The sequence below is a fragment of the Enhydra lutris genome, unplaced genomic scaffold (genome assembly GCF_002288905.1).
Source record: "Enhydra lutris kenyoni isolate GAN:26980312 unplaced genomic scaffold, ASM228890v2 scaffoldscaffold14, whole genome shotgun sequence".
Lineage (NCBI taxonomy): Eukaryota > Metazoa > Chordata > Mammalia > Carnivora > Mustelidae > Enhydra > Enhydra lutris.
The window spans coordinates 16592278-16868873 of record NW_019154098.1 but is presented as its reverse complement, the minus strand read 5'-3'; the positions used below and the strand labels follow the sequence as shown (position 1 = coordinate 16868873).

The 276596-nt window shown below is 43.4% G+C and overlaps 1 protein-coding gene and 1 pseudogene across 1 annotated transcript; one reads left to right on the top strand and one right to left on the bottom strand.

Annotated features, from left to right (window-relative positions):
* Window positions 1-86450: 86450 nt before the first annotated feature.
* Window positions 86451-205208, top strand: LOC111146702 (fer-1 like family member 6). The gene is made up of 40 exons (XM_022502370.1): window positions 86451-86526; window positions 90476-90596; window positions 91879-91933; window positions 92030-92161; window positions 95446-95508; window positions 99416-99494; window positions 100705-100861; window positions 101687-101873; window positions 103546-103738; window positions 105253-105605; window positions 110684-110792; window positions 111549-111732; window positions 117062-117182; window positions 119388-119488; window positions 123085-123175; window positions 127058-127177; window positions 128655-128807; window positions 134363-134540; window positions 137647-137771; window positions 143372-143506; window positions 146696-146845; window positions 152991-153101; window positions 153371-153532; window positions 154645-154825; window positions 157084-157301; window positions 158919-159041; window positions 160282-160321; window positions 161470-161579; window positions 162764-162895; window positions 163794-163919; window positions 174640-174767; window positions 178890-179060; window positions 181868-182028; window positions 184149-184291; window positions 186756-186844; window positions 187329-187427; window positions 189645-189886; window positions 191222-191385; window positions 203166-203266; window positions 205025-205208. The coding sequence occupies exons 1-40, from the start codon at window positions 86451-86453 to the stop codon at window positions 205206-205208; spliced, it is 5568 nt and encodes a 1855-aa protein (XP_022358078.1).
* Window positions 205209-274170: 68962 nt separating this feature from the next.
* LOC111146774 overlaps window positions 274171-276596 on the bottom strand; it is a 23469-nt pseudogene continuing 21043 nt past the window's right edge.

The window sequence follows — 276596 nt, the reverse complement described above, 5'->3', positions numbered from 1 at the left end:
GATTCTCTAAGATAGAACCCCCGAGGTGTGCACATGGAGAAGACCTTCCCCAGTGGGAGCTCTTGCAAACTGCCTGGGGTATAAATTGGAACAAGCTTTTTTTGGAAAACAATTTGATACAACCTTGCAAAGCTGTGAATTTACATACCCTGACATCCAGCATTTCTAGTCCTAAAAATGACTTAGGAGGCAAGGAGCAGCATTTCTGCAGCAGCAGAAAATGGGGGTTGGTGGGAATAATCCAAAAGTCAATAGAAGAATCAACAAATGATGTGTTCGTTTCCTTTTTTTTTTTTTTTTTTTTTTTTTTCCCCCTGCTTGTGCTTCTGGAGGTTTTCCTGTAAAGACTGGTGATCATCTGTGTGGGTGGGTCCCCCCCCAGAAGATCACTGGGATGTGCGCAGGTGGGGCTTGTTGTGGGGTGGGAATCACTGAAGGAGGAAGCTGCTTTTTCCTAGGTGCTTCCAACTGTCTGGATCTGGAGGTGTTTTCTCTGGGTCTGAACAGTGTTAATGGTCAGTGTAATGGTGTGGTCTGGATACTTGTGCCATTTCTGGTTCAAGGAGAGGTCCTAGAGAGACTTCAAGTTCCTGTCCAGAGGTTATAAGCACAGCTACCAAGCTCTGGGAGCTGGGAAGGGAAGTGGAGTCAAGGTTTTATTAACCATTCCCTTCCGTCCCCTGCCTTACTCTGCCTGAGCCTTTCTGACTGTTTCTCCTTACATCTTAGCTGGATGAGGAAGTGGTGTGATGTGGGGAAGTCAGCGCTCTTTATAACGAACTCGACTTTCTGTTGGATTCTCCTTCGTCTGCTCTGCAAAGCCATCTGCCCTCCCAATAATCCGCCTTCCATCTTCGTGTGCTGCGGTTTGGTTACAAACCTCTCTTTATTGGTGATTATCTCTGCTTCTCATTCTCCTTGTGGTTTTTAGGGCACGGTTGCCAAGAGAGAAGGGCAGAATGTTCTTTAACTTTTCAAAGTCAGAAATTCTCCCAACCTCATTATATTTTGTTTATTCCCTTAGGGGACAAGGAACTCCACCCGCAGAGGAAGCCACTGTGGGGCTGGGGTGTAGTGGATGGAGGGGCTGCCCATCAAAAGAGACATGTGGGCGTGTCCCTGTCCCTCCACTTGGCTAGAATGGTCACCTCGCCCTTTCTGTCTCTGTTGGGTGTTCTTTCTCTGTGCTCAGTCATTGGCTGTGGGCTGCCCTGAGAAGACTGTGGCCCAGGATCGAAAGCTGAGGGTGACCCTGAAGGAACCAACAGCTGGGGACTACCAGATAGCCACCCTTTTTTGCAGCCAGACAGCTTGAAGGGCGGCACCTGGGTGGCTCAGTGGGTTAAAGCCTCTGCCTTCAGCTCAGGTCATGATCCCAGAGTCCTGGGATCGGGCCCCACGTCGGGCTCTCTGCTCAGCAGGGAGCCTGCTTCCTCCTCTCTCTCTCTGCCTGCCTCTCTGCCTACTTGTGATCTCTGTCTGTCAAATAAATAAATAAAATCTTAAAAAAAAAAAAAAGATGGCGAGAGCTCGCTCAGCCTGGATCCTCCGTGACTTCAATGAAGAGAGCATCTGTTCTTTCCTCACCCATCCCCGTGGTCTGACCAAGGTGCCATGTGCAGTGAACCCACCACAGTGTAGTAAAAAGGGAATATCCAGCACTCTCTGAACAGGCTAACCCTAAATTACTTCCTCTCAGGGCACCTCAGTCAGTTAAGCGTCTGACTCTCGATTACGTCTCAGGTCATGATCTCAGGGTTGTGAGATGGAGCCCTGCGTTGGGCTCTGCGCTCAGTGGGAAATCAGCTTGAGATTCTCTCCCTCTGCCCCTCCCCCTACTCTCTCTCTCTCTCTCAGAATAAATCTTTAAATTACTTCCTCTCTTTTCCAAACACATATTTGTTGTGAGGCCAAATAGTTTTCATATACTTCAGTCAAAATGATATCTCACGACAGACGGAATACAGAAGCATATGCGAATCCAGATGCCTTTTAGAAAGCCAGACGTTTATAGAGATCTGCAGGGACAGACAACAGTGCTCTTTTTCTCACGGAAGGACTTCTTCTTTGAAAAAGAGAGTTACTTTTGGGCACCTGGGTGGCTCAGTTGGCTAAGCGACTGCCTACAGCTCAGGTCAGAGTCAGAGCCCAGGGATCAAGTCCCACATCGGGCTCCCAGCTCCATGAGGAGTCTACTTCTCCCTCTGACCTTCTCCTCTCTCATGCGCTCTCTCACTCTCTCTCTCTCTCTCTCAAAGGAATAAAAATCTTTAAAAAAAATAGAGTTACTTTTCATTACATATGTTGTTTGTTATTATACTTTTAACTGAATTAATAAATGCTCAACATTTTTTGCAGTTTTAATTCCTACTAAAGATCAACAGATATAATCCATTCACACAAAAGCCCTTTGGAGGCCTCAATAATTTTTAGTCTTATAAAGGAACCCTGAGACCGAAATGTTTGAGAGCTGCTGACCTTGACTCCTCCAACTGTGACAGCAATCAGAGATACAGACATGTTTTAAAATCACCATCAGCCATAGCCTCTATAATTGTGTACATTTTTATATTATTTTTAGAAAGCTTTTTAAGTCACCGTTATTTTCCAATTAGGACACAATTTACTTTCACTACGACATTGGAAAATGCAGACAAAAATGAGGAAGACAATGTGAACCATAATTTCAGTTCCCCGAGATAAACACGGGGAACTTTTTGGTGTGTTTCTTTGCAGTACCTTTTCCCACTTATTCAACACAGAAACACAGACACGTAGACATAGGTAAACATCTGGAACAACGGGGAACCTCCCTCTACACGAAGTCTGGTCTCTTGCTTTTTCCATTCCACATGACCTTGTTAGGATTTTTTCATCTCTCAGATGTTCTCTGAAAAGGTATACTTTCATGCCAAAGTTTCTTCATGGATATATAGCATCATTAGTTAAGTAAATTGTCTTTTCTTTTTTTTTTAAGAATTTATTTATTTATTTGAGAGAGAACATGAACAGGGGGAGGGGCAGAGGGAGAAGCTGACTCGCCGCTGAACTGGGACCTGGAGGCTGGGTACTGTGCTCGATCCTGGAACCCCGAGATCATGATCCGACCCAAAGGCAGACGCTCCACCGACTGAACCACCTAAGCACCCCAATTAAGTAAATTGTCTTAAAAAATTGTGAGGATCAAAACTTAGGTAGTTCCTTAAGGCCAACTGAATAAAATGAAAGTTATACTTATTTAAAATAAAGTCCACGAACAACTAGCCCATTTTCTCAATCCAAAAAAAAAAAAAAAAAGCCTCCCGATGAAAGCCTAGTGAACGTCAATCCCAAATAAATCCCAAGAGGCTCCTTCTTGGGCCCAAATTCAAGAGTGTGATTTTTCTCTCTTTACGGGAGGACAAGGACAGAGCTTGGGAAAATGTGGATCTGCTCTAAAATGTGCTGTTGTTTTTGTACGTCTCATCCTTGAGAGAAGACAACGGACACTTTCCACTCTGTAAACAGAAACCGGCTTCATCCCAAGTTGACTGTCCAGCAGAAATCTGTCCTTAGACAGATGTCCACTGTCTTTTGAAGAACAACGTTGAAAATCCAGAATGCCAAAACACAGGTGCCCGATTAAACCTTTCTTTAAACGTGATTTCTCAGCGATTTTCTTGCTGGTGTTTGGAAAGTGACTGTCCACGCCCCTGGGCCAGCCTTAGGACTCAGGCAAAGCCCTTCCTGCCGCTGGGGTCTGGATGGCTGGAGTAGTTCGAGTCTTGTCTGCAGGCTCTTCCCTCCCGCTGGGTGGCAGTGCTTCACTTTCTAATCATCCTTGCTCTCCGGGGATTCTCAGCTTGCCAGGCAGGACAGGAAGGACCGCACAGATCTCTTTTTCAGAAGAGTAAGCAGGAGTCGGTGGGGTGGTCGTCGCCCTTCTTCGCCCATCTCCCCAGTCCTGTTAACTATTGTTCTCTTGCAGAGTTACCCTGAGAATGCCAGGACTTACTGCCCTAGGTTGGTATGAATATATTTCCAAAGGAAAGTGTCTCGTGCTGGGGGTGTCTGTGTAGGGTGACACAGGAATATTGTCACAAGGTCACTTGACTGTATTTGGGTGGCAGTGGCTGAGATGGGTGCCCACCGCCCCTTCTTCCTGACCTTGTTCTAGGAGTCACCCCTCCCCCAGCAGGGGCCACGCAGGAGCATCTGGCCTAGCCCGGCTTCACGGAGGGGCACAGAAGGGTGGGTTCACAGCAGAGGGATGTTATGGAGTCTGAAAAGCTGACACTTGATCAATGTTTGCATTGAATGAAATGTGTGTGCGTTGGGTTTCCCTGTTGTGTAAAAAACTACCACACACTTAATGGCTTAGAACCACCTCTGCGTCTGAGGTCGCACACGGTGTAACTGGGTTCTCTTCTCAGAGTCCCCTGAGGCTCAGATCAAGGTGTCCGGAAGGTTGCTTCTCATCCAGAGCTCATCCAAATCCACAATTTGGATTGTGGCCAAATTCAGAATTCAGAGCCTTGCAGGGCTGGTTTCCTTGTTGACCATCTTGCCCGGAGCTCTTTTCGCTCCTAAAGGCTGCCTGTGCTCCCGGACACCTGTCCCCCTCTATCTCCAAAGCCATGGAGAATCTTCCTTGTGTTGAATCGTCACACTGTGACCCTCCCTGACTTCTCTGTAGCTGATCTCTAAATCGTCTGTAACGGCTCAGGTGCTTAGGTCAGGCCCACCTGCACCCAATCCTTGTTTTACCTTAATTACATCTACAAAACCCCTTCACAGCGGCACCTAAATAGTGTTTGATCAAAGAACTAAGAGAATATCTGTGACACCGGGGGGTGGGGGGGAATCTCGGGGGGGCAGGAATTCTGTCACTGCCCCAGATAACAGTTCACATGCCGGAAATAAGACATGCAAGCTTCCTGCTCTGATGGTGTCTCCATTCGTGACCAGGACGTTGGGCTGGGGACAGAAGATAGAAGAAGAAAGGAAGCAACAGGATACCTTCAGGGGGTGCTAAGTGCTCATGAAGAAAGTAAACGGGGAGGTGTTGGGATGGCAGGTGGCTGAAAGCCCTGGACATGGTCTCTTTAGCCAAGGCCTCTCTGGAAAGGGGACGTGGAGCTGAGCGCCAGAAGGGTGAGTTGAACCAACGATGGCAAGAGCTGGAGGAAAAGCCTTCCAGGTGTATGGGAGGGTAAGGGCAAAGGTGAAATTTTGAGGACTAGAAAGGGAGACCAAGGTGGCATTTCCTTGGTGGCTCCGTGCAGGTGGGCGGTGCTGTCTCCTCAGGACGACCCAGGTGAGTCTCCCTCAGCACCTGGTCTGCACGCAATAGGGGGCTGGCTCTGTATGTTAGGCTGGTTGGTTTCATGGAGGAAGGAGCAGAGGGTTTCACAAAGGTCTTTAAGTCCAGTAAGATTCCCGGTTCCACTGGACCAGGGAGCTGACGCTGGGCGGGGTTGGGTGGGGGGAAGGCCATGACTGTGTGTTTGCTCTGAATCAGTAAATGACGCATGTTATGCTCACTGCTTGGACAGTTCAGAGTACTTCCCGCTGCCTCCCCACCCCGCCCCTGGCCCACCAAAGAGAGCCTTAAAGGAGTTTAAAAGGATTTGAGCAAGTCATGACCGACGGATGAAAAGACTGGAGAAAAGAGACTTTAATCTGCACCCCCACGCCCCTGTACCCCGGGTTCACAGCACCCACAGGCTTTCCCAGTGACGCACAGTGGCCCGGAGCCCAGCATCAAGCACTGAGGGCTGCCCTTCCATTTGTACTTGAACTTGTCTATTTGTGTGAAGTGGAGTAGTAGCGATATCTCTATTTGATGTCTTGATTTGAGGTACAAATTAAAGGTGTGTCTTGGGGGAGTTATGTTAAAATGAGATGGATTTTTATGCAAATAGTTTATATGAGAGCTGACCCCTGAAATCACATTGGGAGGGGCAGGGAAGGGAGAAGAGCCATTAAGGGTCTATAAAGGCTGCAGATGTTCAGGGCTCCACTCCGTAGGGGACCCTCTGGGAAACTTGGGGAGGCACATCTGAGCAATGTGCCTTGTGGGTCAGAGACTCTGGGGATTGCTTCTCTGACCCCGTCCCTCATTGGTTGAGGGCAGCTCCTGTGGGCGTTAACTCCCTGGCACCCTTGACCTGGCCTATCTGGGGGCTGAGCATACTTCTCGGGTCAGTGTGACACTTTGAGACAGAGAGACGTCTGTACCTGGTGAAGGAAGGCGGCCACGTACACAGAGCTGAAGCTGCGGGCAGCCTTTGGGTTGGGCTGAGGGGATATTGGTGGGACTCAGGACACTGTAATGCTACTGGGGAAAGCAAGCTGTGTTTTCACTTTGTCCTTGCGTGGAGCCCTGTTGGTGGAGAGCCACATGGGGGCAGGCGTATACTAGGCTAAGGCTGCAAGCTGGTTCTCTTCTAGGCAACCGTTCGGGGCTGTCAGACTCCCATGCTCTCTCTGTGATACCAATCCGACCATTCCCTTACAGTGTGGCCCCGCGACAAACTTCACCACGTGTCTGAACTTTGACTTCCCTGTCTGTAGAGTGGGGATATACCTCTTCCTCACTGTGATGCATTAAAGATTTAAAGAGATGGTGTGAATAGAAATGTCAGCATGAAGATGCCTCGTAAGCTTCTTCCTTTCCTGCCTCCTTTGTGCTTTTATTCTTAGGAATATTCATTCTCTTCTTACTGCGGGAGGAGATGAACAGTCCTCTCCTTTTACAAAGGGTTGGAATATTATAAGGACTTACAGAAGATAATAAAGTTTCTGGATCTATGGAATGGCTCAGACCCGTGGGTGTCCCACTGTTCATCTGACTTGAAGCTGGTCAGCTCCGTAAGGTCTGCAGACTGTGGGGGTCAGTCATGGTTCCGACTTTGTGCTGGAGCGTTTCCTTCCAACTTGTGACAGTTCTCTAGGCTGGCCATCACGCATCCCTGACTTTCACATTGTGGACAACAGTCACGGAGGGGGGCACAGTCCCCACTGGCAACTGAGGAGTGACTGTTCTCAGAGCCACACTTTCTAAAAACAAGGCCGGATATCGCTTTCGAGAATCCTGGCTTGGCTAAGTGACCCTGGACGGGATGTGTGATCATTCTGAACCCCACTTTCCTTATCAGGAAAATAGGGATGGATAAGACTTACCCTGCAGATGCAGGCAAGTGTTAAATGATGTGGAGTGAGAGCTCCAGGACATCATCACCATCGGTGAGTCCTGACAAATATGCTCGGCTCAGCATCCTGTTAATGTGACCCCAGCCGTGGCAGAGTCACTTACCAGAGTGTTCCCTTTTGTGAACAAAAGAGATCCATGAAGTTTCAGTCTTTCTGACCTCGCAGCCCTGCAGAGGCATGAACTGCTCACAGCCCCATCAGAGGCCCCGGCTGGTTGCCAGCACCCAGCCAGCATCTCCGGTTGGAATATAAGCGGGATAACCAGTGGGACTCTCAGAAGAGTCTTGGGTCTGCATAACCTGAAACCTGGGCAGAGGGTTCCATTCCCTCAGATGCTGCCCTTTCAATTAACCTGTGCTGAACGACATCATTCAGTCCATCTCAAAGGTTAAGAAAAACAGTTAGATCGTTTCTCTTGGGATCAAAATAAAACCTGTTTCTCATGAGAGGTTACAGAGAAGATAGATTGGAAGGATCCAGGCTGGTCACTCAGCCATACTGTCCACCCTTACATCACTGTTCCCACAGAGCTGTTTATGGAACTGCCTCTCAGCCCTTCCCTCTCACTGACGTCATCATGAAATTGGAGGACTCAGACCTGAGTGTGCATGTGCGTGCATATGCGCATGTATGCGTGGGCACGTGCACTTACAGATATGGGAAAGGAGCATTTCTAACACTCCAGGAAACCCTCTTGTGCTCCTTTCTCACTCACGTCTCCTCTAGGTATCACTGCTGTGCTGACCTCTAGCACCTTGCTTTTGAATTTCATGTACATGGGATCACATGGTTTGCACTGTTTGGTGTCTGGGCTTCCTTTGCTCATTGATGTGTCTATTCGACTGATTTATATTGTTGCTTGGCTCAGGAAGCAAGTGTGTGGCTTTATTTGCTAGTGGTTAGTAATGAGTGGTGCCACTCTCACTTCTGTTCCTTGATGCCCATGCCCACGGATCTTCACTAAGTCAAAAACAGCCCCATATTTTGGGTGCTGATTCAGACCATGTACAACCCCCCAAAGAGCCTTGCCCCAGCCCTGTAGGGGTTGCCAGCCAGCTAACACTGTGACTTCGTCTTCCACTGTTGTGTGAGGTCGGCTGCTTCAGGATAATGGTAATACCCGTGAATTCCGTGATCATGACCCCACTGCCCACTCTCCATTTGTCATGTTAGTGAGGGCAGTGCTAGCTGCTGTAACAGAACAGACCCACCCTGGAGCCTCAGTGGCAAACACACCAGATGCATCTTTCTTGCTGGCTTACAGTTCAGTCGCCAGTGGAGTGTGGGTCCCAGACTGATGGGCACGGTGCCATCTTTAACACCTGCTAGCAAATGAGGGGGGAGAGAGAGAGCAGAGGAACAAGAGCGAATCTTGCAAGCATAGGAGCTGGCGTAGATCACTTCTCTTCATGTATTTGGGCCATAACTCAGGTATATGCTTACAACCAACTGTAAGTGAGTATGGGAATCACAACCGTGTGCACATCCAGAGAATGGGGGAGGTGGGCTGAGAAATAGCAGCCCCGCCTCTGCCACAGGAGGTTTCCACGATAGACCTTCAGAGCTCAGGCAGTAGAATGCTGGCTCTGGAAGGGATCATAGAGGTCATGTAGCTCACTGGTTTTCTACCAGGATTGTGCCATCCTCTTAGGGACCACACAACCAGAAATGTGTGGTGTTGTCTTGATTATGACAATCAGCAACAACCACTCACTAGTGGCGGTGGTTAGGGGCTGGGAGTGGTAGACTTCCTGCAATGTGCAGTGTAGTCCCAGGCAGGGAACCACGACCTCCACCTATTCATTTTATAGGGGAGGTAAAGCCTAAGGTGGGAAGATGCCTGTCTGTGGTCACAGTGTGTCCTGGGACAACAACTCAAGTGCCCCACTCTGGGTCCAACGTCTGCACTCCTCCAACATAAGACACGGTGGTTAACGTGCAGGTTTGGGAGCCAGACAACCTGAGTTTAGATCTAGACTCCAGTATGTTCCATCTGTGTGATGCTGGGCAGATGACTTACTAATCTCATTTTCTTCATCTGTAAAATGGGGATAACCTTGTCTCATACTACTTGTCTCATAGACTAGTGTTTTGAGAATAAGAATGAGTTAATTGTTGACTGAGCAAAGAGCTCAGAACAGTGCCTAGGGCATGGGGACCACTCCTTGAATGTTGGGTGTCAATATTTCTCACAATATTTGTATGTAGCTGTTTTCATGAAAATGAATGCCATTTCCCTTCTTTTAATGAGTTTTAATGAGGTATAATGTATTTGTAGAAAAGTTGACATAGCATAAGGATGCAAATTAATGAATTTCCACCAACTGGACTGACCCTTGTAATCAGCATCCAGATCAGTATCAGAAGCATTGCTGGTACCCGCAAAGCTCCCTTTTTCTCCCTACCAGTCACATTCCCCGCAAAGGATAAATCATTATTCTAAATTCTAACAGTGTGGATTCTTTCATGCCAACTTTTGTACTCTATATGCATGGAAACACATAGCATGCACTTTGTGTGTGTCTGACTTGTTTCACTCGACATTATATTTGTGAGTTCTGTACCTCTCAACTCCTCCCCTCTCCCTCTCTCCTTGTTTACTGGGAGGGACTAAAGTGCTGGTACAGAGGGAAAATAGATGGGTGGTGACTTAACAAGAATTTTTAAAAGGAAAACATGCTACTTAGATCAAGAGGGGGTTGCCTGGGTGGCTCAGTGGGTTAAGCCTCTGCCTTTGGCTCAGGTCATGATCCCAGGGTCCTGGGATAGAGCCCCACATCGGGCTCTCTGCTCGGCAGGGAGCCTGCTTTCCCCCTCTCTCTCTGCCTGCCTCTCTGCCTACTTGTGATCTTTCTCTCTCATAAATAAACAAACAAACAAACAAACAAATAGATTAAGTAAAAGGATTAAGTAAAAGATTAAGTAAAAAAAGATTAAGTAAAAGATTAAGTAAAAGGAGCTTTTCTGTCTTATTTAAAATCCTGACATTTAAGAATTCCAAGTGTGGTAAGAAGTTTTGAATTAGTGATTTTGGGTCTGTGGAAGGAATCAAAAAATGAGAGTAATGAAAATTAAAAAACAAAAAGCAAACGACCAAAAAGCAATAAAAAAGCCCAAACCATACTTAGCATCTTTTCTAGGCTGTCTCTAGACAAGATGCTCGTTCAATAGAGCTATTTCATCTCCTTCTACAACTTTTTCCTGATAATTCTATTTGTCATAACCAAAGGTTCATTTCTTTATATAATGAAAACACACTCTAAGTACAGCAATTTTTCCACTCCCAGAAAAATGATCTCTGCTGCCTGTACACTTTGTGAGGTGGCCCTAAATGACCCCTCTGTTTCTTTCCCCTAGCATACCTCCCTGCAGGCCTGTTGGTATATTCATGTGAATAATAAATAAAAGTCTGTTGACTTGAATTGATACTCATCTTTATTTTCCAGTAGGAGTCATTGTCTGCTTAATTTCAGGATGTAGATGTACTAATTTCTCTCTCTTTCACTGTAGCTGCAAAACCAATCCTGAGCTAATGATTCAACAAGGCAGGAAGTCACCAAAGAGTTGCCAGACATTTCAAGAGAGGTGCAATATAAAGTAAAGCATATACTCCACAGAGAGATTCATAAATAACTCAACAATTCAGCCAGAGAGGAGGAGTTGTGAGTTATAACCTGATGCTACAATGACATCCAGTTTGTGGCTGAATCTGGGATTGCTGCCAGGTGAGATGGAATGGTTGTCCAAGGTGATTAAGATAGAGTAGAGGGCAGGAATATTTTTCTTAAAGAAATAGTGAAGGAAGTGGCTGTTGGATAAGGAAGTGAAGTGGATATGGCCTGATGGTAGAAAAAACAAAGGATTGGACTAGTTTCTTTTCATCTTTGCAAGAACTGACTTTTTACCTTCACATGTCATTGTAGAGTTGGACGTTTTGAGAATTCTTAATAATTGCCCATATATGATCTCCCTGTTTCCTTGTACACACCCGTGGCTTCAACCATTCTTGCACAGGTGACTCCCAGATCTGTATCTTGAGCACATCCCATCTCCTGTGCTCTGAATCTGTAGATTCAAATGCTGGCTGGGCGTCTCCATCTGATGTCTTGCCATCATCTCTGTAGGTAATATGGCCAGAGGTAAGTCCAGCATTTCTACCCCTTTCCTGTCAAATCCATTTCACACTGTCTTATGTGACTTGGTAAATGGCACTACCCACTTGCTCAAGCTCAAGCTATGAATCTGGAAGTCAATTTAAGTCAAAGGAAGTCAACTCTCCTCTCTCTATTTCTTCTCACATCTTCCATTATTGCCAAATCTTGCCCATTCTACCTTCCAAATACTGCTTAACTTCAACCAGTCATTCTTTCAATTCTCATCACCTCTAGGGAATTTGATTCCTTTCTATTTCTTAACCACATTATTCCAGTAGTCTTCCAAGTAGTCATCTGGTCTCCACTTTGACCAGATGGGGCTTGTCAATCTACCTTGAACACTGATGCTATAAGGATCAATGTCAAAAGCATATCTGAGTCTAATAATGTATACGAAAAACTATACACAACAACCAAATGGCATTTGTTCCAGGTATGGAAAATTGGCTCATGAATCAAACATTAGTCAATGTAATCTACCATATCAGCAGGCTAAAGGAAGAAAAATCATATGATCATATCAAATTGATGCAGAGGACGAATTTGACAAAATTCAACACCCATTCATGATGAAATGTTACAATTGAGGGTGACATAACTTGATACAGTGGTTAACTTAACTGAGGGTGATTAACTTGATACAGAACTTCTACAAAAACCTGACATCTAACATCATACTTGATGATGAAGGACTGGATTCTTCCCTCTAAGATTGGCAGCGATAGAAGGAATGTCCTCTCTCCTCATTCTTTTTTTTTTTTTTTTTTAAAGATTTTATTTATTTATTTGACAGAGAGAGATCACAAGTAGGCAGAGAGGCAGGCAGAGAGAGAGGAAGGGAAGCAGGCTCCCTGCTGAGCAGAGAGCCCGATGCGGGACTCGATCCCAGGACCCTGGGATCATGACCTGAGCCGAAGGCAGCGGCTTAACCCACTGAGCCACCCAGGCGCCCCTCTCTCCTCATTCTTATTCAACATCCTAGTGGAACCCATAGCCAGTGGAATACAAGAAAAAGAAATAAATGTATACAGTTTGGGAAACTTTACTTCATGTAATATGCAAAACTTCTAGAAGAAAATACAGAAGATATAGAATAAAGTCTATGTGACTTTGGCTTTGGCCATGAGCTTTTAGATACAACAACAAAAGTGTGATCTGTGAAAGAAAGATTGATAGGTTGAAACTGATTAAAATAAAAAAAAAAAAACACTTCTGTCCTGGAAAAGATATTGTTAAGAGAATAAAAATACAACACCACAGACTGGGAAAACATTTGCAAAACACATACCTGATAAAAGCCTTGCATCCAAATAATACAAAGAACTTTTACAACTCAAGAGTAAGAAAACAAACAGCCCAATTTAAAAACTGGGCAAAAAATCTGCACAGAATCTCACCAAAGAAGATACATGGATGGCAGGTAAGTCTAAGAAAAGATGCTCAAAATAATTTTTCATCAGTGAAATGCAAGGCAAAACAAAAATGAGATTCCAGTAGATATCTATTAGAATGGCTAAAATCTGAAAAATGGATAAAACCAATTGCTGACAAAGATGTGGAGCAACAGGAATTCTCATTCATTACTGGTGAGAATGCAAGATGGAGCAGTCATTTTGGAAGACAGTTTGGCAATTTCTCAGAAAACTAAATATCATCTTTATAGGTTATCTAGCTATCATGCTTCCAGGCATTTTCTCAATGGATCTGAAAACTGATGTGCACACAAAAACCAGCACCTAAATGTTTATCACAGTTTTACCAAATTATCAAAAGCTTTAAGAATTCCATGTGTCCTTAAATGGGCAAATGGTTAATTAAGGTGTGCTACATCCAAGTAATGGCATTTTATTCAACAATAAAAAAATAAGCTATTGAACCATGCAAAGACATGGATACATCTCAAATGCATTTTTATAAGTAAAATAATAATAACACATACTGTATTATTCCATTGATGTGGCAGTCTAGAAAAAGCAAAATCATAGAGGTGATAAACCATTCAGGGTTCCCAAGGGGTTAGGTGGAGTAGCATTAACTAGATGAGACACAGGAATTGTTTTAGGGTGGTGAACTATTCTGTACAGTACTTCAGTGCTGCATACATGATACTACAAGTTTGTCAAAACCCATAAAACTTCATGAACCTTAATATATGCAAGTATTAAAAAATTATGTAAGAAGTTGGAGGATCCCAGGATGGAATGCAGAACTTGATAAAATAATCTAACTGCATTAAAATGTATAGAACCACCTCACTGAAGGGGTGGGAGGTAAAGGTAGTGGCCCAAGTGACTTAGGAAATGAGTAGAGTCTGTAAGACTGAAGGCAAAAGCAGCTACATACACAGTGTACTTTAGCTGCTAATGTTGTTTCTGACAGGGTATGCATTAGTGATTCTAAAACCACTATACGTGCATATGAGAATTTAGCAATTAAGGAAATAGATGGTTGGTGGTGGGAGCCACTTTTTTTTCACTTTTGGAGTAAACCTTGGTCATTGGAACCTCTCCCACTTGGTTCTTTTTTCCTATTGACATACCCTTCCATATTGTGGGCTTTTTTTTTTTTCCTGGAGCACTTCCTAAACTGTTTGGCACTACAAAGTGCTCCAGACTCATCTTGTACACTTTATGCACCAGTCCTAGAATCTGCCATAACCTCAGAGAACCCTGGTTCCTTTCATTGGAGGAGATGTGCTTGTCCTTACCAGGGTGTTATTGTTTGTAACAGGTCCTTTCTGCCAACAGAATATATTTATGTATACTAACCCATGCATATACACATATTTTAAAATATTTCTGTACGGATCCATCAGTAGCTACATTAAGCTAAACATGAGTTCATTCTGATGTTTCTAGCTCTAATCCATTACCACATGAGAAACTGTCATAGCCAAGAGGAGTCTAAGGAGACATGACAACTAAATGACATATGGTATCCTGTATGGGATCTTGGAACACAAGAAAGACACTTTGAACAACCAAAGGAGATCTGAATAAAGTATGGACTTCAGTTGAAAATAATTATCAATATCAGTTCATTGACTGTGACAAGTGTAACATACTTTATTAAGATGTTAAGAAGAGATTTTGAATACAGGAATCACAGGAACTCTCTGTAACATCTTTGCAGGTTTTTAGTAAGTCTAAACTATTCTGCAACATAAAAGTTTAAAAATTAAAAAAAAATAACATTCCATTTCACAAAGCAATTGTGATAGGGTCCTTCCTCTTGCTTGGGATCCTTCAGTGGCTCCCCATATCTACTGGGTAGGATGAACTCCTTACATGGTGTACAAGGTGCCTCCTAATGAGAACTCTGTGTACATTGTACCTCTTGTCTCTCTGTAGTCCCCATGTTAATTCTGTGCACCAACCACATCAACCTACACGGGGCTCCCCATACACGCTGTGCTTGTTCACACTCGCATGTTGTTGGACACCATGTTCTCACTGCATTGAACTCATTTCCCTCATTGCCTTGCAGTAATCCACTATATCATGTGAAGAGCTCCTAATGCCTAGCTTTCATGCTGTTTTCATGAAGACATGACTTTAGAGCTTTGTGTGAACCTGGAAAAATTCACATCTCTCCCCTTTCTCCTCACCACCCCTTACAACCTCAGAATGGTTATCTGTCTTAAGGATGGTCAAGATCCACTGTGTCCTTCTCCCTGGCTCTATTGGCCTCTTCTGGTAGATTCAGATACCCATATCCTTCCTCCTCATTGGCCCTTTCATGTACTTTGGCTCTATACTGCCTCTAATTTGACACTAACTCTCCTTCCTCCTCATTGGCCCTTTCATGTCCTTTGGCTCTATACTGCCTCTAATTTGACACTACCTCTCCTTCCTCTGAAATCCTAAAATCCATCCACCAGGCTCTTGGAACTCATCACAATCCCCTCCATCTTCAACTCTCTTCTCTCAGGTTTCATGCCTGATGGAAACCTTTTTCACATTCAAGTAGCTATTTCTTTAACTGCCCCATTAGTGACAGCTTTTTCCTACCCATAATATCTTCCATTGCACTGGTCTATGAGATGGGATATTCTCCTCTCTTCTACTAATGTTCTATACCACTATTTCTCTCTCCTTTCTAAAATCTTCCTGTTTGAACCTCATGTCTTCAGATTTAAAGTACCCACTAGCACTCTTTGTTGGAATAATCTACAGGCCACCTCCCAAACCCAAGGACATTCCTCTTCATTACGTGAAGATGTAGACCCTGGCTCACCACCATTCTCTCCAACCCTGCTTCTCCTAATGCCTAGTGATTTCAATATGTGCAAGGATGGCTCTGCAGAATCCTGAGCTCTCAGCCTCTCACCCTAGTCTTATCCAGTGACCTTGTCCTCGGCTCTGCCTCAGCTTCCCTGAACTCATCAATATCTGTACTTGCATTCCCTCTGTGTCTCATTCTATTCAGATCATAATCTCTGATCTTCATATTTCTATCCTCAAATGCCCTGAATCCAACAATTATTCAAGCCACTGGGACCTTATCCTGATCATCTTTTCAGGGATCCTCTTGTCCCTCATATAATCACTTTACTTTCTATCAGTTTCCGTTCTGTAGAGACCATCTTATAATTGCTACCTTGCACATTACCTTGGTTCTTTTGTTCTTATTTCCTTTTATTGCATTCACCTTGCCAAGTTCCAGCCATGGTTGCTGACAACTTTCCATCTTTCTTGCATACCATATCTAATCTATGAACAAACCCTGCAGGCTCTTCCTTCCAAATATATCCAGAAGCTAATCATGTTTCCCACCTCTGTCACTGTATGAAGGCAGGGACATTGTTGTTGTTGTTGTTTTCCCACCAATATAGCCTTCAAATCTAGAAGAGTCCCTGTTAATATTTATCGGGACAAAAGCTCTGGGTATCCTTCAAGGCTTAGATTACATGTCACTTTCTAAGGAAAGCCTTACCAGACTCTATGTCTCATAGGTTCTCAAGATGAGCTGGCCATTCCCTCCTCTGTTCTCCCCAGTGCTCTGCACTTAGAGCTTTATAATTGCTTATGGGTCTCTCTGTCCCAGCCCTCATCCCACACTAGTCTGTAAGACTCAGACACAGACCAGGTCTTCTCTTCCTCAGAGCCCTGGTGCCAACCACAACTCTAGAAATGGTTAATGATAGGCTGGCTCAGTTGGTGGAGCGTGCAACTCTTGATCTCGGGACTGTGAGTTTGAGCCTCACGTTGGGTGTGGAGATTACTTAAAAATAAAAAAGTATTTTGAAAAGTTACTGATAGGACAAAATCATATAACTTATGTGAAAGCACTTGACAAACATCCACCTGAGTCATTCTTTTATTTATTTTTAATCACTTACTTTAAAAAATATTTTATTGGATTTGTCTGGAACTGCTGTCCTTCTTTTTATTCACCGTCATGGTTTTAGCCAACCCTTGTCTATTTAGCACATTTTTCCACATCTCATTTCCTCTGCTCCCCAAATAGCAGTACAATTTTCTCTGATGGATGCTGTTTCTCTGCACAAAATAGCAGAGGTTCTGGGCTTACACACCTGAGTTCTCTGGGCTCAGGCAGGGTTCAGAAGGATATTGGGAGCTCAGCTGCCAGCAGATGAATGTGCTTGGCATCAAATGAAGCATGGGGAAATGACAAAGCATTTCAGAACGACAGGCATGATGAGAGCCATTGCCACTCTGCTGCTCTAATAGGCAGTTTCTGGACCTGTTCCGTGAGTAGCCTCACTGGCAACCTCATCTTGTTTGAATTTATCTCTCTCAGGACTGGAATTAGCATTTTCATCAGATTTCTCCAGTGACAGGAGACTCCATCACATAGTATGAAAATAATCCTCTAGAATAGGCATGTGAAGTCGGCTTCCTTTAATTTTATTTTCTTTACCTGCCCCTGCACAGAAAATGAAAATTATTATCTCCAGTGAGACTGAGTCTTTCCTAACAAAGCTTTACCATGATGAAACAGGATTACCAGGCATAGTAGAAGTTGACAAGTTATTTTGGTTCTTTGCTTAAGCATATTTATCTAGGCAAAAACAGTTTTTGCCTCTTTTTTAGGTTGTATCTTATATTCTAGTTGGGGGAGAGTATAATAAAGGAAGAGAGAAAGTAAGAGAGAGAGAGATCTACAGAAATATTTCTGTATCATGAAGAATCTAATGCTCTAGTTGTTTTAACATATTTTATTGTTATTATTTTTAGTAAAATGGAGGGAGTCTTTTAAGAAATCAGGTTTAAAATCATTGAGCCATCTTGTGTCACTCTCCCAGGGAGAGCATGGAGAGCAAGTCTTCAAGAGAACTGAAAACAGCTTGGGGTGTGAGGGCACAGCCACAGAGAATGTTTCAACACAGCAAAGAGGAGAGGCAGGAAGAGCACTGATAATTACTGCAGGGAACTTGGGGGATTCACTGGAAGCATTTTGCCCCCAGATGTGCTTTTTAACCCTTTAACTGCCTTGCAGAAGCTGGAATTCATTGAGTCAAAGTCCTAAGGAGGGCCTGCATCTGTCCTTGATGGGAGCAAGTTAAATGGAGGGCAATGATGGAGATCTGGATATCATCCTGATAACCCAAGGCTTGACCCAGCACCTCCCCAGGACCCCAGAGAGCTACTGTCCCCTCTGAGTTGCCTGTTCCAGGCCCTGCCAAGCACCAGCTCTGTGACCTTGTGTAAGTTTCACCATTCATCAGGCTTATCCCTAGGATAGATGAGTTAATGTTTGTGAAAAATTTGGAATAGTGCTTGGCACATGACAGGAACTATGTGTACATCAAATAAAATGCTTTTTTTTTTTTTGCCTTGTCCAAGAACCATTTTTTCTATTCCTTTTCTATAAACTTTTCCATTTCACTCTATTTATCTTAGAAAGAAGCTTTATGTCATTCTTGAAAATGAAGAACCATATTATAAAAAGAAGCTATCTAAAAATAAAAACAAAACAATGTTATTAAATTCTAGCTGTATTCTGTGCTCTGAATCAGGCTCTGAGCCTGACAACACATTTTCTTTGTTAGAAGATGAGATTAGCTAATGCTTGGGCATTAAAGATACAGTAGCACCAAAACAAAACTTTCCTTTTGGTGCGATCACAAGGATCAAGGGAGACAGAGTTATGATAATTGTATTAAAGGTTTTAATAATATTTAATTTCACCTAAAATAATCTCAGAATCATCAGTATCTTGTGGGCTTGTGTCCCTTACTATGGGAAACATTCAAACACACACACACCTCTTGTTGCTCAGAAAGAGGAGATGGAATGTCAAGCACACAGCACTGTCTCTGTTTCCGTGCACTGGTTTGTTTAAAGACTTATTTCCTTTAGAGACAGAGAGTGTGTGATTGAGGGGGGTGAGGTGTGGGACGGGGGAGAGGCAGAGGGAGGGAAAGGGAGAGGGAATCTCAAGCAGACTCCAGGCTGAGCACCAAGCCCTCATGGCCCATCTCATCCCTTTTGAGTTGGTGACCCGATGTAAAACAAAGAGTTGGATGCCTATAGGACGGAGCCACCTCAGGCGCCCCTGCACTGGTTTGTTTAAAAGCAGGAGATGGTTCTGAAATCGGATGATCCTGAAATCGGAACCCTAGATTCCCTGCTGAGAAATCCGATGGTTAATTATGCTACAGTTCCGGTGGCTTTGCCTAACACACATAAGAGGCCAGGGAATTGGGGATAAAAGGCAGGAATGCAGAATTAGCCTGATGCACTTAGGGCCAAAACTGGGAACATGCTCTCTGTAATTTTTTTTTTTTTTTTTGGAGTTCAAACATGGAATTTTTATTTATTTTTTAAATTTAATTTAATTTTTTCAGTGTTCCAAGATTCATGTTCTCTATTTTGGTGTTACAAATCAACTAGTTTGATTTTCTTTAAAAAATTCTGAGTATAGATTTACATAATGTTGTCTGTGTGAAGAAAAATTCCTATTTCCAAAGGGGAAACTGAGAGAAGTTTCTCTCTAAAGAATGGGTCTTTCATCCAGAGAACACAGACTTGCCAGGGATGCCTAAAAGGAAAGTAAGTGTTCGAGACATCTCCCAGCCACCCCCACGGCCACAGCCACGAGGGGCAGAGTAAAGGGCCATAGCTCTCAACATCCCAGACCCAGTGTGATCCTTCCTTGATGGTGGGCTCACCATTTGCATCATAGAAGAGTCATCTGGGTCCCCTTCTCTTTGGGGCCTGTTGACCCTATTGATGGATCTTCTCTGCATCCATCATGGGTCACCAACCCGCCATGACCTTCACATCTGTGCTAAGAGCCAATCATGTTTCACATCTTTTCAATCCCTGCCTTTGTATTCAAACAACTACATTATAGCCAAATTGCATCATCCTTTTTTTTTTTTAAGATTTTATTTATTTATTTGACAGACAGAGATCATAAGCAGGCAGAGAAGCAGGCAGAGAGAGAGGAGGAAGCAGGCTCCCTGCAGAGCAGAGAGACCGATGCGGGGCTCGATCCCAGGACCCTGAGATCATGACCTGAGCCGAAGGCAGAGACTTTAACCCATTGAGCCACCCAGGCGCCCCGCATCATCCTTCTTTTAATTTAAGGCCTATAGATTTCAACTCATTTAGGCAATCCTTTGAGGATCACAGGAAGAAAATCTTCTAGGAATGTGATATTTACTTAAAGTGCGTTGGGTTCCTAATGGGATTGTCTTACAACCCTGCCTAGTATAACCACACTTCTTTTTTTTTTTCCCCAAAGCCTTTAATGACCAAGAGTGGTGTTTTTAAGACTTTATTTTTGAGAACAGTTTTAGGTTTATAGCAAAATTGAGCAAAAGGTACAGAGACTTCCTGTATGCCTCCAGCCCCCACATATGCACAGCCTCCCTCCCCATTATCAACATCCCCCACCCTAGTGGTACATTTGTTACAACTGACGAACACATCATTATCACGCAGAGTCCGCAGCTTACACTAGGGTTCACGTTCGGTGTTGTATGTTCAGTGGGTTTGGACAAATGACTGATGACATGAATCTCACATTATAGTATCATACAGAGGAGTTCGCTGCCCTGAAAATCCTCTGGGCTCTGCCAAGACTGTTTTGAAATAGATTCTAGTAGATTTGTTTATTCCAGTTTAAAACAAAGGAATGAGGCAAGAGAGCCCACCGGCATGAGACCACTCAGCTGTCGGTCTCCCCGATGTGTGCCTCAGAAGCCCTGGAGAGGACAAATGGGTGTGGTGAGTGAAGAACAGGGACAGGGTGGGGAGCGGCTGCAGATAGGCTTCCAGGGCTGGGCGCACAGGTTCTGATCTCTCAAGTGCAGTGTCCGTGTCCGGTTGGTTCATCGGTTCATGCCGTCACTCCACAAATATTTATGGAGCTCTGACTACATGCTGGGGGAACACAGTCATTAAACAAGAGAGACAAAGTGTCTTCCCAGAGCTTATGACTTTGGGGTGATGAGGGGACCAAAGCATAAATACATAAATAAGAAAGTTTCTGATGGTGCCCGGTGTTAGAAATATGGCAAAAATGACAAGGCAGGAGAAGAGGGCTCTGGTAGATAAAGGGGTCAAAGAAGGCCTCTCCAAAAAGACATTCAAGCTGGGATAGGAACAAACAGGGGCAAGCCGGGCTGAGAAGCCAGGGAAAGTGCTTTCCTGACGGAGGATCCGCAAGCTCCGGAGTGAGGAGGTGGGAGCCGCCAGGACTGACTCTCAGGAGGTGCTCTGAGAGTCCTGAACCATATTCTGCTTTAGAGGCTGCCTCTGAGGAAGGAAACAGGGTAAACAAACATTGCCATGCAGGTGTGACAGAGCTTCGGGTAACCCGCCATCGGTCAGTGACCACGGAATCAGCTGGAGGACATTGTGACTTTTGAGTGGTCCCTGAGACATAGAGGCATGAGACATAGAAATAGATACTTGGTGGCATTTGTTGACTAAAGGAAGGCCAGACAGACATCTGGGGATACTGGATGGCACAAAATGATGGTGATTCAGATTCATGTTGATGTCTTTTCAGGTCCTTTTACACATTAAGTTGTATTTTGAACACACATTTATTGAGCTCCTATGAGATAACCTGTTGTGCCAAGACCAGTGCCCGCCCTAGGAGCCCATGGAGAAGCCCTGGGGAGAGTTGTGCGACTTACTTGAGGCTCGAATCACGACAGTGCTTTCTGAGGGCTCTGATATCCTGCCTGTGGGCTCCGGGTCACAGAGAACACGCATGTGCTCCCCAGGAGGTAGGTTGTGCCCCTAGGGGGGTGTCTCAGGAGGGCAAGACTTATCATCCCTCTACATGGTTCTCCAGTCTTGGGAGGGAGGTATGATTATCCACACTGCAGATTAGGAAATTGAGGCGGTGACCATGAAGGTAGCAGGGACACATCCAGGATGCGCACGCATGCCCTCTGCCCCAAGGCCAGAACCCCTTCCTGGGCCACGCAGCTTGGCTGGGCTGGTGGCAGGGAAGGACAGAGAAAAGGGAGTGGCAGAGGTGATCTGCTGGGATCCACAGCGTGGGCTGCTCCAGCTCTGCGGAGGGTTCTGGAATTCCTCCACAGCAGTTTGCTTCAGTTTTTCTTGACCAGAGGATCCTTGATGTTGCAACTATTTATGTCTGTGTCAGTCCAGGTCCCAGTACAAATAGATGGCCCGCTCGGAATGCAGGGACATTTAGAGGGACTGTTTGTAAAGATGCCAGCGGGGTGTAGGGAAACCTGGAGGGTTAGTTCACACCCTCTAGTGCAGGTGAGGGCTCTGGAAGGATTTGGGGAGGGAGCCATAGCCACTTAAGAGACAGAGCGGGGCTCCTGACAGGAGTTGTGGCCCTGGGAACAAGGACAAGGCAGCCTCTGCTGATGCCCCAGGGAGGCAGCTGGGGAAATATGTGCCCTGGCCTGGCCTTTCTGTCCTTCTCCCCAGCATCTTCTGCTCCCGTCCCAACTGCTGTGCCCACTTTCCCTGAACCCCAAGTTCGGGCAGTGCAGTGGAGTGAATAGCAACCTCCAAAAATCCATGTCCTCCTGGAAGCTCAGGATGTGACCTTATTTGAAAATAGTCTTTGCAGATGTAATGAGTTAGGGTGAGGGTAGCCCCTAAGTCCTCTGAGAATCTTCTTAGACAGGAAAGAACAGAGAGACCCAGAAGAGAAGGCCAGGTGCAGACAGAGGAGGAGATTGGAGCGACGAGTCTCTAAGCCAAAGACTGGCAAGGACTGTCAGACCTCCAGGAGCTAAGAAGAGGTAAGGAGGGATCCTGCCCTAGAACCCTTTGGAGAGGGTAGCGCCCTGCCGACACCTTGGTTTTAGGCTTCAGCCTCCAGAACCGTGAGAGAACACATTTCTACTGTTTTAAGCCATACATTTTGGTATCAGCTGATACAGCAGCCCCGGGGAAACAAAATCAGGCAGTGCTGTTTTCTCCTTTTTGGTCTCCTCTAGCTCCCCTGTTTCTTCTCTAATAATAGGCAACATTTATATAATTCAGATCTAGTGATAGACACGGTTATAATTACTCCACATATGGATTAACTCATTGCTAGTCTCACAACAACACTATGAGGTAAGCCCTACCATTAGAACCATTTTCTGGCTAAGGTACTAAGACACAGAGTGGTTAAGGAATCTGTCCAAGATCACACAGCAAGTAGGAGGCAGTAATGGGACAACTGAATTGTATGCCACCTAATAACGTGAAATGAGATTACATTATCACTTCTGTGATATTTCTGCCAAAGATGCGTGTCCCAAATTGGATTAGAGAAAATGTCAGACAAGCCAAAACTGAGGGGCATTCTACAACACAGTGACCAAAATCTTTGAGAGTGTATGAAAACCCTGACAGTCAAGGACAGACCAAGAAACTGTCCTGACTGAAGGAGAATTGGGAGACTTGACACGAAAATGCAGAATATGACTCTGGCCTGGGTCCTTTGGCTGTCAAGGACAAGACTGGTACTCTTGGTGAAACTTGAATGGGGTCTAAGGGTAGGTGATGGAGATTCCCTTTCTGTATGTCTTACTCATATTAGCTCATTTAATCTTCACAACCACCCCATGAGGTTCTGATTTACAGATGAGACAGCTGAGGCGCAGTGAGGTTAAGTAACTTGCCCAAGATCACACAGCCAGGGGTAGCAGAGCTGGGATTGCCCAGACAGAGGTGGGATCTTATCACAGCACTCAGCTGCCTCTCCATATGGAAACAAGCAACAAACATGCAGATAAGCTAAAAGAATTTTCACTGATGCTCACGAGGAAGATGAAAGCAGGGAGTGCTGGGCACTGGCTTCCGACTGAAACACGGTGGTCGGGGATGGCCTCACTGAGCAAGAGAGGGTTAGAGCAGACACCTGAAGGGGCTGGTGGAGGAGCCCTGAAAAACCTTTGATCTGTTCGTCAATTCAACCCTAGAGAAATTACAGGATGCATTAGCTCTGATGTATGATCCCATTGCTGAGCTCAACATAATAAAATGCACAGTCAGGTTACAAAGAACATGTTGATGCTCAGTGCTGGGAAATAGAAATAAGATGAAGACAAATAGGTTGATGAATAAGGGAGGCTTCTTAGCCTTCTCGATGCCTGGTTCCAAGTGAGGGTGGGATCCCAGCACACGCGGCCCAGGCTGCCTGCAGGGACAGCTCACAGAGTCGGGGCTCCTGGAGCCCAGCAGAAAGAGGGCTTGATCTGGGGGCAGCAGCTGGAGGAGGAGCAAGTCCTGTCCTGGGGGGAAGAGGCAAGGAGGGCCTGCGGGAGGTGGTGGCCAGGGAAGCCAACAAGCAGAGGTGTGACAGTCTTGGGGGCTATGGGTGATGGACGAGAGCCCTCAGTTCAAAGGCGTCCACATTCCAGTGCTAACAACACACCTTTACATGCTATTCACTCCAAGTAGAACTGTAAGTCCTTCCCCGATGAAGGGCACCTGGGTGTCCTGTTTGCCACTCGTTTCTACATTGAAGAAAGCCTGCCTTCTTCTTGTTTCTGCTCAGACAGCACAGTAAACCAGCACGTGGGATTTGTTTTCATGACAGTGTTTCGTTATGTGCTGTTAGGGGGGGCCTGAAACTGTTCTGATTTGCTTTCTTGCAAGGACTTTGCCTCTTTGCTTCGAATCTAGAAAGATTTTTGGAAGCTAAAAATGTGTCTTGACAGTGACTTGTTTCTTCTCTTTTTGCCCGAAAGGTCATGAGTCTCTCATTTTTTTCTATCATCTCGACGTCCCTGCCCCTGCTCCAACTTTGCTTTTGAGTGTTGCCTGGATTTGTTTGTTCTTCCTTTTAAAAGACTCATAAATCATGTTTGTGGTTCTTCTCACTGTGTAAAAACAGTATCCGCACTAGGTGGAAAACAAGGGTTTTAAAATACCCACCGTACGTAGACAACCCCATCGCAGCCTCCCCCTGAACTCCGTGCTCCTGTAACCACGTGGCTGCCCTCCCAAGGGGCTCTCCTTCTTGGAGACTGGCGTCTCCATTCAGCCCATCACTCAGACGCAAATCCACCTGAGCATCCTTGACTGGACACCATCTCTACATCCCACAGGCGATCCATTAACAATTACCAACCCTTCCCACCGCTTCCACTGCTGCCACATGGGCCAGGTGCCTTTCGTCTTTTACCTGGAACAACACAGCAGCCTCCCTCCCTGTCCTTATTCTCTTCAAATACCAACCAGAACATTCCTTTCAAAACAAGAGTTCATTCATGTCACCTTCTGACTGTCTAAAGCTCCCAACATTTCTTCTCTGTTTAGACTGTTGGAGTTTCCCCATCTGAAATGGGGCCAATCTTGTTCACCTCAGGGTCTGTTAATAAAACGAGGAACTTTGGAAAGTTCTAGACCTGCCAGTAATATATGTGGGGCCTGGGATCAGTTGGCAAATGGACACCCACATCCCACATATCTCAAGATTTGAAAGTTATAAATCAAGCCATTAACTGTTTAGTGAAACACATGAAATCTTTTTATCTTGGTACATTTGCCTTCATAGCAAACTATATGTTTAAAACAGTTGATTTTATAGGACTGAAATTGGCACAATATCAAGGATGGCTAAACTTAATGTTGATTTTACATGTTTAGGTGTTCCGTTGACCGGCCAGCCACGTTAGGGTGAGTAATTTATGTAAGAACGTATAACTCATAGCAAGCTATTTATTCAATAACAGTTGGTTTTCTTGACTTTGCGTCAGCAACTTGCTAGCTTTATTGTTATAACCAAGATTTTCACATAATTTGTGTTCAACTGGGAGTAAAGTAGGAGTTGGTAAACTTTCTTTTTTTTTTTTTAAGATTTATTTATTTATTTATTTGACAGAGAGAGAGAGAGAGAGAGAGAGAGAGATCACAAGTAGGCAGAGAGGCAGGCAGAGAGAGAGGAGGAAGCAGGCTCCCTGCTGAGCAGAGAGCCCGATGCGGGGCTCGATCCCAGGACTCTGGGATCATGACCTGAGCCGAAGGCAGAGGCTTTAACCCACTGAGCCACCCAGGCACCCCAAGTTGGTAAACTTTCTGTAAAGGATCTGACAATAAATGTTTTCAACTCTACAGGCCATTTGTTTCTGTCTCAACTATTCAACTCTGCTGTTGGAGCAAGAAAGGACCATGGGCAAAACATAAATGAACAGGTGGACTCTGTTCTAGTAAAACATTATTTACAAAAACAGGCAGGAAGGGCGCCTGGGTGGCTCAGTGGGTTAAACATTTGCCTTTGACTCAGGTCATGATCCTAGGGTTGTGGGATCAAGTCCCACATCCGACTCCTTGCTCAGTGGGGAGTCTGCTTCTCCCTCTCACTCTCTGTCAAATAAATAAATAAAATCTGTTAAAATATTGTTTAAAAAACAAGCAGGAGGCTGGATTTGGCCTGCAGGTTGTAGATTGTGGCAGCCCGACCTAAAAGATTAAAAAAATAATATGCAGTTGTATTCAAAATATACAAAACTGAATATATTTTAATCAGAATTTAGTTTAAGGTAAGTGTAAAAATGAAAAAAAAAAACCCTGTTTTCTATATGTCTTAATAGTAATTTTCTCAAAAAATATCCCAAACTATCAAAATTACAAAACAGAATACAAGTATAATTAATGACTATCTAAATTTTAAGTCAAAACTATTTAAATAAAGCTGAAGATTTTAATTTAGTTTTTTGAGACTATAATTATGTCTCATTATTAAATATTTGTATACAAAGGAACTGTTGGCAATTTTCGCACTCAGTGTCCGCCTGGTTGCCAATGTAAAGTATTAGCAAAATGGGTCAGGTATATGGAGTCTACACTTAGATATGTACACAGTTAAGGACATTTGGGTTGTTTCATGTTGCAGAATGCTCTCTAGGAGCTACATGCTGCTGTTGGTAATAGTGCACTAATCAGCAAGTACTTCTGGACTGGCCAAATATTGCAGAGAGTGAAGCAAGACCAGGGATGATGGGCACCGCTGGGAAAAGATACTTACTGATGCAAGAATCTCATGTTCTCTGGGAGCAGGGATTTGACAACTTAATTAACTTACCTTTTCTCTTACCTAAGCACTACTGCCACTCAAATGCTCCCCACACTCCAAAGCGGTGGATGCGGTCACCTTTGGTCTCAAAAATGTAGGCAGTAGATGTGTAGAAGTGTTGCCCTGAGGGCTGGAATGATGTGAGTGACACAAGACATGTATTTGACAATATGAGTCTCGCTGTGCCAGCGCTGGGTGCTGGTCTTGAGTGACAGACGCATTCATATAATCTTTAATAAATTGTGTGTGTGTGTGTGTGTGTGTTTGGTTTGCTTGAGTCTATAGGCAAGGTTGGGAAACAGTGAGCACCTGTGTGAAATATAAGTTATCTCACAGAAGGTCCAGCCTACGCTCCATGCCTATGAGCTTCCACACTTGAAGCCCCTTCTGCTACGGTGCAGAAGAGTGGAGCCGGGGCCAACGACTGCTTACCAGAGCCATATTCAGCAGGAAGTATGGATCAAGCACTCCTAGGTTGAGAGGGAAAGTCTACCTCTAAAATGTGGAGTGCAGCAGCTGCTTCGTAAAACTAGGGCTGTTGTCTGGAGCAGCAGTGATTGTTTCAACATAAAACAAGGAACCTTGAAAGGTGGGGAGCTCCCAGACACCATAGTGTTGAGCAGAAGATGGATACCAAGGTAGGGATGGTCTGGAGGGGTCGACCCTTCCATGGGTATGTGTTGACTCCAAACATTCTCTGAGATCTCACTGCACTCTGAGATTCTAAGAGTGTAAGATTAAGTGTTTGGGGGTAGCAAACAATCAAGCAGAAAGAAGAAACACACGGGACATGGGTATATGGTGTCCTGGAGCCAGCCCCTCTTGGCTTCCAAGAGTCAACAGTTAAGTATTCAGGAAGTTTGAGAAGAGGTGGTTAGCCACTGAGGAGATATGGTTAAACCATTGTAATCAGCCATGGTGGGAGTACGTACACCATGGAAATCGGCAGACACTGTAACTCGGTGTTCTTTTTCTCTGGAGGGCTGGTTTACCAGCATACCCCTTAACACTTGGTTGTTCCAGCCATTAAATTTTAACTTAGCTAGGATCTATAAAGCTAATTCACATCCCTTCTAGCAGAAGAGTACAGGAACCTGGAAGATTGGAGTGGTTAAGCCCCCAGGCCTTGTGCACAGACAGATCTAGTCCTAACGAGCTGCATGGCCTCAGACAAACTACTTGGCCTCTCTAAGCTTTGGTTTCTTCATCTATAAAATGCGGGATAATAATAGTATTTAACAAGATTTTTTTGAGAATTACATATGGTAATTCATGAACAGTGGTTACCGTGGTTTCTGGCACATGATATCTCAACAAATTAGTAAGTAGCTGTTATCATTTTTCTAAGTTACACATTGTTAAAAGCTGCAGTGTTGGGTTTAAACAGCAGAAATGATTCCTAAAACTATTCCTGTTTACATGAAGCAATAGGGGTGATTGAGAGGATGTTGCATTGCATGACTGATGGAAATGCAGAAGAACCAGGATCAGATAATAAGCAGGAACCGAGAGAAGCAAGGAGGCTGGAAATTCAGGCAGGATTTTGCCACAGGGACAGTCCTGGGTGACTGGCCTTACTGCTGGCCCTGTGGCTACCAATACTGAGTGTTTCTACTTCTCCCAAGCCCAACCATTGGAATGCATTATCTGTCCCTGTTTCTTTGCAGTCTAACTAACAGATTCACAGCCTTGGGCAGTTATGTCCAATTGGTCAATCCTTGTCAGGTGCCAGCACCTTAATTTCCGGAAGTGTTGAGTAAAAGCAAGCATCTGATGTTTTCAGGATCTGTTCTAGAGGATGGCCTATATCTCCCACCAAAACCCACATTGTGGATTATTTCCAAACATAGGAAAAATCTGGGCAAGTGATTCATGTCCAATATGGTGTATCCATTTAGGTGCCCTGCCTTCTTCCCCTCATATTTAGTGTTCAAAAATAACAACAAACCCAAAACAAATATAAAATGTGTTTCCATTTAATGTAATAAGACAATTCCTGGCACATCTGAAAACAATTTAACTCTCTTGGCAACCAGTGTTCTGAGTTAATGTCCTGCTCCAAGTTTTGGAGTTCTGATTCAGGCTAATTCTTCCTTTCGCTTTTGGGGATACCAAACAATACTCTGCAATCTGTGCACTAGACCAGGGGTTGGTAAATTTTTCTATAAAGGATCACATAATACACATTTTAGGCTTCGCAATTGTGGTACTGTGATTTATAATAAGTATGTATTTGATTTTTTTGTCCCTGTTCCTGGCTGAGAGCCTTTAAAATCCTTGGAATTTCCTAAGTGATGAGAGAGATGAAGGTGTCTTTTGTTGTGTTAATGAGGTGACTAAGGAGGGGACCCTCCCTCTCATTACCAGTCCTGTGACTTGAGTTCGGAACTTTCATTTCCCCAAACCCAACCTCCAGGGAGGAGAGAGGGGCTGGAGATTTTCAATCATCTATAGCCTATGATTTAATCAATCATGCCTATGTAACAAAGCCTCCATAAAATCCCAAAAGGAGGTGGTTTAAAGAGCCTCCAGGTTGGTGAACAAGTGGAGATTCAGGGAGAGTGACAGGCCTGGTGAGGGCATGGAAGTTCTGTGCCCTTTCCCCATACCTTGCCCTGTGCATCTCTTCCATCTGGATATTCACCTGTATCTTTTATCATGTCCTTTGAAAATAACCTGGTAAACAGTAAGTAAACTGATTTCCTAAGTTCTGTGAGCTGCTCTAGAAAATTAATTGAACCCCAGGTGGAGGACACGGGAACCTCTGATTTACATCTAGTCTATCAGAAGCTCAGGGAACAGCCTGGACCCGCAACTGGCATCTGATGGGGGGCAGGGTTCAGTCTTACCGGACTAAGCCCTTAACCTGTGGGATCTGACGCTCTTTCCAAGTAGACAGTGTCAGAATTGAGTTGAACTGTGGGACATCTAGCTGGTGTCCGAAGCTTGCTTGGTGGTGTAGGAAAAACAGGCACAGAGGAATTGGGGTCAGAATTGGAGTAATCCACTGTGTTTGTCTGGGTCACTCTTCTCTGCCACTGTAGCCTGACAGCAACCTTTGCGGATATGTAAATGAATGGGTGTGGCTGAGGTCTGCCATCTGCAGTTTGCCAACCCCTGGATTAGATTACAAAGTTTGCTCTCACCAGTATACTCTGTGTATAATAATCAGGCAACATAAAGGGGCAGGGGGCTGTTACTGTATACACACACTCACATACCGTACATAATGCAGGAAGGAAGTAAGTAGAGACGTAGGAGGGAGGAATTAGAGACCTAGAGACCTTAAGGGAAGGTCATAGCTGCTGATGTCTCTTCCCTCCTTTAGGGCCCATGCTGTGTTGCCTTATCAGTTGGCAACTCAACTGGTTGTGGCTCATTAGCTAATGGGGTGGCCCAAATCTGGATTGTGTATGAACTTTCGGTCATTCTGCCTGTGTAGGGCTGGAGTGGTCATCCAACGACTTTCTCACAGGGCATGATTATATGAGAGGAAGCCAGGGGACTTCCCGAGTCTTAACCATGCTGTTCCTACTCTGTCTGGGAAGTGACAGCCCCTATTTCTCCTTGATACTCAAAGCTTAGCAAAGAAGTTCACGTTGTTCCCCGGGTGAACTGGAGAGAGCTTGGGACCTGGGGCCTAGACCCAGCCAGGCCAGGGGGAGTCACTGAAGGTTCTTAGTCTTGTCATGAGAATGAATTCAAGGACAGACATGCAGCACAGAGAATGAGTGACACAAGTGGGAAAGTTTATTAAATCGGAAAGTATGCTCTCAGGATATGAGAGGGGGGCGAGCAAGGCTGAAAGCTGTACCCCCTGGGGGTTAGATTCCTATCTTTTATTGATAGTTGGTAAATATTGATTAATTAAGAAGGGAAGCAGATTTCCTACTTTTTCTTCCTAATTGGACCAGGGGTTTCCTGTCATGGCATCCACCATTTTGGGTCTGCTTGTTCCACCCAACTTCTTACGGATGCTACCAGGATAGGCCTCTAACCTTCTGGTGATGAGTCCCTTGTGATGAACTCCCAGTCTCCTGTTAGAACCTAATGAACTGCCTCGTCCAGCAAGCCTGTGGGCAGAGAGGTAGGTTATAAATGCTTACTACAGAACGGCAGTATACACACAAATGTTGCACCACACACATGTCATACACAATAAATATGGTGGCAAGGATCTGCTCTGTTCATGTGTAGCACTTGATAAAATGTCCCTAAATGATTTGTTTGTTTCTCCCACTAAGCTGTGAGCCTCCCAGGAGCTGAGAACAAAATGTATGTGTTTCTGCCAGAACGGGGTATATCTGTTTTGCCCAGAACCAAGCACAATGCCTGATAAATCATGAGATACTTGGTTGAATGAAACAGTCATGTTATTTAAAAAGTCAACATCCAAAAATATGAAGAAGTAGCTCCTAAGAATGTAACTTGCATGAAATAAGAGGACAATAGGTTCTCATGGGCAAATGTATGTAAGAAATATATGTACTATTTGAGGAAACTGAAGTTTGTGGTTTTTGTTTTGTTTTGAAAGATTTTATTTTTAAGTAATCTCTATACCCAAAATGGGTCTTGAACTCACGATCCTGAGATCAAGAGTCACAAGCTCCACCGACTGAGCCAGCCAGGTGCCCCTGAAGTTTATGAGTAGACTGTGATGCAGGGTGATGGCAATGCTCACCCAAGGGCTGAGATTCGGTATTTCTCTATTTCTTCTCTTGTGAAGACGTTGCAAAATACTCTGTAGTGGGAAGTAGGACTGGCTCAGGGCCAAAGCAAATTTCCTGCTCTTGTTTTTCCTTGGAAGATGATTTATTTAAGAGCTTAAACTTTTAAATCAATAGAACTCTGAAAAATAATTTGTTTCCTCAGTAGATGAGACCTGTGGTGAGAAGCAGGTGCTATTGGCACTAATGAAATCTCAAGTCTAGACGAGGAATGGGAAAATATGATCACAGGAGAGTTGACTTGTACTGGAAAGTTTAAATGCTGATTGAACTAAATTAAACTAAGTTCAAGTTAACAGATATTTTTGAACATCTAAAAGAGTAAGATGCAGCATAAGGCAGTCTGAGGGTACATGAAAAATAAGAATTCGTTCTTATCCCCGAATCTGTTATAATCTAGTGAAGTTCTTTAGGTGCTGGAGGGATCAATTAACATGTTTAAGGAGGAAGAGATTAATTCCCATCAGAGAGTCAATATAAACTTCATGGCAGAATTACTTGAAAGATGATTAATATTTTGATAGCAGTGTACGGGGAAGAACGTTTCTGGTGGTGAGCCCATACAGTAAAGGTTGCAAACTCAAATATCTAAGGAATGAAGTACATCACAATCAAGACTAGAGCTAGTTGGGTGTATGACAATAGGGATTGTGGCCAACTGGAGAGGGTGTGTTCCATTTGAAGAAATTAACCACTTTTCAGTTTCAAGTAACTGTGACCTCAATCTATTACTTTTCCAACTTTTCCAAGAGAAGCTGAGAATTTTCTTAATGTTGCCAGTGGATTAGATAAAACAACAACCACTATAACATCATGTGATCCAAATCCATCTAAATCTAGTGCGTGGACAGTGATTTACATAAAGGTGGAGAGGGAGAGATTTGCAAGCCATGTTTGGGAGCTAATACAGCTGGATGTGTGTGAACATGAGTGGTCATGAGCAGGGGCAGTGAGACCTCCCAAGACACTGAATTCACTTTGACGGAATTCAGATCCTATTCTGTGGGCAGCAAGGAGCCTGTCATCCCAGAGGTGATTTGTTGAATACTCTGGTTTAGAAAGACTTCTCTGGCTGCCTGTGGAGGAACGAATCGAAAACTTGTTGATGAGAGCAGGGAGATGGGTTAAGAGGATGCTGCAGGAATTCAGCATGAGAATGGAGCAACGTCTGAATCTGGACAAAGGAGACTGGTGAGACACAGTAACCGTCAAAAACTATTCATGACTGGCTAAAAATAAAGGTTGCTTTCTATTTCTTCAGAGGTTGATTTAGGAAACTGAAGTCCAAGTGCCAGATAAACCACTAACTAGTTTTGTGGCCCATGGTCAATCATTTCTCCTAAACTTTAGCTTTTCTTCCATCAGACAGTGACAATAATAACTGTCCTGCCAACTCAGCATGCTGTAGCGTCAAGAGAAGCAGAGCTCGTGAAGGAGCAGCCACACTGTAAAAGACTGTGTCCGTGGAAGTGACTTTTATTGGTGTTATGATAGTCAGCTCTGGGATTCCGCATCAGTTAGGACTTTGTAAACATAGCGAGACATGAAAAGTTATTATCTGAAAGTGACAATTTGTTTTAAGATTTATATGAAACGAGAGCATCTGGAGAGGAAATTTTTACTCTGTTGTTATTAGCAATGACAATCATGACATGTGGTGTGGCTTGTAGCACCTTCTAAGTAAAATGGCCCAACCCACTACCCTAGCTGAGGGCCTAACCCAAAGCAGCCATGTTTGAAACCTCAAACCATGCTCGACCCACGGGCAGTAGATTCATCTGCTGATTAGAGGTCTAAGATGCACTCTTGTGTCAAAAAGACTCTTCCAAATGGGAATAATGGTAATTAGTTGAGCCAGGAATGTAATTTCTGTAGGGAATTTCAGTGGGGGAACTAAAGAGTAAGGCACCCAGTCTGTGGTGTGAGGACAATGGGATAGATGCATAATAGGACAAACTTACCATGGTAAGATGGTAGATGGAAGAGGGTAAGACAGAAGATCACTAGAGAGAAGATCCAGTGCCTTTACATACAGCACTGCTGGGGTTTCCTTAGGTCAAGAACCATGCTTTAGTCCCTGCCTCCCTGAGGCATGACAGTTTTTATTATTTTGTTCAATAAAATTCCATTCAGTGGGGATCCTTAAAATAATCTTCACCTTTCACTTGAGTTTGTTCATTCTTTCAACCAAAAGAGTCTCCTGAAACACTGTCCCTATTCACCAAAAATAAGAATGACATTTTCTGAGGTGTTTGAATTTAAGAACAGAGGTCATGTAAAATTTGTTTTATGTCTTCTAGTGGGAAAAAAAAGTGGTAAAATTAGATGGCATGTGACTGGGTAGACTCAGGAATTAATGTCAAACACTTACATTAAGTAAGTTAAGAAATGCTGTCTTTCAAATTCTTAAAGAGGGACAGCTGCTTTTAAAAAAGGAAGATGTTCTACAGCTAGTCCAGGCAATGACTGGGGAAAAAGTTGAATTAATTCATAAAGTTGATGGAGTGGAATAATCACAGACTTTAGAGTTAGGAGCCTTACCCAGGAGACCAAGCCCAGTGACTTCCTGGTTGGGTGGGCATTGAGATCTCAGGTAAGGTGCTCAGCCCTGCAAGGCCCAAGGTGTTGATGAATGGAGATGTCATGGTTATGGTGGTAATGATGATGTTGGTGCAGGAATCCATGAGAAAATTCACGTGAAATTCTTCATGAACTAAGCTATATGGTTTGTTATTATTAAGGAACTAAAGTTAAAGGGTAGGAAATGAAAAGGGTTAAGGTGACAACATCGAAAAGCAATAGCAGTTATACATTAGAGAAAGAAATGGACTAATTTCAGACAAATTACTAGTGAAGAGTTGACATTCCTACAGGATTCCATCTGATTGTTATGCAGTAAGATGTTTGGGAGCCTTCACCTTTTAAAAGAAGGTAGTTTTAATAATGGTGGTGACTGTGAAAATGACGCTAATAATAATCACAGCAGCCACCACCTCCTGAACATTTCCCATGGCCCAGTACTTGATATTCACTATCGCCAACGTTCTAACAGCCAGGTTATTATCCCCATTCTACCCATGAGAAAACCAGGGTCAGAGAGATTAAGAAGCTTGATCAGATTCAACCATCTAGGGATTTGAACCCAGTCTTTCTGGCTCTTCATTCTGTGCTCATCTTACTCTTGGCATAATTACGTCATCTTAGAACAGGGAAATAGTCTACAGGGATCCATGGAGAATGTCTAGTGTAGGCCCCCCTTTTTAGAGAAAAGGAGAGAGGGCCAGAGAAGTGAAACGGTCTATCCAAGGGCACACAGCTAGTTACCGGTGAGATTGGATTCTCAAACTCTGGTCTTCTGACTCTCAGTACCCTGATGTCTACAGGAGGCTGCCTCTCTGGTGTGCAGCCGTTTTGAATAACCGTGCACCCTTGCAAACAGATGGTTGGTTTTATTCTAGAGAATTATAGGTCAAATGTCCCCTCTCTGGGTGAACAGCTGGCATATGTGCTGTGGTGTCTGATATTGCAACACACCCTGGGTTTATGGTGGCTTGCCTCTGGCTTCTATTGGCAGTGGGGAAGCTCTTTGTCATGGAGTGAGCAAATAAGGGAGTTCACTGAAAATCAGTCCCTCAGTTCTTGTTTATTAGCTACCTCTAGCATAAATATTACATGTGCCTTCCTTAGGTGGGAGCGGGGATGACTCATGAATATACTGGGAAGAGCCAGCCTTTATGAGAGTTCATTACCTCCCAGGGTCCTTTAATTCTCACGATTAAGCTTCAAGGTGATGGATTAAACCCATTTAACAGATGAGAAAATCGAGCCCCAGGGTTATGAAGAAAGTTGTCAATGTTCAAGACAAAACAAAACAAAACAAAACAAAACAAAAAAACTTTAAAAAGTCCTGGGACAGGTTAGAGCTTTCATCCCCAGGTATGTTTGATGCCAAAACTGACATTTGTAACTAACACACACGCCTGTGCTGCACCTATAGAACTTTGCACCTATGGGGGATGGGGTGGGTGGGAAATAAAGGCAAAGTCTTGACCTTCACAAAGTTTATAGTCTAACATGAGACACACGCATGATTAATTCTAATATTCTTCCTCAGAGAGCATTGAGTTCTTTCTGTCAGGTACTCTGCTAAGAGGTTTATGAGAATCAACTTTAATTAATTAATTAGGGAGAGAGAGAGCATGCATGAGTGGGGCTGGGGGTGAGGTGGGGAGGGACAGAGAGAGAGGGAGAGAAAGAATCTTAAGCAAATTCCACATCCAACACAAACCCGACACAGGGCTTTATCTTGGGACCCTGACATCATGACCTGAGTCAAAATCAAGAGTTGAACATTTGACTGAGATGCTCAGGTGCTCTGAGAATCTATTTCTCAGTATGACTATGCAAGGAACCTTTATCCCCATTTTACAGATAGAAAACTGAGAGTAAGAGAGGTGTCACAAATTACCAAGCTTTCTATAGTTAATAAGTATTAGAGTCTTAATTCAGTCCAGAGTCATAGTCACAGTGGTCAAGTTTTAAATGAATGAATGAATGAATAAATAAAGTGCTCTGGGGATGGGAGGAGTCAAGATGGCGGAGAAGTAGCAGGCTGAGACTACTTCAGGTAGCGGGAGATCAGCTAGATAGCTTATCTAAAGATTGCAAACACCTACAAATCCAACGGGAGATCGAAGAGAAGAAGAACAGCAACTCTAGAAACAGAAAATCAACCACTTTCGGAAAGGTAGGACGGGCGGAGAAGTGAATCCAAAGCGACGGGAAGATAGACCGCGGGGGGAGGGGCCGGCTCCCGGCAAGCGGCGGAGCAACGGAGCACAAAATCGGGACTTTTAAAAGTCTGTTCCGCTGAGGGACATCGCTCCAGAGGCTTAACCGGGGTGAAGCCCACGCAGGGTCAGCGTGGCCTCAGGTCCCGCAGGGTCACAGAAGGATCGGGGGTGTCTGAGTGTCGCAGAGCTTGCAGGTATTAGAACGGGGAAGCCGGCTACAGAGACAGAGCCGAGGAGTGAGCTCTAAGCTCGGGGTTACCGTGAACCGGTCGCAGCCTCGGTCAGCTCGGAGCGCGGCCGGAGGCAGGGTGACGGGAGTAATTGGGCGCTGTTCTCTGAGGGCGCACTGAGGAGTGGGGCCCCGGGCTCTCGGCTCCTCTGGGCCGGAGACCGGGAGGCCGCCATCTTCATTCCCGCCCTCCGGAACTCTACGGAAAGCGCTCAGGGAACAAAAGCTCCCGAAAGTGAACCCGAGGGGATTACTCAGCCCGCCCCGGGTAAGGGCGGTGCAACTCCGCCCGGGGCAAAGACACTTGAGAATCACTACAACAGGCCCCTCCCCCAGAAGATCATCAAGAAACCCAGCCAGGACCAAGTTCACCTACCAAGGAGTGCAGTTTCAATACCAAGGAGAGCAGCGGAATTCCAGAGGAGGAGAAAGCAAAGCACGGAACTCATGGCTTTCTCCCCATGATTCTTTAGCCTTGCAGTTAATTTAATTTTTTTTTTCTTTTTCAATTTTTTTCTCTTCTTCTGCTAAAATTTTTTAACATTTACCGTTTTCTTTTTTAACGTTTTTAAAATAGTTTATCTAATACATATATATATATTTTCCTTTTTATATTTTTTATCGGTTTTCTTTTTTAAATTGTTTCTTTCTTTTTTTTCTTTCTGAACCTCTTTTTATCCCCTTTCTCCCTCCTCACGATTTGGGATCTCTTCTGATTTGGCTAAAGCATATTTTCCTGGGGTTGTTGCCACCCTTTTAGTATTTTACTTGCTCCTTCATATACTCTTATCTGGACAAAATGACAAGGTGGAAAAATTCACCACAAAAAAAAGAACAAGAAGCAGTACCAAAGGCTAGGGACCTAATCAATACAGACATTGGTAATATGTCAGATCTAGAGTTCAGAATGATGATTCTCAAGGTTCTAGCCGGGCTCGAAAAAGGCATGGAAGATATTAAAGCAACCCTTTCGGGAGATATAAAAGCCCTTTCTGGAGAAATAAAAGAACTAAAATCTAACCAAGTTGAAATCAAAAAAGCTATTAATGAGGTGCAATCAAAAATGGAGGCTCTCACTGCTAGGATAAATGAGGCAGAAGAAAGAATTAGCGATCTAGAAGACCAAATGACAGAATAAAGAAGCTGAGCAAAGAGGGACAAACAGCTACTGGACCACGAGGGGAGAATTCGAGAGATAAGTGACACCATAAGATGAAACAACATTAGAATAATTGGGATTCCAGAAGAAGAGGAAACAGAGAGGGGAGCAGAAGGTTTATTGGAGAGAATTTCCCCAATATGGCAAAGGGAACAAGCATCAAAATCCAGGAGGTTCAGAGAACCCCCCTCAAAATCAATAAGAATAGGTCCACACCCCGTCACCTAATAGTAAAATTTACAAGTCTTAGTGACAAAGAAAAGATCCTGAAAGCAGCCCGGGAAAAGAAGTCTGTAACGTACAATGGTAAAAATATTAGATTGGCAGCAGACTTATCCACAGAGACCTGGCAGGCCAGAAAGAGCTGGCATGATATATTCAGAGTACTAAATGAGAAAAACATGCAGCCAAGAATACTATATCCAGCTAGGCTATCATTGAAAATAAGAGGAGAGATTAAAAGCTTCCAGGACAAAAAAAAAAAAAAAAAAAACTGAAAGAATTTGCAAATACCAAACCAGCTCTACAGGAAATATTGAAAGGGGTCCTCTAAGCAAAGAGAGACCCTAAAAGTAGTAGATCAGAAAGAAACAGAGACAATATATAATAACAGTCACCTTACAGGCAATACAATGGCACTAAATTCATATCTCTCAATACTTACCCTGAATGTTAATGGGCTAAATGCCCCAATCAAAAGACACAGGGTATCAGAATGGATAAAAAAACAAAACCCATCTATATGTTGCCTACAAGAAACTCATCTTAAACCTGAAGACACCTCCAGGTTTAAAGTGAGGGGGTGGAAAAGAATTTACCATGTTAATGGACATCAGAAGAAAGCAGGAGTGGCAATCCTTATATCAGATCAATTAGATTTTAAGCCAAAACTATAATAAGAGATGAGGAAGGACACTATATCATACTCAAAGGAACTGTCCAACAAGAAGATCTAACAATTTTAAATATCTATGCCCCTAACGTGGGAGCAGCCAACTATATAAATCAATTAATAACAAAATCAAAGAAACACATCGACAATAATACAATAATAGTAGGGCATTTTAACACTCCCCTCACTGAAATGGACAGATCATCCAAGCAAAAGATTGACAAGGAAATAAAGGCCTTAAATGACACACTGGACCAGATGGACATCACAGATATATTCAGAACATTTCATCCCAAAGCAACAGAATACACATTCTTCTCTAGTGCACATGGAACATTCTCCAGAATAGATCACATTCTTGGTCCTAAATCAGGTCTCAACCGATATCAAAAGATTGGGATCATTCCCTGCATATTTTCAGACCACAATGCCCTGAAGCTAGAACTCAATCACAAGAGGAAATTTGGAAAGAACCCAAATACATGGAGACTAAACAGCATCCTTCTAAAGAATGAATGGGTCAACCAGGAAATTAAAGAAGAATTGAAAAAATTTATGGAAACAAATGATAATGAAAACACAACGGTTCAGAATCTATGGGACACAACAAAGGCAGTCCTGAGAGGAAAATATATAGCAGTACAAGCCTTTCTCAAGAAACAAGAAAGGTCTCAGGTACACAACCTAACCCTACACCTAAAGGAGCTGGAGAAAGAACAAGAAAGAAACCCTAAACCCAGCAGGAGAAGAGAAATCATAAAGATCAGAGCAGAAATCAATGAAATAGAAACCAAAAAAACAATAGAACAAATCAACAAAACTAGGAGCTGGTTCTTTGAAAGAATTAATAAGATTGATAAACCCCTGGCCAGACTTATCAAAAAGAAAAGAGAAAGGACCCAAATAAAATCATGAATGAAAGAGGAGAGATCCCAACGAACACCAAAGAAATACAGACAATTATAAGAACATACTATGAGCAACTCTACGCCAACAAATTTGACAATCTGGAAGAAATGGATGCATTCCTAGAGACATATAAACTACCACAACCGAACCAGGAAGAAATAGAAAGCCTGAACAGACCCATAACCAGTAAGGAGATTAAACAGTCATCAAAAATCTCCAAACAAACAAAAGCCCAGGGCCAGATGGCTTCCCAGGGGAATTCTACCAAACATTTAAAGAAGAACTAATTCCTAATCTCCTGAAACTGTTCCAAAAAATAGAAATGGAAGGAAAACTTCCAAACTCATTTTATGAGGCCAGCATCACCTTGATCCCAAAACCAGACAAGGATCCCATCAAAAAAGAGAACTCCAGACCAATATCCTTGATGAACACAGATGCAAAAATTCTCACCAAAATACTAGCCAATAGGATTCAACAGTACATTAAAAGGATTATTCACCACGACCAAGTGGGATTTATTCCAGGGCTGCAAGGTTGGTTCAACATCCGCAAATCAATCAATGTGATACAACACATTAATAAAAGAAAGAACAAGAACCATATGATACTCTCCATAGATGCTGAAAAAGCATTTGACAAAGTACAGCATCCCTTCCTGATCAAAACTCTTCAAAGTGTAGGGATAGACAGCACATTATCAAGGCCATCTATGAAAAACCCACCGCAAATATCATTCTCAATGGAGAAAAGCTGAAAGCTTTTCCGCTAAGGTCAGGAACACGGCAGGGATGTCCGTTATCACCACTGCTATTCAACATAGTACTAGAAGTCCTAGCCTCAGCAATCAGACAACAAAAGGAAATTAAAGGCATCCAAATTGGCAAAGAAGAAGTCAAACTATCACTCTTCGCAGATGATATGATACTATATGTGGAAAACCCAAAAGACTCCACTCCAAAACTGCTAGAACTTGTACAGGAATTCAGTAAAGTGTCAGGATATAAAATCAATGCACAGAAATCAGTTGCATTTCTCTACACCAACAACAAGACAGAAGAAAGAGAAATTAAGGAGTCCATCCCATTTACAATTGCTCCCAAAACTATAAGATACCTAGGAATAAACCTAACCAAAGAGACTAAGAATCAATACACAGAAAACTATAAAGTACTCATGAAAGAAATTGAGGAAGACACAAAGAAATGGAAAAATGTTCCATGCTCCTGGATTGGAAGAATAAATATTGTGAAAATGTCTATGCTACCTAAAGCAATCTACACATTTAATGCAATTCCTATCAAAGTACCATCCATTTTTTTCAAAGAAATGGAACAAATAATCCTAAAATTTATATGGAACCAGAGAAGACCTCGAATAGCCAAAGGAATATTGAAAAAGAAAGCCAAAGTTGGTGGCATCACAATTCCGGACTTCAAGCTCTATTACAAAGCTGTCATCATCAAGACAGCATGGTACTGGCACAAAAACAGACACATAGATCAATGGAACAGAATAGAGAGCCCAGAAATAGACCCTCAACTCTATGGTCAACTCATCTTCGACAAAGCAGGAAAGAATATCCAATGGAAAAAAGACAGCCTCTTCAACAAATGGTGTTGGGAAAATTGGACAGCCACATGCAGAAAAATGAAATTGGATCATTTCCTTACACCACACACGAAAATAGACTCAAAATGGATGAAGGACCTCAATGTGAGAAAGGAATCCATCCAAATCCTTGAGGAGAACACAGGCAGCAACCTCTTCGACCTCACCCGCAGCAGCATCTTCCTAGGAACATCACCAAAGGCAAGGGAAGCAAGGGCAAAAATGAACTATTGGGATTTTATCAAGATCAAAAGCTTTTGCACAGCAAAGGAAACAGTTAACAAAACCAAAAGACAACTGATAGAATGGGAGAAGATATTTGCAAATGACCTATCAGATAAAGGGCTAGTGTCCAAAATCTATAAAGAACTTAGCAAACTCAACACCCAAAGAACAAATAATCCAATCAAGAAATGGGCAGAGGACATGAACAGACATTTCTGCAAAGAAGACATCCAGATGGCCAACAGACACATGAAAAAGTGCTCCATATCACTCGGCATCAGGGAATACAAATCAAAACCACAATGAGATATCACCTCACACCAGTCAGAATGGCTAAAAATAAGTCAGGAAATGACAGATGCTGGCGAGGATGCGGAGAAAGGGGAAGCCTCCTACACTGTTGGTGGGAATGCAAGCTGGTGCAACCACTCTGGAAAACAGCATGGAGGTTCCTCAAAATGTTGAAAATAGAACTACCCTATGACCCAGCAATTGCACTGCTGGGTATTTACCCTCAAGATACAAACGTAGTGATCCGAAGGGGCACGTGCACCCGAATGTTTATAGCAGCAATGTCTACAATAGCCAAACTATGGAAAGAACCTAGATGTCCATCAACAGACGAATGGATAAAGAAGAGGTGGTATATATACACAATGGAATACTATGCAGCCATCAAAAGAAATGAAATCTTGCCATTTGCGACGACGTGGATGGAACTAGAGGGTATCATGCTTAGCGAAGTAAGTCAATCGGAGAAAGACAACTATCATATGATCTCCCTGATATGAGGGAGAGGAGATGCAACATGGGGGGTTAAGGGGGTAGGAGAAGAGTAAATGAAACAAGATGGGATTGGGAGGGAGACAAACCATAAGTGACTCTTAATCTCACAAAACAAACTGAGGGTTGATGGGGGGAGGGGGGTTGGGAGGGGGGGTGGGGTTATGGATATTGGGGAGGGTATGTGCTATGGTGAGTGCTGTGAAGTGTGTAAACCTGGCGATTCACAGACCTGTACCCCCGGGGATAAAAATATATGTTTATAAAAAAAAAAAATAAAGTGCTCTGGGACTCCAAAGGGAGAAGCCTGTAAAGTTGAAAGCTAATTACACTAAATCCTTAGAACTAACTTCAGTAAACTTCCCTGCCAGCCACAGTGATCCTGAAGAACAGAGCAGTGCATGAAATTGGAGGCAGTGTGATGTAATTAAAATAGAAAGAGAATGGGAGTCAGAGCTCCGGGTTTGAGACCATCGCTTCCTCCCAGTGAAATTGGTGGTAACTGAGGAGAACTCGTTGGCTCTTTCTTCTGTGTCATGCTTCCTGTCACTGAAAGGGGCTCTCAAACACGGTTTATTTTTAAGAGGTGATTTTTGTTTTAATGCTTGTCTCTGGAAGGATGCCCACAGATGCTAACAAAGACTGGGGAAGCTATAAAACATTCAGAAGAATCTCAAAGTTATTGAATTTCACTGAAATAAAAAGAGCTAGTTCTGTTTCCCTCACAACTCCTTCATAGGCATATTTATGTAATTATTCATCAGCAAATTTATTGTGGATATTGCAAAAGCCTGCTCCCTCTAGTCTTTCAAGTTCCCAAGAGAAAGGAAAGCAGAGAAGTATTTTCAATTTAGCCAGCTGTTTCTCCCTTGTGAGTTTTCGGGTCTGCCTTTTCTTTGAGCTTTGTGGCAGAGTAAAAAGAGCACTGATGGAGCTGTCAGGCTGACTCCACTGTTTCTTAGCTATGTGATTTGGACTGGTCTTCTCCTTTCCTGGGCTCTGTTTTTTCTCTCTCTCTCTCAAACCAGCCATTGAGTTTCACATCAAGCTGTGCACTCTTGGAAATGGCAGTCAGGGGCTGTGAGTTATTGGAGAGGCTCTAAGAACCATATGTAGGACAAGTCTCAGGGGTGGGCAAATTCATACCTCACACACATCCATTACATATGTATCTGAGGTTGCTGTTCTAAGTAATAAAATGTAATTTAAAGTGTTACTGAATTTTTACTAATTTTGGTCATTATGCTTTTCTTGGTTAAAATGCAGTTAAAACTGTTATCTAATCACTTATTTTGATCATCTTGATTTTCTTAATTAAAATGTGATTTAAAATGTTACTGAAGTTTTGCTAATTTTGGTCATTATGATGTTCTTCATCAACATATACTAAATGTTCTGTCAATATGAGAAAGGTCTGAATATATCTTTGATATTAAGAATGGGTCTTATAATTGGAAAGGTTGAGAATTACATGTCCAGTTGATTTCTTGGGTTCTTTCTAGGTCTGAAATTTTGGGATTCTAAACTAAAGTGTCCAAAATGGTAGTCATTAGTCACATGTGGTTAAAAAAAAAATCCATTCAGTTGTACTAGTCACATTTCAAATGTTTAGTAGTGGTCGCATGGGTTAGTGGCTACCATATTGATCAGCATAGATGATGGAACACTTCATCATTACAGAAAGTTCTGTTAGGTAGCCAAGTGAACTAAATGATTTTATTAATGGGTTTTCCTTGAGATGAGATAGTCTTACCATATGATTCTCAGAAGAGCATGAGTTTGAAGATTGAAGGCATTTAGCCCTTGGTCCTGTCATTGAAAGGAGTGGGAGGGGGCATGGCTAAGAAACCTGACAGACTGATCCACCCTTCTTGAGATAGTCTGCCTTTGCACCTTTGATTGTAATAGGTAACATGATGCTCAGAACAACCGTGCATACCGATGCGTGTTGATTCAGCCACACCCCCACATAGTCATACCCACCAGATTACTCTGAAACTCAGAAGCTTGTGTCCAGGATCTAGATACAGCCAGACACCAGGATTTTGCTGGGTTCCAGCCCAGAGGAGCCAATAAGAACAGGAAGAATGGAGAAACCATCCAAAGCCAAGTAACATATTTCCTTCTCCTAATAGGAAGGCTTCTTTGGGTGTGGCTGGAGTTAAAGGACTGGGAGCTGAGGGCAAGGGTCTCCCTTAAAAAATCCTCAAGTTAACTAAGACCTAGGGTTTAGTAGGTGAAGGTTATGGGCCAGGAGAGATGGTGTGCTTAAGAGACACACGTTCCCCTTCTGATGAGAAAATATATACTATTCATTGTAGAAAATTTAGAAAACACAGAAGCTATGGAGATTTAAAGAAACCCTTATAATACAACTGGAAATAACTGTTGTTAACATTAAGACAATTAATTCCTTGAGCTGGACTATAAAGTGTTAGTATTAAATGCTTTCGTTTTTCTGGAACTAGAGCCTTTCCTTACTTAATTGTACTGATGACCTATTAGGCCAACTGAAATCTGGTTTCATTTTTCTCTCTGGCCATTTCCTTCTGCTTCAGACTCTCTTATCTTGGTTTGTAAGTGACAGACGTGGTCTTTCCAGTTGTTTTGTAAGAATGATGTCCACTGTCCTCATTCATAGATTTGCTGAGGAATCTCTGGGACTCAAACTCTACCCTTGTGACCATGGTGGCCTTGGGGTTTAGTCATGTGGTTCAGAGCTGGCCTTGACTTTTCAATTTGTTTGGAGCTGGATAAAAGTGGTTTAGACACATTTGTATTTTTCATCTGCAAAGTGATTTGGTAGAATTACATGGGTACGTCATCAGCTCAGACTGGGGATGAGTTTGGGGTTCTGGTATAGGATTGCTGCTGAATCATTTTAAAAATTTTAATCATTTGATAAATATTTCTGTTATGAGGATAGTGCTTTACTAGCTCCTGGGCTCACGAAAATGCATCTAAACACATTATTCTCTCAGAGTGTTTACAGATAAGTATTAATCAATAACAACATAGGTGATTATGAGTTGGGTGTTATAGATATTGGGATAAAGGTCTGCTCAGGGTGCTGTGAGAGCCCATGTAGGGAAAGATATGTCACCCACATTTGGGGAAATCAAGGAAGGCTTCTTAGAAAAAAGTATGTCTAAGCTGAGAAGTGAAGGATGAACGGGAAAGAACGGGCTTGAATGTGGAAGTAGAAGTGAAGGTTAGTGAGAATCTTCCAGACGGAAGGAACAGCTTGAGTAAAAGCTAGGACATGAGAAACCATGATGCATTTGGAAATGACAACACCAGTAAATGTCCACTGTGCATATTCTGCTGGCAAATATCTTGGACAATAATGTTTGCTTCAAGACTGGCTTGTGTTATTCTCTGGAGGCATATTTCCCTTCCTCTCCAAGTACAAATGCCACTGATATTCTAAAGAGGATCTGGGTCAAGGCCACCTTCCTCAGGAAGTCTTCCTGGATTTCCTCTGGTGGATATAAACTCTCCCTCCTCTGAATTCCACAGAACTCTTGTCTTCTCTGAACTTCACACTTTGTATAATATTCCTTACAGTTGTTTTTCTTTCTGCCTTAACTATGAAGAGATTGAAGCCAGGGACAGTCTTCTTGCCTCTCAGAATCTTATCTGGTGCTGAGAACAAAAATGTACTTAAACAACATGTGTGTATTCAGACAATTCTGGATTTGTGACTAGAACTGGTCTTTTGTGTTATGTTGTGTCTCATGCACTTTTTTCCCCCAAGATTTTAGTGCATTTTCTCCCTCATTGCAATTATTTTTTTTCTCCCCCTCCAGGCACCTGCCCTGATAATTTACCACAGTTAGGCTCAGGATAATTTTCAGAAGAAAGGAATGGCATTTGATTTTGTTTATTCATGCAGATTGGATTCATTAGGATGAAGGTTTTAAGTGGCATTACAAATAGTGCCTGGAGTGAGGGCTCTGCTGTGAGCAGATGGAGAGCAGAATTTCTCACGTGGGTGAGAACCTCCTTGTTCCACATGCTAGTTTTTTCCAAAACAAAAAGAGCTTTAAAGTTTGGGGGTGAATGGAAAATAATACACAGCCTTTATAAAAACATAAATCAATATAGAAAAGGATATAAACATAAATAAAATTAATGCCAAATCCCACCTGACAATCTTTTTGTTTAAAAAAATCCCTTCAGGGTACCTGGGTGGCTCAGTGGGTTAAGCCTCTGTCTTTGGCTCGGGTCATGATCTCAGGGTCCTGGGATTGAGCCCCACATTGGGCTCCCTGCTCAGTGGCGAGCCTGCTTTCCCCCTTTCTCTGCCTGTCTCTCTGCCTACTTGTGATCTCTCTCTCTGTCAAATAAATAAATAAAATATTTAAAAAAAATCCCTTCAGGTATCTTTTTATGCATTTTTTTCAACATAAACTGCATCATATTATATGTGCTGTGCTGCAGCCTACTTCGCTATGAACATTACCAGCATACATGGAAAGTACTCTTATCAGGTGGGTGGTTGGAAAGAAGTGTTTAGCATTAAAAAATGCTGTGATGCCTGTAGTTCATTTCATCACAGCATTCTAGAATCCTGTGTGTTGAATCCTTTTCTTGCATTTTTTCCCTGAACTACTAAAGTTTCTGTTTAGGTATTGTCTGGTGGTACTTTTTCAATTCAATAAATGCATACTTGCGCTGTCATTGTTGATGAGCACATGGGATCCCATTGTATGTACAAAATTTATTTAATTCGTCCCTAGCTGATAGGTTTTTGAGTTATTTCCCATTTTAAATTAACATATAATATATTATTTGCCCCAGGGGTACAGGTCTGTGAATCATCAGGCTTATACATTTCACAGCACTCACCACAGCACATACCCTCCCCAGTGTCCATAACCCTGCCACCCTATCTCTATCCCCCACCCCCGGCAACCCTCAGTTTTTTTCTTGAGATTAAGAGTCTATTATAGTTTGTCTCTCTCCTGATCCCATCTTGTTTCATTTTTTCCCTCCTTACCCCACCCTGCCTCTCAAATTCTTCATATCAGAGAGATCATATGATAATTGTCTTTCTCTGATTGACTTATTTCACTTAATATGATACCCTCTCGTTCTATCCATGTCATCACAAATGGCAAGATTTTGTTTCTTTTCATGGCTGCATAGTATTCCACTGTGTATATATACCACCTCTTCTTTATCCATTCATCTGTTGATGGACATCTAGGTTCTTTCCATAGTTTGGCTATTGTGGACATTGCTGCTATGAACATTTGGGTGCACGTGCCCCTTCGGATCACTACATTTGTATCTTTAGGGTAAATGCCCAGAAGTGCAATTGCTGGGTCATAGTGTAGTTCTATTTTCAACTTTTTGAGGAACCTCCATACTGTTTTCCAGAGTGGCTACACCAGCTTGTGTTCCCACTAACAGTGTAGGAGGGTTTCCCTTTCTCCGTATCCTTGCCAAAATCTGTCGTTTCCTAACTTGTTAATTTTAGCGATTCTGATTGGTGTGAGGTGGTATCTCACTGTGGTTTTGATTTGTATTTCCCTGATGCTGAGTGATGTTTATCACTTCTTCATGTGTCTGTTGGACATTTGGAAATCTTTGCCAAAATGTCTGTTCATGTCTTCTGCCCATTTCTTGATTGGATTATTTTTTCTTTGGGTGTTGAGTTTGATAAGTTTTTATAGATTTTGGATACTAGCCCTTTATCTGATACATCATTTGCAAATATCTTCTCCCATTCTGTCAGTTGTCTTTTGGTTTTGTTGACTGTTTCCTTTGTTGTGCAAAAGCTTTTGATCTTGATGAAGTCCCAATAGTTCATTTTTGCCCTTGCTTCCTTGCCTTTGACTATGTTTCTATGAAGAAGTTGCTGCAGCTGAGGTTGAAGAGACTGCTGCCCATGTTCTCCTCAAGAATTTTGATGGATTTCTGTTTCACATTGAGGTCTTTCATCCATTTTGAGTCCATTTTTCTGTGTGGTGTAAGGAAATGGTTCAGTTTTGTTCTTCTGCATGTGGCTGTCCAATTTTCCCAACACCAATTGTTGAAGAGACAGTCTTTTTTCCACTGGACATTCTTTCCTGCTTTGTTAAAGATTAGTTGACCATAGAGTTGAGGGTCCAGTTCTGGGCTCTCTATTCTGTTCCATTGATCTATGTGTCTGTTTTTGTATCAATACCATACTATCTTGATGATTACAGCTTTGCAATAGAGCTTGAAGTCTGGAATTGTGATGCCACCAACTTTAATTTTCTTTTTCAAAATTCCTCTGGCTATTCAGGATCTTTTCTGGTTCCATATAAATTTTAGGATTATTTGTTTCATTTCTTTGAAAATATAGATGGTATTTTGATAAGGATTGCATTAAATGTGTAGGTTGCTTTAGGTAGCATAGACATTTTCACAATATTTGTTCTTCCATTCCATGAGCATGGAACATTTTTCCATTTCTTTGTGTCTTCCTTAATTTCTTTCCTGAGTACTTTATAGTTGTCTGAGTACAGATTCCTTGCTTCTTTGGCTAGGTTTATTCCTAGTTATCTTATGGTTTGGGGTATAATTGTAAATAGGATCAACTCCCTAATTTCTCTTTCTTCTGTCTTGCTTTTGGTGTATAGAAATGCAACTGATTTCTGTGCATTTATTTTATATCCTGACACTTTACTGTATTCCTGTATGAGTTCTAGCAGTTTTGGAGAGGAGTGTTCTGGGTTTTCCACATAAAGTATTGCATCATCAGAAGAGAGTGAGAGTTTGACTTCTTCTTTACTGATTTGGATGCCTTTTATTTCTTTTTGTTGTCTGATTGCTGAGGCTAGGACTTCTAGTACCATGTTGACTATGAGTGGTGATAGTGGGCAGCCCTGCCATGTTCCTGATCTTAGGGGAAAAGCTGTCAGTTTTTCCCCATTGAGGATGATATTCACTGTGGGTTTTTCATAGATGGATTTGATGATATTGAGGCATGTACCCTCTATCCCTACACTGTGAAGAGTTTTGATCAAGAAAGGATGCTGTACTTTGTCAAATGCTTTTTCAGCATCTACTACTGAGAGTATCATATGGTTCTTGTTCTTTCTTTTATTAATGTATTGTATCACATTGATTTGCGAATGTTGAACCAACCTTGCAGCCCAGGAATAAATCCCATTTGGTTGTGGTGAATAATCCTTTTAATGTACTGTTGGATCCTATTGGCTAGTATTTTGGTGAGAATTTTTGCATCCATGTTCATCAAGGATATTGGTCTGTGATTCTCCTTTTTGATGGGGTCTTTGTCTGGTTTGGGGATCAAGGTAATGCTGGCCTCATAAAATGAGTTTGGAAGTTTTCCTTCCATTTCCATTTTTTGGAAGAGTTTCAGGAGAACTGATATTAGTTCTTCTCTAAATGTTTAGTAGAATTCCTCTGGGAAGCCATCTGGCCCTGGGCTCTTGATTGTTGGAATATTTTTGATGACTGCTTCAATCTCCTTGCTGGGTATGGGTCTGTTCAGGTTTTCTATTTCTTTCTGGTTCAGTTTCAATAGTTTATATGTCTCTAGGATGCATCCATTTCTTCCAGATTTTCAACTTTGCTAGTGTATGGTTGCTCATAATGTGTTCTTCTTCTTCTTCTTCTTTTTTTAAGATTTTTATTTATTTATTTGACAGAGAGAAATCACAAGTAGGCAGAGAGGCAGGGAGAGAGGGGGGGGGGAAGCAGGCTCCCCGCTGAAGAGAGAGCCCAATGTGGGGCTCAATCCCAGGACCCTGAGATCACGACCTGAGCCAAAGGCAGAGGCTTAACCCACTGAGCCTCCCAGGCGCACCGCTCATAATGTGTTCTTATAATTGTTTGTATTTCTGTGGTGTTGGTAGTGATCTCTCCTCTTTCATTCATGATTTTATTAATTTGGGTCCTTTCTCTTTTCTTTTTTATAAGCCTGGCCAGGGATTTATCAATCTTATTAATTATTTTAAAGAACCAGCTCCTAGTTTCATTGATGTGTTCTACTGTTCTTTTGGTTTCTATTTCTTTGATTTCTGCTCTGATCTTTATCATTTCTCTTCTCCTGCTGGGTTTAGGCTTTCCTTGCTGTTCTTTCTCCAGCTCCTTTGGGCGTAGTGTTAGGTTGTGTACTTGACACCTTTCTTATTTCTTGAGAAAGGCTTTTATTACTATATACCTTCCTCTCAGGACTGCCTTTGCTGTGTCCCAAAGATTTTGAACAGTTGTGTTTTCATTTTCATGAATTTTTTTAGTTCTTTAATTTCCTACTTGACCTATTCATTCTTTAGTAGGATACTCTTTAGCTTCCATGTATTTGAGTTCTTTCCAACTTTCCTCTTGTGATTGAGTTCTAGTTTCAGAATATTGTGGTCTGAAAATATGCAGGGAATGATCCCAATCTTTTGGTGCCATTTGAGACCTGCTTTGTGACCCAGGACGTGATCTATTCTGGAGAATGTTCCATGTGCACTAGAGGAGAATGCATATTCTGTTGTTTTGGGATGGAATGTTCAAATGTATCTGTGATGTCCATCTGGTCCAGTGTGTCATTTAAAGCCTTTATTTCCTTGCTGATCTTTTGCTTAGATGATCTGTTCATTTCAGTAAGGGGGCTGTTAAAGTCCCCTACTATTATTGTATTATTGTCGATGTGTTTCTTTGATTTTGTTATTAATTGGTTTATAGAATTGGCTGCTCCCATCTTAAGGACATAGATATTTTCAATTGTTAGTTCTTCTTGTTGGACAGACCTTTTAAGTGTGATATAATGTCTGTTCTCATCTCTTATTATAGTTTTTGGCCTAAAATCTAATTTATCTGATATAAGGATTGCCACCCCAGCTTTTTTTTTTTTAATGTCCAAATTACCAATTAGGTAAATTGTTTTCTCAACTCAATTTAAATCTGGAGGTGTCTTTGGGTCTAACATGAATTTCTTGTAGGCAGCATATTGATGAGTCTTATTTTTTTTATCCATTCTGATACCGTGTGTCTTTTGATTGGGGCATTTAGCCCATTTACATTCAGGGTAACTATTGAGAGATATGAATTTAGTGCCATTGTCTTCTCTGTAAGGTGACTGTTACTGTATATTGTCTCTGTTCCTTTCTGGTCTGTTACTTTTAGGCTCTCTCTTTGCTTAGAGGATCCCTTTCAATATTCCCTGGAGGGCTGGTTTGGTGTTTGCAAGTTCTTTTAATTTTTGTTTGTCCTGGAAGACTTTTATCTCTCCTTCTATTTTCAGTGACAGCCTAGCTGGATATAGTATTCTTGGCTGCATATTTTTCTCATTTAGTGCTCTGAATATATCATGCCAGTCTTTTCTGGCCTGCCAGTTCTCTGTGGATAGGTCTGCTGCCAATCAAACTTTTTTTACCATTGTATGTTATAGACCTCTTGTCCTGAGCTGCTTTCAGGGTTTTCACTTTGTCACAGAAAGTTGTAAGTTTTACTATTAGAGGACAAGGTGTGGACCTATTTTTATTGCTTTTGAGGGGGATTCTCTGTGCCTCCTGGATTTTGATGCTTGTTTCCTTCACCAAATTAGGGAAATTCTCTGCTATAATTTTCTCCAATATACCTTCTGCCCCCCTCTCTCTTTCTTTTTCTTCTGGAAGTCCAATTATTCTAATATTGTTTCATCTTATGGTATTACTTATCTCTCAAATTCTCCCCTCATGGACTACTAGTTGTTTGTCTCTCTTTTGCTCAATTTCTTTATTCTCTATGATTTTGTCTTCTATATCACTAATTCTGTCTTTTGCCTCATTTGCGCTAACAGTAAGAGCATCCATTTTTGATTGTACCTCATTTATAGTTCAACATGGATAGATTTTAGTTCTTCTATTTCTCCAGAAAGGGATTCTCTAATACCATCCATGCTTTTTTTGAGCCAGCTAGCACCTTGATAATCATTATTCTGAATTCTAGTTCTGACATATTATTAATGTCCATATTGATTAGGTCCCTAGCCGTCGGTACTGCCTCTTGTTTTTCTTTTTCTTTTTTTTTTTTTGGGGGGGGTGCATTTTTCTGCTTCGTCATTTTATTCAGATAAGAATAGATAAATGAGAGTACAAAATACTAAAAGGGTAGCAACGACCCCAGAAAAATATACACTAACCAAACAGAAGAGACCCAAAACCAGGGGCGGGGGGAGGAGAAAAGGGGGAAAAAAGAAAAAAATATGTATATAAGACTGGTGAATAGAACAAAGCCACACACTTGATTTTGGGAGTATTTTGGCCTGTTAGAAGAAACTACCTCCCAAAATTAAAAAGAAAGAAAAACTTATATATATACAAAAATAAGGGTAAACATACAGAAATCAGTGGCTTTCTTATACACTAACAATGAAAATACAGAAAGGGAAATTAGAGAATCGATTCCATTTACTATAGCACCAAGAACCATAAGATACCTGGGAATAAACCTAACCAAAGAGGTAAAGGAACTGTACTCGAGGAACTACAGAACACTCATGAAAGAAATTGAAGAAGACACAAAAAGATGGAAGACCATTCCATGCTCTTGGATTGGAAGAATAAACATTGTTAAAATGTCTATACTGCCTAGAGCAATCTATACTTTTAATGCCATTCCGATCAAAATTCCACCAGTATTTTTCATAAGTTTTTTTTTTTTTAAAGATTTTATTTATTTATTTGACAGAGAGAAATCACAAGTAGGCAGAGAGGCAGGCAGAGAGAGAGAGGAGGAAGCAGGCTCCCTGCTGAGCAGAGAGCCTGATGTGGGGCTTGAACCCAGGACCTGGGATCATGACCTGAGCCGAAGGCAGCGGCTTAACCCACTGAGCCACCCAGGCGCCCTCCACCAGTATTTTTCAAAGAGCTGGAGCAAATAATCCTAAAATTTGTATGGAATCAGAAGAGACCCCAAAACGCTAAGGAAATGTTGAAAAACAAAAATAAAACTGGGGGCATCACGTTACCTGATTTTAAGCTTTACTACAAAGCCATGATCACCAAGACAGCATGGTACTGGCATAAAAACAGACACATAGACCAGTGGAACAGAGTAGAGAGCCCAGATATGGACCCTCAACTCTATGGTCAATTAATCTTCGACAAAACAGGAAAAAATATGCAGTGGAAAAAAGACAGTCTCTTCAATAAATGGTGCTGGGAAAACTGGACAGCTATATGCAGAAGAATGAAACTCGACCACTCTCTTACACCGTACACAAAGATAAAGTCAAAATGGATAAAAGATCTCAATGTGAGACAGGAATACATCAGAATCCTAGAGGAGAACATAGGCAGTAACCTCTTTGATATCAGCCACAGCAACTTCTTTCAAGATATGTCTCCAAAGGCAAAGGAAACAAAAGTGAAGATGAACTTTTGGGACTTCATCAAGATCAAAAGCTTCTGCACAGCAAAGGAAACAGTCAACAAAACAAAGAGGCAACCCACGGAATGGGAGAAGATGTTTGCAAATGACAGTACAGACAAAAGGTTGATATCCAGGATCTATAAAGAACTCCTGAAACTCAACACGCACAAAACAGACAATCATATCAAAAAATGGGCAGAAGATATGAACAGACAGTTCTCCAATGAAGACATACAAATGGCTATCAGACACATGAAAAAATGTTCATCATCACTAGCCATCAGGGAGATTCAAATTAAAACCACATTGAGATACCACCTTACACCAGTTAGAATGGCCAAAATTAGCAAGACAGGAAACAACATGTGTTGGAGAGGATGTGGAGAAAGGGGAACCCTCGTACACTGTTGGTGGGAATGCAAGATGGTGCAGCCACTTTGGAGAACAGTGTGGAGATTGCTCAAGAAATTAAAAATAGAGCTTCCCTATGACCCTGCCATTGCACTACTGGGTATTTACCCCAAAGATACAGATGTAGTGAAAAGAAGGGCCATCTGTACCCCAATGTTCATAGCAGCAATGGCCACGGTCGCCAAACTGTGGAAAGAACCAAGATGCCCTTCAATGGACGAACGGATAAGGAAGATGTGGTCCATATACACTTTGGAGTATTATGCCTCCATCAGAAAGGATGAATACCCCACTTTTGTAGCAACATGGACAGGACTGGAAGAGATTATGCTGAGTGAAATAAGTCAAGCAGAGAAAGTCAATTATCATATGGTTTCACTGATTTGTGGAGCATAACAAATAGCATGGAGGACAAGGGGAGTTAGAGAGGAGAGGGAGTTGAGGGAAATTGGAAGGGGAGGTGAACCATGAGAGACTATGGACTCTGAAAAACAATCTGAGGGTTTTGAAGGGGCGGGGGGTGGGAGGCTGGGGGATCTAGGTGGTGGGTATTGTAGAGGGCACGAATTGCATGGAGCACTGGATGTGGTGCAAAAATAATGAATACTGTTATGCTGAAAAAAATACTAAGTTAAAATAAAATAAGGGTAAACATGATGAAGGGATGGAATATGACTAAAAGATGAAAATTTTTAAAAAATTCTAGAAGAGGAATTGATAGGATAAGAAGTTGGTTGAAAAAGGAAACAAAAAGAGGAGAGAATGTGATCAGGCTGGAGACTAGAACAAAGCTATGCGCCAGATTTAGGGTATATTTTTGTGTATTAGAAGAAATTGTATCCCAAAATTTTAAAGAAAAAAAAACCTATATGTATACAAGAAATACAATGAAGGGATAAAATATGACTATAACAATTAAAATTTAAAAACTTTTTTTAAAAAGGTATTGATAAGATAAAATAGTTTTAAAAAGTTAAAATAGGAAAGAAGAAAATTTAAAAAATAGAATTAGAAAAAAATAAAATTAAAAACACTTAACTTTGAAAGACTAAAGGATCATGGGAAAAAAACCCATGAATTCTATGTGTTGCTTTCCCCTAGCTCTGGAGTTCCGCAATTCTTGTTTCTCAGTGAACTTGGTCTTGGCAGGATATTCTTGCTCATCTTCTGGGGGAGGGGACTGTTGCCCTGATTCTCAAATGTCTTTGCCTGAGGCAGAATTGCACCACCCTTACCAGGGGTCTGGCTAAAAGTAATCTGCTAAATTTTGGTCTCAGGAGCTTTTGTTCCCTGACCACTTTCTGTAGAGCTTTGGAGGATGGGAATTAAGATGGCGGCCTCCTAATCTCCAGCCTTAAAGGAACTGAGAGCTCAGAGCCCCACTCCTCAGTGCACCCTTAGAAAAAAGCAGTCATTCCCTTCCATCTCCCTGGTCTCTGGCCATGCTCCAAGCTCACCCAGCCTGTAACCGAGCATTTCTATCTCTGACGCTCAACCCTGTTTGGAGTCTCCAGACCCAGTAGATTCCTGCCGTGCTCATGTGCCACTCCTCCCCGAGGAGGACGGTGAGTCTTCTGGATCTGCTGCTTGTGGGGTCCCTGCTTGAATAGCAGTGGCCCGACCATGCCTCAAATCATGGTTTAAGGTAACCCTGAGCTGAGAGTTCACTCCTTGGCTCCACCTCTGAAGCTGGCTTCCCCACTCCAATACCTGGGAGCTCTGCCGCACTCAGGCACCCCTGGTCTTTCTGTGACCCTGCAGGTCCTGAGACCACACTGTCCCTGCGAGGACTCTACTCCCCATTTAGTCTCTGGAGTTATGTCCCTCAGTGGAGCAGACTTCTAAAGGTTCTGATTTTATGCTTTGCTGATCTACTGCTTGCTGGGAGCCAGTCCCTCCCCCGCTATGTCTATCTTCCCATTGCTTGGGATTCACTTCTCCACACATCCTACCTTCTAGAAAGTGGTAGATTTTCTCTTCCTAGAATTGCTGCTCTTCCTCTCTTTTATCTCCTGTTGAGTTTGTAGGTGTTCAGAATGGTTTGATAACCATCTAGCTGGGATGGTTTGATAATCATCTCCTGGGACCAATGATATCTCGGTCTCCTGCTCCTCCACCATCTTACTCCTCTCATTGGTTGAGTTATTTTCCATTTTTGACTAATGTAATAATTCTGTAATAAACATCCTTTTATATTCAACTTTGCCCATTTGCAAACTTTTGCAATCCCACTTTAGGATGAATTCCCAGAAATGAGAAGGCTGAGGCCAAAACTCTCTAGTTTCAATTCATATTTGTGTCAGGGGCTATTAAGGACCAAGAGGAGTTTACATTGTGGAAGCTGGAAGTTCAGCTCAAGTGGAGGCATTTAAAACTCATGGCATAAGCTGGGAACAGAGCAGAAAGTATTTAGAAGAGAGCTGAAGAATGAACGCTGTTGAGTGAAGGGGTTACTGACTGTTGGAAGCAGTTTCTGAGAAAGTGAAGTGACCATGCTTTGGAGTGCCTACACCCTCAATGATGAGTGTATCTCTTAGAGAGAGCCCTGCCTAAAAGCAGAGTGGGGGACTAGCTTCTTTTCAGTTCAACAGATATTTCACAAGTACCCCTTCAATGCCAGACATGGGATAAAGCTCAGTCTTATCCCTATGAGGGGCTCTCATTCAGGGGGAGACACATGGTGACCAACAGGAGTGGCAATTCAGAGTGGATGTGCTCCCATGGAATACTGCTCAAGAGGTGGCACAAGGACCCTGAGTGGACTGAGGGGGTGTGCAGGTGGAGAGAACCCTTCTCACTAGAGCTGGTGGTTGAAAGATGAGCAGTGACTCTCAGGCAACTAGAGAGTGGCCCTGAAAGTCTCAGTTGTGCAGGGGCTGGGGGCTGGGAGAGGGTATGGGGCACAGTGGTCCAGCCCGGCAGGAGTGTAAAGCATGGAAAAGGAGGTTGGTCCTTAGAGGTTATTTCCTACACCAGGCACCATCCACCTTGTCTTATCCCCTGGAGTTCCTTCCTGCCTTTACTGGGTCAGGCTGGGCTTCCTTGCAGAGAGGATTTGTTTTCCATCTATTCTTTATGTAAAATAAAAATGTCCAGGCAGCATATAGTAACTGTCAATTGTAGAAACCGGCTCTGCTTCAAGAGTAGCTGAGCAGTTGTCATTTGAATCAGTCAAATATAATTCAATACAGGCAACTTCCTCTGTTTCAGCTTAATACCAGACTTCCCTAAGGTCTGGCAAAATTCTGAAAATACTCCTAAGGGCAGAAAATGATGAATTGTGATTAGGAGAAGCCTAATCTATTATTTTATATTCTTTTAAAAATCAGATATCTAGGCATAATAATGATGATGGTGGTGATGATGGTGATCGTGGTGGTGGTTGTGGTGGTGGTGGTGATGATGATGATGATGGTGATGATGAGAGGTGATAACCCTTGTGAAACACTTAATGCATGCCAGGTCCTATGCTGAGCACTACCCATCAATTTCTTTTAATTTTCCTAACCATAAGGTATGAACTATTATCTATTATCTATATGAACTATTATCTATATAACTATTTTACACAGGAGGAAACTTAAATTTGAGATTAAGAAAGTGAAAACATTCAGTTAAATAGAATGTTCAACTAATCAAGACACTTAACCAGGCTACCATGAAAGGATGAAGACCTGGTGCTCAGAGGCAGCCATCATCTATAAAGTATTTTTTTTCTGCTATGCGACCAAAATGGTACTATTCTATGCCATCCCCAGGAGAATTGAGAAAGTCACACGAATTATTTTCTGGGTCTCATGGTTTTGATGAGGAACACTGGACAAGAAAGGCAATTAGATAATGTAGGCACCTGTTCTTTCCTCTCAGTTCTGTGTCCCATTCTTCTAACTGTTCTCTCACAGCTACTGTCAAAACCAAAAGGACTGTGTAATGTGGTGCTTTTTAGGTTGTTTCTTTGTTTTTTTGTATGCCTATTTGTTTATATAAGATAAACTTTTGACTTTGATCTAAAATTCAGTGGGATGTCTAAAGTTCAATTCTCTAGAAGTGAAATCTTTAGGTTGTTTTAGTTATATGCTCCATTACTGTTATTTGTTATCAAGAAATTATATTCTTCTTTTAGGGTATTAATATATTAGTTAGGATATTGGCTTGTCTGTGTGTAATAGACTAAGAATGGTAGCTTGTACAGATAGAAATGGGCTTCTGTTTCACGGAATAGTCAGGAAGGAGGCAGTCCAGGGCTGAGATAGCTCTGCTCCATGAATGTGCCCAAATACCCTGCGTTTGTCTTCTTTGTAGCTCTTACATTCTGAAAGTGTTATACTCATCTCAGGGTCTGCTGAATTATCCATGTTCCAAGTGGCAGAATGGGGGAAAAGATGGCGCAGCATGACCCTTGTGTTTAAGGATGGAGCTTGGTTACAACATCACATTCATGACCATCTTACCAGCTAAGGTATAACATAGCCACATTCAGCTTCAAGGCACCAGGCTTCAAGGGATGCTGGGAAATGTAATCTTGCAACTTCTGTGTCTATAAGCCTAGCTAAAAATTGATTCCATTACTATGAAATAGAAGGAGTAAAGGATAGCAGAGACAGTATTCAAAAATAAAGCTGAACAATGGTGAGAAAAAATTTATGTAAATTGAAATTTTATTATTTCTTTCCTACATTGCGAAGGATGGTTTTGCCCAAACTCCAGAGTGTATCTCCTCTTCCTTGGAAAACATTAACCTATAGGGTTGTCTGGTTTTCCAACACACTGGAATGCCATCTCTGAAAATAATAGAATGTTATCCTTAGACACATAAACTCCAGGACCAGGTACATTATTTGTGGGGTCTATTCCAAGAGAAAATATAGGATCCCTTGCTCAAAAATGATTAAGAATTTCAAGATGGCAAAACCAGAGCAATGAACTCAGCATGGGGCTTGTCTAAGAGTATGACTCCCAGTGCAACTACATAGGTCACATATCCATGATGAAGCTCGCTCAGCCCAGCTCTCACGGTAGGGGGGTGGGGGCAGAAAAGGTGTTCAAGTTCCCACCAACTTCTTCTTATTGGCACATAGCTCTGGCAGTCAGCAGTTATAACACAATATGGTATAAATCAACACCCAGGGTAGGACTTCAACAGCTAAGTGTTAGAGTTTCCTAGGGTGGTAGGGTGACAGCTGGTGGAGGCTTTGGGAATGTTCTCAGACTTGGGATGCCAGTCATATATTTCTGCAAGTTAGAATTTGCCTTGTCACTTCATTAAATGTTCTTTGCATGACTTCCCCCTGAAGGTAGGTTAGTACTATGTTTAGTAATCTGGATGACCTACTTTCTTCTGGGTTTTGGGACAAGAGCTGTGTCCATATGTCTTGGAAATTGTCAGCCCATTCATTTTGCCTGATTCTGTGCATGGGGACCAGAGTGTACACTGCAGGAATGTTGAGCTGGGGCCAGCTCTGGGAGGTCATCACAAGGAGGGCTAGACTGGTGGGATGTAAGTTCAGGTTATGGTTGGGGAGGGAAGTCTTGCCAACTATTAGGTCAAGGCTGTAAAAAGGCAATATGGGGTTGGATCAGAAACCCAAGAGATCTAGAAGACTCTAGGCTGCAGAACAGAAATGGAATAAGGCAAATTGTACAGAATATAAGCTGTAAATAGTCACTACCTGGCCCACAATCCCATATTCACAATTCCTAAATCCGTACAGCTCCAAAATCTGGCTGTTTTCTCCACTTTTGGCTCACAATCTTTGTTGTAGAACCTGACATGAGGGTGCTTATTGTCTTTATCCAGTTAATATGAATGGTCACAAGTTTTGCTATGAATGCTGGTCTAAACTCTAATGAGAAATTGTTTAATACTTCCTCTCCTAAAATCAGAAATATTTTAAATTTATGGGGATAAATCCCCCCACACTAGGATCCCGACATTTGTTGAACATATACTGTGTGCCAGACACTATTCTGAGCACCTTATAAGTCTTAATTTCTTTAATATTCATGGGTTTTTTGAGGTAGATACCATACTTTCCCCTTTTGACTGGTAAGAAATCTGGAACATAGAGAAGTTTTGCAATTTGCCTGTGATCTTAGATAATCAGCAAATGGCAGGCAGTGAAAAAGATGAGTGTCTGGGGGATCTAGTTTTATATCATGGAGGTGAGTCAGGTCAAGAAGCATCAACAGCAAATCTCATTTTGGAGCACAATGGCTTGGCTGAATGATTGGACAAATCAGCTCCAATAGTGAATCTATTTGTCAGGTGAGGTATGAGGCTGAATGAAAAAGTGTTCTTTCTACTATGTCAGCGACAGTCAGAACTGTTCTAATCCTTTGGGGAAATCAAGTGACCTTTCAGTGACAAGGCCTCATGGGTAGAAATAACCCTTCTTTATTTAAATATCCAAAGGGCAACCAAAGTTTTATTTGTTAAACTGGATTTTTGGCTTTGATTGTAAAAGATAATCTGTATTTTAATAAAAAATCTTTACAGTGGCTTTTGTGAAAGCACCATTTGTCTTAGTAGAAATCTTACTTTAATGCTTTTCTCAAAAATTGTATTTCTGGTTAAGAGTTGGGTGGGCAGACTGATAGTGTATTACTTTACTGATGCCCACATTATTCAAGGTAGAATCCCAAACCATGACAAAATAAAAATAGATGACTTTTATTGCTTCTTCTAGATGTTCCACATTTGTCTTCGTAAGAGAACTGAATTAGATTCATTTGACAGGATTTGTTCTTTATGAAGCTTTACTAACTGCTCTCTTATACCTCTGTACATCACTGTGTTTCTACCCAAAGTTTTTGTCTAATATTTCTTTTTACTTTTTTTTTTTTTTCTGGAAATAGAGGCAATGTGTGTCTCATGAATAACGAATGGTTTTATTTATATAATTGCTACAAATGATGATAGGGGTTAGACAGTGGTATTAATTCCTCCATTAACATTTGAATATGAATCAAGGATTTTGTTAATTTGTAAATTACCTCTTAATGAAATTTGGAAAAAAGTTTTCTCATCATAGTTCCTCAACAGATTTTTGATAAATGCTTACTCTTATATACAAAAGCATGAATATTCCAAGATGTTTAATTTTTTGGAGCAAAAATGATTCTTGGATGAACTAATATCACAGTAGCCAGGCAGTGATTCATGCAAGGTTTTTTTAGCGCTGGTAGAATGGAACTTTGTTTTTCTTTTTGACTGCTCTGCATCTCAACTTCCTTTCCCGTCTGTAAATTCTTTCCAAGTAAAAACTGTAAACTTGCCTTCCCAGCTTTTCTTGCGGCAAGGATGAGAGCATGTGACCAGGCTGCACCAGTCAGATGCTTGCATTTGAGGTTCTGAATTGAAAGTCAGTGACACAAATAAGCAGGTGCAGTGTAGAAAATTTTGGTGAGGAAAAGGGCAAATAGAACTGCTTTCTCAGGGAGGACAGTGCTAGAGGATCTCTAGCAGCATCCTCTTGTTTCCAGTGTGTTGGATAAGCTGGAGCTTCTGTGTTTAGAGCTGGGGTCTCCTAGGGGCTGTCTGTGGTGTGAGATAGGCATTGCTTCCTGCTTTCTTGTCTTCCAGTCTGGTTCTCTGGGTGCCCCTGAAAATCTGGAAACTGTTGTTCCTTTTCTATTTAATCTAGTGGGGGTGGTTCTGTAATTTGCAACTAAGAAATGTAACTGATACATCTGGGATATGAGGATAATGACAGGGAAATGGTATTCTTTTATGTGTATCTCCTTTCAGCTGTTGAATAAGACTAATTTGCTGGGTCCTGCTTACCGCAATCATCTTTCACTTGAACTGACTCACTGTTGAGAACAGCAAGCTGGAGAGAGTGATACATATGCAGGCAGGGTGTTTCTGAGGGAAATGGAGGATGACTCAATGCCAGTGCAATGAGTGACTGAGTTTAGAATTTACCTGTGGCCGTAAGAAAGGGAGTTAAAAGATGGGCCATGAGGAGATCCTGTATAGAGATCTTCTAGAAGGTCCCAGGGTCTTGGCTTGAGAAGCATTAAGAGCTGGTTGGAACCAATAAGACATTTCACTAGAGGCCCATGATTTAATTCTTCCATTCACTTATTCAACATATATGTAGATATATACATATTTAAATATTTTATTTATTTGTTTGACAGGGACACAACGAGAGAGGGAACACAAGCAGAGGGAGTGAGAGAGGGAGAAATAGGCTTCCCACTGAGCAGGGAGCCTGATGCAGGGCTCAATCCCAGGACCCCAGTATCATGACCTGAGCTGAAGGCAAATGCTTAATGACTGAGCCTACTAGGTGCCCCTCAACACATATTTAATAAGTACTCTGCACCATGTCTATGCAAAGTACTGGGGAAACAGTGATGAATTAGGCAGGGCTGGGCATATCTTTTTTTGGTGATCTGGGGATTTCAAGTGCTCTCAGAGAGACATGAGGAAGGATAACAAGTTTTATCATTGTTTGTAATTGAAGACACTGGATACAGGAGAGCTTAAGCGATTTATCCACAACCACACATAGCAAGTAGTGGAACTAAGATTTGAACTCAATTCTTCTGGTTCCAGATTATGTATATTTTCCAGGGTGCCAGGCACTTCCTACCTGCCAGAGCTCCTATCAACTCTGAGAGACAGGTGTCAAAATACGACTACTTCTTCCCATTTCTAGAAAGGAAGCCTGAGTCAAGGAGGGCTTAAACTGGTAAATAAAAAATTGGGTCTCCACTTTCTAGGGCTTGGAGTCCCTTTACTATCCCTTGTTTCCACTGCCCCAGGCTACCTCTGTCATTTATATGCGAATTGGGAACATGGTATTGAGAGCTTCCCTTGTTGGTTGATGTGCAGGGAAGGGAAAATATCAGTAGGACATTGGACATCTTGAGATTAGAGTCAGGTACCATCTCGAGATGGGGGTCAGGTACCATAGAATATAGTCAGGTGTGAGAACTGGGGATCGGGGGGTATGAGAAAGAGAGCTCTACTTACTTGGCTATTTTTTCCCTATCGCTGTGGTATTTATAAAAGACACAGTCCCCACCCCTACCTGATACCACTGTCTAGTGGGTAAGGTAAGTATGTACACAGCTGAGTCATTCCTACCATTAGACCTGTGCCTCTTCTATTGCATTTATCCTATTAGATAGCATGAGTTTCTTTCTTTTTTAAATTATTTTATGAGATAATTATAGATTATGGAGAAATGTAGAGAACACACAGTTGTAAGAGATAATACAGAGATCTCCTGTACCTTTTACCCAGTTTCCCCTAATGGTAACATTTTGCAAAACTGTAGTACAATATCACAACCAGACTATGGACATGGATACAATCCACTGATCATTTTCAGATTTCCCGATTTTTACTTGTACTCATTGTATGTGTGTCTATGTGAATATGTATGTGTGTGTATTTAGTTCTATCAAGTCTTATCACCAGTGCTGGTTTGTGAACCCAACACCACAGTCAAGTTACATACAGAACACAAAGATCCCATGTGTTGTCCTTTTATGCTTTTATAACCACACCTCCATCCCTTCCTGGTTTTATTTATTTTTGGCTCATGTGTCCTTGGTATCTATAAAGTTACTTAATAAATTTGTGTTATATGAATAAATCAATTAACAGTACCTAAGAGATTAACGTATATAAACAAAGGCCTCTGGAGGGCAGGGGAAGGAGCCATTCATTTGACCTGGGCCTTAGAGATAAAGAGGAGAGGCAGAGCATAACAGTGAGTGGGCACTTATGATATGGGCGGGACAGGACTGTGACTAATCTCGAGAGGGACTGACTGGGTTGGAATGTCCCTTCCGCCATGTACAGTCCCAACTAAGCCTCCTCAGTTTTCTTATCCTTTTTTTTTTTTAAGAGAGGTGGGGGAGGGGCAGAGGGTGAGGGAGAGAATCGTAAGCAGTCTCCACACCTGGCATGGACCCAATGCCAGATTCTATCTCACAACCCTGAGATCATGACCTGAGCCAAAATCACGAGTTGGATGCTTAACCAACTGAGCCACTCAGGCACCCCAATTCTCTTATCTTTAAAATAGGGATGATGATAGTGCCCACTTCAGGGGTTGCCTTGGAATGAAAGCAATGGCCTGTAACCCCCTTTGCCAGGGTCTGGTGAGGAAAAGGGCAAATAGAACTGCTTTCTCAGGGAGAAACATATGCTGCTTAGAACAGTCTTAATTCTAGTTGTTTGAGAGGGGTTTCCAGTGACCCAGGGTGGAGGTCCTGTCTAAATCTGCGTTTTTGAGAAGGCATGGACTGAACCTTCTCCATGAGGCTGCTATGGGAGAGGGGACACCCAGCCACCATCCTACTGTGGTTCTGTAATCCTTGCCTTGGCGGTCAGTCCCATGCAGGCTCCAGAAACACTACTTGCACTTTTCACATCTTTTATTACATTCTGTGGGTAAAATGACAGGTCAGTAGGCCATTGTAAATCTGGGGATTAGTGAAGGTTTTGGAAAGCTGCTTTCCTGAATAACCAGGGTCTTATGTACCAAAAGCCCTGCCAAAACTTTGCACAGTTAGTGGACGAGTTTTACAGCAGCCTGAGCTCTTCTTAAGAGGCATGTAGGAAATCATTTACAAGAACCAGCTTCCCTTTCCCGCAACTTCCTCTTTGTGAGATTGAAGGCGGGTGTTTACTGTGGCTCAGATTGGCATTGTATTTGGACCTCTCTTGGTTCCACTGAAATTCCCCCACTGTGTATATGCCTGTTGTGAGAAAATAAATCCCTGTGGGTTACAAGGACAAAGCCAGTCAGAGCAGGATCCAAGTTAAGAAATCCTCACAAATCCCCCTGCCAACTGTCAGACCCCCTGCAATAGGGCCACCACAGCAAAGTTCTGTCCGGAGAGCTTCAGAGATTTTCTAGTCTTTTCTTTTTCAAGACCGAGGTTTAACAGAGCCTGGCAAAGTTCCTTCCATCCACGGATTTCTTTTCAAGTAGTGTCATCATCAGAATTTAATGTGTGCTGCCATACATTATTATCTCCATCTTTCTTTGGAGCTTTTCATAATCTCACCAGTCCAGAGATTTAACACATTAAGTATGGGCAGTGCAGTGTTGGGTGGATATTGAACTGTTTCCCAGTTAATGGACTCAAGACTTAACACTGCTGTTCACATAGGCAATGGTTTTACAGGGTATGGGGACGCGACATTAAATAACATTGGGTCAAGAAGAAGAAAGCTGTTCTCTTTAAAATCATCTTCCATTTACATTTTTGTCAGAGAAAATGTCTTTGACAGCTCTCTAAAATTTTCCAAGTCTTTTTCTGAATGATAATAAGCTCTATATTCAGAATCAGTTATAGCTATGATTTAACAATAGTGTTTCCCTCACCAAATTTATTTATTTATTTACTTAAACTTTAAATTAGCATGTACTTCATTACTATTTTCAGAGATAGAATTTAGTGATTCATCAGTTGCAGATAACATCCTGTTCTCATTACTTCAAGTGCCCTTCATAATCCCCATCACATAGTTATCCAATCCCCCACACACCTCCCCACCAGCCCCCCTCAGTTTTTTTCCTAGAGTTAAGAGTCTCTTATGGCTTGTCTCTTTCTCTGTTTTCATTTTATTTTTCCTTTCCTTCCCCTATATTCATCTGTAGAATTTATCAAACTCAACACCCAAAAAACAAAAAAATCCAGTCAAGAAATTGGCAGAAGACACAAACAGATATTTCTCCAAGGAAGAGATACAAATGGCCAACAGATACATGACAGATACTCAACATCACTCGGCATCAGGGAAATACAAATCAAAACCATAGTGAGATACCACCTCACACCTGTCAGAATGGCTAAAATCAACAACTTAGGAAATGACAGATGTTGGAGAGGATGCAGAGAAAGGGGAACCTTCCTACACTGTTGGTGGGAATGCAAACTGGTGCAGCCACTCTTAAAAACAGTATAGAGGTTCCTCAAAAAGTTAAAAGTAGAGCTATTCTAAACCCAGCAATTGCACTATTAGGTATTTATCCAAAGGATATAAACATAATTATTTGAAGGGGCACATGCACTCCAATGTTTATAAAAGCAATGTCCACAATAGCCAAATTATGGATACAACCCACCAATTTATTTTTAATGTTATTTTCTGTGAAGGCATCTGTTATTAGTTTACCATTTGAAATAAAACATACAGATTTACTTTATCATAAATCTTTTGACTAATAAATGAGCTAATTCTTAAAAAACATGAGAGACTATGGACTCCGGGAAACAAACAGAGGATTTTAGAAGGGAGTGGGATGGGGGGAATGGGTGAGTCTGGTGATGGGTATTAAGGAGGGCACGGATTACGTGGAGCACTGGGTGTTGTACACAAACAATGAATCATGGAGCACTAACATCAGAAACTAATGATGATGGATTGTATGGTGACTAACATAGCACAATTTAACAAACTCAGTTAATGATAAAGGAGAGATGTGGGTTTGGCATTGTCCGAAGGTGGTCTTCAAATAGCTGAAGTGGGAAAGCATTGGTGTAATGGAAGCCCTAGGTGCGAGGAGAACTGGCTTTTAGAATTAGATCCTTCAGCAAGTATACTAGGACCCTGGGCATCTTACAGCTTCACTGGGCTTCCATCTGTAAAATCAGTGGGTTAGAGTCTCTGCAACATATTCCTCAAACAACTGTTGTCTGAAAAATGTCAGGCTTATGCGTGTGAAGCTACTGTGATGAAAATGGGATGAATCCTGCCCTCAAGAAGTTTACAGGATAAAACGAAACACCACACAAGTTGATGTATTAGTGGAGGCAGCAAAGAACCAACTACCAAGGAAAGCAGGATATTTCCTGGTTCTGGCCCTGGATCTGTCACTTATGACCTAATTTTCAACCCATCATTCCACTTCTCTGAGCCCCAGTTTCTTCACAATTAAACCAAAGGCCCTTCTAAACCTGTTCTGGCAGAGGCTGATTTTTCCCTAGGGAGCAGGAGCATCTTTCAGCAAAAGCTATAGGTCCAGCTGTTGGCTTTGAAGGTCTCTGTACAGCTCTGAGCCCATCACCAAAGGTTGTCCCCAGAACCACTAATGGATCCTGTAAACACAGGATTCCAAACCAGAGCAGAAAGTACTTTTTCCTCTTGTCAAAATCCTTCAGTCTTCAAAATGTTATGAATTTCCACAACCTTGGAGAAGAATGCTTTCTCCTCTATGTTTATTCTGATTACTTGATCACTCTATCATGATATGTTATATCACATCACATTGCATCATATTTGTGTGTGCATGTGTGTGTGTGTGTGTGTGTGTGTGTAGCCTCACACTGGCCTATGAACTGTCAGGACACAGGGACCAGGTTTTCACTCTTTCTCTTTAGAACATCTCTCAGTGTCTGGCACATAGTAGGCAACACCCAGATCTTATGTGAATATGTGTGTGTGCATGAACATGTTGGTGGTAAAAAAAGGGAGTCATAATATTTGGAAGATAGTTGAATAAAGACTTTTTTTTTTAGATCAACTTTTTTATGGAACAGCATGGGGGAAAGTACACAAAACGAAAGTAACAATTCAATAAATGATCACAAAGTCAGGTTAATACCACTCAGATCTAGAGCTAGAATATTGTGTGCTCTGCCCACCTCCCTTTCTCTCAATCTTGCCCAAACGCAACTGCTTTCCTTACTTCTTTTTTTTTTCAGTTTTTTTCCTGTAAATTTTTATCTCAAAAATTTTCAAATCTACTGAAGAGTTTCAAAAACAATGTAATAAACACAAACAGGTACTTTACCTTGACAGGGTAGTTAACAATTTTCCATGTGTTTTCTCTATCTTTATCTTTTTCTATTGTTATAGTTTCTGCCATTTTCCCCCTGGAACCATTTGGGAGTTAGTCATAGACATCATGGTACATAATCAAATAATTTATCATTCATCATTTCCTTAGATCAAAGGTAATCTTTTAGTCAACAACAATACAACCACTAAACTCAGGAAATTGATACAGTATTATTGATACTATTGATATAATGCTATTACCTAATATTGCACAAGTTCAGATTTCTTCAGTTGTCCCAATAATGCCCTTTATATCTATTAAAAGCCTTTGGCGGGGGAGAGGGGAGGTCCAGAATCCAAGCAAGGAGTCTCACACATTGCACTTAGTCATGAAGATTTTCTGGACTTTTTTTTTGTCTTTATGAAATTGACATTCATAAAGACAAATTATTTTGCATCTTTTTCTCAATTTACACTTGTTTGATTACTTCTTCATGATTAGAGGCAGGGTGAACTTTTTTTTTTCAGAGAAGCACATGGATGTGTGCTTGGTACACCACTGGGGAAGGCACATGATATCCACTGGCTCATTATTGTGGGTAAGAGCAATCAACTGGTTAAGTGGTGTCTACCAGATTCCTCCCAACAACCTCTCATCCAATGGTTTTAGCTTCCATGGGTGGTTCTTAGCTAATTAATGATCACTATAGGGATTGCAAAATGGTGATTTATTATCTTTTTTTCTATTATTACATCTGTGTATAAAAAGAGATTTCCTGGGGCACCTGGGTGGCTTGGTGGGTTAAGCATCTGCCTTCGTCTCGGGTCAAGATCTTGGGGTCCTGAGATGGAGCCCCATTCGGTGCTCAGTGGGGAGTCTGCTTCCCCCCCTCTCTCTGCTTGCCTCTCTGTCTACTTGTGATTTCTCTATCAAATAAATGAATGAAATCTTTGGAGAAAAAAAAAGGAGATTTCCTTCCTCTTTTTCTCTTCCAACCTCCTCCCTCTCTTTAGCCTTTAGTATGGGTTTATGGGTTACTTATTTAATGGGTTACAATCCATTCCTGGATTATTTATTTTATATTCAAATTGTCCCATATTTTGCTAGAGGGAGCCTCTTCACGTCGGTTCTTGCGTTCTTTTGACATATCCCCATTAGCTTTTGAGCACTTTTTTCCTTTCTGGCATAGTAAGGTTTTCCAGGTTCATTGTAATAGAGGAATTGAACTGCCTATCTAATGTCTTATAATTAAAATGTTAGAAAAAACAGGAGGTGAAATCAATACTCAGTCTCAACACTGGCAAATACAGCCCTGGACTTTGACAAAATCAGCAGGTTCTAGATTATTCTTACTGATCCTTGAAGCTCCAGAAATGGGTTGTGGGAAAGGCAGCTGGCTGTGAGAGGCTGCTGGGTACAGAAACTGCTGGTGATGGGCAGACCCACGGGCTCAGCCAAGTGCAGTTTCATAAACATCCTGGTCAGCACAGCTCCATGGTAATGGAAGACAAGAAGCATATGGTAATTAGAACCACAAGTAATTTTAACTCTTGCTTCATGAACAATATGAGAGCAGCAAACCAATTATGAAATTATCTGTTTGCTTTGCATCAGTTTTAACTTCACCTGTCCTCTCATCTGTAGAGATGAGGATGTCCAGCAGAAGAGGCCAAAGGAAAATGGAGAAGATGATGAGGTTAACCGCCCCCCCAAACTGGCTGATGTAGGATGAAAAAAAAAAGCCAAATGTGAAAATAATCCACCAAAGCAGAGACATGTAGGGTCAGGGATTTCCAGATGGCTCACTTTTCACTTGGCAAGTGTCCCTCATACAACCGTGCAATTCCAGATGAGTATGTGAAAATAAATAAATATATTTGTGTATTAAGATGGGGAAAAAAATAACCACTTTGTCAGAGGTGGCCATTGGCCATGCCACCAGGAACCTGATATCACAATACAATAAATGCCATTAGGGATGTCCCTAGTGAGCCATCTACATCCTTTAAAATTGCTCCACATTCACCCAGTTGTTTTAAGTACAGAACCCCAGAAGAGGGCCCACGCTCCTTCTGGGGCAAGTTCAATGAGAAGGCCACATCCTGGGGAAGATATGAGGAACAGCTGATTTCCATCCCACAGTGCATTGCCCTACTTTCTCACCATAGATATTCCAGGTCCTTTGATATTATTTACTGAGTTAATTAAGATGTTGCCCTCTGAGTTTTGGAAAATGTACTGGTATTTTTAGATAAAAGATGATTGCAGGCTGACCTTTCGAATAAACAGAAGTGAGTTTTCTAAGGCAAAATAAGAGTTCTGTGACATCTCCTCCACTTGCACCCAACCACCAGCATTTTCTGGTCTCCTACTTGCTAAGAGAAGAGGGTGATTATTAATAAAACAGATAGGTAGTAGTCAAGCTTCAAAAAGTCAACTTCCAGGGGATATTCAGGAGTTGAGTCAGTGAATAACACACCACTGTTCTCTACCTTGCCCATTACAAAGACAGGTAATCTGTCTTCAAAAACCTTCTGAACCGCTTCTCCAGGGAGCCACTGACAACTGAGGAGAGCTTACATTTATTGTAACCCAGATCAGAGATCAGCTCCAATGCACTCTTACCCTTTCTTAGATCTGCTCATTGTTGGTTACAATGATGACCCTGGTATAAGATTCTTAACTGTCGAGGGACATTTGATAATGTTCTCTCTATCCTAATGGACTGAACCGAGAAATAGTCTAATCCAATAACAATTCTTTTTTAAAAATACTGTTCCATTCGAGAAGAAAGGCCACATGCCAAGGTAGATGCAGGGCCAAATTGACAGGCAGGGGTCTCGGGTTCCACTCCAAGTCTGACCCAAGTTTGAACTGTGTGACTGCGAGCTGATCTGGCTCTCAGCTTTCCTGCAGAGGGAAGGCATTGGACTGAATTGCTCTGCTTTAGCCAGTGTGCATTCTGCATTTTAAAACTTTTTCAGTGCATGCTGTATGTTATTAATGAGGTACTTACACTGAATGGTATGCCAAGGGCAAGAAAAGCAAACTGTAACTTGTCTGTCTCCAGGAGCTTTCTGGGTGCCTGGGAAGACACTGAGTGGTGGTGATGGTAGTTACTTTTGAAGCCTGCACCCCAGACCACTGAGGATCATCCGGGCTGGTAGTTACTTTTGGATGTGCCTTCAGCTCATCAGAATATTACAACCATGTGGAATCAAAATCATCCGCTTTTTACTGTGCCACTGTAGTTGCATGAGGATGTCCAGTTTCTCCTGGATCTTTCACAAGATGATACTTTCCAGAAAGAAACTAGTCCTATAGCCAGTTTTGGTGGTGATTTCCCTACGTGCTTCAGTGTTAGTTGATTTGGGTTCCTTGATATTGCACAGAATAAAATAGTATGCAGGTTTCCCCTAGTAAGAGAAGCTTGTTCTACGGTACATTGAATATGGGAGAATGAACCAAGGAAGCATAGACGTGAAGAGCAAAGGTGTCAGAGGCACATCGTGGCTCCACTACCTGTAGGGTGGTTGATTCTGGGCAAATCACTTCTCTGTATCTGTTTCCTTGTCTGTAAAATAGGGATATAGTAGCTACCTTGCAGAGTTATTTTGAGGATGAAATAGGATAAGAATATAAAAGTGTTTCAGTTTCTGGCATGTCATTAATGCTCAAATTAATAATTGCCATTATGATTGTGATTATCATTATCATTATTGTTACATGTGGAATGAATTCGAGCAGGCAGCCTTGTGGAAGAGCAGAAACCTCAGTATAGCCCCCCCTCCTAGGGATGGGAGGATCGCTCAGGAACGGGGATACTGTTCTGGGTTCACATCTGCTCAGGAGGTGTGATTATCCTGAAATCCCCCTGGGCACCAGGCTTCCTCTGATTCTTTCTTGCTTGATCACATGTAGACTCAGCCCCTCTGTCTCTGTATCAGCTGCTGCTACCACCACCAATTAATTTCTTTCTAGTCCCTCTCTAAATTGTGACTTCTGTTGACTCATAGTTTTTGAAGCCCTGTTGTTGTTCCCTTCTTGGGACCACAGCAGCCTGTTTACCCTGTGTGAGTTTGGGGTTCTGCCCCTGATACCAACATCTCAACTCTGTCTGACTTGAATTTAAATCCTTTCAACCATCATTTTTATGACAGGTCACCTCCCAGGCTGCTGAGTGACTAATGACTGAGGTCACATGGTTTCAGAATGGCCTGAACTCTGAGAGGGGGCTGGTGAGGGTCACAGACAAGCTCAGACTTGTCTTTCCAATCCTGTGAGTGCAAAGATGAGCAGAGACCACCAAAGCTTACAGTGTCCTTGACACCCAAGTTGGGAAAAAGATAAGAAGCAGTATTATATATGTTGATAATGTTATAATTATTAATATTTTATATAATTATTAATATATAATTATATAATATATGTAATATTATAATTACACACACACATATATATATATTAGCTTTATGAATGCTTTTCATTTTCCCTTCTAGAATATTACAACTTTAGGGGCACCTGGGTGGCTCAGTCGCTAAGCGGCTGCCTTCGGCTCAGGTCATGGTCTCAGGGTCCTGGGATTGAGCCCCGCATTGGGCTCCTTGCTCGGCGGGAAGCCTGCTTCTCCCTCTCCCACTCCCCCTGCTTGTGTTCCCTCTCTCTCTCTGTCAAATATATAAAGAAAATGTTTTTAAAAATCAAAATAGAATATTGCAATTTTAGGAAAGGAATTTAATTCTTTCAGGTTCTTTGGTGTCTGCTTGTGGCCTAACATAATTAACTGGTCAGTAATACAAGACTAATATATCTGGCCTTTCAACAAATATTTAGTAAAAATAAATGTGCCTCACGTTTTCTATAGTAGAAAAATTTTTTCTGCTATCAGAGTTATTTAAGGGTCTTGTTGAAAAGTTCTAGAGAAGTATGGGAAGGAAGAAAAGAACCATGAGATGACAGAGGACAGAAGCAAACATAATTCCAAGAGATGTTAAGGAATGTCATTTGTAATGTCTATGACCTTGTGCCAGTAGCTTGCCTTCTCTGGGCCTCTGTTTCTTCATCTAAAAAGAAATTGGGGTGATGGTCCTACTTACCTCCAAGATTAGAAAGGCTAAATGACACATTCATAAGGTGCCTGCTATGGTATTTGCCTACTACCTAGCTGGTGACCAAAAAGCAATTGGTTCCCACCATTGCATCTTACCAAGAATGTCCTATACCTCTCAAGGAGGGAGGAGAAGGAAAACTGGTGAAGTTTAAGAAGACTGAATCCCATATAGACTTATTTGTTTGTCTCTTGACCCTGAAATGACCTGAGTTTACTCTCTCAGGTGACTCTCACCTAACTGTTTACACAAGGAACACCTCGTTGGTACACAGAAATGCATTTTCCCACCAGGCTCCAAATATACTGAGCTTGGGCTTTGCCAGGAATTTTGCAGAAAAGCTGTAGAACAATTTGCATCACAGATGGTCCCCTTTTCATTCAAGTGTTGAATCCGGAAGACTTCCTGAGGTCTGATCACTGACTTTGGACATTGAGTGGAACCATTTTAATGTGAATTCACTGAGAAATGTCTGCAGGAAAAACAGGTCCAAATTTAAAGCCTGTAGACAATTTAGGATCCATTGCTTATGTTTGAAAGCTTTCAGTTTGCCCTTCTCTCGAAGATGAACCTATTTTAAATAATTAAAATCAAACCATTTTCTAAGACTAGGAATAAAGCTTTAATGTAAAGTATAATTAATTTCCTAGTCTTCTAGGGAAGATTACATTGTTTGAGGGTTGCCTGTCTTGCTTGCTTTTCCTGCTTTTTTTTTTTTCAATATTATTATACATATATTTGAGAATAGCAAAAGAAGAGTATCAAACCATCATTTTGAGCATCTTTAACAATGCCAAGGAAAGAACAGGCGTTTATTTGTTGGAGAGTGGGGCTTAATAGCATTCCCCAAATTGTGGTCTGTGGAAAACCAATGTTCTAGTCTCCAATTCGGGAGAACTGAATAAAAGTTCTTGTTGTCCACTCAGTTTGGGAGCCACTAGAGTCTGTGGTAGTTCTGTACTTTGAGGGGTCAATTACACATTAGCGTCTTGTTGAATCTAGGAAGTCTGGTGACACTGGGTTTACCCCCTCACTTTCCAAGTGTATTTTAAAATGGAATCTCTTTATTGGTGGAAGGTCCTTTTGTGAATGACAAGGTCTGGATTCTGGTTCTGTTAGGGTGAGTTCTCCAGAAAGCAGATTCCAAGATGGCATTGGTCTGCTCAAGATTTATTTGGAGAAAAACCCGGGAAAGATCAAGAGGTAAGAGCAGGAGGAAGCAAGGACAGTCTTCAGACCATGATGCAGGAGTGACATCTAATGACAAAGAGCAGAAAGGAAGGGGAACTGGGTTGGGAGAGTCTTCTAAGAAAGCCTCCTCCAAGTGGATAAGGATTCTGGTGGCCCAAGTCATCCACTGAAGGAGTTCTAAGTCTTGCAGAAGGGCCTGAAATAGTTTTCTGGCTGTGAGTAGTCTTTAGCTGGGAGAAGTTCATGGGCAGTGTGGCCTCAGTGAGGCACAGGGTTGGGTTGGGAGGTGTGACAGCTGGGGCTGTCAGTTAACAATGCTTTCTGTAGCTGGAGATCTGAGTGGCACATTTCATGAGTGCCACAATTTCTAGCTGTGCCCCTTGTTAGCCAAGCAACCTTGAGACAGTCAGTCAAAGCTTCTGGCACCCAAGAAGTTAATCTACTAAACAAGAGGAGGGCAGATCTGACCCTTCTGCCTCATATAGCTGCTGTGATGCATAGCCACATATGAAAGCTGTTTGTATTCTGTGAGCATTCCAGAAATAGAGAAGGTTTTTGTTATAGGGTAGCTGTAGGCTTTTCAAGTGTATTAGTTGCTAGACTGCTGTTGTCTTGCTATCACCGCTCTGAATTTCCCACAAGCCTACTACCGTGCTGGGCATCTAATACGTACTGAGTAAATGTTTGTTGAATCATGATAACGAGTGTTGTGGGTTCTCCAAGGAAACAGTCCATGACACTGGCTGTACGTGGGATAATGATTGCAGACACTGCGCTGTATTTCCTCTGGCAGGAGACCACATAGCAGAAGGCAGAGCATGTGGGAGGGTGGGGGATGATTCCTGTTGATTTGATCTGTGCTTGTATCTGGATCCAGTGTAGCAGCTTTGTGGTAAGGGGACTCTTTCCCAGAGTGGGGACGGCTGGAGAAGTGTTGCTCAACCCCCTTGCTTGGCAACGTAGTCTCTCTTTTGCATTTCTAAAATAATTCTGAGGTTAATTGAATTGTAAAGACAATTCCCAAACTTCATTGTAGATAATTGTATAGCATCATTCCCCTGAAGTTCATTTTCCAGAGTTGTTTACCAGTTACACTTGTCACTGCTTTGAGTTTTTGCCAGCTCAGCCTTTGGGGAAATAACTGGGCAGGGCTAAAAGTGTTCGGAGGCAAGCACAGGAAAGAGGGTAAGTGTGGTAGCAAAGGTGATTTCTTGCTGGGTAATTTCTTAGTGTCTACCGTAGCTCATCTATTTGACTTTTCTCTTCTGAGGGGTGGTGGTTTTGTCTATTCCTTCTTTGTACATTTCTTTTCACTGGCTCAGTATTTTATTCAATAAATGTTTGAGAAATGAACCAATGAACGAATTACATGTGTGGTCTGTGTGCTGGGTGCTGGTGAGACACTGATGAGTTAGCTAGACTGAGTTCCTACCCTAACGGAACTTTTTGTTTAATGACAGTGGTGAACGCTAATGCAAAAGAATCACATTAAAGTAAAATTACAAGCTAGGATCAGTAATGAAAAGAAAAAGCACTGAGGATCTGGGGATCTGCCGAACCTGGGAAAAAGCCTCTGACAAAATGATGGCGTCCCCCTGGAGGAGGGGATATTGTGAACTCAGCAGAGGTGTGTGAAGCCATGTGGATTCAGGCATGGAAAGGAGCAGGTGCAGAGACCCGAAGGGAGGGGCATGGTCCCATCAAGTCACTAAAGGAAGGTGGTGTGCCCAGGGAGGTGGGTAGACAGCAAGTAGCAGGAGATGCAGCATAGAAACGAGGCTGTGCATGGGGTCATTCATTGGATTCTTCCCTGCAATGAGCAGGCAACCAACATTTGCTTTAGTGTCTACTGTACAGCCAGATGCTGTCCGCTGTCAGAATGGGTACTGGTATCTGAGTTAGATGCAGAAGCCTCGTGGGGAGGGTATCACTCTGCAAACAAGGAGGAAGAAGTTTAAATTTTAGGAGGAGGGATGAGAACTTTAGCAGGAGAATGCTCTGGGCTCAGGGCTGCTCAGCTCAGATAAGAGTTGCCGCAGGATCTCTGTGAAGAGATCAGATGAGGGGAGGAGGTTTGGTTCCTTTGAAAGGATTAGGGGTCTGGAGACTGGGTTCCAGCTCTGACGGGGCCAGGATGAGCTGTGCCACCTTAGGAGATGTCAGCTGTGTAGTCATGAGTTTCCCCACCTGTGACAGTTGAGTCTGGGACTCACTGACAACTGATGACCTTGGCTTCTGAGGGGGATCAAATCTCCCATGATCCAGAATGGAAGGAGGGATGCACGGGAGACCTGCTCTCAGTCTGTGAACCCTGAGCCGAGGCTCATTTCTCTGGGGACAACGTGCATTCAGCTGTAGATTTTGAAAATGAGGTTGCTTCGGGAAACTCCTATTTAACTTGTGCAGTCCTTACCTGCAAAACCTGCCTCCCAGGCCCCTGCCCCGCACTGGGGACTGACTGCCTTCCTTGCTTGGTATCTGAACTGTGGGGGCTCTTATGCCACCGGTGGGCCCACGGGCACTAACTTGCCGGCCTTCCCTGTGAGGTACTCAGTGGAGTGAATGAAGCCAACATTCCTTCCTTTCCTGTGACACAGATACATGCTAGAGGAAGTGACCAAGAGCAGGTGTTGTTTTCCTGGGGCTACCATAACAAATGGCCATAAATGTGGAGGCTGAAAGCTACAGAAATCTATCCTCTCACAGTTCCCGAAGTCAGAGGTCTCAAATCAAGAAGCTCACAGGACTGTGCTCCCTCTGAATGCTCGGCGGCGGGGGGGGGGGGGGGGGGGGGGGGGGGGGCATCCTTCCTCACTTCTCTGGTTTCTGGGGGCTCCTGGTGCTCCTTGGCCCATGTCCACATCAGTCCAATCTCTGCCTCTGTTTCCACCTAGTCTTGTCCGTGTCTTCCCCTTTTCTGCTCCTTGTGAGGGCACTTATTGGATTTAGGGACCACTTAGATAATCCAGAATGATCTCTTGAGGTCTTTAACTTAATGTACCTCTGCAAAGATTCTTTTTTGCAAATAAGGGCATATTCATATTCTCTACAACATGGGAATATCTTTTGAGGAGCCAACATTCAAACCACTATAGACAGAATTTCTGAGGCATTTGGCACCAAAATTTCTTCTTTTTTGTTTTATTTATTTTCCTCCCTTATAAACTTGACCTCTTTGAAATAACATCAGGACCCAAGTCCTAGTGAAATGCCATAGAGATAGCAGCCAGAGGGCCTGAGAGCAGAGGCTCTGAGATCGGGTGGCTTCAGTTCAAATCCCAGCATCTACCAACCACTGAATGGCTCAGTTTTGCCATCCACACATTGGGCACAATAACAGTTTCTACCTCTGAGGGCTGTTGTGGGTCTTAAATAGGTTAATATTTGTAAAGTCATCTAGAATTAGCTTTAAGTAAATAAGTGAGCAGGGGACAGTGTGAAGGATTAAAAGGCCAGGTTGGATGGCCGGATAGTGGCTGGAAAACACCCAGGGCTTTGGCACCGTGTGGAGCTAGGGTTCTTCTGAGTCCTGATCCACCCGGGGCGACCTGACTTGGAAAGGAACATGTCAATGGCCCCTCCTCTCAGGACCTGCTCTGAGCTGCTGTGTTTGCTGATCAGAGTCTTGGGATCTGGCAGCCAAGCCCTGAGGAGGACGTGAAGTTCAAACAGAGATAGGGAGCTACCGGTGGACACACATGGAAAGGCATTTCCTGGGAGGCACCTGTCCCTTGCGAAGGAGCAGACTTCTGCCTCCTGATATCCACTCCCCTGGGCTGCTGCATTCTAGAAAGAAGCTCCCCTCTTTCCCAGACTAGTGTTGGACGCTGTGCCTTGTTCCCCGTTGACCTGTCTTGGGTCCAAGAAGTTAGTGAGCACAAGTGCGTCTGGGCACTGGTCGGAACCCCTGCTGGTCAAGGTGAGACTCTGGTTCTAATTGCTGAGCTTCCTTGCACCCCCTGCTTGAGTTGGGCAGCTGGAAGCCCACAGCGCTGCTGCTGCTGCTGCTGCTGCTGCTGCTGCTGGGTTTCCTCTGCTTGTTCTTAGAGTGAGCTGCCCGGGGAGGGAGGGTGGCAAACAGAGCACAGAGCCCAGGCTTTGGTGATGGACTGCTATGTGGCTGTAGGCAAGTTACCAAACATCTCTGAGCTGCGATGTTCAGCATCTGGGAAGTAAGGATTCACAATATTTGGCTCCTCTTACGTTCTTGAAAAACTGTGGCTCTGACTGCTGTTTGGGAGGTAGCCTACAGTGGAGGTCTGCCAGGCCCGAGTTTGGGTGAAGCTTATGGCTGTGGGATCTAAGGCAGGTTACTCAACCTTTTAGATTTCCATTTCTACATCCCGAAGGGAGATTGAACCTTTCTATCAGATGGTTGTTGGGATGACTATATTTAAAAAGATGTGTGGGTATTAGAGAGGGCACAGATTGCATGGAGCACTGGGTGTGGTACAAAAACAATGAATACTGTTATGCTGAAAATAAATAGAAAAAATGATTAAAAAAAAAGATGTATGCAAAACCTTAACCCGATGCCTGGCTTATCCTACATGCCTAAGGGATAGTGGCTATTATGACTGTTCCAGAACACTTGGAATGATGGTAATCAAGGGGATGAATATAGTGAATACATTATACATTGTACAATGGATAACCAAATTTTGGCTCAATCCCAGTGTAGTCTGGAAAGAAAAGTATTCAGTCTTGGAATGGCCTTAACTCCTTTCTGTTCAATGTCATACATTTTTGAAGACAGCCGAAGAACTTCCAGTGAAATCCTGTGGCGCTTTCTATGTGTATGCTCTATCTGTCCATCTGTCCACCCGTGTGTCCGAACGTCATTGAGCCCTGCTCTGTACCAGGCGTTGTGCCAGACACTGAAGGCACAGACATAAACTAGGCATGGTTACTGGCTTCAAAAGCTCAGCATGTAATAAAAGAGAATGATCTTTTTCAAGTTAACTATTATGATCTGTGGGATAAAGGCTAAAATAAGGATAAGAACAAAGTGATAGGAATCCGGAGGACTGAATGACTTGGTCCTCCTTGCAAAACTGGAGAACCCAGAGATAATATTATTTATTATAATAAATAACAATCTCCAAATAAAGTTGGGGAAGTTTGACATCTTTTCAGTATTGCATTTTCCAGTCCATGAGCATGAAATATCCTTTACTTTATCTTTTTTTTTTTTTTTTTGGTAACTTCTAGTGTACAGGTCAATTTTTAAATTTTTACTTAATTTAAAAATTTTTAAATTTAATTTTATTGTTTTTTTTTAACATACACTATTAGTTTCTGGTATACAAGATAGTGATTCAACAATTCCACAGAGCTTAGAATGATTCCTAAGTTTTAATATTTTTTGTCCTATTACCATATTTTTTATTTACAGTTTTTAGTTTCTAATTCTTTGTTTTGGTCCAGAGAGGTATTCTTGATTTTTGTATATTATTGGCCTTGTTTCTAGATACCTTGCTACACTCACTTAGTGATTCAAATAGTCAAACTTTATTGAGCTGGTAAGGGCTTCTAGTGCAGTGTTAAATAGAGTGGGTGTTCGTGAACATCCTTGTCTCATTTTTTTTTTTTTAATCTTAGGGAGAAGTCTTTCAATATTTACTATTGATAGGATATGAACTCTAGGGGGTTTTGTAAATATTCTTTATCATATTGAGAAAGCTCTCTGCTCTTCTACTTTGCAAAGGTGGCTACAGGAGGGAGACTAGTTTGCAGGAAGGAGAGAGAAGGAGAGAGAACGGAGAGGCAGGAAGACAATTAGATGTTTCTCCACAACAGGAGCACTGTTGATGGATGCAGAGAAGGGATATGCTGGGCTCTCTGTTTCCTCAGTGGTTCTTACTTAATCACGGCTCCCTCATAAAAGTTTCAAAAGAGAAAAGAGCATCAAAGTTTCCAGGACTCTCTTTCTCCGGGTGTCCCACCTAGTGTTCTTTAAGATATTATCCAGTGTTTTGTGATAAGGGTGTGGTCAAGTCAATTTAGAAAAATCTGAATGCTGTGTCATCCGCTTGGAGAATCACAATGTACATCAGCATTGTTAAAGGCTCTGAGGCCCTACAGAAAACATAGCTACTTAATTTAATATAGCACTCATCCTTCTATCTTCAATGTCCATGACACCAAAAAATGAGGCTTGGAAGGAATTTCCTAGGTCCTTTCTTTACCCATCATGGAACTAATGACTCTCACTTGTGACAGTATCTTTATATGTTAGCGGATCAGCATCTCTGAGGTGATAGCTCCACCCTTCTCTTTCTTTGTTATGTTCAAAACCCATTGAGACATATACCTACTCATCAACTAGGATCAAAATATCATGTCTATTGCTGGTATTGGATTGGAGGAAGCTGTATGGATTGGAGGAAGCTGTATGGATTGGAGTCCAGATTGGTTTTCAAATCTTTTCCTGAGAATCAGATGAAGTCAGTGTGCAGCTGCAGGAAGGAGAAGCACTGCCTCAGTGACTTCTTCCACTCGACATGAGGTGGAATAAAATATCCTGTGACAAGGTAGACCCAAAGAAGAGAAGACCACATGGGAACAGGAGCCTTGGACCTTAACCCAACCCAAGGGAGGAAAAGCCAAACAATGGATGCCATACTATTATCATTCTGCCAAAAGATAATCAAGGAATATATGGGAAGAGGAAGGTTCTGGAAGTAAAGAAAAGGAGAAAGCCTGGAAAGAGTAGGACTTTGAAGACTTCTTTATGCTGAGACACAGGGAGGGAGAGTTGCTTGTTCCAAATGTTGGAAGCTGCCTGTAGTCTATTTTTTGGATGAGAGGTTAATTTTTTGTCTTTAGGAAAACAGAGATCAGGTCTCCAATTAGTCTGGATATGAAGAGGATAGAATAAGAAAAATGAACATTTTCATAGGGGCCCAGGTAAGAGAAGGTTTGGGGCTGGGAAAAATTTCACAGCCCTAACTCTACCGCCTGCCAGTATTTATTTCTCTTTCTTGCACTCTAACCAAGCAGTCACGGGCTGATCTTAGCTATAGAGGAGGAGCAGGAGAGGTTGGAGGCCAGTGGCCACAGGTTGGAAAAAGGTGTCAGTTGTGAGCCCTGTCGGCATGCTGCTGGTTGGGCAAGAGGCACCTGAGGGGAAAGTCCCCCCTTTCCTGGGAAGTCCTATAGCACCAGCCTTCTACCACCTGTCCTTGAACATTGGCAAGCCCTCTGAAGGTCTGTCAGGGGCTGGCTGAACCAGGCCAGCTCTATACCATGTGGCTCTGAATTATTCCCGAGTTAGCCTTGGTTCAGAGAAACCACAGGAGGAAGGATTCATTAGCATCCTTGGAGGTGCATTTCTTAGACTCAGCTGAGTCTTGCAGGGGCAATGTCGAGGTTCTCAGTGACTGTCTGTGAAGTTGGTAACATTCGGATCTCCTTATGATGGCCACTGAGGCTGGAATGGACAAAGTGAGGGTCTAACAGAGAAATGTTTATTTTACTGTTGCAGTGAGGTGGGAGATGGCAAATCAGAGTATGCCGGAGCGAGCTGGTTCCCGTGAGGTTGGGAGTCATTGCTCAGTCTATTCGGGCAATTGTCTGGGACACTTTGGACCCAAACAGAAGACTGATCCCGCTCTTTCAAACTGGAGGAGTCGGTTCCTCCAAGGTTGGGTTGATTCTGTGCATAGTAGTGAAGGTGACAATTCTGTGGGCTAATCACTAGGATCGGGGTTGGGTGGAAGAGGAGCTGAGGTAGGATGATAAAGGCCAGCCTACCAAATATATTCAGCAAGTGCTCTGAATTACCCAAGTTTCACAGCTCCCCTGTGGCTGAAAATTTGTCTTTGAATTTCCCTTAAAAACCATATACCTTCTCTTTGGGAGGAAAGCTCTCTGGCACTAATTACTTACACACAAGGATTTCCAGCACTGCTGCACATTAGAATGACCTTGGGAATCTGAAAGGTACTGAGCATTGTCCTCACTGCTGACCAGTGACATCAGACCTTCTGGGATGGGATCTGGCCGCAGTGTGGGAGACCATTTTCGAAAGCACCCCATAGGAGTCCAATGTACAACCAAAGTTGGGCACCGTTGCCTAAAGAAATAGGAAATAGAGCAGGTAAGTTATTACAGGAAGATAATGGGGAGAGAGGAAGAAACATTGCAGTCTTGGCAAGGCAGGGGGTCCCATCGATTTATATTTTAACAATCTTCAGTCAAAATCCACATTATGGCTACTTCTATATTTGGTGGTTTTCCTTTAACGAATATATCCCAGTTTTCAAAGTAAGGTGAGTACACGGAGCAGATATTCCTTGGTAGGCAGCTGGGAATTTATCCAAGGCTCTCTGGATAACCTCAGAACAGTGGTAAAGCTTGGTTTTGCTTTATTTTTAAGGTAGTCCTGATTACATAGAAATCCATTCTTTTAATAAGGAATTTTAAAGTTTGTAAGAGTTTACCATATAAACAAATCCACAAATCAAAGTGTTTTGTTTTGTTTTGTTTTGTTTTTCATGCTGGATGTTATGACTCTGGTTTTGGAGGGTCAGGGACACAGATGACCTGTATCCTGTGTCCTCTTAGGTGGGAGAAGAGCAGCAAGGGCTAGTCCTGGTCACACCCGCGGACTCAATTAGCTTAGTGTTTGGCTGCTTGGCCTGAGCTGCTTCTACTCCACATTGCAGGTAGAAAAGGTGATTCCAGAGGGGGAATTTTGTGAGGCAAGTGGAAAACCACATGGAGACCCTAATTGTGAGCCATTTCCTAACCCTGGCTCCAGGGAGCCGTGGACATGAGAGGACATTAATTATTTGTAGAGTTCCTAACAGTGCAGCATGAGCACTTAGTGAGGTCATATATGCATAACACCCCACGAAAAAAGCAGAGTTAACTTTATGGCCACTTCCTGCAGAAGTGGAGCCTGAGCTCCAAGAAGTCCCGTGGCCAGCCCCACTGGCATAGTTAGAAATGGTAGGGATGAGACCCAAACTCTGGCCGTTGAGCTTCTCCTCCTGTGTGTTGGGCTGGCTGCCTTCCTGGCAGTGCCAGCCCTGTGGGGCCACCTGGAGTGATGTCACCTGGAACAGAGGTGCTGAAGGGAGCCCAACAAGCGCACTGTGTAACATTCTCATTGTTTGGATACAGATATCGGAGTCATGGTAGCTTTCACCCTGAGGAGACCAGGTTGGTATGGGGGTTTCTGTGTGTCTTGGCTTACCTTGGGGTGGCCCTGGGAGGAAATTCAGTAGATCTGAAGCCAGAGAGTCCCATCCTTCTTTTGTGAAGTGGGAGGTTCCCATGCTGGACTCCTGGGCACACTGAGAAGGAGAAGGGGGGCTGATGGCTCCTGCCCTGGGGAACTTCCTTCCTGATTTACTGGCTGATCCCAATATACTGGCTGGAAACCCCTGACAACGTTTCACCTGTAAAAATGGGAAACAGCAGCATCTGCCTCGTGGTATGTTGTAAGAATCCTTGGAGAGAATATGTGTCGAATGGCGCTCCTGGCACAAAGTAAGCATTAATCTGTGCTTAAAAGTATTAGACTCACTCAGGAGAATATTGTAGCACATTTCCTTGTCTCCAGTGTTGTAATACAGTATTTCATAGCATGTTTTACACTGTATAAGCTTTGTTCACCACCGTATGGATTGGGTCAGAAAAGCCCACGTGGGAATGAGACATGCTCATCTGGGCTAAGGGTCAGGTTCTAAATTTGAGAGCTAACAGGAGAAGCAAGCAGTCCTGTGAGCTGTCTTCTGTCTCCAGTTCACTCTCTGCTGCCCAGTCTGCCAGAGGCATGATTATTCTGGGCCAGCAAGCCGTGCCTTCTCTCTACTGCGGACGACAAGTGGCTGAGGAGGAAAAATCAATTTTCTTCAAGAAGCCTTTCATGCTGTGAGTCATGCTGGGAGTGCCCTTGATGACTGACTCAGGATCTCAGGCAAACAACCTTGTGTGTTTGTGGAACAAATATCAACCCATCCAGGAGAGCCAAACTGGTTGTAAATCCAATGGGCATTTACTGCAAGGCTCTCTGGCTTCCTTGGTAGCTGGGTCTGAGCTGTGCCTAGAGCAGGGCTTCTTGGCACTGGTTCTTCTCCAAAGCAATTACAGATCTCTGGAAGTGGTTCCAGACATTGGTCTCTTTTAAACTTCATGAGGTGCCCCTGATGGTTAGCAGGGCCAAGAGCGCCTGGTTTCAGTGGGGCAGGGGGACCCATCTTTCTCTCTGCCTCTGCCCTCGCCAGTCACCTCAGGCATGATTTAATGCCTCAGTCACTGGCTGCCTGATGGGGGATTCAGAATGCTCAGGCCATCTGTGATGAGGATGTCAGCTTCCTGCAGGAGCATCGAGTCTCCCTGTGGTAGATACTGTCATTTATTAGTAATGACTTCCTGTTTGCTGATGGAAGTAACCCGGCCTTTTCAAATAGTCTGCAGAACTCATTGGCCAAGTCCCAGGAGACATCAGATTCTGCCTCCACGAAATGATGATAGCACTGAGCCCTTGGATACCGCACTGGCAAGTCAGGGTTTGGAAGATACGGCTTTGACCCTCTGCTTGCTAACTCTCTATTGAAAACAGGAAAGTTATTGGAAGTTGCCTTTAAGAAATTTCAGAAGAGGGAAATCATCCTTGTGTATGTTCTCCTGAGATTCTTGGGAGACTGAGAGTGATTTGCATCATAGAAGATGGTAAATCAAAGAGGGAAAATGTTACCTCCAAAACGGGCACATTCCAGCACTTTCTATATACCAGGGACAGCCCTCAGTGCTTTGCTTACTTCACTTCTTTTTATTCTCATGATTCTATAAAGTTATTGTACGTTATTATTTATTTCCATAAATTTGTACCCATGGGGAAACTGAGGCTCAGAGAAATACTGTGACTTGCCCAGTCCATCCATGTCTGGGGGCTTCCAGAGCCCATTCTTTCCATTCTACTTTATCTCAGCATCTTAAAGGACCCCCAAGACCCCAGAGGCCGGTCCCCCTCTTCTGATGTTTGTCCTCTACAATATCCTTTTCCAGCCATTGGTGACCTTTGCTTGTACACCTCCAGGAACAGAGAACTCACTCCCATTCAGTGCCATCCATTTCACTGTTCAGACAACACTAAGGTGGAGGGCTCCTTAATTCCTCAGTTGAATTAAGGAAGGACATAAAAGTAATAAGTAAACAAATAAGTAAGTAAGTAAGTAAGTGAATAAATAAGTAAATGGAGTGAACTTCTGTCACCTAGTAGCTTCCACTCATTTGTCCTAATCCTACCCATTACAATAATAACAGCATAACTAACATTTATTGAGCAACTGGTATGTTCCAGGCACTGTGCTAAATGCTTTACATTTCTTATCTCACCTTATGCATGAAGAACCTGAAGTGCAGAGAGGTTCAGGCTGCACAGATAATGCTGGGACCAGAACCCAGACAGCCTGATGTGGGGTCTCTGGTCTAAGCCCCTCCTGAGTCCTATGTCCGTAAGCGCACTGGACAACTTTGATGGCCCTTCACTTCCCTCACATAGTTCTGGGACTGCAGGGTATTCCTGGAAGGGTTTGCTGCTCTCCCCTCCCTTCTCCTCTGTTCTGTCCTTGTTCTTCCTTTCCCATCCTCCAAGGGCCCACCAGCCTGTCTGACTCAAGACCAGGACTTTCTTCTGAACTGGGTCCATCAACCATTCCATCCAGCATTCAGTCTCTCAACTCCAGAAAAGGATTCTCTCAGGAGCACTGTGCAGAATGCTTCTGTTCTCTGTTAAGACAGAGGAGCAAGCCATTTCCTGGGATAGAAGGAAGCCCCAAGTAGCTTCCATCCACAGCTAATAATGCCAACAATAATAGTAGCTGATATTCTGGGAACACATCATGTGTGTGCTGATCTCTGTACTGGTGGTGGGACCCCAGTGAATCTGTGGGTCTCTTGACCTTGAAATATTCTGGGACCTCGGCTCTGGAGATTGTGTTCACTCTGCTCAGGGTAACCTGCTCAGCCATCCAATTGTTAAAGCCTGGGTTCCTGTGGTCCTGATGCTCAGAGCTGTGTGACCTCAGAAACAACAACTACCCTCTCTGGGCCTTGTCTTCTCATCTATAAGATGGGTAAGAGAGGGTTGCTGTGATGATTAAGTGATGTCATTCACTTGAGTACCTGGTACAGGTAAGTGAGGAGAAACAGCAAAATACCAGCTGGGGCTCTTCATAGTCCCATTTAAGTTCTGGGTGGACCCATGATTTCTGGTGGGGTTTCATGGTTTCTGCAAATGTAGACTTGTCTGAAGACCTTGTTGGGTCACCCTGACACTGGTGTTTTGGTCCCCATCCCCATCCCCAGGGTGGAAGAGAAGGCTGATCAGCTTCCAGGATAACTCAGGGTGTGTGTGCGTGTGTGTGTGTGTGTGTGTGTGTGTGTGTGTGTGTGTGTGTGTGTCCTCAGATGTCTGAATGACTCGAAGTTACCATTACAGTGTTATTTAGTTTTTCTTCTTTTCAGAAAGGGGATGTTTGGGCTCAAGTTGAAGAAGAAGAAGAAGAAAGCAGAGACGGGGCTAATCCTAGCCAATAAGGCTGCCCAAGGTAAGGCTTTTGGGGGTGGGGGAAATGCACTGCCCTGCAGCCTACAGGTCTCATGGAGCTGAGCCCTCCAGGCTTAGAATGGAGCTCTCCCTCCATGGGAGCAAGGTGGGAAGTGTGCTGCCTGCTGGGTCTTCAGGCCCTGCTGGTCTCGCAGGGATGGCATCCATCCCAGGGCTGCTGGTCACCTGGTCACTGAGCCAACTAGGGTGGGTGGACACCTGCTGGGCCACGGAAGAGGACCCCAGGGAGAGGCTGCAGAAAGGTTCAAGCTCCAGTTTCTGTCCTGATTTGCTCTGTGGCCCAGGAATCTCAACACATCTGTGATTCTGAGTTTCTCCCTCTGTGAAGTGGGCACCATGGGGGTTGCCGGGCTGGCCTCACATGCCTTGAAGAGGATCTAGTGAGAATTTAAAAATAAGAGTGAGGACAGCAACTGCTACAGGAGAGGCTTATTTATTGTCTCATTCGACCCTGCCATCATCCTACTAACAGGTGTTGCTATCCTAGGTTTACAAAGAAGGTAGTAGAGATGCAGAGAGAGAAAGTCAAATGTGGGAGCTGCTGAGTTTGCAGGGCACAGTGGAAAACAAAAATGCAAAGCCATTGTTAAGAAATTATGAAGTTTCTGGAGGGCAATGGCAGAGGATTGGGCTAAGTGTGATGAGGTCCTTTAGATCACAGGACCCTGTGTGGCTGCACAAACCTCAGAATCTGCCCTGAGACTGGGAACACAGAGCCACGAAGCAGTGAGTGGGATTGGGAGGTCAGTCCAGGCTGTCTGAGATTGCATCCTCCTAATGGACCATTCGCTTCTTCAAAAGAGCAAATGAATCCCCAAGGTACAGTGTGAAGTGTGCCAGTGGGGCCAGACCCGGCATCAGGTAGACTCACAGGTTTGTTGAGTCAAAAAAGATTAAGCACATTGGATGGGCGGTTCTGTGGTGGTCTCCTAGAGGCTTCTGCCCAGTGCCCCTGACAACAGCCAATGCAAGGCCAGCTTTCTGGACCATTTCCAAACCAAAATGGTGCAGTGGGTCTGCTTTATCTTCACCCCTCTTGCCTCCTTGGGGGGGCCTCCTTCACCCTTCACTGCTGCCCCCTGTGGGTGTCCTGTCGCTTCATGTCCCTCTCCCCCAGCTCACTTCTTTTCCTCACATATAACCTACAATGGAAATCTATGGAAACTCATTCAAACCAAAGTGTTGGTAATAACAATGAAGTCATCCTTGGATGGGATGAGAAGCATTTTAAGTGGGGACAGGGCTTTAAGCTGCTGACTAGGGAGTAGGTGGAAAAGGCTTTTAGGTCTTTTCTGGTATCCTTGAAATTAGGACCCTGCAGTAGGTCCCAGGGCACAAGGTTGAATAAGCCAGTCCCTTACTTTCAGGAGCTTATGAAAAATAATATTTAGGACACATTTAATTAGTCCCTGTTGCTTTTTAGTTGACATGCATCGTTCATGAGTCTAAAACGTAGGTTCCTTTGCATCTGTTTTATAAGAGGTGCAGAGAGGTTAAGTTCTTGCCCAAAGTTGCACAGCTAAGAATTGGAGAAACTGGCTCCCCAGCAGAGGTCAATCTTATACAAGAGCCTGGGTTTTCCTACTCCATGGGTCAGCCTCCAGGTAGCGGCCGCTACTGACTACACTGGGGAGGAAAGAACAAGCTGGTGGGAATTTAGGGAAGGCAACCTGAGCCATTTCAGAGAAGCTGGCTCCCCTGGCTCATTCTAATTAGAGTCTTTAGCCCACAAAGCAAACAGGGCAGAGAGGTACCAGGCCCCTCCTAGAAAGCAAATAGCATTCATGCTGCTGGCCAGGGGCTTGCCCCGTGGGAGACTGATAAAGCAAAGTCCATAGAACTGAGGATACTCTAGTGTCTCGTTTTTTTTTTTTTTTGGCCTGGTCTGGGAAGTTAGGGCTTTTCTGGATGAAGTGTTTGAAGATTCTCCAAGTCAGTGCCTCTCATATCTGTGTATTTGAGGCCTAGAGTGGCTCGGTCTTAATTTCATAAAATTCCAGTGATCCTAACCTATCCATTAATTAGTTACCAATGAAATTATCGAGTCCCTCCCATGATCAGCCATTCTTTCATTTCCTCAACAAATGCTAATGGATGGTCTGCTGAGTGCTGGGTCCTGTGCTAGATTCTGGTATAGAACGGTGCACTTGAGTAGGGTAGAGGGAGGATAGCCCTGTGTAGGACTCTTCTGTTTGCCTTTCTAAATCAATTCTCCACCCTTCTCCAGCTGTTCTGGGTCCCAGGAGGCTGACCTGTATTAATGCAGAAGCCACGTCCCTTTCCAGTGGGATGCCCCAGCAGGAAGACTGAGGAAAGGGGGAGTGTGAGCTTGGATCCAGTGGGTGGATGTGTCCGTAAACTGAACAGTTGTAGGGAAGCTGACTGGGTCTGACTTCTCTCCTTCCAGGTTCTGGTAACTGTTCTCTTGCTTTATTTTTGGGGTCTCCAAGCACAAACAGCTTGGCTGCCTTGAGCCCCAGATAGCTGCACAACTCTTTGTGATTTTCCTGTACACACACCTTTGTAAAAAGTCCTCAAATCATCCTGTTCTGAGGGAGGGGGATGGGCAAGCCTCTTTTATCTACTGAGACCTCAGGAGGTAACAGCATTACAGGTTGAGAAGAGGGCTATAAAGAAAATAGACAGTAGAAATATAACACCTCTGTGAGGTAGGTAACGTTGGCCTTTCCTGGCTTTATAGATGAGGAAAACAGGGCTGAGAAGTTAAGTAACTTGCCCCAAATCATGACCTTAGGAAGTGGCAGAGCTGGGATTTCTACCAAACCTTTAGAGTCAGGGTTTTGAACTACACCATGCAGTCTCTTTGGTTTTTGCCAAAAATTTGGCTAAGAAGTGGTTCTTAATCTTTGCTACACATGAGAATCACCTGGAGAGGTTTTTTTTTTTTAAATGGACATCCAGGTGACATCCCAGATCAACTAAATCAGAAGCCCTCCGTGGGGGAAGAGGCGGTCTGAAGAATATGTTTACTATCCATTCATTTAAATTTTCTAGACACTCATGGATTCATTTCCTGTGGCTGCTGTAACAAATGACCACACACTGGGTGGCTTAAAATAACCCACACTAATTTTCTCATAGTAATGGAGGCAGGAAATTCACAATCAGTATCTTGGGGCCGAAATAAAAATATTGGCAGGGCCCCACCCCCTCGGTAGTGTCTGATTCCTGCCTCTTCCATCTTCCAGTGGCTGTGGTGGTGTCTGGCCCATCTCTGCCTTGTGATCACATTGCATTCTTCTGTTCTCCCTCTGCCTCCTTCTTTTAATGATACATATGATAGCAGCTAGGGCCCACCTGTACAATGAGGGATAATCTCCATTGCAAAATCCTTAACTTAATCAAAGTCCCTTTTTTGAAGTAACATTTACAGGTTCTGGGGACTAGGACTTGAGGTCTTTGGAGTATATAATTCAACCTATGACACCTTTCTACTCAAAATAGGCCCTCAGACAGCAAGAGCAGACTTTCCTGGGTCATTGTTATTAGAAATACAGAGTCTTGGGCTCCACCCCAGACCTACCGAATCAGAATCTACATTTCAAAGCTTCTCAGGTGATTCTTATGCACATTAAATTTTACTGAGGAGGTTCAGAGGGAATAAATGACTTGTCTGAAGGTCCATTGTGGCAAGGTCATGACTTGAAATCACGTCTTTCAATTCAAATCTCGGTTTCTTTTCATAATGCCATGCATATAAATCTACTTTTTTTTTTGGAAACAGAAGATGAATATATAAATTTTCCTTTTTTAGAAAAATTAAGGTATGTGCCTTTCTTTTATGTTAAGTTTCATGCTGCAGGGACTTGTCCACTTTATGGTGATTGTCATAGTGCGGGGACAGTTGAGGCTCAGATCACCACTGTGTATCCTAATAGACAGTTTTCTTCCTTTGTTTGCTTCTCTAGATGGCCAAAGAGAAGCTGAGGCACCACAGGAGGGGCCTTCTCACCAGGAAGGACCGGGAGGAGATATGATTTATGATCATGAATCTGTCATTCCTATTCCTGCAGCTCCTCCAAAGAGAAGGTACAGTGTTGGTGCAGGCAGTCAGCACACATTTGCTGAGCACCTCCGGTGTGCAGGTACCTCTGCAGGTTCTGGGAAAAAGAGAATGATACCTGATCACTGTCTGCAAGGAGCCAAAGGTCTAAGACAGGAAGACAGGGGTCTGTATCTACTTCTTATCCTCTACGGCAGTGCTGGCTTCTTGATTCCAGTCAGCTGTCAGCAGGCCAGGGGCCCAGCTCTATCAACTTCTGGCCTCCAATCCCCTGAGTTAAGGTTTACTGTGCCTCATAATTCAGGAACATCAGCAACAACAGGAGACAGACTCAGAAGCTGTCCCTCACCTGTTCTTTAATACATCAAGGTGTCAGATCTCTTAACTTTGTTGTTGTCCCCAGTGTTTATGCTACCCAACAAAAAGTCAGAACAAACTGGTCTTCTGCATGTGATTTGCTGTTATCAGTTAATAATAATCCCAAACTCAGAGACTTAATACAAAAAGTTAATATTGTTTATGAATCTATGAGTTAGTTGGTTGGTCTTACTGGTTCTAGATAGTTAGGCGTCCATCACTCATGTGTATGTGGCCATTTGGTAACACTGTTGATTTTGGTTGGAGGGTTGGCTAGTGGTAGGCTGATCTGGGATTACTTCACTTGGACCACTGAGCTCTCCTCCATGTGGCATTAGATCCTCTAGCAGGCTAGTCCAAGTTTATTCCAATAGTGGTGATGGCAGGGTTCCAAGATAGGGAAGATGGAGTGGAAGTACACAAAGTCTCTTGAGCCTAGGCTTGGGATTAACAAAAGTCATTTCTGCTGCATTCTGTTGGCCAGTGCAAGTCACAAGTCCAGCCCATGTAAGAATGAGAGACTATAAGGTACAAGGCAAAAGAGCATGGATCCAAGGAATCGAACACTTGGGGCTATCAATGCCTTCAGTTTACCATGTTTGTTTATGTCGATTTCTTACCCATGGTAATTCCTCATACACTCACTTCTATTTCTGCTCAGAATTCTTACTATCAGTAGAACAAATTAGTCATATCATTCACTTGTGGCAATTACTTCATGTGGTAAAGACTATTATTACTAGTTCCAATTTTAGGATGGAGAAACTGAGTCATAGAGAGATTAAGTCACTTGCTCATTTACATTTACTCTTCCAGGGACAGAGAAAGAATATGTAATACAGCATAAATTAAAGTACTTAGATGTACCTGGGAAAATATTATCATGGCTTATGGATCTTAAAGTATGTTCTTACTTAATGAAACAAATATGTTAAAACTTTCTTTTAATAGATCAAAACTGTTGACTAAGATCCATGATGGGGAGGTCAGGTCCCAAAACTATCAAGTAAGTGAATGACTCCTCCTGCCCAGCCTGCCCCAGTTCTTCTTGTGTGAATGAACAGCAAGGTCTAGAGTGCATACATGTTGTTTTGTGTTGTAGATTGCCATCACCATCACTGAGGCCCGCCAGCTGGTGGGTGAGAACATTGATCCAGTTGTGATCATTGAAGTGGGGGAAGAGAAGAAACAAAGCACAGTGAAGGAAGGAACCAACAGTCCATTTTACAATGAAGTAAGTCATGGAGGTGACCAACATCTTCTCCACCACGCTCCTTCTGCTGTCATCTGTAGCAGTGGTAGCTAAATAGAAAAGCTGTGTCCCTCCTCCCTGCTTCCCACCACTCATCTAAGCCCTGGCAATCTCTCTGAGCCTCCTTACAAACAACCCTCTAGAGTCTTACCAAAAAGATGATGAAGGGCACCTGGGTGGCTCAGTGGTTAGGCCTCTGCCTTCGGCTCAGGTCATGATCTCAGGGTCCTGGGATCGAGTCCCACATCGGGTTCTCTGCTCTGCAGGGAGCCTGCTTCCTCCTCTCTCTCTCTGCTTGCCTCTCTGACCACTTGTGATCTCTCTCTGTCAAATAAATTAAAAAAAAAAAAAGAAAAAGAAAAAAAAAGATGATGAAAAGGTGTGGGGAGGAATTCCTGCTGATTTTAAATTCATTGCCCTATTTTCAATATACCCATTTTCTTTTTTTTTTTTTTCTTTTTATTTTTATTTCAATATACCCATTTTCTTATTTCTCATATGCTCACCATCCATTATAAGCTGTGGTTTTATATTAAATAAATGTATTGAGTGCGGTTATAAAGAAGATAAACATCTTTTTCATGAAAGAGACACTAGAAATTTATTTATTAATTTTGAAATAGGCACGTTGCAATGGAAAGTAAAGCAGATGTATTTTTCTAAGGAGTGCAAAAATTGTGATGATCAAAGAGAGGAAAATAATAAAGAGAGACAGAAGTCTCTAAATTCTTTTTTAAATAAAATTTTAAATAAAAATTTTAATTTTAAATAAAATTTTAAATAAAATTTTACAATTTTAAATAAAAAATTACATAGTAAAAAATGGTAAAGGATACAAAGAGTATAAAATGATATATGATGAAAAACATATGTCCCTCTGATCTTTGATCCCTAAGCCGGCATCCCTCCCAACCCATTCTCACCAAACATTTGTGTATCCTTCCAGAGACATCCTAGACATATACAACATGCAAACAAATACTGTAACCAAATGGTAGCATTCTATCCACACTGTCTTGGACCTTGATCTTTTCATAAAACAATGTATCTTAGAGATTAATCTATATCAATACATATAGTTCAAACTCATTTTCCCCTCATTGGTTTAGTTTCCCATTGCATTGATACACCATAATTTACTAAACCAGTCAATTCTCCCATTGATAGATATTAATTTTTTTCAGGTTTGGGCTACTACTTACAATAATATTAATATGGCATAACTGGGGCAAAGAATATGTGTATTAAAATTTTTGATATCACTAAATTGCCCTTCAAAGAGGTAACAACTTACACTCCAACTAATAGTGTACAAGAATGCTTATTTCCCTAAGGCACTTAGACACTGTGAATTATCAAAAAATGCAGAAAACTCTTAATTATTTCCCTAATGGGAGTAATAATTGAAAAGGGAGTCCATAGGAAATGAAATCAACAGAAAATAACCAAATCCCATTTAAGCTGTTAACTCCCTGCTTCGTTATCCATCACTCCTGTCTTTGAGGCTCTTACCGTGAGATTTTTCCTTCCCATCCTACCCTCATCTCCATAACAACTTTTAGCATGGGTGTGACGTGAAAAAATATGTATGAAAATGTTTTAAAACTGCAAAGCTCTACAGATTTGTTAAATGATATAATTAGTATTTTCTTTATGCATACAAGTCTTGGATCTAAATGACACAAAACTGGGCCTGTGTATCATCAGTCGACACTCAAGTAAAAACACAGAAGTTGAACTGAAAACTTTTATTATAGCTTTTGACTCTAATTTTCAAGCCCAAGGCCCACCAGATGTTGAAGGAACCCGTTAATAGGGGCTGGGGAATATTTTCCAGCCAGAAAAATGTGTGTGGCTCAAAGGTCTAGGGAACATGTGTGAGGTAATTGAGTTTGAAATGTGAAACTCAGCAGAAAGCAATAAACACTGGATCTAATTTATTGGTCCAAGGAACTCAGCATTTCACCTATCAGAACGAGGTATTTCATGTGTTTTCCATATAAAAGAAATTCTGAACAACACAACTCTTTACAAGTTTGAACATATATATGAAAAACTTCCTGAAATGTCATGGTATTTTCCCATTTTCTTAAACAGAAGACATTGAATGTAACGTGGCCTGTCCTTAATCTCCAGGGACTGCCATTTTGAAGGCTTTTATTATGATGTATGATGGTATCTTTCGATTTCTACATTTTGGTTTTTCTGCATTGCCCTTTAAAAGCAGGCTGTGAGGAGTTAGTTCTCCCTTTTTGTTTCTGTCCTGTTCATCTCTAAGGTCCTTTCATTATTGCTCCACCTAGAAGCTCAAAACAAACATTCTACAAAGCAACTTCCTGGTTCTGCCTCCCCCACCCCTAGCAGTCCCCAAAAGACACAACCCACAGCAAAACACCACTCCATTGTTCTGTATCTTAGGAGAATATAGCCTCACATTTGGGAGTTACTGGGTAAAGTTCAAATGGAGAAACATCCAGTACTTGAAGCCCTCATGTGATGACTTCTGGAGAAGTAGAGCCATGCTCTCCGGCTCAGCAGTAACCAGCTGTCTGAATCCAGGCATATCTTTTAAATCCTTTGGTCTTCAGTCTCTTATCTGTAGACTATAGAGACTGGCCTAGAGAGTTTCTTCAACTCTAATTTCAATCACTTTCTTAAAATTAGAAGCCCTCCTTGTCCATAATTTCTTCTCATTCTCTTTCTGGTCATTCTTGAGAATGGCCACAAAGATGTTTGAAACTGAAACATGCTGAGAAAATTAGATTTTAACTAGATTCACCCCAAATTAAAACCACACTGTGATATGATTTTCACCCATCATTATTTATAGGTCAAAAAATCAAGAGAATTGATAATATCAAGGGTTGTCAGGGGTATGGAGAAATGGCTTTTTTGTATGCTGCCAATGAGAATGTAAAATGGCTTGGCCCCTTTGGAAAGAAATTTCATATTATCTACTAGATATTTACATGCCCATAAGCCATGACCTGGTAATTGCACATTTTATGTCCGTTTTAAAGGAAAATTCATGTATATCCTGTGCAAAAATGAAGATGACAGCATTTTTTTTTTCCATTTGAAAAAAAAACTGGAAGGAATGTAGGTGACCCTAAATAAGGAATGACCCATTGGTTGATGATGCATCCATGCCACTGAGGACCATGCAGCATTTGGTTAAAATGATAGAAATCTATGACTAGTCCAATAATAAAGTTCTTAGATGCAAGCCTGGAATTTATGGTCAGAATGAACCTTCTGTTTTTTAGTACTTCGTCTTTGATTTCATTGGACCCCAACTGCATCTTTTTGACAAGATCATCAAAATCTCAGTAAGTGTATCATTGGTGATGAAATGGTGGTGGTGGTGGGGGGGTGGGAGAAATTCTAGGTATTAGGAACTCTCTAGAACAGCTCAGCCTGCTTAGAGGTGAATAGGTCTGGGAGGGTGAGTGTGAGATGGTGAGTTCAACACCAACAGGTAGAACATGAAATAACTAGTGTGGAAGAATTTGGGAAGGAAAATCTCCTCAAGGAAACTTGTGCTTCCTGAAAACAAGTTATAAGCCACTCTCAAACCACCATGAATTGAATTGTAGAGTTTACTAATGTGGGAATTTGCAGCATATGCTTCAAATGCCATCTTGACAGATTGCCATTTTGAGTTGATTTATTTCCTTTTATGAGATGAGTTGTTAGTGTTTCTCTCTTGGGATGATATTCTCACTAATGATAATTAATCACACTGCTAACCCCCTCCTTGTTGGTAATGAATAGAGAAGTAGGAAAAGGCATCAGGAAGGAACCAAATATATCAGTAATGCTGATCAGAAATGTGATTTGGAGCAAGTGGTTTCCATTTGGCCTCTTCATAGCTGCCTCTGAGTGTAGACCTTAGGACATGCTCGTGGGGGGTTGTGTCTGCTGCATAGACCCTTTCTCAGCTCCACGGGTGAATTCCTGTCTCCACAGATCATGTCTGAACAGTAGAGACAGAGAAGCTTCTTGGTCTAGCCAGACAACTTATCCAGGTGGCCCACCACATGGAGGACAGGAATGGGATGGGAGAGTGCCCATGCGAAAGTACTAGACCAAAAGAGAGAGAATGGGGGCCAGAAAGGATTGATGCCAACCTCACATCACTCAGTTAAGGGACAGACAGACCAGTGGGTGACAGACTGCATTTATCTCACCAGTCTGGGAAATCACTGCTTCTCCCATGAAGAGGTTAGCATGGCTCTGCATGCCTGAGTGAGGCCAAGTGAGTGGTGGAAGGGTAAGTGCTCTCCTCCTAATGGTTCTGAAAGGACGGACTCCATACTTTATGTGCCAATGCAAGACATGTGGAGAATGAGGAAATGTTTTCCTCAGCAGTGACACCAACTCTAATTAGAATTTTGAAGATGGCAAAACTTGTCTTGGAGACTTCCTTGCTTGTTCTCTATCCACCTATCTCTAGAATATATATTACATTATATTTATTATATTATACTTATTATATATTTTACATTATATATGTACATAATAATATAGATATAACATATATATAGGCCCTGCATTAAGTCTGAGGTAATAGTGGAATTATTATATTCTCTTGATCAGGGGCACTTGAAGATGTGACTCTTGAAGAATGAAAAGTTATCAAGAATCAAAATTCTTAAAAAAAACAAGAGCCTTTATTTATTTATCTAAATTTTCTTAGAGAGAGGGAGAGCACAAGTAGGGAGGGGCAGGGAGAGAGGGAGAGAATCTTAAGTAGATTACACACTCTGGAGCCCATTGTGGAGTTTGATCTCACAACCCTGAGATCATGACCTGAGCTGAAACCAAGAGTCAGATGCTTGACCGAGGAGCCACCCAGCCCAAGCCAGACATTCTTAATTTGAATTTCAGGCCTGATGACAAGTGGTGCAGAAGATATTTCGGGCCCCAGGGCATTGCCTAAAAATTTGTTACATTGCCTAGCTCTGGCAACCACCTGTTTGGGAGATCAGCAGTGTAGCTGGGTCCTGAGGAACTGTCTAGATTTCAGACAAACAATTAATAGCTAGATGTTTATACCATAGCATAGACAAGGGTCATGACTCTCTGTGGGACAGTGGATTTTCAGACTGAGGACCAAAGCTGGTATTGCTTTTTTTCTTTCCCTAACTCGGAAGAAGAGACTACTTTGGGCTCCCCAAATGACTCTTAGGGACAGAGATCAAAGATTTTAAAGGGGGGGTGCGCCTGGGTGGCTCAGAGGGTTAAAGCCTCTGCCTTCAGCTCGGGTCATGATCTCAGGGTCCTGGGATCGAGCCCCACGTCAGGCTCTCTGCGCCACAGGGAGCCTGCTTCCTCCTCTCTCTCTCTCTGCCTGGCCTCTCTGCCTACTGGTGATCTCTGCCTGTCAAATAAATAAATTAAAAAAAAAAGATTTTAAAGGGAAAACTCCCTTTGGAGTAGAGTCTTTAATACAAGTTTTCTGGTAGTCTAAGAGCTAAAAGTCGATGTGCCCCAAATAAATTCAACATGAGAGAAGAAGGGGGCGGATGCATAAGCAGATGCTATTGGGATAGCCAGGCTGTAGCAGACCATGGTGGTGCCAAAGACGATCTTTCCTTGCCAGCGACCCCAGGCATGCAGGGCCCCCAGCACTCTGTGTGTGGAATTCCTTGAAGGAATCCCATGTGTGCCCACAGCGGGGTACCTGGCACTCAGACGGGTGGATGGATTATTTGAGGAGGTCTCCTGTGTTATTTAAAGACCCATGTGGGCTCTTATGTCCCATTATGCCCATAGGGACCCAGACATCTTTGACCTGAGAAGAGAGCATGAGTCAGGCTTATGTTCTTGCTGGGGCCTTTGGGAAGCCACAGTAGCAACTGCAATCACGGGCAGGTTTGGAGTGAGCTTTGTATGTGTGGCCTTAAATAACTCCTCCCCTTGAGCCAAGCTGTCCTTACTTGCCCTCAGTTCTCTTAACTCCCTTGCAAAGTTTGGGCAAGGTAGTAAATGTAGAAAGGGAGACTAGAAGATCTTCATTTCTTCATTTCCTGAAGTCAGTTGAATTTATTTTTGTTAGTTGCCTCCACCAAAAGGAGCTGTTTAGAAACCCCAAAAGTCTTCCATTCACCCATCATTCGATCAGTTAATCATTCATTAACTCATTGAATGTTTACTGAACACCTATTATGAACAAGGCCATGCATGTGGTGGATAGAAGAAAGCAGAAAACTGTTTTTGATTCAAGGAACTCACAGAATGTCATAGAAGGAAGCCCAGAGACCCTCTAGTGTAACACAGCTGGTACGGGAACCCCTGTCACCACCTCTATGACGTGGGGTTTTTGGCGTACTGCTTGGTTAAATCCAGTGATGGATAGTCACTATCTCTAGAAAAGCCCACTCATTGCTGGGAAGTTCTGTTATAAAACCTGTCCTTGTAGTGAGATGTGTCTCTCTTCCTGTGACTTGGGATCCACATGAGGAACCTACTCCCTCTTGTACACAGTGGTATTTCCAAGACTGGAAAATACTTCAGTTACAATCACTCCTCCTCCACAGTTAAAGGTTGAACTACTCCTGCTCCTTCAGCAGTCTCTCATCAGTGTGCCTTCTGAATCCGGTGCCAGCTCTGCTGCTTTCTTTTAGAACTTCCTCATCTTGATAGCCCTGAATTAAATTGTGCTGCTGTCACCAGCCCGGCCCTCCGCTGCTGACTTCTGATCAGATAAAATATTGAGGATGACCCTTCCTTTGTTCTGACTATTGTACATGTCCCAAACTTCTCAGAGCACTATGTGGTGGGTTCTCTGAGTAAGTTGTGAGCGGAGTATGGTGGAAGTTTAGGAGAGAAAAGAGACTTTCAGCTGTGGTGGATAAGGGAAGGCTGCCTGGAGGAGGCAACATTTGTTCTAGGCAGTGAAAGATGGGTAGAGTTTCAGTAGACAGAGATGGGTGTTAAAAGATAGGCTGTACCAGAGCTCACTTTGGTTTAAAAAGATACTTTTCAGAGAGCGAGATTTCTTAGGTATCCTTCAATAGCTGAAAACCTGCTAGGAGGGAGAGATCCAGGTGAGATGCTCTGGATGCCCTTTTCACTTGATGAGCACAAATGTCATTGTGCTCCAGAGAAGAGTGAAGGCCAGATGAGCGTCAAGGTCTAGAATCCTCACTGAGGTGTCATGAACCCATTTCACAGATTGATCTTCAAAGAGAAATCTGTTGCAGCTGGACTCACTGCTCCATCTCTCCTTAGGTCTTTCACCACAAGCTGATAGGCAGCATACTGATCGGCTCCTTCAAAATAGACCTGGGGACTGTGTACAACCAGCCTGGTAAGGAAGCATTGCTTCCCAATCTCTCCCTTACTTATCTCCTAGTTTGCCACACCTGATGGTCAACTCATTCGTGTGCCCATCCGCTGACCCACTCACTCAATTACACAATTGGAACAACCCTGGCCTTTTCCCGCAACATTTACAATCTAGTGACAACATTCTCTTTCATGTTTTCCTCCCCCAACAAACTCTGTCTATAATTCAGAGCTGTGATGATGTACGACACAGGCAGCAAAGGTGGCATAGGAATTACACATATGGACTCTGGAGCCAGATAGCTTGGCTTCAAATTCCACCCTGCTCTTTCCTGGTTGTGCAACTTTGGGCAAATGACTTGACGACTCAGCTTCTTCATCAGAGAAAATGAAGATAAAGTAGTACCTCCTTTCCAGGGTTGTTGGAAGATTAAGTTGATACATAAAGTGCTTCATAAAGAACCTAGCTCAGAGTAATGGCTGTGGCATGCCATATATGGTTTTGCTGTATAATTCTTATTATCTCTGATTTATAGGAAAGTGAAACTCAGAGAAGGCAGGTAATTTGTCCAAGGTCAGGAGCTGATAAGTAAGAAGGCCGTCAACAGATCTAGATCTTCTCATGAGAGGTCCCTTCTCTTCAAAGCAATTCCAACTTGCACGAGTCCAGGGGGCCAGCCTCTGGGTATATCAGAGTGCAGTGGGTGGGGCTAATAAGGCCTGCTGCAGACTGTGGGGAACAGGAACACTTACAACCCACATGAAAGGCACAGTGGCCCCTCAGCTCCCTTACCACCTGCTAACACATGGAACTGTGCATTCTGTATTGGAAGACCTAACAGCTTTTTTTAAAAGATAAGCCAGAGGTCTAGATTTTTTAAGAGCTTTTAAAGCTTGGACTGACAGTGTCCACCAAACAAAAAGATGCATGAGCCCCATTTACAGCCTGTGAAAGAATACGTGAATTCTCTACTCCATTAATGTTCTCCTAGTCTATCCAAGCTAAGAACCTGTCTAGGCAATTGGCACTGGGTGGAAGGCTTTCCAAATACCTGTGGCAGGTTGGAGAAGACAGACAAGAGGGTGGGAACAAAAAGAAATGGGGGAGGAGAGGAGGCAGCATGAGGCTGGGAATACTGGAAAGAGCCGCCACCTGGGGTGTTGGACAGGACTGGCTGCATCAGCGGAGTCCGGCTGTGCAGAGGATCTGAGCTGTCAGGACGCTTTTACAGGTCATCAGTTCTGTGACAAGTGGGCCCTACTCACAGACCCTGGTGACATCAGGACTGGCACGAAGGGGTACCTGAAGTGTGACATCAGCGTGACTGGGAAAGGCGACGTCTTGAAGACCAATCCCAAAACTCCCGATGCTGAGGAGCAAATAGAAAAGTGAGACAAGGGGCGCCTGGGTGGCTCAGTGGGTTAAGCCGCTGCCTTCAGCTCAGGTCATGATCCCAGGTCCTGGGTTCGAGCCCCACATCGGGCTTTCTGCTCAGCGGGGAGCCTGCTTCCTCCTCTCTCTCTGCCTGCCTCTCTGCCTACTTGTGATTTCTCTCTGTCAAATAAATAAATAAAATCTTTAAAAAAAAAAAAAAACATGAGACAAGGCTCATCCAGGGTCATGCAAGAGAAATAATATGTCGCAGGTTCCATCTCTCCTTCCTCCCTCTCCCTCCCTTTCCTTGTGGGCACATGAGAACTGCCAAATTCATGGCTTGCCTACCTGGGATTCTGCTCCATCAGAGGCACCAAGATGCGATTTATCCAAGGTGTCACTAGCCTTTGGGAGGTCAGCTTCTAGGACAAGGACAGCCTGTCTCCCTATAATAACCCAAAATAGATAAGCTGTTCCTCAGCTTATCCTATTTATCTGAATTTGGCTGATTTTTCTTTGAAGGAATTATCATTTCAACCAGCGGTTTGTGAAATGGGAAGACTTAATGTCCTTTTTCAAAGTGAAGAGTGGGACATGGTGTTTATTCTATAATTCAAAGACTCGAAGGAATTAGCATTCATTCTGTTCATACCCTTTGCTGCCATTTACACCACAAAGAAAACTCATTTTAGCGTTGAATCCTGATCTTTTCAGTTTTTTCTCCTACATCAGGGTCCTTCTTTCTGGCTCTAAACTGCTTTTACCTTTTTCTCTTCTTCTAAGTGAGAGTTTTTGTTTGTTTGTTTGTTTTGTTTTTTTGTTTTTTGTTCTCCCTCAAGGAACCTTTTGATCCCTCAAGGGTTTCCATCAGAGAGACCCTGGGCCAGATTCTATGTGAGACTGTACAAAGCAGAGGGGTTGCCCAAAATGAACTCCAGCATCATGGCAAACGTCACAAAAGCATTTGTGGGTGACAACAAGGACCTCGTGGACCCCTTCGTGAAGGTGTCCTTTGCTGGGCAGGTGGTAAGGAATGTCGTCATCACCAACAGCAAACCAGGGCCAAAACTCTGCTCTTTACCTAGGACATTTCTAATCAAATGAAATAAATTAAAATAAAAATTAGGAAGTGCCTTAAGAGAGAAAGCTTGTCACAAAATGTGCTGAGTCACATGGCAGGACAGTGGGTGTGGTGGTGACCCACTCACTGTCCATTTAAGATCATGGAGAGGGGCTATGGGGTATTGCCGATTTAGGACCCAGGCGGATAGACCTCCTTCCTTACCTCTGGCTAATTCTTTGAGCTGTTACTCAGTCCCCAGGCTCCATAACATCGCTACCTGCCTCCCAATCTGCTTCCCAGTCTCCGCAGGTAGTTCTTGTCCTGCATAAGCCTAGACATCTCTGTTCCCTGTTGTTCCCTGCTCAAGAGGCATTGAAAGTACCAGGGCCTGGGCACATGGTCACAGCTTAAACCTGGTTGGCTGGACTTTGAAGCTTTGGCTGACACACATGTTGTCTCTGCCCTCACAGTATTTGCTACTCGAACTCCTCCTCTTGGCAGGGTGAATATTGTAGTATTTTTTACTTGGATCCCGTAAGTCATATAGGACATCATTTCCATTTTCTGACAAGGAAACTGAGGTCCAGAAGAGGGAAGTGATTTGCATGAGGTCCTAATTTTATAAGATACAAACTCAGGGTCTAACTATATCTACTTCATTCCTGGAGATGCATGGAGTAATTAATATTCAAAATGGGCAGGTTGGCCTTTTCCCAGCCCCCTATGATTATGAGAACTTCCTGAGGGCAGGACCCATCAATTACTCTCTTTGTCCCTGAAGCCTGGCATGGTGTCCGGTGCAGAGTAGGATGTTAGTACACAGTATTCCTCCCTTATCTGTGGTTTTGCTTGGCATGGTTTCAGTTACTCATGGCCTACCATGGCCTGAAATTATTAAATGGGAAATTCCAGAAATAAACAATTGATGGGTTTTAAATTGCACACCGTTCCAAATGGCAGGATGAAATCTTGCAATATCCTGCTCCATCCTACCCAGATGTGAATCATCCCTTAATCCAGCAAGTCGGCCCTGACTACAGTTAGTCACTTAGCCACCTGGGTTATCGGGTACACTATGGCGCTATGGCAGTTTCTGTGTTCAAATCACCCTTATTTTACTTAATAATGTCCCCTAGACATAGGAGGAGTGGTCCTGGCAATTCAGATACACTAAAGAGAAGCAGTATTTCCTTTAAGTGAAAAGGTAAAAGTTCTCAGTAAGAAAGGGAAAGAAATTGTACGCTGAGATTGCTAAGATCTATGGTAATATTTATTACAGTATTGTTTTAACTTTTCTGTATTATTGGTGGTAATCTCTTACTGTGCCTTATTCATAAATGTATTTTATCATAGGTATGTATGTATAGGAAGAAAACATAGTATATATAAGGTTCAGCACTATCCGCAGGTTCAGGTATCCGCTAGAATCTTGGGATGCATTCCCTGTGGATAAGGGGGAGGGGCTACTGTAATGTTCCTGGGTGCAACAGATTTCCATGGGTGTTGGGTGGAAGCAGGTTCATTATTTCTGGCAACTTACTTTATATTTCCTGGTTTGAAGAGTTTTCTTCAGTCCATTCAGAGGGCCTCTTTCCTTTCTTTTGATGGCTTACACCTTGCTGGCTTTGTTTTTAGGGGCGAACCTCAGTGCAGAAGAACTGTGCTGATCCTGTGTGGCACGAACAGGTGGTCTTCAAGGAAATGTTTCCTCCTTTGTGTCGGAGGGTGAAAATCCAGGTGTGGGACGAAGGCAGCATGAATGATGTAGCTCTGGCCACCCATTTCATCGACCTGAAGAAAATCTCCAATGAACAGGATGGAGACAAAGGTAAAGCCTCATGTGTCTGACTTGGAAATGGGGTCACAAAACGATTGATTGGAAGCCCTCCTTTTCATAACAAAAGGAGTGGAGCAGGCAGTGCATTAGGCATTTCCATGTTCTGTGTGGTTTGTGCTTTGGGTTGGTTCAGGGCAGTAGCTGAAGGCTGGCTGTGGGAGCCAAAAAGCTTGGTCCTGGTCCCAGGAGTTCCATGAGCATCACAGTGTGTCCTTAGGTAGTCACTCACCATCTCTGGGCCTTAGGTTTCATAAATAAAAAATGAAGAGTTTAGATTACATCAGACATTGATAGACTGTGGTCCACGGGCTACAACCAGCTGGCCAAATACTGTGTATGGCTCACAAGCTAAGAATGGTTTTTACACATTTAAATAGTCCAGAAGATGTTGTGCCCCCAACTCACTGTTAGAAGCACATGACTGTTGCAGGAAGGTGCTGCTGGCTGCACACTCAGAGAGCTAGGGAGGAAATGAGGAGTCCCAGCGAATCCACCGGTCAGGGGAGAGAGCTTTACTCTTTCTTTACCTGCAAAACCTAACTTAGCAGGTGATAACTTTCTAAATATCCCAACAAACCCCTGCCTTCTTAAAATCGCAAGGCAATCTTTCTCTGCGCCACAAATCCGTGTTAATTGGTGAATATATTTATGCATATATATGTGTATGTGTGTACATATAATGTATATACCAAAGGGTTCGCTGAAGCAGAGAATAAGATTTATGTATTTTTATGCCTCTCACAGTGTGACACCACAAAAAGACCTCCATAAATACATACTGTTTAAGTCTTCCTATCGTGGAAGGGTTTGCCACAGGATTGCTTTACGCAGAACTCACGCCACCTTCGGGATATCCCAACTTGATGTAAACATGTTTTACTCCAGCTTTTCAGGAACATCTGGATGGTGTTCAAAGAAATGTATAAAATATTTTTGAAAATTAGAAATCAGGAGCCATAAACTCTTTTTATCCCCTTTAACCCGGTATCTCTCCTTCTTAAAATTGACTCTCCTTTGGGACAGAATCTCTCTCTTGCTGCCTGACCCCTCTCCATGCCTCCTCAGCCTGTTATTTGTTCTTGCTGCGTAAGGTAAATCTGCTTAGCTCTTATAATGTAGATATTTACATGTTTAATATTTGTTTCTACTTCATTCTCCACTGGGCTCCATGTTTAGTGTCTAGCTTAGTGTCCAGCACGTGTCAGGACTCAATGAACATGGGTTGAATGAATGAACAGACACGGATGCATGTTGGCACTGGTAGTATCATGACAGCTGTGAAAAAGTGTAAACGTGTGCATGCCAGAAGATCTTGTCAGAAAGAAATACAGCAAATATAGCAAAGTGGCAATTGTGGCTCTTCTGGGGATGGGATATTCTGTAAATATTTCCTCTTGTCTTTTCTGTATATTTTACATTTTAAGTGAATGTGCACAATTTTCATAAAGCAAGAAATAATCAACTTGGAAACATCACTGGGCAACTAAAATGTGGGGCTTTTACAGGCTTTCTACCAACCTTCGGACCTGCCTGGATTAACCTGTATGGTTCACCCAGGAACCACAGTCTGATGGACGACTTCCAGGAACTGAATGAAGGCTTTGGAGAAGGCGTGTCATTCAGGGGCAGAATCCTGGTGGAAATTGCTGTGGAGATCCTCTCAGGAGGGTCGCAGGAATCTAAATCTTCCAAGGCACTCAAGGAGCTCAAATTGTCTTCAAAGGACAAAGACTCCAAGTCTTCCAAAGGCTCCAGTAAAGACAAGGGTGACAAAACTGATGATGGAAAATCCCAACAGGTTTCAGACAAGACCAACTCAACAGAGGTAGAGGTGGAACCTTTCAATGTGCCCCCCCAGGTAGGTCTGAGCCCTCCACAACCCCCGCGAGGTAAGCCCAGAATGAAGGTAGCACCTGCCACCCCAGCTCCCACAGGCTCCCAAAGGCATGCACAGGTCTCACTCTCCCTTCATAAAGTGTGTTGGCCAGCCCTGCATTCTGGATCAATCCACTGCCTCTTTGGGACACATCACAGCCATCTGCTCATGATCAATCCCTCCAGTGTTCCCCCCAAAACAGGGAATCCCATGAGAATCAAGGTGAAAGGGAAATAAAAGTGTTCTGGGATAGCTGGTGAAAGTGGGGGTGGGGGGATGGACTGAGCTCTATCTGTGGTCTGATTTTGTTGAACTTTGTTAGCCTAGCATATGCTCTGGATGTGAGGTAATGTGGGATGAGGGATGAAGAGAAGGAAGAGTGAGTGCCAAGCTAGGATGAAAGAATTTGAGAAACCTATTCCCCTGCCTAAGAAATCACAATTCAAAGAAGGCCTATTACTCAACATAAAACACATTAGCATTTTTCTAGCCTGGTTCTGTATGATGGGAAAGAGATCGGGGTCTCCCAGAGGACTACAAACTGTGAATATCCCCTTAACTGTCTGATTGTTTATTTGAGAGAAAGAAAGAGTGGAGGGGTGAGGAGGGGCAGAGAGAGAGGGAGAGAGAATCCCAAGCAGGATTCACACTCAGTACCTGATGTGGGACTCAATCTCATGACCCTGAGATCATGGCCTGAGCTGAAATCAAGAGTTAGAAGTTCAACTGACTAAGCCACCCAAGCACTACCCACCAACTGTTTAAAGTAGCAAGACTGCTTTGTGCTTAAGCAAATGAAGGGGCTGTGTTTTGTTAGTAGCAGAGGTGAGTGGATTCTAGCTCTCAATCTGGATGATTCTGTGTCTGTGAGTATGTTTTTCAGGTCAACCAGACAATCATTTTGGGTGGAGAAAGGAAGAGATGGTGGTCTGGGTCACCTTGGCCTTAGTAGAGCCACTCATTTTAACTGCTGGGATCTAATACATCTTAAGAAGCAGTGTGGGGAAGAGGTTGGAGCTCAGGGTTGGAAATCTTGAGGGTTGATTCTATTCGTGGTTCTGATAGTAACACCTCTCCATGTTTTAGTTTACTCATCAACAAAATGGGGTAGTAATAGTCTCTTTGTCATAAGCATCTCCTGGGTAAATGAGGGAATGCCTATAAAATGATTGATAGGGTTCTTTGCATGTTTATGATAGGCCAGTAGTACATTTGCTGTTACTGTGACCAGTGTTTATGATTTGTTCAGAGCTCGCCACCCTGTTTTTTGGACTTACTTAGCATATTTTGTGGACCTCCCTAGCTCTCCCCTATGAACTTGTCTATTGGGAAATATTCTCTGGAAATGTGTATTGTCAGTTTCTTGTTGGAAGACATTGCTTTGATGTGATTGTATTTATGTGTATTTTTTCAGAATATATGCCAGCTTTGGAAATGATATAAGGTACTGTGGATACCTTAAGTAGCCACCTATACTGATATCCAATTGTATCTGATTCTGTAGCAATCTTTCCTACTGTTGAGACTGGCCATTCTTTTCTAGACAGGAATTACCAAGAGAGGCCTAATAGAAGATTTTCTTAATCCACATCAGTATCTTCAAGATATTTTGCTATGGCCATCTTAAAAAAAATTCTAGCAGAAAGCAATGGTAGCTTGGAATTTATGTAGAGTGTACATTTTTTACAAGTCCAAGAGCCCATCTTGGTTCTTGGGTAGAAGGTATTAGGAGAGGGAAAATTCAGGTCATATTCAAACCCTTATTTCTCCTTCCTCTCTTCGTCTTGGCTTCTCATTTGGGTCAGTTTCTTGCTGGGTTTATTAGTTATCTATTGCTATATAACTATTACCCCTAAATTTAGCAACGTTTTCCTGTGGGTGAGGAATTTGGGAATACCTATCTTGGTGGTTCTGGCTCAGAATTTTTTATGAGGTTTCAATCAAGATGTTGGTAGGGACTATAGTCATCTGACAGCTTGACTGGAACTGTGGGATCCACTTCCAAGATGGCACACTCATGGTTGTTAGGAGGAAGTTTTGGTTCCTCGTGGACCCTTTAGAAGACAAAGTTCCACATGGACACTTCCCTAGGCTTCTTAGTATCTTCATGGCAGTTGGCATCCTCCTGAGTGGACTGGGTGATCCAAGAGAGAACAAGGCAGAAATGTCAATATCTTTTACGACCAAACCCATAGAAGTCACACACTGATATTTATGACACATTCCAATTGTTAGAAACAAGTCACTAAGCCCAGCCCACACTGAGAGGGGAGAGAAATTAGGCTTCATCTTTTGAGTGCAGGGTGTCCAAGGATTTGTGGACATATTTTCTACCTTCTCCAGAGCCTCTATAGCTTCAGACATGGCAATATTTCTTCTTGCAGAATCTTCTTTTTTAGCTCTCCAGGGTCCTGAGCTCCTATCTCCCTCGCTGCAGCCATGCTCTCATTGCATACCTGGACAAATGAGATCCCATGACATTGGCTTTTCCAGCTCACCCTCAGTACCACCATCAAAGGTTATTTCCCTATGCCAAGCTTTCACAGAGCATAACTAATCTAATAGATGTGTTCATTTTCAAATTCTGTGAACATGTACTGACTAGCTTCTTTTTTTTTTAAACATCATCCTCAATATTGGTAGGAATACAAATAGAGTTTGACTCCATGGAAATTATGATATAGAAGGGGAGGTAAAACATAGAAATAAATGTACAGGAATTAAAAAGTGAAACATGCAATAGGGAGCTACAGATAAAATACAAATATTATATGGAGTAAATGAAGTATAACAATTAAAATGTTGGGCTCTCAAGTAAGACAGCTGGATTTTAGATGTAGTAGTTGTTACTGACCAGCTTCTGGAGAATCATTGCCTCTGAATTTTTGGGCAAATGACTTAAGCTCCTTATGCTTATTTCCAATAATCATTTCTACTTCATGGGCTCATAGTGAGGATTTAATGAATTAATACATGCAAAGTGCTAAGAACAGAGCCTGGCACATAGTAAATACTCAATAAACATTAGGCACTTTTAATAATTTTGGACAGATATTTTAATCTTTCACAGACTACTTGTCCTCATCTTTAAACAGATAAAATAAAAGCATCTCCCTCCTAGGGTGGTTATGAGAATTACATGAGATAATGTAGGTAAAAGTCTTAATACCACATCTGACACATAATAAGTACTCAGTAAATATGACCATCATCACTTCTCAAACTCAGGAAATCAAAGTATGCTTCCAAAAGAAAGCCATTTGAGTTAGACCTGAAGGATGGACAGGATTAAGAGATGAATTCCACCTGTTGAAATACCATTCTTGTGGCATTGTTATGTGTAGGCTTTATACAAGGTGCTCCATGTGGATGATCTCATTATCCCCCCCTGTAAGCCCTATGACAATGTTTATTTCACAGACAGAGAAAGTGACAACCAGAGAGTGGACATGACTTGCCTAAAGTCAATGAGTTAGGAAGTAGCAGAGTTGGGATTTGAACAAAAATTTTTGTGGCTATGAAGTCTGCCATCTCTCTTCCAGGCTACATGGCCTATATTCCCATCAGGTCTTCAAATGCTTTTTAACCTCCTCCCAGAGAGTAAACTTGACCCCAGAAAGGCAAGATAAGTGGCTTATTTACAGCCAATGTGTACAGTGGCAGCAGGTGGGAGGGCTGTGTGCTCTGTGACTAAGATCCAGAACTGGGTCCCCACCCTTTCCAACATTTTCTGATCAATAGAAACATTTCCTGCTGATGCCAACAGCAAGGAGGCTCCTGTGTGAAGGAAAGCTCACCTTTCTGAGACCTGTTGGCTCTTGAAGTGACAGGGTTCAGGGCTCTTGATTGAATGGGGCTCTTCAGCTCTAAATCTGCAACTGTTTATTTTCCTTAGATGAACCTTATTGCTTTTTCAATGGAATTTAATCAATCCAGCTGTGAAACCAGGAAGCACAGACTGTATGGCAGCTCATTCAACCTCTTTGTTCAGAAATGTGATGCTGTGTCTGTGTCTCAGCTATATCTGCTCCCTGAACTATCAACCTGTTCCACATCAATAGGAGTCATCTACAAACTGTTGTGGTTGCATTGGGATGGTTCCTGTCTTGTGACCTGTCATGGTCCTGTCTTCCACAATGTAGTTTTCCTTGAGAGGGAAGACTTGGTGGAGCCCAAGCCTGAAATCTTGGCCGACTTTAACTTGCTATGTGACCTGCAGAAGCCCCTTAATCTCTCTGAGCTTTAGTTTATTCAGGTAGAAGGAAGATGGAGCAGGTGAATCCCAAGGCCCTTTTCAGTGTAAAAGCAGATGTGATCCTGGGACCCTCCACATGCTTATAGCTCGTCCTGGATGCACTGGGTGGGCTGATGCTCACGCAAGTGCCTAGCCCTTCTGTCTCTTTTATCCAGGCTTGTGTTATTTCAGGAAGTGTTATTTCAGGAAGTCTTTGAGCAGCACCAAGGTGTTGGGTTAACACATGGTTGAGTTCAAAGAGCCCTGATCTTGTGGTCAGAATACTTGGGAAATTTAATAAACTCAACCTTAAGTTTAGTTACCTCAGCTTCTTCACCTGTAAAATGGGAATGATCCAGATTCCAACCTCTTGGGGTTGTTGAGGAACAAACATAATGTATGTGACCATCCTGTATAATTCATAGAACAATGTAAGGGTTTGATCCTATAATTCTCTGTTTTCTAAGTGGCTGCTCACTTGAAAGTGATTCCAAACCTGTGTTTTACCAATAGTACTGTAGAAGATACACATGGAAATCTTTGTCCTTAAAATAAAAAAAAAAAGCAGATTTTAATTGCAAGGCAGAAGCTCAGAAGGTTGAGATTACATCATTCTAGATAGATGGCTCAATTTTGATTTGTAATATGTAGGTCCTGGTTCCTGCCTGCCTGATGAGTGGGGAAATGATGTTCCCTTTCAGGCTGACACTGAAATTCAAATGCTTACAAATCACTCTGGACTAGTTAACATCACTAATTCAGCTTCCTGGTAATAAAAAAAAAAAAATAGAGCCAGACCTGTCTAAATATTTTTTTCTTTCTATAGATTATACCCGAAAAATGTGAGGAATTTTTACTTTTTGGAGCATTTTTTGAAGCTACCATGATTGACCGGAAGATTGGAGACAAACCCATTAGCTTTGAAGTTTCTATTGGTGAGTGCAAATAAGTACAGTGCTTGGCACATCACACTGGGTTTATATCTGTTTCTTGAGTGAATGCGTTATTGTCTTACATAGAAATAGTAGCATTCTGGCAGAGGTTTGCACCTCAGAAAGAAATGAATAGTTCTTTGTTTACTCTAGTGTCAATATGAAGGGATAGATTTCTTTTCATGCTAAAAAAGGATTAAGAGTATAGTTTGGATTTAGAAAGATTTGGATTACTAATCCTAGTTCCATTACTCCTAGGCTCTTGATTTCTCTGGGTCTTAGTTTCTTTAACTATGTACTAGGCATAGCAATAACTCTTCATAAAGCTATTGCAAGAGTGTAATGAGTTAATCCATGAGAAGTTCTGTGCACATTGAGGGTGCTGTTATTGTAACTCCCGATGATCTTCCTGTGGTGATGTACAGCTGGGAAAATCTTTCCAGGAAAGAGCATTCCATTAGAGAAGGTCTTGATTCCCATCATGAGGGTGTCCTTCCAAGGAGCAGAAGCAAGTGGAGATGGAATCCAATTAGTTTGTGACTTAAGTAGTTTTTACAAAAGAGGACATAAGATGGATGTAGATGATGACTCACCATCATTGTTAATCTTATTTCTTTGGTCTGACCATCACACTTCCTATCTTCATACTGAGATCTTACTTCTCTGTCCTGGGAGGATATGACCTTGGATCTTTATGCCACGTAGCCTGATTCTGCTTTTTGACATCTGACTTCTCTCCCCTTGCTACCATCTCTATAGGTAATTTTGGGAACCTGCTTGATGGAGGGTCCCATCATGGGAGTAAGAAGGAGTCAGCTGAATCAGCTGAAGAAGACAGCCTTCCACTCCTGCACGAAGGAGAAGGGGACGCAGTCCACAATGTTGCCTTCCCTATGGTCTCCACCACTCATCCAGAGAAGCCACTTGTGACAGAAGGGAACAGGTAGGAGGCACAGTAGGGGAGATCAGCCAGGGTTCTGACAATAGGAGTCTGACCTGTTCCTGGGACTGTTTGAAAGTTCTTCCCTAAAACCAGAAACATCATTTTTTAATCTTAGTTATGGGAGAAAGGCACGAACAGGGACATCATGGTCATTGCCACTCTACTGAATCTTTTTTTTTTAACTTTTTAAAAAATTTTATTTTATTTTTTCAGTGTTCCAAGACTCATTGTTTATGCACCAATCCAGTGCTCCATGTAATACATGCCCTCCTTAATACCCACCACCAGGCTCACCCAACCTCCCACCCCACTCCCTTCCAAAACCCTCAGTTTGTTTCTCAGAGTCCACAGTCTCTCATGGTTCATCTCCCCCTCCGATTTCCCCCAATTCACTTTTCCTTTCCTTCTCCTAATGTCCTCCATGTTATTCCTTATGCTCCACAAGTAAGTGAAATCATATGATAATTGATTTTCTCTGCTTGACTTATTTCACTCAGCATAATCTCCTCCAGTCCCGTCCATGTTGATACAAAAGTTGGGTATTCATCCTTTCTGGTGGAGGCATAATACTCCATTGTACATATGGACAATATCTTCTTTATCCATTCATCTGTTGAAGGGCATCTTGGCTCTTTCCACAGGTTGGCAATTGTGGCCATTGCTGCTATGAGCATTGTGGTACATGTGGCCCTTCTTTTCAGTACAGCTGTATCTTTGGGGTAAATACTCAGTAGTGCAATTTAAGGGTCATAGGGTAGCTCTATTTTTAATTTCTAAAGGAATCTCCACACTGTTTTCTAAAATGACTGCACCAACTTGCATTCCCACCAGCAGTGTAAGAGGGTTCCCCTTTCTCTACATCCTCTCCAACACTTGTGTTTAACTGTCTTGTTAATTTTGGTCATTCTAACTGGTGTAAGGTGGTATCTCAATGTGGTTTTGATTTGACTTTCCCTGATGGCTAAAGATGAACATTTTTTCATGTGTCTGTTAGCCACTCTACTGAATCTTTAGTGACATATTGACAAATCTCCAAATGTCACATCCAGTTAATTCATTTAAGGACAGGACAATGATGATGGCTATTATTACCATATATATAACTTTGAAGCATAACAAGGTAGGAAGGTCAGAATTTAACATTTCAATCTAAACCCTATTAACAGTTACTATATTCATCTGAGCTCTGTGCCATTATGTAAATGGGATTATTGGATACATCATTTCTTATCTTGTTTTTGCTGAGGTCAGACTAAAGAACTCAAAAAACGACTGTCATCTACCAAAAAAGACCATTTCAGAAAATATCTGGGGTACTTCTGTGAACACTCACTGATCTTTAATTCACATAAACTTTCAAGATGAAAAAAGAAGTAAAATTCTAGAATTCTGTTGTAAGAAAGTGGTATTGAGCACCAAACATGTGATTACAAGAAGGGAAAGTCAGACCCAGCAAGAGTCTTCTGTGTTCTGAGCCTTGTGCCATGAGTAAAGCTTTATCTTCTCATTGTGTTCTCATAAGAGAACATAGTTCTCCCCTTTTGATGTGAGGAGATTGGGACAACATTGCTAGTGCTGTTTGCTTTCTCTGCTCTTCCCAATCTAGACACTCTCTCTGGGCACAGATCCATGGCTTGCTGAGCACTGTCAGGATAACAAGGCCTCCCAAAATCTTTTTCCCAGACAGCCCTCTTCCCAGAACAGCAAACCCAAACAGCCCCACTTGGGTGTCCCAAAGTTGTAGCAGGTTCATTGTCTTCACAGACAGCTTTGCTCCTCTTCCTATCTTTCACATCTCATGGACGAGTCCTACCATTCTCTGTGTCCTATGAACCTCATCAAAAAGTTGTCAGTTGCTCTCTGTTCCCTTCCATCCCACGTTCAGTCAGCAATGAAGTCTGGTCAGTTTTGATTCTCAAGTATTTCTCATATAGGTGGTCATTTCTTTAATTCTGGCCATTGGCATGTTTGTCCTGGATTAGTCTAGCAACTTCCTACCTGGATTGGATCTTCAAGAAATTCACGGAACTATCTGTCAGAGCCAGTTACTCTGACATCATTCATTGGCAGCCTGTAGCTTTCAGGATTATTTTGAAGCCATACCTTGTTATTTCCATCCCCATCTATTTCTCTACCATTATCTCCAGTCACTCCCCAAACTCTGCCATTCCTGCAGCCATGCAATGTCTCTGGTAGTTCTCCAAATGTGTCCTGTTGTTTGCTGCCTCTGGGCCTTTGAGAATGCTCTGCCCTGTGCCAGGCAACAAGCCCCCTTTTCAGAACTGTTGGTTTCCACTACCCTTCAAGGCTAAGCCCACATTCCCTTCCCTGAATCCCAAGTCTGATTTCTCCACCAAGCACCACTCACACTGCATTAAGATGCTTTTACTTTTTGTCTCCCTATGAGACTGTGAGTACCCTGAGGACATAGACCATGTCACATTCACCTGTGTTTCTGCTCCTCTCTAAGCCTGGAATGTAGTAGATCCTCATAAATGTTTTTGAATGAGTTACGGAATTACCATAACTGAGTTGGGCCCAGGGTAGGGGGCAGAGAGAGGAGGCAGATTACTTACTAACCCTGGGGAAGGAGTCAGGAGTTGAGAAAGGTCACAGAAAAGGTAACATCCTAAAGAATGGGAAGGGATTTAAGCAATGGAAAGAGAGTATTTGGGGCAAAGTATGAAGGAGTAAATGAAAATAATCTTAGCTGTTTATCTGCTTATCTGTGTCCTATACTTTCTAAATCCTGTCCCTCCCATGGGCCACCTACCTTGGGATTTTTTTTTTTGCTTCCTGGCAGTCATATTTGGTTGTCTGACCTCCTTTCCACACATCCAACAAGGAACCCAAACTCCCCAGTCCTTTGATGGCTTCTGTCTAGTCTCAAAACTGAGTTGGTCAATGATGGATCCTATGACTGGATCTGCAACTCAGGGAGAATTTTCTGAAACTGCTCAGAGGCACGGTGTATCCTTTCACTGGGACAAGGCAGTGAAAACCTCCCCACCTTGTTGGACTAGCCCATTGTTGACAATGGGTGAAAATGTCAGGAGATCTAGTGTGGAAACAGTTTGGGAGGAAATGAGAGGTCTCAAACTACCCTTGGCCATCTTGTATTAGCGCTGGCCAGCCGGCTTAAGGAGGCCCAAATGAATCATGCTATGTTTCTTGGACTTTCTGTCTCTCAGAAATATTCCTCAGTCACTATATTGAGGCTCTGTCCACATAGTGGCGAACTGGAGTGGCATCAGCTGAATTGGAGGATCCTGTGTCTATAATAGACACGTGTGTACATGCATGCACACATGCACAGACACAGTCCCTTGATTTGTGTGTTATCTTCATTAAAACACCTCCTTGCATTTGTTCTGGGTTTTCCAGTTTTATAATGCATGCACTCACATATGATTTATGTATTGGGCTGGAGTTCAGGAATGAGATCAGAGCACAGGACATCCCATGATCATTTCATTCTCAGGACTCTAAGGCTACCCTTGCCCAAAGTCATAAGGCTGGTCTTGTGTCAGGGCAGCCATTCAAACTGGCAGCCTTCTCTTCCCACTGGCAATATGGTGCCCTCATGGTGTCCTCCCATCTGCCATGCTCCATCTGTACTGAATTTGCCTGAGACCCACAGCATCCCAGTCCCAGAACCAGTAAGACTAGGAGGACTCTGAGAATCCAAGAGACAAAGGCCCTGAACATCATTAGTGCAAAATAATCTGAACCATAGAAACCTTGGAACAAGGGACAATACTGGATGAGAATGTATCTTGTTGTAGGATTCTTGGTGCAAAAATTTTAAAAGAAGTGAAAGAGCAGTTTGATTCTAACTTTTTTATTTATTTATTTTTTGTTCTCCTGTTATAATATCAACCTCAGGCTCTGCCAAGAATTTATTTGGCTTCTTTTCTCAATGGATGTCTGCCAATTCATTTTCTGCAGAACAGACTATAGGACACCTTTGCTAATTTTATGGTCTCCAGAAGAAATTTGCGTTGGAGAACTAAAAATAACAACCATCCATTCTTTCAGGCTGAAGTTCTCTTTAGTTTTTTGGAATGGAAACAAAGTTTTTCCTCCCTTGGTCTCTCCTCTCTCTGCCTCTATAGGTGTGTGACTCCAAACACTGCCCATGTTTATAGGGCTACATGTCTCACCCTGCCCATTCCAAGAATGTTGCCTTGGCCTTCCTTCTACATTTCTCTTCTCTTGGTCCTGGCTGTTTCTGAAAAAATTACAGGGTATTTGGGGAAAACTTGGTCAATGTTATAGCTATCACTAGCCAGGAACTTCAACTTTTTGCCACACTTCTCCCACCTTACTTGCCTCACCCCATCCCTTTCTTTCCTGGGGACCAAAACCGACAAGTTAGTTTCTTCTTTTTTGTCTTCAATCTTACCTTGTTAACTGTCTTTTTCTCATCAGCATTTAAGCATATCCAACCATCATCCTCAAAAATTTTCTTTGGCTCCACTTCTCCCCTTCTAGCTATGTCATCACCCTCTTGTCCCTTCTTAACCAGGCAGGTTATGTCCATTATCGATACCAATGCCTGGCAGCAGTAAATATTGGATGTATGCATGGATGGATGGATGGACAGATGGATAGATAAATGGATGGATAGATGGACAGATGGGAAGATGGATGAACAGATGGATGGATGCATGCATAGATGCATGGATGGATGGAAGGATGCATGCATGCATGGATAGATGGACGGATGGATGGACAGATGGATGGATGGATTCATGGATGCCTGGATGCATGGATGGATTGATGGATGGATGGACGGAAGCATGGATGCCTGGATGGATGGATGGATGGATGAATGGATGGATGGTGGCGTGGTTGCTATAGTTTAGATATAGGCACATGCTTCATCCTCATTAATAACGTATTAAGCTCTTACAGTTCTCTAGCAATTTCATTCACTCCTGTTATCTTGGTTGATTTTCACACAGTGTGTAGCTTATAGACATTAAAGTTAACATGTTAGTTTTTCTCCCTCCTCTCCTCTCTCAACTGGAATGAGAAGTTCCTCCTTGCAGAAGGCTTGCCTGATAAACCCTGCCCTCTGGTGCTCAGCTCTAGGCTTTGCCCTGGGCCTGATGACTGTAGCTGTTAGTACCTCTCCATTGTCGCTACATATCTGTTCCTTGTTTATTTTTCATGGGTCCCTGATTAGAATAGAGTTAATAGTTTTATTGTTTTGTCACCAGCCCTCCCTACCCCACTCAGAATGTATAAAACATAAATATGTGGCTAAAATTGCATGAATAATACTGATGGCCAAGTAACACCCAGACCTAACTTGTTCTCACAGGAATTACAACTATTTGCCTTTTGAGGCCAAGAAGCCCTGTGTTTATTTCATCTGTTCTTGGGGAGACCAGACATTTAGGCTGCACTGGTCCAACATGCTGGAGAAAATGGCGGACCTGCTGGTAGGTGACTCTCAAAGGTAATGGATTTGAACACTGGGCAGCTGGAGGCAAAAAGGATCTTTTTATTCATCCAGGAGAGGGTCTTGACCTCAACTTAAATACAAGTAAGTTTCAGCTGCTTCATTGGAGGGCACATAGTTCCTACCCTGTGGACCAAGGAAATGAGAATACATTTTGACTTTAAATAGAACTACCTTGATTAGAAACCCTGCTCTGCTTCTTAACATTATAGGACCTAGGGACAGGCTGTTTTCCTTATCTCCAAAGGGCAGGAAGTTGACAACTTTCTCACATAATTGATAGATCCTGGCTTCAACTCATATAAAACTCTTAAGTCCTTAACATGGTAGATATGTTATAGGTGAAGTCCTGCCACCTCTTTTTAAGTCCAGTCTTTCACATGCTTTCTCCTTTGTTCCAAGCACATTGGACTTTCAGTTTCTTGAAGTAATGATGTTTCTTTATGCCTCATAGCCATTACCTCATCCTGAGCTTTTTCCCCGCCATGCTTCTCCTGTGTCACCCGTCAACCTCCATAGGTCAGTTTCAACTACTTCTCAGAGAAGTCTTCTGGCTTCTGCCCATTCTCCTCTCTCGTAATACCCTGTGCTTTATCTTCAGAGCTCTCTGTATTTTAGAATTGCTTTGTGTGCTTATTTGTTCAATAACCATTTCCCACTGTTCAGTGGCATTTGGCATAAGACCTGGCACCTGAAAGGGGCCAAGAGTTATTTGAGGGATTGAACATGTATTTATGACCATGCCAATATGCAGTGACTGTTGGCTGGCTCCACCCAATGCCCTGGAAAGAAGGCAGCCCTGGGATCTCTGCTTCTTTGAGCTCCTGAGCCTGCTCTTTGATGTCTGTGCCTGCTCTTGTATTTCTCTTTGTGCCTTCTACTTTCTGTGCCGCCATGCCTCACCAGGTGACCCTCTCCTTCCATGAAAACCTGTGCTAAGGAAAGAACAAATTTCTCTCTTTCTCTCTCTCATTTGCTTTATCATCCTGTCTCTAGTTGTGTGAAACGAAGTTTCCACTCTGGCCTTGGGGATTCCAGGCATCATGGAGGTAGATTCCAAAGGTGGTAGAGGATGCTTGGTTTAGTGTCAAATTATGTGGAAGCTGTAGACTTGCTTTGTAAGACTGGTTTTGCTTCTCCTTCAGGCCAAGGAGATAGTTTATTTCTAAAAGGCTTGACGAAACAAGAATGTTTTCCTAGAGACCATAGCTGCCTTTACCATTCATTTCTACCTTTCTCAGTGCCAGGATCCCTGCCATACTTGGCATATCACAGCTAACATGATTGAATGTTTATGAAGTACTAAGCTGTGTTTGAAGAAGTCCACACCTCCCTATGGTGCATTAGGTGGGCCCTTTTATTACCTGATTTTACAGGAAACTGGGCATAAGGGGGTTAGTTCACTTAAGGATAGAGCCTGGATTTGAACAGTGGTAGATTGACCCAATACCTAAATTTTTAACCAGTCCACAATTTACTTGTTCTTATAGTGAAGAGGAAATAGGGAAACGTATGTCTCCAGATATCAAACTTTGATGGCTAGTAGAGAATGTAGTTTTTGTAAATTCTAGCAAAGCAGCATGTATATTGCCTTTTGAGTGCTGTATCTCTCCAAGCCACTGGATGGAATACTAGAATTTAGACCTAAAAAGGAAAGTATGATTATTAAATATACAAACATATGGCCATTGTCATATGCAATCTATCCTCCTCCCCTCTAACACCTCACGTCCCTGCCCAGACCTCTATGATCAAAAGAATTCATAACTCCTGAAATTTAGAATTATTCAGTACTACTGTATTCCCATATAACCAAATGACTTAAACATTGCTTTTGGAGCTTCCTTTTAAATTATATTAATTTATTTTACTTTGTTAGGTATGTCATGACATTAGATTTCCCCACAGGGTAAACTCTAAATAAATGGTTCTCCATTTGGAACGATGAGTTTGAGTAAAGTTAGGGAAGACTTTGTATTTAGACCGATTCCAGTTAAGAAGAACAATGTTCAAAATTAGAATGCAGTAACATTTCCCAGATCAGGCACAAGAAAATGAGGGACATTTTCCCTCATATCTAAAACGCAAAATAGCAAAATAACATATCAGAGATATTATCATCAGTGTCTCCATTACAGTGTCTCCTTCTGCCCCTCATCCCTCCACCTCTGTGGTTTGTTTCCAGGAAGAAAGTATAGAAGAAGTGAGAGAATTGATCAAGATTTCAGAGAAAGCATCAGAAGATAAAATGAAGGCGGTGCTCAGTGACTTCATCAGTCAAAGCAGGTACCGGGAAAGACAGCTGGCATATGGGTTGCTGAGCTTATATGGGATCAACTTTTAATTACCTTAGAAAATAGTTGATTTTCCATGAATTTAGATGGGCATTTTATAGTGTTCTATCCATCTTTATTTTGTTCAGTAATTGAGCTGGCATTTCTGGGCTTGCTATTGCTTCTTGACACTTGACTAGAGCATAAAGTAAAGAGAGAAAAAAGAAAAAGAGAAGAAAGGAAAGACTCACTGCAGAGACTTTTAAATGAAACAAGAAAAATGCCAGTGACATTGAGCCCAGCATGTTTCTTTGCATTTGGTAGCTACTCAGCAACTATTTGACAATTAGGTGGATAAGTCATATTAAATACCATTTCGTAGAGTTTTTTTTTCTTAAAGATTTTATTTATTTGACAGACAGAGATCACAAGTAGGCAGAAAGGCAGGCAGGGTGGGGGGGAGGCAGGCTCCCTGACGAGAAGAGAGCCCAATGCGGGGCTCGAGCCCAGGACCCTGAGATCATGACCTGAGACGAAGGCAGAGGCTTTAACCCACTGAGCCACCCAGGCACCCCAAGTAGAGCTTTTTACATAACATAATAAGCACCATTTAAGGTCTCTGATTCCAGGTGGCAAACAATATAATAAAATATTTAAAAATAGAGTATATTAGTTGCTTATTATGGAGCAACAAATGATTCTCCAATTTAGTGGCTAGAGTTTTGATGATCTCAGTTTGTATGGGTCAGGAGTCCAGGTGGGGCTTGGCCAGATCCTTTGCCAAGAGCCTCTCAGACATGATGGTCAAGGCATTGAGTGAGGCTGTAGTTACCTTGAGGCTTCAGTGGGCAGGATTCATGGCCAAGACCACTCACGTGGTTATTTGTGGAACTCAGTTCTTCACGGACTATTGGATTGAGGACTTTCAGTTCCTTGCTGGCTCTTGGTTGGAAGTCAACCTCAATTCTTTACCATGTGTGCTACTTCTCATGACATGGCAGCTGACTTCATCAGAGTGACCAAGCTAGAAGAGTCAGAGAGAACATGCCAGCAAGATGGAGGTCATGGTCTTTTTAATCTCATCTTGGAAGTGATATCCCATCACTCTTGACATACTCTACTCCTATCCAAGTACTAACCAGGCCCGACCCTGCTTAGCTTCCGAGATCAGACGAGATCGGGCGCGTTCAGGGTGGTATGGCCGTAGACTTGACATACTCTACTATGAGCAAGTCCCTAGGTCCAGTGCTCATTCAAAGGGAGGGAATTGCCCATTGGCAAGAAGAAACGGGAGAAGATTACTGGGGGCCATCGTAGGGGCTGCCTATCACATAAGGAAGCAACCTGGACTAACACTTGAATTTAATTAGCTCAAGACTTGAACAGAAATGAGAATTTGTTATAATGGAAGCAATGAAGAAAGGGCAGAGATTTATTTGATGGAAGGCAAAACTTAGTAGATAGGGGGTAGCTAAATTGTTAAATTCTGATGTTCTGCTTTGTAAGTTCTCTTTCCTAATCTCTTGGTTACCCCACATTTTTGCATTAAAAAAGGGAAGCAAACAAATAAATATACATATTTATTTCTATCTTTCTTTTTCATTTCTCATTATAGAAGCAGTATGTTTTGGTGCTACTCCTGCTGTGAGCTAAGTGCCACCTGGAATTCTCTTTAAGCATCTTTGAAAAGCTCCATGATCTCATTATTTTTAGAAATAAAAATTATTTTTGTGGGCAAATTATAGCTCAATAATTTTCTATATTGGAGGTTACTTGGGGTGATAATCATTCCCCTTTCTCTTCAAGTTACAACCAACTAAAAACATATTTAAGATGGTCAGAGCTCAAAATGTTAGTTTTATATTTGGTAAACTTGGATTTGAGAAAGCAGCGTGGACCTTAGGTCAAGGTGGACTTCTGCCCGCCCACCCCCGCAACACACATTCATGGTTAAGCAGCTGGACCTCAAGGTCCTCCTTCCCCCCACCCCACCCTGCCAAGAAGAGACAGGCCACTTGTCATGTGAAGGTGAAGAGGCTGTCCACAGGCCACAGCAGGCTGGGTTTGAAAGATGAAGAATGAATAGGAACAGGAGCCATGGTCATTTACTCTGATTCTGATAAGGAAAGCACTGATTTTTCATCCTGTGAGAAAGGGAGAGAGAACTCAGAAGTGTCTACCATGTCTCCTTGAGCTAGTCCACCCTGGGACTGCAGTGGAATTTCTGTGTGGCTCTCAGAAAGATAAACATGCAACAACAAGTTGCCTTCCTCAAAGCAAAATCTTTTTTATTCTTTTTAAAAATTAAGAGAAAATGTAACTTGACTACTATATCCACAGAGAATTTCTGGTGAGGTTTCTAAGTGCAATGAGGTCGGCCCCCTCACAGGAGATATCTTAGACCTCCCCTTTTATTTCCTTGTTTCCTTTTGTTTCTCCTTGATTTTCTAAATCACAGTATTATGTGCTCATCTTACCAAAAACAAAACAAAACAAACAAACAAAAAAACAACGTGTAGAAATGTATAACAAAAAAGTGTTCTCAATTCTCTCTCCAAGCCCACTCTCCAGATACAAGTGTGATTTGTCCTCCTGGATTTTTTTCCCCATGTGTTTGCAAACCCACACATTCCTAAAAACACTCTATTTTTTTTCAGAAATGGTGCACACTTTGCTCAGCAGGTTGCTTTTCCTCTCTACAACCTATCACTGGCATCTTTCTACAGTAGTACACAATAGTCCTCAATGTATCACATATTTAACTGGTCCCTGATATATTAGTTGTTTCTACTTATTTTCCTACTATAAACAATGCTATGATAAGAATCACTGTGTGAACATTTTCTTGCAAAAATTTTTAGTTATGTTTGAAAGACAGGATTCTAGTTTAATTTTTAGATCAAATTATACAAATTATACAGACATTTAAATTTTGACAAGTGCTATCAAAATGTCTCTTAAACATTATTAGAGAAGAGTGACTATTTCCTCCACCAACTTTGAACATTATCCAATTTTTAATAGGTGAAAATGGTATTGATTTTAATTTGCATTTGTTATTGCTAATGAGGGCAATATCTTACTTCCCCAAGTTTTAAAGTCATTGTATTTCTCTTCAATTGCATTTATAACCTCTACCATTTTCTATTGAGCACATTTTTAACATCATCCCTTAAAATGTTACCACTTAGTCTTTTGTATAGTTTTTAACATGTGAGGATATATCCAGTATTGAGTCTAAAATAGTCTTTACATGCAACTTATTGTGAAACTCTTGGTGTATATTAAGTGTGTAAGATGATGGAAAACTGCATTATTTTGTGTTTGTTATGACCTTGGATAGCCATCCTCATATATATGTATAAAAGAAAATAGGAAAACAAGCACCTATTCCCCCAAATTTATGTGGGGTCTGGGTATCATTTCCAGCCCTCACTTTGTCTCTTAGAAAAGTTAGCGCACCATTGCTTAATTCTAAATGAGAAATCTTAGGTCTGTGGCTTCATCAACTTTCCCATTGTATTGCAGAAAGCACTTCTGTAAATCTCTGGAATTGCATAAATGGATTTTCACTAAGTAGGTTTCAGAATTGTTATTCTTCTCCTATAGTGCCTTTATCTCTGAAGCAGAGAAGAAACCCAAGATGTTGAACCAGACCACTTTAGATAAGAAACGACTTACGCTCTGCTGGCAGGAGCTGGTATGTGAAAATCTATTTATACTTTGAACAGAATTAAAACATGTGCTTTAAAAATAAACCTCACAGATGAGGCATAGGTCATAGACCAGATGAGGATATGTTTCTAAAGGTTATACATTTTTGTGATGTAGAAGAATGAGTGAGAAGGGAATATGTGCACAAGTTGGAAAGGAGCTAGCATTTTCTGACCATTTATAAGAATGATTTAGAAGCCCACCTGTCCTACAACATATTCTGATGGATTTCTCCCTTGCCTATTTTCTTGACATCTGTATTTTGTCAAAGGCTATAAGCTCTTTGACTTGACCTTTTGCCTCACAAACTGAAAAACCAAAAAAATAACTCTTCTCCCCGCTTCAGTTTCCTTCCATTAAGAACTGTGTGAAGAGTTGTAAACTTTCTTGACAACAGGGCAAGAGTGCTGTGTCTGTAACAGTACATGCCTCAGAGATACTCAGTCTCTGTCACATGAGTGATGGCTGAGAAATTCCAGACCAAGTCAGACCCTGGATTATCTCGCCTTGAAAATTTAGTTCTAGCAGTGGCACCAAGGGACGTTTTGAATGAGGCCATGATAATTCTGCAAAGAAAAATTACTCAGTATTTGATGGTCAGGGACATTTATAAGTTGTGAGTGGGTCCCAGAGAGATTAAATGATCTTTTAAAGGTCATAGCTAATTAATCGTAGTCTAGACACTTAAAACCCAAGTCTCTAAACTGGTTTATCTTTCTTTCCAGAATGAAAGGTTTGTGTACTCCTCCTCTGGACTCCAAGGGAGGGCAGATTTTTACTCTATAGAAGATCTTTGTCCTACCCCATTTTTTCCTGAGCACCTCTGACAGCTCTTCCCTGTCTCTGCAGTGTCCGTCCACTACACATATTGCCCACAGAGCTCTGTTTTCTTCTAGCATCCAATAATCCTTGGCCTGACCACAAGTCCACAAGTTTGATCTCTTGTAGAGGCTCACGTCTCCCTCCTCATCTCCGGGCCTCTATTTCTACCTTCCCAGTGGACATGTCATCTGCTTGTCTCACAACACCTCCAACTCTTAAACCCATCCTATTATACCCATTTAAACCCATTAAACCTTGTCCCCATCCTGTATTAGCACCACCAGCCATGCTTGTTGCTCCAACCAGATGCCTGGACTCAACTTTGAATCTTTATCCCTAACCCTCAACAATCAATTCGTCTGTAAGCCCTATTGATTCCTCTCCTTAGAGACTCTAGAATGCGCTCCACTTCTTCATCCCCAGAATCGCTGCCTAAACTGACTTCCTTAGCACCCACTAGGCCCAGTCTATTGCAGTAGGCTTTCTTCAACCCATCTTCCATACCACAACCAGAATGGTCTTTCTAAAATACAAACCTGATTAGATCACCATTGCTCCAAAAATCACTGGCATTTGTCAATCCTTCATACCATCCATCTGCAATTGGTTCCTCTGTCTGGACTGTCCTTTTGCTTCTTTTTTTTTCCCTTTTCTTTCTTTTTTTAAGATTTTATTTATTTTGTTTTTTAAATTCAATTAGCCAAGGTGTAGTACCTCATTAGTTTTTTTTAAATTTAATTTTATTTTTTCAGTGTTCCAAGACTCACTGTTTATGCACCACACCCAGTGCTCCATGCAATACATGCCCTCCTTAATACCCACCACCAGGCTTACCCATCCCCCCATCCTCCTCCCCTCCAAAACCCTCAGTTTGTTTCTCAGAGTCCACGTTCTCGCATGGTTCATCTCCCTCTCCAATTTCCCCCAGTTCACTTCTCCTCTCTAACTCCCATGTCTTCTGTGTTATTCCTTATGCTCCACAAGTAAGTGAAACCATATAATTGACTTTCTCAGCTTGACCTATTTCATTCAGCATAATCTCCTCCAGTCCCATCCATATTGATACAAAAGTTGGGTATTCATGCTTTCTGATGGAGGCATAATACTCCATTGTGTATATGGACCACATCTTCCTTATCCATTCATCTGTTGAAGGGCATCTTGGCTCTTTCCACAGTTTGGCGATTGTGGCCATTGTGGCTATGAACATTGGGGTACATATGGCCCGTCTTTTCAGTACAGCTGTATCTTTGGGGTAAATACTCAGTAGTGCAATTGCAGGGTCATAGGGTAGCTCTATTTTTAATTTTTTGAGGAATCTCCACACTGTTTCCCAACATCATTAGTTTTTGATATAATGTTCAATGATTCATTAGTTGAGTATATCACCTAGTGCTCATCATATCACATGCCCTTTTTAATGCTCATCACCCAATTATCCCAATCCCCACCCACCTCCCTTTCCACAACCATCAGTTTTTTTCCTGGAGTCAAGAGTCTCATGGTTTGTCTCACTTTCTGATTTCTTCTCATTCAGTTTCCACCCCCAACTCCTATTGTCCTCTGCATTATTCCTTATGTTCCACATATGAGTGAAACCATACAGTATCACCTGATAAATTCTGTTTGTTGTTTAAGTCTCAGCTCAAATGTCATGTCATCTGTAAAACCTAGCTCTGTCTCTTTCTGGTTCCCTGAAGTTTTGAACATATATTGCTTTCAGCTCACCAAACTGTCCTTTGGGGAAGGAAGCCTGTGTCTTCCCCTGTCCTAGGCCTTGGCTCCTAGGACAGTACCTGGTCGGTAGCAGATAATCATTCCTCCTGGTCAGCATGAACATGAGGCTTCCTATGGGCAGGCCCTGTGCTAGGTGCTAGAAACACAATAGAGCTATAAGACTTGGTACTTGCCCCTGAGGAATGTATTGATTGACTTATTCATTCCACCAACATTTATTTAACACCTACTATATGCCAGGAACTCTGCAGGATACTGAGAATAAGTAAAAAAAGAGTAAGAACAAGCCAGAGGAGGTCCCTGTCCAGTGGAAGTTTATATTTTAGTGGAGTAGACAGAAGATAGAAATGTAAACAACAAATAAACAAAAATGATTACAGGTTATGGTTATGAAGAAAACTTTGTAAGGCCACAGTGATCAGAAGAACATGGGGGTACGTGAGGCAGTGATGACATTTAAGCTGAGACCTGAGAAGGAAAGAGCCATGCAGAGTCCAAGAAGGACATCTGAACAGGAGGAAAGCCCCACACACTGGTCTTGAGGATGGATTGAGCATGGCATATTTTTGGCCCTCTTGAGGACCCGTGTGCTCGGGGCCAGTGTATGAAGCGATACAATGAGACGAACCAGAGAGTAGACCAGGCCCATTCATGCAGTGTCTCGGAAATCACAGGGAAGTATTTGGGGTTTCCTGAGCACAAAAATGTGGCTGAATGAATGAATTCAAATAAACATTTTTGGATGTTCCAAACGTTCACTTTGAGCTCCCTGTCAGCATTTCTCAAATAATGCCAGTTTGGTCTGGAAGCATTCCTCCAAACCTCTAGAAGAGGTAGTAAGAGCAGCGATGAAGGATGTGGGTTCTGGACTCTGCTGGGGCTCTGCTTGGGCTTGGCCTCTCTGTACTGCATTCTTCTCCCACCTCAGCTATGGTGCCCACCCTAGAAGGCTGCTGTGAGGAGCAACAAGGATTAATTCCAGAGCTAGAACTTTGCCTGACACAGACTAAGAACTCAATGTATTTTAGTTACTTTTGTATGAGAGAGCCAGATCTTTGGGACCCTGACAGACCTCTGACTTTTCTGGGCCTTGGCTTCTCATCTGTCAAACAAAGGTGAGATGATACTTACTGCCTCCATATGCCTATGAAATTTTTATTAAACAGGCAGCATGCACATGGGCAGACCCTGAACCAGCCTCGTGAGTGGCTCAGTGTGGAACTTACAAGCACCTTCAGGATCCTCCAGCAACCGATAGTACTTGTCCCAATTTCTAGAAAGATCTACATTGATTCTTGTCCTGTTTCAGGAAGCAATGGCCAAGAAAGCCAAGGGGATCATTCAGCAACAGAAGAAAAAGTTATCTCTCAATGAAATGATCCATGAAGCAGAAAACTTGGTGGAAAAACTCCGCTTCCTTGTCGATGAGGTAATCAACTCTAAAGGCAAACTTCCCTTGGGAGATTAGATCAATTGTATTCCTAGTGAGGTTTGAATATTTGATGAGGGTGAAGAGGGAGACCAGTACTTTCTCCCAAGCACTGCTGAGCTGAGCAGGCATGATTAGTTTAGGGGTGAGAATGGAGAGTCTTAAATTAAGCCAAAAATGTACAGCTTCATTGATTTTTAAATGAAGCCTGAGTATTCACCAGAAATAAAAAACATGTTCCTTAATGGAATCAAGAAAATTCAAAATAAGTATGGGAACTTTGATAAGATTTCAACTCTAAGAGGATTTAAACTCATCTCCAGCAAAAGTCAAAACAGCATCTCATTTTAAAGTTAGTTGTAATTAGTATCTTTTGTGACTTCTAGAATGATCTAAAAAGGTCCTCATATTTGCTTTGGTCAGATACCAGATTTTGTGTGGGAAGATTTCAAGGAAAAGTACAGATCTCCTGCTTCTGTCAATCTCAAAAGTTTTATTTCTTGTTGCAAAGCTATCATTCCCTGAGGACAAAATAAGCAATGAGAGAGGAAGTTATGGTAGTAGATACAGGAATTTTATTAAGCACCCAGAAGTTTCAAACCAAGCATCTGTCTGTGACTTACTCACCTTCTGGCTAGGAAAACCTCCTTACTGATGTTTCTATTTCCATACCAGGAGAGAAGGGATGCCCTCTTTGGGAACAAATGACACCAGAGGATTATAGGGTTAGAAAGACAGAGCACCTGCTTTGAGCCCAAGAAAACCAAAGCACAGTTTATGACAATGTACCTCCCTTTGATTTGGTAACTATGCTGGCTCAGAAATGTGCATTTCAAACACTCACAACATAATGGGCCTCTTGGCAGGGAATTCTGCAATTCCTGTCTTGATTAGGTCAATTTTAAAGTAGAATTTTATGTGCAATTTAGTCGAGTTTCTCCTGAATAACCACCTAAAATGGAGGTAAGATACTTAGCAACCATATTTTAGGTCAAAAGTCCCTTGTAGAATAGTTTTTCCTTCCTGAAAGGTGAGTAGAAAGACATTCAAAGACATGCATGGATTTTTTTTTTCTTTTTCATTTGAATATTCTGGAATGTTACCTGACTTTTAAGAGGACCAATGATTGAGGATGAATCATTACGTGATTACAAAAAAGCAAAATCAAAGGGGAAGATATTTTGTTTCATAGATGGGAGATAAGTAGGCCACTAGAGATGCCACATCGTGGGTCCAACTTGCATATACTTAAAGGACAATAGCACAGTTGGGGATATGGGGTTTACATGTACTTGTGTCATGACATAGTTTTTCTCCAAGAAGCTACACTTGCTTACTTTCGTAGATGTTTAAGTGACTAGATGGTTTAAGTCACAGAATTTGTTTTACAGAGGGGGACTCTTTCAGGATAGGAGAACACTGGAAGGGTACCTGTTAAGCACCCACCCATCAAACCCATTCCCCTCTGTTCCCACAGCCACAGCACACCATCCCCGATGTCTTCATCTGGATGCTTAGCAACAACAAGAAAGTGGCATATGCCCGCATCCCATCCAAAGACCTGCTCTATTCCCCCAACAGGGAGCAGATGGGCAAACACTGTGGGAAGATCAAAACTCATTTCCTCAAAGTAAGTCTGCACTATTTTTGACTCAAACACAAGAAATCTCTGTTTTTCCTGAGTCTCTCAGCATTCCTAGTGTGTGTCCATATCTCTGACTCTTCCCCAAAACTTTCAAAGATCTGAGGACAGACCACTGAAACACCTCTTGATTCTAACTGTGATTTGGTAGACCATCCTAAGACTGAATATTTTTCAGTTTTCCAATTAATATGTCAACAGACTCATATAAAGGTTTTCTTTTTTTTTTTAAATCTAGGGGGTGTACCTCAAGATTGCTTTAATTTTTATTTCTTTGATTACTAGGAGAAACAAACATTTTTCTATTAGTTTTCTCTCTACCTTTTCTCTTGTGTAATTTGTCCAAGGCATCTTTTCATATGAATTCATCTGTATTTTAAAAATAAATTACAGGAGAAAAGGTTTGTATTTCACAGAACTGGTAGCTTGGGAATCCTCGTGGGGCTTCAACTGTGAAATTTCATCTTGGGTCCATGTACCCTTCATGAAGACAGGTCACCAGATGCCTCCCTTGATGCCTCATGAATGGACAACCATGGAAACAATCTCCAGGTGGTTGCTGCTGCTGACTCTAAATCAAACTTTGAGCCTTTCTTAGAGACCCTGGGTATTTTACTTCTACTACAAATTTATATCTCAGAAGTAGACTCAGGCAAATCTGGAGGAGGAATGGTCCAGAGGAGGCTCACCACTCACCAGTGACTGACAAGAATGTGTAATTTGACTGATTAACTCTTCCCAACTCATCATTGACTTTCCTGGCAGTTGTAGTTCTGATTTCTTGCTATAACATAATTATGTTCTACTGCCTCAGAGAGAGGGTGAAAAGGCTCACTAACCATGCCATATGAAGAATGGGTAAAGAGATAATGCTTAACGGACAAGACTTGACAACACGATAGAGCTTTTAAGTGTCTGTAGGGCAAGCACATGGATGATAATTGAGTACGTTTGTGTGTTTCCAGAGGACAGAACCAAGCCTGGTGATAGCTGTGACAGGGAAATTCGCCCTATATATAGAGATCCATGTTTGTTCTCTGTCCCCTTGATATAAACATGGCAGTGGGTAGCTAGATTAGGTAGTCTCTAAGTGCCATCCAAATATTAGAGTCTACCTTAGATGTGATTGCTAAATATTGCAGACAGAAGAGGGATTAGGGGATAATGATCTAATGCTTAGGCTTTGAAATGAAGTGAATCTGGGTGGAAATTTGTATTGGCTTATCAGGGCTGCTGTAACAAAGGACCAACAAGTGGCTTAAACAACAGAAATGTATTATCTTACAATTCTGACATTAAGGTATGGGCAGAGCCATTCTCCCTCTGGAAGTGCTAGGGAATGGAAGCACCTGTTCCAAGGTGGTTCCTTGGCTTATGGGATCATAACTCCAAACTCTACACTGTGTTCTCCCTAGGGTGTGTCTCTTCACATGAAGTCCTTTTTGTAAGAACCACACTCCATTCTCCTCTCCATCTCCCCATGTCCTCCATGTTATTTCTATGCTCCACAAATAAGTGAGAAGGGAGTTGAGGGAAATTGGAGGGGGAGATAAACCATGAGAGACTATGGACTCTGAAAAATAATCTGAGGGTTTTGAAGGGGTAGGGGGTGGGAGGTTGGGGGAGCCTGGTGGTGGGTATTATGGAGGACACGTATTGCATGGAGCACTGGGTGTGGTGCATAAACAATGAATTCTGTTACACTGAAAAGAAATTAAATTAAAAAAAATGAAATCTTAGAAAAAAAAATAGAACCATACTCTAGTTTGACTGCATGTCAACTGTATCTGCCATGACCCTATTTCCAAACAAGGTCATATTCTAAGGTACTGGGGGTTAGGACTTCCATGTATGAATTTAAGGGGAGCACAGTTTAACCTATTCCAGAATTCTGGGTTTAATATTTACAAGCTGTGTGACCTTGGGCAAGTTACTTAACATCTCTGTGTTTCCTATTCTTCCTCCAGCAAATGGAGACGGTGCTGAGGGCTAAGTGTGTAACTGCCCATAAAGCAGGCAGAGTGGACATCATCCAGATTAACCACTCAATAAATGTTGGCATTCAAACAAATGGCCATCCGATATCTAGAGTCCGTTTCTGGAATCGTGTGCCCCTTCGTATCCAGTGAAGTATTTGCGGCTCTGTGTGTTGTTTTCTATCAAGTGTGTAATGTGAATCTTAAACTGATCCCTGTGAAGCTGTAACTGAAAAAAAAAAAAAAAAGTTCCTTGTAGCTATTTACCACAAATGTTAAGGTTTCTCTTCAACTTTTTCCATCCAAGGAATTCTGGGGTCACAAGAAACATTTGTCTTAAAAATAGCAAATCGTTTGAGAAGGCTCTGTGCTAAAAATATTAGAAAATCAGTGTAAAGTTCCTCCTTCCTAAATATTTGGAAGTATTCTGACTTTATTTAAAATTAGAACAAAGAACAGTGTCACAGGAAGCCCGAGGACAGACATAACTGAGAATTGAGGCCCTCCGTCCCTAGCCTCGGCTTACGTCTGTCTGTATTTTCCTTTTGCCACCAGGATCACTTTGGGTGATGGCTTTTTAAATTTTGTTGAATTCAATTGCTCTGACTTGATGAAACATCTTGGTGAGATGATTCAGCAAAACTATTTTCAGTCCAGTTTTGATCGTCACCCTTGCTTTTCCTTCCCTCTCTCCACCTCTCGTTATGTCCCTTTCTCTTGGTGAGTCTGAAAAAGCAGGAGCAGCCCCAGGGAGGCAAAACATGCACCCACCTACCACTCACTCTGGTTTCTTAGCTGAGAATTAAAAATGCACCAAGACAGAGCAGAGAATGCAAACCTCCAAAATCTCCAGGCTGGAGATTCCTCAAAATTTATGCTGTGGGACAGCTGGCCTTTGGGTGGCCCCATGAGCTTCCATGTTCAAACCCGCCTGAAAGGTTGAAGGTGCCTCCTCTCCCCAGGGTCTCACAGTGCCCCTTAGTCAGTGAAGGATTCCCAGAAGTTCTGCAGTCAGGAAACATCTCTAACCTTTACAACCCATGCTTGCCAATGTTATTCATCTAGAATAGTTATTTACAGATGTTAGGAAACTCCTTTCACGAGGGGCCCAGTTTGGGGAATATTAATCTAGAGGAAATCAAATTGCCTCATCTGAAGTCACATGCCCAAATAAATAGTAAATTGTAATGGTAAATCATGGTTTCTGGTTCCATGATCTTTCTTGTTTTCTAATTTAAATATACGATAATGTGTTAGTGAACAGGATGGACTCTTTGGAACAAAATTTGCTGAGCTCAGCCCGATCCACCCACCGGAAGAAGAGAGCCATCCCACTTCAGTCTCATCCCCACTGTACCCCCAGGGGCCATAGGGCGGGAAAGGACATTCATGACCAAAAGGAAACTATGTGTGCAAGGAACTGGACATACTCAGAGCCCAGTGGGAGGGTGGCTCTCCACCTTCCTTTCCTCTCTGCCTGTGTGAAGTCCCCCTGCTCCAACTCGCCTCCATCCGTATCCCATCTCCTGAGTCCCATCAGTTCTCAGGACCCCAACTTTGAATCCAGCTTCCCTAGGAGCAGCACAAGGTGGCACTGGGTCTTGCCACAGACTGAAACCTCTACAAGGCAAGCACACCCTCTCTTTCCAGTATCTGCTGACCAACTTCAGTTTGTATGAATTACTGTCTTTTGTCCACACAATGAGCAGCAGGGTCCCTCATCCTTGTCTGTGTCATTCTCTTTCTTCTCTGAAAGCTTTTAGCAAATCCCCTCCTGGCGCAGAGTCAGCACTGAGCCTCTGCTCCACTGTTAGTTCCCTCCCCTGTGTCTCTGTTCAAGCCTTCCCTCTTCCTGGGATGCCTTCTCCACTAGTCCAACTCTGGAAGTACCCATTAAAGCCCAGCCAAATAGTTGATTCACAAAGAAAAGATGAAAACACCTGCTCCTACTTCTCTGCTCCCTTAGCCTTTCCTCTTACCCTTGACCTTATCCTTGAATAAATGAATAAAAGGCAACCTCCTTGTCTAGATGTGAGCTAATGAAGGAGGGCCCGGAAGTGTGTCTCAGTCATTGCGATTCCCTCCTGACCCCACCGTCTCAGTAGGGCCTAATGGCACTTCAGGTGGTTGCTGAATTGAGCTGCTGAAAATCCATTTAGGGGACCCACAGGGCAAGATAGAAAGGTAAACAACCGTGATCAATTTTGGACTCAGGTGCTCTCCACGGGTGCCTTGGAAACTGTCAGAGCAAGCTGTAGCCTCTTATGTAGGATTATTGTGATTCTCTCTGGAAAAGAAGTGGTGTGGAAGGAAGGGGAAAATATTGATAGGAAATCCGTAGAAACACTAAGAGACACTTAGCCGAGTCAACAAATTCTGGAGAGGTAGCTACTCTCAGAATGAAAGTCTTGCCAGCAATCCTGAACACAGCCAAGTCTGGGGTTTGGGACCCCTTAGTTGGGGGAAGGAGTCCCCGAATCCTGGTGACTAAGAAATAAAGAAGCCACACTGCCTTGAGCTATATCCTGCACATCTTGAAAACACAGGCATCTGTATATGCACACACTCATACCACTTACACGAAGACACACATAAACACACGGATTCAAACAAACATGAATAGAAATCCAAATCTGAGTACATTCAAGGGAGAGAATGGGGGAGGCCTAGGTGGCTCAGTCAGTTAAGCGTCTGCCTTTGGCTCGGGTCATGATCCTGGGGTCCTGGGATCGAGACCCCCACCCGCATGAGGGGGTGTCCCTGCTTAGCAGGGAGCCTGCTTCTCCCTCTGCCCTGAAGCTCCCCCCGCTTGTGCACACACACACACTCTCTCTCTCTCTCTCATGCTCTCTCTCTCAAATAAATAAAATCTGTAAACAAAACAAAACAAAACAAATCAAAGAAGAGAATGCAGGGTAGAAAGGGAATTTGAAACCATGCTACATGAAGAAGGGATAAAGGGACTAGAGATGGTTAGCTGGGAAGGAAGGACGCAGTAGAGCAGGTGGGTCCCTTCAAGCGCACAGAGACCTGAACTATGGAAGAAGCACTTGAATCCTTCTGAATGAAGCAAAGAGGTAGAAGCTGTGGTTGGAATTCCAGGTGTCTGAGAGTTCTGGGAAGGGAGGGTTCAACCCAGAGTGGGACAAGGCAAGCTCGGGTTCAACCCAGTGTGGGACGAGGCAACCCAGAGACTGGCATCTAGCTCTAGAAATAGCTCCCTGGGTTTTGGTGCTGGCTCTGTCACTTGAGAGCTGAGTGATCTTAGGGAACTTCTTTCGCCTCTCTGAGCCTGAGTTTCCTCTACATAAAACAGGAGCAATAATCATACCTTCCTGGTGGACTCAAATGATCCAGGGCTTGGAAGTGCCTGTTTAAGCTTCAGGCCCCATTAAACCTGGATCCACCTCTAGAATGGTGCATGGTGGCAACTGGGGTCATTGGTGTTATTTTGATACAAGATTAGGTACTGAGACCTGCTCTCTGAACACTAGATCCACTGGACCTCTTTTCTCAAAGAGTGAGGCTCCTACTAATGAAGTGGTCTTCCTTGTAACCTTTTCCCAGCTTCCTGGGAGACGGCCGGCTGGTTGGACAGTGCAGGCAAAGGTCGACGCGTACCTGTGGCTCGGCTCCACCCCACACTCCAGTGCCATGCTGGACAACTTGCCAGAAGGCTATGAAGCAGAAACGTCCTCCAAAGTGGCCGGCACTGATCAACCCCCAACCAACCTGTTCTACCAAGGTATGATGCCCCACTGGGCAAAGAGGTCATTACATGGCTCCTGTGGACTTCTGAGAAAACAGCGAGCAGGGTGGCATGCGTGAGCTGTTAGCACATTATTTTAGGATCAACTTATTAGCCTTTTAAAAATACAGTTTCTGAATTTTCTTCCTCACCTTCCAATGTCCCATCTCAAAAGAACAAAGTAAAGTCATTAAATACATCTGGAGCAAAAGTTTATGTTTTTCTACTAATGTAGAGAATGCATGCAGTTTGAGTTTCTTTGTAGACAGATTATATAGATTGAATTTGCAATGGAAGCAGAAGATGTCTTTTAAAAACGTCAGTAAGTTTTTGCTCTGATATGATGTGTGGTGCTAGGGTTTTGACCTATAAACGACAGGCATTTACATTTACCATTAACAACCCAGTGGGAACTGGGTATCACTGGGGTCACTTGTGTTTCTTCAGCTTGGATCTTGACATGGTCACTTTTAGAAATTCAGCATGATTTATATAATCCTTTCTTCTATATAGATATTTTCTATGAGTGCCATTATTTACATTTTCATATAATTTAGGATTTTATTATAAATATTAATGCTTTACAGTTTCAATTTGCATTCTGTTTCCAAATGGCTTCAATTTGCAGGATTTTCACTGCTGAATTCAGAGTAGACTGCAGTTACACTTTCACTTCAGCTGAGGATAAGTTTTGCATTGAGCCAGTGCTGGAAGCCCAGGAGAACTATCCATAAGTTCTGTGTTACACGAGACTCCTCTGATGTTGGTTGACTTTGACTGCCAGTGGACTCTAAGTGGCTCAATAGTTAGAGAAGACATGGTTCTGGGGGTATTTATCCAGTGGTTCAGCTCATGGTTGCTGAGCCCAGTGACAGGGCATAAGAGCAAGGAAAGTCCAGCCCTGTCTTTTTGGAAAATGCATAGCCCCTACCAGGTGCCAAGCATCGGGCCCTCTACTTTATACATTACATTGAATTTATTTGTCAAGTCAGCCCTGGGTAGTTTCTTCATTTTACAGAGGGAAGAGGGATGTATCAGAAATGCTTAGCAATTGCCCAAGATCACTTGACTAGTGAATGATGAAGTCAGCTTCTCCAAACCCTGCTTTATTGTCCTTCCTTTCCACCTGCCTTTAAAGAGTTTTCGTCTTTGAATGAAAGACACCCACGTCAAGTTAGCTTGTTATTTCTGTAGATACTATCTCTAGAGATCTAAGATACCTGGACCTATTTCCTGTCCCAGCTACTAACAATTCAAAGGAGAGGAAAGATTTTTTCCAAAGCTTTCTGATACTCTGCGGTGTGTTATTTTCACAGAGTGACCTAATAAACTTTCTCTGCCGTGCACTGGCTTGGATGGCTTTGGTTGCCTTCCACACCCGCTGGAGATTTTCGTTTCTTCACCCATTTTGTGCTTCAGAAAATAGCCATCAACCAATAATTAATTTGCACCTGCATATGGCAGGCACGGTGGGAAGACTAGTGGGGGATGCAGAGATGAAAGAGGGGTCATCTGGCCCTCCAGTGGGGGCAATCAGACTTGTCTCTACTAACCACAAGTGGAAAGTGAGCTAAAATGCAAGAAGTGGGCCACCAAACTGTGAGAGCAAAGAGGAAGCTGACTTTATTAAGATAATCTAAGGTACAGAGCTGGTAAGAGGCTTCAGAAAAACAAAAACCTCAACTAAATAAATGGCGCCCCCTAGAGTTGTGTGGTGTGCTGCCTGCGAGGCTGTAGCGGAGGGCTCTGAGGGATGCCCAGGTGGCCCCCAGCTGCCAGCATCACAGGTCACATGACAATAAGCAGTAGTAACAGCCTCTGCAGCATCTTCACATCACTTCTTCCCATGGGTCAGGCACCATTTTTAGTCCTTAGATCTCCTATGTCAACCCTATGAAGAATTATCATTGCCCCCATTTTACAGGTGAGGAAACAAGGCACAGAGAAGGGTAATGACTTTGTACGAGTCTATGCATAGATCTGTGTGACCTAAGCCTAGGGGAGGCACAGCAGGGGTGGGGGCCAGTATTTGCCCCCTTAATTTAACTAAGTAGACCTAGTCAAATTGGTATGTGAGAGTTCCTGTATTCCAGTCCCCACGTCAGTGCAAAACACTGATACCCTGAATGCAGTAAAATGTAGCCTTTGGGGGAGACAAGGAATAGGAGTGGGGAAGGGGATAAAAAGGAGTAAGGGGGCATAAAAATAAGAGGGGTCTTACAAATACACAGAAGCCCAGGAATATGTAGGTCAGCTCTCACTTGGGACACTCCTGCCCCTACTGAACCCTGGTCTGCACTTACCTGCACTTACTCTGCTCCTGTCCTGTCAACAGATGTGCTCACTCCCGCCTTTCACGTCCATGTACCCTGCCGGTATTTCTCACAGGATGCTAGTCCTTGGCCTCCTGTCCCTGGGGTATAGGTGCTTGTCTTATCTGCTGCCCCTCCCTGGAGCTCCCCAAGGGCAGGGGCTGTCTTAGCCACTTCGGAATCAGTAGACCAGACTGCACCTGCTACACAGTAGGCACTCAAGATGACGTCGGCTGGCTGAATGGAAGAATGGCTGAGTGGCTTACTCAAGAGCTTGCTGAAGCAAGAGTATTAGTGGGTCAGCCCCCTTTCTTACACACACACACACACACACACACATACACACACACACATGCATGAGTGCATGTGCGGTGGAAACCAGGAAAATTATGAAAACATAAAATGTGCTGTTTTGGAAAGAGAAGGTGATTTTGGAATCTGACAGAAGTGAAATTCAGGCCCTGGCATTTGATAACTCTGCAAATTTGGAAGACTTCTGTAGCCATTTGCCTCATACATCTATGGGGATAATTATACATATAATCACAGGGTTGTTATGAAGATTAAAACCCACGATGTAGTAAAGGTGCCAAGGACAATGCATGGCCCTGAAGTACCCCATAAATAGATGCCCCTTTCTTAACTGCTTCCATTTCAGTCTCAGAGGCCGGTGATGCTCCTTGTCTGTCTCCAGATACACCCGCAGGTGCACAAGGCACACAGACACTCGTTCCCACTCACTGCTGGAAAAAGCCCACTGATGCCTGTCCTTTTCCACTATTTGTCCACAGCCCGGCATGTCTTTCAGCTGAGAGCTCACATGTACCAAGCCCGGGGCCTCATCGCAGCCGACAGCAATGGACTCTCAGACCCCTTTGCCAAGGTCACGTTCCTTTCCCACTGCCAGACCACAAAGGTAACCAGGGAAGCCTGCCTATCTTCTTCCCGCACCCGCGGCTGTGGCGCAGCAGAGCCCAGTAAAGGGAAAAGCAGGGGCTTGTTGTCTCTGGGGATGCAGGTTTTCAGCCTCCAAAGCGCATGTGCAAGGAAGGACTGACACGGGGCAGGTCTCTTGTTCCAATGTGACCCAAGGTCTTGTAGCCAAGAAAGGAAGTCCCCACGGTGAAGGAAGCGTGTAAGTAAGGAAGGATGAAGAGGAGAAGTGAAAGCTGGCATACGTGAGTGCCTGCTGAAGTGCTGGGCACAAGGCCAAGTTCAGAGGGAAACAAACACATGAGAAAACTGCACACAGACATGGCCGCGGGAGGCTTATGATCCAACCTTTGTGAGGGTCTCAGTGCAGAGGAACGTTTTCCAGCTTTGTGGTCAGGAAGCCCTAGAATTTGCATCATTGCTTTCTACTTACCAGCTGGGGGACTCTGCATGCTTTCAACTGTGCAATGCAGTGTCTCTCTCTGGAAAACACTAATTCCTAATGAGTGTTGTGAGGATTAAAGCAGGTGGGTCCACATTGGTTTCCTCTGGGCTCTCCTGCTTTCCTGTACACTGAGTGCTGGAAAGTGGAGGCGTCTCTAATCTGCGGGCATCCAGTAGGACACTTTTCCCATTAGATCATAATATCCAAGGACTCCATTCTCTGAGGCTTCAGCGCTCTGAGGAGAGGTCACAAGGAATTCGTCCATCTCCAAGTGTTAAGACAAACACCAAGGACCCAAAGAGAGCTAAGTAGTTCATCTACTCTCTGACCGCATTTACTCACCAGCCCCCCATCTGTCATCTAAAAACAGGGCTCTGTGAAGAAGCACAAAGTTCAGTGTATAAAGTGATGGATGAATGGTGGCCATTACATCGGCAGATAGTACACGGGCGGACATGTCTCTCTGAAGTGAGACCCGTGATCTGGGAGATCGAGTGATTTGTGACATGTAGACCTAGCTCATAGTGAATCATCATCTCATGCATTTCTCCAGCCAGCCTCCTGCAGAGTACTTGCTCTGTGACAGCTCTGTGCTGGGCTTGGGGGCTGCACCATGGAAAACCCCATACTGCGAGGCTAGACAAAGTTTTCCAAGAGCCGTGTGGAGAGAGGTTATTTCGGTCTGAGGCGGGGAGGTGAGAGAGATCTCAGAAGGAAGCTGTCTGCATCCTCGCTTAGTGAAGGAGCATGAAAACCTCTGAAGCATAAAGACTCGAGACTAGTTTCTCTTCTCTGTGTTTTGAGAGGTGGTGATAGCTCAGTGATTAAGAGCATGGACTCTGGAACCACGTTGTTTGGGTTCGGATCCAAGCTCTTGAAGCAAAGCCCTCATGATGATGACTTTGTGTACGCTTTCTAGAGGGTAAACCACCCAGGACAGTGCCTTGCTTGTAACAACTTCTATGGGGCTCCTTGTTATTCTTGTCATTGAGGCATCCCAGCAGATGCAAGGAGGATTCTCAAGGGGTGAACCCCTGGATCCTTCCTCCACCAGCTGCAAAACCGTAGGGTTCCAGGCCCTGGTGATCTCAGGGCCCTGAATGGGGAAGGGGTTTGAGTGATCTCACTGGGCTGGGATCATCTTCCTATTTTGCATCTCTATCCAGTACCTTCACTTGACTTGGACTCCTATCTCAAAGGAACAAATGGCATTTATCAAAAACTCACTTGAAAGTGAAAACAGCTCCAGTTGAGCCCTGAGCTTTGCCACCAGACTTTTGAGCCAAGTACCTAATTTTTGTTAATAGCTGCCAGTTATTAAAGCTCCTTATGCGTCAGGCATCCTGCTAAGCATTTTCTATGCATTGTTTACTACATCTCACTGCAGTCTAAAGGTGGATGTTATTAGTGTCCCCATTCTGTGGATGAGAAGGTAAGGCTTAGGGACCAGATAGGTAGAAGGTAGTAGAGCCAAGATGGAAACCCACATTGGTGCAGTTCTGAACCCACTTTGCTTAACCACTCTGTTTCCATTTTGGTAAGCAATGGTTCTGGTTTCCCTCTGCTGCTTCAGTCTTGTGCTGCCTCAGAGCGTGTGTATGACATGTCCCATTCTTACACTCTTCTTGATGGGGAAACTGAGCCCGGAGTCCCTGCAGTCCTATCTGAGCTCCACCATTCACCTGGTAGCATCTGCCTGAACTGACCCCCCGACGTTCAGAGGGAGCGGTCTGAGCAGGGCTGGTCTTGCAGCCAGTCCTCTCTAAAGTGACAGCATGATCAGAAAGATGTCAGAAGGGGAACTCCATTATTCCAGAGGTCACTGATGATGTGGGACTTAGAATTCTTATGGTGGCCAAAGGTTAAAGGAAAAGGGAGAGAGCTCCCCAAAGAGAAGGGCTTTGGAGACAGAGGGGAGAGGGACTAAGTGGTGGAGAGGAGCTTTGGAGGAGAGGACATCATGGAGGAGGGCAAGGTGGAACCTGATATTTCAAGAAATCAGAGTCCTGAGAACTCAGATTGTCCCTTGTTAGACACGAGTACCTAGTGCGCCAAGACTGGCATGTGATAGGTATTCAGTAACCGCTTACTCATTCACAAACAGTGTGGCAGGGTGGAGTCAGGTGGGCAACAAGCACTTACTGAGCACCTACTTTGTGCCAGGCACTTAACATGCTTTATCTCAGACAACGGTCATTCCAACTCTACAAGGTTGGCATCGACCCCATTTACATGAGGGGAAGGATGCTTCACAGGGGTTAAATCACCTACCCAAGCTGGGGCAGGGGATAGCACTAGGGTTCTATTCCAGGGATATCTGATTTGAAAGCTATGCTCCACCCATAGTATCTCACTCCTTCTTCAAAGTGTCAGCTAAGTGCTACCAAAATCTCCCAGATGGCCTCAAGCACAGTCATAGTGCATAACTCCATAAGGAAGCCCTGAAGGAGAGAAGTTGGTCATGGGCACCTTGGCAGAGAAGTGGGAGAATGTGTTTTTGCTTGGGTGAGCTTTTAGACATGGCCCGACGGGGACAACTCTGAGGACAGGTAACTATCGGTTCATTTATTCATGCAAATCATGATTGAACACGTGCTATGCACAGGATGCCCTGTTGGTGCCTAATACTGAGCCTGGCACATTGTTTGTTGAGTGTGCTAAGAAATATATGTTGAATGAATGAACACTGGCCTCTGGAATCTTATCAAGTGGTATTTATAGTGCCAAGAAAACCATCAAAATATTTCTATAGGAAAGATGTGAGGATCATAAATCGCTTTGGTATCACATTTTTACACGCAACCTGATGAAAAGTTCACATTTCTATTTTTAAAAGAGCAACGTAAAAACCCATGTTTCTTTATGATGACAGATACCCACACTTTTCATTGCAACTACGTAACTCCTGTTTGTAGGTTGGTTGAAGCCATTCTTTCTTTGTCCAAAAAGTTAGGACTCCTTTCTGAGATTTATACCAAAAACATCACTGTGTCTGAAGCATATAATACTCTAAAAGCAAAGGTGAGAAAGGAAGGAAATGGTGGAATGCATAGTGTTTTTATGACTCACATAAAGAACAATGAAAAATTCTCTCCTGGCCACAATGCCAATGGTTTAAAGCCCTGACTAAAGATGCCTCCTGATATAGAACTCTGAGATGCCAGTTTGATTTGTTCTTTAGAGGCTGGAAGTTAAACCAGGCTGGATCCCTCTGGGACACGTCTGGGACCTCTCTGGCATGCACAGTGAGAGGTAGGGGTGTAGTTCAGAGGGAGTGTGGAAATTCCCCAGGACCCAGCAGCTTCGGTGCTGTGTTCACCTGTGACATCACCCATTTGTCTGTACAGCCTGGGAGAGAGGGAAATGTGACTCTGACCTCATCCCAGGACTAGCCCCACACATTAACAGGCCAGTTTCTGCCCAGGGACAGAGTCTACCCTTCCTGCAGACAACCCCAGTCTTCAGCTCTGTGAAACTAGCAGGTGTCTAAACATCCAATTAACTTGAGAAGAGGAGGCAAAGACAAATGACACCCCCTTCTGAGGGTAGCAGGGGAATGGCTTGGCGGAGGAACTGTGAGCCACTTTCAGGTTTTTTTTTTTTTTCAGTGTTCCAAGACTCATTGTTTATGCACCACTCCCAGTGCTCCATGCAATATGTGCCCTCCTTGATACCCACCACCAGGATCACCCATCCCCCCAACCCCCTCCCCTCCAAAACCCTCAATTTATTTCTCAGAGTCCACAGTTTCTCATGCTTTGTCTCTCCCTCTGATTTCCCCCAATTCACTTTTTCTTTCCTTCTCCTGATGTCCTCCATGTTATTCCTTATGCTCCACAAGTAAGTGAAACCATAAGATAACTGACTCTTTCTGCTTGACTTATTTCACTCAGCATAATCTCTTCCAGTCCCATCCATGTTGATACAAAAGTGGGTATTCATCCTTTCTGATAGTATATATGGACCATAACTTCTTTATCCATTTGTCTGTTGAAGGACATCTTGGCTCTTTCCACAGTTTGGCGACTGGCCATTGCTGCTATGAACATTGGGGTACATATGGCCTGTTTTTTCACCAAATCTGTATCTTTGGGGTAAATACCCAGTAGTGCAATTGCAGGGTCATAGGGAAGCTCTATTTTTAATTTCTTAAGGAATCTCCACACTGTTTTCCAAAGTGGCTGTATCAACTTGCATTCCCACCAACAGTGTAAGAGGGTTCTCCTTTCTCCACATCCTTTCCAACACTTGTTTCCCTTCCTGTTAATTTTGACCATCCAGGTTCTTAACCAATAATGCAGACTGTTGTCCTCTGTTCTTTGGTTTCTCCATCTGTAGGATGGACACAGCCAATTACCAATGCCAGTTTGCTCTCTCAGAAAAAAGATGTCATGCAAAATGGTGAAGGTTATTTTGAAGACTCTTGTTAGTTCAACACAGTCAAATAAATATGTACAGACCAGTGGAATGCCAGAGAAAGAATAGTAGAGTTAAACCCCACTTTTGAGTATTTAATGACAAAATTTTACTTGTTCATAAGTGAGTAATCATTAGATCTTCCTCACCCCCGATGTGCGTTTCCATAAAATGGAGGGAGTGCTCGCATGCATGTGGTGAGGTTGTATAAGGTTAGCAGCCTGGGCTTTGGTGCCAGAGGATGGAGGTCGAATCCCAGTTCTGCCACTTGCTGTCTCCGAACAAAGTGAGCCCTGGTTTCCTGGTCTGTAAGATGTGAGCAGATAACCATCCACCTCCCAGAGTGGCGGTGAAGTCTGGATGAGACGGTGCATCCCGGGGCAACAGCTGGCACGTAATGCTCAGTGGAGGGTAGCATGGGTTACCAGCACTGCACTCCCGGGAGGCTTGAGTTGAAATTATGGACATAAATAAAGTGTCAATCATTGCAAGGGCTCTACTCATGAGCTCAAAGCACTATGGGACAAGGATTCTGCACCCCCTCGCGTCTAGCACACAGCGGCAGTACATCGGTCTGTGTTGTGGCCTGGATGTTAAGGAGCTGATCGAGGAAGCGTCTCTTTGCCCTCCACCAGGAACTGTGGCATGAAGGCAACCCCCCAGCCGCCCGCCTCCAGCCCTATTTAATGATCTTTTGCTTTTCTTTCGGCCCCACCTTCTAGGTCATTTCCCAGACCCTGTCGCCCACCTGGAACCAGATGCTGCTGTTCAACAACCTGGTGCTGCACGGAGACCAGAAAGAACTGGCGGAGTCCCCGCCTTCGGTGGTGGTGGAGCTCTACGACAGCGACGCGGTGGTGAGTGTCGCAGGCGGTGCCCACTGGGCCGCAGTCCACTGACATACTTTGTCTAACCAGCCTGGGACTGCTCAGGACCTGACCGGTGCCCAGATGCCGTTCTGACCTCGGAAAACAACGATTTGAAATGGGAACATGGGTGGTGGTCATTTGCTTTACTAAGGGGGTTTTCGCTTCTACTTGTCAAGAGATTGCGATTAGAATAGGATGTGGGTCCCAGAACTTCAGTCCGCACACGCTTCTTCAGGAACAGCATACTGGTGTGACGTCCCCTGCGGTTGTGCCCATCCTCCAGCCCTGGCCTATTGCCACGCAGTAAAAATGCTCACTAAGAGTGTCCAGGCCTCAGAGACCTGGGTGGCTCTGTAGGTTAAGTGTCTGCCTTTGGTTCAGGTCATGATCCGAAGGTGTTGGGATCCAGCCCCTTGTCCAGGCTCCCTGCTCAGTTTGAAGTCTGCTTCTCCCTCTACTGCTCCCTCCACTCATACATGTTCTCTCTCTCTCTCTCTCTCTCTCTCAAATAAATAAATAAAATCTTAAAAAAAAAAAAAAAAAAAGTCCAGGCCTCCCTTGCCTGGAGAGAACTGGGTGGGTATCATCACCAATTCAGCCCTTGTAGCTGGGTCTTGTTTTCTCTCAGTTTTGCTGCCAAGCCCATTTCTGCTATGATGTTAACCAAAACTTTTCCTCTCCAAGATGTCTGTATTCCATACTACGTACATTCAAAATCTTACAGGAGGATTTTTTTTTTTTATTGTTTAATTACTAAGATAAACCTCCTTCTTCTTCTTTTGGATTTTACTTTTTTCCTTTTGTTTTACATTAAATAAGTCTAAGATAAAAAGGCAAAGCCTTATTTTTTTTTTTTTTTGATGTGTGCCCCCCATGGGAGGTTGCAGAAGCACAAATATATTAAGCGCAATAGTTGTTCCAAGAAGGCTTCCTAAATTCTCCTCATCTCCTCAAGCATGCTGGCAGCTCTGACCTTAATTCAAGGTCAGAAGGAAATTAGGGTGGGAGAATTGTAGAAGAGGAGCAGGGATCTTGGAGAGCATGCCCTCTTGTTTCCTGGAGAAGGAACCAGAGACCCCGGAAAGTCAAATGCCTTGTTCAAGGTCATAGGTAGCTGTAGGCAGAGCCAGAACTTGAACCTCACCTCCTGTGTCCCTCCTTTCTTGCACACGGGGGAGTAGCTGGTGTGGCTATATCCATTTAGACATACTCATTCTGCTTTTCCATGTCACATTCTCTGCACCCTGTTCCTCCAGCTATAAATCAGAGCTATAAATTGTACATAATTATGAGTTCTATGGTTGTACATATAGATTTTCTGTAGAGACAGGCACAAAATAAATAACTTTAAATTATGTTGCTAACAACATGATTCCCATTCTAAGTACTTTTGTATTTGAAAACCAGTAACAATAATCAAGCATCTTGGCGAACTCTTAAACCACCTGCTGTACTACATGGGTTTCCCTTTGTTTTCAGACCTCCTCCAGATCCCCATTCTACTGACTGCCCTCCGGGGCCCCACCCAAGCCCGACCCTTCCCAGGAAAACAAGCCTACATTCTCACGTCAAAACCAAAAGGAGATGTAGGAGAGAAAAAAATACATGGAAGCTTTGTATTTTCTTCCTGGAGAGATACATGTAGACACACTGAAGGTTCTGTTTACCCCTGAGGGCTGCAGCTAGGCCAGGCCCACACAGCCCTGGGGTGGTAATCAGACGATTACACTCCGACCGTGCCAGAATATGGCTCCGGTCTAGAACTTTCTCTCACTATCCAGTGGCTTGTAACCCTCATTAGGGCCTGCTGCCTGTCTAAGCAATGAGTTTATATTCGGCAAATTAGCTTGGGTTTAAGTTTATACTTTTTTGTGTCCAGGGCAATTTTACTTAATTATTCCTGGCTAGGATCATGGCCGAAATAGTTAGATAGCAGACCACTTGCACCACGTCTAGCATCATGTCTATCCTGGGAGGGATAGTTCTGACCCCACCAGTGGATCCCAGCAGGCAGGCTTTGTTTTAAAGTCAAACTAATCATCTAAAACAATCATTAATCACCAAATAATCATTCTTTGAAATGAAACCCCATTCCACCTCAACCAAGGTTCCGTCTACAGCCAGGAACGCGAGTGCTGGTTTGAGTCCCAAGGCAATGAAGCAGGACGGCTGCAAAAACCCGCCAGCCGCTGACTGCGGGCACTGTCCTTGTACTTTGGAAGTCATTAATCCAACAACTTTCACTCCATGAAATGTAATGAGTACCTGCCCTGGGCTGGGGGACACAGCAGTGAGTAAAACAGGCAATGCTGCCATTCCTAAGATAAAGGGGGAGGCTGCCCCATGCTCCAGCCCCATGCTGCTCCTGGAGGAAGACAGCTCCATGCTCCGGGGGGCAGGTGTGGGGAGAGGCGGGAGAAGGTGGTCTCCCATAGTTCTTAAGGAAATTTGAGGCCCCTATGCATATGTACATACAAAAATATTTTAATGGCCTCTTTTATTACCAAGAAAAATGGGGCAGAACTGCTCTATCACTTGACTATACTGACCTTCATCATCACCATCATCATCATATTACCATGTATTGAGCGCTCACTGTATACCAGTCACTGTGCAAAAGCACATACATCATTAAGTCAATCTCCACGGCCCCCATAACAGGCATTATTTTGAATCCCTTTTAAGACATGAGGCTCAAAAAAGTTGAGTCAATGGCCCAAGGCCATAGAGCTAGAAGGTAGCAGATGTGGGAGCATGGACACTGGTTTGCCTGGACTCCAAGGCTTTTGCGTTCCCTGATCCAATGGTCTCCTGCCCCAGAGAGCTTTTGGAATGTTTAGTGCCACGTTTTTTCTTCGTTTTTTCTTCTTTTTCCCTTCAAGTGTACCCTAGATGATCATTTTAACTTAATTCCATTGAACTCTGTATGTTGAGAAAAGAGATAACCCCTAAAAGCCTTGGACCTGGAAGTTTTCCCTGGGAGCCCACATGCATTCCTCTCCACCCCCCGCCTTGGTCAGGGATAAAGGTGCTTGGCAGAAGAAAAGAGGGAGTTAGCAACGAGAGGGAGACACTGAGGCTGACAGTTTTGTCGCGATTACTTTTAAAAGTGCCCTGACACAGGTCAGTACAAAGTAGGTAACCATCAGGGACAAATTCCTTTCTTCTCTGCCCTAGGGGAAGCCAGAATACTTGGGTGCCACCGTGGTTGCTCCTGTTGTACATCTGGCTGACCAGGACTATGAGCCACCCAGGCTGTCCTATCACCCCATCTTTTGTGGGAGCCTCTCCGGAGGGGACCTCCTCGCTGTGTTTGAGCTGCTGCAGGTAAGCAGACCGGAAGTGACATCTGCACTAAAATCCACCTCGTCTTCCCGGCCGGAGGCGCGGCCTCACCGGAAGTACACTCTATGAGCTGTACTCGGTTGCTCCCTGCTGCCCTGGTCCGGAGATGTCTCCTTCTCGGGATCTGGGAACTGCCACTTCAGAGTTCAGGTGACACAGGCTATTTCCAGAGCCCCTGTGCTGTAGGTCAGAGCCCCAGGATGAAAGATCTTGTGGGTTTGGTCAGGAGTGCCTGAGCAGCCCTGCGTGCATGTCCTGGAGCTCACACAGGCTGTGAGAGGCTATGGGGGGAAGAAGGGAACAAACTTGTGGGCATGTGCCACACATGACGCTTGCTGGCTCACATAACTTTCATCACACGGACCTCCCTCAACCCTGCTGAGGTATTATGATTCCCATTTTCCAGACTGTAAACCAAGGTTTGGTGCAGTTGACTGACCTACCTCACCCCACAGCTAAGAGCTGAACTGAGACCTTTAAAGCCGTTTGCTTCTTACGCTGCATCACGCAGTTTCCTGAAGATGGGGAGCTCTTAATCGGTCCCATTAAGACACAGGGAAATTTCTGAACGTGTGCCTCGGAAGACTTTTCTAGAAAGCAGAGACAGGATACTGGGGGAGGGAAGCTGAGACTCTCGGGTCTGACTGTCCAGTGGAAAACCAAATGGGACATGGAGAAGATCTGGAAAAGAAGTGACCAAGGTAGGGCCTGCATCAGAGACCATTGCATTCACTGAGGCAGGAGGCACTTTACGTTTGGGTCCAATCAATTCCTCTCTCCAGGTAAGCCTGTTTCTCAGATACCCCATTTAAAAAAATTCACTCAGTAGAGAAACTAGAAGGCAAGCACTCCTGACACATAGAAAGGAGGGAGAGGAAGGTGACAGAGTCAGAACTCATGGGTGTGGATCTCATTTCCACCACTTACAGTGTGTGACCTTGCATGAGCTACCTAATCTCTGTTTCACCTGCAAAACAGGGATGAGATCAGTCTACCGAAAGTGCCTGCCATGGAATAGACAGTCAACAAATACTACCTATTTTATTAGCAGTGGCAGTATGCCATAGAGTATTAGAGCAGAATGTCTGGTGCAACCTATTATTAAAGGTGAAGAAACTGAACGGGTAACAGAGAAGTAATGACTTGCTTAACAAGGCAGGTCAGGGCCCAGAATCCAGCTATGCTGATCGATTCCCGTGATAGCTGAGAGGCTGGAAAGTGTAATGGGGCAGGGAATCTGCAAGTGCCTTTAAAGAAGGTCAATATCGAGAATAGGAACATTTCCCAAAGTGTGCTTCTTGGAACACCAGTCCAAAGATAGTGCAAAGAAATCTTAAGAAATGCTTCACCTTCCATAATCCAATTTGCTTTTCAGTGGTCTTCTTTCTGAAGTTGATTTCATTTCTGGCAAGTGATCCTCCTTTACTTGGCAACATAAAGTTCCCTTTTTAAAAACAAAATGATACCAGATGAAAATGTTTGCTGGGTAATAGTACAGATGATCAATGTGGTAGAAGAATGGCTGGTTAGGAAAACTACGTCTAGGGCAAGGCTCCTGTTTCATGTGTCAGGAAGCTGGGGCTCAGGACTGACTGACTGGGATTCAGTCAGCTGCTCTTTAGCCACAGGAAGCTGCCTGCCCCGCTCTGAGCCTGAGTCCCCTAGTCCCTCAGTGAGGGGCTGGGGGACTGGTGCCTACAGGCTTCCTAAGGGATGGCTCTTTGGATTCCATGGTCTTCTCTCCCTCCACGCTGAGGGTGCCCCCTCACCCCCAATCCACTGCTGAGGTACCCCTCCCCTCCCTTCAACCTAAGGGTCCCTCTTCCTCCCTTCAAGCTGAGAGTACCCCATACCACTCCCTTTATACTGAGGGGCCCCCCTCCTCTCTCTCCCTCTTTCCTTCTACACTGAGGGTCTCCCCTGACCTCCTCCCTCCACTGCTGAGAGCACCCTCTCCCCCACCCTCCATGCTGAATATCCCTCCTCCCCACTTCCCTCCCTCACTGCTTAGGGTACCCAGAGATCTTCCTGACAGCAGTGTTAATTGTCAGAGGTGATCAGCCCAGGAGATATAATTCATTAAGGTTTCATTAGGACTTCTCATTTGATTGCTTGTTCAAAAAGTAATTTGATCATCAGCGTGACAATCTTAGTATGTGGATCTTGTACGTGCTGAGAAGACAAGACCTGGAAAATGCCTTCATTTGTCACCAGCTGCTCTCAGTTTTCATCTGTGTCTGATTTGCTTCAGTCTCTCCACCTCCATTACTGAAATGCTTCTCTGTCTGAGAAGGATTTAGTAACTCCGCTCTTCTGTGTCCAGACAGAATGCATTGTCTCCTCTTCCCTTTCCTACCCAAGCCAGCAGGCCCTCTCTCTGCCTAGTACTGGTGCAGAGAAGTGGTCCTGGAGGTAAGAAGCAGCGTAAGAAGAGGAGGAGAGTGGAGTGGGCTGGCTTGTCTTCTGGAAGGAATGTGGAGGGATGACATGAACAAGAAAAGGGTAAGAAGCTAGAAGACCAGGAAAGAGGCCAATGCAAGGATCCTGAAGAGAAATATGGCAGCAGGGAAGATTTTTGAAGGCAGGACTATTTCACTCATTCATTCATGCAGTCAAACAAATATTATTGAGTGTACACTATGTGTCAGGCATATTCTTAAGAATTCATCAATGAGGGGTGCGTGGGTGGCTCAATCAGTTAAGCATCTGCCTCCGGCTTGCTCACAATCCTGGAGTCCTGGGATCAAGTCCCAAGGCGGGCTCCCTACTCAGTGGGAAGCCTGCTTCTCCTTCTACCCCTCCCACCCACTCATGTTCTCTCTCTCAAATAAAAAAATATATATATTTTAAAAAATAAAAAGAATTCATCAGTAAATAAAACAGGCAAAACTCCCCACCCTCCTGAAACTTATATTCTAATGAGGAGAAGATCATAGAGTCTACTATGTAAATTATAATGTAACAGTGGTGTGATACACCCTAAGAAGAAAAGGTCTGTGAGTTGTGGAGTGGACATGTGTGTGTTGGGGGAGGGGGCCGGTTGACATTTGAGGGAGCCTCACTGAGAAGGTGGTATTGAAGTCAAGACCTGAAGGGAAGAAGCAAGTTGACCATGCTGGTATCTGGGCACAGAGCTTTTGATGCAGCAGGAGCAGCAAATTCCAGGCCCTGAAGCCTAGGTATGCCTGGCGTGTTCAAGGACCAGCAAGGACACCAGTGTGTCTAGAGCATAGTGTAGATTGAGTCAGAGGGAAAAGATCATGTGGGGCACTGTAAGGAGTTTGGCTTTTATTCTATAAAAGATGAGAAGCCAAGAGAAGATTTTGAGCCTAATGTCTGATTTATGTTGAAAATCATGGATGATAGATTGGGTATACACTAAAGGGGCCCGGGGGGGAAACAAGGGGGATAAAAGGAAGTCAACTGGGAGGCTTTTCAGGTAATCCAGATTGGAGAACTAGAACTTGGATCAAGAGTGTAGCCAAGGAAAAGGATTCTGGTAGAGTCCACAGGATTGGCTGATGGATTGGAAGTGGGGTGTGAGATTCATCTCCATGTCACACATGGAAGCCAACAATAATAGACACACATAGTAGACTCTCAATACAGTATTTTCAAACGTGTCTGGCTCATTCACAAAAATATATAGACAAAATCTGAATGTAGGATGATAATGTTTTCCTTGTGAGAGGATTTAAATTTGCTTCTGAGGTAGTTTGGGGCACTAGCAATCCTAGATCACCTGAATCCAAGATGGCATGAAGTGGAGTTTCTACCTTTCTGCCTCCAGTAGACACTTACTTCTAGGGGACTTACATGTGCTGGAAAGTGTGCCAGGTGCCTTGCATGCTGTCTCGGCCATTCTTCGCAGCAGCCTATGAATTAGATATCTTGATCTTCACTTTACAAATGACAGAATTGAGACTCAGAGACACTGAGCAAATTTTCAGATTTTCAACTAGCAAGCAATGGAGCCCTGGGTTGTGCTACCCACGGCACCAAAGAAGAGGGGTAACACAAATGTAAGTGATGTGCTGAGGGACACAGAGGATGCAAAAGACTTCTGAGCATTAGTGACTTTTCAGATGAGCAGGCGTGGGAGTAGAGTCATGCATGACCCTGAGAGTGGCACCTCTCTAAATTTTGCACCCTAGGTCCTCATCCTGGTCCTGCATCTGGACCTCCTTTGAGGTCCTGATGTATTGTCTCCACTGGGATTTTAGAGCAATTGGTTTTTGGACCAACCTATTTGACCCACCTCTGATGCTTACCCTCCTGCCTTTGTAACTGTTCTTTATCTTCTTCTGGTCCGTGTGCCAAGTAACTACACACCAGGCATATCTGTAAGCCCAGCAGCTGACCCATTTCCCTGTGCAAATGTCTACTCTTGGCTGGGAGAAATCATTCAGCCTCCACCATGACACAGAGCCCTTCAGGGTCTGAGTTGAGTTCAATGGCATCTGTCAGGCACCATGGGACAAAGTTTCTTCAGGACATTTCCTGGCGGCCCCAGAATGAAGAAATATGTGGTACTTTTATAAAAGTCCAGCCAAGGGCACCAACCTATGCCATGACCACAGCTGTTTTGTGGATTTCCCTCCAGAGCTAGAGGAGCAGTTAGCTTTCTCAGAGAGGCGAGGTTTGGCAGACTGAATTGCTCAGGCAGGGCAGTACTGAGCGTGTGTCCTCTTGGCTTCCAGAGCCTTTATCTGATCTGGTTCTGCAGCTTCATTGTCTCCAGCCTCTTTAGTGTCCAAAGCATCTGCTGTCTTCTTTGTCTGAGCTTTTCTGTAATTAGCTTAACCGCATCTGCCATTGCCTGCTAGAAGATGTCTGTGAAGATGAAGTGGTGATATGTTTGTGCTTTGCCTGTTTTGAGGAGCAATTAAGCTTTTTTTGAGCATTTGGAGCTAATGTGTCAGTCAGCCAATAAACATTTATAAAGAATCTACTGGACTGGAACACTGCTTGAGGGGCTTAGAGAATGAATGAAGTAAACAGAGCTTCCTCCTGGTTAAGTCAGACAGACGTCCCCAGTGCATCTGGCTCTCAAGGGGCTTGAGAGGTCATCTGGCCCAATATTTGGGGCCCAAAGTGGGGAAGGGACTCATACAGAGTCAAACATTGGGGCCTGGTTTCTGAGCTCAGACCCCTAATTTCTGCATCAAGCTTCCAACAGAGGACACACTACATTCCAGGGACCAAAGTGTAGGAGAACCACCACAGTGATTGGGGTCAAATCAGGGACAGCTTTTTGGAAGATGTACACAGTGAGCCAGGCCTTGAAGGCAGCGTGGGATGGCCTTCATAGACTTGCCAAGCCCTTTGTATGAGATTTCAGTGAGGCACAGGAACTATCCTCCTGCTGTTTCTGTATCTTCAAATGCACAGGAAATGATACCTTTTCATCCTGGAGGTCTGTCTTCAAAAGACTTCATTTCTGTTTCACTAATGAAAATGTAATCTCTATTTGAATAAACACAAATCTTTTGGGGCACCTGGGTGGCTCAGTCGGTTAAGCGTCTGTCTTCAGTTCAGGTCATGATCCCAGGGTCCCTGGGATCGAGCCCTGCATTGGACTCTCTGCTCAGCATGGAATCTGCTTGTCCATCGCCCTCAGCTCCTACCCCCCATCCTACTCATGTTTTCTCTGTCTCAAATAAATTTTAAAAAAATCTTTAAAAAAAAAATACAAATCTCTTTTGTTGTAGTGAGTAATGGGGGTGTAGCTAAGCCTCAGAGCTCAGAACCAGATTAGAGCACTTCTCCATGCCTCTGCTGTCATTCCAGTGTGGGGACCTCACAAGTCCTCAGCTTGTGAGGACCCGCTTGTCTTTTCTTCTCCCCTCTGTATTGTGAGCTTACTGAAAGCTTATTAAGCTATTAACTTTGTGGCACATTGTAAGTGCTCACTAAGTGTTGGTTACCCTTGTGAAGGTATCAGTAAATCAATATTTGTCAATGAATAAATCATTAAGTGTGGTAAAATGCACTGTCTTAGCTATAATTTAAGCTGGAAACATTAGTTTTGTTAAGTGAATGTCCTATGAATGAGGTGGTTGCTTGGCGGCACTGGTCTTTCTTGTCTCTCCCCCACCTTCTAACAAGCACTTGTTCTGTTTGGTAGGTCCCTTCATCTGGGCTGCAAGGTCTCCCTCCCATTGACCCACCAGATGTCGCCCAGATCTATCCAGTTCCTGCCAACATTCGGCCAGTGCTGAGTAAATACCGAGTGGAGGTATGGTGCAGGCGAGGACTGAGTTATTCTTTGGGGCTAAGGGCAGTGGTGCACTGCCACACCTGCCTGCATTGTCTGAGGGGATTGCAAGGTGGAACTGAGGCAGAGCTGATAGGATGGGGCCCTCAGGGAGCTGCATGGTCCCATCCCAGAAGAACATTCTTTAGCTCCCTGGCAGTACATTTGACTTGCCACACCCACACCAGGGCCCGCATGTCTGCTCCTCCCTGGGTCTCTGAGTGATCGCGCTCTGCTGGTCCTTTCATCAGGTCCTCTTCTGGGGAGTTCGAGAAATGAAGAAGGTGCAGCTACTCTCCGTGGATCGCCCTCAGGTCCTCATCGAGTGTGGAGGACGAGGAGTCAAGTCCTGTGTGATCCAGAGCTACAAGAACAACCCGAACTTCAGTATCCAGGCAGATGCTTTTGAAGTGGTACAGACTCTGCTTCTCCTGTCCGCTCATCCCCTTCATTTCCACAGATGAGATGCCCTCCCTCATTCACTTGGCCTGGGGAGATGCTTTTGAGTTTTGGGTGTCCCCTATCTACAACAAAGAACAGTGTAATTGGGTGAAAAGTGAGAATCTCAGAATGGGATAAAATAGACTTTTGTTATTGCTGTTGGGTTGTCTTGTTTTTAAAGTTGTGTAAATCAAAGTAAGTGGACAAAGGTTCCCAAAGTGTGGCCCCTAATTCATCAGCATTAGCTTCCTCTGGGAACTTGTTAGGAATGCAGATTCTCAGGCTCTGCCCCAGTTCTGCCAAATCAGAAACTGCTGGGTGTTGGGGCCCAGACCCCTCTGGCTTAACAAGACCTCCAGGTGATTCTGATGCATGCGAAAGTTTGGGAACCACTAACCTAAAATGAAACTTACTTTAGTGATTAGATTTTTTAAAAAAATTATTTATATGTAGCATGTCAGTGGCTTACATGCAACCTTCTGTTTCTAAAGTGATTTTTTTTTGACACCTGAGCTTCTGTTTATTTCAATATTTCAACACACATTTTGTGTTCTGATCTGGAACTAACTGTGAAGAAAATTTGCTTTATGCAACACTGTCAGCTCCAATGGCTACATCTCCTAAATTAGCAGAAAGTGGAATTAAAGAATGTGTACGGTGTTTGCAAACCGGTTACACTGGGCATTGTTGAGTCTCTGGGGCCACTGGGAGACATGAGAGGGAGGGTACTGGCCCCTTACCCTCAGCTCATTTTAAATGTATCCACTTTCATCTGTTTTCTGTCTTGGACTTGGATCAGTGTCCGGTTGAATAGGCAGTCTGTGATTTTTGCAATTTACACGTGGGATGATATATTAGTGTCATGCCTCATATTATAGCTAATTATTCCCTGGCTTGGAAGGCAATGCCCCAGACTTCTGGCCAGCTGCAGGAGTGACCTGGAGGGACAGAATGACAAGGCAGGGACAGAGGGAGGATGGGTGCCTGGCTTGCTTTGCTCCTGTCCCTAAAGAGGTCAGCAGGGTACCAGCAGCTGGGTTCAGTCCAGGCAGCGCTCCCTTTTCACCCTGGCCTCTCTTCCCAGGAGCTGCCTGAGAATGAGCTTCTGCACCCGCCCCTGAGCATCTGTGTGGTGGACTGGCGAGCTTTCGGGAGGAGCACCCTGGTGGGCACCTACACCATCAACTGCTTGAAGCAGTTTTTGTACAAATCCAAGGAGCCCCTGGTCCTCACTTGCCAGGTGGTTGGAACCCAAGTTGAGCAGGGTAGGAAGCCCCTTCTAGACTCTGGAGCTTCAGACTACAAAGCCGTCGTGCCTGCAGGGCCTGCTAGGGGACCCCACAGGAAGAGGGTGCCCCATGGTCAAGTGGATTTTCCTGAAGAATTTCTCCTGCAATCCTTCAGCTTCCTTAGCTGCTGGATTCTGACTCCAAGACTGACATTAGGGTCAGCTCCTCTAAGAAGGCTTCCATGAATATGACTCCAGCTTCCTTCCGCCTCCACTTCCTGATGTTTTTCTTTGCTTGATGTTACTTCGATTTGTTCCCTTTTGGATCTCAGGAGCAGAGAGGAGTTAACTGCACTTCTCTGTTCATGCTGTGTAGTCATCTCTGCTCTGGTCAAGGCTTCTGTCTCATACCCACTGCCCTCCTGTATGTACCTTACTCCCCGTCCGTACTCCTACCCCTTACCCACTGCAGGCCCCACACTGCCCCTCTTTGTAAAATTCAATCCGTTTAAATGACATATATATGATGCTGTAATCTTCATTTGGTTTCCTACTCTTGTGCTCAAAGCTACGCTTAAGATCTATCCAAATTGCTGTGTGCACGTTAGCTTGTCAACACCACCTTTAGATCTGCCCCACTTTGCTTTTCCTTTCCCCTCATACTGTATTCCTATGCTGTCCTCCCCACTTCCACAAATGATGCTGTTATGAATATCCTTGTGAGCGCTGCCCAAGGGAGGATTCTGCAGGGGATTTTCTTTGTAATGTACACCCAGGAGTGAGATTACTGGCTCCCAGAGAACACGCACATGTAATTCCGCAGAGTACTACCAGAGGGCGCTCTAGAGAGCTGCACTGGTTTACCCCAGTCTACCCCAGTCTATACCAGTTTACTTCCTACCATTAACTGTATGTGGAGTACCATTTTCTTTTTCCTCAATACCTCCTACTATTACCCAAATTTCTGAGTTTTTGTATTGTTTTGGTTTGGTTTTTGCCACTTTTCCATATATAAAGTAGTATCTCATTTTTATTTTGGCTTGGTTGTCTCTGATGACTACTGAATTTACACATCTCTTCATATACTTATGCCACCTTGATTTCCCTTCTGTGATTTGCCTACTCACATCCCTTGCTCAAGTTCTATGTTTGTTTTTTTAAATTTTCTTTTTTTGTATATTCTAGATGTCTATATCCTATAGATTATATCTTCTCCTCGTCTGATAACTGCTAACCTGCCTGTGATCCCCATCTTTGAAGAGAAATTCTTAATTTTAATGTAATCATATCAATCTGAATTTCAGACTTTATGGTTTGTTCTTTCAGAGTTTTGTTAGAAAACTGTTTCTCAATTCTTGGTCACAAAAAATGTTGTTTCACATTTTGTTCTATTAGTGTTATGTTTTTAACTTTCACATTTAGATCTACAGTCATCTGTGTTTGTAGATGGTTTAAGATAGGGATAAGGCTACATTTTTTTCCATAGAATGCATCATTTCCCCCCCAAAGAGTTTATTATCCCCCATTGTTTTATGCTGCCAGCTTTTTCATAAATCAAGTAGCCTACAGCTCTAGTCTATTTCTGAGCTTTCTATTCTGACCTGCTGATCTCTCCATCTCTGTGCCCAGCACAGAGTAGATGCTTATTAAGTGTTTATGGAGTTAACTTTGCTGTTGAAAAGTCAGCAACTGGGGACAGAAAACCCCATGGGGTCTCCCAGCTGAGAGATGTTTCTAAGGGCTGGATTCTGCAGCACAAAATGGAGAAGAGAGGACTCTTAGCAAGAAGGGACAGTGATTTTACCTTTCCATTGGATCAAAAATCCAGTTAGAAATTTCACAAAGTCCAGGAACCTACCCCTGCTCCCCAGTGAGCACACGAGGTCACGGGTCCAGAGTCTAGCCTGCAGCTGGGAGCTCAGAGACCTCAGGAGCCTCTGACGTTTCCCTGAGTTAACTGGGACTGGGAAAAGATAATCCACACAGAGGACCTGTGCCCTAAACCTTGATAGGCATTTTCCTTATGACCACAGTAATTTAAAATGGCTCTGAAGGATCAATAATAAGTACAAGCTTTTATTGATTCCTGATTATGCGCTAGAAGGCTTACATCATGCTCTCACTTATCCCTTAGTGAGATGGGGTTTTTTCACCATCATTTTGTCGGAGATATTAAGAACTTGCCGTATCTGAATCCAGATCTGTCTGATTCCTGGTACTGGGTCTCTGAAGTGACCACCCTGTTTTGCAGCCCAGTTTCCCAACCTGATGTACTTCCAATTTCAACTCTTTCAGATTTGCCAATAGCCACCGAGCCCTCTGGATGCCTTGGCTCCTCCCAGGAACCACCAACAGATCACATCTATGTGGATGTTGAGCCACCTCCCACAGTGGTACCTGACTCTTCCCAGACTCAACTAAGCAGCGTAGTTGATATCCCTGACTCATCTCCTATGTTTGAGTCTGAAGCCAAACCTGTAGCCCAGGAGCCACCCAAAGATGGTAAAGCTAAGGTCAGAATGTAACCCTTCTTCATATCTACAAAGCTTTGCACTGGAGGCTCTAGATATTAATCCTCCCACCTACCAGCTCTGTGACTGTGACCAAGCATCTTCTCATTTCTGAGCATCTGTTTCCTCATCTGTAGAATGAATATACTGATACCCACTTCACAACATCACTATAGAATCAGATAAGCCAACGTATATGAAATTCAAGTGCTAGCCAACTGTGACAGCCATATTCAATTGAACAGAAACACTTTGCAATTCATTAGCTTGGAAAGACAACTGTTTCTTTATCTAGACCTGTTCCACAAATATTTAGAACCTATTTTGTATGAGGACAAATAAGACAAAAAAAAAAAAAAGACATATTCTCTGGCCGTCTAAAGAGAAATGGGACTTCTTATCTTTAGCCTTCTGGAAGGCAAGATGGACAAGTACACAAAGAACCATAAAGCATGAATGTGATGAATCTTTCTAAGTCCTAAATTTCAGTGCAAAATCCTGGTCTAAAGAGAAATGGGACTTCTTATCTTTAGCCTTCTGGAAGGCAAGATGGACAAGTACACAAAGAACCATAAAGCATGAATGTGATGAATCTTTCTAAGTCCTAAATTTCAGTGCAAAATCCTGGTGTATCAATTGATAAAGAAGAGGTCAGTTTTTAAAAAGTCTTGAGGGACTGTCTGCCCAGAACATGGTGAAGGCTGAAATAAAACACAGAGTAAGGCAGATTAGTGGATATTTGTAAGCTGTTCTTATCTTATCTATGATTAGTATGACCCTCTATGGCCCCTCAAGGACTTCTCTGCATCCCACCAGCCATGCACCTGCCACTTCCTGTTAGAATTCCTAGCTTCAGTGTGGTTGCCACCGTAAAGCTGTGGGCCTCACCAGGTCACAGATGATTTTTTACAGATCTCTGTAGCCCTTGCTCTTGACAGAGCACCTGGAATGTTATAGCTACTCCAGAGTTGTCTGAGAGCACACAGATGATGAGTACATGATGAGTCTGTCATGGGACCACTGTCATCTCCCCAAATGCCTCCTCTCTGCTGTTCATGTATCACAGCCTCTCCAATCCCTCCCTCTCCTGCTTATGTTGTTGGTGTCATTGACTTGCACCCATTCAGATCAGAAATAATGCTAAAAAGAAATTATCTACATTATATCACTTAATCCTCACAACAGTGACATAGCCAGATAGGATTGTCCCCGGTGGAGGAAAATGAGAATCACAAAATTTATATTAATTGCTTGTCAACTAATGCCTTTTCTGCCATAGCACACTGTATCATGCCTTCCGCCTGTCTCCTCTACTGAATGAAACTTCCCCAGTGTGGGGATTGATTCTCATTCCCCTTATACCCCCAGTGTCAGGCACAACACCTCACATCTGTGTGTTTAAATAATAGTAAATGTTTGCTGAATAAATGAGCGAATGGATGGGTTGATGGCTAAAGTGTTGTTTATGGAAGTGGTACAGAGAGCTGCAGCTTCAAAAGCTGCTCACACCCTCATCTGCTTCCAAAGGGACCTGGGTGCTCCCTTCTCCAGAGATCAGCCAGTCACCGGCAGACAGATCCCTGAGGCCTCCCTGATAATCCATCCCTCATCCCTTGCCAGGATGCCAGGAAACCTACTCGAAGGTCGACCAAAAGGAGAAAGAGGACCATAGCGGATGAATCTGCTGAAAATGTCATTGACTGGTGGTCCAAATATTATGCCTCCATGAAGAAAGCACAGAAGGTAGAGTGTCTCCTGGCTGTGACAGTCCAGGGATTGGATGAGAAAACACAGCAGCCTCCACAACACCGTCCCCCACCCCTGCAATCCCATATTATCCCCTTCTAGGTTCTACTATAGTTAGGCCCTACTCAGATGGGGTTCTGTTAACTGCAGAAAGATTCAAAGCCTGGAAGTTTCCAGAATTGAAAAATCCTCATCCTCTAGCTGGAGAGGACCTAGGACACAGACTCTGTTATAAATGCTGGAAGGATGTTCGGTCCAACGTGGCATCTAGAGATCTGGCCTCTGTCAGACTCTCAAAGGTCCAACCATGAGAAAGGGGGTCTCTGGATAGATGGGTGTAGCAACGGGGGCTTCAGGTGCATCTGGAGATATCCAGATCAAAGGCCCCAGGTCTCCAGCAGGATTCTAAGTTCATATGGGAAGGCAGAGGAGTTGGCCTTTGCAAATGGAAATAATGAACAGGTTGCCAGAGCAGAGCCTCATGCACACAGAGCAAGAAAGGGATTGAGTTACAAAACTGGAGAACCACTGGAAAGTGGTAAAGAAATTCAGGTAAAATCTCAATGACTGAATTTGGTAAAATTTCTCATCCTTGAATAAACAAGGAAAGGAAAATTAGTCATGTGGTATCACACTTAATTGCATAGGAACTCTTCTGATTCTTTCATTTGTTAAGACCACAGTTTCTTCACCTAGGACTACCCATGAATATTGGTATTATAATTACATAAACAAACCAAATGGCAGTCTCTGCCTCCAAACTCCCTCCTAAAGCAGACATTACCACTCCCAGTGAGGGCTCAGTCCTTTCCCCTTGCTCTACTTAACCTCCCCAGACCTTAGTATCAACCCAAAGACCCAACAATCCAGGGTGCAATGATCCAGAGTTCCAGCAGATAGAACTCATGGTGCTGATTGGGTGATGTTCTAGGGAGATGGAAAAGTAGGGAAGAGAGGTAGTGGCTGAGAGGGGGTTGTGCATGGAGGGCAGGGAAATCTGCTTGCTGGTACTTTTCTTGGGACGCCTATTCTATAGCAAGGTATCTTGCTACAGGCGGGTCCCAGGTCTATCAGTGAGGCTTTGCTTGGAGGCTTCTTGGACAGTTTGCATAGTCTTTTAAAATGACATCTCCGAGAAGGCAGAAGGCTGAGATGATGGAATTGGAACTGTTGGCTGTCAGGACTCATAAATGAGGCATGGTAGGGTCAATAATCTTATTTCCTTCTTTTCTCAAAGGAAAAGGAGAGCAATCCCAAGGAGAAAAGAGGCAATGCAGGTAAGTTATTTAAGAATGGGGCAAGAAAATACTAAAAGGAAGCAGTAGGAGGCATACTAGTGTTCCACTCCCTCATTTCCCACATGAGGAACAAGTTCACAAACATGACAACACTCTAAAAAGGTCATGTAGCTGATTTGAGCTGGACTGGGACCAGATCTCAGGTCTTCTGAACCCAGTTAGTGCTGGAACTCTGGCTCCTGTCTTGGTGTAGAAAGAGCAGAACAAAAGCAGGAGGAAGCTGGCATGATGGGTCAGATCCAGCATGGTGAAATTTAATAGAGGTGACCCAGGTTTTAGGTTCCTAACTCGGTTTATGAGGATCAGGTAGATCTGGCTTGGCAGAAGTTCAAATGAAAGAGGCCAGGGATTTGAAATGACCACAAACTGGATTCAGGCCAACTGTAGGTTTTCACCTAAAATCAACAGTGACAGCAAGTGTTGGGTGCTGTTTCAGGTGATACCAAAAGAAGTAGGAGAACCAGAACTAGGCTCACTCAGTTCCTCAGACCCCTCCTTATTGGCAAATTTAATCCCAAGACTAGGCTCATGACATTAGCAACAGTATCTTCACTTTGCAGATCATGAAACAGAGGTATAAAGAGGTTGATTAGCTAGTTCAAGTTTATGTTCTGGAAAAGAGCAGAGCCCAAGGTCTGTCTCAGACAGTGTTTTCCTAGAGACAGCTCCTGGAAAATTCCCAAGTAATCTCTCTAATAACATTTGTGACTTGGTGCAAGACCCTTAACATAGCTGAGCCTCAGGTTGCTGAACTAGATGAATCTCAAGTTCCTAAGCAGATCTGAGAGGAAATGTAACTCCAAGTTTTGGAGTCTGTCCATCTTGGGCCTGTTCTTAGCCAGTTGGATGAATGGGCAACTTCCTTCCTTCTTTCCATCTCTGTGTCTAGTTTAATGAATTCTTACCTACACCAGGACAGGTCAGCACAATGTCTGGCCCTGGGTATCTGTTGTTACCTCATTGCTCCATGAGTGGCATCTCCTCCCATCAAGCAGCATGTTACTATTTCTTTTTGAAAACGAAAGTCCTGACACATGCAGGAACAAAGGGAAAGAAGGAGCTTGACTTTGTTTCTTCTCATCTCAACAGCACTAGAAAGTCTAACAATTTCCACTAAATATCCACAGAAGTGAAACCAGATGAGGTGGTGGTAAATATAGATGGGCCAAAGAAGAAGGACAAGAAGCTCAAGAAGAAATCCAAAGAAGACGAAATCCCCAACCTGGCTACCTTGCAGGTGTGTGGACACTGCCATGTTGGCCACGGATGGGGTGGGAAGCTACGGAAGGAGGTTCTATTTGTGCTTCAGTCAATCCTAGTAATGCCTTTGTCTGAACTAACTTACTTTGTCTTCATTATAATCGCTGATGCGGAGAAATGAACCTTAACAAGCATGCAAGCCAAGAAAATGGAGCTTGCTACTTTACTATTGTCTATGTCCTCATATTAAGAAAGGGCATAACTTGCATCAGTCAGCCTGGATCCAGCAAGGTAATTTGCAGTGGATGAGTTCCCCTTGGCTCACCTCTCAGAGCTTCACATCATCATGCTCAAAATATTATCAAAATAGCAGGAGGTCTTTTTTTAAAGATTTATTTATTTATTTGAGAGAGAGAATGAGAAGCGCATGAATGGGGGGAGGGGCAGAAGGATAGGGAATCCCCAAAAAGACTCCCTACTGACCATGGAGCCCAAAGTGGGGCTCCATCCCAGGACCCTGAGATCATGACCTGAGCCAAGATCAAGAGTTGGCTGGTTAACTAACTGAGCCACCCAGATGTCCCCAAATAGCAGAAGTTCTAACTGTCACTAAAGTCAGCTCCATCAGACCCATCTTCACATTAGTTAGAGGCTATTAGCTAGAGGCATATTTATGGATATGAAAATTGGGAATATGAAAATTAAATATAAGAAATTTAGATAAGTAATTTTGAAAGGAAATTTGCGTAAGTGATTTAATTCTATTACCAAACATAAAACTCAATTCAATTTTGCATTTTTAAAGTACACACATCTATAACTTCGCATGTGGAAAATTCATGTCTATATGCATGATAATAAAAACAAATATTCCATCATCTCATATGTGTTAAGCATGAGATGCTTAGTGGACATTTATTGATTTGAATGTCCTCAAAATATTTTAGTTTAGTTTAATTTAGTTTAAATTTTGGTTTAGCTGTACTTTTTGGAACTTCAAAGTTTACCCAAAAGATGTTATGAATTTCAGAGTGGTACTTAGTTCTAAGAATGCTGAGTCAATCATATGCCTTATTTTGCCAAAAATAAGTGAACAGTGTCCTCATAGATTTTTCCAGTGGGTGCATTTCAAGGCTGGTTTGGGAGACTCTTGGCATTTCTCATTAAATCAATCCTGGGCCTTCCTTCCTCTGAGCATTCTCTTCTCCCTTCTCCCTAAAGATATATGATGGTGATCTTGAAAGTGAATTCAACAATTTTGAAGACTGGGTGAAAACCTTTGAGCTCCTCAGAGGCAAATCTACAGAGGATGGCCATGGCCTCGATGGGGACCGTGTCATAGGGAAGTTTAAGGCAAGTTCCAAAGCTAACCCTTTTATTTGGCTCTCCTATCTGTAAATGCTCAATATGACTCAGTTCTGTTAGTGAGATTGTGGTGAGGGTTGTGTGTAAGAAAATTCTTTAGTGTCTATGCAAGAGCCTCTCTTGAACCCCACAAGGTCTTCCCTGGTCTTTTGAGATATTTGGCTTGTGGTCAATGAAGCGAGTTGGAACTCAGTTTGATGGGATATAAGGAGACAGAGCTGTTACCTAATAGGATCACTGAATTTTATCTTGCTTTCGAACCTCTGACCTACCAAATAGATGACCTATGCAGACCTACCAACTGGTTGATTACACGAATCAAACAACACCATTCATACTGGCAGACTCGGTGTCAGCATCACCAAGCAGCGGTTGTCACTTACTCTGAGCTGCTGTGCGCTGGGTCATTTGGTGCAGGGCAGTGTGTTGGAAATAGCACAGGGATTGCAGTTGGCCCCTCTCTGATATTGTAATACTAACTAGCATCATGATTTTGGACTTGACTCTGTGACGCTCGCTGGCAGCATCTGAAAATAGGAATACTGCTGTAAGGTTTGAAGGACATCGTGGGGGAAAGCACCCGCTCAGCTCCCCGTGTATTGAAGGTCCTCAGTATCCCATCAGATGCTCCTATCCACATTCGTCACCTAAGAGCCCTGTGAGGAGGCTGTTACTGTGCCAACACCGATTCAGTGACATACCGTGAAGAAACTCAGATGCAAGCAGGTTATGTAAACCGCCTGAGGACACCCAGACACAAGGGTGGCGCCAGCCCAGGTCCTACTGGGTCCCAGGCTCTGCTCATTTCCCCGGCACTCTGCCTTCTAGGGCTTTTGGTGGGGCATATGACCATCTCGTTTCACTGGGTCAAGCTTTGCCATTCTAGGGCTCCTTCTGCATCTACAAGAGCCCCACGGATTCCAGCATTGAGGACAGTGGGCAGCTGAGAATCCAGCAAGGGGTTCCACCCAACCACCCCGTCAAAGTCCTGATCAGGGTGTACATTGTTGCGGTAAGCCACCCTTGTTTACCCTGGGGATTGTCTTAATCTGCTCAGGCTGCCAGAAGGAAGTACCACAGACTGGGTGAGGTAAATGACAGACATTTATGTCTCACTGTTCTGGAGACTGGAAGTCCGTGATCAAGTTGCCAGCAGAGTTGGTTTCTGGTAAGGTCTCTGTTCATGGCTTGTCAGTGGCCACCTTCCTACTGTGTCGTCACATGGCCCTACCTCTGTGAGCATATAGGCACATGCACACATGCACAGACACACACGCACAGACACAACACACATATAACAAGAGTGAGTAAAGGAGCAGGAGAATGAGAAAGAGAGAAAGACAGGGAGAGGAGACCTGGTATCTCTTCCTCTTCTTATAAGGCCATGCGTCCTTTTGGATTAGGGCACCACCCTTATGACCTCATTTAACCTTAATTACCTTGCTAAAGACCCTGTCTCCAAAGACAGACACATGAAGGGTTAGGGCTTGGACACAGAATGTTGCGGATACGCACTGCAGTCCATAACAGGGGGTAGGAAGTTTGGTTGGTAACATGCACATTTGCTGGCTTTTCGCTTAGGGAAAATACTTTGCAGGCATATAAGACGGCTCTGGACAGCTTCATTTGCTCTGTGGTTGCCTGATAGCTGGACACCAAACATGCCTGGAGCAGAAAGCTCACAGGCAAGAGAGCAGAACCAGGGCCGAGCAGGGCAGCTATCACTAGGAAGTCCTCTCCCATGGCTCTGCCTCTGCAGTGTCGCAGCCAGAAATTTCAAATCAAATGTATTTCCAAGAAAAATATCATTTCTGCTCTAGGTTTCCTATTTTCTGATAATGAGAGCACTACAGTTTTTTAAAATCATTTTTTTAATTTATTTTCAGCATAACAGTATTCATTGTTTTTGCACCACACCCAGTGCTCCATGCAGCCCGTGCCCTCTCTAATACCCACCACCTGGTTCCCCCAACCTCCCACCCCCCCACCTCTTCAAGTCTAAAGAGAAATGGGACTTCTTATCTTTAGCCTTCTGGAAGGCAAGATGGACAAGTACACAAAGAACCATAAAGCATGAATGTGATGAATCTTTCTAAGTCCTAAATTTCAGTGCAAAATCCTGGTCTAAAGAGAAATGGGACTTCTTATCTTTAGCCTTCTGGAAGGCAAGATGGACAAGTACACAAAGAACCATAAAGCATGAATGTGATGAATCTTTCTAAGTCCTAAATTTCAGTGCAAAATCCTGGTGTATCAATTGATAAAGAAGAGGTCAGTTTTTAAAAAGTCTTGAGGGACTGTCTGCCCAGAACATGGTGAAGGCTGAAATAAAACACAGAGTAAGGCAGATTAGTGGATATTTGTAAGCTGTTCTTATCTTATCTATGATTAGTATGACCCTCTATGGCCCCTCAAGGACTTCTCTGCATCCCACCAGCCATGCACCTGCCACTTCCTGTTAGAATTCCTAGCTTCAGTGTGGTTGCCACCGTAAAGCTGTGGGCCTCACCAGGTCACAGATGATTTTTTACAGATCTCTGTAGCCCTTGCTCTTGACAGAGCACCTGGAATGTTATAGCTACTCCAGAGTTGTCTGAGAGCACACAGATGATGAGTACATGATGAGTCTGTCATGGGACCACTGTCATCTCCCCAAATGCCTCCTCTCTGCTGTTCATGTATCACAGCCTCTCCAATCCCTCCCTCTCCTGCTTATGTTGTTGGTGTCATTGACTTGCACCCATTCAGATCAGAAATAATGCTAAAAAGAAATTATCTACATTATATCACTTAATCCTCACAACAGTGACATAGCCAGATAGGATTGTCCCCGGTGGAGGAAAATGAGAATCACAAAATTTATATTAATTGCTTGTCAACTAATGCCTTTTCTGCCATAGCACACTGTATCATGCCTTCCGCCTGTCTCCTCTACTGAATGAAACTTCCCCAGTGTGGGGATTGATTCTCATTCCCCTTATACCCCCAGTGTCAGGCACAACACCTCACATCTGTGTGTTTAAATAATAGTAAATGTTTGCTGAATAAATGAGCGAATGGATGGGTTGATGGCTAAAGTGTTGTTTATGGAAGTGGTACAGAGAGCTGCAGCTTCAAAAGCTGCTCACACCCTCATCTGCTTCCAAAGGGACCTGGGTGCTCCCTTCTCCAGAGATCAGCCAGTCACCGGCAGACAGATCCCTGAGGCCTCCCTGATAATCCATCCCTCATCCCTTGCCAGGATGCCAGGAAACCTACTCGAAGGTCGACCAAAAGGAGAAAGAGGACCATAGCGGATGAATCTGCTGAAAATGTCATTGACTGGTGGTCCAAATATTATGCCTCCATGAAGAAAGCACAGAAGGTAGAGTGTCTCCTGGCTGTGACAGTCCAGGGATTGGATGAGAAAACACAGCAGCCTCCACAACACCGTCCCCCACCCCTGCAATCCCATATTATCCCCTTCTAGGTTCTACTATAGTTAGGCCCTACTCAGATGGGGTTCTGTTAACTGCAGAAAGATTCAAAGCCTGGAAGTTTCCAGAATTGAAAAATCCTCATCCTCTAGCTGGAGAGGACCTAGGACACAGACTCTGTTATAAATGCTGGAAGGATGTTCGGTCCAACGTGGCATCTAGAGATCTGGCCTCTGTCAGACTCTCAAAGGTCCAACCATGAGAAAGGGGGTCTCTGGATAGATGGGTGTAGCAACGGGGGCTTCAGGTGCATCTGGAGATATCCAGATCAAAGGCCCCAGGTCTCCAGCAGGATTCTAAGTTCATATGGGAAGGCAGAGGAGTTGGCCTTTGCAAATGGAAATAATGAACAGGTTGCCAGAGCAGAGCCTCATGCACACAGAGCAAGAAAGGGATTGAGTTACAAAACTGGAGAACCACTGGAAAGTGGTAAAGAAATTCAGGTAAAATCTCAATGACTGAATTTGGTAAAATTTCTCATCCTTGAATAAACAAGGAAAGGAAAATTAGTCATGTGGTATCACACTTAATTGCATAGGAACTCTTCTGATTCTTTCATTTGTTAAGACCACAGTTTCTTCACCTAGGACTACCCATGAATATTGGTATTATAATTACATAAACAAACCAAATGGCAGTCTCTGCCTCCAAACTCCCTCCTAAAGCAGACATTACCACTCCCAGTGAGGGCTCAGTCCTTTCCCCTTGCTCTACTTAACCTCCCCAGACCTTAGTATCAACCCAAAGACCCAACAATCCAGGGTGCAATGATCCAGAGTTCCAGCAGATAGAACTCATGGTGCTGATTGGGTGATGTTCTAGGGAGATGGAAAAGTAGGGAAGAGAGGTAGTGGCTGAGAGGGGGTTGTGCATGGAGGGCAGGGAAATCTGCTTGCTGGTACTTTTCTTGGGACGCCTATTCTATAGCAAGGTATCTTGCTACAGGCGGGTCCCAGGTCTATCAGTGAGGCTTTGCTTGGAGGCTTCTTGGACAGTTTGCATAGTCTTTTAAAATGACATCTCCGAGAAGGCAGAAGGCTGAGATGATGGAATTGGAACTGTTGGCTGTCAGGACTCATAAATGAGGCATGGTAGGGTCAATAATCTTATTTCCTTCTTTTCTCAAAGGAAAAGGAGAGCAATCCCAAGGAGAAAAGAGGCAATGCAGGTAAGTTATTTAAGAATGGGGCAAGAAAATACTAAAAGGAAGCAGTAGGAGGCATACTAGTGTTCCACTCCCTCATTTCCCACATGAGGAACAAGTTCACAAACATGACAACACTCTAAAAAGGTCATGTAGCTGATTTGAGCTGGACTGGGACCAGATCTCAGGTCTTCTGAACCCAGTTAGTGCTGGAACTCTGGCTCCTGTCTTGGTGTAGAAAGAGCAGAACAAAAGCAGGAGGAAGCTGGCATGATGGGTCAGATCCAGCATGGTGAAATTTAATAGAGGTGACCCAGGTTTTAGGTTCCTAACTCGGTTTATGAGGATCAGGTAGATCTGGCTTGGCAGAAGTTCAAATGAAAGAGGCCAGGGATTTGAAATGACCACAAACTGGATTCAGGCCAACTGTAGGTTTTCACCTAAAATCAACAGTGACAGCAAGTGTTGGGTGCTGTTTCAGGTGATACCAAAAGAAGTAGGAGAACCAGAACTAGGCTCACTCAGTTCCTCAGACCCCTCCTTATTGGCAAATTTAATCCCAAGACTAGGCTCATGACATTAGCAACAGTATCTTCACTTTGCAGATCATGAAACAGAGGTATAAAGAGGTTGATTAGCTAGTTCAAGTTTATGTTCTGGAAAAGAGCAGAGCCCAAGGTCTGTCTCAGACAGTGTTTTCCTAGAGACAGCTCCTGGAAAATTCCCAAGTAATCTCTCTAATAACATTTGTGACTTGGTGCAAGACCCTTAACATAGCTGAGCCTCAGGTTGCTGAACTAGATGAATCTCAAGTTCCTAAGCAGATCTGAGAGGAAATGTAACTCCAAGTTTTGGAGTCTGTCCATCTTGGGCCTGTTCTTAGCCAGTTGGATGAATGGGCAACTTCCTTCCTTCTTTCCATCTCTGTGTCTAGTTTAATGAATTCTTACCTACACCAGGACAGGTCAGCACAATGTCTGGCCCTGGGTATCTGTTGTTACCTCATTGCTCCATGAGTGGCATCTCCTCCCATCAAGCAGCATGTTACTATTTCTTTTTGAAAACGAAAGTCCTGACACATGCAGGAACAAAGGGAAAGAAGGAGCTTGACTTTGTTTCTTCTCATCTCAACAGCACTAGAAAGTCTAACAATTTCCACTAAATATCCACAGAAGTGAAACCAGATGAGGTGGTGGTAAATATAGATGGGCCAAAGAAGAAGGACAAGAAGCTCAAGAAGAAATCCAAAGAAGACGAAATCCCCAACCTGGCTACCTTGCAGGTGTGTGGACACTGCCATGTTGGCCACGGATGGGGTGGGAAGCTACGGAAGGAGGTTCTATTTGTGCTTCAGTCAATCCTAGTAATGCCTTTGTCTGAACTAACTTACTTTGTCTTCATTATAATCGCTGATGCGGAGAAATGAACCTTAACAAGCATGCAAGCCAAGAAAATGGAGCTTGCTACTTTACTATTGTCTATGTCCTCATATTAAGAAAGGGCATAACTTGCATCAGTCAGCCTGGATCCAGCAAGGTAATTTGCAGTGGATGAGTTCCCCTTGGCTCACCTCTCAGAGCTTCACATCATCATGCTCAAAATATTATCAAAATAGCAGGAGGTCTTTTTTTAAAGATTTATTTATTTATTTGAGAGAGAGAATGAGAAGCGCATGAATGGGGGGAGGGGCAGAAGGATAGGGAATCCCCAAAAAGACTCCCTACTGACCATGGAGCCCAAAGTGGGGCTCCATCCCAGGACCCTGAGATCATGACCTGAGCCAAGATCAAGAGTTGGCTGGTTAACTAACTGAGCCACCCAGATGTCCCCAAATAGCAGAAGTTCTAACTGTCACTAAAGTCAGCTCCATCAGACCCATCTTCACATTAGTTAGAGGCTATTAGCTAGAGGCATATTTATGGATATGAAAATTGGGAATATGAAAATTAAATATAAGAAATTTAGATAAGTAATTTTGAAAGGAAATTTGCGTAAGTGATTTAATTCTATTACCAAACATAAAACTCAATTCAATTTTGCATTTTTAAAGTACACACATCTATAACTTCGCATGTGGAAAATTCATGTCTATATGCATGATAATAAAAACAAATATTCCATCATCTCATATGTGTTAAGCATGAGATGCTTAGTGGACATTTATTGATTTGAATGTCCTCAAAATATTTTAGTTTAGTTTAATTTAGTTTAAATTTTGGTTTAGCTGTACTTTTTGGAACTTCAAAGTTTACCCAAAAGATGTTATGAATTTCAGAGTGGTACTTAGTTCTAAGAATGCTGAGTCAATCATATGCCTTATTTTGCCAAAAATAAGTGAACAGTGTCCTCATAGATTTTTCCAGTGGGTGCATTTCAAGGCTGGTTTGGGAGACTCTTGGCATTTCTCATTAAATCAATCCTGGGCCTTCCTTCCTCTGAGCATTCTCTTCTCCCTTCTCCCTAAAGATATATGATGGTGATCTTGAAAGTGAATTCAACAATTTTGAAGACTGGGTGAAAACCTTTGAGCTCCTCAGAGGCAAATCTACAGAGGATGGCCATGGCCTCGATGGGGACCGTGTCATAGGGAAGTTTAAGGCAAGTTCCAAAGCTAACCCTTTTATTTGGCTCTCCTATCTGTAAATGCTCAATATGACTCAGTTCTGTTAGTGAGATTGTGGTGAGGGTTGTGTGTAAGAAAATTCTTTAGTGTCTATGCAAGAGCCTCTCTTGAACCCCACAAGGTCTTCCCTGGTCTTTTGAGATATTTGGCTTGTGGTCAATGAAGCGAGTTGGAACTCAGTTTGATGGGATATAAGGAGACAGAGCTGTTACCTAATAGGATCACTGAATTTTATCTTGCTTTCGAACCTCTGACCTACCAAATAGATGACCTATGCAGACCTACCAACTGGTTGATTACACGAATCAAACAACACCATTCATACTGGCAGACTCGGTGTCAGCATCACCAAGCAGCGGTTGTCACTTACTCTGAGCTGCTGTGCGCTGGGTCATTTGGTGCAGGGCAGTGTGTTGGAAATAGCACAGGGATTGCAGTTGGCCCCTCTCTGATATTGTAATACTAACTAGCATCATGATTTTGGACTTGACTCTGTGACGCTCGCTGGCAGCATCTGAAAATAGGAATACTGCTGTAAGGTTTGAAGGACATCGTGGGGGAAAGCACCCGCTCAGCTCCCCGTGTATTGAAGGTCCTCAGTATCCCATCAGATGCTCCTATCCACATTCGTCACCTAAGAGCCCTGTGAGGAGGCTGTTACTGTGCCAACACCGATTCAGTGACATACCGTGAAGAAACTCAGATGCAAGCAGGTTATGTAAACCGCCTGAGGACACCCAGACACAAGGGTGGCGCCAGCCCAGGTCCTACTGGGTCCCAGGCTCTGCTCATTTCCCCGGCACTCTGCCTTCTAGGGCTTTTGGTGGGGCATATGACCATCTCGTTTCACTGGGTCAAGCTTTGCCATTCTAGGGCTCCTTCTGCATCTACAAGAGCCCCACGGATTCCAGCATTGAGGACAGTGGGCAGCTGAGAATCCAGCAAGGGGTTCCACCCAACCACCCCGTCAAAGTCCTGATCAGGGTGTACATTGTTGCGGTAAGCCACCCTTGTTTACCCTGGGGATTGTCTTAATCTGCTCAGGCTGCCAGAAGGAAGTACCACAGACTGGGTGAGGTAAATGACAGACATTTATGTCTCACTGTTCTGGAGACTGGAAGTCCGTGATCAAGTTGCCAGCAGAGTTGGTTTCTGGTAAGGTCTCTGTTCATGGCTTGTCAGTGGCCACCTTCCTACTGTGTCGTCACATGGCCCTACCTCTGTGAGCATATAGGCACATGCACACATGCACAGACACACACGCACAGACACAACACACATATAACAAGAGTGAGTAAAGGAGCAGGAGAATGAGAAAGAGAGAAAGACAGGGAGAGGAGACCTGGTATCTCTTCCTCTTCTTATAAGGCCATGCGTCCTTTTGGATTAGGGCACCACCCTTATGACCTCATTTAACCTTAATTACCTTGCTAAAGACCCTGTCTCCAAAGACAGACACATGAAGGGTTAGGGCTTGGACACAGAATGTTGCGGATACGCACTGCAGTCCATAACAGGGGGTAGGAAGTTTGGTTGGTAACATGCACATTTGCTGGCTTTTCGCTTAGGGAAAATACTTTGCAGGCATATAAGACGGCTCTGGACAGCTTCATTTGCTCTGTGGTTGCCTGATAGCTGGACACCAAACATGCCTGGAGCAGAAAGCTCACAGGCAAGAGAGCAGAACCAGGGCCGAGCAGGGCAGCTATCACTAGGAAGTCCTCTCCCATGGCTCTGCCTCTGCAGTGTCGCAGCCAGAAATTTCAAATCAAATGTATTTCCAAGAAAAATATCATTTCTGCTCTAGGTTTCCTATTTTCTGATAATGAGAGCACTACAGTTTTTTAAAATCATTTTTTTAATTTATTTTCAGCATAACAGTATTCATTGTTTTTGCACCACACCCAGTGCTCCATGCAGCCCGTGCCCTCTCTAATACCCACCACCTGGTTCCCCCAACCTCCCACCCCCCCACCTCTTCAAACCCTTCAGATTGTTTTTCAGAGTCCATAGTCTCTCATTGTTCACCTCCCCTTCCAATTTCCCCCAACTGCCTTCTCCTAACTCCCCATGTCCTCCATGCTATTTGTTATGCTCCACAATACAGTTTTTTTTTTCATTTTTTAAGTTTTTATTTAAATTCCAGTTGGTGACCATATAGGGTAATATTGCTTCAGGTGTACAGCATAGGGATTCAACACTTCCACACATCACTGGGTGCTCAGCATGACAGGTGCACTCCTTAATCCCCATTACCTATTTCCCCACCCCCCTACCCACCTCCTCTCTGGGGATCATCTGTTTGTTCTCTGTAGTTAAGAGTCTATTTCTTGGTTAACAGTACTCTACTTGAATGGTGAAATTTTTGGCCTGATTGCCTGGAAGCCTGGGACCACATCTGATTTTCATTCAAAGCAAATCTCTGCTGAACCTTTATAGTTCATGTATTTGTTCATATCCTGCCCTTGGAGTTGATTTTCATAATCCTATTTGATTGTCGTAGTCTTATTTTAAACTAAGTTCCTTGTTCTAATTACCTATATCCTTTTTTAGAAACATAAATGATGCATAAACCAAAGATGAATTATTCTTTAATACTAATAAGTTAACTTAAAAATCTTTTAGAGGTACTTGGGGGGCTCAGTTGGTTAAGCATCTGCCTTCGGCTTGGGTCACGATCCTGGGATTGTGGGATGAAGTCCCAAGACAGGCTCCCAGCTAAGCAGGGAATCTGCTTCCCCCTTTCCTTCAGCCTGCTGTTCCCCCTGCTTGTGCACTCTCTCTCTGTGTCAAATAAATAAAATCTTTTTTAAAAGTTTTAATTTAATAAAACATCCAAAAATGTAAAAAAATACTAGTACTTAAAAGTTGTTCCAAGCAAGAGATCAACTCTCCCTACCTCTGCAATTCTATCCCCAGAAATAACTTACTTTTCTTATGAATATGTAAATACCTCCATATCTATAGTTGACCATTAAACAATCTGGGGGTGAGGGCACCGACCCCGCTTTCAGATGAAAATCCACATATAACTTTTGACTCCCTCCAAACTTAACTACTAATAAACCTACTATTGACTTGAAGCCTTACTGATAACATTGTTGGTTGATTAACACTTGTTTTTTGTATTCTATGTATTATACACTGTATTTTTACAGTAAAGTAACCTAGAGACCAGAAAATATTAAGAAAATCATAAGAGAAAGTACATTACAATACTGTATTGTATTTATTGAAAAACACCCCCATGTAGGTGGGCCTGCACAGTTCAAACCCACATTTTCAAGAGTCAACTATCTTTATACTTGTTTACAACCACAGGTAAGTACTTACTTAACAGACTTTTGCTTCATGCATTACATATTGATCTGTTTTTCTCTTAGTATAACTTGGTCATTTTCCAGATGGGTACTACATTAATTCAAGGAATCACTGGGTGTTCCTTTTCTTTGTAGTAGACACCTAGTGTTTCCTTGAATTAATGTAGTACCAGTTTATTCATTTGATCAGCAAATATTAAGACCCTGCTCTAGGTCCTAGAGATAATGTAGTAAATAAGACAAATGTCATCCTTGCTCTGAGGGAGATCGCACACTAGCTGAGGGGGATGTGGAGATTAAGAAAGGACAGAAATAAGCAGAGGAGCTCATAAAATTGGGTGATGAGACGAGAACAAACGGGGAAGGGGTATTTTGGGTTGAGTTCCTCCCTAAGTAATTGACATACGGGTCATTTACAAATGTGACTAGTAAACAATGCTCTCATGAGCATCCTTGAAAACACAGCTTTGTGTGCTTATGTAGTCCATCTGTAGGATGGAGTCCTAAAAATGGGATCATTCCTCACTCAGCTGTCATTTCTGCAGAGTTTCTCTGGCTTACGATTCCTCACCAGCCTCCTTCCTAGGCCTTCACTTGGAACATGCTTCCTTGCGACAGGTTAAGGCCCAGCTTGTCTGGAAGCAGACCTCACTCTGAGAAACAGACCACCACTCAGCTAGCCTGTGCTAAATGTGGGCCTGATGGAGTCATGGATTCCGAGCCCATCAGTTATGGGATGGGCCTTCAGGGCCCCCTCCCCATGATTTTACAGATAGATCTCAGGGAGGAGACATGGCCTGCCCAAGATCATACAAGACATAGGACTAGAACTCAGAGTCATGCCTTCTGGCTCGTGTCCAGCATGGTGCTCATTACTCTGTGCCTAGAGCTGTTTTCCACTGGGGAGATGACTCCAGAGAAAGTTCGACTTGAGCAAAGCTGATAACATTTCTTTCAGCAGCAAAATGAGGGGCTAAAGCAGTGGTTCTTAACCTTGGCTGCACACTGGAATCATCTAGGGAGCTGCTGAAAGTCCCAAAGCTCAGGGCCAATTAAATTAAAATCTGGGGATGGAACTCGGGCATCCATATTTTTTAAAATCCCAGGTGATCTGAGTGTGCAGCCCATGCTGGGAACCACTGGACCAAAAAGATTTTCTTTCTCTCCAGGCGTTTAATCTCAGCCCCACTGATCCAGATGGCAAAGCGGACCCCTACATTGTGGTCAGGCTTGGACAAACAGAAATCAAAGACCGGGACAAATACATCCCCAAACAACTGAACCCAGTATTTGGAAGGTCAGTGGCCTTCTGGGTCCTGACGTGCTGTCCTGTGTGTGTTTGCTCCTGCTGTGTTTCTGCGGGGGGCTGGTGCGTATGCGTGTGTGTCTGAGTGAATGTGTCAGAAGTGGAGAGCTGACCTCTGCCTGTGGTAATAGCCAGTCAACCTAACCTTCATGGAGAAGCACTAAATTCTTTCCTTGGTCTCTTCAGGAAGGTGGTGGTACCCAGTGATTTTCATGCCTATAGTTTTCCAAGAATGGTTTTCTTAGATCTTAAATTTAAGAGGCACCTGAATGGTCATCAGATTCAGCCTCCTGCCTTTGGATGGAGAAGTTTCCTTTTATAAACAAGCTAAGGGCAGCCCAGAGAGGTTTAGAAACTTACTCAAGCTCACACAGCTCATGAGTGGGGGAGAAGGGGGCATACCTTTGGTCTTTTGTCTCCTCTCAAAGGGATTTTTCCATCAGATTATGTTGCAGGTGACCCCTGAAAGAAACAGACTGAATTACAGCCTCTGCTCGTGTTTCAACACACATTGCATTTGTGCATGTTTGGTTGCATGAGATGTTCTCCAGTTCACAGCAATCCTACTGCCCTCATTTGTCCTTTTTTTTCTTGTGTGTGGCATTTTTTTGTTTATTAAGTTTTTTACTTTAATCCCAGTACAGTTAACAGTGATACTAGTTTCAGGCACGCAATATAGTGATTCAGCAAGTCCATACGTCACCCGGTGCTCATCACAATGAAGGGGTCGGGGGTGGGAGGTTGTGGGAACCAGGTGGTGGGTATTAGAGAGGGCACGGATTGCATGGAGCACTGGGTGTGGTGCAAAAACAATGAATACTGTTATGCTGAAAATAAAAAAAAAAAAAAAAAAGAGCTACCTTACAATCAGTAATCACACTGCTGCGTATTTGCCACCCAAAATACAAAAACACTAATTCAAAGGGATACACGCTCCCTTTGCTTATAGCAGCATTATTTACAATAGCCAAACTATGGAATCAACCCAATCGTCCATCGACAGACAGATGGATAAGAAGGTGTGGTCTATACATACAATGGAGTGTCAGCCGTCGAAATGAGCGAACTCTTGCCGTTTGCAATGATGCGGATGGAGCCTCATTTGTCTTCTCACAGTGTGCGGCACACATTTAATATCTCTGCTTGGGTCTGTGTTCCTAACTGCTGTTAACTCTGGAGTCAGGTAAACATGGCTAACATTCTGCCACATATAAGCTGTGTAACTTTATGCAGGTAGGTTAACCTCTCTGATGCCTGTTTTCCTACCAAACAATCGTGACACTTGTCTCTCAGTGGCCTCTAAAAGATTAAATATACAGCACATAGCACATCATCTACATGAGCATGTGTTGACGCTCAGAACACATTTGCTTCCTCTGTCTCTCCTGTGATAATCATTTTAGCAATGGCTCCATCCTAACTCTACTTAACTTCTTTTTTTCTGGAGTAGCAAGGAGGGTGAGAGCAACTCTCCATTAGCCTCATTTAAATTCATTTACACTTTTGTGATCACTGTGGACCCTCTGACATTTGACCAGAATGAACCTCTTAACACTTTATTGCTCCAGAGAAAATGAGGCCATAAATGATCTTGCCTGTTCCGATTAATGAGAATGATTAAAACAACGGTGCCGGGGAGGCCTGCCCTTGCTTCTCTGATCCAGAGATGATTTTTATTATTACTTGCTATTTTTGTAACCAGCACTTCATTTTGCCAAGTGCTTTGTAGTCTCTTTTTCATTAGGTACTCCCAGCACAGCGCCGTGAGTTAGACTGGCTTTATTATGCTGTTTATGGCTATGGTAAACAGAAGAAGGGGATGATGGAATATTCCCACCAGCCCCTGGCATTGCAGAGGCTCTGCCAGAAGCCCTCCATGTGCAGATGCTTTCTTCGATGTGTTTTTAATGGTTACTCAGGGACAGAATTTGCGGGCTCAATCCTGCAGGTTCCAGCAAAGTAGAGGGCTTCTGTCCCTGACCTGGGGTCTGGGGAATCCCTATTTGCGACCTCACAGTATGAGGATGTCACAGGCTCCATCCCCCGATGCCTGGCACTTGGCGTGCTTTCCTTTCCTTCAGAGCTTCTGACATAACGTGATACGTGTCTGTGTTTGTTGGCTGTCTCTCAGCTCCCCACGAGAAGGTAAGCTACCTTTGAGCTGGGACTTGGTCTAGTCCATCCAACGCTGCATCCCCAGAACAGGGCCTGACACAGAGCAGACAGATGCTCGGCAAGTAATTGGAGAGTGAATGAATGAGTAGATGGACAGGAAGTCCAACCATGGTGACCTGTTTCTGGTAGTTCTTTAATGACAGCTCCAGGGAAAATTCAGGAGAGCTTAATCTGTGAACACCCTGCTTGGGAAGATGGATGAAAGCAACTGGGTCTTCTGTCACCGTTGCCAGGGTGGTTAAGCACATAACAAGTCCTTCCTGGGTGGCAGCAGCCATGTAATGGCTCTGATGGCTCAGAGACAGTGGCTGGAGGCTTCCTTGTGAGAGACCTCCAGAGTACCAAGCACCATCTGGAATTTACATCTGGGTACCCCGGGCAATGCTCTGCCTCCTGATGGAGGGCACAACCTGATGGAGGCACAGCCATATCTCTGGCCTTGTAGAGCTGCCTCAGTCAGTTACAGTCCATGGAGCTGGGGTGTCTCTGCTACTTTCTCTCGGGGAGGCTTCATTGGCTGGGGGGCTGTGCTGGAATTGTAGTCTCTGCCACTGGAGAGTGAGAGCAGGGGCTAAGTGGGTCTGACCACAAGGGTAGCAGCCCAGACAGGCCTGAGGACATGGAGGGAAATCATGGGCCTTCCATTCTCTCTTTCTCCCCACCTCCTCACAGTCCCTCTCTCACAGGTTGGCCCACCACACCTGTCCCAGGGAAGCTAGAGTTGGGAAGAGCTGGAGAACACTGGTGTGCTTTTTATTTTCTTTTCAAGAAGACATTTCCCTAAATTCACTCAGAATTTACTTCTTTTTTTTTCTCCTACTTTGTTGTTGTTGTTGTTATTATTTTATTTACATTCCAGCAAGTTAACATACAGTACAATATTAGTTGCAGGTGTAGAATTCAGTGATTCCTCCCTTACATACAGCACCCAGTGCTCAGTGGTACGGTGCCCTCCTTAACTGCCTTCTGTAATGCTCAGCAGCACGGATAATGCATTGTGCCAGGAAATCCCACGGCACTGCTTTTCCTTTCAACACCTTGCCCTGATGTGGTATCATGGAAAGAGCTCAGAACTAGCAGGGTCAGGGGCCTGGTACTTACCCTAATTTGGCCTGATTTATGGTCCAGGCAAGTCACTTCTGCTCTCTGGATTTCAGTTTCCCTACTGCAAAATGAAGGGGTTGGAAACGGTGATTCCTGAGATCCTTTCCAGTTCAGGGAGACATTCATTGCTTACTCTGTGCAGGGGAAGCCAGGGCTCCAGCAATGCAGAGATGAAGGAGGCAGGTCTCGTGGTCGAGGAGCTCAGAATTTTGTAGAGATGGCATTGCAGTCCTGCAATTCTGTTTTCGGGATTTTCCGTCTTCAAAAGGTTTTCCATTTAAAACAAACTCAGCTGACATCCCCCCATGAAGCAGCAAGGGAGGGGAAAGGGAATGGTAATTTATTGGGCACCAGTTGAATACTTGCAAGCTAGATGTGCACTTTTGTATAAACAATCTCACACTTAACGATCATGCTATATTATTAAGAAGACATATTGATCCCCATTTACACATAAGGAGGCTGAGCAGGATGAAATAACTTTCCCAAAGTTCTATACCCGGGAAGGTGCAGATTCAAATCCAAAATTGGAAATCAGTTCTGCTGGAGACCAAACCCCCAGGTTGTTCATACCCACCTTGCTGTCACCCTAGATGAAGACTGTGGGACATGGTCCACAGAAGAGGGGATTATTGGCTACTGGAAATTGACAGCAGAATTGGAAATAGAGTCTCAATGAAACATTAAACCAAATAAATATCTACTAAGTATTCACTGTGTTGCTGAGTGTTTAGTGAGTTCCTATGAACTACAGGCTAGCTAGAAGCAGACCGGGGAGATGTTCCCCATATAGCCAGATGTTGTAGATTCCTAATGCCTCTACTTGGACCACAGGTCCTTTGAGATCCAGGCCACATTCCCAAAGGACTCCCTGCTCTCCATCCTGATCTATGACCATGACCTGATCGGGACAGATGACCTCATTGGGGAGACCAGGATCGACCTGGAGAACCGTTTCTACAGCAGACACCGAGCCATCTGTGGCTTGCAGAGCCAGTACGAGATGTAAGTACTTCCTGGGACAGGGGAGCACTGCCGGGCCAGCCCAGACTCTGCTTGAATGTCTCACAGACTTTCCAGGTCAGCAGGGCTGTTTGGGAAAACTATTCCCCGCAGGGTGGTTGGGGCTGGGGAGGCACTGATTTAGAACCCAGGTTAGTTTGTCAAGAGTCAAGAGTTCTTACACATTCACTTAAAGGGGTAGGCTGGGTGGGTGGAATTTCCTGGTGAAGAGTGGTATTAGAAGAAGAATGATTACTAGTATACAAATGCCAATATCCCAGTGAATTATAACGAACACTCACGTGTACTTATGATATACTGAACACTGTACTTCATTCAGTTCTCTCAAAACCCATTGAGGTGTTATCCTCATCTTACAAACAGGAAGGAATGGACCAGCTCTCACTCTTTACAATGATTTTGAATCCTGCTTCATCAAAAATTTTTTTGAAAGATTTTATTTATGTAGTTGAGAGAGAGCACACACATGATCAGGGAGAGGAGAGAGGGAGAAGCAGTGAGGACACTGAGCAGGAAGCCTCATGCGGGGCTCAATTCCAGGACCCCGAGATCATGACCTGAGTCAAAGGCAGTGGCTTAACCGACTGAGCTACCCAGGCACCCCTCTGCTTCATTTTAAAATATAGACTACTAGCTTTATTTTTTTTAAAGTGTATTTTATCTGGTAGCTTAAGAAAAAAATAAAAATCTTAAGACTTTCAGCCAGGGGAAAAAAATTCATTAGATTTCCATGGTATAATTTTAGAAATGCTTTTCTTGAATATAAAATAATATATATTCATTGCAGAAAATTGAGGAAATACAGGAATTACAAGATTATGCTCAAATTATTCCACCCAGACATAACTTACATAAAAAATTCTTAATTATTTCCTTTGGATTTTTTTTCTGTGCTGTTTTCCCTTGAAGTTGGCTCACACTACCCATGTCATTTTTGTAAGTTGCTTCTTGCTACTATCCCTGTATCTTAAGCATTCTGTAGTGTCTTTAAGTATTTTTTGAAATCATTATTTTGGTAGCCTGGAAATCCAGTTTGGTTTTGGGGACTCATGTGAATGTATAAGCCCCCTTAGGTGTTTACATTCCTAAGTAACAGAGAAAGTGCCATTCAGAGAATGATGAGTTGTTCTCACTCTGAAGTCAGGGGAGGAAGTCACAGGCAAAGATGGTGCCTCTTCTGTTCAGAAGAATTTCTTTCTCTCTTTCTTTCTTCCTTTCTTTCAAGATTTTATTTATTTATTTGACAGAGAGAGAGAGAGATCACAAGTAGGCAGAGAGGCAGGCAGAGAGAGAGAGGGAAGCAGGCTCTCTGCTGAGCAGACAGCCCGATATGGGGCTTAATTCCAGGACTCTGAGACCATGACTTGAGCCAAAGGCAGAGGCTTTACCCACTGAGCCACCCAGGGGCCCCTAGAAGAATTTCTGACAGTGGAACTGCCAGGGAGCAGAACAGTTTAGTCAAGGGAGTTGTAAACTTTGTTCAGTAAATTTTTTTAAATAGATGAGAGCAAACAAACAAGCAAACAAAACCAAAATGGAAACCAAAGCACCCGTTGATGGGGAAGCCTGTGTATGTGTGGCTCTGGGCATGGCTCGGATGAAATTTTCAGGGTCCTCATGACTCTGGCACAAGGTAGGAACATTGGACACTGCTTTATAGTTAGGTTTTGATTTATTTAAGTACTTAAATAAATTAAATTCTGGTGAATCCTGTGTCCCAGTGAGCAGAGAAATCCAAGCTTGTCTTGGTCATGGCTCATGGGGAGCATTTCATTGTAACTTAATATTTTTTAACCAAACAGCTAGTGTTTAAGGGAAGAAGGGGCTGGAAAGATTTAGAAACGAACCACTAGGAAAATCACTGATTAGAGAAACAGCACATCTAGACTCTCCACCTGTGACATGAGTCTCCAATATGATTTTGGTGGGGGAGGAGAGGGGAGGAAAGAAGCAGAGTAATTGAAAGCCTGACCTAGGCTTTCCTCTTAGAAATAACAGTCAGATGGCTCTTTTGCAAGGGACAGAATGAAATTAAAGAGGAACTGCATGCAAAGAAATCCAGACCGACAGAAAGCAGACAGTTGACTGCCAAAGGCTGAGGGGGACGGTGAGGAATAAGGAGCAACCACTTAATGGGTCCAGGGTTTTCTTTCGGGGTGATGAACAATTTTTGGAACTAGGTAGATGTAGTGCTTTTACAACATTATGAATGTACTATATGCCACTGAATTGGTTCGTTTTATGTTATGTGGGTGTCATTTCAATATTTGTTTTAAGGTACATTTCTTTAAAACACACACACACGGGACGCCTGGGTGGCTCAGTTGGTTAAGCAGCTGCCTTCGGCTCAGGTCATGATCCCAGCATGCTGGGATCGAGTTCCACATCTGGCTTCTTGCTCGGCGGGGAGCCTGCTTCTCCCTCTGCCTCTGTCTGCCTGTGCTCGCTCTCTCTCCCTCTCTCTCTGAATAAATAAAATCTTTAAACACACACACACACACACACACACACACACACACACACACAGAACAACTATCAGCAAAGCATTTTTCTGTCATGCTACTCAGAAGTCTTGCCTTTCATTCAGGCATGCAGATGCAGAGGTATTAACCAGAAAAGAGAGAAAACAAAAGAAAAAAAAAAAACATTAGCCCCAAGTGCATAGAATGGCAAGAAATCTGAAGGAAACCACTGATCATACTTAGGTGGTCCTTTTAATAGCTACTTTTAAGTGTGTCCTCCCAGGGGAAGGCAGACCTCACCCTACCCATCCTTCCCTCTCTTTTCAGAGAAGGATACAACGCCTGGAGAGACACATCCAAACCCACTGAAATCCTCACAAAGCTCTGCAAAGACAACAAGCTGGATGGACCCTACTTTCATCCTGGGAAAATACAGATAGGAAGTCAGGTCTTTTCTGGAAAAACAGTCTTTACAGAGGAGGACACCGGTAACTCCCACAACACATCCTGCTGACGTTGCTCTCGTTTTGAAAAGCATGCTTCTGGTGGTATTTGTGGCGGGGGAGAGTGGCCAACTATTGTACAGTAATCATGCCCCTGGTTGGTAGAAAATTTGGACAAGAAAGGACGATAATGAAAATCACTCAGAATTCCCAAATTCAGAGAAAAGCATGCTGCTTGCTAGTATATCTCCATACTGTGTGTGTGTGTGTGTGTGTGTGTGTGTGAGAGAGAGAGAGAGAGAGAGAGAGAGACAATTGGAAGTGTGCCATATACAGTTTTGTATCCTGCTTTTTCTATTTCCAAAAGATTATGATGATTTTCTTTGTTCTTTGAGACTGTCATTGATAATACTCCTTTTTATGGCTGTGTCACTTATGTACATTGTTTTCATTGTTTTTTGTAGTGACACTACGATATGGTGAACTCCCTTATACATATATTTGCACATTTCTGATATTTCTGTAGTGTATATCACAGAAATAGGATTGTTGTGTTGCAACATAAGCAGTAAACTTAAAATGAATATGATATAAAATAAATCATTAGACACAGCCCATATTACCCCCCATAGATGTGATACCAGCAATTCTTATTTTAGCACCAAGAAGCAGATTTTCCGTATAAGCCTTGTGGGACATACCAACAAGACCCCAGAGGGGCTTTCATAAATCGAGGATGAGAAAAAAGCCACCTTTACTTTACTTTCACGATACAGAATAATTCTTGCAATGCCACTCTCATCCACTTGATGCAAATCAGTAGGCGGAGGGGTACGCGTGTGCAAAACATAGGTTCTTAGGTTCCAGTACAAACCACCCAGTTAAGGACAGATCACTGGATGTTTTCACACTGTTATGTTGATCCCACCACTTCGACACCAAAATTTCTTTCCACCTTGTTATTTTGACCCCAAGAACCTCTTGAAGGTTTTTTACACGCTGAGTAATTAGTATTCAAATTGTGTATTAATGACATGCTAATGAATTTCTCTTGAACAAAATATTTTTCACAATATACTCTATTAGGCCAATTTAATTCCTTTGTCAATACTCTACATTTTATGATGAAACCGTTTTTTGTTTTTTTTTTTTCTTTTTTGGCCACCAAGAATCTGAAATGATGTTCATTTCCATCAGTCAAGAACTGATTAAACTTTATAATGGAAGATTTACTTTTTTTTTTTTAGGTTTTTAAAGTATTAATTAATTAATTAATTTTTATCGTGTTATGTTAGTCACCATAAAATACATCATTCCTTTTTGATGCAGTGTTCCAAGATTCATTGTTTATGTACAACACCCAGTGGTCCATGCAATACAGAAGATTTAGTTCACTGATTGCGTGTTCATCCCCATCAACTTTTACTGGTTGTTATTATTGTTATTGGGAGATTGTGTGTGTCGGGGGGGGGGTTTAAAACTAAACTCAACATCCCTATGTCAAATTTGGTCATTCTAAACTTTATCAAAAAGATTTGATTTTTTCCAACAATTTTTGTGTTATGTTTATAAGCACTTTTTCTACCAGTGGTTTTTATTATGCATGGCCTTCTTTGATAAGATGGCAGATTTGAGAACCTTTCCTATGAGCAAGTGTGTTGGTGGGAAAGAACAACAATAAGGAAAGATAAAACCTCCTTGAACACATACTGTGCAGATTTCACTGCCTTGTTTGGGACAATCCAGATCCAGTAGGCCCTGTCACACTACGGCATTCGCAAACAGTCTTATATCTCCTAGAAATATACCCTTTCCAGTACCTCAAAGCACACTTGCTATTCACAGGCTCTAGAGGAATATGATTCAAGGGGCAAATGGAGCCCTAGGCTCTGAGACCTTGACTGCTCTCTGGTCATCTTGTCAACCCATCTCCCTTCCTGCTCTCTAAACCTCCTGTCTCTTTCCCATCCCCCAACTCCACCCCCACCTCTTTTTACTCTCTTCCTGTCCTTTTTCTCTTTTGTGGTTTTGCTCTCTCCCTGTGCCTCAGTGCATTTAAATTTAACCTTAAGGGACTGTTTAAAAGTGCACCTGACAGCCCGTCATTGTTCCATTAGGGGAACCTATAGCTGATGAATGTTTTTATTTTTCTTTCTTCCTTGCAGATGAGATGGTGGAGTCTTATGAGCACCTGGCCCTCAGGGTTTTACACTCGTGGGGGGATATGCCAGAGGTTGGGCGTAAGCTGGTTCCTGAGCACATAGAAACTCGGCCACTGTACCACAAGAATAAGCCAGGAATGGAGCAGGTAGTGGTTGAGACTGTTCTGGACCCAATAGGAGTTTTCATCCCCAAGGAATAGGACTTTATCTCTAAAAGTCACTCTTGTGTGCCTTAGGGTAATTGCTCTCAACCAGGGACAGTTTTGCCTCCCTGTCCCAGACTTTAGCAATGCCTGGACATATTTTTGGTTGTCTTAAGTATGTGGGGATGCTGCTGGCATCTAGCAGAAAGTGGTCAGAGATGCAACCAAACAACCCACACTGCGTAGCCAGCCTCCCACAACAGAGAATTAGTCAGCTCCAAATATCAACAATGTTGCGGTTGAGAAATTCTACCCTCAAAACAGAGTTGAATTTAGTGCTTTTTGCCTTTTTATGGATTTGAGTTATCACACTCCTCTTTTTTAAAGATTTTATTTATTTTTTGACAGAGAGAGAAAGCACAAGCAGGGGGAGTAGCTGAGGGAGAGGGAGAAGCAGGCTCTCTGCAGAGCAAGGAGCCCAGTGTGGGGCTCCATCCCAGGACCCTGGGATCATGACCTGAGCTGAAGGCAGATGCTTAACTGACTGAGCCACCCAGGCGCCCTAAGTTATCACACTCTTTTGAAAGAATGCTGTTATTTGAGAAACTTCAAAATCCATCTGACATGCCCAAGACATTGTCCAAAATCTATCAGTAACCCCATTAATTTTCCCAGGGAAACTCATTTTCCCAGTCCATTAGTTTTCCCAGGGAAGCAGTAATGGTGACTTATTTTGAAGGACTGACTAGAGGAAGCTGTGTGGAAAAAATAACCAGAGATCCGGGTTATGAGTTAGAAGTGAAGAGATCAACTTTATTAAGAGCCTTCTTGATATGTACTTATTAATTATATGTACATAAATTAATATGTACTTAAATACTAAGCCCTTTATGTAAATTATCTAGTTAGGATGATCATAGATTTGTTTATCCAAATGATGGCCATTTCGAGAATAAGAGGCACTGCTATTAATATTTAGGATGGTACAAGGGGCACCACCAGGGTTTTCCTACACAAATAGAGATGTGTGGTCACCTGTTACTCCCTAACATAGCCTCATGGTGTACTTATTATGATCCTTGTTTTTAAGATGAAGAAATTGAGGTTCAGAGAGTTTAAGTAACTTGCTCAAAGTTACTCAGCTGTTAGTAGTAGAATGGGATTTCACCCAGGAGTTTGAGTTTTAGTCCTGTCCTAGCCCTGGACTCACTCATGGTGTCATTTGGGCAAAACACAGGAGCTTGACTCCAATGAGCCAGAAATACCCACACTGCTATCTCAGCGGCGTTGGGGTATAAAAGTAGTGATAGCAGGGGTGGGAGAGTGCCTTGAATGGATAGCTTTTATCAGATGTAGAAGCCTATGACTGGTTCCTGAATTTCACTACCAAATGTTTAAAACCTTTTGGTTTTTGGTATCCTTCATTTCACCCTGTGGCTTTTTGGTTACAAGCGAATGTTAATATCTCTTTAGAGACTAGGATTGCAATCCTCCACTAATTGGTTCTTCTCTTCCCAAATGATATACTTTTTGATTAAATTATCCCTTCCCTATGAAAGCCCTTTTATTTTCTAGCCAAAGCCTCCCCCTCTCCCAAATCCTTCAGATCCTCCCTGCTCTGGTTGGGAACCCCACTTCCTTCATATAAAATCTCCCCTGCCCATCACAGGCTTTGTTGATCACTTACCTTCCTGTCTGAGCTGATGGAGTACTTAGAATGAACACAACAGAGCTGAGCATTGAATCCACTGGGCCTTCTCCCCACATGGGCACTCAGATCCCTTGCAGCAGGTTAAATTCTGATGTATGGAATCCAAAGCAATGAATGGGAGGCCTTATTCTGCCATTAATTAGCCATAAGACTCATATCATTTCTTTGGCTGCTCTAAGCCTCCGTTTCTTTTGATGTGTACCACAGAAATATAGCTGGGCTAAGCAGTTACCAAGATAATGATATTAAAGTGCATTAAAAACAATGAAGCATGATACATCTGACAGATAATATTATTTTTTTAATCCTTAGGGATTTATAGAAAATGCAGAGTCAGCAGACAAGGGTTGAATCCAGACTCTGCTACATATGTCTATATAAGCATGGACAAGATGTTTTCTCATCTGTAGTAGGAATAATAACATCCACCCATTGGGGATATTGGGAGAATTGACATGATGTTTTTTCAAGTGCATCGCATTGTGTCTACCACATAGTAGATGCTCAATGAGGGTTTGCTTGCCTTTCACCTGCTCTTAACATATGTCCTGACTAATTCTTAATAAAAACGCAAGTTCTGTCTTTGTCAACCAATATCCTAAGCATGTATAATATGAATAACATCCATATGATAAGATATGATGTGATATATAGCTAATATCCATTTCTAGTAAAAGGATCTGTTAAAACCATGAATGATCAGTTGCCCACATGATACCCCACCAAAGTTAAAGGAGATCTTCTTTTCTTAACCAGGGCCGCCTGCAGATGTGGGTGGACATGTTTCCCAAAGACATGCCTCCACCTGGACCTCCTGTTGACATATCACCAAGGCAGCCAAAAGGGTAAGTCAGCTGCAGCCTATGGTAGCCTATGACTACGGTAGCCAACTGAAAGATCTTGACAGTTAATCAATTATAATAATTGTTGCATTGTAGTGTCAATTACATGAATCAGTTGACACCTGATAATCATCTCTCACTTCCCATCTGGCCATTTACCACAGGGATGAGTGGTAGTAATTGTAACAGTGGTGATGGTTGGAAATGCTGGCCCCTGTTTTATGTAGGGTCCACGGCGCTTCAGCATTCTGTAACAACCTGAAAAATGTCAGATAATGGAAGCAATTTCTGCTCAGAGAACTTCATGTCTTTGGTGATTCCAATAGGACACTTGGTTTTGATGGAACCAAGAACTTAAGTGTTGATATTTTTTGAATTTGGTAAAGTTGAGGAAGCCTACTGACTCACAGCAGTATCAGAATCCCATACACACCGGCTAACTCCGCTTTCAAGGTCTTCAGCCTAATGCTGCCTTCCTTCATCCCAGGTATGAATTGAGAGTGACTATCTGGAACACTGAAGATGTCATTTTAGAGGATGAGAATATCTTCACAGGACAAAAATCAAGTGATATTTATGTTAAAGGGTAAGATCATCAACAAACTCCATGCCCCCTCTTCTTCCCCTCCTCCTCTCTTTAACTCCTAACTGAAGCTATGCCTCATGGAAGGCACTCCACCCACCTCCTACAGAGGGAACCCATCTTATTCACCTTGGTAGATAAGGTCACTTTCCTTTCAAATATTATTTGGTTATTTTGCTAGGATTATTATCTTATGAAAATATTTTTGTGAGAAAATTTTATTATATCAACATCTCTTTCCATTAAATGTTGGGTACCTAAGCTTTTTGAGTGGCATTCAAAATACCTTTACACCTGAAGCAAGTAGAGAGGTGTAATGCAACTGATGAGAGATTCAGTGTTAGGAAGGTTGTAAGACTAAGAGAGAAGCTCAAAGCTACACCTTACTCTTTGCTAGTTCTACTGATAGGAAAGATGCCAACCTAGGACTCGGGAAACGACGCATTCGCTCTCTCTCATCACAAATGCCACCCTTTGAGCCCCTAGTCATGGAGGCAGATGAGGTGGTAGAGAATCAGAAGCAAAACTGATTCAAACATGACCCCTTGGCTAAAACCCATCTCAGAAGTAGCGAACTCATCTCAGCCTCCTTTTGGTATATCTTTGCCTTCCCTAAACAGGGGAGCCTCTTCTTCATTAGCTTTATTTCTAGCTTGCCATTGAATCCTGTCCATTTGGCTTCCCAAATAGCCATCAGCACTGTCCATTTCCATCTTTACACACCACCGCCATAGTCTTCCCCCCCATCATTTCTTGCTGAGACTACTGAGGTGCTATTTGGATTGCTCTGTCTGTACTCACTCTTGCCTCCTGTAACTTGTTCTCTATGTTGAAACATGGGTTATCTTTTCAAAACACAATCTGATCAAATCAGTCCTATACTTTAAACCTTTTAGTGACATCCTATTTTCTTTGGCTGAAGATCCAGATCCCTAATATGTCCTAAAATGTCCTATCTGACTAGCCCCTCCTATCTCTCCAGGCCCATCTCAATCTTCCTTGCTTTGTGCTCTCTAGTCATGCTGAACGTCCTTCCCACATTAGAATATGCCATCACACCACAGGGCCCTTGTACATCTCTTGCTGCTGACCTCTGCCTCTTCTCCCCCAATTTCTCCATCCCCTTCCCTCTGTAGCTGTAGCTCTATGAAGGCAAGGACCACCTCTGTGTGTTCCCATTACTCCTCTAGCAACTAGCTCACTCCTTGTCTCATAACAGATACCACATATATATTGGCTGAGTGAGCACCATCTTTACCTAAATAATTGCATCCATACTCTAAGTGGTACCACTCCTCTGGGACAAGGGAGGTCTTGATCCTTCTCTGACCTGTGGGGACAGGATGTCTGCTTTCAAAAAGCAAGTGGTTTGGAATTATCAATTAGTTTGAATTAAAAGCACCTATTTTCTCAATAATTCACCAGGGATAAGGTATTAGGGAAAAGTGTATTAACGGTAGCTTACTCTATACTGGGGATGCAAGAGGAAGACCAGAAAAGAGGAAATAACACTGTGTATAACTTGAAGTACACAAAGCAACTTCCAGCTATTACCTCTACAATTCTTCAGAGCAACCACGTTTTGAACTATGAACTAAGTACTGTCATTGCTTCCATTTTGCAGATTAAAGAGAGGCACAAGGGGGTTGGACACCTTATTCAGGGCTTTCCAGTTAGTAATGGCAGAGCCAGGATTAGAATCCAGGTGGGTGCAGACAGGCTTCTACCCTCCATGCCATGTTGATGCAGGCCTGCTGGGTTTTTGAGGCCCAGAACCAGTGAGGAGGGAGCCAATCACAGGCCTGATACCATGAGTCTAAACCAGGACAACTGTAGAGGCCCACCAGGGTAGTGAGTGCAGAGGTGGGACCCTCACAGGAGGCCTCAGGGGGAGAGGAAACTCCAATTATACTTTCCCTTCACATTTTTCAAGTCTTCCCTCTTTACTGCATGGGGCTTCAGGGTCTCGCCAGTATAACTGAAGACCTCTCCTGAACCTGGCTTAGAATGATGTCTCTATCTCGCTTCTCTTTCAGACCCTTTGATTCCTATTTTTCTCTTTCAGATTCAGTGGAAACTTCCATCTGAATCTAACTATCATAATTTAAAACTATTTTCCGTGACCACACTGAAACTAGTTAAATCACTCTCGATTAGAATGATGCCTGGAAAATGTACTCAGGGACTCAGGTGTGTAATTCTTTTTCTATCTTTATTCAGGTGGCTAAAGGGTCTGGAGGATAACAAGCAGGAGACCGATGTGCATTACAACTCCCTGACTGGCGAGGGGAACTTCAACTGGCGCTTCCTGTTTCCATTTCAGTATCTCCCAGCTGAGAAGCAAATGGTCATTACCAAGAGGGAGAACATCTTTTCCTTAGAGAAGATGGAGTGTAAGACACCAGTCATGTTGGTGCTCCAGGTTTGGGATTTTGAAAGGCTGTCCTCAGATGACTTTCTGGGTAAGCCAGTGGCTTTGTAAAGTTCACGTTAATGTTAAGGGTTTTGTCCCAGTTTTTGGAGAGCTTGGTTTGATATAGCTACAAGGATAATAATTTCAGTGCTATTTATGATAGCAAAAAATTAGAAACACTCTAAATAGCCATTCATAGGGGTTTGGCTGAGTAAGTTATGGCGCATCTTAATGGTAGAAGATACATTTTCAAACAGACTTAAATTCATCTTTGCTCTACCACTAAGAAGATGTTAAATTTTGAGCTAGTTACTAGTGCCCTCTGTACCTCAGTTTCCTTCAGTTATAAAATGGGAATAGTAATATTACATACCTCAGAGAGCATTTGGAGCTCTAAAGTTGAAGTATGGCTTCAAATCTAATGTAATTTTAAAAATTATTATAATTAATATAATTTAATGTAAAATTAATATAATTTAATATAAAATACAATTTAATTTAGTAATTTTAAAATAAAATTTAAAACCATAGTAAGCACTCAGTAAGTGATATTCCAGCAGCCATTAAAATATTTGAATATTTAATGAGTTGAAGAGTTGTACAGGATGTATTAAGTAAAAAAAAGAATGTAGAAAAAATGTGCAAAACACATGTTCATATGGACTCAGAGACAGGGATAGTCAGAGGCAGGCAAAGAAAAAGGACTGACATAGGATAAGAACGAATGTGTAGAGCAGTGATCACCTTTTGGGGGATGGAATTATGGAAGATTTTTCTATTAATTTCTGGTTTATGTACATGCTCTAAGTGCTTTCAATTAACAAATATTCTGTAATAGGGAAAGGTTATTGAAGAGAGAGAAATAAAATACTCTTGTAATATTATCTTATTTCCTATAATATTCACTCATGGAAAATACTTTCTTGAGAGCCCACTAAGGTCTTGGACAGTAGCTACAAAGACAGTAAGATTTAGTCCTCCACCGGGAGGAGCTGAGTGGACTCAGAGGGAGGTTGAGTTGGGGGAGGAGGTTCTCTTCGGTGGATTCATGCTGAGGCAGAGGAAAGCTCAGAGGACAGGGACATAATCTCCACACACTCAGGGAGTGGGCAAGATGTCCAGCAGTGACAACACCCAAAGTTCTACATTGCAGCTCTGCCCTGTCTTCTACCTGCTGCTATACTGGGTGCCTCGAGGGCACCAAACATGTCTTGGTAATTCTTGTATCCCACAAACCTAGTACATGCTAGTGATGCAGGGTAGTGCTGGCTGAATGACGAGTGAGTGAGTGAGTGAGTGAATGAATGAATAGGTGGGTGGGTGAATGATTGGTGGTGATGGATACTAAAGCCCTTCCATGACTATCAAAGGCATCTCTTCACAGGCTCCCTGGAAATGAACCTCAATAATTTCCCCCGGGCAGCCAAGTCGGCCAAGGCCTGCGATCTCACCAAGTTTGAAAATGCGAGCGAGGACAGCAAGATCTCCATATTCCAGCAAAAGCGTGTGCGGGGCTGGTGGCCTTTTGCTAAAAGCAAGGAGCTCACAGTAAGTGGCAGCTGTAGAAGACAGGGTTGGGGGGCAGACAGGGGCCATCATGCTCTTTAAATGAGTCACTTTGTAAACGTCAAGGGCCTTGAAGTGACATAGAGCGCTTTAGGGCAAAGGTTCTGCTGAGAGGCAAGAATTTTCACAATTTTATAAATGCATTAACCTTCTGTATTTCAGCATACTTGATTTAATAGCTATATCAGGGTGGTTTTCTAACCTCTTAGCTTGAATTTATGCCCCGGGCATTATTTTTTTTTCAATATTTCTTGAAATTATGCATTAAGTCTTGACAAATGTACAATTTTAATGGAAACAACCTCATCCCTTCACCCTCAAATGCAGGACTCAATTTTAAAAGGGATCCAGACTTTTAAAACTTCATTGAGAGGGTGGCAGCAGGGAGAGCCATTTCCCTCTTTCCCTGAATTGCCAGCCTGGTCCATACTATGTGGCACATGCTGTGGATGCTTAGTCCTTTCACAAATAGTGGGAAGGAAGTTCTGCAGGCTTCTTAGTGTCCCTCCATGAGGGACGGCAGATAACTCACGTGATGGGCAAGGCTGGGAAACGGGAGTGCATTGGTGACCCCTTTCCATGCTGCCTCCTCCCCTTGGTGGAGAGCATGTTCTGCCCTCTGCTCCTATGCCCAGTGGCAAAAGCACACCTGGGTTGGAATAGTCTGGTCACACCTGGTTCTCTCTTGCTGTTGTAGAGGTCCAGTGTGTGTGAGGCAAGGATTCTCTTTGCACTGACTGGCCTGACTCCCATGGCATCTAGTTTTATTATATTTTCTGGAAGATTTTCTCTTCCCGCCATTCTCAGTTGAATCTCTGGTGCATGAGGTTGGGTCAAGAGAATGAGGCTGCAGTCCTCACGGGCTTAGCCCATAACTGATGCTCAGTCAGTGAACTGATTGATGAATGGGTAAATTCACCAATGAAGTCCGCCTGGTCTCCACCCTCAACCAGCTCAGAGTCCGATGGGGACAGATGTGTCTACAACCCAGTTCTGCAGGCAGTAGTCAATGTATAAGAGACACAGGGAAAGAAATGAGAGGAGGGAGGGACGTAATTCTCTCTGAGGATGTTGAGGAGTCAAGGAGAACAGAACATCAGTTTTTCAAGAACAAAAGCTGATGAAAAGGCATTTTCTAGAAGAAGAAGAGGGTGCATATCTACCTTGAGTAGAGGAACCATGAGGAGCACAACGTGGAGGCATGAAGTATCCCTGTGTGGAAGGCTGACTGCCTGCTGGTCAGAGTTGCCAGAGTGCAGCATGAGGTTAGGACACAGGGACTGCCAAATCCCAAAATCCAAATTCATGTCTTTTGATATAATTCCGGTTTCTATAAAATCAACAACAGTAATGATGTATGCATGATTACATAATGGCCGTTGTAATAATTTATTGCAGGTTTATAGCCCTTTAGAGTTTGCAAAATATGTTCAGACTTCTGTTATTTCATTCGATCCTAGTTGAGTCTTTATTTTCTGTCACTTATTTCTTTCTTCATTTCTTGCAACATTTTTTTATTGAGCATCTATTAAATGATAGGTCCTGGGAATAAAATATGAGTAGTAACAGTCATAGGTCTCTGCCAGCATGGAGCTTCTTTACAGTCCAACATCAAAGACAGACACACACATGTTGAAGAGTTGGGATTTTATCCTCAGAGCAATGGGGAGCCATGAATGATCTCCCACACGGAGGTGAGGGTATCTGACTCACACAGGAAACACAAACCCTCGTTGCTTAGGTGGACAATGAGTGGGAGAGAGTCACATGGGAGAAAGAGAAGAACTAGGCAGACCTATAGGAAGAAAATGATAAAAATGTGCCTGAAACATAAACCCAGAGAAGACTCTCTTTTGAGAAGGACATTTGGGTCACTATGTCAGATGCCCCTGAGTGGTCATATAAGAAGCAGAGAAGTGTCCATTGGATTTAGCAACATGGAGATCACCAATGACCTTTTGAAAAGTAGTGTTGTAAAGGCTCATAGCAGCACTGTTCATAAGAGCCCAGAAGTGGAAACATCTGCATGTCCATCAACTAATGAAGGAATAACAAAAAGATGTTATATCCATACAATGGGGGATATAATTTGTCCATAAAAAGGAATAAAATGTTGATACAGGCTCCAACGTGGATGGACCTTGAAAATATTCAAGCGAAAGAAGCCAGTCATGGGACACCTAAGTGGCTCAGGCGGTTAAGCATCTGCCTTCAGCTCAGGTCATGATCTCAGGGTCCTAGGATGGAGTCCCACATCAGGCTCCTTGCTCAGCAGAGAGACTGCTTCTCCCTCTGCCTGCTACTCTCCCCCTGCTTGTGCTTTCTCTCTCTCTCTCTCTCTGACAAACAAATAAATAAAATCTTTAAAAAGAAAGAAAGAAGCTGGTCACAAAAGACCACATTGATAGGAAACATCCAGAATAGGCAACTCCATAGAATTTAAATTGGTGGTTGCCAGGGCTAGAGGGAAGGGAAATGGGGAGTGACTACGAACTAGTACAGGATTTCTTTTTAGAGTGATAAAAATGTTCTGGAATTAGTGCTGGTGACTGTACAACTTTGTGAATATACTAAAATCTATTCATTGTGCACTTTCAAAGGATGAACTTTACAGTATGGGAATTATATCTCAATATTTAAAAAGCACTTTTGGAATGGTGACAACAGATGTACACTAGTATGTACTGTGGAGCAAGTGGGGACTAAGTTAGCAGAGACATGTGCAGATGCTGAAAGCCTTCACAATTCCATCTTTCCCTCTTCCCCCCAAACCATACCAGCCTTCCTCAGCTACTCTCTTCCCCAGCCACTCCCTGCTCCCTCCCACACCCCTGCTTTTCTAGGGACTGGTATTTCTGCCTGGAATGCCTTGATTCCCTTCTTCTCTGGGAAATCTCCTTAAGTCTTTTGAGACTCTTTTTGGCAGTCACCTCCTCTGGGAAGCCTCCCTGATGTTCTAGCTGGGATGGGCTTGCTTGCCTTCATGCTTCCATCCCTCTTGCGACACTGATTTGTAATTGTCTGTATTCATGGTTCATGGTTCTTCTGCTGTGAGAGGCCTGAGTCCAGAGAGTGGGTCTCTTTTTTGTTCATTTTTGGAGTTTGAGGTGTCTCACGTGGTGTCTCACACAGAGTATGTGCCCAGTACATTGATACTGCACAAGTCAACAAATAAGACATTGATGCTACCATCAAAGAGATTATATGATTTCCTTCCCTTTTTGTTCAGTGTACCGAACATGTGGGAAGTGTTCAACAAATAGTCTTTGAGAACAAACACATCAGCACACATTTCTTTATAAGACTAAGTGTCACGGTAAAAACTAGAGAACGATGTCCCAAAGAAATAAGAGAGAAGACAAGTAGATTTTAATGGTGGGAGGTTCTGAGGATCCAGACAGGTTGTTTGGGGACATGTGGAGAAGGGAGGAAGGGTGTTTAGGCTGAGACAGTATGTTTTCCTAGACTGCAGTAAGTATTATATAGTGATTAAGACCAAAGAATGTAGAAGCAGACAGGATGGGTTTGAATCCTGTCCTCTCCTGACTAGGTGTGTGACATGAGGCAAGCTACTTAATCTCTCTATGCCTCAATTTTCATTATCTATAAAATGGGGATTGATTATACACACACAAACACACACACACACACACACACACATACACACACACACACACACACACACACACACACACACACACACATATATATAAAACCCATGGGGTTTTAGCAAATAAATGAGTTAATATACATGAAGTATTTAGAACCATGGAAAGAACGGAAGACTGTAGTAAACAGGCTGTTTACTCAGAGCTGGCTGTGACAAGAGAGTCAGCCACCATCTTTCTGGTTTGGTAGAGATTGAAAGGCAGGGGGAATCTGGAGGGGGAGAGGAACCATGAGAGACTGTGGGCTCTGAGAAACAAACTGAGGGTTTTGGAGGGAAGGAGGGTGGGAGGTTGGGTGAGCCTGGTGGTGGGTATTAAGGAGGGCCGTATTGCATGGAGCACTGGGTGTGGTGCTTAAACAATGAATTCTGGAACACTGAAAAGAAATTAAAACACACACACACATACACACACACACACACACAAAACAAAGGCAGGGGAGTGGGGAAGCTTTATAATGGAAAAAAAAAAGGAAGATACCAGGTTTGTTCTGATTCAAGGTTGTTGGGAGGCAAAATAACTAGAAGGGGGGCATCCTATGTGACTGGCTAAGGGAGAATACTGGGGGTGGGCACAAAAATTAGGGCATCCTCCTCAAATAGGCAACTTGGAACCATCACCCCCGGAAACTGGGAGGGACGGGCGCGCTCTCCCTGGATGTGTACGTTGCAAAGAGATGGCTCCAGGGTCTTTGGGAAAGGTGGGTTCTGGGTATTAAAGACAAAGGGCGTATCTTCTATTCAAAAGAATTTATATGCACTTCAAAGAGCACCCAAAGGTCTTCCAATTACATTTTCTAAAGTGACAGCTCTTAGAAAAAGGAAAGGGAAATCTCTTCCTATATTTTCCACAGGAAATGTTAAGCTCTCTGTTTTTAATTTGGTTTTGTCCTTACACATCCTAAAGGGAAAGTGAGAATTGACTTTGTCCCTACCCACCCGGCAGCCCCCCAACTGCTGGTTTGGCCTGCAGCAGCAGGGGTATAACCCAGCTGCCTCTCTTTTCCCTCAAAGGAACCCATAACCACACAGAGGAAGCCAGACCGGTAGCCTTCTCCCAGGGTGGCAGCGAGCTGGATGAGCTGGGGATCAAGAGGTGTCATGGAAAACCTCAGTCTGCCGCCTTCTGAGGTCATGCCATCTCCAGTCTCAGTTTCCACGTCTGTAAAAAAAAAGTGGGTTGGACTGGGTGCCCCCAAGGTGCCTTTCCAGTACAGACACCCTCTGTTTCTAAGCTTCCCACTGCCCACCTCCTGAAGCCAGCACTCAGGAGGTCACAGTCCTGTTCCAGGCACCAGCTGGCCAGCAGGGATTTGCTTACGGCCACTGCCACATGCCCAGGCTTATTTTTAAAGCTACTTCTCTGTACACGCAGGCAGTGCAATTTAGACTTCGGGAACACAGAGCTCCCACTATGGAATGTGGCTGTGCTCATAGTCAGTGAAAAACAGCTCCAGGTAGGATTTGCAAATAACAGGTACCCTTGGGACAAAAGAAATGTATATTGGACAGGTAGGTCCTATATGAGATATATTGCACTATGCATGTTATACATGTTATCTTACTAAAAGCAGCCTTTAAAGAAATCACTGCTTAGAAGATGAAGATCAAGAAGTTTCTTGTACAGGTGAATCCCATCAATTGACAGTTAAATAGCCCACCTAAATCGCAAGAACATCAACAACTAAAATTAAAGGGGAGGTTTCTGTGCTTCTGGTTTCGTGTGAAAAACCCTCGTCAATAGCTACTGTGGCTACACACTCATACACTAGGCGGTAAATGTTCAACAATGCAAGAGGCAAATTCCTGGCATCCAGAAGTTCACAGCTTAACTGAGGAGGTGGTAGACACACACATCATCTAAATAGTATGTGACAAACTCAGATTCTCTAGGAGCAGAGTGGGTACGTATTTTCATGTAAAGGTTATTTTAAGACAGAGTAGGTAATACACATTTATAGGAAATTTAAAAGACACAAGAGTGTAGAAGGAAAGAGACATCACCCACATGCACACCACCCAAAGAAAGCTTTTGTTAATGTTTGGTTTGTGCCCAATTTGGGTAGATTTTGGTTGATTTTACATAGTAGGGATCATTCTATATTAAAAATAGGGCCTTTTATGTTTGGTTTGGTGTTCTAATGAGCACTCCCCTAGTTATGGTATCAATGTTGTACCAACTCTTAGTAGTCTCAAAATAGAAACACCGTTTAATGTTTGTGTTATTTCCTCAACATTTATTCATTTTAAAACATTAAAGTGTGGAAAAGTTGAAAGAATAGGACAATGGTCAACCGTTTATCCACCACCTAGATTCAATACTTGTTACTATTTTGCTGTACTGATTTTGTCTGTATATGTGAGTACATAGTCTCTCGCTGCCCCCAACCCCACAAAAATACTTATCGGCTGAACCATTTAAGAGTAATCTGTAGACATTCCAACACTATTCCCTGTTTAAAAAAAACAAAACAAAACAAAACAAAACCCAAAACTAACCCCCCCCAAAATGAGTAAATTTGACGGTCTAATTGGCTTTATTAAATAATTTGTGAATAGGGCAGTATCCCATCTACCAAGTAAAGGGGAACTCCCCCAAGTTAAACAAAAGGAAGGTTTTTAAAAGCAAAGAGAGGGCATAAAGGAATTTATTAGCAAGAAATGCATTATTTGGGCAAGGTGCCCTCCTTAGAGGAATGAAAGGGTGTCTATCAGTAAATATCCAGGTTGAAATTACATATTGGCTGACCAAAGGTTAAATTCCTGGGGCGTGGGGTGGAGGGGTGGGTAGGAAGGAGATTGCATTTAGGGTAGTTTTTAAGTCTTAGATTGTTGACATGGGGCCTTAACCTAAGTAACTCCATCAGGGGCCTGTGGTTTTCTTTTTAACCATTCCTGAATACTTCAGCGTGCCTCTCCTAAGAATATGAACATTCTTGTACATAACCATAATGCCACCATCACATATAAGAAGTTAATTATGATCACCCAATCTGACATCCACATCATATTCATTTCTCCATCTACAAGAAGGATACCCTATTACTCTCAAGATGTATTTTCCAGCTGTTTCTCTTTTCAAAACAAGATTTAGTCATAGTTCATGTGTTGCTATTTTGTCTTTTTGGTTCATTTTGTTTTAGAATGGTCCTCCATCATTTCTTGCCCCGTGACAATACCTATTTGATGAAACTGGCCTCACTTGTCTGGTTGTTTTCTCATGACATAGCTTTTCTTACTCTCTAGACCCTGTATTTCTTGTGAACTAGAAGAAATTTAGGTGTAAGAGCATTATCAGGATCAGGTTAAACGTTTTTGGTAAGAATACTTAAGACCTGATACTGTTTTTTTCCCACTGATTATGCCAGGAGGCACATGGCCTCAGATGGCCTCACTAGTGGTGATGTGCTATGTTTACTCATGTGATCATGCTGGTGACCATGAGAGCTTTTCATTGTAAAAGTACATTTTCCTCTTTACAATTAGCAAGGAACCAGTGGGTGACACTTTGGCACTGTGGGAAATCCCTGCCCTGCCACCACCTTCCACCTAATGTGATTGTAATTAAGTATTTCACTGGTGTTGCAAAATGATTTTTCTAATCCTTTCTTCCTTCTTTACCCATTCCTTCTTTCCTTCCATCCATCCATCTCTATCCATCTATCTTTCCATTACCTAGCTATCTATCCATCCACCCACCCATCTATATATCCCTATCATCTATCTGTGTATCTAACTCTATCATTATTTTTTCATTTATTAGTAAGAATTCAGCTGTTAAGAAGAGCTTTCTCTCAACAAATGGAAATAAATTATAGTCACTGCCTCCTGAAAAAGAAAAAAAGACAGGAAAAATGTTTAATTCTATCAATTCCCACACTGTAGAATCAAGAATTGGTACAAGAGGTATCTCCAGGGGTGGTAAATGGGATTTTTTTTTTTTTTGTCTTGCATTTTCCCCAGTATCACTATGAACTTATGGATTTAAAAATACTTTTTCTAGCTCTCTTCACTGAAAGGACCTAGAAGTAAAATCACTAAGTAGCAAGAAGCATCTGGATCCTGGTTTCTAAATACCAATCTCTACTGAAAGAACCAGGCAGGCGTATTTGGCTGATTCCAGGTCAAGGACACAAGATGAGCCTGGGACATATCATTGTGACAAATAGGACAATTTGAAGAGCTGACAGAATAATGACTATGCTTTGCATATTATACTTTTTCTGAGTTTTGAATTATTTCCTTAATTTATCTGCCCGTCTAAGTCCGGCATGCCATTTCCCACAAAGTGGGAATTGATAGAATTAAACATTTTTCCTGTCTTTTTTTTTTTTTTTTGAGGAGGCAGTGACTATAATTTATTTCCATTTGTTGAGAGTATGACCATATAAGGTAATACACATACATACATGGGCATTATATGTATCCGTGCATATATGTGTGTATATACATGTATGTATACATGTGTGTGTCGCTCTTCCTAAAAGACTTTGCCTGCACACATCCACAACATTAATGTATGAGAATGCCTTATCTCATACCACTGAGAGTTGTTTTAATAAGCAACAATTATCACTGAAGAAGGCATATCTGACCTAAAGGACCTGCACCCCTCCCCAAGGCATCCACTCTCTGGGCTCAGTGAAGTTCAAAGCCCATAAATAACACACTCAGTGCAAGAAATCCAGTCTTTTCCGGACCTTTCCTGGTCATTTTTTTCCATCCATAGATGTCATTAGGTTAATAGATAGTCTCTCAAATTGTCCATTTTTTTTTCCTAGCTCTGATCTAAAATTGTATTTGGAGGATATTATTAGCTTAAGACCTCTACTTGGTGCTTGGTTAAGTATCGATAGTTAAAATAAAACTGGGAACCCTCTGTGTGGAGAGATACAGAATGAGGAGTGGCATTTATCAGAATATGTCGGTAAACACTTTCCTCCTGGGGCCTGTGTGATATCAGAAAAAGACTCTGTAAGCACTTAAGCAGGACAGTGAAGTGGGGGCAAGACCCTTCATGGTAATAACCCATGACTTCTACGCCTAGAACAGAATTGATTTCATATGCTCTGCTTCCCTTTTCTTTGCATTTTTTCCCCCTGTGGGAATATGGGTCTTCTTTGGGTGTTTTCTATTTGGGCAAATGTTTCCTATCAAATTATGTGTTTCCATCCATGAAATAGTGTTGAAGGTAGCAACTATAATCTCTTAAGAGTTTGCTATTTACCAGGTGCTAGGTTGAGCACTGTATATATGTTATTTCAAATATCTGTCAAAACAAATCTGTGGGGTACATGCTATTAACCTCTCCAGGACAGCAAGACTGAAGCAGGTAGCTCACCCAAAGCCACGCAGCTAGTAAGTGGTAGAGTCCAGTTTCAAATGCAGATCTGTCTGCGCCAAATCTCATTCACTCAACTCTTAAACCATGCTATGCTATGTGATCCTAATCCTTAAACTACCCAAGGTCATCCATTAGATGGAAGCGAAAAACATATAATGCCATGGCCACGGCAAGGATTATGAAGCTTCTCTTGAACATTTCAAAATAGGCACATTTCCTTGCTGTTAAATATATAGTTTGCTTCTTTTCTTCCATAAAGAAGGGCCTCTTGGGCGCAGTGAATAACAGGGGATGGGTTTTGGTGTCATAGTATCTCAGCACAGAACCTGGTTTTGTAATGCGAATTAGCAAACATCATCAAGCCTTAGTTTCCTCAGCTATAAAATGGGAGTAAGGATGTCTACTTTACCTGTTGTCAGAAGGTTTACATGGAATGACGTATGTGTGGAGCACCTTGCAAATTCTACAGCCCTGTGACTGAGCTCATTACCAAGCAGTGAAAAACAAAGAGCCAACTGTGATCCTCTTGCCCTGGTCCTAACTTATCCACTGTTGATTTTTGTCCTCTCTTCCAACATCCTGGAGCCCAGCAACTGGTTAGTTAGCAACTAGTTAGGAACTAGTTATCAGCTCTTAAGCTGACTCTCTTTCAAATGCAGATGATTTGGATGAGGCTTCTAGCAGATAAATACACTGTAGCACTTAAGTCACCTCTGGAAGACCTCTGGGAATTTTTGCATATTGCAAAGCCCTCTGCCATGAGTGGTAGGCTGGCCCCTTGGGTTTCTTCTACCCCTCAAGCTTTGCAGGGTCTCCTGTCTTTCATGAAACCTAGAAGTAGAGCCAGAAGTTTCCCTAAAGCACATCTGGCCATTTGACAGGAATGGAATCTGAGGCACAAGAAGACAAATGCCTTCCAGTGATAATTATGATGAGAGTAAACCAATCATCTCATGTTAGGATTAGGAAGGTTCTCGCAAATCTTCTAGTCCAACTATCTAGCAAATGCATGAATAAGTTGGGAGGCAGCACCCTATCATGGAAAGAGCTTGAGTTTTGGCATCATATGGACCTCAGTTCACTTTCCAGTTGGTTGGCTTATTGCCTGTGTGACCTTGGGAAATTTATTTGACCTCCACTGTTTCATTTTTCCATCAGTAAAAAGAAGACCTACTTTGCTTGTTGCTGTGATTTATTGATAGATAAATTGAAGGAATATAGGCAAAGTGGCATTCAATAAAGAATCACAGCTACAGATACAGTAGTAGTACTATGACTCCACTGTTGATAGAGGTGGAGTGGAGTAGGGTGATTAGACTGGACAGAAGCTTTGTATTCCTTCTTTCCTGGTTTTCAGATGTTCCCCCAAACACCTGTATATGCAAGCCATTATCTATAAGGCCAAAATTTGTCAATAGTAATGACAGACCATATATATCTGTGTTTTTAAGGAACATTTCTGCATCATTGGACATGTAATGTGTTCTGAGTTGGGCCAGGGTTGGCCTAAAGAATGAACGAGGCCTCCTAGATTTGAACTCATGACTTCATTTGTAATATGCACACTGCATTTCTTTACTAATTCAGACAACCATGCCGCTGCCTCTCTTCTCCAATTCAACCCCACCCTAGATACACTACTCTTCTCTAATTTCTCCCATGATTACATTTTCATGGTTGCCAGCAACCATCCTGGCTGCTAAGCAGTCCTGGCTCTTGGTGGGGGGCGGGGTGAATTGGTAAGTTAACACAGGCCCATTGGTTCATCAGAAACTGTAATCTTTTTACTGAGATAGAAAATAAGGTTATGCCCCATCCACATGTAATTCCAAAATGACAGTCATGGATCTAAAATATTTCCATGATGCTTTAGTCCCCCCACAGTTCCGTGTCCTTCCTATTACCTTGACTCTCAATCCACAAAACCAAAGAGAGAGGGTCTTCACCAAGAACTGGAGTTCCAAGAGATCAAGGATCCTATTTTTCTTAATCAGTAAGTCCCCAGTGTCTAGAACAGTACCTGGCATACAGAGGGTCCCTAAAAGTAGTGAACGACTGAACAAACAAGAAAGAGTGACCCTTACCTTTTGCAGCTGACTTGTCTCACGCTTTGATGACCCAAGACTTAACGTCAGTGCTAACAATGCACGGCGTTCTGAAGAAGCACCAGACACAATTTTCAAACCAAGGGGGCTGCTTCTTTTCGAAGGAGAGGGAAAGAGGAAATTCAAGTAGAGAAGGGTAATTCTGAAACAATGTGTGCAGACAATAGAAACAATGAAGGGTAACAGAAAAGCCGTTCGGCAAATGTAGGGCCCCAACCCACCAATTGCCTCTGGAAAATCATTGGCAGAAAAGAAAGACGGTCAGATTAGAAAGGGCTCTGCCACTCAAGTAATTTGATCCCTTTCTAATTGCTATTGAGTTTCTGTAATCAGTTATCAACTGAACCTTTACAAGTGAAAGAGCCCAGGCAACCAAGGATATGTGTGTCTGTGTGTACAGGTGGGACCTCTCCTTTCACAGAACTCAACAGCAACATCAGATTTTTCTCTGATTTCAGAGCTTTTACTGTTCATCATAAAAATGGTTTCTCCCAGAACGGAAAAGGTAACAATTTTTCTCAAAACAAAGCAGCAGGATAGTCAAAATACTTCCCGGGCGTTTTCCCACACTGGACACTGCTAGAAGGTTGCCATTGCTCCCAGGAGGTCTTTGTGACTAGAAACTGAAACTTTTGTCTTTGTGCAGGGCAAGGTTGAAGCCGAGTTCCACTTAGTGACAGCAGAGGAAGCGGAGAAAAATCCTGTCGGAAAAGCCCGGAAGGAGCCAGAGCCCCTGGCCAAGCCCAAGTGAGTGGGGTTGGGGATAAGAGCATAGGAAAGGCCCTTTGTAGTCCCGAAAGCAAGGGACAGGGCATTTCTCTAGAGGGCTCCTCTGGGAGGACTGAGCCACAAGGAGGCAGCCAATAGGTACCACCAATCCAGGTAGCTTTTTGTTGCTATAATTGAGAAATATTCTAAAAACAATATAGACTGTTTGGAAAATGGAGAAGGTCCTTTTCTGTAATACTGCTTTATGAGCATTTCTAGAATAATTTCATATATTTTTTCTAGTCTTCTTATGTGAATATGAATTCCACATGAATTTTTTTCTACTTGTTGTTGGATCAAGCATTCACAATTTTCTTAATGTTTCATTTATCCTGTGCTGCAGAGTTTTGCTTTGTTGCCATAGTGGTCAGAATTAGGATTTTTTAATGCCTGTGGAAAATTCCATAGACTTGGTGCCCATAATTGACTTGATCATCACCCCATAATTGGATATTTAATTTACTTCTACCTTTTTCCTTTATTGTAGTGTGATGAAAATATTTCCCTTTTATAAGTTATTACTTTATTTTTTTAAGATTTTGTTTATTTCTTTGAAAGAGAAAGAGTGAGTGAGAGAGAAAGAAAGAGCAAGCGGGGAAGAGGTCAGAGGGAGAAGGAGAAGCAGACTCCCCTGCTGAGCAGGGATCCCGACCTGTAGCTCAGTCCCAGGACCCCAGGATCATGACCTGAGCTGAAGGTAGCTGCCCAACCAACTGAGCCACTCAAGTGCCCCTATAAATTATTACTTTAGAATAAATTCCCAGGGTGCCTGGGTGGCTCAGTTGGTTAAGCGAATGCCTTCGGCTCAGGTCATGATCCCTGAGTCCCAGGATTGAGTCCTGCATCCGGGTCCCTGCTGAACAGGGAGTCTGCTTCTCCCTCTGACCCTCTCCTCTCTCATGCTCTCTCTTACTCTGTCTTTTCTCTCTCTCTCAAATAAATAAATAAAATCTTTTAAAAAAAATAACAAAATAAAATAAATTCCCAGAAGTAGAATTGCTAGAAGGGTTACCCTAATGAATTTAATCCATGGTTACATATCAATTAAAAAGTAAATATATGTGGTTATAAAATATGTATACAAATTACTCTTTCAAATTGTATTTATCCTATCCTTCCTGAAATCCCTTGTGTCTCAAGATGAGTGGTTTCTTCTCTGTAATTACTTTTCATCTATCACAATGTTAGAAACATAATGGATACTTACTTACTCATTAATTCATAAATATTTGTTGAGTTCCTACAATGTGTACTTACTTAAAAAAAATACTTTGAAGAACACCAAAGAAATCTAAGACATAAGTTCTATTCTAAGAGCTTCCAATTATGAGAACACAGACTCATAAAATAGTTAACAGAGTATAGAAGACCAGTAGGTTAGTTCCAAAAAGAGCTAAAGTCAAGTGATAGATGAGATAGGAATTTGGAAGGAGGGGGATCTTTGTGGACCAAGGTGGTCAAGGAGGGCGTCTTGGAAGAGGTGGGGCTGAGCTGATCAGGGTTGGATGGATGGAGGGCTGTCAGACCTCCTCCAGACCAAGCTTTAAAATGACGCAGGAATCATCACCCAGAATGTTGGATCACTCCTGCTTCAGGGCAACATGAGCTTCTCCCATTCCCAGGCATCTGCTTATGGACCTCTAGAAAGTGGGAGTCAGAAATACTTTCTGAGGTCTGGAGAATCCCATGTGTTGGCATCATGGCCCTCTCCTGATTTTTCTCTTGCTTCCCTTGCAGCCGCCCAGACACCTCCTTCTCCTGGTTTGTGAGCCCCTTCAAGTGCTTGTACCACCTCATCTGGAAGAACTACAAAAAGTACATTATCGTCGGTTTCATTCTGATCATCCTCATCATCTTCCTGGTCCTCTTCATCTACACCTTGCCTGGAGCCATCAGCAATAAGATTGTCGGGGGCCCCTAGAGAATCATGGAGGATTAGGCACCTCTCATTACACTAATCCTCTCTTCTTCCTCATATCTAATATGTAAGAGCATGTGCTCTGTGCAGGCACTGAGCTGGGTGCTAGGAGGATGAACTCAAAGGGTCCAAGAACCACTCTTTCTATCTAAAGACAGATCAGCTCTTTTTGGAAGAAATGGGAATGGAGCCTCCCCTACCTGCTCCAACCCTGGCCACGACCTTCCAAATTCACAAGCCTGAAACCATGTTTTTGCCCAAGAACGGCATGAAATGATGACTCCTTTGCCTCAGAGTAATCAATAGGGACCTCAAATTGACTTAGGCGAATGTTTTCTTTATGTAATTGGTTTTATTCTGAGAGGTCTTATTCTGGGTCTGAGCCTTATTGGAAGCACTTTCTTTTAAATAAAATTTTTACAGCAAACAAACTGAAGCATTTTTAGCAAATTACTAGACATTCAACCTGTCCCATATATCTTAACCTTGTTTAATCCTTACAGTTTATAGAATACATTCACTTACTCAGGCTCTGAAACTGGCTTGGAGAAGACTTTTTATCACCTAAAATACTTTGTTGTTGAAATTCCTATCTAGAGATGAGATGTTGCTGGTTTTCCATAGAAGTCAACACTTAAATAGAATATATTCAATGGTAGAAATGAGTTCTGGAGAAATCCACTTGGATTTTCACTCTATGGCAATTTCCAAGTGGGAATTTTATAAATATGAAATATTATTTTATGTATGCATGTGTGGGGGGTTATCTCTATGATACCAGTAGGAATTCTCTTTGGCCAGATATATAAGCCCCAACAAATATGGTGTTTCCATACACCATGCTGTGAATGACCATCCTTGGCACTATTCAGCACTTAGTCTTACCACCATAGGTAATAAGTACTATCATGACTCGCAAGCACACATCAATTTCTAAAGCAGTCCCAGAAATAATATCCTATGTACTTGTCAGCTGGGGTCAAGTTTCTTTTGAAAGAAAATCTTTGATTTTTCTACACTGTCTAGATCTGCCACCCCATCTAAAGCAGAGAGTGGAAGTGAGCAACTGGTGTTCTGAGTTAAAATAAGGAAACAAAGGAATTGAAGTGCTTGGCCTCGCACACAAATAAATAGAGCAACCCTCTCTTCTTTCAAGCATGAGAGGCCATTTGATAGTATTGAGGAGGCTGGATTGGGGCTCCCCTCTCAACACCAGAAGGACCTGGGCTACTTTTTTCTATAAATCATTTTCCACATATGTAATTCTTCTAAAATGAAGGATATTTACTTCCACATGGAAAGTCATTCTAGAATGTTCCTGGTTGATCGAAATAAGATTAAAGCATGTGCTGTGTGATCTTAGACTTAGTATTGTTCATTGAGTTCCTAGGTGCTCACTGCCTAGTAACTATAATGCCCTATTTTTCTGAAGTGTTGAAAATAGAACATTTATGGCATTGGCAAGGTTTCCTGGTGGTATTCGTTACATAAACTGTACTTATTCTTGCTGTAGAATAACACAGCCGCCGGGAGTGGTGGAGTCAAAAATACTTGATGGAATAGAATGCATACACTGAGTGCATTGTAAGTTAAAAAAAACAAAACAGCATATAAGTTAGAAAACTGTATGTACAACATGATATAAAAAGAAAACACATATACATGCATAGATAAAGCCTAGGAGAATAGGCCAAATTGTGAATAGTGATTATCTTTACGTAATAGTATCTTTTTTTTTTTCCTTCTTGTTTTTCTATTTTCCCTAAAACTTCTAAAACAAATATGTTTATTTTAGAACTTCTAAAATAAATATATATTATTTTTAAAGTAAAAATTTAATGAATAAATATAGATTTAAATGTGTTCATTTAAAAATATTTACTGAGTGTCTCTTGTGTGCTGGGTGGGGGGAGGGGGTGCAGCAGAGAAAAGACAAGCCTGGCTCCTTCTCCATGGGTATTACATTCTGGTAGCACCTCAAGGTCTGGTTTTATTTTCAAATTATGGGGCATCCAAGAAAAGCTCTGAGCAAGGGATGTGTTTCATGGATGAGTTTTAAGAGAAAGGACAACATACATCAGTGATGTCATTCAGAAGGAAAAGAACGCCACTACTTTAGGTTAGAATTAAGGTAGTACACTTTCTGCTAGATTTTGAACAGTAAAATGATGTTAACTTTTGATGAAATAATGCACATTATTCAAATTCACCAAAAAAAAAAAAAGCTAAAAATTGAAAATCCTTCAAAGTTGAATAGAATTCATCAAGTTGGCTATGAGGCCAAAAGATGTTCAAATGCTGAAAAGCCTTTAGCAGAAGTATTTGAAACACTTTCAGATCAGATGGCATCATAAGAAATGTGTGAGAAGAAGTGGCAAGCTAGGATAATTTTGGAATTAGCTATGTCTGCTGTTCTATACATAAGTTATCACTTATGGCCTGTCCTGCATGTAAAAAAATAAATAAAATAATGTTCTAGGTCTAATTTTGCAGCCCTGGCCCTAAAGATATGACATTTTAAAAAATTTTAGAAATTAAAAGGCAAAAACACCCATTTCCCAACAAGTTGCCATGAGTCCCTACATAAATTAGTCCCTACTAATTTATGGTCTTAAAAAAGACTAAATTTATTCATTTGACAGATTAGAGTTTTTCTTTCAGCTTAAATCTGTTTCACAGCAGTTTTGTTTATATATTTATTTATTTATTCACAATATTTGAATCCTTTCCTCCAAACTAAGCAAAACAAAATCAGTACCAGCAATACCACCACCAAACAACCCACAGGAGGCTATCCAGTTCTGTGTTTCCAGTAGTTGAAACATTTGGTACCTTCCTTGCTCTTTCCCTTAAAACACACGTAAGTGGAAATTACATTACTGACTTCACAGCTCGGGCTAGTTGGTATTTATTCATTTAAAAGATAATTACTGAGCTCCATCCTCGTTCCTGGTGCTGTGATCAACATTAGATACACAAAAGCACACAACCCTATGAAGTAAGTCCCTGCTCTAGTGAAGCATAGATTTTGGTGGAGAGAGGACAGTGATGAAATAATGACACACATGGATAGCTACCGACTGAGGGACTGAACAGGGGCAAAGTATTGAGAATGGAAAGAGCATCTCATGGAGGGTCCCCACTCATGTGGCAGTCAGGAGGAGGACCTCCTGGGGAAGGAATGGATGGAGGGAGAAGGAGAATAAGACAGAGAAGAAGTAGAGCACTCTATACAGAGAAGATAGCGTGTGCAAAGGGGGCAGGGAGTGAGGGGGCAGGGAGTGAGGCACATGAAGAAGTCTGAAAGAGTGTCGGTATTATAGTGAGAGACAGAAGGTGCTGAGGTGGAGCTGGAAAGTCATGTAAGGGTCACATCCTTTAGAGTTTGGGTCTTTGTTTTAGAAGTAATGGATGGCAAAGGATTTTTAAGCAGTGGAGAGGCATGATTAGATTTCTATTCCATGGGGAGAGCAGCTTGGAAGTACTGTAGCCCTCCCCACAAGATAGGATGGTTGTTTTCACACAGTAATGAAGGCAGAGAAAAGAAGTAGAGGGATCAGATATTTTCTCTTTAAAGTTCCAGGGTGGACACCTGGGTGGCTCAGTGGGTTAAAGCCTCTGCCTTCGGCTCAGGTCATGATCTCAGGGTCCTGGGATCGAGCCCCACATTGGGTTCTCTGCTCAGTGGGGAGCCTGCTTCCCCCCCCCCCCGCCTGCCTCTCTGCCTACTTGTGATCTCTCTCTGTCAAATAAATAAATAAAATCTTAAAAAACAATTTTAAAGTTCCAGGGTGGTCTACCGGGGAATTTGGAGTCTAGTATTTACTCTGCTTCATACAAGTTATGTGACCTAAGGCAGATAACTTTCCATCTCTGATCTATATTTTCCTTGTTTGTCATATGATGGCATTGGTAGATACGGTGATGAGAAGTCCACAGCATATTCTGGCACAAAATTAACCTGTTGGTGCTTCTGTTCTGTAGAGAACTTGAAGAGATGGATTGACCTCCGAGCCAGATGGTGAGGGGTTTTGAATGCCATGCTAATAAGTTGAACTTTATGCAGCACAAAATGGGGTCCCCTGGGAGGGTTTGAGCAGAGAATGGGAAAGAACAGGTCTGTGTATTAGAGAAGTTATTCTGTCTATAACACGTGATGGATTGATGAGGATGAGATCCAGGGGCAGGGGAATGTCTTAGGAAGCAGTCGCCAAAACCCTGGAAGGAAATAAGAACCTGCGCCAGAGCCAAGGCTGTGGGGCTGGAGAGGAAGAGCCCATTCCAGTATGTTGGTGAGGTTGCCTCCCCCCTTGCCCAGGCACCTGCGAGTAAGGACAGGGAAGTCCAAATCCTAGCCACACCATTTCATTTTTTTTTTTTAAATTATGTTCAGTTAGCCACTGTATAGTGCATAATTAGTTTTTGATGTAATGTTCAATGATTTACTAGTTAAGTATAACCCGCAGTGCTCTTCATAGCACGTGCCCTTCTCAATACCCATCATGCTGTTACCCCTCTCCCCACCCTCCTCCCCTCTGCAACCCCAGATTATTTCTCGGGGTCCATAGTCTCTCCTGGTTCACCTCTCTCTCTGATTTCTCCCCCTTTGGATTTCTCTCCCTTTCCCTATTGTCCTTTGTGCTATTACTTACGTTCCGCATATGAGTGAAACCAAATGACAATTGTCTTTCTCTCCTTGGCTTACTTCATTAACATAGTCCCCTCCAGTCCCATCCAAGTGGATGCAAAGGGTGGGTATTCATCCTTTCTGATGGCTGAGTAATATTCCCTTGTGTGTATGTCCCACATCTTCTATCTGGGCAATTCGCTTAACCTCTGAGTTCCAAGCTTCTCACCTGATACAAAGGAATTACTACTATTCGACAAGAACTGTGAAGATTGTAGGAAAAGTATGTAAAATATTTCACACGTGCCTGGCATGAAGCCGATTCCCAAAGACTGGCAGCCAGTGGCACAAGCATCATTTCAGCAGGACGCGGAGTCTAATTGGATATGATAAGTGAGGGAGGAGGATCAGACTTGAGCTATAGAAATGTTCTGGCACATGGACTAAGACACTTTTCAGCCAGTAATACTGGCTGGCTTCCCTCCTGGAGGCTCTAGGGGAGCATCTGTCTCCTTGCCTCCTCCAGCTTCTAGAAGCTGCCTGCATCTCTTGGCTCGTGGCTCTTCCCTCCACCTTGAAAGCAGCAAAGTTCCCTCTCTCTGAGCCTTTCTTCCATAGTCACGCCCCCCTCTGACTATAACTGGACAAGTTCTTGCTTTTAAGGATACATGAGATTACACTGGACTCGCCCAGATAATCCAGGAAAATCTCCCCATCTCGAGGTCCTTAACCACATCCGCACAGACCCTTTCACCTTGTAAAGTGACATAGTCACAGGTCCTGGGGATGAGGACGTGAACTTTGTTTTGGGCACCGGAGGCCTTATTTTGCTGGCCACATGAGTATCACACAGGCACTGTGATCCAGCCCAGTTTGGAAGCCCATTTAGCAGAGCTTTGAAAGCCACGGTCATTACTGTGCATGAAAGAAGGAGGTTCCACAAACACTTTTCTCTCTGGAACAAGATGTTCTCATTTGTTGTTCAGCCCCTCAAGTAACAAGTGTCTCAGGAGAAAGGAAGGACCGTACTCCATCCTTCCCCGACTCATTAAAATCCTCTCAAGCACAGTGGATAAGACACATTCTGAGCTGGGAGGGGAAGGACTCCCAGTTCCTCCTCCACCTCTGTCCCCAGGAGTTTCCAGACCAGCCACTGAAATTCAGTTTTCCTTTAAGGCAGCACTAGCTCCTCCTAATCAAGACATAACACGTGTCTCTGCTCTCCCTCAATTAGAAAGGGCCATTTGAGAAAAGAGCACTCTGTTTTTCTCTGACTCTTAGCAGGAGAAAGAAAATGGGCTTTGGAGGCTGAGATAGTGGCACAAAGCGAGGGCACAGACAGTAGCTGTGTGACCTTGGCCGAGTTACTCAACAACTCTGAATCTCTCTGATGTATAAGATGAAGATGATGTCCATCTTGTAGGGTTGTGGGAGTGTGGGCATGGGGGGGGTGATGGCTGATGGCTCTCTACTGTGGATGGAGGGAGAGGAACATTTTCTAAGTGTCCAGTATTGTCTTCCATATCGTGGTATCCAAATGAATGGTCACTTACTATCTGAGTAACAAACCACTCATGTTCACTGAGTGCTATTATAGATTACAAAGTAATACATCTAGGGGCGCCTGGGTGGCTCAGTGGGTTAAGCCGCTGCCTTCGGCTCAGGTCATGATCTCAGGGTCCTGGGATCGAGTCCCGCATCGGGCTCTCTGCTCAGCAGGGAGCCTGCTTCCCTCTCTCTCTCTCTCTCTCTGCCTGCCTCTCCATCTACTTGTGATCTCTCTCTGTCAAATAAATAAATAAAATCTTAAAAAAAAAAAAAAAGTAATACATCTACTTCCTCCCTCGATCTCCCAAAGATCCCATTGCAGAGACCAGAAAACAGCTCTAGGGGCTTCTAAGATGACCGAGCTCCTTTGTAGCAGATCTAAACTCCAAGCCCTTCCCTCTCCTTCCTGCCCCTTCTGCTCTAAGTTCTCTAAGGGGCTGCCTAATGATTGACTTAAGGTGGGTGAGCCTGCCCCCCTTGATGACTTTTTTAGGGTTCATCCATGCCCCAGGGGTTCAACCACAACCCCCCAAATATTTACAAAACATCATGGATGTAGGTTGGAGTTTCTTCTGTTTACTTGAAGCACTGTGTTTGATGATGGTAAGAGAACGTAGAGGCAGTTCTCGTTCAAGCTAACCCAGATCTTTTTGATGTTTTCTTATCTTGCCACTTCTTTTTTTTTTTTAAATAAATATATCATATTTTCTTTTCTTTTTTTTTTTTTAAAGATTTTATTCATTTATTTGACATAAGAGAGATCACAAGCAGGCAGAGAGGCAGGCAGAGAGAGCAGGGGAAGCACGTTCCCCACCGAGCAGAGAGCCTGATATGGGGCTCGATCCCAGGACTCTGAGATCATGACCTGCGCTGAAGGCAGAGGCCCAAACCGCTGAGCCACCCAGGTGCCCCTTATCTTGCCCTGTCTTGTGGTGGGAATCCCCACACGTCCAGTGGAGAAAACAATGCATTTAACTGAGCTCTCTCTAAGTCAGGCATAGATCTTAAATTTGGAAGTTAAGGATGTGAAGAAACAGGCAGGGTAGAAACTGCTAGTTGCATACCAAATATCCATTTCCTCCTTTTTTCTTGGTAACAGAAGGCCAGCTGTATGAGAGCAGCTGTGTGCTGAGCTCAAGCATCACATCTGTCTGTTTCTTGTTCTTGGGGATAACCGCGGCTGTGTGGGCAGGGCTCAGTGGGTAGGGGTTATAGGAAATCTTACTAAAGGGAGTTGACACAGCTGACAGACCAGAGCTTTTGCACCTTTTCTTCCTCCTTCATCACTCCTGAACTGTGGATGTGATGGCTGGAGCTCCATCAGTTACCTTGGGTCTTGAGGCAACCTTGACTATGGAAGCTGCCATAAGTAGTAGGGCAGAAAGATAAAAGTGGCACAAATCCCTAGTAGCAGAATCACCAAACCAGTCCTACAGAGACTATCTCCAGACTTTTCCACATGAAAGCAAAACAAACCTCTGTCTTTCCAAAGCCACAGTTATTTGGGAGTGCTATGTGTTGCTTTCATTGCTATATGCAGCTGAACCAAATCCTAACTGATACAGAGATGCTCTTCTGGACCTTACAAAACTGGCAACAGTTTATTCCAGTACCTTATCTGAATTTCTTCACCTCTGGCGGTGAAGGGCCAGGCATCACTAGTCCCTTTGAAAAGACATATTATCCTTCTTCAAGTTGGAGCTGAAACTGAGGGAGAATTTCATGCCTTGAGGCACCGCTGCATTTGAGCACCAAACCAAGCAGTTAGAATCCCCAAGTGAAAGTACTCTCTTCTCCTTCCTGTACTTCTGTTAAATCTCACTTTTTAAAAAAAAAAATTAGGGGCGCCTGGGTGGCTCAGTGGGTTAAAGCCTCTGCCTTCGGCTCAGGTCATGATCCCAGGGTCCTGGGATCAAGCCCCGCATCGGGCTCTCTGCTCAGCAGGGAGCCTGCTTCCTCCTCTCTCTCTACCTGCCTCTCTACTTGTGATCTGTCTGTCAAATAAATAAAGAAAATCTTAAAAACAAACAAATAAACAAAAAACAAATAAAATCTTTAAAAAAAATTATTTTTTATTTTACCAAAACATACATAACATAAAGTTTGCCGTTTAACCCTTGCTAAGTGTACAGTTGTATGTCAGTAGGTGTGTCCACATTGTTCTACAAACATCAGCGTCCTCTATCTTCAGGACATTTTTCATCTTGCAAAACTAAAACTGCTCCATTCCCGACGGCTTCCCATGCCCCCTCCCCAGCCACGGGCAGCCCCAGTTCTGCTTTCTGTCTCTATGAGTCTGATGACTCTAAACACCGCATGTGGCTGAAATCAGACCGCGTTTGCCTCTTGTGGCTGGCTTCTTTCACTTAGTACAATGTCTACAAGGTTCATCGGTGTTGGGGTTTGTGTCAGGGTTTCCTTCCTCCGTAAGACTGAATCCTAGTCCGCCGAACGTGTGCACCACCTTTTGTTTATTCATTCATGGACTCCCAGATTGCTTTCACCTTTGAGCTATTGTAATTGCTGCTGTAAGTGAGTACAAATATCCCTTTGAGACCTCTTTGAGACCCTACTTCCAGTTCTGGGAGGGGGCGGGGATAGACCCAGTAGTGGAAGTACTGGATCATACAGTAATGCTATGGTTAATTTTTTGAGGAATTACCATGCTGTTTTCCATGACGATGCGACCATGTTTTGGTCAATCCCAGGACCTTGTCATCATTGACCCGAACTGAAGGGTCTGCGATCTCCATATCCTCAACGGTACTTGTTACTTTGCTGGGTTTTTTCCTTCATAATAGCCATCCTAGTGGGTGTGAAGTGGTATCTCATGGTTTGGATTTGCATTTCCTCAATGATTAGTGATGTTTAGTGTCTTGCTGATCCATGCAGGCCAGGTCCGAGGACCCAGATTTGGGGACCCAGAGAGAGGGTCCTGGGCTTCACACGGGACAGAAATCAAACACAAGCCAAAGAAAGTGAAAGTAGAGTTTATTGAGTAGCATAAAGTACAGAAAGTAGGCAGAAGGATGTCTGGGAGACTCGGAAAGGAAAGGAGAATGAGTCTTGTCATCACTTGGGGTTAGGGGTATATATTGGAAAGGGATCAGGGAATGTGTTCCTTCAGGAATCCAGGATAAGGTCCAATAAAAGGCAAGGGACAAATGAGTAACAGGTGTGATTTTTAGAAATCACTGAAGTAGGGGGTGTTGATGCCAATGTTGGCCAAGGTTTGTTTGAAACTGATGACCTGGAACAGGTTTGGGATCCGGCTCTGTGTAGATGTGATCAGGTGTCTGGGGGACTAGGAGAAAGAGAATGATTAACCCTCTTGCCTCCCCCTTGGAGTGGGAACATAGCTCCTTTGGTTTTTACTCCAATGTAAAATATAGGATGTGAGTAAACGGGGACTAGCTGAGAAACAGCACAGACAGAGCCTTTCTAAGCTGGGGTCCCTCAGGCTTCACTGGCTTCACTTTCATGTGCTTATTGATCATTTGTGTATCTTCTTTGGAGAAACGGCTGCTCATGTCCTATGCTCGTTTTTAAGCTGGGTTATTTGTTTTTTGTTGTTGTTGGGTTTTAGAAGTTCTGTATACATTCTAGGTACTAAACCTTCATCAGATACATGATTGGCAAATATTTTCTCTCATTCTGCAGCTTACCTTTTCACTCTGTTGATGGTGTCCTTTGTTTTTAACATTTTGATGGAGTCCAACTTGTCTTAATTTTTTAAAAAGGTTTTATGTATTTATTTAAGAAAAAGAGCAGGAGCAGGGAGAGAGGGAGAAGCAGACTCCCCACTTAGGAAGGAAACTGAGACAGGGCTCAATCCCAGGACCTTGTCATCATTGATCCGAACCGAAGGCAGATGCCCCTCCAACTTGCCACCCAGGTGCCCCCCCCCTCAACTTGCCTTGTTTTTCTTTTGTGGCCTACAGCTTCGGTGTCATATCCAAGAAATCACAATCATATCCAGTGTCCTGAAGCTTTTCCTCTGCATTTTCTTCTAGCAGTTTTATAGTTGCAGCTCTTTTATGTAGGGCTCTGGTACATGTGGAGTTAGTTTTCGTACATGGTGTTAATTAAGGAACCAGCATCGTTCTTTTGTGTGTGGATGTCCAGTTTCCCCAGCACCGTGTGTTGAAAGCTTCCTGGTGGATATTTTCCCATGCTTCATTCATACATACCATCCCTAGTAATGGCTCTTATTATAGCCAGTGAGCTAGATATTTTCATAATCTTCTTAGTCCCTGTGATGACTCCAAGAAGAGTCTACAGTCAGCATAGGCTAGAATATATTATAGTAACACACGCCCCCCCAAAATCTCAGAGTTTTATCTGAATAGTTTCTCTCCCTCGCAGACATGGCTTTGGGTCTGAGCAACTCTCCACATGCTGGCCCAGGATTCCATATGGACCTTCCATATCAACATTAATTCCACAGTTTCTGGATTAGGGAAAAATAGAGTAATGAGACTCCAACACTGACTAGTAAATGCTTTTTCCACTTGGAAATAGCACAGGATACTTGCATTCATGGCTCACTGGCAAAAACAAGCCACGTGAACAAACCCAACTTCAAGAGAGCAGAGAGCTACAATTCCCCGTGTGCTCAGAAGTAAAGTAGAACCAGACATTGGTGAGTAATAGTAATGCTTTCTACTGACAGGTATGATTATTCCCATTTCACAGATCAGAAATTGGGATGTCATAGGTAATTACCAAGCAGTTCTCTTTGGCTTTAAAACCATCTTCTCTTCCTGTTCCCAACACAGTAGCTGTTACATTATAGACTATTTTCTCCTTAGGGAATTATCCAATTTTTCTGCCTGCACTGGTCTTTGGGATGTTTATGATGATTTAAGGATGCTGCTTGCTAACTGTAAGCCAACTGATTTTCAATAAAACAACAAGCTTCAGATTGTGGAGAATCATTTCTATGGCTTTCCTGAGCTCCTTCACCAGAGCTATTATGATTCCTAAGAGTCCCCCCAGGGCTCTTAGGAGACACCCAGGAGCTCTTTTCTTCCTCTGGTATTCAGGAAGCTTGGCTGGATCAGTCAGGATCCACACACATACAGGCAGCGCTGGGGGCCACGAAGTAGAAGTAAATTTGTAGAGATGCCAATGTTCAACGCACTGATGTCAGTTTTAAAAGTAAGCCTTAGGAGTACATGACCCTCATCCCCTCCACCCCTCCTCTCCTGCCACCACCAAGTTGTTCTCTGTATTTCTGAGGCTGCTTCTGTCTTTGCTCTTTTCTCTTCTGTTTTGTTTTTCAGATCCCACATATATGTGAGATTGTATGGTATTTGTCTGAACTCATTTCACTTAGCATAATACCCTCTAGGTCCATCCCCATGGTTGTGAAATAGCTGAAGGGGATTAAGAGGTATACATTTTCAGTTAGAAAATAAATAAGTCAGAGAAGTGAAAAGTACAGCATAGAGAGTATAGTTAATAATATTGTAATAACATTGTATGGCAACAGATAGTAACTATACTCAGTGTGGTAAACACTGAGTCATATATAGAAGTGTTAGATCACTATGTTGTACACATGAAGCTAATAGAAGTTGCATGTCAACTCTATTTCCAAAAAACAAAAACAAAAACAAAACAAAACAAAAAAACCATCAAGAGTTATATGACGCTCAGCTCCTTCCCATGGTGTGTGTGGGGGGGTCCTTTCTTTCTGCCAAGCCCCAATGTACTTTGTCCTTACCTCTCCCATGACCCAAAAGCATATTCTCTGGCTCTATAATCAATATGTCCTTGTCACCATGCCATTTTTATCCCTGCATGTTGAATTTCCTCAGGTCCTATCAACTGATGGATAGAGAGGGGATTACAGTCATAGTATTTACCCCATGAGACTCCAACACTGAGTCTCTTGATCCAATGTAATCTATAGGACCACGACCTCCTAAAAAGTCTTATTCCCTCACTTGGCTCCAGAACGTCTTAAGCAAAACCTTCAACCAGACCTCGGACGGTTCACCCACCATCATTTCACCTCCAGCTACAGGGGCAGGAACGGATAAGTGGGCAGAGACTAGGGGGTGGCCATGTGACAAATGTTGGCCAATGACAGACATTAAGTGGTCTCTTGACTAGCATGTGTGGCACAGCTTTTTTTCCCTTTATCCCGTCTCCTGGTTCCTTCTTGGAATGTAAATGTGATACTTGGAGGTACAGCAGCCATTTCTTCACATGAGGACTGAGCCAAGGTCAGTGCTATGAAAATGCATCAAGAAGGCTTAGTGCCACCCTGCTCCCCATCAGACTTCCTGCTACATGGATGAAACAATCCCTAACCTGTTCAGTTTTCTGTAGCTTGCAGTCATAGCAATCTTAACTAATGTAGCATGGTGAGACACGTTGTCTATAAAACTACAGAGGATATTAAATTGCTTTTAAGGGAAAATGCACCCATTTAAGTCAAAATGGTAGAAGAAGGGCAGGGCAAGAGGCAGGCACTGGCCAGATTCAGGAGCAGAGTCAGCACAGAAGTCCACAAAAATAGAGATCATGGTGGTCCCTGTCAAAGAACAGTGTCTCTGCCCAACCCTGCCGCCAGTACCATTCACATATTAGTAGAGGCCAGGGCAGCATCAGGAGCAAGAGAGAAAAGAACACTTCATAAAAATTCAGGAATTCAGTGACTTGGTCTTTCGGTAAATTGGCTCTTAGTGAATTAGCTTTCAGAGAATTGATTTTCAGCAAAGTGACTTAATGCTTGTGTTTTCAGCTGGAACCACTGCCATTCCCGGGGCTGTGGCTGGACTGAGCGGCACGATGTATGCCCACCCCCATGCTGTGTGTTCCAGAAGGGCCTGGCCGAGAGCGGGTCTGTCCCACAGCCCTCCAGGGATCTCAGTCTGGCAGCTCTTTTCCCTCCCCACTCTCTGGAGTTTTCAGGCATCAGCCCCTGGTGGGGCACAGAAGCAAACAACCTCCCCTCGGAATACTGGAGTTTTGATGCTGGTCAGGCTCTCGTTGTCTGCCCCTCCTCCTCCAATGTTTGTTCTCTCAGGAGGATCCTAAGTTCTCTTAGGAAGAACCCTGTGCAGGTGTGAGCCATGACCTTCCAAACAGGCCTCAGACTCAACCCCTGGACCCCTCGTTGAGTCTCGAGGTGGGCATACAAATCCCAAGTTCCCCGGACGTGTCTTGCATGTGACAGGACGTCAGTAGACACTTGGCCAATAAATGACTATAGTAACTACTGCTATCTATGGAGGGTCTACCGTGTGCCTTGCACTGAGCCAGATTCTTCATTAACATATACCCCAGTTCCCTGAGGCCTCCTTCTAGAAAAAACAGGAATAAAGGAAATAAAATTGACCTTCAAGAACTACACAAGGAGACAATCCCCTGGGGAAACTGATCAGTGTGAGAAGCAGGTGAGCCTCAGCTAAAGCTTAGAAACAGGTGGGATCTCTGGGCTGAAACAAAATAAAGTCCATCTTTACCCAGGGTATGGTGGAACGTGGTCATGATCACCTGCTCTTGTTTTCATCAGCTCAGGATCCCTTGCTTTGGGGGGACCATCTCTTTCCCACCTGCAGTCCAGATGGTTTTAGGTGGAGAAGATAATTTTACCTCCTTTCCCTCAGACATGTATCCCAACTCAGCCCGTGAGTGTTCCCTCCAGCCCAAGGGCACATCGATTCAGTGAGTCACTTGGGGTTGTTCAAGTGACCCAAGCCAAGTGAATAAGAGTCATTCCTGGGACCAGCACTGCCCCTCACTTTGTGTGTGGGGGGGGGAGGAAATTTATGGTAAGTGCCTGCCTGAGGATAAATAAACCCAGAAGAAAGCACCTCATTGGAGAGAGAGAAAGAGAGAGAAAAAATCAAAGTGGATCCAGCCATGCCTGAAGCACATACCTACCCCTGAACTTCCTGGTTACTTTAGCCAATATATTTTGTGTTAAGCTAGATGGAGTTGGATGGATCTAACACCTGGTCTGAGTACCCAGAGGTACTCAGAGAGAAGACTTGTTCACTGACTTCACATACTCTGGTCCCACTGGTAAAGTCACTTCTATGCTTAACATGTATCATACAGAACTTTTCCCAGGTTCCTCAGCTAGATAAATGCCACTGCGATGGACTCATCTGCCAAAATCCTGAGAGCTGTCATTGATTCTATTCTTTGCCATACCCTCCAAGTTCCACTGATCAGTGCCTGTCAATGTGGGGTAGACCCCCAAAATATCCACATCCTTCTACTCTTCTCCAGTTCTTCTGCCACCATCACACCTGCCCAACTGCTACATAAACCTCTCACCTGCTGTCCCCATGGCAGCCAAGGTGATCTTCTAAATGTGTAGACCAGGTTGTACTGCTGCCCTGTTTCCAGCGGTTCAGTTACTGCTCGCTGGCCTCAGGAGGAAGGTTCTGCTCTGCAGGCTGGCTCATGAGTTCTGTAGAGTCTGGCTCACGAGTTCTGTAGAGTCTGGCCCTGCAGCCTCGGTGAGCTTCCCCTGGTTCCTCGTGCCCCTGCTCATCTGCTCGGGCTTCTCCGCTTCCTTCCTGTTCCCGGACCTTGCTCATGGTCCTGCAGCCCCAATGCCTTTGCCCCTGCAAGTCTGTCCTCCTGGAATATTTGTCTCCTAGCTCCCCCATGCCTGGCTCATTCTCATTTCTCTGGTCTCAGCTCCTGTGTCAGAGAAGTCAGCTTCTCTGGCTTCTTTGCTTTGGACTCAATTCTCCCTCAAGGGAACAGCAGCTCCAGGAGAGTAAATGTGACCCGACCCACACAGTCTCTACGTCACTGTCTGACACTGTGGGAGTCCACTCTAGCTGCATGACAAATACCCCAGACCAGGCAGACTAAACAACAGGAACTAATTTTCTCACAATTCTAGAGGTTGGACACCTGAGAGCATGATGGCGGCGGCTGGCAGGACAGGTTTCTTCTAAGGCCTCTCTCCTTGGCTTGCAGATGGCCGTCTTGTCCCTGTGTCCTCCTATGGTCTTCCCTCCGCATCCCTCAGTGTCCGAATCTCCTCACAAGCACACAGGTCACATTGGACGAGGGCTACCCTAATGGTCCCATTTTAATCTATTTACCTCTTTAATCTATTTACCTCTTTATCTCCAAACACAATCCCACTCTCAGGTCCTGAGGCTTAGGACTTCAACATAGGGATTTTGGGGGAAAATGATTCAATCCATAGCAGGCACAATGTCAGCCCTCAGGCATATTTATCACATTAGTGCTAAGTCTGCCTTCTCTGCTTTACTCTCCCTCCAGTGATCTGTTTGGCTTCCTGAGTGACTTGTTGATCTTGTTAATGTGAAAGTTCTAGTCCATGTGACAGAACTATTTTTCATCATAAATGACTATTTGCGAATTCTGGTGGTTTGCCTCGGTCCACTGTGCACTTTCATCGCCATCGGACGGTCTCCAAGGCCTCTTTACCAACCCGGCACTGACGACTCTAGTCCCAGCCTTCCAAGCCAACACTCAGGTCCTGGGATGCAGTGGATGATGGTGGTGCCACTCATGTGGTCTTCCCTGGCCCCACCCCACCCTTCCCAGATTCTTCCTATTTTACAGATGGTCAGAGAGGTTAGGTAAATGACACAAAGTCACCCAGCTAGTCAGTGGTTGTGGAATGCACATTTGCATCTGGTCTTCTCTGGCTGCAAAACTCCTATGTTGTCATGGTTCTGCAGTTCTTGCTTCTGCAAATAAATGTGCAAAAAACAGGTGGCAAATGACCACCCAGTTCCCCAGGGTCACTGGTGGCATTCCTGACATTTTCTGAGTAGTAGTGATTTCCCTGGATTCTGACTCCTACCCTACACTTCGACCCTTCTTCCTCTTTCTAGTCTTCTCACATTGGGAAGGACTGCTTGGAAACCAAAACACTGGCTGCTTTGAAAACAAGAGAGTGAGGATGGCCACAGTGAGCAGTGAGCATCTTGATTCCTGACAGAATCAAGGAGCTGGTGGCATCATGAAAGGATCTGGTGGGGCTTCAACTCCAGTTGCCCTCCTCACATCTGGAGCCTGAGCCATGGGGGCCCCAGCTTTGGTAGCCTTATTTTGGCACTTTCCCCAGGCCTGGATCTTGTCAGCCAGGGATTCCAGAAAAGAAAGAGTTAAGAGCAAGCAAATGTCAGGAGTATGTCCTCCATAGGGTCAAATCCTTCCGAAGCAGTTCTTCCCACTTCCCCAGGCCTCTGGCTCTACTATTGGACCAGGCTTCTGTCTCCTCCCATGTTTTGTCTCACTTGGCTATTTTGCCTCATAAGCCCTGCAGGGACTGGCCCGCGTGCCTGTGCCCATGAGGAGAGGCCAGGCAGCCCGGTGGTGAAGAACAAGCCTGCGACTTTACATCAGAGTAATCTGATCTAGATTCAAGCACTTGCTTTCCTTGTGAATTATAAGTTGGGGACAATAGGCCCAATCTTGTAGGCCAGTTGTGAAGACAAATGTGATAAGAAAGTCAAATTCTTGGCACAGTGAGCGTTCAATAAAAGAATATTAAAACCTAGACCTGTGGCTTGGGTCTTACATAATGATCTTCTGGATATTGATAGCTAATTTCAGGAGTTTATACCCACATGTCTTCTTCCCTCCCTCCCTCCCTCCCTCTCTCTCTTCCTTCCTTTCTTCCATCCTATTTTCCTTCCTTCTTTCTTTCCTTCCTTTCTTCCTTCTTTCCTTCCTTCCCTTCCTTCTTTTCTAAGAATATAAGACATACATAGACAAGGGTTTGAATTCCAGCTTAGCTGCCAATCAGCTATGCGACCTTGGACAAGTGACTTCACCTTTTAAAGTTACAATTTCTTTTTCTGAAAAATAAAAGTAAAAGCTATTATTTAATGGGCCATATGCTTTCCTGGGGGTGGGGGGCAGTAACACATTGTCATTGATCCTCTTAACCCAGCAAGGAAGGCATCTTCCCTGCTGTAGAGAGGAGACACTTAGGGCTGAGGTTACTCAGTTAGTGCAGAACTCAGCCAGGATTCGACTCCTGAACTTCCAGGCTTCAAAAACTGCTGCTCTTTTGCCTGTGCCTCCCTCTTCCCCAGGAGCCTGACCATGCTGTCCCTCCCACGTGGCTCTGGTGTGAACACAGAGACAGGGGAGGTGAGACTGCTCTCTGTGTTGCAGAAAGGCAGAGGAAATGTCAGTCATTATTCCATCTCACCAGCTGGCTCCATATCTGCCCTCCCTTTGGGACCTTTCAACCCACCACATCTCCAGTGGGAGGAAATTGCCAGTAGACCTACTGCTCTGTCCCCCAACAGCTTCCTCCTTGGGACCTGGGGATGGTTGCCTTGGGAACCAAGCAATTTCCTTACTGTCTGCCCTAAAGACAGGCATACTGAGAAAATCACCAGGGATGGGCTTCTGCTGGATTATCTGGTGCTGGGGCTATTGGCTTGGGTGGTCAAAGATGCCTGATGCTTGGGCAGAAACCACGAGGTGTGAGGGTGGGGCAAAGGGGGTAAACTTGTAGAAATTTGGATAGGGACCAAAACTGAAGTCAGGAAGACCATCCACCAGAACCCTAAATCTGAATGGCTCCCAGACAGAAAAGGAGATGAGAGGATGGAATGTGGGGAGACCACAAAGAGGAAGAAGGGTTGAAGTGTAGGGTAGGAGTCAGAATCCAGGGAAATCTCTACTACTCAGAAAATGTCGGTGTCAAGGCTCTGTGAGGAGGGTGGAAACCCTGGGTATAGGCAGAAGGGGCTGTCAAGATACTGACCCTGCCCAGATGAGCAGGTTCAACCCATTCTTGCCTTTTGTCTCACAACCCTGAGGGAAGGACCTTCAGGATAGGTCAGTTTTGCTCGTTGTTCATGGACTTTATTTTTTAGAGAAATTTTATGTTCATAGTACAATGGAGTGGGGAATAGAGTTCTCATGTACCCTTGACTCCAGACATGAACAGCCTCCCCTACTCTCAACACTCCCCATCACATTTATTACAACCAACAAACCTTCACTGACATATTATCACTCAGAGTCCATAGGGCACAGTAGGATTTGTTCTTGGTGTTGTATTATTCTACAGGTTTAGACACATATATAGTGACCTGTCTCCATCACTATAGTATCATATGCAACAGCTTCCCTGCCCTGAAAACCCTCTGTGCTTCACTAGTCATCCTATAAAACCACTGTTCTCTTTTTCTTTTCTTTTTTCTTTTTTTTTACTGTCTCCATGATTTTGTCTTTTCCAGAATATCATATGGCTGGGATAATATAGTAGGTTACCTTTCCAGCCTTTTCTTTCATTTAGTAATGTGTTTTTAAGGTTCCTTCATGTCTCTTCATGGCTTAATAGCTCATTTCCTTTTAGCACCAAATAATATTTCATTATCTGGATGTTCCAAGCTTTGGCAATTACAAATAAAGCTCTATAAACATCTGTGTGTAGGGTTTTGTATGGACAGGAGAAAATATCAAGGAACACGACTGCTGAATCATATGGTGAGGGTATGTTTAGTTTTGTGAAAAACTGCCAGAAATGAGTCAACTTTGATGGTAAGAGTTGCTCAGACATGAAAGAGCTCCTCAAAAGATGGTGAGAAAGAGTAGGGTAAAGGAAGGCTGGTGGAAATGGAGATGCAAAAGAAGGGCAGGTAGAAGGTGAAGACAGTAAAGATTGACACACCTGCTTCACAGTTGCCAAGGCTGGGTCTAGTTGGAGACCTTATCGTTGCTTGACCTTGGTTCAGCCTTCACTGAGTAGAGCTGCCAACTCAAGTCACACCAGCCCGTAGGAAAGTCACCAACTGGTTGTAAGAATCACAAATCATTAATCTAATTCACTGCCTTTCCAACTGGCTTCCTCTATGAAGAAAAATATTTCTCATATTTCCCATTTTTGCGATGAGCAAAGCACCCTGTTCACACTCAGGAATACCACACGTAGTAATACCATGAGCCAAATTATGCTAAAAACCATCCTAGCGTCTACATAAAAAAAAAAAAAACCTGGACTTTTCCTTACTTTAAAGAGGTCTGTCTGTCAAAGCACTGGTATGTTGGAGATTAGGATTCTAAATTACTCATCTGCCTTCCTTCTGAGCTATAATCAGTCGACAGTAGACACAAAGAGCTAAACAGGAACTAAATCAGTTTTATCAAAGGCAGCAATGTCCACTAAACTTGCTTTCGGTCATGGTCACCATCCCTTGCCCCTTCCCTGCCTGCCTGGAAGGTCTATGGGCCAGCAGAGCAGGATAAACTTAATAACCAATCCACCACTTTGCTTTAGGTTCTGCTAAGGAAGAGAAAAAATGATGAGATCATGAGGCTCACTGTGCCTGGGCACAGATCCAACAAGAAACAAGAGCCCTGCTATGAATGAGCAGTGACTTGAACACATTAACCTTGCCCAACAAGGGCAATGGGCTGCTGAGTGTCAGCCTCTCACCAACCGCCCATGGATGAGTCAGCACACTTCCTTTCTCCCACTGGAGTGAGAGAGTTAAATCTACCATCCCGGTTTGCCTGGTACCGAAGCATTGCCATGATGTGGGATTTTTTTAATGCTAGAAACAAGAAGTCCCTGGCAAATGAGGACCAGCTGGTCCCTTCTATCTTCCTCAAGCCTTAGCACGTGTGTTGTCTCTAATGAGGGACAACAATGTGGAGAGGAAGAGGAGGGTTTCTCCCTACAGTGGCTCCAGGAGCACCTATAGGCTGATGAGAACCAGTGTAATTAGTGGATGGGTATGGGAGTGGAGATGAAATTTGGGACATAAATACAACACCCCCTTAACAGCACTGCTCTCCATGTGGTGAAATTATGGGTGATTTTTATGTTCTTATGCATTTCTATTTTTTCCAAACTTTCTGCAGTAACCTTTAGTAGCACGGGAATAAGAATAAAGAACTAAATTATAGTTAAGCAATAGGAATAAAAAGAGAGAGCCAGTAATTTAAATAATAAACCCATTTATAAAATGTGATATTTTGATCATTTTCTCCTGCACCCAGATGAGGTATGTTCTGAGAGGCAGTTACATTGATTAATCGGAGCAGAACAATGGGTAAGGAAAATGGGACACGTGCTCCATCTACATTTTCCAGTGGTGGTATCACAATTTTTAGGAAATGTCTGTTCCCTTACTCTTCCTTTCTCAATCATACTATAAGTATGGGATTCTTCCAAAACACAAACTATATCACCCTATTCCTCCCCAAATACCTTCTCTGAGTGGAAACTGTGATTCAACATTATGCTCTCCATTTAAATACCATTTCCCACCTTTTGAGCAAGGATGGCTGAAGATGCAAATTTGTTCTATTGTCTGCCTACCTGAGACGAAAATCTGAAGAGATGAATTTTTGGTTCAATTCAGCTACTTCCTGAAAGTATGGCCTTATGCGTCCCCAGACTCAGGTTCTTCATCTAAAGAGTATAGCTGGGAGGCACTTTCTCCCAAGCTTGAGTGCCCCTGGAGGGCTCCATCAAAATTGGTGAGCATGGAACCGTTCTACACACTGCACAATATTGTCCAAAGATTCACAACTACATATCAAGGGATTGGCCTTTTTGCCTTAGGAACCAGGAAACATAGAAACCAATTCAAATGGAAAATAAAACCATTCAATCATTCATTCACTCATTTAACCTCACAGCATTTCCTAATCACCTCTGTGTTTAGAGCTGGAGACCCCAAAATGAATAAGGTCATCTCCAACCAGGGCCAGAGGCTGAAAAGTAAAGTATTCAGTGTTGCTGCAGGCTCCGAGACCACCTTCCACCCGCCCCTTTTAGTTCTGGGCTCTGCAACCATAATGAGACCATAATGGGACCATAATGGGACCATAATGGGACCATAAGGAGACAAATCTCATTGGAAAACAAAGCTTCCAACCACTTCTCCATGGGTGACTGATAGAAACTTGCATTTTCCTTTCCTTTTGCCCGAAGGGAAAAATAAACTCTTTAAAAATGATGAAAGTCCTTGGGTCAGGAGACTGGGCTCAGACCTAGAAAAACCAGACAGTAAACACTTGAATTAGCAGAGAGAAAAGATCTTCCCTAAAGAGCTTCCGTGGGGCATGCACCGGGGAGGCTGAGAATAAACCCTTTGAAAAACAGAACAGGTGGGTCTCAGCCCCTTCATGACAGTTTATTGCAAAGTCTGTTTCAAGCTCTATCTTGGAGCGAGGAAGTAATTAAACACACAAAGGCAGATGCACTCTGACAGAAGAACACCCACTCCCTGAGGACTGAGGCTGAGGGAAGACAAGGATGGCTTGTTTTCCCTGGAAGAGAATGCTTCACAGGTAGGCAACACTCCATGTAATATGGTGGCTGCTGGAAGTCACCCAGCTCTCTAAATGCCACATCCCACTCTAACCTGCTTTATGGGTATCTGGAACTTCACCTCACTGTAACTGCTTCCTTTTAGGTTAAGATAGTGTCCCTGTTACACAACCCACACCAGGTGTTGGTAAATGTGGGCAAAATCAGGCCAGTCGAGTTCTAGGTATTTGCAGGAAAGAAAGGAGGTAGCTGTGAGTTGTTCAGAATGGAGAAGCTTTCTCCAGGATGCCTGTAAAGAAAATGCCCAAGTCTGGAGGTTCTCAAATCTCAGTTTGCCTCAGAACCACCTGGAAGGCTTATTAAAACAGATTGTTCCCCATTCCCATGTATACTTGGCTAGATAAAGAATTCCGTGTTCAAAGGCACATACCCTTGACACTTCGAGGCTGACGCTCTCTTGTCTGCTGGCATCTGATGTGGCTGAGATTTCTTTTATTTTAGTATGCAGTTCCATAATTTTACTTTTATATTTTTATTAATTCTCTATGATTGTGACTATTTTTAAAGTTTTTTAAAAAATTATTATTTCTATGTCTTTTGAAACAAGGGCATTTTTTTCCCATGCTCAATCTATCCTCTTGAATGGGAAGTCTGAGCACGTGTTCCCAATCCTTTCCAGTTCCAGGAGGCCAGCCCCAGAACATCTCCAAAAGCCCAGAGATCGATTTGTAAAACACACATCACTCGTTTTTAGAGAAACAGTTACCATTTCTGTTATCTCTCTAAATTCAGGAAGCATAGTGTGTATATGGCTTGTCTAGATGCTTCCTTATTCCCTTGGCTCAATTTTATATTTAAAGAAGAAAATAAGGGGAAACAAAGCCACTTGTTCCGGTTCTGATCTGCGGTGGATAATAGCATGCATTTCCCACTTCTCAACCCTTCTGCAGCATATACACCCCAGGAAAATCAAACCCATAGCTTACCAGCTAGTCTGTTGTTCCATGGGAGCACATTGTCAGTGTTATTTCCAGCTGTATTCCTCGAACCTAGCACAGTGTCTGACATATAGGGCAACATTGCTGTTTATCAACTGAATAAATAATCGGAAAAAGTAAGCAGGATGCATACGATTCAAGCTATATCTCCCTTGAGAAAACTGGGGGTCAGAGTCGCAGCCAGGCACCAGAATTCCTGACATTAATCCAATTCAACACACCCCAGGAGAATCAACACAACTTTGTTGATGATTTACTGATTAAACATTTCTCCAAAATGTGTCTTGTTCATCTATGTGCTCATATAAACCCATAAAATATACTCAATGTTTGTTTGATTATGATGATGAAATGAATTAATGTGATTACATTAAGTATTCATTTGTTTCTTAGTATTTTTGCACTTAGGGAACATCCTAGAATTGAAAACAGCATTAAGAACACTTTCTCCAGAAAAAAAGCATACCTGTACACATGCACACAAACACATGAAATTTTGCATCAATTTCAAAAGGTCCCCGGAACTCCGAAATGAGTTAGACCTAAAAAATCCCTTTCAAAATCTTGAAATATTAGGGCTTAGGAAGGGCTTACAGGTGATTGATTTCAATGGTCTCACTTCACAAACACAGAACTGAAGACTAGAGATAAAGAGTTACTGGTAGATTGACTTCAGAGTGCCTGCCTGGAACGAGTGGGGTGTCTGCTGAGTGGCGGTGCCCCTGGGAGTTAGCTGGGGAAAGATAGATACCACTTCTTTTTTTTTTTTTTTAAGATTTTTTATTTATTTGACAGAGAGATCACAAGTAGGCAGAGAGGTAGGCAATAGAAATGGGGAAGCAGGCTCCCCGCTGAGCAGAGAACCCAACGTGGGGCTCGATCCCAAGACCCTGAGATCATGACCTGAGCTGAAGGCAAAGGCTTAACCCTCTGAGCCACCCAGGTGCCCTGATAGATACCACTTCTTCACCTTCCCAAGCTTCCTGGAGGCAAAAGTGACCTACTTCAAGCTTCACAGCTACTTAGGAGAATCCCTAAGACCAGAATTTCTATCCCATTGCCCTTTCCATGACCAGGGCTGCCCCACAAAGTCTGTTGTGTTTTCCTCTTCATTTTCTTTTTCTAAAAAAATTACATTTATTTATTTGCTTGTTTGTTTGTTTATTTGAGAGAGAGAAAGAGAGCTTGAGCGGGGTTGAGGGGAGGGGCAGAGGGAAGAGGGAGAAGGAGAGACAGAATCTCAAGCAGACGCCCTGCTGAGTGCAAGGCTCAATCCCAGGACCCTGAGATCACGACCTGAGCCAAAATAAAAAGTCAGAGGCTCAACCAACTTGCCGCTCAACTGAAAAAGAGGAGGAGGAGGAGGAAGGTGGTAGGTGGAAGAGCCACTCAGGAGGCCCTCCTCTTCCTTTTAATTGAGGTCTAATTGACATACCGCATTATATTAGTTTCAGGGGTATAATAGAATGATCAGTATTTGTATATATTGGGGGGTGACCCCCATGAAGTCTAGTTAACATCTGCCACCACACGTAGTTACAAAGTTCTTTTTTTATTCTTGTGATGAGAATTTTTAAGATGTGTTCTCTTAGCAACAGTAGAGTCCCTTCCAACCTCTCCCTCCACCCCGCAGCCTGCTGTTCTCCATCCTTCCCTCTGGGCTCTGCTCTCATTGATGGCTTTCTCGTATTACATTCTTCTTCTTCTTCTTTTAATTATAAGGGAATAAAAATCTTAGCCCATAAAGTAATAAATAGTTAGGTTAGGATGATTAAAACCAAAAATTATTTGTGTATGTCCAGTGTGAGCTTCCCCAACCAAACTCTTCAAAAATCAACCAATTAATCAATTAATCATGAATGTCCCTCCTTCCGACACTGGGAAAACAACAACATAAATATAACAAGTGGATGGGACAAGATAAAAGGTGACATTTAAAACTGTGTCCTGAAATGTCAGCAGAGGCTTGAGTAAATCTTTATTATGCTAAAATAAATAAAAATAAAAATAAATGAAAAAACAATTAATGACATCTGTGGAGAGATATGGGCTCTGAGCAGAACTGAGTTCTGCTGTTGATACCACATTTTGATTAAACCAAATGAATTGACCCTTCCAGATAATAAAAATTGTTAACTGCTTCAGAAATTTAATTATATAATGACTGATGAAACATTCACCCACAGAATTGAAACAAAATCAGACAAACTACAACAACAACAAACTCTTTTCAGGGTTAACCACTGCAAGGCCCCCCAAAACATATGAAAAACAGGTATTTCTGAGTGTTTGGTCAGTGGTAGAACAGATCTCAGGGCAGGGCAGTAACTTACCAAATTATAGATCAGTAAGTCACACAGGTTAGATTTCCAATTAAGGTATGATGTCTCTGAATTAGGTACACACACACACACACACACACACACACATATGATAAAAACACACTATTAAAAAGATATCTGCATTCTCATGTTTATTGCAACATTATTGGTAATAGCCAAGATATCAACACGACTTAAGTGTCCATCAACAGATGAATGGAGATATGTATATATACCACAGGATATTTTTTAACCATGAGGAAAAAGGAAATCTTGCACTTAGTGACAAGAAGGATGGCCCTTGAGGGCTTTATGTTAGGAGAGCTAAGTCAGACAGAGAAAAAACATACTGTATAATATCACCTATGGGTGGAATATAAAAAAGCCAAATTTGGAAAAAACCACCACAATAGTGGTTACCAGGGCTGGAAGGATGAGAGAATTAGGAAGATATTGTTTAATATCTAGTAGAACTAGATATTCTACTAGAACTAAATAGTTCTAGTAGAACTAGTAGAAAAATAAGTCCTGGGAGACCTAATGCACAATAACAATGACCACATTATAATAACTGTAAAGTTGCTAAAAGACTAGAACTTAATTGCTCACATAAAAAAAGGGAATAATAATTATGCAATGTGATAGAAGTGTTAGCTAATGCTATGGTAGTAATCATAGTGCAAAGTATAAATGTATCAATCAAAGTATTGTACAACTTAAATTTATATAATGTTATACATCAATTACATCTCAATAAAAAACCGAGATGGGTTTAAAGTAAATCATTCCAATTCCACCTGGAAAAGTAAAAAGAAATAAAAGTAATTAAACCCAATGTACAAGGAAGGAAAATCAATGATCAGAAATCAATGAAATAGTTAACAACAAAGAAAGCAAATGATAGAAAAGTTAACAAAGCCAAAAATAGTAAAGAAAAAAAAACCAGAGAAAACAAAGTTGCTAATATTAGGAATAAAAGAGGGGCTATAATTATATATCTTATAGATATTAGGAGGATGATAAGTCATTATCATAAACAACTTTGCCGGTAACTGTGGCAACTGGACAAATTCTTTGGGCAACACAACTACCGGAAACTAACAAGAGAGGAATGACTCGAATACTATATTATCTTTAAAATTGAATTCCTAATAAAAAGAAATGTCTCCACAAAGTCGGAGGGGGTCACTGGTAAATTCCATCAAACATTTAAGTAAGAAAAAACAGCAGAATGTGTCACCAGCTGACTGGCCTTCACTCCTGGTGCTGCCATGTAGGTGAATCCCAGTCTCTGTCCCTTTCTTCCAAATTCCAAATACCAGGGAGGAAATTTAATTAGTTCAGCATGGGCCAGGTAGACACCTCTAGAAAAACCGAATTGTCCATGTCCAGTAAGGGTGGAGAGGATGGGCACATACACAGTACTGACCAGGGCACGGGCACCAACTATAAGGTCTGAGCACGCTCTTGGAGAAGAGAGGGTCGCTCCAGGCAACCATCGCAGAGCACACGCTGCAACCACTGCAGCCTGGCCTGAGAAATAGCCAACTCCTGCAACTGGATGAACACAGTCTTGGAAAGAACAGCTAGTATCCAATCTCCCTCCATTCACAAGCTTGTCATCTGAAAACCTGTCCCAGTCACCATGAGGTTTTAGGCATCATGAAAAAGATACTATTGATCTAGTAACACATGAGAAGGTCAGCTGGTGAACAAACCCAGGGAGTACAAACCCATAAGAGAGCCCACCAGGTTTTCTTAATTAGTCCTCAAGCTTACACAGTCCTAAAACAAGCAAACAATACCCTCCCCAAACCCTCCACCACCAAAAAAAACAAAAACAAACAAACAAAAAAAACCAAACCAAAAACAAAAAAACAACAAAACCCAAAAAACCCCCAAAACAAACAAACAAAGAAAAAAAACAATGATCCTTTGAGATCACTACAGCAGATTCTGTAGTATAATCCCCACTTTCCAGATGGAAAAAGGTCACAGCTAGAAAAGGGCAAAGGAGTCTCACCCATCTTGCTATAGGATCCCAGTATCTTATATCTCGTAGGATTCCTGCCTGCATAGATTTACTCCTTAAAAGATAATTTTTGGGGACTCCTGGGTGGCTCAGTGGGTTAAGCCTCTACCTTCAGCTCAGGTCATGATCCCAGGGTCCTGGGATCGAGCCCCACTTCGGGCTCTCTGCTCGGTGGGGAGTCTGCTCCCCCACCCCCCGCGTGCCTCTCTGCCTACTTGTGATCTCTGTCAAATAAATAAATAAAATCTTAAAAAAAATTTAGGGTCCCCTGTGATTTTTATTGGTTTAATGTGGGGGCCACCTGGAGGATGGAATGCAAGGAGGCCATTGATGGGGTGGGGGCGTGGGGGCTCCTTCTTTTCCCGTGCCCTTGCAGATTCCCCAGATCTTCCTCCTTTGCCTGTCTCCCTGTCTTGTTGAGATGTGTTGTGTCTACCAATGTTGAAATGAGAACAAAGATCATAAAGTAGAACTGCTATTCGGTCTGCAAAAGGTGACAGAAAAGGGCAAAAATACATATTTAAAGAGGCTCATTTTTTCAAAAAGCTGAGTGATTATTTCCTCTCAGAATAAAATTATGTAAAATCATTCTCTGCAAGGAGGGGGAAAGATGGCCTTTGGAAAATGAAGCTAAACTAATTTTAGTTCAATTTGCATTTCTAGTACATTAACAACTTCAGTTTGGAGTGTGGAAGGAGGAGAGAGTCTGACCCAATTATGCATCTTAAGAGGGGGCAGAACAGACAAAGCTGTGCCTGAAAATGCTTACTTGGGCCAGACAGGTATGCTTTAGTCACACAGCTTGCAGGGAGGTGACATTCCTCCCTCCTCTTTGCCCCTGGAGCCCACCAGTCTTGGACTTGAACGCCATGAAGACTCACAGGAACAGTACGATGCGGTGGGCAGGGTGAGGGTGGGCTCCTTGCATTGGGCAAGTCACAGCCTCTTTGCTTCTTGTTCTTTCCTGAGAAATGGGAACTATTCATGGTTCCCCTGAGGATTCCAGGTAATCATGATGTAAATCACCTATGGAAGTAGGCTTTCAAGAAGGGTAGGAGGAGATCCTAGAAAATGCATACTGGTCTCTGCCCCAGGTTCACAGAGCTCCTAAAACTCTTGTCATTTCCTAAGTGATCAGAGCACTAAAAAAATCTTTTGTCCTCATATTTGATCTTTGACTCAACTTCCTGATACAGGACTCCTGAAACCCTTGTCATGTGCTGGGTAATAGGAGTGTCTTTTGTTCTTTGAGGTGACTCTAGGTGGGTTCCTGGATGGGGCTGGTCAGCAGGAAGACAAAACCATGAGTAGAGGCTTGGAATTTTCAGCCCTGTCTCTCATTCTCTTGAGACGAAAAGTAGGGCTGAAAATGGAAGTAATGATCAATCATACCTGCGTGATGAAGCCTCCATAAAAAATCCTGGAAGTATGGGGTTCAGAGAGCTTCCCAGATGGGGAACACATCCACGTACTGGGAGGTGATGCACCCCAACTTCACAGGGACAAAAGCACCTGTACTCAGGACCGTCCCAGACCTCATCCTGTATATCTTTTTATCTGGCTGTTCACACAGAAGCTGTAGGTAACCTGGGGACCTACTACTTGCGATTGGCATCTGAAGTGGAGTGGGAGAAGTCTTATAGGCCTGAGCCCCTAACCTGTGGGGTCTGATGGTATTTCCAGGTAAATAGCATCTAAATTGAGTTAAATTGTAGGACACCAAGTTGGCAGCATGGAGGATTGCTTGGTGTGGGGAAAAATGTCACATACTTGGTGACCAGAAGTGTCAGATGTTCAGTGTTCTGTTTGAGTAGTAAAGGAAAACTCACAGTGGGAAACAACTGTTGGTTTTCCCCTATTCAGGTAGGTCTGGTTGTAGCTGAGCCCCACTCATCATCCCTATTATCCATCCATCCATCCATCCATCCATCCATCCATCCATCCATCCCGTCAATGGATAATGGTGAAACAGATGATGAGAATAGCCTGAGGTTCTGGAAGTTGATGGGTTCCTGGAAAGTCTTTCTTACTTCGAAGTTGTGTAAATCAAATGAAATGCAAAATGCACCTGGAACTCTTGCTATTTATAAATAGATACATAAAGAAAACCATAAAGCAAAGACTTGGCTCTTCAAATCTCTAATTTATAAATAAGTTTTCACATAGAATAATAGACCTTCAAGATGGAAAGGGACCCAGGGCTTTATGTCCTCCTGGGAGGTTGTAGCTGCAGAGAAAAAAATATATCCGTTATGTGGTTTCACACAGACTGAAATGAAATAAATAAATATCCCTCGCTTTTATTTTACACCTAGCTTTTTTAATAAAGGTTACTTCTTTTTAATAGTGAACTTTGTCAAAGTGATTTAAAAGTATAGATAATATAAAAAATCACTTATTAGAAGAAACTTGTCCTTCTTGAAGATCTATTTCTTCCTTATTTCTAATATTTAGCATAATATTTTTCCTCTCTGAGTATAGTAACCAAAGGTATGGTATATTTCAGATGGGAAAATCTGAATCCGTTTTCCAACCCCACTATTTAACTTCTCTGGCCTTTATTTTCCTATTTCCTATCTATGAGATGGAGGACCTAATCCTGCGTAGTTGGTGGTGCTCTTGGTGTAACTGGTGTGCTAAGAAAGCAATCCTGGGGGGCAGGGGTGGGCAAGGCAGGGAGGCGGTGCTCTCCCCCGCCTGTGAGTGACAAATCCACAGGTCTACTCTGCTCACACTTAGTTGACAGTCTAATTCAGCAACGACACAGTCCAGTTCTTTTTAATGATCTGGAACCCTGAGTGTGACTTAGCTTTGCATCTTCCCTTTCTAAGCTCAGGCCTGCTTCCATGAACAGTGAGGAGGGAGAGGCTGTCTTTCTGCTCTTAGCTGCTCTTTTGGATCTGCTAGCCAGGTTCCAAAGAAGGGAAGGTGGAATCAAGGTAAGAGAAGAAGATAGTTCTCCTCACTTACCACAGGACTTTGCTCTCCAGCCCTGGAGGTAAGACATTAGGGAAAATGTTCTGAAGGTCTGAGAGTCCCTCCAAGCCCTCACTAGGTTTGAGGCTAGAAAGTGATACACCACTCTCTTCATGAATCTTCTCTCAATCTTTCATATTTTCAAAGCAGGTAAGGGAGTTGCTAGACACAGAACAGGAGTCTCCTTTTAACAACCTGTCATGTGAAGATAAGAAATAATATATCTCATGTGTTTGGCTTATAGTGGTGCTCAATAAATTATTGACAAGGCAGAATCCTTATTAATAAATTGTTTCTTCCATCTGGTAGATAAGAAGGGACTTTCTGGGAAAATCCCAACAGGTGCCTTCTTTTAAATGTATCAGAATGCTTTTCTAAAAATGCCCTGTAGCCAACCAATTTAGATTTCCCAAAGCCAAATTCTTGTTAATTATTCAACATTTTAATATATGCCACAAGTAAAACCACATGCTTTAGAAGTAAAACCTCTATTCAAAAACATCCTGGGGTTGGCACATCCAATGCTTGTTGGTAAAGTTCCAGAATCAGAATTAAAACAAAAGACTCCACTGTGGTTTTGATGTTCTTTTAAAAAAAATGTCACATTCTCAAGCATGAAGGTATTTATTCTGCAGATCCCTTTGGAAGTCTAAAATACAGATTTAAATAATGGTTCAGAACGCTCACTTAAAATCTGCCTCCATCAGCTCTTTAGAAAATAGAAATTTAATTCTGGTTCTATCATCTCTGAGCTGGACTATTTCCCAGGCAACCAAATCAATCAAAAACCATGAAACTTCCAGGAAAACTGACACTTTAATTACCTAACCCCTTGTTGGTGCATATACCACGTGTGCATGGTATGTTTGTGTCCTGCCTTCTGCGAGCTGTGGGCGTTGAGGTTCTCCTGCTGAGAAAGCTGAATGCTTTGTTTTTGTCCTGGCAACATCATGGAATCAAAACTCGCTGTAATCTGGGTGACTCCCACAGAAAATAGCACCTCTTCCAAAGCTGGAGACAGTTTTAGTAGCCAGCGGGATGGAGATGCAAATGCCTTTTTCTCATCTGAGCAGGACCCTTTTGCATACTCACTGAGGACTTGGGTCATTCCTTTAAGTAATTTAGCTCCAAAAACCCACCTTCATTTGTCAGTTCAAGTGCAGTTCCCTCCCCACCCCCGCTCCCACCCCGTCTCCGGCAGCACTCAGTGCTTCTTGTCTGACAGCAGCCTTCTTGCCCTCTGCCTGTGCTCACTGCTCTAGCCAGCACCTCCCAACCTACCACCAACACTAGCTACTTACTAAACTACCAAAGCCCTCATTCCCCCCTACCCCTAACCAACTGCCCATCACTGCAGGGTTTGAGCAGAGACTGGGTGACTACTTAAAGGGGCTGTCACACAGAGAGGATGTTACATAAAGCATCACAGAGAATTGTGTATTGAGTGATGAATGTCTGCTCCGTGAGGATCAAAGATGTGGATTAATTTGCCCCAGTGCACATTGCCAGGACAAAGCCCTCAGACCCAGCTTTACTGCCTTGGGCAAATGATCTTCATTCAGTGTCTCACCAGACCTGGGAGTGTTTCACTCTTACTTTTTGCAATTCCTTTATTTAATTTTTAAAAATTTACCCTTACCCTAGACATTGCAATATGCATTTATAACTAAGTCCATCTTCAAGTAACATAATACTGCTATTGATACCCTATAATAAAATATTGCCAATGACTTCTGCCCATCCCTCATGATATTGCTTTTATCCATTTCACTTATCCATACGCTGTAATCATCCAACACATTGTTGCTATTATTACATTAAACAAGCAGTTATCACTAGCTCAATTAAGAAGGATAATAAAATATTTTAATTTACTCTTCATTTATTCCTTCTCTGATGCTCTTCCTTTCTTCCTTTCTTTAAGTAGATCCAGATTTCTAAATAATTTCCTAAATATATTTCATAAATATTTCCTAAATAATTTTTCTTCTCCCTGAAGAATTTCTTTTATTATTTTTTACAGAGCCATTCTGCTGGTGATTAATTCCTCCAGTTTTTTGTTTGTTTGAGACAGTCTATTTCTCTTTCACTCTTGAAGGATAATCTTACTAGGTAAAGAATTCTAGATTGGTGGGTTTTTTCTTTCAAGACTTTAGATATATTGGTATATTCTCTTTTTGCTTGCATGGTTCCTAATAAGAATTCTGCTATAATTTTTATCCTTGTCTCTTTATAAGTAAGATGTGTCCTTCTCCTGACTTGTTTCAAGAATTTCTCTTGTCTTTGGTTATTTGAAGTTTGAATATGGTAGCATAAATACCATAGATTTTTTTGGTAATATTCTACCTGATGTTCCCTCAGCTTCCTGGATCTGTGTTTGGGGCGTGTTATTATTTTGGAAAGTGTTTGTCTAGTGTTCAATTATTTCTTCTACTACATTATTTATTTCTTCCCCTGGTATTCCAATTATGTGTTATCTGGCATATACAATTAGGTTATATCTTGTGATATCCCACAGTTCTTAGGTGTTCCATTCTGTGTTTTTTTTATTTATTTTTTTTCCCCTTCCTTCCATTATTTTTCTCTTTGCATTTCAGTTTGGGAAGTTTTTACTTACCTACCTTTGAGTTCACTTATCTTTTTCTCAGCCATGACTAGTTGGCTGATGAAGTCATCAGAATTGTATTCTTCATTACTATTACAATTGTTTTTTTCCCTTGTATTTCATTTGATTATTTCTTAGGATTTCTATCACTCTGCTTACATTGCCTATCTGTTCTTCTACGTTGTCTACTTTTTCCTTTATAGCCTTTAACATATTAATCTTAGTTATGTTAAATCATAGTTCTTTTAAATTACTGCTCTGATAATTCCAACATCTGTAACACGTCTGAGTCTGGTTCTGATGCTTACTTTGCCTCTTCAGACTGTGTGTTTTTTTCTTGACTTTTGTCATGCCTGATAATTTTTTTTGTCAAAAGCTGGACATGATGTAATGAGTAATAGGAACTAAAGGAAACAGGGTGTTAGTGTGGTGTTTTATTTTAATCTGTCTAGGAATTGGGCTCTGTTTAATTTTTGCTGTAGTCATAGGTGCCAGAACCTTAAAAACTCCTGTAGGGTCCCTGTGTTTGTCTTTAGGTTTCCCTAAAGACTCCTCCTTCAGTAGAGTTCACACCTTGCTGCTCTTTCTGCTGTACTTCTTTGTCACTATGCTGGTGTCCTGTGGATGAGGCAGTAAGACATGGTAAGGATGTGGTAAGATGTGGTAAGTAGGGGAAGCATTCTAATCTTATTTTTAAATTTCAGTCATTTAGTGAGCCCCTGTCCCTGGACTGTGACCTCCACAAGTGCTTCTTAGCCTTCCCCCATCCCCTCACCACCTTGAGTGACATAGGAAGACTGCAACAAGCTGGGGTCTAATAAGTGCCCTTCCCCCAAGTGGAATAAGGATCTGGTAAAGTTTGTTCCCTTTCTGGATAGGCTTTTATTATGCAGAATACTCTAGCATATTTCTAAATGGTTACTTTTCTCCTTTCCCTGCCAGAGCCACAAGGAGATAATCTTGGATTTTTCCTGTGAGAAGCTGGTGAGGTTACTAGAGGTAAAACCCATGGAAATGGGATACTCCACCCAAATTGGGGCCACCAGGAGTTTCTCACTCTCAAACTACTCCGTACTCAGCCTTCAGAAATTCATCAAAAATTGCCATTTAAGTGTTCCCATTAGTTTCTAGCTGCAAGGGGTTTCCACTTCAGGTAAGCAGATCTTGGCTGTGACTCTGAATTCACCCGTCTCTCTACATTTCAGGGGAGCTGTTTGCTTTGTGACCTCAATTTTCTGGTGTGTCCAAGAAAAGTCATGAATTTCAGTTTGTTTAGCTTTTATCTTATTATAAGGATGAGAATGATGACCTCCAAGTTTTTTACATGTTGGAGCTGACGTTGGAAATCCGTTATTTAATTTTTAACAAAGAGTTTCATTGTTTTAATTAAAGAAAATTTTTTTGAAAAATAAGACAGCTTTTTTAGGGGTCTGTCTTTGGCCTTTAGTTGTGTAACTATAGAGTACATTTCTTCTTACTTTAGCAAGGAATTATACCTGAAAACATTTTTAATCCTAATAGAAATTACTAATAGAACCATTGTCTCCCATAAGGAGTAATAATTATCCTCCTTGCTAAGCCCTGGGGGCAGCTGAATCTTACTTTAGACAACTGCTTCCTGTACCCGGTCGGCGGTTTGTTTCCCACACCCAAGCCAACATAAAGGCGAGAGATCCTAGAAATTCAAGAAATACCTCCCAATTTTCCTTCTCCATATCGATCCCAATTCCTGTAATAGGGGACACGGTCCTTCCTAATAGAAGGATAGCTATGATTTCCTTTCCAAAGACCCATGGAGGAGAGAGCTCAGTGACAAGTCCGTACTGAGGTGTAAATGATGGATGGTGGATATCTGCCTGAAAGCAGTCTCTTCTAAGACAGAAGAAGAGCTATGTGAGCATGGAGGGCTATCAAAGAGGGGTGATACATTCACCTGGGGGAGGGGAGAGGGAGAAAGCCATAGAGTCTTTCTCATCCCCCATCCTGCTGCTAACCTGGAGGACTTCATTCCTCTCTCTCCCTGAACTAAACCTGAGCAAGGCCAGCAAAACAGTACAGGACAGGACTGTAACAGTTGTGACGCTTGGGGATCAGCTTGATGCTTCTGAGTATGGGCATCCCGGTGGGGGCCCTGGGTGCCTCAATACAACTGGATGAGTGTGGAAGTCTAAACATTTCACTTGTCCTTGCTGATGGAGGTGGGTCTGCAGTTTTCTTTGTGGTGTTTAGCCAGAATAGAGAACTTACTATCTAAAAGGTTTCTGTCTTGCAAGTCTCCCCATGCTCTGGTGATTAGAGAACAAAGGTCTTCCTTGGGCCTTTTGATGTCTGTGCCCAGTGATGTTTCCAGGTTGCTGGTTTCATCAGCTCAAGTCTGGGATGCATGAGGCAAACAAAGCAAAACCCCAGGGGACTCACTACCAGGTCATTCCTTGGGTGCTGTGGACCCTAGCCAGTCTGCCTTCTCTCCACCTTTCAGAGTCTTTCTAGGCTTGTTTTATATACCATATCCAGAGGTTTTAATTGCATTTAGTGGGAGGAATAAGAAAAGTGGATCTATTCCATCTTCCCAGAAGCAGAATTCTACCCTCTTTGTTTTGTTACCTGCTTTCAATGTAACATCTTTTCACGCAAATATATTTCATATTATCATTTGAATGGTGGTGCATTCCATGACACTGATATATATTGCTTTAATCAAATCAATTATCTGTAGTTGGACCTGCAAGGTTTCTTCTCCCCCAACACACTTCTTCTATTATGAATAACACCAAGTAGCTAAACATTTGTCATATTCTTAATTATTCCCTTTGGCTAAATTTCCGAGCACTGACACTGCTAACTTAAAGGGTATGTACATGTTAACTTCTACAAAGTGCAGCTGATGCTCTCTAGAGAGCAGAAAGATTGTAGCAAATTATGCAACTGTGTGTACCTTGTTTGAGTATGCAGCCCTCACACTTGCAATATCACTGAGTATTATTTTTCTAATTGTAATCCAGTAAATTAAAAATGGTATATCACATTTCAAAAATTACATTTATTTAGTTACCTGTGAGACTCAAGAGCAATACAGGTGTCTATTAGCACCTCATTGCTAGGCAATAAGAGGAAAGATGGGAAAACCTGAGATGGAAAACTTGAAGGGGTCCCCCAGGTAGAGTCAGGTCATGGCAGTTTGTGGAACACCACTAGTGTAGCAGCCAGTGGGCAGGACCCAGTGACCAGGCCAGACTGAGAGGGGCAGAGGATAGGGAAGTAGGGCGGCTTTCATCTGACACAATGACAGATTTCCTCTGTCATTCAAGGGGTCATTTAATTTCTCAGGAATTCTTGGAGCTGTTTCCTAAAGAAGCATCTGCCATCCATTGGAAATGGGTAGTTGTCATCACAGTGAATGGACTGAAAGCCCGATTTAATTGTTGTTCTATAACTACTGGTCTTATAATATATAAATGAATGCAAGCACGCACACACACAGCCCTGGCCTGTTTTAATCCTGGTCTTCTGATCCATGCCGCACTTAGTCACTATCAGACTACAATTAGCTTATGTTACAATCGGGCTGTAATGACAGTCATGTAGGACAAGTGCAAGATGATAGGGGTTGAGCCTGATAGAGAGAGAGCTTTCTTCACAGCAGTTCTCAGCAATGGCTTAGATTTCACCACTGACCATCCTGCTGCTCGAAAAGTGAATGTGGACAATAGTGATCTGCATTTGTTTGCAAGGTTTTTTTTGTTTGTTTGTTTGTTTTTAATTTGAGAGAGAGAGAGAGAGAGAGAGAGAGCAAGAGCTGGGGAAGGTGGGGAGAGGTAGGAGAGAGAGAGAGAGACTCCCAAGCAGACTCCTCGCCCAGCACAGAGCCTGACACAGGGCTCCATCTGACAACTCCAAGATCACAACCCAAGCTGAAACCGAGAGTAGGCCACCCGACCAACTGCGCCACCCAAGCACCCCTGTTTGCAAGGAGTTTTTAACTGTAAGCCCTCAAAGGCAAAATTCTGCAGGTGCTCCACTGCCAACAATCTGAATTAATGGCGACCTCATGTCATTGCTCCGATTCAATTTGCTGAATTGGAATACACGGAATTGCGCTTCGTGAAGTTGACTTCTGCAGACTCTGGCATAACACCTGTGCTGGTGATGGTCGGCATTCCAGCATAATTAGCGCCCAGCACTTTAAACACACACTTGCTTCTTCAGGCTGTTTCCTCTGGATCCATTAGATTTCATCAAACAGGTCGTGTCTGCTGTGCTGGGTACACAACATGAGACTTCACACAAAGATGCACTCACTCCTCGAATTTCTACCGTAGAATTGGACTCCCCACACAGAAATTTTCATAAATTCTATTTTGTTCAATCCCCATCAGTAAAAGGAAAAAGTGCATTTTGATTCCTGATGGGAAAATAGTTCCATTTTGATGAAGTGTTAATGAAACAGAATATCGCATGTATCACTATAACTTTGATGCCTGGAATAATTGTACACAGAGTAGCTTCTGGTAGCTTCTGGCTGGGCTTCAAACCTTGTTGCTCCCTTACCACTCACATGCCGCCAGTGCCAAGCACAGGAAAGTGTATTCTTATAATGATACAAGCCCCAGCAAGGGAAGGTGTGTTCCTATAATGATACAAGCCCTAGCACAGAAAGACATTTTCCTACAATGATACAAGCCCTAGCATGGGAAGACGTGTTCCTATAATGATACAAGCCCTTGTTCAGCTTCTCTGTGTCCCTGCAGCTGAGCTGGCATGGGGCCAGCTGACAGATTCCTGAAGGCATCAGAACCTGCTGTTCAAAGCTGGCACCTGGGTGTGCAGTGGAAGCTCATGTGTCCCGATTCCTTACCCAACAAGGCCAGCCATGGTCTGGCTGTTCCATCTGTGACTGGTGTGTCCTGAGGTGGCCAAGCCCTGGGACCCAGGGTACCCCTTCTACAAACAAGGGATCCAGTATGCTGAGGTATGCAAACCCCTTCCCTGACATTCTTCATCCTAGAAGCTACCAGAGAGCTTTGCTCTATGGGTTATTGATCACTGTCATTTCCAAAGCTGACACTGGAACCCTGCCTGGCTCCTTGGACTATATTTCAATGGTTAGAACCCGGATGCAGGGGAAATAGAGTCTTCGTCGCAGAACATCCTCCCTCACCAGATGTTGATGGTTTTACAGATATGGACAGTAAGTTCACCGGAATCTGCCTCACTGTGGCACAGCTGGTGAATGTCAGGAGAGGGGACTAGGTATAGGCATTTGTCACTGTGGCTCCCCAACTCCCTTGTCAACCCCTTGGTAAGTTTTCATGTCATGAGCCCTGCTATTCCCCAACTTCTCACAGTCCCACATTCCTTTGCAGCACACTGTACACATGGGACTCAGGTCCCACCAACCAGCTACGCACAAGCCTGGATCAGAAGTGCAGACCCTAAGGAGGCATGCTTGAGCTGGGGAAGCCAGTGTACAGGTGCTGCGATGGTGGACATTTTGGGGTCTCATCCTGAGCGAGGGTGGCCGCGTTGTGGTGCTTTCACTGCAGCAACTCCGGTGGTGCTGATCCAGACTGTATAGCTTCCAGGTTCTGGGACCCACCTAATACCTTTAGAGATTTTATTTTTTTATTTGGAAGAGAGAGAGAGAGACCATGAGCAGGGGCAGAGGGAGAGGGAGAAGCAGACTTTCCACTGAGTGGGGAGCCCAATGCAGAACTTGATCCCAGGACCAGAGGGGTCCCAGGATCCCGGGATCAGGACCTGAGCCGAAGGCAGACCTTGACCAACTGAGCCACCCAGGCACCCCAGCCACCTAATATCTTTAAATAAATTCTTTTCTTGCTTAAAATAGCCAAAGCTTATTTTGCTGTTTGCAACAGAAAACCTGACCAACAATAATCGCAACCCAAGATTTCAGATTCCCAAAGTTGTTTTTTTTTTTTTTCCCTTGGTCCACCATCCAGTATTCGCTTTAAACTCATATCTTATTCACCCTCTCCCTTTCTGCAGATGTGTAACTGAAAGTAAAGAACCGAGGGCACCTGGGAAGAGAAGCTTGGACCCTGCGACTGTCAGAATAGACAGCAGTGGATGGGTGACAGGAAAATGCAGGGCACTGCATCCCACAAGGGGGAAGCAGGAGAGGTGGAAAGCCAGGCAGAATCAGGACGGGCGCCAGAGAAGAACACACATTTACAGAGCAACGATTGGATGCCAGGACATGTTATAAACAACAACAAAACCAAAACTAAGAGTCTAAGACAGGTATTCACAGCATTTCTTACCTCCCTCTTTCCAAGGAGGGTTCTCTGTTTGAGCTCTTCAGCTCTTACGTCCTTATGTGGGAACAGGTCTCATGAATAAGCCAAGAAATGCCTCAGAGTTATGCACAAAAGAAGGAAGAGGGACAGAAAGGGAGAGGAGGGGATTATAGGCCGGTAGTAGGAGGGAGGGCAATGGAAATGAGATGCTGGTGAGAGAGGTACCATGACGAGGGAGGCTCTGGGAAAGGTGACACTTTAGGAGGGTTGGGGTGGATTTGCTGCCACTATCTGGTGTAACACTCCTCTTTTTGCCCCCCCTTTCAAAAGCCTTCCAAAAGTCTCTCATTACTCTTCAAGAGTTTTAGTATACATCTATTATTCTTTTGGAAGCATCACCATTCTGGGACCAGTCTTAAGAAGGAACAGATGCATTATCTCATTTGACTTCCATGATAAGCCTGTGAGATGAATGCTATTGTGATTTCATTTCTCAGCTTAAGAACCTGAGGATCAGAGAGGTTTTATGGCTTATCCAGAGCCACACAGCTAAGTGGTGAGACTGGGATTGGAATCTAGACCAAAAGGATTCCAAACCCCTTGCACAGGGGAAGGTGGAAGGGACAATACGTTGACCTCCGTCACATCACAGTCTGTCCGTTTGCATACTGGGGCTGGTCACATGGATTTGGAAATTCCTGAGCTGATGTAGGGGTCTGTCAATGACTTAGAACTGTAACTTAAAAAAAAAAAAAAAGCTACGAAGTCCTACGCAACAACTGTTCCCACAGCCTAAGGACAGAAGCTCCAAATCTACAATCAAGACCTGGGTTAAGTTATTCAGAAAAATAAAAATTCATTAAACTGCAAACATAAAACAGGTATACAATAATACACCCTTGGTCTGCTACGATACAGCTCATTTCTGAAGGCAATTCAGTTCATACGCCCTTTTTAAAAATTTAAATGCAATTACGTCATGGTTGTTTATATCCACACAGACCCCAAAGTGATGACGCGGGAGGAAAGTCTCTGCTGTGTAATAATTTTAGTCTAATGCGCTAGTACCGGGCCTGGGAGAAACCCATTGCTCTGCACCATGTGAGAGTGTCACGGAGGCTTTCTTTTATCCTGGCCACACCCCTAGGAGGGGAATCCCATTAGTCACAGCTTATAAATAATTCACAGAGACTGCGAACGTGTAAATGATCAGCTCCGTCACTCAGTTTCCAGTTTTAATGAGGAGACCATAGGTCCCGGTATAAGGACAGCCCTAGTTTTTATCTGTTTTCTCAGGGTAATTAGTTAAAGCACCCTGCTTCATTCTCATAATTTTCCCCTTTTAGATGACCATTTGTAGGGTCAACTTAGTCGTCAGTGGCAACACTGAATTGAACCCAGGTCAGACTGATTCTATGGCTTGTGGTCACTGGGCTCTCCAGCCTGCACAGGGTACATTTCCATGAAAAGATCCTCATCCAGTGAGTCTTAAGTGGGCCCAGAAGTCCATTTAACCGAGGTCCCCCAGGTGATTCCATGGCGGATGGTTGGAGGGCTGTGTTTTGCTAGAGGCTCTCCCGTTATCTCATGTATTGGTTTGTGAGGGCTGCCAGAACCAGATACCACACACTGGTTGGCTTCAACAACAGAGGTTTGTTTTCTCACAGTTTCCGATGCTGAAAGTTCACGATCAAGGTGTTGACAGGGTTGGTGTCCTCTAAGGCCTCTCTCCTTGACTTGCGGATGGCCTTCTCACCGCATCCCCGTGTGGCCTCTGCACACGTTTCCCTGGGGTCTCTCTGTGTCCAAATTTCCTCTTCTTTTTTTTTTTTAAAGATTTTATTTATTTATTTGACAGACAGAGATCACAAGTAGGCAGAGAGGCAGGCAGAGAGAGAGGAGGAAGCAGGCTCCCCGCTGAGCAGAAAGCCCGATGCGGGACTCGATCCCAGGACCCTGGGATCATGACCTGAGCCGAAGGCAGGGGCTTTAACCCACTGAGCTACCCAGGTGCCCCCAAATTTCCTCTTCCTGTGAGGATGCCAGACTGACTGGATTAGGCCCATCCCAAAGGCCTCTTTTTAACTGCATGACTTCTTAAAGTACCCCCATCTCCAAATACACTCACATTCTGAGGTTCCAGGAGTTAGGACTTCAACGTACAAACCTAGGAGGGCACAACTCATCCACAACACCTTATTTAGTACAGAAAGTGGTAACGGACGAAACTGTAAAATCTTCTTTTCTGAGGGTCTTCAGAAGTAAAACAAAGTCACACCTGTGAGAAACAGTAGTGAACCAGGCACAAGGTAAGACCTTGTTCATTCCATCACTGGTTTGGAACAGCATTGGAGGCTGTGAATGTTCTTTGGCCCACTAGTTTGGGCTCCAGAGGTGGCTAGGAAGAGACTTTTTTTGGCTACGACCACTATCACCCCACCCTCCCCCATCCCCAACTGGGTGAAACAGAGCAGCAAAATCAAAGACCTCTGCTGCTAGAAGATGGGAATGGGTGGCAAGTCTGATGCAATTTGGATTAATCTGCACGGCACACAATATTATCTTCATACCCCAACGACATCCCTACTCTTCCTTCCTGACAGAGGTTACCAGAACCACAAAGGCAGGCGGCATCTCCAATAGTTGGAGTGTGGGCATATGACTGAATTCTGGTCAAGAGGAACCAAGGGAAAACATGTTAGCTGGTTTCTGGGAAAGAATCCTCCCCTGATTAACATAGAGTATTAAATAGACATCCCATGCCACCTACCTAGGACATGAGTATCTGTAGATACAGTGCATGGCACTCGGGCCGCCATCCCTGACCTCAGGGGGAAGTGCCCTTAAGAGGCTGACCAGGAGCCCTCCCCTGTGAACCAAAGCTGGAGCCACCCACCTCCAGACTTACCAATTGAAGCAATGAATATTCTAGTTGCTGAGCATCTTTTTATAGGATTTCTATAACTTGTAAGCAAAACCCTCCTACCTTATATAAGGAAAAGGAATCCAGACTTTATGTTTCAAAGTGTTAATGGTCATATGGGATGCCTGGGTCATAGTGTCCACCTTCAGCTCAGGTCATGACCCCAAGGTCCTGGGACTGAGTCCTGCATGGGGCTCCGTGCTCAGTGGGGAGTCTGCTTCTCCCTCTGCCATTTCCCCTGCTTGTGGGCTCTCTCACTCTCTCTGACAAATAAATAAAATCTTAAATAAATAAATAAATAAATAAATAAAGTGTTAATGCCTATATTGCATGTTTATTACAAAAATCATAAGCAAAGATTAAAAGGTATACCCAAATCAATCTTAAAAGATAATACTCCATGTAATTATTGTTAATAATCCAATTTATGTCCTAGTTTATATCTTTTCCAAGCATATACACTATATACATATATTATTTTACAAAAAAGGCATCATTCTACTCTTAGTTTTGTAATCTGTTTTATGTCTGTGCCCAATATCATATGATGATGTTCTTTTCACATTTTTGATGGTGGCAAACCATTCCCTTGTGTCTATGTATCATAATTTAAATAATCCTATGTGGACATCATTTATAAGTTTTAGCCACTATAACTGCTTTTATAAATACCATGATAAACAACTTATGTATATAAATTTGCTCTTTTGACTGAATACTTCCATAGGATAAATTCAGAAAATGCTACCTGAGTCAAAAGGTACCATATGATGCCTTTAAGGATTTGGGTCTAAATTGCAAAATTGCCCTGCAGGAAGACACTGTCTTCTTCCACCAACAGTCCATAAGACACCCCATTTCTGCATACCTTCCCCAATGCTGGATGTTACTCTTCCTTTTTTTTTTTTTTAAAGATTTTATTTATTTATTTGACAGAGATCACAAGTAGGCAGAGAGGCAGGCAGAGAGAGATAGGAGGAAGCAGGCTTCCTGTTGAGCGGAGAACCCGATGCGGGGCTTGATCCCAGAACCCTGGGATCATGACCTGAGCCGAAAGCAGAGGCTTTAACCTACTGAGCCACCCAGGCTCTCCTGGATGTTGCTCTTTGAAACATTGCCAATTGATAAATCAAAAAAGAAAATGTATCTTGTTTTTTGGTAGGCTTTTGATTACCAAATAAGGGCAGACATTTTGGCTGTTTGTTGAAAGCTTGGCTGTCTCAGAGCACAGGACATTTTCTTTCCTATTTTATCCAATCCAGGCTTGTGAAGCCCCTGAGCGCCTGCCATAACAATGAGCAACCCTCACTCACTCTCCCCGGTGGGTTCCGGGACTCAGTGTCTGGGGGAGTGAATTCTTCTTCTGGTCTGCTTGGTGACAGTGCATCACTCAAGCAATAGTATGGCCCCATCCCAGCTTCTTTTTTAAACACAACAACTTACCTTCAGTTGGTGAGCTTTAACCCTGACTGCACAACAGGATTATCCAGGCAGGTAGTTTTTGTTTTTGCTTTATTTACTTTAATATAAATTTTATTTTCCTTCATGAGTAAGTAGCGTATGATTCCCACCAAAAAAAAAAAAAAAATCAGGGGTGCCTGGGTGGCTCAGTCGTTAAGTGTCACCTTTGGCTCAGGTCATGATCCCAGACTCCTGGGATCCAGACTCACATCAAGCCCCATGTCAGGCTCCTTGCTCTGCGGGGAGTCTGCTGCTCCCTCTCCCACTTGCCCTGCTTGTGTTCCCTCTCTCGCTGGGTCTCTCTCTGTGTCAAGCAAATAAATAAAATCTTTTAAAAAAATTCAAAGGGGAATTCAGTTAAAAATCTCCCTCCATAGCCCCAAACCACTCTGTTATCTTCCTCAGATACAATGGATGTCAAGACTTTTTTGTGGATACTTGCAGAGATATGAGTAGATTTGAAGAAGCGCCCCTTCTGAGTCCCCACGCCAGACTTTCTATATCAGAATTTCCAGGATAGAAAATCTGAAAACTTAAATTTTTATTTTTAAAACCCACAGTGTTGTTGGGTGAAAGCATTTAAAATGACTACTTTGGGATGCCATTCATTCATTCATTCAACACATATTTATCAAGCATGCTGACACTATGCTTGGTGTCCCCGGACAGCACTGAACCAAAGTCGTTACTCTCATGGAGTTTAGATAACAATGTTGGGGAAAAACAGAAAATAAACTGTAATTATCAGAAAGTGAGACACTCCACGATGAAAACTAGTCTTCCGATTTCTTGTATCTCAACTTAAGCCTTCTTTCCCCCTTGAAGATTTTTCTTAGTCCCTCCACTGGAAGGCAGAGGGAAGATAAGAAGAAAAAGGAGCAAAACGTGTCAGGTAATTAGATGACTCCAGAGCCCACATTCTGGATGAGCTCGAAGTTTGTGCCCAAAGTCCTTCCAGTGTGATGTTCATTTCTCTTCACATGCACGGGGCATTGAATTCTTCCTAAAGGTTTATTCTGAAAAAATGTCAACTTGCTCATTACTCCAAAATAAAAAGTCTGATTCCTTCTTTTTTTTTTTCCCCTGAAATCCACAAAAGCCTGTACTAAAGAAATGTGGGGCCCCCACACAGCCAGCCAGTGCTTCTTTAAGAGCTGGGGTAACACCAAGTTACCAAAGAGAAAGGGAGTTGGGAGTCTCCTTGATGCAGACACTCACAATATTCACTTCACTTTAAAAAAATACCCTTACTGACATGTGCCATGCCCTGTGGTAGGTACCATCATCATCCTGTTTAAAATACGAGGAAGAAACCCATACTCGGAGAGGTTAAGTAACTTATCCAAGTCACCCTGAATTCAGATCTAGGTTTGCTGATATCAGAGTTTGGTGTAGCCCCCAAAGGGTCACCTCAAAATTTGAATGAGATGATCCAGGGGCACCTGGCTGGCTCAGTCAGAGAGCACGCCACGCGATTTTAGAATCATGTATCCAAGATCCACAATGGGGGGAGAGTTTACTTAAAAAAAAAAAAAAAAGCAAAATCTCATTCCAAATCTCTGTGCTCTGTACCATCCCACAGTACCTACACCCAAAAGGGAATATAAATCTTAAAAAAAAAAAAAAGTTGAGTAAGATAATCCATATGTTATGTTTGACATAATGTCTGGTAAATGGTTAAGACTTAGTTCATTCTGTGGAAGGTAAGTTCTTCTCCTTTGTCTTCTTTTTCTTCTTCCTCTTCTTCTCCCCCACCCTCCTACATTTTCTTCCTCCTCCTCCTTCTTGTTAATGGACTAGACTCCAAGATGCCAGCTACAGATTCACATCCATCTTCCTTCCTTCCTTTCTTTCTTTCTTTCTTTTTCTTTCTTTCTTTCTTTCTTTCTTTTTTCTTTCTTTCTTTCTTTCTCTCTGAACCAAACTAATGAGAAGGAATGAGGTGGGAGGAGTGCAATCTCTTGGTGGGGGCTAGAATTCACTTGCCTACTGTAAGCTGGGGATTTGGAGGCCCCTCCTGGTCTGCCTGCCACAAGTTGGGGATTTGGAGGCCCCTCCTGGTACCCGGGATCACATCATGAGAAGTTCCTGATTCAGCCTGCATTGTTGGTGCCTTGTTTTCTCCAATATTTGACCACGAAGCACTGGAGGACTTCCTCCTCTTTGTATTCCGAGTGCCGGGAATGGTATCTGACTCACGGCAGGTGCTACAAGTTGAATGAAGAAATGACTGGATGAACTGCCTGACTATCCAGCTTCTTCTCCAAGGTTGGACTCTGCCCTCGTGTCATCAGTCACCATTCATTTTCCATTTTCCCCTCCAGATGCTGTCCTGGACACTTTAGGTTTATTTTTGTCCTTAGTTCTCACACCAGTCACTGGAGTAGGAATACTAGCTCCACTCTACACCTGTAGAACGTGAAGCTCGTGGTATGTAAGCAGCGGTCACACTGTTCCAAAGCAGTGAGGGTAGCTCTGGTATTGTCCCTCTTCTGAACCCACCTGTCCCTTTGTTCCCCCAAACAGCCAACAAGCACAGACTGAGCACAGCTCGGGGTGAGGATTGGCACACAGGGAGGTCATGATCTGCAGGACCCTCGTCCTCATGGGGTTTATGGCCCCGTGGGAAACAGAGAGCAGTGAGCTGTTAAAATGCAGGGTCCTGAGTCCTGAGTGCAAGAAGAAACATGCAGGGGCTGTGGGAGATAGGATGGACACCCAACTCACTTCTGGAGGAGCTGACATCCAGGCAGAGCCCTGAAGGATGTGCATTACCCAGATGGAAAGAGAAAAGGGCATTCCCAACAGAGGGAACAGTCTACAAAAGTCTATGCAAAAGGCCAGGGAGAAAGTACAGGTGTGGGACTCATAGTGTGCTGGTGGGAGAGGGAAGTAAGCTACACAGACACCAAATAATCAGCCCAGTTTGTGAAGGGCCCTGCAGACCAAGATATTTAAAACCTGAGGGCTTGAGTGTGTAGAAAAGCCCTGCTTAAAATGGGAGTGGGGTGATGTGATTTGATTCACATTTTCAAAAGATCTCTCTGGATACTAGGTAGACAATGAGCCAGAGGGAAGCAGGGTGGGTGCTTGAGAGAGCTAATGTACATGCATGGTGTGGGAAGTGGTGGACTGCATTAGTGTAACAGCAGAACAGCATGGGAAGAAGAATGCATGAATTTCAGAGACCTGTGCAAGCTCCAGCCAATGGGACTTAACCACTGAGTAGGGTGCGTGTGTGTGGGTGGTGTGTTTGAGTGGGGCAAGGCTAGGGGCAAGGGCAGGAAGCCTGCATTCAGAAAGGGAGTGCCGGGACGCCTGGGTGGCTCAGTTGGGTAAGCAGCTGCTTTCAGCTCAGGTCATGATCCCAGCAACCTGGGATCGAGTCCCACATCGGGCTCCTTGCTCAGCGGGGAGCCTGCTTCACCTCTGGCTCTGCCTGCCTCTCTGTCTGCCTGTGCTTGCGCTCTCTCTCTCTCTCTAATAAGTAAATAAAATCTTAAAAAAAAAAAAAGAAGAAGAAGAAAGAAAGAAAGGGAGTGCGTGCTGTCCACCCAGTACTGGGAAGACCTTTTCTTCTGCTGATTCCAGTACAGCACCCCCACTTGTGCCACATAATCTCTGCTGTTTCTTTCTCCCTGGACCACTGATGCCTGCACCCCCTATGACATATCCCTCTCAGCAATCACAGTGCTGTGTGCTAGTCATCAGTTGTGTGTCTGCTTCCTCTAGTTGGGCTGTGGATTTCTCAAGGCAGGGACTGGGCCTGGGGAAGTGCTGGTGCAGTAATCACTAACCGTGGTCTTCATTTAGTGAACCACTGGAATTAGAGTCCCTTGGGGCTTACCATTGAACAGGCAAATTCTGGGGCCCAATTCTAGGCTGCTTCCAGAATCAGAATCTCTGGGAGGAAGGACCCAGGAATCTGCCTTTTAACCAACTCCTTAAATGTATCCAATGTCCACCAAAGTTTGAGAGAACCTTGGACTCTAAAGTTGAAATCCAGTCAAGAGGCAGTCTCTGAAATCAGAAGTCTGAGACCTAATTCAGGTCTTCACTGAAACTTGTGTTCTTTGCTCTACAGTAGGATACTCTGCTCACTCCTTAGGGATGAGTGAGATAGTGTATATAAATGGAGGGTGTGACAAAGGCACCCACTCCATGAACACTGGTTGAATAAACTTGCAAAATTTGCATGCAACATGCAAGCATGTCAAAGTGTTACTACTTCATCGTCGCTGAATGCCCCTTTGACATTAACAGCAGTTACACGCTAATGTAGAAAAGCAGTGGAGCATTTGTTCTTGGGAACTGGGCCTGTTAAAATGAAATTGTGCTAAACGGATGGCCGCAAGGACATTTCCTTGTCCCCATATGAAGACTCATCTAAATCAAGTGGCAGTTGGTTCTCTTCCAAATGCACCCTGAACTGAAGAGTACCTTCCATGTTCTTTCTTATTCAATGCGTGTCTTCCTGTTTGGCCTCTTTGAAAAACCATCACTCCATTTTTCCAGAATGAAAATGATTGCTTCTTAGAGTCCTGTGTGCTATTTCTCAGTGGCAGCGAGCTTGGGAGTCAGTGGGAGGCATGGGTTGGAAGGCCAGCTCCAGCCCTTACCAGCTGAGCAGCCCGAGCTCTTCTGAGCCTCAGCGATCCCCTCTATAAGGTGAGTATGATAGCAGTTCCTACACGAGAGAGCTATTGAGAGGATTAATTCTTGCAAACCCCTTAGAACAATGGTCAGCCCTGAGTCAACATTTGGGTTGACCGTTCTCAAATGTTTCCAGAAGCAAGTATTTGGTTGGCACCTGATTCTTTGCTGTTTAGTCTTATACACCTTCTAAGTCCACTCAGTGAGTTCTATCTCTCTCTCCTGGGTCCAGTGTTTCCTTGTTTGATTGATAATTAAACCTACCACAGAAAGAGAAGAGAAAATGTATCCCTTATCTGGTCAACAGAAAGTATATCTTCTTCTGACCTCTTCTGGAAGGATTTGTAGTTTCATAAGCTCTGAGCCTAAAACTTACCTAAATCCTGCCTGACATAACCCCTGGGTCAACCTACTCAGGATCTCGACAGGAAACTTCTAAACATTAGAAACTGGACCTACTGACTGCGTGTAGTGGACACTGGCAGAAGTAGAAGTCCCAACACTCCTTCCCTTCAAACCTCTGCCTGTGCTTCAAGGCAGCTATCTTTGTGGTCCAGGTGTTCTACAAAATGGCGGTGGCAAGTGGCAGAAGGCACTTTGGTGCTCCTGCTGGACTAGTGCAGGACTGTGCTGAATGTCTCTGATTAAAACCAGAGCACCCTGGGTGTCTGAAGTTCTCAGCACAGTGACAGTATGTCAGAATGACTATTATGCCAAGAGTACGCTCTGCCTCTTCTCCTGGGCTTGTCTCTTTAGAAGCATTTGCAGAGCTTTGAAAAGTCCTAATGTCAGGCCACCCTTCAAACCAATTACTTTAAACTTGCAGGATTAGGACCCAGGTGCCAGTATTATGACAATACTTCTCAAACTTTAAAGTGCATTTGAATTTTCTGGGAAACTCATTAAAATGTGGATTTGGATTCACCAGGTTTGGGGGTAAAGCCTGAGATTCTGCATTGCTGACAAAATCCCCAGTCATACCTACACTTCTGGTCTAAGGACCAGAATTTGGGTAGCAAAGTCTTAGGCTGTTCTTCCTCCCACCCCTCCTATCCATCAAAATCAGTGCCTGATCCTTATCGGTCTCCTTACCTCAAGGCTGTAATGTTGGAAATACAGGCCTTCTCCAAGGTAGTTTACTTACTTCTGGAAGCTGGTCTGAGGAAAGGGAACTAATTAGTATTGATTCACCTACATTATCTTGTTTAAGATGAAGATGCTTAGAAAAATGGGAATTTAAAACATTCTTGCAGTCAGGTCTTTCTGACCATGCATGTGGTCATCTTCACTCTTCCTGCCCTGGGATTTTCAGTTTTGAACAGGCTCACATGGTTTCTCTTTCCCTTCAATGCTCTTTCCCTCCAGTTCTAGAAATATTCCTTAAGTACATGCACATATGGAGTTAGGCAGATGGTGCAGCTGTTCACTCAGAGCTGATTGGCTCTATTCTGGCTCTACCACTAGTGGCTGTGTGACCTTGGACAACCTGTTTAGCCACTCTGTGTCTTAGCTCTCCCACCTGTAAGGTGGGAATTATAATACATAAAATTAATAACAGCCAGTCTTGCTTTAACAGAGCTCATGTGGGGCCTCACGGGGGAGACAGACTTGTGAGAGAGGATTTGTGATAACTTACAGTAAGTGCTAAAAAAAAACAAACAAAAAAAACAAAAAAAACAACAGACCGAATGAGGAAAGAGAGGAAAGCTCTGGCTGGGGATATCAAGGAAGGCTTCTAAGAGGAGGTGGCATTTCAGCTCAGAAATGAATCAGGCAAATTAATGAATTAATCAATTCACTGGCCACACTGTGTCGAGTGCTAAAGACAAGAGAGTGTACTGGATAATTTCCATTTTCTCCTGCAGATCCCCTGGCCACCTCCTCCCACCTGCTTTGTGCCCCAGGAGGCAGACCCACATGGACCGTTATCACCAGGCTGCTTTGCCCTCTGGCATCTGGTTGGGTTTGGCCAGTGAGAAGCACCAAAGGAGATTAGCAGGTGGAAGAAGAATGAGGTCAGGTATTTATCTGCTAGAGCATGGCTGTTTTCATCAGTTCTGGCTTCTGTAACAAAGTGTCATAGCCTGGGGGGCTTATGAATGGTAGAAATGTATTTCTTGCAACTCTGGAAGCTGGAAGTCTGAGAGCAGGGTGCCACCAAGATCGGCTTCTGGTGAGGGCCCCCTCCTGGTTGCAAGTTGCCACCTCTCGTTGTCCTCACACGGTGGAAATAAAGAATGGAAGTGAGCTCTCTCCTGACTCTTATGAGGACACTAACCCCATCGTGAGGCCCCACGCTCGTGACCTCATCTATGCCTAATCACCTCCCAAAGGCCCACCTCCTGACACCACCCCATTAGGGGTCAGAATTTTAATATATGAGTTTTGGGGGGTACACAAACATCAACACTTGCAATGTCCCTATAGGGTTGCCTCTGATTGATTTCATCCCTCCACCAAAGGCATGGCTTGTGCCAGGTGGCCCCCTCCACTGGCCATCCTTTTGAGTTCCAGAAACTTTGCTTGTCCTTTCAGGCCCAATTGGGTAGAAAGGCTTCCCATTATTACCAGCCCAGGGCACAGCACTATTTCTTGCTGGCTCCCCAAAATCCTGCCCATGCCTTGCAAATAGTCCTTTTATTAAACTTACCTCAAGTCATTTGATTTTATTTGAGTGCCAGAACACTGATCAATACACAGGATAAACAAGAAAGACTTGGTCCCTTCTTTCAGGGAGTTTATGTATGTTGAAGAAGATAGGGCACATTTTGGGTAGGAGGAATACATCTTAGCACAGATTAGGGATCTCGGGGGTTTTGAGAATGGTGGGGCCTTCTTTTTGGTGTGAACAGAGCACAGTGTGAGGGGATGAGAGCAGCAGCAGAAGAGACAGAGAAAGGTTCTCAACAGGGCACTCACTCAGCACCCACTTTGCAAGAAACACAAAGCTTTATGCTGGGTGAACACCAAGATACGCAAGGCCTGGTCCCTGTCCACAAAGACTGACTATAGAAGTAACAGATGACCTTGATAAAATAAGAATTCCCTCAGATTGAATAAGAAAGAAAACCATTACCCATTTATTCAATAATGCATACGTATTGGACATCAGCTACAAGGCATAGACCCCGCAACCTGTCAGAGATCAGATCTGTTGGAATGAAACCCTGGACTTGGAAGCTTTGGTGATGGAAAACCAGGGCAGGAATAAGTTGGTGACAGAATGTCATCAAAAACAAAAACAAGGGGCACCTGGGTGGCTCAGTGGTTTAAAGCCTCTGCCTTCAGCTCAGGTCATGATCTCAGGGTCCTGGAATCGAGCCCCGCATCGGGCTCTCTGCTCAGCAGGGAGCCTGCTTCTTCCTCTCTCTCTCTCTCTCTCTCTCTCTGCCTGCCCCTCTGCCTACTTGTGATCTCTGTCTGTCAAATGAATAAATAAAATCTTAAAAAAAAAACAAAAACAAAACAACACAAAACCGGTGGGTGCATGAAAAGCTATTATTTATCCACCACCCATCCCTCTTCTTGTTATATCTTTCTTTCCTGTTTGAATAAATTCGTGTACCCAGCACCCCATTCCCATGCCATCCCCAAAGGACTGGACAGGTGACCTGGGCTCATCCAATCAGAAGACTGCACTCTCCAGACCACAGCAATCGGTTCTGGGAGATCTGCGACTCATGCAAGACCAAAGAGGGTCCTCCTACAATTTGATTTGATAAAGGGGTCCTCTTTCTCTGAGATCACTCAGAGCAACAACGACCAATTAAACCCTGAATTGCTAGAGTCTAAGTTTTCTCCATAGGATGAGAACTTGTCTGAGAATGAAACACAACTGAGAACAGAAAAGGAGTGATGACAGGGAGAGAGACATGGAATTGTAGAACACCTGGATCCAGCCATACCTAAAGCCAGAGCATCCCTCAGACTCTAATTATAAGTCAGTAATGTCTCTCTTTTGCTTGAGATAGGGTTTCTAACCTTTGTAACATGAGGATTTAACACAGGGGCCACCAGAGAGACCCTGGACAGCAGTAGAGAGTGGTCTCTGAAATAGAGAAAGGGCCTAAAAAACAGGAAAGGAGGGAAGGCAGACTTCCTACCCTTGCTAGGTTTGCCTTGGAAGTCAAAACAAAAGAGCATCTTCTTTACTCTGTCACATAAGGGCTAAAGCTCAATTGGCCAGAGGTCTACCTTCTACTTTGTCACTTACTCTGTGACCTCAGGGAAGTCACCTTCCCATTTTGAGTCTCAACGTCCAAATTTAAAAAACGAATAAACAAAAGTCAACCTCTTTTGGATTAAATGTCAACCCAGGTGGCTGCCATGACTGTTTTCCAGTCTTATTATTGTTAGGGCTTCACATTCTTCCATTAGTTCTTGACTCCCTCCACACCTTCCCATGTTTTGGAGCCCAGGCTGCCCAGTTCAGCTGGAACATTCTACTAGATTCCTGCTGCTACTATTATAAGTCACCACAAACTCTGTGGTTTAAGACAACAGAAATTTAATGCATCTTTCAAGGATAAAATCAAGATGTTGGTAAGGTTGGTTCTTTCTTGAGATTCCAGAGGAGAATCTGCTCTTTGCATCTCCGAGCTCCTGGCAGTCACAACCTGTGGGTTTTGTTGGCACCTTCCCAATCTCCTCTACAGTCATCGCACTGCATTCTCCTCTTCTGTTGTCGAATTTCCCTCTGCTGCCTGGTGATAGGAACCCATGTGATTGCTTTTAGATCCACCCAGGAATTAGGACACAGATGGCTTCTTTTTTTTTTTTTTTAACATTTATTTATTTATTTGAGAGAGAGAGAAAGCTTGTGTGACTGAGGGGAGGAGCATAGAGGGAGGGAGAGAGAGAATCCTCAAGCAGACTCTCTAATGAGTGCAGAGCCTGAGATCATGACTTGAGCTGATATCAAGAACTGGACACTTAGCTGACTGAGCCACCCAGGAGCCCCAGGACATGGATATCTTTTAGGAGTCCATTATCCAGGCTACCACAAAGATCCCAGGGGAAACTGGTCTCATCCTCTGATCCCTGAAGCTGGATTTCTCCTTGCTGTCCATCTTCTTCTTTCCCTGACCTTCAAGCCTCCTGAATCTTTCTCTCACTGCAAATCATTAGATAGAGTTGGAAGGTCCAGCCTTCTCATTTCATAGTTAAGAAAGCCGAGCAGTGGTGTGCTCCAGATCACACAGCTGGAAGAGCTGTGTTAATACCTGGGCCTTCAGGCTCCCAGACCAGGATGCCTTCCAATGTTTTAGCTGTTCCACACCCACTGGACCTGACCTCTTGGCTCCTAGATCTGCTTCTCTTTGGAGAAGAGACTTGCAAGTCTCTGCTTACCACTCCTGGCTCCCTGAAAGCCAAATTCTTTTGGATTAAACCCCAAACTTTCCATGAGTGCCTGGACCAAGCTCAGACCCAAGGCTCAATGTCCTCCACACTTCAGAGTTTCCTGAAGGATTGTGACATGGCATTAGCACAGCAGAACAGTCCCTAAGAGGCAATACAGCCCCATCATCAGTTCCACCTGAGCTGGAACTGCCAGGGCTTTGGGGTGTGTTTGATGTTCCAGCCCCATGGATTTCACCTCAGGTCCACCCTGCCATGGCCACATAGTCCAATGTACTATGGAGTTGATTTATACTCTTCACAAGTACGACAGTGTGAAGGGATCTTGGAAAAGCACCCAACATGGATGTCACCAGAAAACCCAAACTTATGGAGAAACCCCAAGTACTCTTTGCCTGTAGTGATTGAAAATGAAGGTGAGGTTTTCTCCTCAAGCAAGTGGAGACTCCAAACAGTGAAGGACATCCAGGCAGGGCATGGTGCCTTCTGAATGTATCTCTCAGGCCTGGATTGTCCTTAAGGGCATGGCACAAAGACAATCACACTGTATGATACCCACACTTAAGGGGATTTTTTTTAAATTTTTTATTTTTTCAGCATAACAGTATTCATTATTTTTGCACCACACCCAGAGCTCCATGCAATCCATGCCCTCTCCAATACCCACCACCTGTATCCCCCAACCTCCCACCCCCTGCCCCTTCAAAACCCTCAGATTGTTTTTTCAGAGTCCATAGTCTTTCATGGTTCTTCTCCCCTTCCAATTTCCCTCAACTCACTTAAGGGGATTTTTAAGACTTAAGGTCTTAAAAAGTCTTGGGGTCAAATCCAGATCTTCCCCTCTTGCAATGGGATGATCTTGGGTAAGTTATGGTGAAATAGGGTAAGTAAATTCTACCTCCTCACTTGGTTGCAAGGGGTAAGTGAGATAATATCTATAAAGTAGACCTGTATTATATCCTGACACATAGTAGATGCTAAATTGATATTAGGTTCTCTATTCTCCCACTCCACATTTTGATGGAAGAGGATGGGATTGGGGTAAAAATCAGTTTAAAGTAAGATTTCTCAACAGTGGCCCTGGTGACCTTTGGGACCAGGTAATTCTTTGTTGTAGGAAGGTGTTCTGCACATTATAGGATGGTTAGCAGCATCCCCAATCTCTACCGACTAGACGCCAGTAGTATCCCTACATTCACAATGGCCAAAAATATCACCAAGCATTGCCAGATGCCCCGGCGGGGGGGGGAGGCGGGGGCGGCAAAATCTCCTCCAGCTGAGAACCACAGGTCTCAAGGGAACAGGGTCAGCCTTAAGGAGAAAAGATGTCATAAAACACAACATGTATCCCAAAGGGCTCTCATATCCTTAACTTCAGTGGAAGAATGCTTGGTGGACCTTGTCCCCTCCCTGTCTCAAATTCCTCAGAAAGACTGTTCAGGATTGTCAGGTGTGGGACAATCAGTCCTTCCAACATTCTAATCTAGAAAAATGAATGCATTTGGAGACACAAGTGGAAAAATACTTTAATCCTCCTTTGCAAATATCTCTTAGTAATCTGAAAAGGCAACAGTGCTGACAAAGGGAAATGGGAGAGGAGGAGAGGAAGGACAAGAAGGGAGAAGGAAGGATGGGCAGGAGGGGGAAGGAGGAGGCAGAGAAGAAACCAACGTTAACAAGACTGCTATTGTTAGACTGCTAGGTGCTATTTTTAAATCCATAATGTCTTTTCAAGATGGGTGTTTATTATGCTTTTTTTGCAGTTGAGGAGATCAAGGCTCAGAGAGACTAAGCATCTTGCCCAAAGACAAAGAGCTAGGAAATGTGGGAATCAGGATTCCACAGTCCAAACATTCCACCTACTCTGTCGCTTGGAATACATTCATTGCCACAGGAAGATTCACTTTTTAATAATTTGTCAGTTAATTTCTTTAAGTTCTCTTCAAACCATGACCCAGCCCAAATCCAGGGCATGAGAACGATCCCAGAGAAGAGAAGTCTGAAGTAGAGACACCGTCAAGACCTTTGGAAATCCAGGCAGAAGGGGGAGGGTGGTGTGTGTGTGACATGTTCACTGATGTCCTGACAATGACCTCACCCTGGATTGAGGGGCCTTTGGATGACACAGACAGCTGTTTAATAGGTCTCTGGCCAAGGAGTCATAAACCTTGACCCCCATTTTACAAATTCTATTCAAGTGTCCCAAACATCCAGCTCCAGGGCAAAAAAGGAGGGAACAGAGAAAGACTGAGGAATAAGAGGTTTTGAGAAAGCTCCTGCTATCCTGATGTTCTTATCATGCTGTGGCTGTTGTCAGCCTACAACATCTCAACGGACCAGAAAGTAAGTTTTTGAGGAGCAATGGGAATCAGTCAAAATGATAGAGGCAGCTTGAAAGGGCCAGAGCTGGCCAAGTCTGGGACAGTTTGAACATTACCGTAAGTAGTGGTAGTAATGTATTATTAAACCATAGAATAAAATAAGAATCCGTGGGCCCATACTGATTTAAACAAAAAATTAGGAAAGAAGAGGAATCTCTTCAAACTAGAAAGCCAACTAATGAATGCAGAAGGAATGATGGAGATAGAAAACCACTGTTTGGCTACTATCATCAAAATTATTGATTTAGGTATTTGTTGATGTGGGATGTTGATACTTGTGGGGGAAATTTTGATGAATGGATGGAAATGTACATAGCCTTGAAGAATATCCACCAAAAGATAATTATTCATTACTAAGGGAAAAAAGAGTATCTCTATAGTGGAGAAAATGACACCACCTTCACCAAATTAATGTCACCAGTAATGGAAGAAATAGACATTGTGGGCCTCCTGAGATCATTCACCAAACAGAACACAATGTACTTCTGTGTATTCCTACCAGAAGTTATAACCTGAATCTAAGCTTGAGGAAACATTAGCTAATCCCACCCAACCATGAGGAGCTTTATACCAAATGGCTCGTACTCTTAAAAAATGTCAGTGTCATGAATGACAAGGTAAGAACTAAATGTTCAAGTTTAAAGGAGGCTAAGGAGACATGACGACCGGGTGCAACACATGACCCATGATGTGCTTTCTCTGTAAAGGAAGTTATTGGGACAGTCGGTGGAAATTAGAGAGTTAGCTAGCTAGCTAGATCAATTAAGAATTATACTTTAGATGATAGTATTGTATCAATTTTACTTTTTCAGGCATTGATCATTCTTACTGTGACTCTGTAAGAGAATATTTCTTATTTTTAGGAAATATGGACTGAAATATGTAGGTAGGGATAAAAGGACATCATGTCTTCAACTTACTCTCACACAATTTAAAAATGAAATTGTGTGTGTGTGTGTCTGTGTGTGTGTGTGCATCGCATGCAACGTGTGCAGGGAGAGAGAGGGAGCCAAGTCCCTCCTCCTTTCTGTGGACAGCTCCTTCCCGTCTGTCAGGCTTCGGTTTAAGTCAATAATTGTCGTACCATCTTCCCTTTATTTATTTTTTTTAAGATTTTATTTATTTATTTGACAGACAGAGATCACAAGTAGGCAAAGAGGCAGGCAGAGAGAGGGAGGGGAAGCAGGCTCCCTGCTGAGCAGAGAGCCTGATGCAGGGCTCGATCCCAGGACCCTGAGATCGTGACCTGAGCCGAAGGCAGAGGCTCAACCCACTGAGCCACCCAGGCACCCCAATCTTCCCCTTTATTTTTCAAAAATGTTACAGTAACATATGAATTATTTACCTGTGAGTGTATGCTCCATCCTGTGAGCCACCCAAACGTGAAGAAAGTGTTCACCTTGATGCCTCCATACCCCAGTGCTCAGCACCATCTGCTAGATATGGTCACTTATGAGCTCTGTGACCCTGAGCAGGTTATTTAACCTCTCTTTCTTTTTACCTATAAAATGGGTTTCCCTCATAGGTGATCTCGAGAATTGAAATTATTTGCCATCTCTGGTACTTACTGCCAATTCTCTCTCCCTTCTCCCTGGGAGAGCACATTGATTAGTCAGGTCCCTTTCTTTTAAGTGATAGAAACTGCACTGGAGCTGATGGCAATGAAAGAGAGCAGCTCTTGGTGGGGGCTTCTAAACCCCTGGAGAAGTAGTTGAAACCAGGGACTCAAATGCCCTCAACTGCCCACTTCTCCTTCTCATTCTCCCTCTCTTCCTGTGTAAGCGTGTGCATGTGTGTGTTCATGCGTCTGTTTGTATATGTGTGTGCATATATGTGCGTGTCATATCTTTGCTTCTCCCTGTGTGTCATTTTTATTTGCTTAGCTTCCCGTCTTTCTCAGGCGGGAAGCCCGTCTCTGCAGCTGTGGCTCCCATCATAAATTCCTTCCAGAGAGCAACGGTGCTTCGACTCATCCCCCCAGGTCCAGTTAGAGGAGCTCCAGAGAAGAACTCTGACAGCCCTGACTCAAATCATGGCACATTTGCCTGACCACTAGGGTCAGAGAGGTGGACACATAGAGCTCTCATTTGGGTTAGAATGGGCTGGGGACAATGCCTCCCACCCCCAAGAGAAGGAGATGCCTTTCCAAGGAGGTGCAGACAAGTTCAGGCAGGAAAAAGCAGTGATGTCCACCATGAGAAACACATGTAACACAAAGCAGGGTGTGTAGGGCATAGGGATAATTACAACAGCCTCTGTAAGCTCGTTATGTGTCTTTCTCCCTGGTTAAATTTCTGGCAATCTGGAAACAGAGACAACGCCTTACTTACGATTCTTTCCGCTATATCTAACACTGTCTGGGGTACACGGGGCATGGAGTAATGTCGCCTGAATAAATGAATGAACAGTGTAAACCCCAAAGCTTTCTTTTGTCCCTCTTGGTGCTTCTGTGATCCTAGTCTGGGGAAACAGTTACATAATGGCCCTAAGGAGTCTCCAAGAAATTTGACTTCTCTCTCCTTAGTTATTTATGTCTTAGAATGGTCTCGCTGAGACTTGCCCATTCTCCTTTGCCTTCCTTGGCTTCTTCCGTGAGTTTCCATGTTCCTATTTATAACTCTCACTTGAGCCCAGCTATCTGGGCCTGATTATCTCCTCACTCCCTGCCTTCCTCCTACGAACAGAATGCTTTGGTTAACCTGAAATGGCTCTCAGGGGAGGTACAGCTGCTCATACCAATGTCTTGTGGCTTCATCCAGTTCCCTGTCAAAGAAGGAGTAGCCTTTTTGGATTACCTGCTGAGCACCTGCCTCAAGGACAGAACGGTCACTTAGCAGCTTTCCCGTTCCATGTATGGAAAAGTCAAGAGATTGTGAAGGAAGTAATAGGGCCAGAGTCCCTGAGTTTCAGGCTAACTCGGTTCTGGGCTTTGCAGGTTCCAAATCCCTAGCCATGGCTAAGCCTTGGACACATTTCCTCAACCCATAGAGATGAAGCCAGCCACCGTGGGCTGAGTACCCAGGCCCTGTGTGGGATGCTGGGACACTGCAATGATGCAGACCAGCTCCTGTCCTTGCGAGGCTCACGACCCCAGCAGGCAGCTGGGAAGGAAAACCATTAGTACAATAGAGTGTGACGTACCAAGGTTTCAGGCCATGAGTTGCACGACATAGAAGATATTAGAATGCTGCAAATGGCTTCGGCACCTGCCAAGACCTTGGTTTGACTCCAGAAAATCCTCCAGGGCTCATTTACCAAGTACACACTCACAAAAAAAACTCTTGAAAAATCCTTTAAAGTTATTTATTTATGATCATAGCAATTTTTAAGCTGGAGGAATCGTGAAGATAATCTGACCCCAAACCCTGAGTTCACAAGGGAACACACCATATCTACAATTACACAATTAAATCATCGCCATGGTGCACAAACTGCTCACAAGGATGTCATCTTAATAATGCGTATCATTTTCTGTTGGAAAAAGGATAGAAATTAAACACTGATGCATAAGACTTTGAGTTATACATACTAGGGTCACATTTAATTCTCCCAATAAGGACATGGATCTTCTTATCCATTTACAAAGGAGGAAACCGAAGCACAGAGATGTTAAGTGACAGCCCAAGGTCACAAAGCTGATAAATGATGGGTTGGGGATTTGAACTCAGGCTGACTTGTTTCCAAAGTCTCTATTCCTATAAGAATGGAAATGTATTGAATTCCTGTTAAAAATCTGGGTCCTTGTCTAAAATATTCCAGTAACAAGTTATGTACGTGAACTGGAAAGCTCCTTTCATTCTATTGGGATTGAGTTTCCTGTTCCAATGATGAAAAGAATTGAGCGGGGTCAGTAACGGCAATATATTATATGACCCACAAATGGCTACCCTCTCATCCTATGCCCAAGACAGACGTGACTATAAGATCAGGGCACCATTCTCCCCTGAGCTCAAATTGGGCTTTGAATGCAGAGCATCATACAATCAGTAGCCATTGGTACAAAGTAAAACTTATTTGCCACCTTTGGCTCTCTGAGTTCTCAGATCTTTGCCAGCTCTACTTAGCCTGTGCAAACTCTGGTCCTGGATTTTGTCATTTCTCTGCAATGCTGGAAGCAAAGGGGGAACAGCTTATCTGTGATTCTGCAGAAAGAATCCTGCCAGATGCAGAGCTCTACTGTTTTGGCTGATGGCAGAGCTGTGCCCAGGACTCCATAGGGGAGGGTCAGCCATAAAAAGGAAGGGTTACAACCCTGCAGCACATGCTGGAATCTTCCCCTGTGCCTGACATTTACTGAGACGTCACGTAGTTCTCTCACGAAATGAATCTCTATTGCTGAAATGGCTTCCTACCAGCAGTAAGGCCCCGGAGAGGAATATGGGAAAACACCACAGTCCTCACATGCTGACTGGCACACCGGCCAGGAGGATGGCGTGGGGGGCGGGGGTGATGGGGGATGGTTACTCAGAGTTATCTCTACAGAAGATATCCAAAAGTGCCAAGCTATGTCAGGTGGTTGAGCCTGGGACAGGAGGTGACCGAGGGATGGAACATCAGAAAAACATTGACATCTGGCGCTGAGTGACAAGTGCCATCAAATGCCATGTGCAGAGGCAACACGCCGTGTCAGACCCAAGGGAGCACAGTACCCGGCCACATCACCAGGCTGTCCGGACCTCAGCAGTGTCTGCAGGGCACCCCAACCTGCCAACAGCCACCATGAAAAGAACAAATGGTCTGTCCTTCCAAGTGTCTATTTGAGCTCAGTGTCAAATTACCCCAGGCTGCCAGTGAGGGCCCATGACCCTGGCTCTGCCCTGGGAGCCGAGTCAGCCCAACTCTGAAGAAAGCCCGGCAGGCGCTGGGGGTAGAGAGTGCTACAGGCAAGGCCAGTGGACGGGCACAGACCCATCCTTTTTCTTTTTTCTTTTTTTTAACTTCTTTTTAGCATAACAGAATTCATTGTTTTTGCACCACACCCAGTGCTCCATGCAATCTGTGCCCTCTCGAATACCCACCACCTGGTTCCCACAACCTCCCACCCCTCAACCCTTCAAAACCCTCAGGTTGTTTTTCAGAGTCCATAGTCTCTCATGGTTCACCTCCCCTTCCAATTTCCCTCAACTCCCTTCTCCTAACTCCCCATGTCCTCCATGCTATTTGTTATGCTCCACAAATAAGTGAAAACATATGATAATTGACTCTCTATGCTTGACTTATTTCACTCAGCATAATCTCTCCCAGTCCCGTCCATGTTGCTACAAAAGTTGGGTATTCATCCTTTCTGATGGAGGCATAATACTCCATAGTGTCTATGGACCACATCTTCCTTATCCATTCGTCCGTTGAAGGGCATCTTGGTTCTTTCCACAGTTTGGCGACCGTGGCCATTGCTGCTATGAACATTGGGGTACAGATGGCCCTTCTTTTCACTACATCTGTATCTTTGGGGTAAATACCCAGTAGTGCAATGGCAGGGTCATAGGGAAGCTCTATTTTTAATTTCTTGAGGAATCTCCACACTGTTCTCCAAAGTGGCTGCACCCACTTGCATTCCCACCAACAGTGTAAGAGGGTTCCCCTTTCTCCACATCCTCTCCAACACACGTTGTTTCCTGTCTTGCTAATTTTGGCCATTCTAACTGGTTTAAGGTGGGCACAGACCCACTTCTTAAGTGGGCCCCAGATCCCCTGCTCTCTGTACCCCAGACTGGTCTCTATTTCAGGGGGCTGTCTCTGACCTCGTTCTCGGTCTCGGCTCTCAGCAAGAGACGGTTGGTAGCGCAGCCCGTGAAAACTCATTAGGTGACTCGGAGAAAACAAACCACTTTCTCCCAGAAAGAGAAACCCACAGGAAGGATCCAGGTCTGTCCACCTGTTTGTCCAGCTCAGTGATTCTGCAAGTGTGGCCCTCCAGCCAGGAGCATCAGTATCTTACTGCCAACACAACACATCAGCAATGTTAATTTAATATACTTCCCTCCTCACAAGAGTCAACAGAGCTTAGTGAGAAGAACAAAAGCCCTGGCAAATTCTCTGCCTCTGCCCCCAGGCCTCCTGAATCAGCATGGGGCCCAGCAGGCTGTGTTTGAACCAGCCCTCCAGGTGGCTCTGATGTCAATTGAAGTTGGAGAACACTTTTCCAGCCAAACAAGCTGACCCTCCAGAGCAGGGAAATCCCCCCTCGCTCCCCCTCACCCAGTTCCAATTTGTTAGGGGCATGTCCCCTCTGGTCCTGGCTCCTGCAGCAGGTGGGAGAGGGTCCAGCCTCAGGACCATGTCATCCCTGTACTGTGATGATAGGTCACTCTGGCCTGGGGTACACTTGTGGGCTTAAAAATGATGCATTAAACTGGTATTTGGGAAGGACTGAAGTGGAGGGGAAAATAAGCCTCTCCCTCATCTCCTTAATGTTCAGCCATTGAAATCCCATCATTACAGCCGATAATAACTACCATTTATCTAAATGTGGTTGTGAGCCAGGCGCTGTGGTGAGCACTTTACACATATCATCTTTCAGCAAATATTGAGGGATGTGGCTTTATTTTACCAAAGAAGAAACTGAGGCACAGTGAGGTTAGACATCTAGTTGGAGGGCGTTCATCTCCTCCTAAGTGTCAGAGTTGGGACCTGGCTCACGTCCATCTGACTCTAACAAGTTAGTCTTGGCCATATTGCCTTAATCTGATAACCACTGTCCTTTACTGTGCCCTCCAGAACACACTTTGTCATAGTCGATGTGAGGCCAGAGTAAGACCACAAGTGTGAACTTCCTTGTACACAGTAGGCGCTTAATCCATGGTAGTACCCTCCCCTGGCCTTTTCAAACATTCATCCTCTGCTGCCTGGTCCTCACGAGGGCACCCCTGTATCACACTGCTTCTCTCTGATGCTTCTGGAGCCCGCTCTTATTTGCACCCAGTCCAGCTAACAGAGACAGTAGGACACCAAGGCACACCCCTTCTCCAGCCTCCCATTGTCACTGTAAAATCTCTGGACTCTTACCTCCTTCTCCTGAAGGACACCAAGGCCCTGCATGGTTGCCTGACCTGCCCATGGAAACAACAGTGCAAGAACCAGATTCTAGGTTTCTGGATTCCCAGCCAATCTCTCACACAGCACTGTCACTTGGGGAAGAGAGTTGGGAATCCTGCCACTGGCTGCCTGGTGGAAGGCACAGCTAAGGGCCAGGGCTGTCTCTTTGCCAGCTGGGGATAGTCACAAGCTACCAAGTGTTGTTCTAGCTGCTTCCTAGGGTAAAGCAGCTAAGGGTTATGGTGGTTAGACAGCCTTGGCTCAAATTCCAGATACTGGTGTGTTTTTGGCCAAGTTACCTTACCTCTGTAAGACTCAGTTTCCTTGCCTGGAAAATGGGGGTAACATTTACATGAGGCTGTTACGAGCATCATCTGTGTTATACCTGCTCTTTATACATGTTTTCTCATTGCATCCTACAAAAACACTTGGAAGTAGGTCTTATGATCCCTGTTAGCATGGGAAGAAACAAAGAGAGCTGAGAAATAGCCTGTCCCAGGTCCTACAGATGACAGTGATTTTAATAATGAGATCTAACATTTAGTAACTATGTGCCAAGCATAACAAAACAGGCTAGCTACAGTGGTCCCTGATATACAAAAAGTAAGAGCTGAGACACAGAGAAACTAACCTGCCAAGATCATAAAGCTAGTAAATGGCAGAGCCACAATGTCACCCGGGAGGCGTGGCTTCAGAATCTGAGCTCCTGACGGTTGTTTTCACCCCAGACCTCTGTCTGCTACACCTTGCTACTTAGGAATGAGCTGTGGAATCAGCCATTTCATGGGGTTGGGGTGGGGTGGGGTGGGGGGAGCTCTTCTTTACCTTTAACACCTTTGGTCCCCGGAGAAAGAGTTTAAGATAAGTCGCAGTCATCATCATTGCGGAGAGGTAGCTCTCCCAGTCCGAACGAGAGCTGATGGTCCAGTGAGAGCTGGCTTGCTCAGTGGAGTGCTACCAGCAGTGGGTATGAGACAGCTCATTGCTGACACAAGGGGAATGAGCTGTCCTGCACTTTGCAGAATGATCAGTGCCCCCCCCCAATGCATGGAACACCAGGGACTCCCCCTAGCCACTGTAATACCCCAAAAGCCCCCACGACTTTCACAGGTTTTCGGGGTGCAGGGAGGATTCTGTCCCAGGTGAGAACCACTGAAATGGAGGATTACCTACTTCTCTCTCCTTTTTTCACTAATTCAGCGGGACCCAAGGAATCAGGAGAGAGCAGATGCAAACCAGGGACAGCCACCCATAGGAGACTGCGCTTAACTAAGTCCCAAATGGAGTGCTGGCAAGCGACAGGCAGGAGAACCGTGCTGAAGGAGGAAGACATGGCACCTGCGTACGTGGTCAGGAACAGCTCTGTGGCAGCCGCCCTGGTTGGAGGTCAGGGCAGAGGAGGAGGCCAAGTGGAGAAGGGGACGTAACCCAAGTGAGGCCATTCACCCCCCTTCGCTGTTCAGCAGCTGGTAGAAGGCCCGGCAGAGGTGGAGAGCTCTGGGCCTGGAGGTCGGGATGCCAGGCCCTGGCAGGCTGTCACTGTAGTCGAATCATCTACTCTCCATTCCTCAATTTTCCAGTGGCCTCCTGAGGGTGGCCTCCCTGCCAGCTTCCCAGAGCCAGAGGCTGACAGGACATCAGGAACATGAGGATGCCCAGAACGACGAATATCACTGGTAGTTTCCTTTGTGTCCAAGGCAAGTCTCTGGGCACTGAGTGCTGTTTCCTTTTGAATATCTGTCACCATTCATAGAAGAAGGAACTGTTGCCAGGCCCACATTTAGTGACTCATTTGTGCCCCCACCGGGGACACCAAGAGAGCACTTCCTCCCCAGGAGAGTCACTGCCAAGTGCCCAAAACCTCGAGGGTAGAGTGCGTGGGCTGTCCAGAGTCCAGCGAAGGAGGCTGTGACCCAGACACAAGGCAGGCTCTCCGCCTTCACTGTCCCTCCATTAGGAAGATCGGAACAGGGGCTCCTGTCTGGCTCAGTAGGTAGAGCCTACAGCCCTTGATCTAGATCTAGATCTCGATCTGGAGGTTGTGAGTTCAAGCCCCACACTGGGGAGTAGAGCTCCCCCCTCCCAAAAGGAATGCCAGGATGTAGCCATAAGCAGCATTTGAGGGCATTGTGGTTTAGGATATGATACGGGCTATGGAGTTTTACATCGTGTGTGTTTATGAGAAAGAAAAGTGAACGCTGCAAACTGAGCATTTATCATGCACTAGATACTGTGCTAAGAGCTTGACGTGCATTTGTCTCATTTAACCCTTGTAGCACGTTGGGCACACCCATGAGGAAACTGAGGAATATAGAGTTAAGTGACTTGCCTGAAGTAGTACACCCAACTGGTGGGTGTGGTAAACAAAAAAACACCCCCCCATGTCCCTGACCCCCAGAACCTATGACAATGTTAGGTTCTATGGCAAAGGGAATTTAGATTGCTGATGAGATTAAAGTAAGATCAGCTGAGTTTAATGATTTATTTATTTATTAGAGAGAGAGAGAGAGAGAGAGAGTGTGTGTGTGTGTGTGTGTGTGTGTGTGTGTGTGTGGAGGGGGAGGGGCAGAGGGAGAATCTTAAGCAGCCTCCCGTGCGGAGTGCGGAGCCTGTCACATGGCTCAATCCCAGGACCCTGAGATCATGACCTGAGTCGAAATCAAGAGTCAGGGGGCGCCTGGGTGGCTCAGTGGGTTAAGTCTCTGCCTTCGGCTCAGGTCATGATCCCAGGGTCCTGGGATGGAGCTCCGCATCGGGCTCTCTGCTCAGCAGGGCGCCTGCTTCCCCTTCTCTCTCTGCCTGCCTCTCTGCCTATTTGTGACCTCTCTCTCTGTCAAATAAATAAATGAAATCTTTAAAAAAAAATCAAGAGTCAGATGTTTAACCCAATGAGCCACCGAGGCACCCCAAGACCAGCTGACTTTAAAATCAGGAGATTATCCTGGTGATCTGGCTGGGTCCGATGTAATCACAGGGGTCCTTTAAAGTGGAAAGCAAGGCAGAACAGGAGAGGTGGGGGGCAGATGGAAGGGACCTAAGGGGAAGCAAAAATAAGCCTCTCTTTATCTCCTAACTTCATGTTCAGCCACTAGAATCCCATAATTACAGCTAATAATAGCACCAATTAGATAGATGTTATGAGCCAGGCGCCTTACTGAGCACGTCACACCAATCATCTCTCAGCAAAATTTGAGAGATGTGGCTTTATCTACAAAAGAAGAAACCGAGGAACAGTGCGGTTGGTTAAACACCCTGTGGATCAAAGTCAGACCACTACAGCAGCACCCCACCAAGCTGCTAATTTCAACGGCATACCCACTGCCTGCGGGGGGTGGGGGAGGACAGCTATGTGACCTCTGCCCCCCAAATCCTCCACGGGCTCAAGAAAGCCACTTAGCTTCAGTACCTTCTGTCATTATCCTTGGTCTTCTCACATTGCAACTGGACCATTTTTCAAAGATACAGATTCTTTCTTCACTACTCAAGACTTGGTGAGAGGTGTTTCTTTTTGGTCTTCTCAGAAAATTCGTTTAGGGAGTAGTCAGGTATTTTTTATGTAATAATTGCACTCCAACATCTTTCTATGTCTACAATTCTAATTTATTTCTCTACCAAGAGATTTCTGGCATCTGAACCTCATTTCATAGGGACCACTTTCGTGACAGAGTTCGGTCTCTGTCAACCAACTAACCAAGCAATTAGACTCCGCCGCACCACCTTGCACAGTGAGCCAAGGATTGCTACTCACCCTTCCTTCTTTCTGCCTTGGGTCTCCAACTGGGGTATTAGCCCTACAGAATCATTCTCAGGTAGAACATGAGTAGTGGTTTCCTCCAGTTAAGGAGAGGAATTGAGCTCAGAAACGCAATTCTTCTCTGACTTCCTAAGCTCAGTGTTTTTGAATCATTCACTGTCATTTGCCTTCAGAACCTCCAGGAAAGAGAACAATGGAAGGCTCTACATCCAAGGATCTCAGAACAGTTACTCAATCTCTTTGGTTTCAGTCTCCCGTACTCTACTATTAGGAGGCTGAGTTAGGCAGTCCCGAAGGTCCCCTGTGACCCCTACAAGACAGATCTACCCTAATTCTTCTAGGTATCAAACCCTGATACCTAATCTGTTCCCCCTTCTATCTACTATTTGTTTAGAATCTACTGACTCATTCTCAGGCTCAGTAGCTCAGGTAATGAGCCTCCACTCATCACATTACATGAGTATAGTTGTCTAGTTTATTACAGATACTCACATCAAACTTCCTTTTTTCCCTGAAGAGTCATAAGACACACCAAAATACAGTGACTTCATCGGAAAGAGTAAAGCAATTCTAGAGTGAAACAGTAAGAATCTACACAGTGGTCCTCCCTATCCGTGGTTTTACTTACAGTTACCCACAGTCAACCAGTCTGGAAGCTGATGACGCTCCTTCTGACATGTTGCCAGAAGGTCAAGAGTGGCCTAGCCCTACTCACAACACCTCCATCATTCACCTCACCTCATCGCATCAGGCAGGCATTTTATCATCTCCCGTTATCACAGGAAGAAGGGTGAGTACAATTAGATATTTTGACAGAGACCACATTCACGTAACTTTTATTACAGTATATTGTTATAATCATTCCATTTTATTGTTGTTAACCTCTTACTGTGTCTAATTTATCAATGAAACTTTATCACAGGTATGTATGTATGGGGGGGAAAGAAGGATATAAATAGGTTCAGTACTATCTGTGGTTTCAGGCATCCTCTGGGGGTCTTGGAATGTATCGCTTGTGGATAAGGGGAGCTACTGTAGTAACATTTTCTGCCATTTGCTAAGCACCAACTATGTGCTAAATCAGTAGACATTTTGTATATACCTCATCTATTTCACTAAAACTCTAGAGACAATTATTTCCCCCATTTGAGGGATAGGCAAACTGAGGCTTAGAGAGGTTAGGCTGACTTGCCCAAGATGAAAACATGGGTGGTGGGTTAGGTGGGATTCCTCACATAATCCATTTGGCCCCAAAGTTAATGTTGATTTTACTGCACTATGTATCAGACAAAGTGCCGGCTTCCTTCTTCATTTCCAGAGTCCTTTGTTTATACCAATTATTCAAGGCTTGACCACACCCACCCTGTATTGTATCATTTTCTCCAGATCTGCCTCACCTAATGGTCCATCAATGCCCTGGAAAAGGTCACTCACTCATCTTATTCACCTCTCTATTCCCTTTCTCAGCCCCAGACCTAGCTCCCAGCAGGTGTACAATATATGCTCGCCAATTAGTGTGCATCAGTATTCCAAAAATGTCTCTTGCAGTGAATACTAGGCTGATGAATTCTGATGAAAAAAGCCTTTTATAAACATCACTTTAAGAGAGAAAAATAGGCATTTGTCATACTGTCCATTATAAACATCGTCAGCTAAGCCTCTTTTTCCTTGTGCCCCAACTTTAAAAAGTTAAGTTTGATCCATTGGATGGCCTTTTTTTTTTTTTTTTACTCTATTACCGTTGCTAGACCTGCGATCAGATGGCTCCGTGGGCATACACTCAAGCACAGGAGAAATGTGATTAGTGCCCAGATTCGCCTGCCATCCGCCGGCTTGTCGGTGTCTGCTTCCAGGGTGCTAATGAACATAATCACAACTGATTCGGTCCCTGAGGTTCATTGTGTAGACTCTGGACTCCTGCTGATTCGAATCTCGATTTCCCCAGATTCCTAGGGAGTTCTGAAGTATGGAGAAAAGCAAAGGACCAAACAGCAAAGTGAATCCTTGGCTGTCACACCCTTCCGTGCCCAGAGACCTGTCACTTTGTCTTCCAGACACTTTTCCTTGGTTAATATATTAGGATAGAATTATGGGGCTCAAACAAGGCATCTCACTGATTCACTGTCAGCCAAGACAGCAGTCTCTGGAGTGAGGTGCAGATCTGCTTCTTGGACTTAAAACGTGGACACTTTTCTGCCAATTTTTTTTCCTCTGACATAAGGGCAGTGTTGGATCAAAAGATGCCTGCAGACTCAGATGCCAACACCTACACTCTGGCTGGCATAGCATCAAACTTGCATTGTTTCCCTAGTGGAAATTTTTGTAGTTAGGATATTTTCTATTTGAGGCATTCAGTAAATCCCAAATTCAGAGCTGAAGGAAACTCCAAAATCCCTACAATTAAGCTTTGTAGTATTACATGCAGTAGAACTCTCAAAGCATCAACCAGCAGCCAGCCCACCTTCCAGAACAGAACCTGAATCCTTCTTCTTGTCCTCATTCCCAGCACTCCCACCCCGCTCCAGGACACCATCATCCCTCATATAGACAGACCACCGCCATTGCCTCCTAAGTGGGGTTTCAGCATTGCCCCCAACGTATCAGCCAGAACGTTCTTTGAAAGAGATAAACCAGATTGTATCACTTCTTTGCTTAAACCTTCTAGTGGATTTCTGCTGCATTTAATTCTTTTTTAATTTTTTTAAATTTTTTTAGAAACTGTTTATTTTCCATCAACCTTATTTCCTTTTTGTTTGCCTTTGTGGAAGAGCAGCTTAGGACCACCCCAGGTTTGTTCCTGTCCATTCAGTGGCCTGAGCAGTGGGAGATGCCAACCAGGCTTCCTTGCAGGCTAAGCACCCTGCTCTCCAGTAGGGCACTGTTGACTAGGCACAGAGGGCACCTGCATGCCTTCAGACCACCTAGTCTGGGACCTTAGGTGGAGTAACAATGAACTCAGGAGCTGGAGCAGTCCATTCACCCTGAAATTCCCCCTGGGTCACAGCTTTTTGAGCAGTTGTCTGCTCTTCCTTTTCAATCCCTTCAGGATCTCTGTTGAAGTAGAGATCGGGAGTGACCACCCATGGGTGTTCACAGGAAATGGTGCCACACAGGCGCAGAACATCCCGGTCCAGGATCACCACATCAGACCCACTGAGCGAGCTCCATTGTTGTTGCAAGGGATGGCAGTGTCCACATAGCACAGAGGAGAGTCTGTGTTACCCAGAGTGATAGTAGACTCATAAGATGCCTCTGTGACAGGCCGCTGGTCTGCCCTGGCTTTAGTAACTATCAGAAGTCTCAGCTCCCAGAAGCCTGCCTGAATCTGGTTAGAAGAAGTTCCAGGAGTGAAGCAGCCGGCAACAGGAATGGCTCGAGTAGCAGCAGCAGACATCAGCCCAGCTCGCCCGCCAGGGTTCCTGGATGATAGAACACTGACATCAGCTGGGTTTTCAGTGGCAACAATGGCACGAGCTGCCAACAGAAGCTTCTCCCAGGTCCCCTTCAGATTCATGCTGTAGATGCTTTCACTTTTCCTTCTGTAGATGTACTGCTCCATTTGGAAGTCAAGGTTGGTGCCACCCAAGAGGGTTCCAGCAGCAAGGAATTTGAGGACATTCTCCTTCATCTGTAGGACGTCAAGGGCTCTGGAGTTGTGGAATTTTCCCTTTAAGTTACGATGGGAATGCAGAACAATGTATGGGCCCCTCCCTGAATAGCACAGAAAGGGATTCCCACTGCATTTAACTAAACTCTAATATTACCATAGCCAACAAAGCCCTAGAGGTCTGGCTCCTGCCTCCTTCTCTGACTTCATCTCTTTCCACTCTCCTCCTTGCTCTCCACTCTAGACTCAAGGCCTTTGACTGTCCCTAGAACACAGTGATATCTCTTCCCTCTAGAATGTGGAGTCTTTGTCCTTTCCAGTGATGGAACTTTCTCTAGAACCTAACACATCTTGCACATATTAGGTGCTCAATAAATTTGGGTTGAAAGAATGAATTAATTATATCTGATTTGTAATAAGAAAGTGTTTAATCTATTTGTGGTATGGAAAGGTTTCCTGGAGGAACTGTCCTTTGGTCTAATTCTTGAAGCATGAGGGGTCTCAGGCCAGGTGCGCAGAGTGAGACAGGATGTGGAATGTGGAACAGATGTGTAATTCATGGCACCGGGCGCCATGAGCCAGGCCGGTGCAGCGTGCTCTGAGAGCATGCAGAGGAAGTGACTCAAGCAGGCCAGAGGGTTGGCAGGAGGCTTCAGCAAGGAAATGATATTTGAGTTGAAACTTGATGACTGAAGACACAGCTCACAGACAAAAATGAGAAAGAAGCATTCCAGGCAGTGTAAGCTTCCTGGGCCAGGCAGAGGGAGAGTATGGGAGATGATGATGAGAAGGGGGTATGCCTGCTAAGTATCTAGGATTTTTTTTTTCTGGAGAAAAATATAGAAAATAGAATACTATTTTCACCACACCATTGAAAGTAAACAGATAAACACTATTGCCGAACAATAAGAAAAGGGACTCTGGCAAAAACAACAAGGATGAGTCAAAGAAGGGTTGAATAGATCTGGTTTTAAGTACACACAGTCAAATAACTATATATGTACATCCAAAACATATTTTCTTTGTTATTTTTGTTTGGTCAAAGGGCTTTATGCACAACCAGATTTTCATGCTCAGACGGGCTTCTCTAACAGTGGTGAAGGACTAGATATTTAAATTTCCTGTCTATCATACTCAATACTTTTGTAAAATAGAACAAAAATAGCATGAACATCAAATTGTAGTAAGTGTTCCCAAACACTCTCAATTTCTATACTTATTTCCTCCTGGCCTGGTAAAAACCACATAGTGGACCAGGCCTGATTCATGGACCACACTTCGAACCACACTAACTGGCAGGGAGGCAGTGGAGGCCATCTAGAAAGGTCCGGGCGGAAGATGGTCTCAGGACATCATTTGGTCTCAGGACATCATTTGGTCCAGACCCCTGCCTTTGGGCAGGTGGACAAACAAATCTCCTATCACTCAGTATCCTGTGTTAGACTTTTGTGTTTCTTATTGATATTTATTTCTCCATGACCCTATCACTGAGAGTTGGGGTCATCTACAAACTCATAAATACTGTGTGACTGAAGAAGGGAGTCCCTTTCCAAGGCAAGGAGATGGTATTCTGCAGAAATACTTGTTATTCTT

Coding starts and splice junctions, on each gene's coding strand:
- LOC111146702 (XM_022502370.1), top strand. CDS start 86,451: ATGTTTGGGCTCAAGTTGAAGAAGAAGAAGAAGAAAGCAGAGACGGGG. Junction 143,507..146,695: donor TCTACGACAGCGACGCGGTG/GTGAGTGTCGCA, acceptor TCTCTGCCCTAG/GGGAAGCCAGAATACTTGGG. Junction 159,042..160,281: donor CCATGAAGAAAGCACAGAAG/GTAGAGTGTCTC, acceptor CTTTTCTCAAAG/GAAAAGGAGAGCAATCCCAA.